We start from the raw sequence: 272,506 nt of genomic DNA, 5'->3' as shown, positions 1-272,506 counted from the left end.
GACATTCAATCGAGAATAAAGACTTTCAATAGGGAATAAGGCATTCACCCGGGAATAAAGACATTCCACCGTGAATAAAGACTTTCAATAGGGAATAAGGCATTCACCCGGGAATAAAGACATTCAATCGAGAATAAAATGTGTATGGGGTGTCCGTCTCACCTGTGTGTATATGGTGGCTGTCTCACCTGTGTGTATATGGTGTCTGTGTGTATGGGGTGTCTGTCTCACCTGTGTGTATATGGTGCCTGTGTGTATATGGTGTATGCGTGTATGGGGTGTCTGTCTCACCTGTGTGTGTGAGGTGGTTGTCTCACCTGTGTGTGTATATTGTGTCTGTGTGTATATGGTGTCAGTGTTTATATGGTGTCTGTGTGTATAAGGTGTCTGTGTGTATGTGGTGGCTGTCTCACCTGTGTGTATGTGGTGGCTGTCTCACCTGTGTGTATATGGTGGCTGTCTCACCTGTGTGTATATGGTGGCTGTCTCACCTGTGTGTATGTGGTGGCTGTCTCACCTGTGTGTATGTGGTGGCTGTCTCACCTGTGTGTATATGGTGGCTGTCTCACCTGTGTGTATATGGTGGCTGTCTCAACTGTGTGTATATGGTGGCTGTCTCACCTGTGTGTATGTGGTGGCTGTCTCACCTGTGTGTATGTGGTGGCTGTCTCACCTGTGTGTATGTGGTGGCTGTCCCACCTGTGTATATGTGGTGGCTGTCTCACCTGTGTGTATATGATGGCTGTCTCAGCTGTGTGTATATGGTGTCTGTGTGTATATGGTGTCTGTGTGTATATGGTGGCTGTCTCACCTACGTGCATGTGGTGGCTGTCTCACCTGTGTGTTTATGGGGTCTCTGTCTCACCTGTGTGTATGTGGTGGCTGTCTCACCTGTGTGTATGTGGTGTCTCTGTGTATGTGGTGGCTGTCTCACCTCTGTGTATGTGGTGGCTGTCTCACCTGTGTGTATATAGTGTCTGTGTGTATGGGGTCTCTGTCTCACCTGTGTGTATATGGTGCCTCTGTGTATGTGGTGGCTGTCTCACATGTGTGTATGGGGTGTCTGTCTCACCTGTGTGTATGGGGTGTCTGTCTCACCTGTGTGTATGGGGTGTCTGTCTCACCTGTGTGTATATGGTGGCTGTCTTACCTGTGTGTATGTGGTGTCTGTATCACAGGTGTGTCTGGGGTGTCTGTATCACAGGTGTATATGGTGGCTGTCTCACCTGTGTGTATGTGGTGTCTGTATCACCGGTGTGTATGGGGGGTCTGTCTCACCTGTGTGTATGGGGTGTGTGATTCACCTGTGTGAATGGTGGGTCTGTCTCACCTGTGTGTATGGTTGGTCTGTTTCACCTGTGTGTATGGGGGTCTGTCTCACCTGTGTGTATGGGGTGTCTGTCTCACCTGTGCGTATATGGTGTCTCTCTCACTTGTGTGTGGGGTGTCTGTATTACCTGTGTGTGGGGTGTCTGTATTACTTGTGTGTGGGGTGTCTGTATTACTTGTGTGTGGGGTGTCTGTCTCACCTGTGTGTGTGGGGGGTGTCTGTCTCACCTGTGTGTAATGGGTGTCTGTCTCACCTGTGCTTTGCACCTGTACCAAATCTGAAATCTGAAACAGACGTCCTGATTTTTTAACCATGGAATCCCACCACTCCAAACCTGGCTATATTGAAAATATTTACTACAGTAAGTAATAAGGTATATCGAAAACCTGCATGTGCAATAATAATCACACGGCAGCTTGAGCGAAGTAGGTTTATAATGCAATAATAACCACAGTGGCTTGACGCAAGGGACGCAAACCACCCAGGGCTGCAGTTTACTGCAGCGAGAATTACACGTAACGTTTCTCTACACATGACACAAGTTTCAAGCAATGAGATAAATTGCCCTTAAGTCAGATATGTGACAGGATCAGATAGTTGTATCAGACTGATTGTTAATTTTGTCATTTAATGGTACACATTGTAAACATCCAAATACACACCCACATCATCTAGAGCGTGTTATTGTCAACGAATGGACAACGCTTCAATTGGGCAACGTATATGTATGTAAAACATTTGGTTTGGGTGTCGTTTGGAGTAGAAATAATAGCACAGGTCGTTTTAGTATAACGTCCTGATCTCGGCAAGTCCCTCGCATGTCCAGTCACTGTGTGTTTTCTGATGAGTCGACTGACAACTGTATGATTAATGTTCAACATGGGGCACTAGCCCGACATAACATGCCAATTTGGTGCACGCTAAGGGATTTTTTTTTGTGGATAGTACTCTCAGACATTTTAGTTACAATCGTTCAAAAAAAGGCATTTTCAAATTGGTAGAACTCTCATCAAAATTAACAGTAGTAAGAACGCATGAACTTTCGGTCATGAAACATGAATGGAAAAGTGTGCATACGACCCGCATTAGCACCCACAGGTTTGGGCAGTTAAGATGGTTACCATTCCACAGGCAGTGCACCATTTGACAATCTCTACACTCCCACTTACACTTCAAACTTGGTGGTGCGACACTTTTGACGAGGTGTATTTATTTTAGGTCACTGAAAATATACCTTAAGTCTCAGAATGCGTGACTATAATTGAGTGCTATTCAAGTTTAGAAGTCTTCCTTGATAAATTCTCATACTTGATGTATATGATATAATTGTACATTTTACTCAAGTTTTCAAGAACCCCTAAATAATACATTGCGATTACTATACTCCACAGTGTCTATGCCATTTCACAAATGTCACTTTTCAAGTTCCTACTTTACTATTTTCAACACGATAACAACAAGAAATAGTATCACTTCAATTGCAAAGTGTTGAAAATAAGGTATATACTTTAGGCTCTTGAAACTTCTATGCAGACTTGACGTCACGCCATAACACAGTTCGCACTATATTCAATGTTGCATTTGTTGAACTCTAAAAAACTTATCGATCATGTTATATAGAAATACAGAATAAATGTATCTAATCATGAATAATTTGAAGATACGCCTCCACGGAGACAGCCATCTAAGCAACAACTGTTGCGTTATTGCTTTGGTTTGCCAGCTGTGTGCATCCCATAACTGATCAAACTGCCACAGCCATTAATCCAAAGAGACTAGCGGCAAATGGATCGATCAGGCCGTCTGTATTGTTTGTGTTTTTCCCGCCTTCAATACCCCACTGATCTTAATACGCAACAGTTTTAGTCTCTATCATAAGTAGTTCAATTTATTTTATAGATTTCGTTTCACTGCCTCCTTCTGAAACTGAGCTGGGTCGTGAGAAACACATATAGTGTGATATGGCTGGCGTAATAGTGTTGTATTTAAGTGTAATGGACCGAATCGCTACAGTGCTGTTCATAACATACGTAATAATATGTATGTCAATGGCAAGGTTTGTGGTAATCGGCCCAAGTACTTCAGGTAAAGTTTGAAGTGTTTCAGATATTGAGACAGCAAAAGAAGTCAGTCCTTTGCGCGATCAACTAGAATGTTACAGGTGAGGTGGATAGGTATTACCGGTATTTGACTCATATATCGACGTGCATGCACGTGTGTGTGTGTGCGCACGTGTGGGTGGGTGTACGTGTGCGCGCGTGTGTGCATGCGTGCGTGTGCGCGTTTGTGCGTGTGTGTCTGCTTGTACTTGTAAGGATTTATTCAGGCTTTTTAGAGCTAGACCACTCGGATACCATGTCCAAGTTCCACTCAGACATAGATTACTGACTACGAACCGACCTGTCCTTGTCTGTTCCCTTAATGCCGATTTGAGGCAGGGTAAAAACAAGTACCATTTTTGTAACGCTTTTCGGTATGACGCATCCAAGGGGTCGAAGCACCAACCTTCCTCTCTCAGGGTTCTATCCACTACTCAGAGGAGACGATTTTTTGATCGAATAAGAATAAAGCCACCTGTGTTATCTGAAATAACTATTTCCTTGTATTCTTATCATTTAATATTTTCTTTAGATTAGATGGGGCACGAGAAAGCCAAATATGATCTCACAAAGTGAGTTTAACAACCCGCTCAGCAACAGTCTTTTTAAAGCAAAGGGGACATCAAGAATGGTATCACAAATTGTACCCAAGTGAGGAATCGAACCCGGGTCATAGCTGTGACGAGCGAACGCCTTAACAGCTGGGCTACTGCACCGCCCAGTTGTCACATATAAACAATAAGATACAGTGCTTCCGCGGCTAACGTACACTCCATTTGTTGTTATACATTATCATTGTGTGGCTTGTGATTATCATTGTGAACACATTTGGGGATTAATCGTTTAATGATGACCATCAGTGGGAAGCACTCACGTATACTGTAGCAGGTGGTCACAACACACAACACATGGGGCGGAAACTATGTCACGCGGATGTAATACGATGGCGATCTACCTCTGCTTCTCTGAATATGGTATGAACTACAATGGCAATTGCTACTACGAAGTAAATTTTCTAAAGAAAATGAAATAATCAATAGAAATGAATTCATATAATGGTTCAAACTGTGAATTTAAATTGTGTTAAATTCGCCGCAACATCTGTCCCCAAGCAAGGGCGTGCAACCATGTTACAAAGTGTTTGTTCATATGGGAGATCGATAGATAAATGCCCGGATGAATACAAAAGGGGCAGATTTGTACCAGAAAGTGTCACAGTCGTGGCAGGGTATTATTGCCTTAAAGGTCAAGTGACTGGTTAGCAGGTATACCAAGAAGCTAAATTGGCCTTAAGAGTCGACACTTAACTATGTCGCCATCTGGTAGTTTTATATGAGAGTTGTAGTTGTCCGGCTACACGAGGCTACGCTTGAAACATTCATTCCGTATCTCTTGGGGAGACAATAATCTGCTATAAACACAGCTTTTAATATTGTCGTCATCACGCCTCAAACATGAAATACGATATTCGAAAGTAGCCGAAGAATCGTTGTCATCTCTAGTTAATAAACACCTTCATTACTTATCATGAATACTTGAAGGAAACACAACAACCTAATGATACACGTTACACATGTATGATATCATCGATTGAAACCATCGACGCCTCTGTGTGTCCGCAAGCCCACATAGTAATTATTGCAACAGCTTGCGAAGCAAAATGAGTTGGGGTAAGATGCAGACACACGCGACATGAAGGTACAGCATGGCGGATACTAAACCTCACCTGAAATCTCAAACCTCGGAAGAAACTAAAGAGTGTGACCTAAGCAAAGACGCTCCTAGCAAATCGTCCCCCAAGGAAGACAGTTCCTTGTTGGATCCTACGAGGGAAATCAAGTCCTACAAACGCCGGTGGTATGTTCTTGGCGTCTTTGCCTATGCTGCTCTTCTTCAGGCAGTGGTATGGAACACTTTCGGACCTATTGCTCAATCCGCTAAGGCTGTGTTCGGGTGGACGGATGCCAATATAGCACTGTTTTACAATGGTGGGAATATTGGCTATATGTTTTTCATGATTCCCGTGGCTTGGCTGATGGACGTGAAAGGTATGTACCTGTCCGTATATTTTATTTGAGAGCGCCTCTAACGAATGGGTAAATAACACTAGCTGCTTGTTGATACAAATGAATAGCTCTTTTATATTGCACAAAAGGATAGAGTTGATTTTAGTTTATAAAATATAACGAGGTTTGATCAGTTGTGTGAGAATTTTAAATAGATTATGGATTGTGATCTATGTACAGATGTTGGATATATTTTATATTTTTCTAAAAGATTAACAAAAATATCATTTCTACTCATAATTCAAATATCCACATGTAATTTTATCAATTTGAAAGAGTGAGCATTAACAGAATTGTAATATATTTATCTACACGCTAGATTAGTCTGATCATAAACTGTTGACTGAATTTAATGAAGTTAGTTTAGTAGTCTGGTATTTATTTTTGTACAGCTGCCTGTGAAATGATTTAAGTTTCCGTCCCTACAGAAACATCAATTCTGTCTTTTGGGTTAATATTTGTAAAACTGTATCGAAAAACAGCTTTGAGATACTCGGAAGTGGACATTGGTTTTTATTCTTGCAATATCACAGACCCGTGAAGATCCGGAGGAGAAATAGTTTGGTGTTGAATAATAATAACAAGAAGAAACAAGCAACGTTCATACAGTTCCAAGTTTTTTTTGTTTTTTTTAACGCCGCACTCAGAAATACTCCAGCTTGACAGAACAAAAGGTCTTCAGCAACCCATGCTTGTCGTAAAAGGCTACTAACAGGATCGGGTGGTCAGGCTCGCTGACTTGGGTGATGCGTATCATCGTATCCCAATTGCGTGGATCGATGCCCATGATGTCAATCACTGGATTGTCTGGTCCAGACTCGATTATTTATAGACAGCCGTCATATAGCTGGAATATTGCTTAGTGCGGCGTTAAACAACAAACAACCAACCACAATACCACAACGAAACAAACCTGCTAAGATTAATGTACCTGATAATGATTATTTAAAATTGTCTCACGCTCAGGCAGATATTGAACAGGGGAACTATACGAACTATACTGGGCCCTGTTCCACAAACCGATCGCTTCGACTTTCATAAGTCAGTGTTAGAGCATGGGAGTTACAGCAATCCTAACTAAGATCGCTTTGTGGATCGACACCCAGGTGTTATTAGAAGGTGTCATTTATATCCTTCGTAACCATCAGAACTTGACTCTCGTGGTATGTTATTCTTTCCATGTGTAGGCTTGAGGACGTCGATGTTGGCGTGCGCTGTACTGATGGTGGTGGCGACGTCAATAAGGTGCATCACGAGTACACCAGAGCCAGCAACATGGTCAGTAGTAAACGAACGCTTGTCCACTGAAGATGTGTTCATGTAAATAGTCGGAGCAAACATCAAGCATGTGTATCTTCTGTAAATATTTTATACATACGATTGTCCACTGAAGATGTGTTCAGGTAAATTGCCAGAGCAAACATCAAGCTTTTGTATATTCTGTAAATACTAGTTATTATCTATGGCATATAGATCAATACACAAAATTTCAATGTCGCACATAAACTTGATATGGAATCGAAGCTCGTGTAATATCGTATGTAACAGTTTGGCCTATATTTATAGAAAAAAAGCATTTCAGCGGATGGCTTCAATAATGCAGCTGTATAATATAGAGTCATACCCAATTTGTAAATACAGATTAAATTGTGAGAGGAACAACCAATAGCAGGTTACACAGGTCGAGGTTAGAAAGTCCGTTGACCAAACTACGGCAAATATCTTTGACGGTATGGTAATGCATTATACTATCAAGTGAACCTTAAGTCAAATAGCTTAAGGGTTAAGGAGGTAAGCACCAAATGTCCTTGAAATGAGAAAAAAAGATATAACAGCTTTATTTGTCTGCAAGGTTACACAACGTTCAGCCTTGGTCCAAGGGAGCCAAGGCATGCACACAGTGCATAAATGACCCGTGTAGATCCGTGAATATGCTTGTCGTAAAAGGCGATTAATGGAATCGGGTGGTCTAGCTCGCTGACTTGGATGATGCATGTCATCGTATCCCAATTGCTGTGGATCGATGCTCATGATGTCAATCACTGGATTGTCTGGTCCAGACTCGATTATTTACAGACCGACGTCATATAGCTGGAATATTTGCTGAGTGTGGCGTTAAACAACAAACAACTAACCAACCAATGCATAAATATATGTAGAATGAAACAATTTCCAACTGCTTACATTCAAAATACCATTTTCACAACTTTCTAAAGGAACCGAATGTCTAAAGTCCATGATCTAGTTTTATTAAGATTAATCCTCATACCTGCATCTGTAATGCTGTGTCACCAAACATCATCCACAAACAACAAACATCGCAAACAACAAACATCTGTAAACAACAAAGCATGAACATTATTTGCATGGTCACTAACATTAATACCTATTCAACCTTCAGTTTGTAAAACTGTAAGAAGCTTATTAATGAAGGTACTGGAAAGCTGTGGACCTAACATACAGCCTTGACGGATACCCAGGTTACACTTAACATTTGAAGAAAGGTCATATGCAGTACTAATACATACTGTAAGTTAGAATATATTGAAACAATAACATACAATCTGTCAGTTCTGTCAAATAGAACTTGATGATGGACTGTATCGAGTGAGTGAGTATTGTTTTACGCCATTTTTAGCAATAGTCCAGCAATATCACAGCGGGGGACACTAGAAATGGGTTTCACACAATGTACCCATGTCGGGAATCGAACCCGGGCCCTGGCGTCACGTGCGAACGCTTTAACCACTAGGTTATCCCGTCGCACCTACTGTATCGAACTCCTTGGCAACATCAATAAATACACAGTAGAATCTACCTCTTTTCTTATGTGCATATGTCTGCATGATAGCATTCATGGCAAAAATACGGTCAATTTTAATGTGGTAAATGTTCAGCTCAATTAAGAGCCCCAATCGGATGGTCATGCAGACAAACAGAAGCCAATTTGGTTAATTTGCAAGCAATACCGTGATCAGCAATGTTAATGCGATGTTCCGGAAGGTCAGACTTTGTTTTGGTGTCTATGGAGCATTAAGTGTCTCCAATGTATTTGTCTCTCACAGTACCATGTCATCTCATACATACATGAGTAGGGCTTTCACCATTGGCATGTAGGATGTTTCTAAGTGTCTCGTAGGAGGTGAATGTCACATTATGTTGGCTATTTTCTTCGAGAAACATGGTCAAATATACTTAATAAACATTCTTGGCTCTGGTTTATTATATGTAATATAGGTTCCGGTATATATGTTTTCTCTTAATTCTGGGGAATATATACTCTAGGTTCTTGTCTTCTGTAATCAGGGTTCTTGTATGGAGCAATCACGAAGCTAATTATAGAAATATAAACACGATAGCTTTCACGTGTAATTTGATTTTTAGCACCAACCTTAAAACATTTTTTGTTGCTAAAATGTAAAAATCTGTTATAGGAAAATAGTACATATACGCAGCTGGTCACCCGTGAACATCCGGGATAGTATAGGTCTTCAATAACCCATGATTGCTGTAAAAGGCGACTGTTCTTGTCGTAAGAGGCGACTAACGGGATCGGGTGGTCAGGCTCACTGACGTGGTTGGTGCATGTCATCGTATCCCACTTGCTTAGACCGATACTCATGATGTCAATTACTGGATTGTCTGGTCCAGATTATTTACAGACCGCCGTCAAGTACGTGGTATATTGCTGAGTGCGGCGGCAAACAATAAACAAAAAATGTAGCAGCTGATCAGGCCATTGCATCCCAAACATCGTATGACAAAATGCAAATAACAATGGAAATGCTTATTCTTCACATTGATGAGTGCTGGTAATATAGGCTCACAACATCTGGGTTGTTGTGTGACGGTTACGCCGAGGCGAATACCAACTGTCTGGACCCAGTGAGTATCAGATCCATTGTCGAGAACCACTCTTGCATTCAAGGGTATATTAAATCGTTTTTAGTCATCAATACATACATCTATTTGCAGGCAAATTCCGCCTATGTTTATGCACATAGTTATATCTGTATAATAACAGCAAGGAAAACTGAATTGATATGCTCAATTTACTTTCCATTTATATGTTTTCGTTGGAGGCAAACAGAATGTAATGTAAACAAGCGTCAAACAGAAGCAACAACATGTGTCGCCCCAGCACAATAATCCGTAGGTGTGATATAGACGAGCGCCGGCTGTCATCACCGCGTGAGGCGTTTTTCTATAGCTCTAAATAAAAAGTTGTTTTTAAATAATTATCCTTGTAAAATAAAGCTATAATATTAAAAATATCAATAATTGTTACTACTTGCACCTAAAAGACCGTACCGAAATATGAAGCGGGGTGTGAATAGAATTGGCCCAGGGGGCGTGACGAGGTCGAGCGAACGTGGGTACTCGGTGCATCTGTGACATACCGTAGTATTGACGCTGAAACCCACGCAAATAACGGATTTGTGTGTTATTGAAAGGTTCACGATCTTCTGCATTCTGACGTAAATACATATGAAACGATCATGCAATGCAAAAGGCTAACAAAATCCCGAAAATGTTTGAAAAAAATAATTTTTCCGTTCACGAGCTTCTGCAATCTGATATAAATACATATGACACGATTCAAAAATACTTTCTACGCCCAAAACAAGTCGTTTACGGCATGTGCTTCATATGCTGAAAAATAATGTGTTGTGGGCAAAAAGACTTGGAGTGGGCGTCATGAACATATTGTATGATTTGAGTTACTGACTGAAAATATTCTGTGTGATACAAAACCAGCCCCAGCCTCCCACCACCCATAACCAACGCCTCCTCCACCCCCAGCCCCCTAACCCCTACCTCCCCCCCCCCCCCCCCCCCTCATCTTTATTGAACACCTCAAAAATATTAGACAGTATGACTATATGCTACAGTTTTAGAAGTGTATATTTCTATGTAATGTATTAATGTGTTCGGTATGGTCTTCAATATATAAATCTTCTCAGGTTGATAAACATCGCAGCTGTTGTGAATGGCGTGGCTGGCACTGTGCCATTCGCCGGCCCCGCCCTCCTCTCCGCCACGTGGTTTCCCCCCAAACAGAGGGCCACTGCTACTGCCGTGTCAACTGTCTTCTTCTATTTGGGCATGTCTATCGGCTTCATTATTGGTGAGTTGGAATTACACGGTCCACAAAGCGATCTTAGCGCTGAGGTGATTGTAACTCCCATACTTTAACATATGCTTACAACAGTCGTAGCACTAAGGTGATCGTAACTCCCATACTTTAACATAGGCTTACAACAGTCGTAGCACTAAGGTGATCGTAACTCCCATACTTTAACATAGGCTTGCAACAGTCGTAGCGCTAAGGTGATCGTAACTCCCATACTTTAACATAGGCTTGCAACAGTCGTAGCGCTAAGGTGATCGTAACTCCCATTCTTTAACATAGGCTTGCAACAGTCGTAGCGCTAAGGTGATCGTAACTCCCATACTTTAGCATAGGCTTGCAACAGTCGTAGCGCTGAGGTGATCGTAACTCCCATACTTTAACATAGGCTTGCAACAGTCGTAGCGCTAAGGTGATCGTAACTCCCATACTTTAACATAGGCTTGCAACAGTCGTAGCGCTAAGGTGATCGTAACTCCCATACTTTAACATAGGCTTGCAACAGTCGTAGCGCTAAGGTGATCGTAACTCCCATTCTTTAACATAGGCTTGCAACTGTCGTAGCGCTAAGGTGATCGTAACTCCCATTCTTTAACATAGGCTTGCAACAGTCGTAGCGCTGAGGTGATCGTAACTCACATACTTTAACATATGCTTACAACAGTCGTAGCGCTAAGGTGATCGTAACTCCCATACTTTAACATAGGCTTACAACAGTCGTAGCGCTAAGGTGTTTGTAACTCACATACTTTAACATAGGCTTACGGACCCGTGATGATCCGGGGTAGAATTGATCTTCAGCAACCCATTCTTGCTGTAAAAGGCGACTATGTTTGTCGTAAGAGGCGACTAACGGGATCGGGTTGATGCATGTCATCGTATCCCAAATGCTGTGGATCGATGCTCATGATGTCATTCACTGGATTGTCTGGTCCAGACTCGTTTATTTACAGCCCGCCGTCATATAGCAGGAATATTGCTGAGTGTGACGTTAAACAACAAACAAACAAACAAAAAATAGGCTTACGACAGTCGAAGCACGAAGATTGCTTTGTGGTGCGGTCGTTTGTCAGGAACCTATGTTCAGCGGGACACAGAAAGTCCCATGTTACAACTACCAACAGAACGTCTTCTTAGTGGATAATTAACTTAAACGAATCATACTCATAGAAGCTTTTATAATACAATGCCGGACCAAAGAAAGTATACGCCCACGATAAGTGGCTAAAAATTAATCAAACTGGTTATTCGATGGTGATGTATTTGATACGAGTATCATAGATGTGTTTAGCATCTGAAGTTTGTGGTGTTTCAGCGATTGTTTTCGCCTAGTGACGTTTTAATAACGTTTGTATTTTTCGGGGCAAACCCAAGCTTATACTTTCCTCTGCCTGGTGGCGTATATCATCTGATGTTAGATACACGTACTCTTATGTACCGGCACTGAAGCCTGATGCCAGGCTCCAAGGTTACAGCCATTGGCATTGTGTAACCTCGACACCACTCTAGTCCCTCCGTTTGTCACTTCCCTGCCAGAAGCCGTTGGTTTGGATGTGACTTCCAGATTCATCGCGATTAAATATCCGTGTTATCTCGATAATATATAGGTGCTATCCTGATAATATATCCGTGTTATCTCAATAATATATCCGTGTGTTCCCGATGATATATCCGTGTTATCTCTATAATACATATTTTATCCGTGTTATCTCGATAATATATTCTTGTTATCCCGATAAAATATTCGTGTTATCACGATGATATATCCGTGTTATCTCAATAATATATTCGTGTTATCCCGATAATATATCTGTGTTATCCCGGTGATATACCCTCGTTATCCCGATGATATATCCGTATTGTTCCGATGATATATACGTGTTATCCCGACGATATATCCGTGTTCTTTGGACTAAACCTGTAGTGCAGACGTCACTTTGAGCTATCCTCTCACATGAAGCTGACGGACATTAAAGTGAGAAAATACTGGAAAAGGGGACTCCATGGTCCCACGTACCCACATACGAGTACCACATATACTCTCCTCCAATATGCAGTCGGGGGCACGGGTGGCCCAGTCGTCTAAGGCGCCGCGATTCGCTGTGCAGAGTTGCGTCCCTTGGGCACGCCAGAAACCTATGATTGTGGGTTCGAATCCCGGTTCGCCCCGATTATGTTTCTAGGTTTGTCAGCACCATACCCGTGCTCGTGGGTTTCACCGAAGTGGTAAACGTCTTAGACCTGCATCACTTCGGGCTTTCCTCCCACATTAAGCTGACACGCCACGATATAACTGGAATATTGTTAAAAGCGGCGTTAAGCCCAACTCACTCACTCACTCACTCAAATATGCAGTCTATCTATGGTTTCAAGCTGCCACGACTCGTGAAGAGTCCGGGTAGAATAGGTCTTCATCAGCCCATGCTTGTCGTAAGAGGCTCGCTGACTTGGTTGATGTACGTCATTGGTCCTATTTGAGTAGATCGATGCTCATGATATCAATCACTTAATTATCTGTCACAGATTCGAATACTTACAGGTAGCCGTCATATAGCTGTAATATTGCAGAGTACTACAAACAAACAAACTGTATTACATGTAATTAATTTTATTCCTATCCGATGATTAGATTTCCATCTGTTGATTGCAGGCCCCCTTTTGGTGCCAGAACCTGGCGGCTCGTTCTTGAGTGTGGACCAAATGGTTCCTCTGAAGTAAGATACGCTCGTTTGTGTTTGTATGTCTCGTGATAGTATCTTATAGTGTATTGACCGTAATGTATTTAGTAGATAAACATTGTGTTTTAAAACACTCGCAAATCTGAAAAGACGATGTTCAACGCCAAATATTTTTTTAAATTGAAGTTTACACGATATACGTCTTTTCAATTGAACGAGAGGTCGGTCACCTGACCGCAAATTGACGTTTATTTAAGGATTGACTTTCACTTTGTGTGAGTTCAGTGGAGTATGAACCTCCATAGAGTGAGGGCCAAATTGTATGAACGTCGGACCTTGTTCTTGAAATGACGTAAACACTGACGGACTACTTCCACATTTCTTGGGAAACCCCTAGGAATTCCCTAGCACGAATACATACAGAAGCGTTCTTTCTGATCATTTAGACCCTTTAAACTTGAACTCCGTTTTAGGATACATTGAGAAACGTCAGAAAGTTTGACTGCACGATCGTTCACGAATATCCTCCCTACGACCCTTCCTAGTGAACAGAACGAAGAAATGTACACCAAACTATGGTAGCATCGACTCGATTCGTGTCTTGGGTGACAATGACAGTCTACAGCAATCTATGAGTCTACCTTAGTGTCTATTTGACACATCTTTAATCACCTTTCAGTGATCGGACAATTGAACAATGATGACTACAACATGTAACTGACATAGGTTAATTTGCAACTTCCGAAATCTCTCCCGTCACGTTTATTGTGTCGGCCATATTGACGTTTAGTACTTGATGTAAACGTTTTATGACGCGCTGTCATTGTGACTGTCTTACTGAGGTAGTTCTGAACAGATCTTTTTCATCGTATGGTGATATTATTTGAATACATGTGTTGTGTATTTAGCAAGTTGTGCATCCATACGCTCATGTCACCTCTCTTATTGAGGAACTATTTTATTCCACGATATAGCTGGTTGTTTTATGTCTGTCAGTGGAAACATGAAGTCACACCTTCGAAATAAAATTGTGTATGAACTTGGCCTACATCTTGCGTATAGATCTTTGAGTGAGGGCCAAACATTGTATGTACGTCGTCGCAAGCTCCGACGTTCATACAATTTGGCCCTGACTCTATGAAGGTTCATACTCCAATGAACTCACACAAAGCGAAAGTCAATTCTTAAGCAAACTACAAACGTTTTCATTAATACTGTTAACACACCCTCTCTAGGTGAACTGTAAGAGTTTATGAGACGGACATGACGTTATCCTGGAATGGCGTGACGTCATTGTACAACGGATGACATCATAATAATGCTTCCGCAATAACTGATCCCGCCTGGTAGCAGAAGATGAACCCCAACTAAATCGAAGTTGTTCTTATAACTATTGATACTTCTTTATATTCATGCCGAATGGCATAGATTTATCTATTTCCTTTCAAACTTGGGATTGAGAAAAAGAACAACTCAACTGTTCAACGAAAGTATTCATACGCAGTGAAAACTGAGAATCTTTTTACCTGGATCCAATGCCATTTACTAAGGGTGAAACGATACACCGATATTCCGATGCATCGCGATACTTGACCCACGATACGATATACGATACACGTGGGCCCATTTATCGATACGCCACGATACGGAACGCAAATCTCAAGTAAAGCGTTTCCTCGCTATTGTGCCTTTCAATAAACCGCTAAATTGGTTATAGCGCGCGGTAACGCATGGCTCCCCAAAACGTACTTACATTTTTAATAAGCTCAGGTTTTACACCGACATGTTTTTCCCCATCTCAAAAAACATTATCAGCTGATCCCCGCAAGCACATAACACCGGAAATACCTGTCAGCAAATCCGAACTGAAGTACGCAATTAAATACCATTACTATACTATCTTGTTATTAAAACGTGTTCATTATATATCTGGACTTGTGTTTGTAATATATTTTATTATTTTTATTCAAAATTTCATTTAATATTTTTTTCATTAAGTTATGTGAAATCGTGTGTGAAGAGATACTGCAACCACGGTCAGATTACCGCTTTTGACGTATTGAAACGAACTTTAGTTGCTAGAGAATGGATACATATATTAAAAATGCCATACTTTGACTCTTTAAAAGTCATGTGTGTGGCAATTTGGCGAATATATGTCAACATAAGGTTTTCGCAATCGAAATACATGTAGCACGGGAAGTCCCTAGGGTGACTGATCAAATTGTTCCATACGTAAAAATGTATCACCGGTGGAGTACATTAATTATTTTCTGGTGTTTGAACTTTGAATTGTTTTTAAGGAAAGTTAGAGAAAGTTCCAACTTCAGTAGTCTTGTTATTATAAAATAATTTTGACTGTTCCAAAATCATGAAAGGTTCAATCTTGACATGCTTTAAGTCTTGTTTTATTTATCATTGCATATCGAGATACGTATCGTATCGTGACCAGAATATCGAGATGCGTATCGTATCGTGACCTTCCTGTATCGTTGCAGCCCTACCATTTACTTAAGAATTGACCTTCACTTTGTGTGAGTTCATTGGAGTATGAACCTGCATATAGTGAGGGCCAAACTGTATGAACGTTGGAGCTTGCGACGACGTTCACACAATGTTTGGCCCGCACTCTATGAAGGTTCATACTCTAATGAACTCACACAAAGTGAAAGTCAATTCTTATAATTTTTTATCACAATTTCTTTCCTCAAAGGACGTAGGCCAAGATCTAAACACAATGTTATTTAGTACGTGTGGCTTCATGTTTACACTGACAGCCAAACAACAACCAGCTATATCGCGGAATAAAATAGGTCCCCCTAAAGAGAGGTGACATGAGCGTATGGATGCAGAACTTGCTCTTCAGAAACATCTTACACATGTGTTCATATAATATCCCCATTAGATGAGAAAGGTCTGTAAAGAACTACCTCAGTAAGTCAGTCACAATGACAGCGCGTCGTAATACATAAATTACATCAAGTACAAGACGTCAAAATGGCCGACACGATAAACGTGACGGGAGGATTTCCGAAATTGTTAATGAACCTGTGGCGGTTACATGTGTTAGTCATAATTGATCAACTGACCGATTATTGAAAGTTGATTAAAGATGCGTCAAACAGACGCCAAGGTAAATTCGTAGATTGCTAGAGACGGTCACTGTCAGCCTAGACACAGATCGAGTCGATACTGACGATAGTTTGGATGTGCATTTTTTCGTTTGTTCATTAGGATGGGCCGTACCGAGGAAATTCGTGAACAATCATGCAGTCAAGCTCTCTTACGTTTCTCAATGTATACTGAAATGCTGAGACCAAAATAAAAGGTTCTAAATGATGAGAAATAATGCTAATGTATGTTTTCGTGCTAGGGAATTCCCAGGGGTTTCCCAAGGAATGTGGAAGTAGTCCGTCAGTGATTACGTCATTTCAAGAACACGGTCTCGTGAAAAACGTATGAATGTCAAATTGTGTCGTTCATACACTTATGAAAGTCAACTTCGCGGTCATGTGACCGACCTCTCGTCCAATGGAAAAGCTGTATATCGTGTAAACGTCAAATTAAAAAATTATAATGTTTTCATCCAATCAGACGACCATAACCTAAAAATAAAGTTAGATATGACTTTCATTCACTTGGCTACAGCACATCTCTCCAAAATGATGAAGCAGCCTACATCCACCCTTCAGCCACTGACATCACAGCGGAGAGAGACGGTATCATGAAGCTCATGTATGTAGGTGCGTATACACTCGGAGCACTGAGTCCGGGATACCTTGTATGTATGGAGATAGGGACAGTCAACAGTTTTGACCCCAAATTGATATTTTGTCTGGTCGGTGTGCCCTGCATGTATCGTTGCCTGTTTTTTTGCCCAGTTCTAGACGCCAAACTACCCCGCTAGCACCTCACGCCGTAGGGAGTGCACCTCTTACAAGATTATATGAGGATCGGTGGTCACAACGCCTGCCTGTATGAAGGTGATGTGTCACCAACAGGAAAATCGAAATCCCAGCTGTGACACGATGATGATGTATCATCGTGTGCCCAGTCCTGGATAGTTGACACGCTATTGATCCCTGATTTGTATGATATAGTCTTAGCTGCTCTGCTGATCGCTATTCACTGGACAGATACTACTGGTCAGTTGGCGTTCCGTTCCGTTCGCATCATCTATCACATGGCTGCATCCGACGTGTATGTCGATATATCACTCTGTGTGTGCTTCATGTCGGTGTCCCTTGAATGTCATTCTTTCTATGTCCCTTCTATGTCCAAGTCTCCAGCAAGTTCTACAGTGTAGGTGTACTGCCATACATTGGTTAGCAGGAACCCCCCCCCCCCCCCCCCCCCGACCCCCGAGTCTCCAGCAAGTTCTACAGTGTAGGTGTACTGCCATACATTGGTTAGCAGGACCCCACCCCACCCCACCCCCCACCCACCCACCCCCACCCCGACCCCCGAGCCTCCAGCAATTTCTACAGTGTAGGTGTACTGTCATACATTGGTTAGCAGGACCCCCACCCCCGAGTCCCCAACAGGCTCTACAGTGTAGGTGTACTAGGATCAGGTGGTTAGCGGGACTCAAAAGTACCGATTTTTTTACATCCTGTGAAAATCCGGGTTAGAATAGTTCTTCAGCCATGCTTGCCGTAAGAGACGACTAACGGGATCGGGTGGTAAGGCTCGCTGACTTGGTTAGTGCATGTCATCGTATCCCAATTACGTGATTTCAATCACTGGATTGTCTGGTCCAGTCGTGATTATTTACAGACCGCCGTCAGACTGCTGGAATATTGCTGAGTGCGGCGTTAAACAACAAATAAACAAACAAACATAAGTACTATTCGCGAACCAAAGCCATATTGTGGAAAAGTCCAATCTGACCCAATAAGAGATAAGATTTCTCACCTCCTGTCATACCTACAGAGTAAGTCTCACTCACTCACTCACTCACTCACTGTTTTTACCTTCAGAATGTGCGGCGTGTGTGCTGCTGCTGCTCCTGGTGGTGGTGTACTTCCCCGCCAAGCCCCCCTCTCCCCCCAGTCTCACAGCGTCCATGGAGAGGACAAACTACCTCCAGGGACTAAAGGGACTTTGCACGTGAGATGATGTTTACACTGCTTTGCTTTGAATTAAATGATGGATCGAGATTGATTATCAGCAATGTTTTGTGTCTCATATATTATAAATATTTTAAAAGCGCAAGATAATATTTCCGATTTTTGTAAACTCCAAAAGCCAAATGACGCAAGTAAAGCGCTGTTTTGTACGAAGACGTCAGCAGTTGAAATATAGGGACATCCAATTATTAGACCGAACGATATTCAGAAGAATACCCCGATACTCATGAGTGCAAGTGTGAATGAGTTGGGTTTTACGCCGCTTTTAACAGTATTCCAGTTATATCACGGCGTGTCAGCTTAATGTGGGAGGAAAACCCGAAGTGATGCAGGTCTCAGACGTTTACCACTTTGGTGAAACCCACGACCACGGGTATGGTTGCTGACAAACCTAAAAACATAATCGGGGCGAACCGGGATTTGAACACACAATCATAGGTTTCTGGCGTGCCCAAGGGACGCAACTCTGCACAGCGAATCACGGCGCCTGTGACGACTGGGCCACCCGTGCCCCCCGTAACGCAGGAAGTCCTAAGAAACGGTCTGCGTACGAAAACGTCTACTACCGATAGAGAACGAAATAGCGTCATGGAGCTTGAGGGATTTATATACAATTCCGCTACGATCACTGCCTCTCGTAAATGAAGGAGAATTGTATGTTTAAAGTAGATTTTAACGTTATTTACGGTCATAATTTTTTTTAAATAATAATGATAATTGATATATTTATGTGAGTAGATGACATATTTCTCAATCAGAGTGATCACGCTATGACCATACTAAACAAACGCACATATTTGGATTCCAGACACAGACGGTTCCTGTTGATTCTCGTCGCCTACAGTGTACCAGCAGGGGTCTACAATGTCTTTGTCGCAGTCCTTGACGTCAACCTCAACGGCTTAGGAATAACGCAGGTAGATATCGACCCACTTAGTGTATGAGTTGCTAAACCTGAATGGAAAAATAATAATTATTATTAACATGTTTTATAGATTAAAATGAAAATGCAGTAAAGGGAGCGCGTGTGATCCTGGCACTGTCAGGCTGGTTAGGCTCATCATCAGCTCAGGACCCTTGCCCCTTCTACTCACACACGCAGCCCAGACAACGAATAGGACTTCTCCCAGAAAGCGCTGCCTAGTCAAACCCACCCAGAACTTACCGGGGAATATGAAGGCCTAAAATAGGTCATTTGGGGATATAAACAACCAATATCTGTCAGATTTTCAAATCAAACCCCCAAATCACTTGACTGATTGAGTTCCACGAAGGCCTGACTCGAAACATTTTACGTGCGAATCATATAGGTGTCAAACCCCAAAGAACTTGTTTCATGGCGGAAACTGATTTAAGGAATCCTTTAAATAAGTTCAGCTTTAGGTATCTGTGTCCCATGGAATGTGCCGTTACGTTATGTTGACATATTTTTCAACCCAATTTTCTACATGATTCTGCGTTGCCAAACAGACATTATTACACATAAGTACTTGTGGTGACAAGTGCGTCCCAATATGCATGCTGAGTTACCTGCCCCTGATACGTTTCACGACAGCACATCAGCGTTCAGCCGGTTTCATAGTAACTGCTGTATAATATGCCGCATCTAACATCATACCTTACTTTTTCAGAATCATGCCGGTTGGATTGGGTTCTATGCCACGATTGGTGGTTGTTTTGCGGCGCTAATTATGTCCAGGTACACTCCAAACTTTTTCCAGGCGCACCCGTGATCAGAAACAAATATGTCCAGGTTAACACGAGACCAGTAACACGCTTATATCCAGGTTCATTCTCTTTCACTGCGATACTGAAAAAAACCAACCCGTAAATCTGAAAAGCGAAATCTATATGTCCACATTTACACATAAACGTCTCATTCACAACAGACAAGGAATCTTCCAGAGTCAAGGGTTTTAAATTACTTTTAAAGTCTAGTTTGGAGGTGTCGAGAGGTGAATGGGGTTTAACGTCGCGTTCAAGATTACTGCACTTATATAGCGACCTGTATGCACATGTGTGTCTGTGTGTGTGGCTGCTTGTAGTAGTCCGGACTGATGCCGATTTATAGTGCTAGCCCACTGAGATATCATACCGCAGTTTAACATGAAAACCCCACTCCGGCATAGTATACTGACTCCGAGCGCCACTCAAGTACCATCTTTTAACGCGGCCGGGGATCGAACCCCGGACCTTCCGCTCTCTGGGCGGACGCTCTACCACTAGACCACGGAGACGGTCTCTAGTTTGGAAACAAACTGGTCTTTCGTAGTCCGTTAACTCCTTTGCATCGGGAAAATGTGGACGTGGGGGCGCGACTGGCCTAGTCATCAAAGGCGCAGAATTCGCTGTTCAAAGTTGCCTCTCATAAAAGTGCCATAAAACTATGATCGTGGGTTCTAATCCTATATTCCCCCTGCTTCTAGGATTGTCAGCATCCTAGCCGTGCATGACGTCGGGTTTGCCTCCTGAAGTAAGCCAATATGCCGTGATGTAACTGGAATACTGTTGAAATCGGCTTTAAACCCAACTCACTCACTCACTCACTCACTCACTCACTCACTCACACACTCACTCACTCACTGTCCCTCCTTCCAGGATCGCCGACTTGCTGGTGTGCCACATGAAGTGTCTGTTGCTGATCCTCTTCCTGCTGGCTGCAGCATCCACTGTCTGGTTCGTCCTGCTGCGTCTGTCCTACCTCCCCTTCACTATGTGTAAGTTCGCCTTCAGACCACCATGACAGTCAGATAGAAATTTGTCAAAAAGTGTATCTTTAAGGCTTGTCGAATCTAAATTATAAATATACTCAAGCCATTCTAAGTTTTAGCTATCAGTTAGTAATGAGATATTTCTTCCACCAGTGTACATCTACACGTCGTCTATACTGGTTGGAGTGTTCATCAATGGTTCTATACCGCTGTTCTACGAGCTGGGCTGTGAGGCGTCCTATCCTATAGCTGAGGGGGTGACGGCCGGAATGCTCACCCTCATGTACAATTTGGCCGGAATCATCTTCCTGTCAGCCCTCATGATACCTAATATAGGTGAGCTACTCACTGTGTCCATTTACAATAAGCGCCATACCCGTGGTCGTGGGTTTCACCGAACTGGTACACGTCTGAGACCTGCATCACTTCGGGCTTTCCTCTCATATTAAGCTGACACGCCATGAAATAACTGGAATACTGTTAAAAGCGGCGTCAAACACCCAACTCACTCACTCACTCATTTACAATAAACTGTTTCAATAACATACTGTTAAATGTTCATATAATGAATGCCCAATGCGAAATGCTTAAGGGGGCACGGGTGGCCCAGTCGTCTAAGGCGCCGCAATTCGCTGTGCAGAGTTGCGTCCCTTGGGCACGCCAGAAACCTATGATTGTGTGTTCGAATCCCGGTTCGCCCCGATTATGTTTCTAGGTTTGTCAGCACCATACCCGTGCTCGTGGGTTTCAACGAAGTGGTAAACCTCTGAGACCTGCATCACTTCGGGCTTTCCTCTCCCATTAAGCTGACACGCCGTGATATAACTGGAATACTGTTAAAAGCGGTGTTAAACACAACTCACTCACTTACTCAATAAATTCTCAAGGAAATTCTTTAACTAACTAAGTAACATAACCAAATGTATATTTTGCGACATGACATCACAGGTTCTCAGTAACAGAAGATACCCTTTCGCTTTGCATGTGAGCATTTTGTTCATCTGGTTCGGTATGTGAACACATATTATCACCAAAATATAATTTCTCTATTTCCAGCTTCATAGATACAGCTACATCTTACATTAAACAATATTGATAATTTGTCCTTATATGATAATATGGGTCATGCTTCATCATAGATATTGTTATTCCATATTTCAGGTGTCATCTGGATGAACTGGTGTCTACTGGGGACAGTCATTTTCGCCATACCACTACTTCTAGTCTTCAGGGCTCATTATCCACGGGCCAACATCGACACAAAGGATATACGAGAACCATTACCCAATAGCAATGAACCAAAGACAGGCAGCACTGAAGCTAGGTGATGGACAGATGCCGTCTTTCATCGAATAGTCATGCATGGAGGAATACAGCTGTCGTTTAGTTTCCGCTGTCCCGCGCAAAATGATCGTGTTTATAAGAAAAGAAAGAACATATCAATTTATTCCAATTTATTAAGCTTACTGTGATTTACATTGTGTGATATTGTACGTGGCATTGCATATATTTAGGATCCCCTATTACCTCAGCAATACAAAGTAGGTCGAGTGCCCTAGACAACTCAAGACATGGCCACTCTGGAAGACTTCCTGGTAGACAGTCATATAGAACATGCTGTGAGATAAGGTGGTCCACCACACGCACACAGTCGTGATGCGGCAATACTACACTGGGGGGCGCCCAAGACAAGGGGGTAACTGTACTAGTATAGAGTAATCTCATGTTCACGTCTATGTGCCATCACTGTGTAAAAATGTATATAAGTATATCATTGTACTCATTCTTGAAAATACTTGCTCATGTTTACACCCTGTTCCCGTGGTGACATCATTCAGGCTAGTGTTTACACGATGTTCCTGTGAGGATATTATTCAGGCTAGTGTTTACACCATGTTCCTGTGAGGATATTATTCAGGCTAGTGTTTACACCATGTTCCTGTGAGGATATTATTCAGGCTAGTGTTTACACCATGTTCCCGTGGTGACATGATTCAGGCTAATGTTTACACCATGTATCTGTAAGATATTATTCAGGGTAGTGTTTACACCATGTTCCTATGGTGAAACGATTCAGGCTAGTGTTTACACCATGTTCCTATGGTGAAACGATTCAGGCTAGTGTTTACACCATGTTCCTGTGAGGATATTATTCAGGCTAGTGTTCACACCATGTTCCTGTGGTGAAATTATTCAGGCTAGTGTTTACACCATGTTCCCGTGGTGACATGATTCAGGCTAATGTTTACACCATGTTCCTGTGAGGATATTATTCAGGCTAGTGTTTACACCATGTTCCTATGGTGAAACGATTCAGGCTAGTGTTTACACCATGTTCCTGTGAGGATATTATTCAGGCTAGTGTTTACACCATGTTCCTGTGAGGATGTTATTCAGGCTAGTATTTACACCATGTTCCTGTGAGGATATTATTCAGGCTAGTGTTTACACCATGTTCCTGTGAGGATATTATTCAGGCTAGTGTTTACACCATGTTCCTGTGAGGATATTATTCAGGCTAGTGTTTACACCATGTTCCTATGGTGAATTGATTCAGGCTAGTGTTCACACCATGTTCCCGTGGTGGCATGATTCAGGCTAGTGTTCAGACTCGTATTGACACAACATTGCTCTGTCGAGAACAGTCAGGGTAGTGTTTGCACTACGTCCCTCTGACGGGAACATTTAGCGTAGTATTTGCACTACGTTGCTCTGGCGAAAACATTCAGGGAAGTGTTTGCTCTACGTCCCTCTGACGAAAACATTCAGGGTAGTGTTTGCTCTGCGTCCCTCTGACGGAAACATTCAGGGTAGTGTTTGCTCTACGTCCCTCTGACGGAAACATTCAGGGTAGTGTTTGCCCTTACCTCCCTCTGACGGAAACATTCAGGGTAGTGTTTGCTCTACGTCCCTCTGACGAAAACATTCAGGGTAGTGTTTGCTCTACGTCCCTCTGACGGAAACATCCAGGGTAGTGTTTGCTCTACGTCCCTCTGACGGGAACATTCAGGGTAGTGTTTGCTCTACGTCCCTCTGACGGGAACACTCAGGGTAGTGTTTGCTGTACGTCCCTCTGACGAAAACATTCAGGGTAGTGTTTGCTCTACGTCCCTCTGACGAAAACATTCAGGGTAGTGTTTGCTCTACCTCCCTCTGACGGAAACATTCAGGGTAGTGTTTGCTCTACGTCCCTCTGACGGAACCATTCAGGGTAGTGTTTGCTCTACGTCCCTCTGACGAAAACATTCAGGGTAGTGTTTGCTCTACGTCCCTCTGACGAAAACATTCAGGGTAGTGTTTGCTCTACCTCCCTCTGACGGAAACATTCAGGGTAGTGTTTGCTCTACGTCCCTCTGACGGAAACATTCAGGGTAGTGTTTGCTCTACGTTCCTCTGACGGAAACATTCAGTGTAGTGTTTGCACTGCGTCCCCCTGACGGAAACATTCAGGGTAGTGTTTGCTCTACGTCCCACTGACGGAAACATTCAGGGTAGTGTTTGCTCTACGTCCCTCTGACGGGAACATTCAGGGTAGTGTTTGCACGAAGTTTCTTTGTTACCATGGAATTGGGTGTCACTGTAATGGAAGAGGACGGAACGCGATGATGAATGCATGATGAAAGATATTGTGCCCCGATTTGTAACTCAGAGTCCTTGAAATTACAACCAGTCTCCACTGATCACTTCTTCAACAGCATATTTCTTATCAAATAGCTCACTATCGCAGATGATAAACTCATATAATATCATTTTTAAATGTATCATATATCATTTTATGTATCAAAATATCTATAGTAGTGTATATAAGTATATCATTGTACTCATTCTTGATAATACAGGCTTATGTTTACACCCCGATCCAGTGGTGAAATTATTCAGGCTAGTGTTTACATCCCGTTCCCACTGTTGAATGTTTCATGCTTGTATGTGCAGTGTGTTCCCGTGATGAAATGATTCAGGCTAGTGTTAGCACCTTGTTTTTCGTAAGGAAATGATTCAGGCTAGTGTTTACACAACATTGCTCTGCCAGGAACATTCAGGGTAGTATTTGCATTACATTCCTCTGACGGGAACATTCAGGGTGGTATTTGCACCACGTTCCTCTGACGGGAACATTCAGGGTAGTATTTGCACCACGTTCCTCTGACGAGAACATTCCGGGTAGTATTCGCACCACGTTCCTCTGACGGGGACATTCAGGGTAGTATTTGCACCACGTTCCTTTGACGGCAACATTCAGGATAGTATTTGCATTACATTCATCTGACGGGAACATTTAGCGTAGTATTTGCACTACGTCCCTCTGACGATAACATTCTGGTTAGTGTTTACTCTACCTCCCTCTGACGGAAACATTCAGGGTAGTGTTTGCTCTACGTCCCTCTGACGGAAACATTCAGGGTAGTGTTTGCTCTACCTCCCTCTGACGAAAACATTCAGGGTAGTGTTTACTCTACCTCCCTCTGACAGGAACACTCAGGGTAGTATTTGCACTACGTCCCTCTGACGATAACATTCTGGTTAGTGTTTACTCTACCTCCCTCTGACGGAAACATTCAGGGTAGTGTTTGCTCTACGTCCCTCTGACGGAAACATTCAGGGTAGTGTTTGCTCTACGTCCCTCTGACGAAAACATTCAGGGTAGTGTTTACTCTACCTCCCTCTGACGGGGACATTCAGGGTAGTGTTTACTCTACCTCCCTCTGACAGGGACATTCAGGGTAGTGTTTACTCTACCTGCCTCTGACGGGGACATTCAGGGTAGTATTTGCACTACATTGCTCTGACGATAACATTCTGGTTAGTTTTTGCTCTACCTCCCTCTGACAGGAACACTCAGGGTAGTATTTGCACTACGTCCCTCTGACGATAACATTCTGGTTAGTGTTTACTCTACCTCCCTCTGACGGAAACATTCAGGGTAGTGTTTGCTCTACGTCCCTCTGACGAAAACATTCAGGGTAGTGTTTACTCTACCTCCCTCTGACGGGAACACTCAGGGTAGTGTTTGCACTACGTTTCTATGTTACCATCGTCCTGGGAGGGGACCGAATGCCGATGATGAACGCATCATGAAAGGTATAGTGCCAAGTTTGGTTACTGAGAGTCTATGAAATTTTTGCAACCAGTCTCCACTGATCACTACTTCAACAGCATATTGCTTATCAAACAGCTTACTACCGTATATCATGTACCTGTACAATATCATTTTTAAACGTTCATTTAGGAATATATATATTTAATACCTGTAATATTTGTTTATGTATCAAAATATATTTTATTTATTTAAGCAGATATCTGCTTCTAATGTAATATAGGTATTATTATGGATCGGAATAAATAAAAAGAGCGGATAAGAATCCCAAAGTCCAAATTATTTTCGTGTATTGCTTTGAATACTATAAAATTTGTTCAGGATATATTCCACTAATATCATATCAGTATACTCCCGTGAAGATCCGGGTCAGAAGAGGTCTTCAGCAACCCATGATTGCTGTAAAAGGTGAATGTGCTTGTCGTAAGAGGCGACCAACGGGGTCTGGTGGTCAGGCTCGCTGACTTGGTTGATGCATGTCATCGTAACCCAATTGCATAGACCGATGCCAATGATGTCAATTACTGGATTGTCTGTAAAAAGTGACCACGCTAATATCATTCAGACAAATGCTCCCGTTCAGCATACAAGTTGCGGTCGATCTCAAAATCTATCACCTGCTGTCCATAGGTGTTAGTTGTATTCTCGTCCCGTGACGATCCAGGTTAGAACTGGTCTTCAGCATCACACGATTCAGAGGCGACTAATGGGATCGGGTGGTCAGGCTCGCTGACTTGGTTTATGCATGTCATCGGATGTCCAGTCTCGATTATTTACGGACCGCCGTCATTTAGCGGTAATATTGCTGAGTGCGGCGTTAAACAACAAGGAACCAAACAAAATCTTATCATTATAGCGAATCAGCTTGAAGTATGTCGCTCGTAAACTAAAAGAGCCCATTCAAAATTAATGTTATTATCTAATAACGCATAATAACTGATGCCATTGTATTGCATGATGTAATGTGTCTTACATTTTGTTTGCGAAAAGATGAAACTATGACACAGTCGCCAATTCCACTATATGTGAGTGAGTGAGTGAGTATGTTTTTACGCCGCTTTTAGCAATATTCCAGCAATATCACGGCTGGGGACACCAAATATGGGCTTCACACATTGTACTCATGTTGGGAATTGAACCCGGGTCTTCGGAGTGACGAGCGAACGCTTTAACCACTAAGCAATTAGCAAAAAACAATGGAAGCCAACTCTTGACAGTTATTCAAAGCAAACAGTCCACTGTGCATATAGGTCCCTGATTATTGTCTGTGCTAATTATCCAGCTGGCTTCTATTTGTCCATTGCCATTTTCATTCTATTACCAGTCCGTGCTATTTACCAATTCCTCCCGTTTTCCATTGTCCATTATCTATTACGAGTCACTGATATTTTTAAGTCTTTGCTTCCATTTGTCCATCACTATCACATATCAGCGTTAATTAACTGTTAAGTATTGGCTTCCATTTGTCCATAGCTTATCACTTATTCTGGTATAGTACCACCTTTGTTGTGTTATTATTACCTTCGATCTTACATGTACATATATATATATATGTTATCTGCTTCATAGCATTTATTCACCTGATGAAGGAGTAAGTATGTACTCCGAAACGTTGTTTTGTTCAAAATAAAGAAGTTGGCATCCATAAATTATCTTCCTTATGTGTATCACAGCTTAATGCCATCTAACCTGAAATCGTGACCCTGTCAGTGTGAAGTTTGAAAGTTTATATATTATTGTATTGAAATTGATATTTCGTAGGAACATTATATTAGCCCACAGCAAAGACTGAATGTAAATAGGTTTGGCTGGCCGATGGAAGCCTGCTTAAAACAAGAACACCGTTCCGTAACCTGCAAGAAGACTCGTCCCCCTATCGATGAATGTTATGTGCAAATATACGACAAACCAATCGGAATGCGCGTATGACTTCAAGTACTTCGGTCACAGAATCCTTCAGGATAATGTTTGATGTTACATATGTACCCCAAACTATACCCAAGACAGGGTTGAATGTGTTCAATCATACTGTATAATACTGTATAATAAGTCCCGATGTGTTTTCAATAGCATCTTGGACACATATGACACATGGGAGAAATATACGTGAATCATAACGCAACGAGTTGACAATTCTTTCAGCTATGCCCGTTTGCGCTTAGACGGAACCCAGTCGCAAAATTGGCCACAATAGGGATACGAGTCGCTATTCTGCTTGTCCCGAAATAACACGAGTTGGTCACGAATGCTGGCGGGGGGCGGGAGTCACGTCTTAATAGGACGCTAGTCACCGAAGAGGAAAGCGATTCGTCATGCTTGAGTCACACGTCAATGAAACTCAAGGGAATTTACTTCTAAGTTGCAGTCTAGGTATGAACTGGAAGCGAACTCTGTGAAGCGAAGTGTTAATAAGTAGACTGGTGTACCACATCTCAGTAGTGTGTTTCACAGATATACAATACTCGGTATGTGGTGGAAATAACAGTTAGCTCCATTTGTGAAATCAGGGAAATCATTTGTGACCATGTTCTGTCATCCAGTGGTAGCGATCGACGATGACCGTTTGACCCCTGGTCGTTGTTGCGTGGCGTCCTGCTCACCCCGCCGGTCAGACATGTTCATTATTTAGCTGTGTGAGAGGTCGTGAGCTTCAGAGCCATGTTTCACTGCTTTGACAACGTCCGAATAAAAGGTTGAATATTCTGGAAGTGGTCTCTCGTACGCAAATTGGATGAGGTAAATGATTGTGTTTACCTATGTACACGGAATAGCCAGCTTGGAAACTCAACAGATGTCCCCGATTCAAGCCGCATGAGAAGACAGACAGATTGGTATTCATAACCAGTTCTGTTAAGCAACATGGAGGACGTGGAATATGTTGATGGCCATCTACCCCCCTCAGAAGAAAACAGGGTACGCAGAGCACATAAAATCTCCAACGCATCCCCGAAGGCATTACATGAAGAATCTCCTTTGTTGGACTACAGGGGGAGCATTAAGTCCTACAAGAGCCGGTGGTATGTTCTAGTGGTGTTCTCGTATGCGGCTCTACTTCAGACAGGATTGTGGAACACTTTCGGACCTATTGCTCAGTCAGCTAAGGCTGTGTTCGGGTGGACGGATGCCAATATAGGCATGTTGAACAACTGGGGGAATATTATGAACGTTGTGTTCATGTTTCCGATGGCCTGGTTGTTGGATGTCAAAGGTAGGGATCTGTACCTGATGTAACACGTGTTTGAAAAAGTTATGTCGTACACGCTTATATTCACTGAAATTGATGCCATTACTAATGTGGAAAATTTAATTGAATCCATTACATACATTAATTAGCATAGAAATGAACTGCTCACAGTAATGAAAATATTGAGATCATAATAACTTGCAATAAGTACCTCGATATATGCGATAAAATGTGAAAAGCATACCACTGCAATAACGTTTGCTTTACCCTCAGGGGGCACGGGTGGCCCAGTAGAAACCTATGATTGTGGGTTCGAATCCCGGTTCGCCCCGATCATGTTTCCAGGTTTGTCAGCACCATACCCGTGCTCGTGGGTTTCACCGAGGTGGTAAACCTCTGAGACCTGCATCACTTCGGGCTTTCCTCCCACATTAAGCTGACACGCCACGATATAACTGGAATACTGTTAAAAGCGGCGTAAAACCCAACTCACTCACTCACTGCTTTACCCTCATGTGTAGTGTGATAAAGTATAGTTTTGCTGTATTATTCCACGAGGGGACATAACTTAAACAGCGTCATGACGTCTAACCATTATAACGTAACTCAAAAAGTATTCTGATAAAGTACAATCGATACCTTTGATCTTTTAGCGGAGCATCTTAGAAAGATATACAGCAAGCCAATAAAACTGAGAGCCTCGAGGGCCAGCACATTTTTAAAAAAAACTATAGACCCAGTTGAAAAACTGTAGGCCCAAATATTTTTGCTAAAGCAGAGAGACATACTCTTGCAATATAAATTACAAAACACAACCAGTCGACCAGAAGCAGTTACTGCTATCACACCGAGTTCCCACACAACCAGTCAACCAGAAGCAGTTACTGCTATCACACCGAGTTCCCACACAACCAGTCAACCAGAAGCAGTTACTGCTATCACACCGAGTTCCCACACAACCAGTCAACCAGAAGCAGTTACTGCTATCACACCGAGTTCCCACACAACCAGTCAACCAGAAGCAGTTACTGCTATCACACCGAGTTCCCAGAGACTCGGTTGTGATAGATGAAGCCAACGTTTATCAAGGAAAATATCAGCTTGTAAAACATCTTTGCTTCTGCATGTCATACACAATCTGAAAGGTCTAATCCTACTACTGTTAATAAATATGAAAGTTATATTTATCACATTATTTAAATCATGCCTTTATAACTTAATTAAGTTCGTTTTTAATTCAGAATTAAGCAAACACATTCATATTACACACCAAGGAAACGAAAATTATGGCGATTTTCGGCAATTTTAAGATTTCATAATAGAGCTATCCACTAACTGATTTCTTTTTATTTTCATTGTTAAGTAATCGGAAAAAGATGATATAAAGAATTTTAAGTACGATCTATCATCACATTTTTCCAATGGTTGAATCGCGTTATTTTGAGCGTTTTATGCAGGAAATTGCAACCTAGGCTTAAAATATAGACATATCGTGCTAAGTTACTACCTGTGACAAAGATTTCTCATGCCTATAGTTTGGCATTCAACTTCATGTGCAAGCCTAAAAGTCGAGGCGACAAATGCCGAGATGTCATTTGACATACATTACACGACTGCACGAAAAGATTTATAGTAACATAGATATGAGTTTGACAATTATCAGAAATATGTTTTCTTTCAGTTTTATTTATTTCTTTATTTAATTTATTTACGATTTGCTTAATATTGCTCTTCGACATGTTCGATATGGCCCCATTGTTGAAGCATGTGTTCCAGGGTATTTGTTTTTCAATAATATTGTGGGAAATAGTTCTTAGATTTAAATCTGTTGATGAAATGTGATAAATTGAAATGAAATAAATATTTTCTGACTGTATTAAAATTGATAGATTTAATAAATGAATGATACAACAGGTAGGTAAAAAAACTAAATATTATTTTGACGTGGCGCCGGTGTGGCCGGTAAATCGGCCTGCGGTGTTGAAAGAATTAACAGGTGGAATACTTTGAAGCTGGACCCTGTCTCACCAAGCAATCTCGGTGTTCTGATTCATTTGCTATATTTACAGCTTAAAAGAAACTGCAGTCCGTGAGGGCCTGCTGAAATTTAAAATTACCAGACCGAGAACAAATCTGTCGGCCTCGGGCCTACGGACCGATCGAGGTCTATTTCGAACACTGCAATAGAGGGTTGTCATTTCTACCTTACTGGCACGCAAACACAAGCACACACACACGCGCGCGCACACGCACACGCACAAATACATACGCACGCACACACGTTTCAATCGTTTCCACAGCACACGCGTATATCCGTTGTGTGTATACCCAGTGTGAATGTCACAGTACGTGACTTACACGACAGATATGTATCTATAGCGGACGCTTTCAAATATGCTGTTGATCACATCGAGTGGTGTGTTACAATTGACAGTATCTTCTAATCGTGATATGATAGTGATGTGACAGTGTCGTGTGGGCGGGAGACGTATCACGTTCTCCGAGGGAATAGTCATATTGTTCTGGGCGACAGGGTATGGTCATTCCAACCATTTTAGGATCAACAGTTATGATTACGTTGCCATCGGTAGTGAGTAACCGATAGTGTTGCCTGTCATCTTGCTTATCAGGAAGTTCTATGTTGAGATGAACACAACCGCAGACAACACATAAAGGGACACAACTCTTTGGTAGGAGAATTAACTCTTTATTCAGAAAACGTAGACTGGGTTGAATATATTGAATAATATCACGTTCATTCACTCGGTGAAAATATGTTATTTTTATTTTAACTAATAAATACCGTATTCTATCATTAGAAATATAATAAATGATACGATTGAAATTAAACTGTTCGTAGCATTTACGCTAGAGGGGGGATGGTGTGTGCGTGCGTGCGCGTGTGTATGGTTTTGGTTATCCCACTGAGATAACGTGCCGCAGTTTAAACATGAATACCCAGCTTAGACACGGTGTACTGAATCCGAGCCGACCAGTCCTTGTTAAGTCATTAGTGTCGCGTTCCAACAAGCAGTTCCATCTTATCAAGTCTTTTGGTAAGACACGAGCGAGGATCGAACCCACGACATTCCCCTCTTGGGCAGACACTCCATCCACTAGACCACATAGGGGGTTATGTCGTTACAATTTTCAGCAAATACGCGAAAGACAGCTATCATAATGTCATCGTATTACTACAAAAATAGTTAATTATAACTTCTTCTTCAACACTGTGGTATAACTTTAACACTGTTTAAGTAGTGTCCTACCAAGCCAACTCACACAAAACCTGAATACATAACTGTAACCAATAATAAGGAATCTATCAAAAGGTTAACGGTTATGTGTTCAAGGAAATAATTATCATTAATTTTAAATATGGCTAATGGCATGATATAGTTCATTTTCATAATAGCCAGCCCACATTTTAAACGAGTATCAGAAAACGCCTTTGTAAAGTTACAAAAACTGGTTTCCGTCATTGCTACACTGGACCATACTGCTATTGTATGTACGGGGCGGTCGGGTAGCCTCGTGGTTAAAGCGTTCGCTCGTCACGCCGAAGACCCGGGTTCGATTCCCGACATTGGTAAAATGTGGGAAGCCCATTTCTGGTGTCCCCCGCCATGATATTGCGGAAAAATTGCTAAAAGCGGCGTAAAACCTTACTCACTTACTCACTATTGTATGTACATGTTTTGAAGCCTGAAATAAATTAATACAGTATATACTGTGATATGACAACGCGTCTTTCTACTGGTGACATAATTTTTTGTAAAACTCACACTTGTTATCGCATAATCAAAATGAACATACCATGCACATTATAAAAGCCATACACTAATCACCATAAGTGCATGATACAACACTGCTTTTTGTAGACGTTATGAAGGGTTGGTTGGTTGGTTTGTTGTTTTACGCCGAACTCAGCAATATTCCAGCTATATGACGGCGGTCTGGAAATAATCGAGTCTGGACCAGACAATCAAGTAATTCATATCATGAGCATCGATCCACGCAATTGGGATCCTGCTATGCTTCAACCAAGTCAGCGAGTCGGACCACACAACCCCGTTAGTCGCCTATTACGACAAGCATAGTCTCCTTTTACGTCAAGTATGGGTTGCTGAAGACCTATTCTACCCCGGATCTTCACGGGTCTTCAAGGGATTGATTTGTCATGTTTTGAGTGTACGAAATGATTACCAACTTGATATATAAACATTTTGAAAAAGACACAGTAGGTGAACTGTTGTATTCAATTGCATCGTGATTTATACTGTGTGTTAGTGTCGTTAATTATTATATACTTCAGTGTGAAAGACTGGAATTCCGAAGTTGAGAAAAGTTATATTTTCATTGCAGTGGACATAACATTTGATATTTCTCTGCTGTGAACATAAAACTTTGACGGAACTATTGTAATACAAGAGTTACCTCCCCTCATATTCTCTCCCTTTATCGTAAGTGTCTGGCCCGTACACAAACTGTTGACGTGCTTTTTATGTTAGTTCCACATTGACAAGGCAGCATAGTGAGATATGGTAATCTTTAGAGTTAATATCGCTTTGTTATTCTCTTGAAAATGTTACGTTACAAACTGTAAATTTCTCAGTTGACTCGCCAATCGACACTGTTCGTTTTTTTACTTGACCAGCGTGTATTCTTCCGCGTCCAACTGCGGTGATGTTGGATATACCTTATTCCTGAGAACCTGGATTGTTACTGTTTAGATACTTCTTAATGCCTGTTTTCATTAATATAACTGGAATCATAAATATAAGGCAAATATGACTGTGGTATATACAGCAAAAAAGTAAGTCATTAAAAAAGTTAGGTCATCACAAAATCTGAGAACCTGTATAAATAAGTAGTGAAAACATTGCATACACGTGAAGGGATGTATGTTTTATAGTCCAAATATACAGTAGTACACATGTTTTCCCATTCTTCAAATATTATATCACTGGATAAAGGTGAGCTTCAGTGCCTGTGGTTGTGAATGGACAGGAGATCTGAATATTTGTCACAGCGATTAGCTACTAATTGTAACTGTGCTTTAAGACGTATTTATCCCACTCTCTCGCTCCAGGACTGCGGATATCAATGCTGTTGTGCGCTGTGCTGATGGTGTTTCTCACGGCCATAAGATGCATAACGAGTGACGCAGTAGCAGCGACATGGTCAGTACCGCACCACTATATATTAAATGTGACAACCCAGGGCATGTCATATTTTATGCTGTAACATATAAAATCAAACACGTCCCATTTTAATTCTGGAAACCCATTTGTCTAGAAACTCTACGGTCTACGGCCCAGTCTCGGTCAAAGGTATTTACAAAATTAAACATGCTGTTATCATAGGAGCATACTAAGGAAGAAAAAATTAAAACAAAATTGTTCAAAAACTCAACATTTACTCTATGTCGCCCATGGGCCTGGAAAGGAGGAATATTTTCGTTTACTCAAAACTCTTGTTTTTGTTTCGCAAATACATAAATGTATTCCTTCAAGTATCAAGACACAAAATTTAACTCATTTTAACCTAATTCAACGATTTTATAGCGATGTTGAAATGTTTCGCCCATGGGCGAGAAAAAGGTTTGGCTCCGGACCATCTCTGTCGAAACTCAACTGAAGGGATGCACATATACCTCAAATGCTTGACCTTTGACTTAGTGAAACATAACTTTCAGAGTCTTTGTAATCGTATTGCGGTCAATGGTGGATATGTCATGCTTAAGAAACAACATCTTTGAAACAATTTGGTGCAGTATTTCTGATTTGAGAGTCTCATGATCTATTTCGTTCAATTCAAATCCTTCAATGGATACCTTTCTTGTATTGTACTTGTCTATTTCTCGGTCGTCTTGTTCAGCAACTCCTAGGAAATAGTACCCGCCTAGTTGCTCGCCTCTTGCAGTTCGTCAAGTGACTTCTCCTTGTATTCCCGACATGACCTGTCTTTACTCAGGATGTAACGCATATCTAAAACTGTGGGTCTAGCAAAGCCTTAATTGAGGTTGATGTGTGTCTTGTAGTTTGTGGTAGAAATACTCGATGAAGGGTTGCACGTAATGGAGAGACAATTGGGTTCTTTTTCTCCAAGTCTCTGAAATAACTCTCATGGAATAAGGTTCCATCCTCAATTTGTTCATTTAGCCTGTCATCAATCAGTTCATCAACTCGTCCAAGAAACTGGTCGCTGTCGTACATATGTTTAAAGTAGATTGTTCTGGGTGTGTTACAGATCATTAACAGCTGTTTGTATTTTATTAAAGGATAGGCTAAGTCTCGCCTCTAGCGTATCATTACTTGGGTGCAGAGTGCAACAACACAATCGATGTTAGGTGCACAATGTGCGTCGATCTGTACCCTGCCTAAACTTTGTATAATGTATGTCTTCATAATGTTACGGTCGAACAGTTGCCTGAGACGCCTCAATTCACTGTTGAATGCCCTTTAGGCGTGCAAGAAACATATATAATCGTGGGTTTGAATCCCGTATCGTCGTCATTATTTTCTAGTTGTGTCAGTACCACACCCGTATTCTTGGGTTTTACCAAAGTAGTAGGCTTGTATAACTTAGGACTTATCCATAACATAGGTACCTGGTACTTGATACCGCCGGTAGTTTCGGTATTCTGTCTCATCTCCGTTTCTCAGAACAATCCAAATACAAACTGTTCGTTATGAAGTGATTAGCATATTTTGTAGTGTCTGTTGATTGATTTTTAATATGGGTATTTAAAGATGACAAAATAATATGAAATATATATAATTTATAATGCAGCAAAAGATATGTGCAGGTGTAAAACAATATCTTGTAGTCATATAAAGGTCTTTAACACCTTATTCAGTAAAGTACGGTTATAACGAACTCAAAGGGACTACTAATTTTAGTTCGTTATAACCGTAGTTCGTTATAAGCATATATACAGCATGACAACAGCAAATAGTCGGGACCAAAAAAGTTAGTTCGTTATATCCGTCAGTTCGTTATAAGCGTGTTCGTTATAACCGTATAACCGTATAACTGTATTGCATATTGTTTTGAATATCTCAACTAATGAACACGTTCATTATTGGAATGTCGTACTGTAAATAACATGTAAATAACCTGTTTTCATTTATACGACAGCTACATGGACAATTTAAAGACATTTCGCGTCTGGCTCTCAAGGCAAATATAACGGTAAACACGAAATTTTGGTTGTTAGACATTTTTGTGTTATTTTAAAGGGAAATATAAATACTTAGTTGTATGTTCAGGAAACTAAATTTTGTAATTGTTCGCTAAATAAAATATTACTAAAACCACATAAGCTTACCTCTTGCTGAAAGGTATGGCCCGGTCAATATCAAATATCCAATGATAAAGAACACCCAGACATTACAGGCATACAAATATTATATAGTGCGTTTTAACACCAGATGTTGTTATCAGCCAGTAGTCATTTTGGAAACAACCATTGTATACGTAGTAGACATATGAAACGTGAATGTTCGTGAACAACCAGTTTCCGATAACGATTTTCCAAATAATAAATTACATTTAGCGGGAAGGTCAGAAATGGCGTCGAAATGTTTTTAAAATGGACAATTGAAAGTCAATGATGACACCATGTGTTTGCTGGGACCTTGTCAATATTCCATGTGTAGACTGTATGGACACGTTGAACGCATTAACAGAGAATATTGATATCTGGAACGGTGTCTGAACACGAAGAAGATATTTGTTTTCCATTTATGCACACGATATTGTTTAATTTATCAAACAATGCATGTGTTTGTTTGAAGGGAACATGCTCTTTGCCGACTGTTATCAAGCTAACATATATGGGAAGGTACCACAAATACCAAAATCATTTCAATGTTGACATAAAATATAGATAAGCTTACATAAACATTAACCGAAAAATAGAATTGGTTCAAGAAGTTGTTATATCTGAGCGTAGGCTGAAAAAACTAGTCGAAAAACGCCAGAATAGCAAACTAGTCTTATAGACTAAAGACTCACACACTCCCGATAGTATTGACCTTTAACTCTGCCATGGACAATATGGAGCGCAGTTCGGCCAGTCATTGTGATACCATCCCATTCCATTTTGGACCCACTCCAAACGCGATCATACTGTACGACGTTAACGTCCATTAAACGCTTATTATGACATATCCAAATTCGATTTCTTCGGTCATGGAAGTCGAGAATGAAACACAATTCCTCAGAAAACATGACATTAGCTAAACGTCGTTTTCCCAGTGCTGACGTTCCCTAAAGCCACTGGCGCCTCTGATTCAAATGACGTTCATCAAGTTGTAGGATGACACGTGGACGTCTTGCTTGCAAGACGATTTCTCACCGCCTGGGCATGTACTCTTATACCAGCGGCCAGTTTCTATTATCTGAATGGCAGTTTGCAACCGATATCTTGATGCCATCGTTCTGACTAAATTGTCCTGGGCTGGAGTTGTTTCCCTTGGGCGTCCAAAGCGGCGTCCATCAGCGACGTTAGGTCATTGCTGATGATTAAATGTAATTGTTATAGCATGCTTTATATTTTGTTATAGTTCTGACAAAGCTCTAACGTCGTGTGAGGAAATATTCTTTTTATGATATTACAGATTTACCGTTCAGACGTTGTGTTAATAAAAGCGACAAAACCCTTTCCATATTCACAAGAAATATCCGCCAAAGGCAGAGTCGATTTTACGATTCCGAGTATATCATGAGCATGTGTAAATAAAACACAATTAAATAGTGATGACACCAGGTGACGTCATTTGCTGCAGTTAACCTTCCACCTACAAGACTCCATAGAAATGCATCACGGATAACAAATGTCAGATTCAATTTTGAGTATTTCCCTCAGCTAATCAGCTATCACTTCAAATAGATACGTTTTAATTATTGTATTAAGTCTATGACGTTTACCTTATGTATTATGAAATCTCTCATGCTCTGTTATTCGAATCTTCTTCTCAGGTTAATAAACATCGCCGCTATTGTGAATGGTGTGGCTGGCACTGTGCCATCCGCCGGTCCCGCCCTCCTCTCCGCCACGTGGTTTCCCCCAAAAGAGAGGGCCACTGCTACAGCCGTGTCATCTATCTCAGGCATCCTCGGCATGTCTGTCGGCTTCATCATTGGTGAGTAGAGCGTTTACAAGTCATCGGTCCATCAGCAATTGTTTCAAATACCGTCTTCCGAAATCACAATATCGGTTCTGAAAAGGCTTTGATGCGGGGTATAAAGGATAATTTATTCTGCCTCTCAGAAATCCACGTGCAGTCAATATTCCATGTGTAGACTGAATGGACACGTTGAACGCATTAACAGAGAATATTGATATCTGGTACGCTATGTTTCTGCACACGTAGAAGATATTTGTGATTCCATTTATGCACACGAAGTTGTTCAATTTATAAAACAATGCTTGTTTTTTTTGGAAGGGAACATGCTCTTCGCCGACTGTTATCAAGCCAACATATATGGAAAGGCACCACAAATACCAAAATCATTTCAATGTTGACATAAAATATAAATAAGCTAGCATAAACATTAACCGAAAATATAATTGGTTCAAGAAGTTATTATATCTGAGCGGAGGCTGAAAAAACTCCGAAGTGATCTCAACCTAGGCCCAAGTCACTCTAGAGTGATAAAAGCCTTGGCCCAAGTCACTCTAGAACCGGGATTGAGATCCTTTTTCAATCACATGGGCGCGGGTACAGAGACCAGGGTGTCATTAAACAATAGGTTCACATGTTTAATATTATTATCAGCTAGTTGTAATTATGGATGACAATAGAAAGGATCAAAAACCCAATTTACACTGACAACGAACACTGATTAATTATATCAGAACACATATGCAAGCTGATTAGCCAAGCAACTGTATGACAGTACTACAAAGAGGGTAGCTAACTCAACACTTTGACAAGCTGCATAGGCCACCAATTAACATAGTGACTTGAGAATTAATTAACTCAACTCTCTAATGAGTGAATAACCTCGGCTGGGTTAAATCGGTGGAAATACGTACAGAGGGCCTATCTATCCCTCAAATAAGTTGAACAATAGTCGAAAAACGCCAGAATAGCAAACTAGTCTTATAGACTAAAGCCTAATACACTTTGACTGGGCACGTGCTCATTGCGGGGTATAAAAGATTTATTCCCCGCTGAGTCATTTATTCCCCTCCAAGGCGAGATACACAGTATTTTATTAGATCACGTGGATCATTTAGATATCATCATTATGACATGGAAGTATGACAAGACATTTTACAACATAAAACTAATCAGCAACTCATGTCACAAAATGCAAAGGGATGACGGGAACTACGATGTTTCAGCAGGATTACACATCTAGGTGAAATATGATATGAATGCTTAATTAAAAAACTAAATGATACTTATCTTCGATGTATCAAAAGTGTTGCATTATTCCATTAGGGCATGTAGAATGTTACCCCAAAAGGTGCTCACGTAGCATAAGTAACCATTATGATGCAAATTAATTGAAGCAATATCTCATAGGAGACATCGCTTGATATCACACAAATGATATCTCCAACTTTAGCCAGGTTTGGATGATAAGTACAATTTTTATCTACAGGGCCGCTCTTGGTGCCGCAACCAGAAGAACAATCCTTGAACATGACGGACATACTACACATGAAGTAAGGAACGCATCCATTCATTATTATGTTGCGATGAATATGATTATGCAAGATAGCATGATATATGAAAACAGATTTAATGGACATTTTAACAGTGCTTTACCATAGCGGTAAAATATTTTTTTCTTTTCTTTTTCCAAATCTGTTTGCGCATCTTTGATAAAATTATAATGTCTGCCCTAGTAACAATTAGGAGCGGTTGAGCTGAGTGAAGATGAATATTGTTTTTGTATGCCTCACATATCCAGTATATGAATAGATATAATTAAAGTTAAGAAACAGATGTAATTTTCAAAATACCTTTTCATAATCCCATCAATGAAGACAGGACTGACATCAGCTTCTTTCAGTATTTTGCCAATGCGACGTTATATATTTTATGTTAATGATGATATCTATCCCCCACACCATCACATCCCCCACGCCCAACACATAACCACCCACCCACTGAACACACCCATATGGTTTATGTTAATGGGTTTTATATACTTGTTATATAATAGAACTGACATGTCCCTTGTTGCAGTTCGTCAAGCCAGGGGAACTCCAATTCATTCAATGTGACACCACCCGCCAACCTGTCCGAGGTGAGACGCGGCATCATGAGACTGATGTATATAGGTGATCAACGTTTTCTGCATCCACTATATCAAACCGTGCAGAAATACCATTTTAATTTTAATAAATTTAAACCGTATTCTCTTCTTTTTCTCACTTGTTATGTATGCACGCCACCTCATTGGGTCCTTGAGCAACTTGTGTTTAACGTGTGTCGTCGTCATATCGAAAGAGTTGGGTTCGATTTCCCCATGGATGCAGTTTGTGAAGGCAATTCCTGGTGTCCTTTACAGAGTTTGCTTGGATATTAATGATGTGTCGCATCTTCTGCATTTTGGAATAACAGTATTAGTCTTACGTAAATAACTTCTAAAATGAGTGTAACTGTGTGTGTCGTGTTTTATGCTTCTAAATATAATGACAATATTATCTCTGTATTCCACGTGTTAACTGTGCTGTGTATAGAATGTGCGGCTTGTGTGCTGCTGCTGCTCCTGGTGGTGGTGTACTTCCCCGCCAAGCCCCCCTCTCCCCCCAGTCTCACAGCATCTATGGAGAGGACAAGCTACCTACAGGGGCTCAAAGGACTATTCACGTAAGATGGTAGTGATGTTCTTTAAAAGTGCTACACATATTCCCAACCAATTTCCTTCCTGTCAGTACACGAGTTACTGGTGTTACCTAAAGGGCTACGGCTCGATGGGTGAAACAGGAATGCTGATATGCTCTGTAGGATGTACAACGCGACCGGCATATGTCATCAAAAGTGTACTTGGTATTCCGGATTGAACAAGGCGATAGTTAAGTAAGGATAAGAATTTATGGATGAACAACTTCTTTATTACAATAATTGTAATAAAGAAGTTGTTCATCCATAAATTCTTATCCTTACTTAGTACTCCAACTTCTAAATGCCTATCAAAGAAGTTAAGGCGATAGTTAATCCCTATTCAAATTACCCTTTTGATGATTCGAGCTAGCAGTCAGAGTTGTTGACGTCCGCTGTAAATCCATCTTTCCGAGGCAAGGGCGTTAACTGACTATTAAAGTCCAGTTTCCATCCTTGCCGAACTCGACTGGAATTTCCAGGCTTGGTCGTAGCGCCACCAGTGGCTATTATGAGTCATGTCCCTTCTACGTCCCTTTAACCGACCAATCATGTTTCAGCTCTTGTGTCACTTGCATTTGCTTCATACAAAATGGCGGCGCCCTGTCAAGACGACCTGATCAATAATCAAGATCTATACTGAACAACAATATCCCTGTGACATTGAATAAGATTTAATGCAAAGCTATGTTTTTTTACCAAATCTGAAACAATTTCGGTTTGCCATACTAACTTCAGAAAATGCTTGATTTCATAAAAAAAACATGAACATGACAAAATTTCAATTTACAAATCAATAGCGTGTGTGTCCATCTCTGGCTGCGATGCAAGCAACACACCTTCGTCTCATGGAATGGACCAGGCGTCGCACACGGTCCTGTGGGATATCTGTCCACATCTGCTAGAGCATGTTTCGAAGTTCCTGGAGTGTCTGTGGAACACGTGGTTGACGTCGAAGGCCCCGATCCATCTCATCCCACATGTGCTCGATTGATGAGAGGTCAGGGGACCGAGCTGGCATGGGATGACATTCACGTTGATTTGTTGAAGAGAGTCCTGAACAAGTCGAGCAATATGAGGCCGGGCGTTGTCATGTTGAAAGGTAATGCCATGGCCATGATGACGCAAAAACGGTAGAACAACAGGGCTGATGATCTCGTCGCGGTAGCGCTGTCCAATGAGATTTCCCTCAACCACTATCAAACGGATATCAAACTTGCTGTAATCCCACCCCATACCATAACGCTGCCGCCCCCGAACCGATCTTCTTCCATGACACAATGATTGACGTAACGTTCACCTTGACGTCGGTACACTCGAATTCGCCCATCACTGTTGCTGAGGTGAAGAGAACTTGTCCCCACTGGCGGGTCTTCTGGCGACAGTCCCCGAAAATCTGGGGCGACGACGTATGGTTTATGAAGATATTAGTCGAAGGCAAGGGATGCTTCATGCAATCACTGTTGCTGTCTGGAATCGATTTCGTAGGTGTGTTGTTCGAATCCAGTTGTCTTGTCGATTATTGGTTACGCGTGGCCTGCCACTCCGATGATGGTCTTTGACTGCATTCGTCTGTTGCCAACGTTGCCATAAACAACAAATGGTGTTTCTGTGGACGTTAAATTGTCTTGCAACTTCAAGCATACCAATGACTCGTAGACGCTCATTTTCGGACAGGCGTGGCATTTCGTAATGTTGAATAATTGCGTAATTTTGTTGTTTTTCTGAGTGGTTGTTGTCAGCACGATGCTAAACAATGCATATGGAATCCCATTGGCGCACATGTTTTTATACCCATTCTTGGGTAGTGAAATACATGGGGCTTGCATAAAAGTCAACTTTTGCATGGAATGCATGCTTTTCTGTAGCAGTTGCGTTTTTGTGACTTGATTCCATAAATTTACTACAATTTTGAAAACCAAACTTTAATTGTTTGAAAAATACACTAAAATATTCGTGTCACAGGAACCTTTGTTGTTGAGTATATACTGTAGTAAAACGGGTCTTACCTCGCGAACTCGTCACGATATGGCTGAAATACTGCCGATGTGACGTTAAATATTAACTCACTCACTTACCTCGCGAAGTGCCTCAAATCAATCGAACACCTTGATTAAAAACATAAAAAGATTTGCAAAATATCTGTCAACGCTAATTTGGCGATACACATTCTTTGCAAATCCTGCAGTCGACCGAACGTTGCACGTTGAAATGTATGTTGTTTGCGAACCGCATGTCTAGTTCGTCAGGCGATTTTAATTCGACTGTTCATAGACTCATAGGTCCAGCCAAAATGAAACTCCGGAATTCCAGCCCAAAGTATCGCAGTTTATCACTGGTGAAACTCTCGAGCAAGGATATGATGCTGACAAACCTAGAAACATAATCTAAAACGGATCTCGGATTCGATCCTCCAATCATAGGGTTTCTGGCTCGCCTATACTGTGGCCGATGAACGGACGAGGGGCTACAGAAACCGCGATTAGATCACAGGCGGACTTGACCAGTTTGCCATTAGACTGTCAGTGAATTATTTTTAAGTTTGTCATTTTTCTTTGTGCAGACATAAACGCTTCCTGGTGATCATGGTGGCCTTCAGTGTCCCGACGGGAGTTTTTAGCGTGTTTGCTGCTGTACTGGATGTGGTATTGGACGGTATCGGAATAACGCAGGTGATAATGATAAAGATGATGTTTATAATGCTGGACACATGGATGCATACATATAACACTGTATGGACAACTGATCTGTGGGATTAGGAACTGAACTTTGTCTTGGGCAGATTATAATGCTCTGATCGAAGGCTTCTTGTTTTTATGAAGGTGCCATTTTAGATAGTCATCTTCAGAGTGCCACCTCAGTTGTTGTCACAAAGTCTCCCCGTAAACTCGCTTATTGCTGGTAGTTACAATTCGTCCCTGGGTGAGATCTTTCAACCAAGGAGCAAGCACTATTATTTTTTTTCAAAATGTGAACAACAAATTAATCAACAGAATATTTGCCTATATCTAAAATGTGGAAAGATCAGTGGTACATCACCTAAAATGTATCGAATGCTTTACATGTATTAGGATTATTGTAATAACAGGGAATATGGTTTATTGAGCATTGCTTCAATAAGTATTCGGTAAAACATATGACGCCGTGAGGTGTCGGGTGATGTCAGTTGCAAGATGTGTCGTGACATATTTGTAATGAATCTGGGATTCGAACCCACGATCATAAGTTTCTGGCACGTCTAAATCTACACAGCGAAATGCGGCACTTTGTGACCGATAAACCAACGCAACAGAGACATATCCATTACTCTTTTGTACTTTAAGCTCCCTTAAAATCCGTACAAAGAGAGATACATTGCTGGGTCCAGCAAATGTGCCACCAAATCGCTGTCTCAAAGACTGACCACAATCCTCAATACAATCAAGGAAGGATTTTCTTTATATTCACGGAAAGTATTTATACCATGTGGATTCTCAAAAACGCAATAGGATTTGCTTGACATTTTGGAATCTCAGAGGAACCAAGTTCCTATCTGTCAAAACGTTTGTTTTTTCAACTTTGTATACAACTATTCCACACGCCAAACTTGAGGGAAAACAAAACACTCTCCATAAGGCTGTATGACAAGAGGGATGACTTCAACTTTTCAAATGTAAACTTTTCCTTTATGTCGAGCAATATTCCGGCTTCTTCAACCTTTGGTACTATATGTTCAGGTTAACAATTGACTTGCATTTGCATGTGTTGGTGACGGGCACCACCAGTGGGACATGATACGCTCACCTTTTGGCGAACAACCGGTATCATCACTATTTGATAGTGATTCATAAACACATGCTCATGATATAGTCGGAATCATACAATCGACACCAGTCTTTTATATCGATGTACTTTCAACTTCCTAGTCAACCAGAATCTATCCCATTCGGACTCGTTTGGAACCGGTAAAAATGTTCGGTTAACGGCGATGTCCAGAAGACAAGAAGTTCGACTGAATACAAAACGAAAAGCAACGATCAGTCATCTTTAAACGCATACACATTAATTGTACACGAAATATTGTCATGGTCTGGCAGTAAATACACATTAAAACATTCCTTACTTGTTTCTCATAATTGTTTTTTCATGAAGTGCCAAACCAGCTCTTTTGGAATTGTAAAATCGACACTATTTTCTTTCAGTACCATGCCGGTTGTATTGGGTTTTATGCCACGACAGGTGCTTGTGTAGCGGCACTACTGGTGTCCAGGTATGTACATGCATGTCAAGGATGATTGGGGACCGAATAAACGACAAACATCGATCGTTCAACTTAAGCACATTATGCTTTATGCTTGACACATTTGACTGTAACGAAGCGTTAGGCATAACATAAGGTATATACTGTTCACAGCCAGTCAAGTATTGTTGATTACTGTGCCTTCTATTTCAAGGATTGTTGATCTGTTTCTACGTCACATGAAGATGCTGCTGTTGGTCCTATTCGTCTTGGCAACAACCGCCACACTCTGGTTTGTCCTGCTGCGTCTGTCCTTCATCCCCTTCAGTATGGGTAAGGGACTCTGTGAATAGTGTGTGTAAATAGGCAAACAGATTGAGATATGATATGCTTACTTTATCGTGTAAACATGTTCATGTGTACGTGTCTGTTGAACAAGTGGACTCAATTTCAGTGTTTGAATAACAAACTAGGTGTGGTCTGCTTGTGCCCTGTTTCAGTGTCACTGTACACCTCCTGCATCTTGATGGGAGTCTTCATCAGTGGTTGTATTCCGCTGTTCTTCGAGCTTGGTTGTGAGGCGTCATACCCTATCGCCGAGGGAGTGACAGTCGGTGTTCTCACACTTGCCAACAACCTGACTGGTGTCATCTTTCTGTCTGTGCTGCAGATCCCCAAAATAGGTACACCACCATCTTCGCATCTTAAGTAGGGTTACGAATGGTGTTATTTGGGGGCCGGTAAGTTGTGTTAAATGCTGCATTCAACAGCATTTATGTCATCTCTCAACATGTCTGCTGCACTTGGGAGGAAAGCAAAAACTAAAGTGGACAGTAGACGGGTTTTTTTTCACTTTGATGAAACGCTGACAGGCTTAATATTTTTTCACTTAGATTAAACGCTGACGGGCTTAATATTATATCCCGCTTCACTAATAGATTCCAACTCGTATCCCGGCATGGGAAGGCTACCACTGAACCACCCATATCCCAAAAGACATGGATAAATTCAAGTCCAGTCTTTTAATATATTCGTTATTAAAACACTTGCTTTGGCATTAATATTAATATTATTTTCTGTTTTTTTTAAACATCTCCAATGTTGATTTGTGAGGAAAGTGCATGAATTACACAGAAATGTCTTGATTTACAGACAGACATACATTTCCTTCAATAATATGACACTGAACATGTAACAAGCCTGCACATATCACATAAATATATTTCTTACCTTAATAATTTTGTACATGATGTAGGAATAAGGCATTGTTGAATATGACCTTCATGTGTACGATTACTTAAGTTACTGCACCTAACTTTGATCTTGTTTGAATTAAAGTTGAACGACCAACATCAAGGGATCTCAACATTTAATGAAATATTGATGTTAATTCTGTTTTGTGGCAAGTGAAACTGTATATGTGTATCAGGTTCACCTTAATATAAACTCTAAATATGACCTACTTTTCAGTTTCGACATGTAAGTGTTCAATCTTAATGGTTTAAAATGCATCCATGTATGTGACTGAAAACAACCACAAACTATTCATGTGAAGTGCCCGTATCTCTTCAGGTGTTGTGTGGATGACCTGGTGCATCCTGGGATCTGTAGCAGCTACAATACCCCTACTCCTGTTGTTCACAGAGAACTACACCAGGACTGACATCGACACACAGACGATCACAGTTCCAGAGCCAGAAAAGGGTGGTTCTGCTTCAATCAATACAAACAAGAAATTTGGTTGATGGTAAACATCACACACGCTGACACCGCAGATTGTGTATCAAAATACTCCTTTGACAGGGGAATCGGTGCCTAATCTAAATGGAGACCTAGGTACTGGTATTACTGCCCATGGTAAAAGGAGTTTATCTTGACTTGTTAATGAATCTAGCTGTAAAGCATAATTATCAAGACGGATAATATCATTCCGTCGGTCTTAGCGCTGGTTCATTAGCTACGCTGATTAAATCAGGGATGCTATTCTGGAAACCAGGGCCCCGTTCCTCAAAGCGATCTTAACGCTAAGATGATCGTAAGCCTTTGTTAAAGTATGGGACTTACGATCACCTTGGCGCTAAGATTGCTTTGAGGAATGGGGCCCAGGTCTTGGTATTTAAAGAGTCGTTTAGCTATATTATTGTATCACGCGCTTGTGTTAGTTAATCACATTTTGGGTTTAATGTCACTTTGAAAAGTATTCAGTCATCCCACAATGTGTCAGTTGGAAGTGGAAGGAATTTACAGATTTAATAGATGTACATCCCTACATGTGCACATACACACGAAAGTGTAAGCTGTAATATTATCCAATGCGGTCATGCGTTCACCATGCATGGGTAAACAAAATACACTCATAACATGTGAAGATAATTGTATTGTAGGCTTGTTAATAAAACAATATGTAGTGAGTACTGATGCAATAGAAGAAAAAATTATATTAAGTAATACATTATGTGACAAGCTACACTACTGCCTAGAAGTTCATTCCCCTTACACGCGTTACGCAACCCGTGTGCACCCCGTTGGTCACTCGTGTGGATACCCGTGTGCAACGCGTGTCACACTCATTAGAGGGGGAACAAACTTTTGACCCATGAGGACCCATGTCTAGCTGAACCTGGAGGTGGTAACAAGGGTATAACTTTTTGATTTCCTGACGAAAAATGTTAATACACATTTTATTATATGTATTTGCTGATGTTTCATTTTTAGATGTGATTACATGGTGTCTTGCGATGGTGTTAAGAGAATACATGATCCTGTTACATGTTATTGCTATTCAAATGGTTTTTTTGTGATTTGACATTAAACGTCTGTATACGACTGTCAGTGATCATGTTTATGAGGTTTGGTGGAGCATTGTTTTTATTGGACCCTAATTACTTTATGATGGTTGGGCCTCTTCGTCTCAGCTCCATAGCCGTGACGCTGGGAAAGGGCAGTATTTAATTAATGAGAGTTTATACTTCGGTCTCACAAGTACTAACTCACTAATAAATGACATGTGTAACGTCGTATTGAAGGTTACTCTTTTGCATCTACCCGTTATTCCAAATATACCGACTCTATTCATGATTCCTATCACGCAAAGCTACATTATATGGGTATGTACGTTGTTGACCCAGCATAAATGACCCATGCATAATCTCCCACCCTATATAACATGTGACTGGCATCTTTGTGTGTTCCGGGGGCCCGGTGGCCCAGTCGTCTAAGGCGGCGCCATTCGCTGTGCAGAGTTGCGTCCCTTGGGCACGCCAGAAACCTATGATTGTGGGTTCGAATCCCGGTTCGCCCCGATTATGTTTCCAGGTTTGTCAGCACCATACCCGTGCTCGTGGGTTTCACCGAAGTGGTAAACGTTTGAGACCTGCATCACTTCGGGCTTTCCTCACACATCAAGCTGACACGCCGCGATATAACTGGAATACTGTTAAAAGCGGCGTTAAACCCAACTCACTCACTCACTTTGTGTGTTCCACAGTCGTGGTCATGAAGTAGCCTGTCTTGAGTTTCACATAGCTTTCATCAGCGATGAAGCAATAGGCTGATTTAAACCACATAACTATCGTTGCTCAGTATTCTCGCACAGGCATCCAGAAGCAAGGGCATGTAATGATCAACATTGATACATAAACATAACACAAAACACGATCATCTGTCATCGATCATCCGCCGAAACAAACCCCGTCGGGCGCAAAGGGCAAAACAGCGGCGAAAACCAAACGAACGGACCACTGAGGAACAGTGACGGCACCAGGTGCTCATCTCCTGACCCTAACCCCTAACCCATGACCCCTAGCGATGACACATCCACACTGGCAGTGTCATATTAATTGTTTGATGCAAACGGTATAACACACTCACTCACTCTGTCAGCGTATCGCAAGCTATGTGGAAAAGGAACTTTTACGTGTGTATTACTGCACTCAAGACTCACTGTAGTAAGTGGTCCTGTTTCTGTATCAAGGACACCCGTACACGGGGGAGCAATGTGTTTTAAAGACACACACACATAGACACATACACACATAGACACACACAAACACACCACGACAAATACGAACACCAACACACACACCTCTACAAACACCAATTAATGCAACACACATACACCACTACAAACACAAACGCACACACACACACTCACACACACACAACTACCAACACCAACACACATAGACAACACACGCGGAGACAGAAACGCCAGTCTGTTATTAGTGCGACTAGGGGGAATTTATATGTTTAATAAGTAAGTTTTATCAAAACATGCATCTCAACTTTTTTAGTAAGCTCCTATTAGCTCCTAGTCTCACTAATGGGATGTCTCACTAATGGGATGTAACCCGAGCTTTACCCGTCTAGCCTCACATCTCACAACAACCTGTTACGTCACACAGCAGAGCCTTGCAGACATACACAACACGTCCTTGTTCGTTATTCTGGGTATTGCGCACGGTTTCATACAGATTCCACTTGGTACAGGTATGTTGCCAGTTACGTTTGGAATAGATAACAGTTTTCGTAATTGTAGTCAAACACTCGGCTTTACGATACAAACGAGAGTTCATCAGTTTCATTCGCTATACAATTTGCTGAAGGTCGACCCGACCTTCTTTTTTCAGGTCATGGCTACAAAGCCTCTACTGTACTGGTCGGAAATGGTCGCCATTTTCTAAAGATTCGTATCAGGTCTACCAAGGATAAATTAATTGGTGTCTAACACTTGGCTAACTATACTAAGGAGGGCTCTCGAGAGGCACATTGATTCATGATATAAGCTGAAGGTCGGCCCGACCTTCCTCTTTTAGAGTGAGACAAAAATGCCTCTTCTTTGCTCAGCGGAAACTACACACTCTTCCTAACATCCGTATCAAGCACATACATAAACAGACATAAACATGTGTAGACTATTTGTCTATTTTGCACACTAATATATCGCCTAGCAGAATCATATTTGAGAGTTTTCGTTGCACGCAGAGCCTATTCGCTTGAGTAGTATAGGTAATAGGGGTTCTGGACCACTTCCACTGGAGCTGGATTCATATACCTATACTGCTACTACAGGGGGAATTTTTTATGCCAAAATGATTATGCGATTCAACGATAGTCATGATTTGTATTAAACGAAACATCAATATTAATTAATAATGAATAAAATTTACTATAGCCCACGAGGATATTGGAAAGGTGTAGGAGCAATAAAAAAATTAGCCACCGCGGCTAAGGTATCTAAAGATGTGGCCAAGGATTGGTTAAAGAAACAAGCGTTGTGGCAAATATATTTACCGGCACCGCGTTATATACCGAGGAAGAAGTTTGATATTTCTACGACGAATGAAGTTCATCTGGCTGACCTCTTGTTTCTTCCTCACTCGAAAGATTCAACAGAAGTAGCTAATGCACTGAGCCGCATATATAAACGCGGACCACTAAAATGGCCTAAGCTATTTCAAGTAGATCCCGGTCGCGAGTTTATGGGATCGGTAACTAAACTCTTAACAAAGCACAACGTCAAAATCGTCCGTGGTGAAAGAGAGGCCCACCGTAGTCAAGCCATTGTTGAAAGATTTAACAGGACTCTAGCGGAACGTTTGTTTGGCTATCAGTATGGGATCGAAATGAAATCGGAGCGATTGAGATCAACCGAATGGGTGACACGATTATCAGCCGTTGTATCAGCGCTGAATAATGAAGTGATGAGATTAATAGGGAAGAAACCATCCGATGCGATTAAAATGAAATCCGTGACTTCCGAATCTTCAGCACCGAGGAGAGGCAAAGAACAAAAACTTCCGGATAGAGTAAGGGTAAGATATTTATACCAGCCCGGTGAACTCGAAGGAGGCCTACGTCGCGCAACCGATCCCATATGGTCCCTCAAGACGTCTAACATTAGTCGATTGGTTATGAAAGAAGGAGAGCCTATTCTTTATTATCTTCAAGATGGGCCGGGCAGGGCATTTGTACGAGAAGAGTTGTTCATAGTTCCCGACGGTACGGTATTACCACCATAACCATAAGCATAGGTAGTTACACCATCATTATCAATCCATCTCTTTGTATCTAAGGGGGATAATGATGTCTTGTTCATTCTTAATCCATATATCCTATGATCGTAACTTCTTAAAGAGTTCATCTCGTGTTTGAACGTTCTACCATTGAATAATGATTCTTTATACTGTTCATGTTTGATATGCTTTTTTACCACATACTTCTTAACACCCTTAGCTTTTCTTATCTCTCCATTATCGGACTTCTTTATAGAATACATCTTAGGTCTTAATCCTACATACTCCGCTATAGGAGTCCCAGCACATTCATCCTTCATCTTACCTAATACCTTTTTATTTACTACGCTGTGCAGTGGATTATCTTTTGGGTAATCGCTCGTGTCGTACATATCTATTTTTTCTGCCATATCTTTATACACATCCTCGGTTTGTATTTCCATCAACAAAGAATCTGTGTCGGTATATAACACCTCGCATCTATCGCCGTATTGCTTCTTAAGTTCGTTGTAATAAAAGTCATACATTAAGTGTTTTGACAAGTCGAGAATACTCATACCGACGTACACCGGTCTGTTGAATTTTATATTACTTTTCTGCATATGCAACGCGGCTAAGTCGTTATCGAATATCTTGCTTCTGTTAAAAGCCGGACTGGCTATGAGTTTCCTGAGTCTTTCTTCCTCATTAGATCTGACTAATTTAACATCAACACGCTTCCTTAGATTCTCCATAGTTTTACCGAATACCGAGCTTATACAGATTCTTTTCGAAATCGCTGGTGGCTATCTTTCTTAAATCTGTGTTCAGCCTTATATAGGGCTCCATCCAAGGGCTTTGATCGAACTTAAGAACTCTGTGTATTTTCTTTAGTTTCATACCTAACGATAGATACAACTGGAGATTTCTGTAGTGAACTATATATTTTGTCTTATCCATCAAATTTGGTACGAGTTTTTCTACGTTAGCTAACCTACTATTACCCATCAAGGAGCGTTGATATTCCGACATCCAGTCTTTATTAACCATTAATCTTTCGGGAGCTAGCGGATAACTGTTATGATCTTTATGTAAGGAACTCGGATATTCCAAGTCAACTTCTAGTATGTACCCTTTATTCTCATCATTCACATTGATATTATGGATATCATTCACTTCGATATCATTCACATTGACCCATTCAAAACCACCAGTGGGTAAAGGTTGACTCATAGCCCATCCGTACAAATTGTTAGCGTCGAGATATAATATATGCGTGTCGGGTTTACTCGGATCGTATCCTTCCACGAATTTATTATTAGCCTTGGAATACCTTTTAGCCGCCATCGATATACCACCTCTTAATCCTTTCTCAATAAACAAGTGCATATCGTAATCTGTGAGTAGTTTTAGTTCTACGCCGGTCTTCTTCAACAATGCATCCCACGATAGTCCGGGACTGGAATAGTACCATGCCGGGTCCAAGCCGTATTGTTTTAAACACGTCTTTCTAAATATCTCGAATATATCGGCGAGTAACAGTACATCGGTTTTTAAGTACAGATCGTGATAATCACCTAAATTCTTACAACCTAATTTATCCCAGACCGTCAGAGCGTGTTCATAATCGGCATCTGTTATTCTAGATTCCGTTAAGTTACTATAGAATGATTCGAGGGGTGGTAATTCAGTTTCTTCGAATCTAGACCAATCATCCATATATTCGTAAGGATATACACCTTTTCTCAGCAACAAATGACGAGTTATCTTATCGGTATATTGATTTGTTATAGCGAAGTCATCGGGATTGTTCGCTTTAGCTAAATTGTCCAGGGAAGATAACAGAAACTGTACGGAGTCTATGAATCTAAGCCCATTACTTTGCTTTATTCTAGATTTCCCATCCTTGTCCCTATAATGTATAGGTTTAGTCAACGAGAACGATATGTATTTTTCCATATTGTTAGGAATGCACGTTAAACCGCCGTCGGTCTTTGAGATAGCTTGCATAATGAGATGTGAATCGTATCCCCTAAGGTTATGAAACACAACGGGAATGGGTATTGTTTGAGCATTCATTTTTAGTTTCAAGTTACACTCGTTATGAGCGGCTCCCCGATAATTACCCGTGACGTGACAATGATCTCTTACGGAATCCCCATCCAGAGGTTTATTACAAACGTGACAACTCGTTGACTTCTTGTGGGCCCTCCAATCATCTATCGACATATGCATGGGTTTCTTACACGATAATTCTTCCCTGATTATTCTCTCTTCATTTTGTAGATATTCTAGGAACTTTCCAGCTGCATCGGGACCTCTGTAAATCACGGGAGTGTTTGTTTTCCCATCATACCTTACAACTATATATCCAAACCCACAAGGAATATGTTTTTGAGTTTTGTACGTAAAACTACTCTCTTGATTATTATGGTTGGTATTTTCTATGGGCTTGATAAGCGCTTCGAAGTCGGCATAAATTACGTACGGTACTGGCATTTGATTACAATAATGTTCAAATTTTAATATATTTTTTCCCTCTTTAGGCATATCGATCCTGATAGCTGTCTGTCCAACACCTCTACAGTCTTCTTTATGTGATTCTAATAGATCTTGTCTGCTGTACCCATGCAGGCATCTTTCGCAGAAATATTTCTTTCCCTTATATTTAGTTTGATCGTATAGCACCCTGTTTAAACTCTTTATCCACGTATAATGATATTTACCATCTTTTTCGATCAGAAATGAATTGATTCTGGGAATATGTTCCGGAGCGGAGCTTATTCTGTGTACAACAATTCCTTTAGAATGTCCGAAAACATTTATAGCTAAATTATTTTGCTTTTCCACCTTATCAATTTGCGATATTGGTGTAGGTTCGTCTATACCATCGAAGTTGAGTCCATCGTTTTGGGGATAGCTAGAAGGTCTATCCGGATGCTTGTCTACGGGGAACAATGCAGATCTTATCATCATTCTTAAACAATCATCGGATTTATTTTTTACGTTAATTATGGCTTTTTTCTTCTTATAATATGGGGGTAAATCTATATAAGATCCACCTTTGAAAGGCATATAATTCGCTATATCTAAATATAAACTATCGATTCTATCCACACCCCAACCCGAACCTCTATTAGTCCAGCGTTCTAAAGTTTCCTGTATCCTCTGAATTGATGTATCTAATGATGCGTTTATAGTATCGGATTCGGTTATAACTTCTTGATTGCTACGGAAATATGGTTCGGTATATTCGACGCTATCGTCTGCGTTACTTTTACTCAATGTCATTTTAATCGTCAGCTGGTATTTTATACTTTGTAAATCATCTAATTCCTCGTTAATTTTACTCGATATGATGGGCTTAATATCGTTAACATCCATGTTGGAATTAATATCCATCTTCCAACCTCTTAGATATTTACCAACGCCGGCGGATGTGGGTACAAATATTAATTCTTGTTGTTGTTGATTATCATCATCCTCGTCTTGTTGATTATTATCTAGTAAAGCGATCAATTCAGCTCTTCTCATTCGAGAATAACCTCTCAGCCCACTGTTTCTCGCTCGAACTCTGAGTTCTCTAACAGTCTGGGGTGGTTCCAAACCGAGTAAGGTAATCAATTCAGCTTTTCTCATTCGAGAATATCCACGTAGACCACGTTGCTTTGCCATAGCTTTTAACTCTCTGACAAAAACCATTGTGGTATATGCAAAATGATTCATTTGTCTAATTGGTTGTTTTCATATATCTAAATACGTATCCTCCCCAACCTATTCCTCTCATTGATGTAATCTCTCTTCCTAGCATAAATAATCTGATTCCTGACCCTATCAGCACCGTGTTTCTTACATAAACAATAATGACCTTTGACCCCTATCCCGCATTCAGAACACTTATAGTTTATGTGTCCACGCTTGATGTAATAATTGTGTATACCGCAGTAAACATCAACACAGTGGCGGTTACATAGAGTCGTCTTCCCCATGAGTGTAAACTTGCAGTTATTCATGGTATATACATCTATCATATCATTTGTCTAAATGCAAATCACATCTAAACTATTGTATAGCTGAAAATCAATACAGCGGATAACCCCATAATAACAAATGCGACCTCTCGGTCTTTCTGAGCCTCTGACGGTGTATAAAACTGACTCATTGTTGGTCTAGGTATTGGGTCGAGTTTTTTCCCATAAACGAGGTAGTATTCGTGCATGGCAGATTCGACATCCTTAAACGTTTGAATTGAATGTCCTTCCTTAATCAGTTTTTCATGAATAAAGTCTAATCTCTTCATTCTCTGCTGCGTATATTGTAACTGAGCTGCTTGGTATTGTTCTAATGCTTTATTATGTCGTTTACGCTCCTCTTCAACTTCTTTAGCGTTTGATTCCCTCATACTGGAAAATAAATAATTACTCCCCGAAAAAGCTAGAGCATTAACAACAGCTCCACCGACCATCATCGCAATTGATGCCATATGTTCAATAATATAAAATATTCAAATGTTTAATTACTTCATTATGTCTTCCGGGATAAGTCCTTGTTTGATGAGCATATCCTTCGTTGCCATTGCTAATCCAATATCCAGAATCATCATACCTATACCATATCCATTAAAATCTAGCTTGGGAGGTGTGGCTTTAGTAAGCATTTTAGCCATACGGGCATATCCAATGGCCAAGCCGGTGACCACCGCTGAATGATACGTCGCGTTTACCAACATTTTACCGTCTGTAACTGGAGTAGTCATGCTTCTTATAGCATTATATGAGGACTAACCTCTAATTGAACTTGTTGTTGCGGCGGGGGTGACGTTTTCTCTTCTTCGGTCTTATAAAAGAACCATACAGCCGCTATACCAGCAACTCCTACTAGTGCCCATGTTTTAATCGGATTTGAATTATTTATTAATTTTGCTTTGCGCGCCAGCCCTCCCTTCCTTCCTGCAGCTATTTTTTTGGGGTTCTTAGTAACTCTAGCTTGTTTTTGTGTTTGTGGTGCATTCACTGGTGGTTCTTCATTCACTTGTGGTGCATCCTCACTCACATGTGGTTCCGCAATCTGTTGCGGTGTCACCTGTTGTGTCTCCATTTATATTATTAAGTGGGCACGTATGTTTAAATTGACAATACCTAGCCGTTATTAAAGCTGTGGTGAGCGGAGCTAAGAACATTCCGATTCTATGATAAAACTCACAGCTCACTGAGCTTATAGCGTGTTCGATGAATGGGTCTTTCTCTAGAGATTCGCATAAATACATGCGATGTTCTGCCGGAATGGGGAGAAACGTACTAGCTACGACTGTGTATAGTTGTAATATAGACGACCCTATCGTTTTAGTCATTGTAGCTCCCAGTCTAGACTCGTAACGCGCGTACAGTTTTTTAATCTCTTCGTCGGTCATGTTATCAATTTTTTCGATGGTATAATTTTCTCCCAAATATTGGGAACATTTTCCACCGGCTACCAAAGCCGCGAGTCTTTCTCTATGTTTATCTGTAACTACTTCAGCATGTTGATCAGATTCTTTGAGAATTTGTTCGATGAGTTCGTCGCATTCCATAATGTAATACCTAAGGAGATATTTAAGTCTAACATAATATAATATGACGTATCCAATACATCCGGTAATAATGAACTGTTGCGAAAGAATGATGATTTCGAACCACATTTTATGTAATATTAACCGCTAATGTTCAATTTGCTATAATTTTGCTACAATTTTGCTACAATTTTGCTATATTTGCTATAATTTTGCTATAATTTTGCTACATTTTGCTAAGCAATTGCATAAGCAGCTGGTTGATCGGTTTTTAATACGAGTTTACAGTGCTTCGTTGCTGCTAACACTTTTCTGACTTTGTCACGTTCATTCTTGGTATAAATGACGTCATTTTCCCGTAAACATTCCTCGAATGAATCTCGATCTTTGCAATGAAACAGCGCTACCCATTTGGTCTGCTCTCTGAGATCTTTCAGGACAGAGTTGTATTTTTGAGTAAGTACCCAAACGCTATGTTGAGTATGCCGTCCGGAGAATGCTAAATACGAAAGCATATCTTTCTTTTTTGTTAGTTCTTTACTCGCGCTGCAGTCGTCTATTATGAAAAGGGTTGATTCTCCTTTGTATTTTTCGTGACATACTCGGAGACAGTCTTGTAAACGATCGCCCGGATCGACTCTGTGTATTCCGTCGTCATTCATTACCCAATCTCTCGATAAGTATGTTTTATTAACGCTTATAGTCGGGCACAGAATAATAATATGATCGAAAACGTCCCGATAATGACTTTCTAAAATATCTAGAATAAAGGCTGTTTTTCCGCAGCCCGTTTGCCCGCATATGATAGCGCAGTGCGGATCTTTAGGTAAAAGATTATCAATAGATTGCTTGCACGAATCTCCCATTTTGTATATTAAGTTGCGCATCCATAATCACGTACAAATATATGTTTAATTTACCAGCCGCTTCGAGGAGCTTCGATATCTGTATGGTGACACCCTCGCTAGCATTTTCTATTCTCCTCCCACTGCCGTGTAATTGGTCATCGTCCGTTGTTCGCATGTCGAGCCATAGCGCGTACTTCGAGGTGAGGTATTCACCCATCGATACACTCCCGAGAGACAGATCTTTCACGACCGCGTTAACTTCCGGAGAGCGTTTTATAGAAGGAAGTTTTTTAATCTCATCCCACTGGTGATGCGATAGCATTCCTTGGCTATATAGTTGATTAGGAACGCCCTCGATAGTCAATTCTACTTTCGTAATCTTGGGATTGTAAAACTTCTCGGTATTTCTTTTAAACGCATCGGAGGGGTCCTCGAACAACATTAAAATACCCTTCAACGACCTCGTGGGGACGTTTAGATTGATATTCCACAACGTATCTTTTTTGTCCCTCGTGATCTTTCGGTGTCGCAGCACGCGATCATACAAAATGGCTAAACTTCCCGAATACTGGTTACGAATTTGTCTGGCTAATTCGGGATCCGTTATCATATCGTACTCGAGCGAGATATTGTCAATGGAATAGCTAGCATCTTCAGCAGCTCTGATTACTCTACCGTAGTCGTTAAAAGTGAGTTCGTATTCTAACCTATCTCCTAGGGATGCTTGATAAAAAGGCATGTGGGAATCTAGTAATTCAAAGTCTAGGGGAATATAGAATCTGTTACCTAATGCGTCGGCAACGGCCTGATCTTTTACGACAGTACCATCACCACTAAAAGCATCTACGCGCAGTCTCAAAGTGTTCTTATTACAAATACCTTGGTACTGTAAGTTTTCCCGCTCTTTATCCGTTCTCCAGAGATCCATGTAACAATAGTATACATCGCTATCGTCGATACTCAAAACCTCATTACCGCTAATTTTAATAGCAATTTTCTTAACGATAGCACGACCTAAGTTCTGAACCGGCTCCCTGTTAACGTCGGCAGAATTCAAAACAATCGTAAATGCTAGTCGGACAGTTCCCGGAACTAACACATCGTGTGCGCCGAGATTAGGAAAGCGAACCAGAAGCGTTTGATTCTGATCGATGGTACTAGGGTTATTAGTTATAGTTACAGACTGACGAATTGCTTTGACCCCCAATGGATCTCGAAGTCTGCGTTGTGGGTTTAACTTGCGTCCGTATTGCGAAGACATTGTTATATTGAAAACATGTACCCTATGTTTAATATAAAAATGACTAATTTTGAACATAATGACTTTGATCTAGATAACATAACTGATACTAGTACCATCGAAGAGGGTACTGATGAAACCAGCTTTATGATCCCAACCGTAAATGATGAACTTTTACAATCAGCCGTTGATGATTATTACGATGCATTAAAAGAAGATAAAAATTATGTTATCCCAATAGGTCGGGACTATTCAAAGTTTATGCTAGATAGTAAAGGAACATTGCAAGTACGTGACTCTCCACATATTGAGCTTATGCATTATAGTACTCGTAAGCCCCTAACCTTGTCTACTATAGCCGGCAGACATAGCCGCGAGTTTGTTCGTGATAAATTAGGTTTTGTAGAATATGGACGACTTCCCGCAAAGACTACTAAGGCTCTTCAGACTATGAGGAAAGAACTCGTTAATACAGATGATTTGGAAGCAGCCTCGATGGTGGCCTCGAACGGACTCGGAGAAATCTTGGATACCTACTACGATAATTCAACGTTACAGGTACCACATTCAGAGTTCAGTATTAGGGAATTACGAGGTCTTGACAAGGCAATGCAAACTATGCGGGGAGAACTCATCAATAATATAGCCAAGCTATCCGAAATCGACAAGCATATAGCTCAAGAGAAAACAAAACTCGAACAGGCGGGCGATGAATTCAGTAGACGCCGCGTTGCAGAAAGATTGCGTAACTTAGAAGAGGAAAGATTGGCCCGCCTCGAAGCAGCTTCCAGTAATAGAAAGGCACTTCGTTCGCAAATCAGTCGTATTCGAGAAACTATCGATCAAGTCCTCAACGATGACACTACACTGGCCGATAAAATTAAAACATTGTTCAGAGAACAGGGAATAACAATTGCTAGTATTTTAACCGCGTTGGGATTTATTATATCGACTTTGACTCTCTCGTTAACAGGTGGCACAGGTGGAGGCGGATCACCGCCTAACGATAAAAACGGTATAAGAGAGTGGATAAAAAAGCATTTAAAAGCATTAGGTTCAGCACTGGGAAAGCTAGCTGAGAAAGCCGCGGCTGCACTTCCCGGTATAATAGGGAGTGTTGTTTCCTGGCTATTGAATTTATTATCTAAGACCACCACTTGGCTTAGTCAAAACTTGTGGGGGTTGATCGTAGCAATTGCAGGGCTGTTGTACGTATTCGCTAAGAACTATTTAACCACCAAATCAGTTCGCTAAGAACTATTTAACCAAATCATGAGTAAACCAACCGAGACTCCACCCACTACAAGCGCTGTTTTTTCATCGATATGTTGTTGATTTTTAGCCGCAATATGCGGTGACACTTGTGCATCAGTAGATGTTTGTGAAACATGTGGTGTTTGTGGCTTGACTATTCCATTTTCGCCCGTGATCGTTTGCGTTATTAATTCGACGTTCATATCTGAATTTATACCTGTTTTTTGTTGATCGGTAGCGATAACAATTTTATTATTATAACCGATCACTTGACCGATCTTAAGTTCCATATTACTCGGAGACATGTATAGTCCCGGTGCATAAACAAAGTCCACTTTGGATTGAGCGTACTGTAATGCATCTTGAAAACGCTTTATAGACGATGGTATGTCAACTGGTGAATTAATGGCGTCCTCCACGTTTGAGACAAACTGTTTTTGCGCATCGAGCGCCGTCCCAGAACCGATAATGGACGTTCGTGTTTGAGATTGCGCTCCGAGAATTGCCCATACATAAGTTCTTATCGATTCATTAACTCTTACAAATCCTGGGTTAGTAAAACTATTTTCAGTTTTATCATTAAGAAATTCATTCCAAGCGTTTGCGGTATCGTTCATTTGTATAAATTTTGTAACAATGTAAATTAAACCACTCTTAAAACTCATAATATCCCCTCTCCAATCGTTACTATAAAGTTCCCAGCCTTTATACCAATCACCGGTTTTATGCCAATGATCATATATTCTTGCGTAAAGTTTGCTGGTACTATACAACTTACCAAAATTAACTGGAGGTTTATTAAGTACTTTATATACATAATCGCTTTCTTCTTTGACGGATTTATTTTCCTCTGTGTAAGGAACACCTAGACCATGGTTTGCTCCTTTAATACGCCAATCTTTACTCGTAGAAACATTAAATTCCTGACAAATACGCTCATACGCGGACCTATCATAATTATTATTTGTGGAATTCCACGCTCGATCCTGCGGTAATGGAGCACTAATTTCTTTAAGTATACGTCTAATCTGATAGTACACGTGAAATGACATAACAGACTTATTCAGTTCAAATCCTGGAGCGTAAAGAGATACGCCACATCCCGTTGTGGCACACCATACGGCAAAGTTTAACTGATTCTGCCAAAATTGCATCGGATTGTGAAACCAATCGTGAACCATTTTATCGCTAGTTGCCGTGACCCTGTACTTTTCAAAGATATCGGGGAATTTAACTAAAAATTCAGCACCAGAGGCAGTTACTATAATCGATTGATTAGTAATGTAAGTTGATTTCATATTTAAGTTATGATATAGTATCATTGTATATTTAATATGTATGTTACACTCCCGGAAATAACAAATGGCCAGTCTATTCAACTGCTTCATACTATCGATAACTGGGATGGACAACTCGAAGTAGCTCTATGCGATATAACGTATTACCCGCGGTGGACCAATATAAGTGCTGCGAGAGGTAATAATGAGATAATATTAACATATGACAATAATAGAATTACTACTATACCTGATGGGTATTACAGCATAAGCTCACTCAATGATGAATATTTTAAGGAGGGAATTTTTAATAATTTATTTCATAATGAAATTAGTATCACACAAAGTGAGGCCGCTGGGAGATTGAAAATCATCAATGGAGACGCAGATATAATTATTGGTGAGAACTTAGCACACACACTTGGATTGGGTCGGGCAATAACATTAACACGCGGCGTAAAATTTACTGCAGGCAGCATACCCGATTTAGTTCCCTATAAAGAGTTGTTCATTCATCTTGATCAAATAAGCACGACGGATAATATTCAACTAGAAAGTCCTTCAACTCTACTCAGAAGTGTTCCGGTCAAAGATGTAAAATACAATAGCTGTAGAACGGAATCTTTCTCGTTATTACAATATAAAAAATTGAAGCGTGGTATTATTTCAGACCTCAAAATTTCTGTATTAGATGTAAAACACCAACCTGTGCATGTAGGATATTTAAGTGTAACACTCCATATTATAAATAATGGTTGATTCCATATTTAAGTTATGATATAGTATCATTGTATATTTGATATGTATGTTACACTCCTGGGAATAACAAATAGTCAGTCTATTGAACTGCTTCGTACTATCGATAACTCGGATGGACAACTCGAAGTCGCTCTATGCGATGTAACGTATTACCCGCGGTGGCCCAATATAAATGCTACGAGAGGTTATAATAATGAGACAGAAATAAATGGTCAAAAATACATTATACCTGATGGGTATTACAGCGTATGCTCACTCAATGATGAATTTTTTAAGCCTAATGGAATTAGTCTAACACAAAATGAGTCAAATGGGTTACTGATTTAAACTCTGGAAAAAAGGATGTAAAGCTTTACAGGAACTTAGCATACACACTTGGATGGAGAGGAGAAATAACAGTAACCAAGACAACAGATCAGGGACTCTATTTACCCGATTTAGCTCCCTATAAAGAGCTGTGCATCCATCTTGATCAAATCAGCACGACGGACAATATTCAACAAGAAAGTCCTTCAACTCTACTCAGAAGTGTTCCAGTGAAAAATGAAAAATACAATAGCGGTAGAACGGAATCTTTCTCGTTATTACAATATAAAAAATTAAAGCAGGGAATTATTTCAGACCTTAAAATTTCTGTATTAGATGTAAAACACCGACCTGTACATATAGGATACTTAAGTGTAACACTCCATATTATAAATAATGGTTGATGCATCAGGCCCTGGAACGATAAGACAATGTAATACAATTGCGCTTTCCGATCTTGGAGACACGGAAGGATTCGGTAAACCCGGTACCAATGGTAAGTTATACGCTTTACACTTACACGATAATGTATACAAGCGGAAAGAAGTCACATTCACGGGTAATCTAGAAGATTTAAGCGATGTCGACGTTAGTAGACTCCTTAAAACCACTCCGTACAATATTATTTACAACAGTGAGAATAAATGGACTATGGTCGAAGCAAACATCAAGTGGCTACTGAATATCGTCATTACCCCACCTTATGCGATGATGGGTAAGGGACATAATTTAACTAAGATAATAAATAGTGGCATCGTACTCGCGGCCTATATCCCGTCAAAACGAAAAAGTGTGTTAGTCACTCCCCTGCCAGAAAAACCAGGTCATATGTTATATAGTCGTCCGGCAATCCAAAATGTTAGTTTAAATTTGGTTACCGAATTCGATGATATTAAACAGAACTTGAGTGCAATACCTAATATTTCTACGCTTATTATTGAAGTCTTGTTCGGAGATGCACCGGTAGATGCCTTCGAAATATTACCAGGTCTATCGATTAAATGGCTCAAGAAACACGAGCGTCAACGTTGCAGTATTATTCATGTCGGTGCATCACCCGTTACATCCCTCGAGGGGGTTCAAATTATTAAAAGTGGTAGTATTTCCCTTTCTAAGATATTCTTGCCGTATAATATACATTTGATAAGGTTGATGTATACTCTCAAAACATTTAAGCAAGACCAATTAAAGACTATTATATATTCGTAATATACACTATGAGTTTATATCCAGCGCTCGATGAAATGATGGAAACTGTTGATGGATTTCGATTACATCAAATAAGCGACATAAAACATCGAATAGAAAAGGATAGGGAGTTGAGACTTGGATTGTATAAAAAGTATCGCAGAGTCGTGAATGCTCTGGACGGAGTTGACACCGCTCTTGTAGTAGCTGGCATGGGACTCGGTGTAGCCGGTGTCGGTTTACTATCAACTATAATCGCCGCGCCTATCGTGCTCGGCATGGAAATAGCCGCTGGAGTCTCGGGACTGGCAGGAATAGCGATAAAATTCATTTCTCGTAGGTTGCAAAAGAAAGCATTAAAACACGATAGTATTCGGATACTCGCCGATGCAAAGTTGAACAGCATCGAGGATCATATTTCGACAGCAATGGCCGATTGCAAGATATCCGAGGATGAGTTTCGTTTAGTGCTGTCGGAACTCACCAAATACAATGAAATGAAGCAGGAGATTTGATCAAATTCTCGTAAGACCAATGGTATTAGCGAAGACGATAAAAAAAAGTTCATAGAACAAGGGAGGCAACAAGCGCGTCAATTATTCCGTGCCAAAACCAAAGAACTGGTTGGAGATTAAAAATAAATTGCTTACTATCGTGTGATTACATTTAGACAAATGCTTACATAAATATATAATAATGGAAAAAACTATTAAATGGAGAGAATTACCACAAGGTTTTTATTATATCAGTGATGTCAAACCAACCAAATACGGTAATCAATTGTTTCTTATCAATTTACAAAAAGAGTGTAGTTATATAGTCTGGTCTCCTAGTAAAATGAACGAAGAACTTAATAAAAATGTTGAATATCGCTTTATCGATAAAAATAATGAAGAATATTTTTATTACCATTTAGACTCATCTAAAGCAATGATTGGACCCAGGTATTGGTGAGCTAGAGCCATGACTATCGTTGAATCGCATAATCATTTTGGCATAAAAAATTCCCCCTGTAGTAGCAGTATAGGTATATGAATCCAGCTCCAGTGGAAGTGGTCCAGAACCCCTATTACCTATACTACTGCTTGGTTGAGTTCGAGTCGATATGCAATCAGAAAACGACCACATGCAATCAATCCACTTGCTTCTTTGTTCGTGGCAGAATAAAACACCAGTAATGTTCCCCATGAAGCGTGAGATGCAAATGCAGGCAACGTTCGTTTGAACAATATGACTAAACAGTTGATAACACGAAAAGCTAAAACAAAACGCATAATTACTTTGACATGTTTGACATTTTATACACCGGAATGAATAAAATCTACCACGTCGTTCTGCTACAGGCAAGATCCTGGTAAATGGGGTAATAATGTATACATCAATGTCTTTTTATCTGTGATTTAAAAGATGGGTAGCTATAACTCGATAACTATATCTGGCACTAAGCATAGCGTTCCCCAGATTGAGCTTATGCCAGAAAATCGTGGTTAACTTCGAAGAATTTAGTCTTGATAATATAGTGATGGTTAATAAAAGGTGACGTGAAATGAGTTCAACATCCCTCGCAAGATTATTGCACTTATATAGGACGTGTGTGTGTGTGTGTGTGTGTGTGTGTGTGTGGGCGTGCATACGTGTGTGCGCCTCTATTAGTCCGGACTTATGTTGGCCTTTTAAACAGCTTTAAACAAATTGACATAGGTAAAATGTACAGAACCATTCAATAGAATTATGAGAGACGAATTATCACAGAATTTATACATAAATGATATAAAGATGATATAGTAAAACCTTATCCATATAAAAGATGTTTCTACGATTAAGAATTAAAGAGCAGACTTTGGCAAGTATAAAACACACACTGGAGTCACTGAAAATAAAACAAAGTTTGTCGATATCAGGTATATCTAAAACATTATAAGATTTAGCAATACATTCATTAAAAAGAGTTGCCCTGATATCATCCATATAATGCGCAGTGAAACAAAACATGAACCTCGTCTTCTACGCTGTCATTACAGTGAAAACATTTTCTATTGTTGACGGGTACACCTTCGTATCGACCGGTTTCCACTCGAATAGGAGCCTGCCACATCTAAACTTCGCTAGTGCCGATCTATAGTTTCTGGGCATCTTATTTGAAACATAGTATTCTATCCCATATACTTGTTTGTAACATCGATACATTCTCAATTTATTAAGCCCATTTCGCCCCTCTTCCTTTCCTAATATATCACTCCAACGGGTAACAAATTCATTTTTACACCACTGTTCCACCTGTGTACAAACAGAAAATTTATCAGTAAAACCTGTAGCGTTTAATAGATGTCCTAAATCCATATTAGTAAACTTCTTTCTTACCCTACCATTCCAATTTTAACAACCATTTACAGCATATCTATCTGCCCAGTTAAACACGTGTTTGTTTAACCTACTAGACATATTCTTAAGGCGACACCATTGTCTTGCTACGCATTACCACTGTCTGACAACAGGCGGTATCCATCCCATGTCCCCATTTATAGCGACGTTAGGGGCGTATTTGCCCAGTCCCAAATAAAATCTAATGGCTCTATGGTGTACAGCATTTATTGCTGACACATCATAATTGCCCCAGATAGCTGCCCCGTAGTCAAGAACAGACCACACCATACTATCGTACAATTTGGAATAGGTTTGGAAATGCATACCGCCTATTGTCTTAACTTTGGATATCAACAGGCCCAAAGCCCTATTAGTAGACTTCGCTGCTGCACGTGCCATTTCAGTAACATCTAAGTGGTCTGAGAACAGTAGACCAAGATAATTATACTTAGCAGCAATGTCTAAAATCATATTTCCGACATTAAAAACATGCTTCGTCTGTATGACAGACGGATTTCTAAAATGGACAATTTTAGACTTTTCCTTATTGATCTCTATCTTATTTGTGCAACACCAAGTATGTAAAACATCTAACAGTAAACTGAGATCAGCTTCATTCTCAGCTAGCAATGCTAAATCATCAGCATATGCTAAAGCTGCAATATTAAAATTGTCTACAGTTACACCAATATTAAGACTGTTGAGAGTATATAATAAATCATTTATGAACAAGTTAAAGAGGAAGGGAGATAACAAACACCCCTGTTTTAAGCCACGGTTTACCGTGAACCAGGAAGTAAAGAAACCATTCACTCGAACACTGCATTTAACACCCTTGTATAATGATTGCAAGGAAGGTAACATTTTGCCTCCAATACCATGGTGAGAAAGTTTATCCCATAAAATGTTTTTATTAACACAGTTGTAAGCTTTCTTAAATCTATGAATGCAACAAATGTAGATTTCCTTTTTACTTTTCTGTAATTGCTGTTAGCGTTTGGACGTGATCGATGGTAGATCTTTTTTGTCTGAATCCGTTCTGTGAATCATGGAGTACGTCGATAGTTTCTGTCCACAGTTGTAGTCTTCTGTTAAGGATACTACAATACAGTTTATAAATAGACGTAGTCAGTGTGATACCCCTGTATGAGAGGGGGTCTCTAGGGTCCAGGGTTGAGCACTTTGGAATGTGACTAATCATGCCTTTCGACCATATTTGAGGAATCTTTCCTGTATTAAAACAATTATTAAAAATATAGTGGACCGTTTTAGCGATAGCATCAGACTTCAGCACCTCGACGGGGATTTCGTCAATACCTGTTGCTTTTCCTGTATGAGCCTTATGGATAGCAGTCTTTACTTCAAATAGACTTATGCTGTCGTTGAAAAGAACATGGTCATTCGCGCTCTCACCGTCTCTCCTAGAAGCTAACTTCGTGTCACTGTCTCCATTTAGCAAACAGCTAAAGACATTTTTCCACCTTTCCAACACTATGTCCTTGCCCACACCCACATTCCCATCCGTCATAACTACTGCCATCGGTATTGTCTTGTGCCTCTCCGACCCTACACCTACACGTCCTATCTGTCTCCAGAACTCACTATCACGAGCCGTACATAATTCATCTAGACTGTTCACAGTCTCTTTCACATATGCACGTTTAGCCTGTTGTACACTTTTATCAAACTTCTTACGTAAAGTCACAAAGCAGTGTTTCAGAAACTGTTTATCTGACATAGTCCTGCATTTACACCATTTCTTTTCGGCTTCACACATCTCGTTCCAAAAAGTCGTCAGTGAATCGGACCACCATGGCTTCTTGCTTCTCCGTCGTTTATAAGAAGTCTTGGAGTTCAGCATATAGGACCTACTTTTCAGCTTACATCTCATTTCTATGTGAGTTCTCCAAGCGCTGGATTATGTCATCTAAAGTCGTCAAACATTCCGGTGATGACATAAAGTCACGTGGTATATCTGACGTACTGTATTTAGTCACTCTGACACCTTTATCACGAATGTCCACATCCTCACGAATATGTTCAATATCACATGTCCATCGCAACAACGAGTGGTCTAACTTGGTGATTAGATGTCCGTCTACCTTACCGACAATATCTGCATTACACGCTAATACATCTGATTTAATAACCTCAAAATTCTGAAAATTAGGAAGATATTCATATGGCACGATACAGTAGTCAACCACTGACTGACCTCTAGATGATACATATGTAAAATCATTCAAAACAGCGTTTCTCCCATTGAGAATACAACAATTAGAGTCAATCAAAAAATCTACAAAGCGCCACCCGTATGCATTGCATGTGAAATCCACCACATTTCTGTCTTTGATATTGTCTATTCCTTCAATAAAATCAGTCTGATCGCCGCATCTACTATTCAAATCTCCACAAATATATAACAGTTTTCCAATTGTTTGATACTCACGTATTTGCGATAGCAAAGTGTCCAAAAAGTCAGCGACACATATATTTCTGGTGGAATGTTCAGGGGGTAGGTGGCACACACATATGAAATATTTAGTATCACAATAATGCTTATCACACAGTTGCAACCATAAAATCCCTTCATGGTTGTTGTCTACAACGGTTATATTATACATATTATACAAAGACTGTCTAATAAAAAAAAACACACACCCCGAGCCGTGCTTCACACATACGTGAAGAGCAGTACGGTTATGGCCGTACCACACGTAGTTATCTAGACACAGTTTCTTGTCTGCACACAAGTCCGTTTCTGCCACGCCCACAATATCAAGGTCACTGCATAGTATTGATTCACTGCGTATTACATGATTGTCACTCTCACCGTCACAAGACCATCTCGCCACATTCCAAAATTCGCATCGGACCTATCTCCTCCCTCCTCTTCTATGTTGTCCATAACCTGATGTACCCCGAATGTTTCTCTCTTCGTCTCGTCTGTCACTTCCACTCCGGTTCCCCTTGACTGACTCCCATGCTCCGTCCTCTGCACGTGCTCTGTTATCACCGCAGTTGTCAATTTCAGACTGGGACCATGTATTTCGGTGTCGATTGCTGTCAATATTGTCTCGATTAGACCGGTTCACTTGCAGGCGGGCACCTCTTACTCTCACCTTGTCATTTCCAATCGCGATGGCGATCGTTTTCAGGTTGGCTTCATGTAGTCTTTGTTGACGAGTTGTGTCATTCATAATAAAAATGTCTTTAAAATTTCTGGAGTGTTGTAGCTTTGATTTGGATTGCAGGGTAAGGGACTTGTCCTCCATTGACCGACATGTGGCTACAATAACACCGGGGTAGCTTGACTCCCTCCTGTTCGACATTCTCTCAGCATGTACTATGTCCACATCTTTTAATCTGATACCATCTTTGAGAACACTTTTAACCTATTAACCTTTTACCTTATCATGGGGTATCAGACACACATAACCAACTCCGATACTGAAAGTCCTTGTTTGGTCTCATTAATGCCAATCGTCAGACAGTGTAATAACAAGTACTATCCTTCAGCGTCTTCTTGATATGATGCAGTCAGGCATCGAACCACCGATCTTTCCAGGCAGACGCGCTCTATCCACTACACCACGGCGGCGGTCCGTTGGTAATAACATGTCTACGGTGGTCAAATTCGCTCAAGGTGAGGTCACATGAAGCAGGTATTTCTGACTATGTTGGATACTGCGGTGTTCTTGAAATGTTTGGAGCAGTGGTGAGGTCCTCGTTTGTACTGATGAATGCTATTCTGAAGGTTGGTGAGGCGATCTTATCTACATATATAACTAAGAACAAAGTAGTCTACTTCTGATTTCATAACTGCATGCGTGAGTGCGGTATATTGCAATGTCCGAAGAGACTTACAAAGGTAGCACCGCCTTTGCGGAACATAAGGGCTATGGGTGATCTTACTCTTGCTTTCAATATTCTCCAAGGTTAACCTCTGTTATGATAGGTAGCAATGGTCATGCCATTTGGAAACCGATGGATAGGTGACTGTCTAATGTTTGATTGCATCCGTCACTTTGAGTACGTTGTTAATGATACGTGGCTGGTTAGGATAACTGGGTTAGTCACAAAAAGGTTCAAAGATTATATACTGAACCGCAAAAGAAACGTCACCCCAAGTAACATTGCATGAAAAGCTGTCATTTAAATATCTGGGTAATTTTTGTCAAAGGTTCTAAAATTTAACATTACCTCGTCCGGAAAAAGGAAATTTGATGATAAAAAACAAAGCAGATGACAATAAAACCGATCGCCCAAACGCATCACGGCAACGGCCATGGTAATCCAATACACGTGAGTTCCGTGCAAATTGAAATGCGCATTCCTTCCCCCATTTCTTGCCCTATAAAAATCCACCCAGATCGGATAACATTCATTCGTTATTGAATTGCTACCACATGCCACGACTGACAAGAAATCAGCGACACCGAGCCCTTGGACGATTGCAAGCTGGACAAACCGCTCGGCAATGCATTGCAAGGCAATGCAAGGATCATATACAGGCTCCAGCACCAGAACACCAACACTACAGATGACTGACCACGTAGTGGAAGACCAAGGGTCACCACCCGAGTCAGGATCGTCAGATTGTGCGACAGCATCTTTAAGATCGCTTTGTTACTGCTGCAGAAACTGCTCGCACAGACCATGGGGACACACCAGCGACATATTAGTGCGGACACCATGCGTCGACGATTGACGAGCAGACACCTTCACTTTCACAGGCCACACCGAGGACCCATTCTGACACCACGTCATCGCCGGGACCGTCTTCAGTGGGCAACACAGCACCAGCATTTGCGCCACCAGCAGTGGAGAAAAGTCCTCTTCTCAGACGAGAGCCTTTACTGTATCTCAACAGCAGATGGCAGAAAGGGAGTCGTTTTTCGGATGCGTGTGTTGTTGAGAGAGACTCGTGGTCCGAGCATCATGGTGTGGGGTGGAATTGGTCTTGCACAGAGGATCTTCCCTGTGGTCTTCCAGAACATCGGTACAGGGAGAGGCAAAGGTGTCACAGCAGCTCGGTACATTGATCAAGTCTTGGGACCTCAAGCCATACCTCATTTGGCACATCGCTTCAGAGTGTGGGCTCAAGTGCCTATGGCTTTCATCAACCGCCTCAACCATTCCATGTATCGGCGTTGCCCGGCAGTCATGAATGCACATGGCGGACACACGAGATACTGACTTGTGATGCCATTTTCTCAGAGGCTAGTGTTGTGTTTCACTTTAAGAACATTTGACACTTTAATTTCAACCTTGATGATCAGTTTAGTCACGGTTCATCTTTTTAATATGTCCCAAAGTATGTTTACAGTGTTTGGACAAATAGGGTTTCTCATATATCTATCCATGATGACGTTTCTTTTGATTTTCAGTATACTACCTACATGTTTTGCATTATGGTGTGTTCACATATAATAGCATTGTATCATCTATACTGAAACGTTTCTACTATTCTCACAATAGTCATTTATCATACATGCTATTCTTGATCAATTGTTTTCTTTCATGGCTCTCAAAACCAAGCAAACCACCTACTTTGATGACACGTATCTAACTTGGACTGACTATGGATATCAGTAAAACAGCAACTCTTCTGATGTCGAACTAATATTGAGAACTCAACTACAGTCCACCAGAAAGGCTACACTTTTGCAGATTGTAATTTGTGAATATTTTGCTGTGGCACATCCGATCAACAGATTCTGTGTCCTCCCAAGAATTGGACATTGCAGATGACATTTCAACTTGCAGATACCCTTTTAATTGTAGATATGGCTGAACCTGAAGATGTTTCGTTGGAAAATGTCAATCCTGCACAACAGGTAAGTGATTTTAGTAGTTTAGTTAGCTTTCAGGAGAAACAATATTTACTAACCATTATTTTTATGGGTAATCAAAGCATATTCAGCCACCATTTTAGTCTTTACGAAATTCAGACAACATAGGTCAGTTTCATGGGGAATACTGGAGTCAGGACATGAACATTTGGAGGGAGGTCCTCTGTTCACCCGAACAAACACCGGAACATATGATACAAATCGAAATGGGGAATTGCATTGGACATCATGTTTGTATGGTGACCCAGTGGGGGTACATGTACATCGCGTTCTCGCCTACAATTACGGCTGCGAGAAAGCGAAAAAAGCGATAACATGGGTCGAAAAAGCGATAGCACGAGACGAGAAAGCAATAAGGCTAGACGAGAAAGTTTTTACACCAGACACGAAAGCGATATGTATGTGGCTTTCTCGTTTCGTGTTTGTTGTGTCATGTCCTTTTTCTTCATTTTTGGAGGCTGGTTTTTTGGGGTTTTTTTATAAATGAGAGCTGAGATTGTTTCCGGTCACATTTCAAATTATACCAACAGAGGGAATGTAAAACATCTCTCGCAGTTTACTTAAACATGACAACTGTACAATCACTTTCTCACTTTATTGCCTTCTTCCCCTCATTCTATGACTTTCTCGCTCTATCGCTTTCTTGCTTTATCACTTTCTCGTCTCGTGTTCTCGCTTTTTCGCTGCCGTAATTGAAGGCGAGAAAGCCACCATATGTTTGTCATTGGTGCGTCACATATGCAAATGTCCTCCACATGTACACCATAAACATTTTCGACATTTATTGAGGTCTTGACCGTTGTAACCTTAATCAAACAACTTTTAATTAAAAATCAAACACCTTTATGAACAAGAAGCAATAGAAAGGATGCCAGTGAAACAGTTAAGAGTTATATTTCACTGATATTTTCATACATAGCTGGAATGTTATTTCTATTTATCATCCAAATCTGGATTCCACAGGAGATGCAGCTTGGATGAGATCAAGCAATATCTCTACAATGAATTGGATCATCATGATGCTTTGTCATTATTTACCATGACATCACAATCACATCACTTATTCCATTGGAAATGAAGCTGATTAGCTGTACCTTTTACACTCAGGACACTGGTTATTACTGAAACAAACTGAAACATTGGAAGAATTATTTGGATGATAAATTATGTCCTTTGACATCAAATACTAGTATATCAACACTCGTAGATAAATGTTAAAATTTCTCGCACGCTTCGGAGTTTTAATCCTATATTACCTTGTGTTGTTACATTTGACACTCGGTGGGATTCTCTAATAGTATGTATCTGCTTGTTTGTTTACATGAATTTCATGGCACTTACCTGCATTTGTAATGGTAAAGAATTTATCTCGGTTATCTTCATTGCCTTATGATCCAGACAACTAGGAACTATGGGGTTGTTAAAAAGTAAAAGAACATATTCAGAAACTTGCAAGATACCAACATAAACTATTGTATCCAAGAGTATAAAAAAGAAGAAAAGGCGTACGCTACCTGTCTACCGGCAACCATGCTGTTTGGCAGTTTGCACATAGTGACACAAAGCACAATTAAATAGCATGCAAGCACAAGCAGGCCTGATGACGGTGGACAGGAGCAAAAGGATAATAGGTATAAAGGTAACTCAATTTTACTAGCTCGCTTTTGGGGGACCGAATTCATTAAAATGTAATTTGATAAAATACCACTATGCCACACAACCGACAAAACGTCCTAACGTGACCTGCAAAATCAGCTGGGTCCGTGCCCAGAGCACCAATCAAACTCCTTGCCTTGTCCAAACGCAAACAGAGGCTTGGGGAATCACTATGGTCAGTGCCCAGAGCACCAATCAAACTCCTTGCCTTGCCCCACAGCAAACTGAGGCTTGGGGAATCACTCTGGTCAGTGCCCAGAGCACCAATCAAACTCCTTGCCTTGCCCCACAGCAAACAGAGGCTTGGGGAATCACTCTGGTCAGTGCCCAGAGCACCAATCAAACTCCTTGCCTTGCCCCACAGCAAACAGAGGCTTGGGGAATCACTCTGGTCAGTGCCCAGAGCACCAATCAAACTCCTTGCCTTGTCCCACAGCAAACTGAGGCTTGGGGAATCACTATGGTCATTACACTGTAGGACTACATCCAACACACTCCACGGCAGGGCATAGTGGGTGGTCTTGTAATCTAGGAAAGGTGACACACAGAATGCGCTCGCGATATTGTATAGTCTTAGGCCAACAACTGTGGAATTTGTTTTCTTAAAAGATTGCCATCGAAGGACAGTAAATAACTACCCACAGATATATACTCATCAAAAAAAGTTCCGGTGACACGAATATTTTAGTGTATTTTTCAAACAAGTAAAGTTTGGTTTTCAATATTGTAGTACATGTATGGAAACAAGTCACAAAAACGCAATTGCTACAGAAAAGCATGCATTCCATGCAAAAGTTGACTTTTATGCAAGCCCCATGAATTTCACTACCCAAGAATGGGTATAAAAACATGTGCGTTAACGGGATTCCATATGCATTGTTTAGCATCGTGCTGACAACAACCACTCAGAAAAACAGCAATTATCAAACATTACGAAATGCCACAATTTAACGTCCACAGAAACACCATTTGGTTTTTATGGCAACGTTGGAAACAGACGAATGCAGTCAGAGACCATCCTCGGAGTGGCCAAGCGTAACCAATAATCGACAAGATAACTGGATTCGAACAACATACCTACGAAATCGATTCCAGACAGCAACGGTGACTGCAAGAAGCATCCCTGACCTTCGACGAATATCTTCACAAACCGTACGTCGCCGCCTCAGATGTGCTGGGATTGTCGCCAGAAGACCCGCCAGACGTCCCATTTTGACAGGAAACCACCGTCAAGCACGTCTACAGCGGTGCAGACAGCGTCTACGCTGGACGGCCATGCAGTGGTGACAAGTTTTATTCACTGACGAGTCTCGTTTTCACCTCAGCTAAAGCGATGGACGGATTCGAGTGTACCGACGTCGAGGTGAACGTTACGCCAATCATTGTGTCATGGAAGATCGGTTCGGGGGCGGCAGCGTTATGGTATGTGGTGGGATTACAGCAAGACAAAGGACCGGTTTGATAGTGGTAGAGGGATATCTCAATGGACAGCGCTACCGCGACGAGATCATCGGCCCGATTCTACCGTTTTCGCGTCGTCATGGCCCAGGCATTACCTTTCAACATGACAACGCCCGGCCTCATATTGCTCGACTTGTTCAGGAATCTCTTCAACAAAACAACGTGAATGTCATCCCCTGGCCGGCCCCACAAGTGGGATGAGATGGATCGCGCCTTCGACGTCAACCACGACACTCCAGGAACTTCGAAACATGCTTCAGCAGATATGGACAGATATCCAACAGGACTTTGTGCGAAGCCTGGTCCATTCCATGAGACGAAGGTGTGTTGCTTGCATCGCAACCAGAGGTGGACACACACGCTATTGATTTGTAAATTGACTTTTGGCATGTTCATGGGTTTTTTTATGAAATCACGGATTTTCTGAAGTCAATATGGCCAATTAAACCATTTGAACACTTACAGGAGTCTTTTATCTGTTGAAACCGAAATTGTTTCAGATTTGGTAAAAACATAACTTTGCATTAAATCTTATTCAATGTCACAGGAACTTTTGTTGTTTAGTATATGTTGAAACCTAGTTTGAAAACAATACCAAGATCAGATTGTTAAACGACGACAAAGTATAAAACTAACAATATCTATAGATCGCTAGCAACCAAAAGTAGACCACCATATCAGGGACCGTGACGACTTACAGCACCTCTACTACCTTCATGCTTCCCAAGTAGGATTTACACCATCCGACTAGCTGTCATCGATTGTTTGCATACTAATTATATATATATATACCGAAAATTAAGATCGCTTTTCTTCTGTGATTTTAACCATGAATAGAAACAAACTATTTGACTGAAATGGTCTCAAATACCCCTGTGGAGAAAAACTTATATCGCCTTTGCAGGCACAGCCATTACCCATCTGTAACTGTTTAATTGTACCAAGTTAAAAGATCACTTACTTTTAAAATGAATATTTTTATCGAAATGTATCAATTACTTCAATTTCTTTTAAATTACCAATAAATAAATGAACGAATGTAGAGATAAAAATATCATTTCAAGATGAAATTTTGAAATATTTATCCCTTGTCATGGAATAATCCACTGTCAAGCGGGTGACACATTGATAGTGCTTCTCTCATTACAGAACATGATCCTCACCCGTTCCATAAATACTTATGTGTATAAACGAGAATGGCCAACATAAAATCATCCATACTGACCTTTTCAAGTAGGTGTAATTCATTTATACTTACTTGGGTGTCGTACTTCGTTTACTTTATATATGTAATGTCATATCTAATCACAGGTTTGATATCACGGTATGGAATTAGACGTGATGTCACCGGCACGTTCAGTGTTGCTTTAGATGCAGCATCGGCCATTGTGTTACCACTGATTCCAACATTGCTGGGAAAACAGTATCTGTGAGTATACCCCAGTATTAAAAAGCTAGACGCTGAATTGGTCCTTCCACCTTGTGCCTATTGATACAACAACCCAACTGACTGATGGTTGCGCACAGTTCTTTGAATTCTCCTGCATAATTCTCGTCATCTTTAGCAATGACCAAGATCATCAACGTCAGAAATTACCCTAACGTTATGTCTGAGTTCCATGATGCGAAAAGCCACCGTCGTCATTGTCGAAAGGCAACTTGGTGTCATGCAAGTAGGTTGGCTGATCTTGTTCCGATAAGTGACAACTTAAACAAGCAAAACCAATGTTGGAGAGGTATATTTTGAGAGATATGTAGGCATTGGCTAAGTCAGCTTTTGCCAAATTGCAGTTCGGAGTGATGAGATCAACATATCCTTCAGGTCCATCCTTAATGAACAATCTGATGCAGGTAAGGCTAAGGACCACAGGCCTGCTTGCCGTATTTTGCGTAAAGGGCAAAAAAAGCAGCGAAAATTATATGAATGGATAACTGAAAATCAATTATGACATCAGGACCAATAAAAAAAGTCCTGGTGTTCCCAAAAAAGGTTCACACAATATGCATACAAAGTAAGTATTTAAGTACTTCAAGTCGCGTATGCCTAGATTCATACTTCAAGACATCATGAACACAAGAACTGGTTCCACAGGTGAAGATATGTTCTTGTCGTGTAATATATCGTTCTGGTTGTTGCCGTCATTCGTCCGTCATGACCGGCGCTCTTTTGGGGGGTGTCGCACGTAGCAATAACGAGTAATAATGGTGGTGGCCATGAACAAAAGCATGGAAGGTAATACGGTGAGGTAACTCAATTGTACCCGCTCGTTTAGGGAATATATTTTTCATATTTTGACTTGTACCATATGTTTCCCGTGTTTGTTCCGGTGACCACTTGACTTATAATTACCTTTGCATGTGTTTGTGACACGTGTCACAGATCGGGGATGATACACCCACCTTTTGGCGAAGATCTGGTAGCAATTACTATTTGATAGTGATTTATAACACACTTTTTAGAAACGTACAGTTGATTTTTCTTTTAGCCGTTTTTTTTTATATTATGATTGTCGTATTTAATTAAATCATTACAGTTTAGCAAACACTCATCACTCAAGTTTTATAAAAACGATGAGCTTATGTGCCTAGGTTATATTTTATTTCAAACAATACTTTTCAGAATCAAGACACAGCAGGTGAACTTCAGAGGTGTGCAGATAACCTGCATGAGCAGCATCAATGTAACAGATGCTGCGATATCATCTTCAGGGTGATTGGGGGCCTTGGAAATGTGCTCGTCATCGTAGCGTTTGCATTTCTTTTTTATAAAGAATATTTCAAGGAATCCGATTATGTAGCCATTGGGGGTGCAGCTATATCACTCTTGGCAAATATTGGAAAATTAGTAGCCGACCGCAAGCGGAGATACGACAATAGAAGGTGCATCAAAAATAACGTTCTGCCAGTTGTTCCTGTCAGAAGAGTTGTTCTTGACGAAATCACTCTCATGTCATTGCATCCAGAAGATTCGGCATTATCCTGTTTGACTATGTACTGCAGATGTGTCTGTTGTCGACCTCTGTGCTGCATGTGTTGCTGTCAAGAACCTTGTCTCAGGGATGACCCACTGGAGCCCCTGTGTACGACTAACCCTTGTAGATGTCTGTGCTGCCAATGTACGTGTCCATGTGGAGGTGCAAGGTGTCAATATCTGTGTTCCTTTTTCACCTTCCTGCCAACGTTTGAGTTCTTTGAGAGTACCTACAACATCGTATCATCGGGTTGGGTGCTAAGCAGCAATGTCAAGGCCATAAGTGGTCGTATTCCAACAAATGCATCCTCAAAATACTTCCAGGACCTGACTGTTGCGAACCAAGTCTTAGAAAGTATTGATGTCTCACTTGCAATCATCTCTCTTCTATTATCTCTGGTCATTATCATTTGGACTTGTCGTAAGTGTTGTCAGGGCACAGACGAGCGTCCTGTTGTGCAGATCAGACATTTGTCTGACAACATCAGACAGTAGAATCAAAGCGATGATTATATAAATATATGTTCATGTATCTTCAGACCTGTATCCGTCGGACTGAAGAGCCTGTGGATCCTGTTGTTCAGAATAAGAGACACTTTGCTTATGACTACATATGAGCATTTAGTTGGCTTTATTAGATATCACTAATCAGTTAAAAATGTAAATATTATGAACTATAGTATGTTGTTTAACACCCTTCGGCAGTATTCCAGGTATATGACGGTGGTCTGTAAATAATAAGGTCTGCATCATACAGTCCAGTCCAGAGCCTCGATACACGCAATTGGGATGTAATAATGACACATGACTTGCCACCCGATCCACTTAGTCGCCTTACAACAAACAAAGGTAGCTTGTGATTCTCACACCTTATCCCCACAGAACAAAAGTGATGCTGCTTTCATAATATCAGCCCCTATCTCTGTGTCCTTTGTGTTTGAAATATTTCAGTATTTGGAAGGTCAGCAGGTGGTTTCTTCAGACAATCTGGATACGATTGGGTCGTTCAATGGATTGAATTAATGTTACATTATGTAAAAGTCCATTTTCTGCAAAACCAATTGGTTGGCAATACTGCTTTTACTTAATGAACCTGTGAAATACTGTTTGACTGTTGCTAGACGACTGAAAGAACTTTGCAATTGGCTCTTATTTGACATGAACTGTGATATGGCTTTGCCAATACGACATCATTTGCTCCTGTGTACTCATGTGAAAGACATTTCAGCATGTCATGTTTTTTCACACATCAGTGACCAAAATGATATTTTGATGTGTGCCGTATGTTCCCGTGTCTTTTTTTAGGTTAATACTTCATTTGCCTTTGTATGTGTTTGTGAAGGGTGGTGAACACCTGGTTTCATCCCTAGTGATTCATAAACACATGCTCATGATATAGTCCGAATCATACAAACGACTCTGCTCTTAGCGGAGAATTCTTATGATTATGGAAACGGTTTTGTCGCTTTCATTTAATACCTCAAATCGAATATTGACCATGTCAGACTGAAATGATGACATATTTAAACGATTTAACTTTCAACAAGGAGTTTAGCTCATTTTGTCATTGTCACTGGGACATTTTCTTACTCAAATTAGATCATGAATGTAATTGAAAATTGAATTAAGTGATGATGTACCGCAATTTGCCTTCAAACGGGCGAAAACGCTTTTTAGGTTTTATCTATTTGATTTTTTAAATTAATAATGCCACCACAGCTGTTCATTTTAAACAGCATTTCGTTTCAACATTTTTGTCCACATTACCCAATGGACATATTTTTTTCTAGGGGTTTCCTATAATACCCTTCTTTACAATGTGCCCCGTGGGCACCCGGGTCCTCAATGCCCCATTGCCAGTCGTAAGTGAGTGAGCGAGTTAATATCTAAAGTCTTTGATATAGCATCTAATTAAAGGTTTGTAGTCGCTGTATGGTATAAGAAGTGGGGTCACAGACTTGTTGAGAGCTGCTTTTGCTGCAGCATCAGCCATAATGTTACCCGTGATTCCAACATGACTGGGTAACCAGCAATAGACGATGTCGTATTGGCCAGTGGCAAGAGTATTGTGTAACTCTAAAATATCAAGAATGAGTGGATGATTTGAGCGGACATATTTTAATGCCTGTAGGCATGACAAAGAATCAGAGAGGATGATGTAGTTTTTGCAGATATTTTGTGTCTGAATATATTCCAAAGTTGTTTGAATAGCCTTGGCCTCAGCAGTAAAAATAGAACAATTGTTTGGTAATCTGGAAGAAATAGTTTTTGATCCAACGATGGTAGCACTGGCAACTTTGCCACCATCCTTGGATCCATCAGTGAAAATGGAGCGGTGAGAATCGTACTTTGATCTCAACTGGATATATTCTTGCTTAAAGACCAACTGATTTGTGTCTGATTTTTTAAAATTAGTAAGTGTGATGTCTACAACGGGGTAGACTAGTTGCCAAGGAGGTGTAGAGAGTAAACGACATGGTGCAACAAAATCAAGGTCAATATTTGCTTCTGTTATATGAGGTTTTATTCTAATCCCTAGTGGAGGAACAAGCTTCGGTTTTGTATGGAATAAGTCCTCGTAGGGAGGATTAAATATGCAATCATAGGCTTGATTGGACGGATTTGATTTTAATTTTGTGATATATTGTAAAGCAAGTTTTAAACGGCGTTGTTTTAATGAAGGCTCGTCAGCCTCCACATAGAGACTGTCAACAGGAGAGGTCCTGAAAGCTCCAAGACAGAGCCTCAAGCCCTGCTGATGAATTGAGTCCAGTTTTTGTAAGTTACTTTTACAGGCTCCACCATAAATGATGGAACCGTAGTCTAATTTTGAGCGGATCAAAGATCTGTATAAATGGAGAAGGGTTGTCTGATCCCCGCCCCACTTAGAGTTGGAGACCACTTTCAATAAGTCTAATGCTTTCAGGCACTATGCCTTGATATATTTTATATGTGGCAAGAATGTCAGGTGGCAGTCAAAAATAAGCCCCAAGAACTTGGTCTCCTCAACTACCTTAATGGGTGTGTCAGATAGAAATAGTTCTGGGTCCTTGTGCTGTCTATATTTCCTGCAGAAGTGGATACAATTAGTTTTTGTTTTAGAAAATTGAAAGCCGTTAGCAAGCAACCATTTCTGGATTTTATTGAGACACAACTGCAATTGTCTCTCAATAGTGTTCATGTTTTTTCCCGCGACAAGAAATGTTAAAATCGTCCACAAATAACGACCCATCAACTGAATCATTCAAAACTTTTGACAGACAGTTTATCTTGATACTAAATAATGTTACAGACAAAATACTGCCTTGTGGGACACCCTGATCCTGAGTATAATGGTCAGACAGGGTTGAACCCACTCGGACTTGAAATTGTCTGTCTGTTAAAAATTGTGATATAAAATGAGGCAAACGGCCTCTCAAACCACAATCATGTAAATCATTTAGAATGCCGTGCTTCCAAGTAGTATCATAGGCCTTTTCAAGATCGAAAAAGACTGACACTACATGCTGTTTGTTTACAATAGCATTTTTCACAAAGGATTCTAAGCGTACTAAGTGGTCGATAGTACTTCGATTTTTTCGGAAACCACATTGTATATTTGTAATGAGATTATTGGTTTCCAGATACCAAATTAATCTAGTATTCACCATTCTTTCCATGGTTTTACACAAGCAACTTGTTAAGCATATAGGTCTATAGTTAGAGGGATCAGTATGATCCCGGCCAGGCTTTGGTATTGAACTACAATGGCATTATGCCATGAAGGAGGAAAATTCCCAGATGTCCATAATTGATCAAATATATCTAAAAGTGTCTCAAGACATGATTCAGGTAAATGTTTTAAAAGCTAATAATAAAAGCTGATATTGTCAGCTCCCGTTTCTGTGTCATGAGCTTGCCCAAGGGCAGTGTGTAGCTCATGTAATGAGAAGACTTCATTATAGTCTTCACCATTATCAGAAGTGAAATTTACTTTGATCTTTTCCTGTTGTTTCTTAATTTTTTGAAACTACGGGACATAATTAGATGTTGAAGAATGTTTTGCCAACGTTTCTCCAAGCCTATTTGCAATGTCAGTTTTATTCGTTAATAACGTGTCATCATCCTTAAGATGATGAACAGAAGATTTTGAGCCTTTGCCTTTTATTTTCTGAACCATGTTCCACACCTTGGACATGGGCGTACGGGAATTTATTTTGGAGACATAGTTCCTCCAAGATTGACGCTTATTCTGTTTAAAAGCACGTCGTGCCTTGGCATTTGTAATTTTAACTCTCTCCAAATTATGGACTGTAGGATGTCGGCGAAAATATTTTTCTGCTTTCTTCCTACACTTTCTGGCCTGTTTGCAGTCATTTGTAAACCATGGTTTACGAATATGGGGATTCGCAGAGGACTTAGGAATGATTTGGTCAGCAATGTCATCGGATCTGGAATATTCTGGAAAATATCATGTTTTATTTTGTCAGTACACAGTACCTCATATAAGGACCAATTAGCCTTGGTAAAGTTCCACCTACATGATGGTGGCTCATCAGTAGGATTAACAGTTTTAAGTATAGTGGGAAAATGATCACTCCCGCAGAGGTCATCATGGACTGACCATGCAAATTCATTATACAAGTTTGTGAGTGACAGATCGAGGGCAGAATACGAGCCCGTGGCTGGATGTAAATATGTGGCAGAATCAACATTAAATATACACAGGTTGTTGTCAGAAATAAATTCCTCAATGATTTTTCCTTTAGAACTTGTATTTGCACTTCCCCAAAGCGGGTTGTGTCCGTTCAGATCACCCATGATGATACAGGGCTTTGGGAGCTGGTGATATAGATTTTGAAGATCAGACTGTCGAAGATCAGAAGAAGGAGGGATATACAAAGAGCACAGCGTAAAAGCAATGTGCAGAGTCAGACGAACAGCAACAGTCTGAAGATTGGTATGTAGAGGGACATGACTATGTATTATCCCCTGTCGCACCAAGATAGTAGAACGTCCCGTTGCTTTATCTCCTGGAGGAGAAAATGAATGATAGTCATTGTACTGTCGTAAGGTGAACTGAAGTGTATTTTTCAGGTATGTTTCCTGAAGACACAATGCTGACGGTTGAAAATCCTGTATTAATAATTGTATCTCATTAAAATTATGCCTAAGTCCTCTGCAATTCCACTGGATTATGTTGGACAATTGAGTCATGGTGGCTCAATTGGAGATCGCTCGCGTGAATGTGAGGAGGAACTACTCCTCCGCCTGTCCGGTGAGGACAGAGTAACCTCCATATCCAGAGGCCCAAATGAGTTCTGTAAAGGAACCTCTGAAGGTGAAGGGACGATCGGTGCTTGTTTTCTATTCAATTTCTTTTTCCCTTTTTTTGACTGAGTTACTGGTTCTGTCATAGACGTTTGAGAATGTTTCTCAGGCTGAATCTCAGTCTGAGATCCTGAACTAGATTGAGTGGCAGGAATAGGTCGATGGATTTGAACAGTAGCAACAGGTTCTTCTGACTTGACCCATGTCAAGTCAGTCTGAAACGAAATGGATGTTGTTGTTGCTGGGTGGGATACTGCAGCAGAGTAAGAAATAGTAGATTGAGTCGTTGTCTGATCTTTGATTAGTTTTTTGGCATCCAGGTAGGACATGTTTCTTTCACATTTTAGTTTCATGATTTTAGATTCCATTTGCCACACGGGGCAAGATTTAGATGAGGCAACATGTGAGCCAGAGCAGTTAGCACATTTCAAATCATGATTACAGTCAGTGCTCTCATGACTGTCACCACAACGATGACATATCACAGAGTTACGACAAGATTTGGAACCATGACCGAAATGTTGGCACTTGTAGCATCGGAGCGGATTGGGGACATACACATCCACTCCGATGTGGAAATAACCAGCTTTAATTGACTGGGGAAGAGAAGTACGGGCAAACGTCATGAGATAAGTATTTGTGTTTGTGATGACACCATCTTTCTTTATCGTGAAAAGTTTAACCGCAGTAACAGCCTGGTCTTCCAACTCCGTAGCGATTTCTCCTTCAGATATGTCGGACAGACAACGAGCCCTGTCACGAACAATGCCTCGACAAGAATTTAATGTTCTGTGCACAGACACAGCAACCTCAATATTGGCAAATGTAGAGATAGATAAAAGATTGAGAGATTGCTGTCTCCGTGCACACTCCACAAGAAGCGAACCACTACGGAGACGGGTGACGTTCTTGACTTCACCGCAAATCCCGGATACAGCCTTAGAAACAGCAAAAGGATTCAATTTGATGGGTAAGTTATCAGTAGCCTCAATCACCAGGAATTTAGCCCAGGAATCAATATTTTGAGAACGATTTCCAGCTGAAATTTCAATTTCCTCTAGACGTCTCTTTTTTTCATTACGAGATGAACCAGATTGTGGGAGAGCCACGTTGAAAAGAAAAGGATTCAGCAACCCTGTTCCCCACCCGCAATCGAGTGTCAACAAGGACAGTGTCATATTGGACCGGATATCCAGGATGCAAACACCAGGGATACAGGGATGTTATACTCCAGCAAATATGACTTGAATAGCTACATTTATCTACCAGATGTAGTGCCAGGCAGGTTCAGTCCATGACAAGAAACTGGAGACATACAGAAAACAAAGGTCAACATCACCAGATTGGCCCATGAGCCACCGCCTTCTGGCGTAAGACTCTAGGCAATGTATTCAATCCAAAATGGAGAATTCACACAAGTTATTCACGGCCAAGACCAAAATATACATTAAAATACAACACAGGTGTACATACACAATATTACGCACAGGGCCTGGCATGACCAGCCGATTGATAAGACCGGGCCCATCTTACCACCCGTCTAGGCGAAGTAAGGGTCGAAGTAGTGTGTTGGGCAAAGGAACACAGTTCCAGGAGCCAGTGCCCTCAACTACCAGACTCCCGTCCTCCGCCGACACAGGGACGCAACCCACGGCAAACAGGTTGCCCATTTTAGTCGCCTAATACGACCAGCAATGGGAGGCTGTGGAAATATTCTGCCCCGGTTCCACACGGGGGAAGAGCTATTAGCGCTACCCAGCACTCACCACGAGGAGGTTGCTCTTCACGAGTGCCACCAGTCGTAAAAGGATACTAAATTAGGCAACATGTTTACCGTGGATTGCGCCCCTGAGTTAGTGGACGACGGGAGTCTGGCGGCTGGGGGCACTAGTGCCTGTAAACGTATTCCTCTTGCCCGCTCTTCATTTCAAGCACTGTGCTTGCAGCAAGTTTGTTGTGAATTTGGTAAATATATTTTGTGTTTAAGTGTTTTAAGTGTTATTGTAAATGCAGAAATGGTGTTTTTCATCTGTTTCAAGAGTTTTGTTAAAAGTTCATTTTCTATATTTTGGTAATGGTTTAAGTTTCATTTATTTAAAAAAAAAATAAAAAAATATATAGTTAAATATTTGGTCCACATAAAGTCATCTTCTTTTGAACCTAATCACTTTGGCTTAGTGGATAAAGTGTTTCGTCTATGTCACATGACCTTTGAAACCAAGAGTTTGTGAGTTCAATTCCCCATTTCTCAAAAAACTTTTGCAGATAAACTTATAACTTGTTTACAGCCTCAATTTCATTTCAAGTCACATGACCTAAAAAGCAAATGTTCCCCACACAATCAGTCAAATCTCCATCTTGTTAGGACCACAGTTACATTCTCCAAAGTGTAAAGCAACACAAATGTAAGTAAATTCATATTTTTCAAAGCCAAAGTTAATATTGTTTAATCTTTCAAGTGTTCAATGCATTTATAACTTCAATTCAGTAACCATTTTGCAGTGGTAAGCAATTTTGAATATTTTTTCAGAAAGTTGTTTATTTTTCTTTTAAATTGGTAATTATGACTATTTAACAGGTTCAGCCTAAAGTAAGGATTGTATTTTCTTTCTATTTTAGTTCTCTGAACCTCACCCACCAAAGTATTCAACGTAAACAAATGTACACAAAGATAGTCGTCGTATAACAAGAATGAAATTGCCTCATTATAACGCCTAAGAATGTAAACATAGCTTGAAGTTGTATTTTGAAGTCGTCTTTATCGTTCAACGAAAGCTCTTCAATTCAACTCCTTCACCAACGATTATGTCTGAATGGATATTGTTCAATGTTTGTACTGAACATTGTGATTAACGCTCAACATCATGTAATAAAAATCCCTGTGGGTGCGAGTGTCAGAAGTTTTTGTTTCTTGCATCTACAGTTATAAATATTGGCATAAACATGCATGCCTAGAATCCAACGCCCGAAGGCTTTGGATCATGAGCTAATCTAGTAATGTTAACCTTCGCATTCTTTCGGTCTCCAGCTACTGGTATTGTATATTCTGGAATATAACACTCTTGTATAACGGGTTGGGATCAGGGGTGTTGCATCCCATAACTATACCATGTTTTAAAACCAACAATGTGATTCGTCAAAGGGAAACAAACAACATCGTCATATTGACACTTTATCTTCTGATGTAGAGGTTTCGCAAGACATAACTAATTCTTAGCCGATGTCCGCAGTTACATCATCTGTTAAAATAAATACTTTTGCTGCCTACAAAGGCATCGAGAGTGCCTGCAAACAAGTAAAATATGCTCGTACCTGTATGTGAAGTGATTGTCTTCTTTTCAAATGTGCAGGGATGCAACTATGTGTTGATTTGTTGGGTCTACAGAAGTTTGTTAACACCTAGGATGTTGTCCCAGTGCACTGAACTTTTGCAGGGGCACAGTTAGACCGAGCAAACTGTATGTAGTAAATGTTCCAGCTGAGGGCGTTGTCAGACGCCGTGGTTGAGTGCCGACTCTCTTGAACCTGAGGGTTCTGCTGGTCCACGTGATACATGCATGTGGCTGTGCTGGGCGTGCAGTATGTGTCCAGGTTGTGGTTGTGTACATCCCTGCAGGTTTCTCGTTACTCCTGGTTTCTTTGGAACAGAATTCCTCATCGTATCTGCAGGCTGGATGTTGAGCAGAAACATGAAGTCACCTGCTGATTAGTTGGAGGAATTTCAAGCTATGACAAGTATATCCATCTTAGGCCTATGTAGCGAAATTGTGGAGGCCCTTCTGGCTTCTGTGTTCATTATAACATATGTAGCATTGTGCACGCCAAGACACCTTGGTTACCTGGAACTCAAATACTCAGGGTACCTGGAATACCTGGATCAACCGAGTATCCAGATACCGGGTGACCCTGAATTCCAGGAATAACACTGTCCTACAGGATTAATCTCACTATGTTTGTTTGTTGTTAAACGCCCTGAACTCACCATACATATCACTCAAAGTTGCATGTACATACATTGTTGACTCAGCTTAAATGTCATGCATGATCACCTTGTCTTTATCACATGCGTCTTATAGCATTTGGCGCTCGACAGTCGTGGTCATGACGTAGCTTGTATTGAGTTTCACCTCGCTTTCAGCAACGATGAAGCAACAGACTGACTTACACCACATAACTATCGTCGCTCAGTGTCATCGCACAGACATCAAGAAACAATGATATGTACTGATCAATAAATAAACATCATATCAAGTATCGTCATGATTTGTGTACAATACCTAAAAAATGACCTGGCTGATTCTGCTTTAAGATGCTGCATAAGCAGATTTAGAGAGGAAGGGGTGACGCAGGGGTGCACCTCATTCCATTCTGAAGCACACAAAAAATATATAAAGTACACAAAACATCAAAGTACAAAAATACTGACTCCCTTCGGTTATATGTTGTCAGGGGGCGGTCGGGTAGCCTAATGGTTAAAGCGTTCGCTCGTCACGCCGAAGACCCGGGTTCGATTCCCGACATGGGTACAATGTGTGAAGCCCATTTCCGGTGTCCCCCACCGTGATATTGCTGGAATATTGCTAAAAGCGGCGTACAACCATACTCACTCACTCACTATATGTTGTCAGCAAAATAACACGATTACTGAACAATTCACATAATGCACCGCTCCTTTTCAAGTGAACAAAACTGTATCCACGACTGCAGTGTCACAATTACAACGGGTTGACCTAGATGCCAATCAATAAGTGCACTTTTTGTGGTACCGTTGCTGCAAGTGTAAACCGTCGGATTATACACGAAATTGTCTTTGCATGCACGCACAATGCTTATCTAATCATCCTCGTCAATTTGCAAACGTTATGCAACACATAGGAGGGACACACTCTACATCAATACAAATCGATGTTAAACCCTGCGAGACCTTGTGGCCATATAATATAGTGGCAGCAAGGAAATAGTAATTGACTTCATACAGCCCAGAAGTAAATGCAGGAAACATCCGTTTGGACATTTAACTAAACGTTGAACTAAACATACGAAGCACCAAAAACGTATGAAACATGTTTCAGTATACTTTTTTTTCATTACATTGAAATGAATAGAGCCTACTTCGTTGTGCTATAGCCATGATCCGGTAACTGAGGTAATAATGATATTATTATACACCAATGTCTTACATGGTGAGTGAGTCAGTGAGTGACTTAAAAGATGTAACGTCACATCGAGCGTATTTCAGTCACAACATGACCATCACAAGATGGTACAATGAAACATATCAAACGTCCTCTCATCGATGGTCGGTATAATAACTAGACTATCGGGGAGCTTATGTAAAGCTAAAATTGCACTAAAAAACTTAATATTTATTTGACAGCAAGATGTAACAACTGGGCTGGACATCGCCAGCAGCCAAAGTTAGGCCATCATACTGAGTGTAATAATCGCCACTTAAAATAGAATCTCAAAATATCGCGAAAATGACTAAAACGACGATAGCTGGATGCATGGATACTTATCAAGTGAGAGCAAGCCATTCCAGCGATAATGAATATGACTTGCAGTAATGACCGAAAACATTGCAAAGTGTGTTTTTCAAGAATCGGCAGTTAGGTGTATATCTAGCAATACATACATCTCAAATAATGTCAATAGCGCTCAGATAGATCATCTGAACGTGGTTTATTTTGTCTTTCAGTTTGTGCTGGTAATGTACATGAACGTACGGGTTATATTTGATTATGAAATATAACGGTTTTGTGAGTGAGTGAGTATGGTTTTAAGCCTCTTTTAGCAATAGTCCAGCAATATCACAGCGGTGAACACCAGAAATGGTATTCACACATTGTACCTTTGTGGGGAATCAAACCCTGGTCTTCGGCTTCACAAACGAACACTTTCATCACTAGACTAACCCACCGCCCTTCCATTTTGCTATGATTTTGTCTTATATACTGAACGCAAAAGAAACGTCACCCCAAGTAACATTGCATGAAAAGTTGTCATTTAAATATCTGGGTAATTTTTGTCAAAGTTTTAAAAATTTAACATTATCTTGTCCGGAAAATAATTTGATGATAAAAAAAAAAAAGATGACAATAAAACCGATCGCCCAAACGCATCACAGCAACGGCCAGAAACCAGATGCACGTGAGTCCCGTGCAAATTGAAATGCATATGCGTTCCCCCATTTCTTGCCCTACAAAAATCCACCCAGATCGGATAACAATCATTTGTCATTTGACCACCAACACCACAGATGACCGACCACGTAGTGGAACACCAAGGGTCACCACCCGACGTCAGGATCGTCAGATTGTGCGACAGCATCTTCAAGATCGCTTTATAACTGCTGTCGAAACTGCTCGACAGACCATGCGGACACACCAGCGACACATTAGTGCGGACACCGTGCGTCGACTATTTACGAGCAGACACCTCCACTGTCACGGGCCACACCGAGGACCCAATTGTCACGTCGCCGCAACCATAGGTTTCAGCATGATAACGCCCGTGGCCACTGTGCGAGAGCAACAAGAGACTTCCTCCAGCAGAATAACATCAGAACTATACAGTGGCCTGTCCTCAGTCCCGATTTAAATCCAATTGAGCACCTGTGGGACGAGATTCAAAGATGGCTGAATGACGCCCGACCAAGGCCGACATCTGCAGCTGAACTGCGTCAGGCGTCTTCAGAGTGTGAGCTCTAGGGCCTATGGCCTTCATCAACCGCCTCATCCATTCCATGTATCCACGTTGCACGGCAGTCTATAATGAACATGGCGGACACACGAGATACTGACCTGTGTTGCCATTTTCTCAGAGACTAGTGTTGTGTTTCACTTTAAGAACATTTGACACTTTAATTTCAACCTTGATGATCAGTTTTGCCAAGTTTCATCTTTTTAGTATGTTTCAAATTATTTTTACAGTGTTTGGACTAATAAGGTTTCTCATATATCTATCCATGGTGACATGTTGGTTAAAGCGTTCGCTCGTCACGCTGAACGCCCGGGTTCGATTCTCCACATGAGTACAATTTGCGAAGCCCATTTCTGGTGTCCCCCGCCGTGATATTTCTGGAATATTGCTAAAACCTCACTCACTCTTTGGGTATGACGCGACCAGGGGATCGAATCCCTGCATTCAGCAATATCAAAGCTTTCTGGAAATAATTGAGTCTGGACAAGACAATCCAGTGATCGACATCATGAGCATCGATCGATGTAAATGTCCTTGGTTTATCACTGTGGTGATATTGTAACGGACGGACCAATCTATAACGACATAATCCGCAGTCTGGACAGATTTCCTCATTAACCAGTCAGCAAAGCCATACCATGTGACGAAGACAGTTATCCTTCATCATTATTATAATAAATGCATATGGGATTCGAATGCATTCATTTCCAATACAGCAGTAGTTAGTAAACTAACTGTAACTGATATAGCCCGTTACATCTACCATCATATGTGGTTCAAATTAAGGATATTTCTATTATTGCTATTACTGGCTTAGAAAATACACAATAACACTTCAACATTATGCATTAAACTACTGTACTGAAATTATATCCATCACTTAGATTCACCATGGTCTGAAGCGCGCGGGGGGGGGGGGGGGGGGGGGGGGCAGTCGGGTAGGCTAGTGGTTAAAGCGTTCGCTCGCCACGCCGAAGACCCGGGTTCGATTCCCGACATGGGTACAATGTGTGAAGCCCATTTCTGGCGTCCCCCGCCGTGATATTGCTGGAATATTGCTAAAAGCGGCGTAAAACCATACTCACTCACTCACTCACTTACTGAAGCGCGCGGTCTCAAGAGTAGATAGTGACCTGATCCCAAACTATCAGTACATCAAACCTATTGGCACATCATCTTGAATATACCCATTAATACAATAAAAAATGCACAGAAAACGCTTTTAAAAACATTTTGTACACAACAACACATTGAAATGTTCAGTTCTGCTATTACCAAACTTCATGAACAATAACAATACAATCACAAAGTGTCAAAGAATACAAACATTCGAACTAGTGTTTCCACAACATCCACAGCAAAGCAAAGCTGTGTCTCTCCTTATGTCACAAGCCACATGGTCATTCATGTCGCATGGCAACGGTATGAAATACAATCAAAATTGTCCAGCTTAGTTCACAGAAACTTTATACAATCAACTGTGATAACACTCACATTGTACAGAGATGAACCCGTCCATAAACTACGAGGCTCTGGGTGGGTTGGCTCATTTAATTCACAGCTTGGGGGTCGTTATTGGAGTATGGAAAATGCACATTTATCTCGGTAATATCAGTTCAAATATTACGAAATTATAATACACAACCAAATAACCTAAGATACCGTTATTTCCAACTTTGCTTCAATGTGAGGTCTTATCTGGTGAGGTGAACTGTTTTAGAGTGATAGGAGTCTTGTTATGCTGTCGGTGGAAAGGGTAGCTATTTTTTATTCGTCGTTTGATGTTTGTTTAGTATGAAACGCATGGTATGTAGCTCATTAGGGTAACTGGGTTTGAGATGGTTCTGATCTAAGACAATTCTGAAGAGACACAAATAGGTACAATGGACATGCTACCTGGATATATTTAATTATCATCTGTTTACACATAATGGTATTGTATCACCTGCACTCAAACACTTCCACTAACGTTTCTACTAGACTCTTCAGAAAAACCGCACAGGTAGTATGTAGTTCACTGAACCTGACTTTAAAAAAACGGTATATAAATTGGATATACATGTATGTTATTGGAACATGCTGGTGGCCTGATATTCGACAAACGGTACCGTCAAAACGCAGCCAGAACGCTGCTGGACAGAAATGAGTGTCAACCAAGCGAAGTGCCATATCAAATCAGCTCAGACTGAGTGGCTATCTGAACGACCACAGCATCGGATTTATGTGCAGAGAGTTGAAAAATCAGCAACCCTGTAGAGTCCTTCACTTTGATGAAGTCGGCTGGCCTGAAAGTAAAACAGAAAGCTTTCTGTTTGCTGATAAGGACCAGTCACTTCCCCCTCGAAACCGTCAATGGGTGATTTTGCATCAAACTGTTATTATATGAAATGTAGATTATGCAATGAATTTATGTCCAACACATTGTTAGTAGATGCCCAGCTTTGCAACAAACACAGTATCTTAAGCGACATGATGGTGTAGCTCGGCCATTTTATTACCGTCTTTGCCATGCTTGAGGTCTTGACCCAGAGGTCCATCCATGGTACGACCCGGAATATGTAGAGGGCGTCATGGCGAAGGCTGCAGTGTTGGGGAGTCTTCACATTCTCCGAAACGTTTTGGGTGATAATAATAACAATAATAATAAGGCCTGATGATGTACCCCTCTCCGTGGTGGGCCTAGACAGGGAGGGTTTCCTCCTCTAAACAAAACGTACACCACCTAGCTAGGACTAATAACACCCCGAAACTGGTTCAAAACTGGGTTACAGAACGCCATGAAGATAATCTGCAGCCCAGCCAGCCTCCCTCTGGTATACAAAGCAACCAAACTGGAGATGGAACTTGCCACCCGCTCCATTTATTTCCTTTTTGTCTCCTTCACCAGCTCCAATTAATTCAGTGTCGGTGTATGCGGATGTTTCTAACTTAGTGACAGTTGTGATTAGGCTGTTATGAACATGCTTCTAGAATCTGCCTCTCACGTTTCCCAATAGTCAATCGTGGAGAAAACTGGGCATGTTGTTGCCAGGCCATAGCAAAGAGAACAGTCAAAGGTCGAATTCCCAGCTAGGAGTTTTGTATGAATACACTATCGTTATAGCAACGACATCTTCCCTTCAATTTCAGTCTGCCAGGAAATAGGAAACCAAGCAGCCTTAAAGACTGTTTTGAAGAACAAGTTTTCAAGAGAAGTCACACCATTCAGAACACAATTAAAACAAAAGGAAAACCACCATCCAGCCACAAGGTAGAACCATCAGGAGCTGTGTACCACATGCCGTGCAATTGTGGACTAGCTTATATTGGAGAAACATCCAGGCCCCCCAAAACCCGAATTGAAAAACATCAAAGCTCAGTCTCCAAACATGACTCTAAATCTGCTCTATCAGACCATATCCGTGACAACCCACGCCACAGCATCCAGTGTGATAAAGTCACATTCCTCACCACCAACCTCAAAGACTTCACCGATCAATATGTTTACTCCTCTTTCTGTGTACATAACAGGCTTCTCCACTCCAATGTAACTACATCTGATATCTACCCTACTGTATACAACACTGCCCCCTACCTGTATATGAATATTCTTAATCAAAACGGAACTAATAAAACGCATCTAAAAACACTATAATCTACCAAATCAAAATTACATAAACAAACAAACATCCACCATACCCAGCTCCCTTAGTTCTCCTCCCCAACCCCATCGGCATCTATTCCAAATCTCAAAATTCCCAAATTCTATATAAGCAACCCCTAAAGCCCCCTCTTGGGTTGCACACACCACTTTCGCCCCTTTCGGAAACACATTAAATGGCCTGGCGAAATACGCATCAGTCGGAAAGCGCACGTTAAATCTCCATAGTAATGTATATAAAAGCAGGGAAACAAATAACTTTCTTGTGGATCCCCGCCCACGTAGGAATTTACGGCAACGAAAGCGCCGATAAAGCAGCTAAATTATCTCTCAAAATACCAGAAATAAGCCTAAACCCACCCATCTCAAAATCAGAAATTAAAAGTGTAAACAAACAAACAAGAAAAACAAAATGGCATAATCAACATCAAAACTCAAACCTAAAATCCTATACCCCTCTAAAAAAATTGACAGATTAATTACAAAACTCCAAACAGGACACACGAACCTAAATAACCACCTAAAAACACTTAAAAGACACACCACAGGCAACTGCCCCCACTGCAAACAACCCGAAACCACAGAACACGCACTCATCCACTGCACCCACTACCAAACACACAGAACCACACTACAAACCACCCTCAATCTAAATAAGGTTCCTACTCTAGATGAAATACTAAACCCTCAAACTAAACTAGAAAACTTCAAGGCCCTAGGCATATTCCTAATCAAAACAGACCTAATTAAGCGCATCTAAAAACTAATTAATCTACCAATCCAAAATCCAATAAACATACAAACACCCACCTCACCCGGCTCCCTTAGTTACCTCCTCCGCCCACCTCGGCATTTATTCCAAATTTAAAATTTCCAAAAATTCAGTATAAGCAACCTCTAAAAGCCCCCTCTTGGGTTGCACACACCACTTTCACCCTTTTCGGAATACACTAAATGGTCCGGCCAGGCCCGTGTGCGAAATACACTACAGTCGGAATGCGCACGTCTTCTATATCAGTCAGTCAGTCAGTCAGTTTGTATATATACTTCTCAACCATACTCTGTACATCACTTGCTTGATAACGGTGTTAGAACCTACACCGAAACGTCGCCCCTAATTGTAATAAGGAAGTTGTTCATCCATAAATCTTATCCTTGCTTAGTGCTCCAACTTCTTAATGCATCGCAAAGAAGTTAAATGAAAATGAAACCAATGAAAAATAACAAACTTGATATGATTCTAGAGAGTGAAATGGCATAATCCAAACAGAACAAAATCCACCAAAATATCTTTGTATATTCGTTTATTCCGGCATTCAGATTAAGAACCCTTAACTCTGAAGTCGCACGTCGAACGTGATGAGTACATTTTCTGAGGTTGATTTTTTTTTTAAACTAGAGGAAATATTAAACTCTAAACAAAGCAAAAAGCGCCGATCCAGAGTCCGATGCTGAATTACACAAACTTCGTGAATCTGGACAACTTGAAACAGGTACTCCCGATTCAATAATCAATGCACTCAGTATGGATTTTACTGTATACTTGGTTCGAGATCCGGTAACCCCAACAGACGCATACATTTCAAGCGTTGTCGGAAAGCCACTAGGACAGATAAGGCGCATTTTGCGGTTCATTGACCCCGATTCAGAAAGGACACACATGTTGGCACACACTTTTGTTCCTAAGTATCCTTCAGGGCAAATTTGTTGATGTGAAATTCGTTCTAGTTTTGGTTTCGGGTTCCTGAACCGGTTTGTAACTAATTTCGGTCAATGCTACACATAAATGGTTTCAGTAGTATATCCTAAATAAGTCCGAAAGTACTGTGGTAGATTTTCAATAATTTGTTAAACTGAACGAATTAATGCAGTGTGCGTGCGTGCGTGCGTGCGTGCGTGCGTGCGTGCGTGTGTGTGTGTGTAAAGCGTTCGCTCGTCACGCCCAAGACCCGGGTTCGATTCCCGACATGTACAATGTGTGAAGCCCATTTCTGGTGTCCCCCGCCGTGATATTGCTCGGATATTGCTAAAGGCGGCGTAAAACCATACTCATTCTCTCACTCTATAGCGGTAGCTCACTGAGATACTATGACGTAGGCTATATTTCCATCCCACTCACACACAGTATACAGACTCCGAGCCGGCAAAACCTTGTTTTATCCCTGTCATGGCGTAGCGGATTCTTACAAAAGTTTGCACATCGGTTTTCCGATTCATACTTCATTGAACCGAACAAAAATACAAAATTCTGAAGTGAACGTATTCAACTGGCTTGAAATGGAAAGATTGTCAATTATGTCAATTTCTCGGTATACTCATGGGCATGAAAATGTCAAATATTAACGGACAACGATAATTAAAATATAAGCAACAAAACCCTGGCCATATTCATAAGAAATCTCTGCTTAAAGCAGACTATAAACATAACATCAGACATATAACTGATCTCAGATTTCGCGTGCGGAAACTATCGAAATTTATTACTCATTTCCGGTTTCACTGTATGACGAATATTTCACTACTGTTACTGCATTTCTTAGCAAGCTCAGTCACTTCTTACAAATTTACTTTGCGGTTTTCTTTTCTTTCAGGACTTGGTTTAGAGTGAGTGAGTATGGTTTGACACCGCTTTTAGCAATATTCCAGCAATATCACGGCGGGGGACACCAGAAATGGGCTTCACACAATGTACCCATGTCGGGAATCGAACCCGGGTCTTCGGCGTGACGCGCGAACGCTTTAACCACTAGGCTACCCGACCGCCCCGCTTGTTTTAGAATAGGTCCCCTGGGGTTATGTAATAATATCAATATGTCATTAGCCAGATGCAGTTACGTCTATTCTATTGGCTAGGCGTGTTTTTTGTAGTACCTTCACTACCTCCCCACACAATAATTTACACACACGCACGCACGCACGCACGCACGCACGCACGCACGCACGCACGCACACACACACACACACAAACACTCACAACAACACACTGGCTGACACTGGCCTATTCAGATCATAAGTGATTATGTTGTAATCCAGTGTTTACTGTAGTGTAGACATCAAGTGAGTGAGTTTGTTTTAACGCCACGTTAAACTGTATTCCTGGTCACGGCGTGTCCGCCTAATGTGGGAGGAAAGCCTGAAGTGATGCAGGTCGCAGACGTTTACCACTTTCATGAACCCATGAGCAGCGGTATGGTGTAGACAAACCTAGAAATTATAATCGGGGTGAACCGGGATTTGAACCCACCATCATAGGTTTTTGGCGTGCCCAAGAGACGCAACTCTGCACAACAAATGGCGGTGCCTCTGACGATTAGGGCATGCGAGCCCCCTGATTCCAGGCTAGAATTTGTTCCCAGCTTTTCGTAAGAGAGGACCGTGTAGTTCAGTTAGAGTCTCAGGGACTTGGTTCATTGCACATCATCATATCCCAATTGCCTGGATCGAGGCTTATGCTGTCACTCACTGGATTGTCTCACCAGACTCACCAGACTCGATTTTTATATATAGGGAATATTGTTGAGGGTGCGTTAGACAACAAACAAACAAATAAACAAAACAAGAGTTGAAGTTTTGATAATTACAACTTTAATTGATTGCAGAAATTTCATGAAGCATACTAATTATTGGTATTCAAATATATGCAATTTATCTGTTTACATTTTAAACAAGTGTTCTTATCTCTGTAACTGGACTTTCCTCTGTGCCCTTACAATTTTTAACCGAAGTTTTGATTATAAGGCCGACAAATAATATAAAAGAGAAGATGGCAAGTGCCACATCAAAACCTTCTGAGGCTCGGCTCTCCACACTCATCTTTTGGATTATCATTTGGCCGTGCTTATGGTGAATACGATCAATCATGGTCTGGACGTTGCTGCATAGCACCCAACCTGATGACACGACGTTGTAGGTACGCACTAAGAATTCAAAAGTTAGAAGGAATGGGAAACAGGAATGCAAGTACTTACACCATCCGATGCACCATGGACAGCACAGACGTTTACACCATCCGGAGCACCATGCACATGGACAGCACAGACATTTACACCAACCGGAGCACCATGCACATGGACAGGACTTCTGTGGGTCTTCTGGGACATCCTTATGCAAACATGAAGATGCTGAATCTTCAGGTTGCAATGCTATGCAAGTGATGTCCTTTAGAACACCCTCACTGACAGGAACAAGAACCGCTGGCAGAACGACCTTCTTGATACTCCTTCTATTGTCGTACCTCAGCTTCTGGTTGTTGACCATTATGCCAATATTTGCACAGAGAGATAAAACTGCACCCCCAGCTGCTATAGGATCAGAGTACTTGAAACGCTCTTCATCGAATAGCAATGTAAACGCGACGATGACACAAATATATCCAATTAAGCTAAGTGCCCTGAAGATGACGTCGCAGTCATTTTTGTATTTATGTTGGTTCTTCAGGTTGTTTGCAATGCTCTTTAGGTTACTTGTTGGGTCTTGATTCTGAAAGTTGTTTTTGAAATTCAAGATAATAGAATAGCAGAGGATCATATAAGCAAACACATTCTAACCTGAGCGATGAGTATTTGCTGAGCCAACGATGACTAAAAGTGGCAAAACCCTTTCCATAATCTTAACAAATCTCTGCTAGAATTCCTTGTACATTCCCAAACATTACAATAAGCATGTGTTTAAGAATCACTACTAAACAGCGATAATTCCAATGGTTGCGAAACGGTGATATCAATAGTATCCTGTCCCACCGGTAACATCCATCGCAAACACATACAAAAGCAAGTCAAGTGTTAACTTTAAATAACACGGGAACATATTGTTTAAGTGAATATATAAAGGTTATCACGCGAGTGTGTTTGGGGATGGTAAATATCCTGCATTAGGAATAAACATTGTATTTAGCGAGCCTTGGCGAGCTAAATACATAGTGTTTATTCCTAATGCAGGATATTTACCATCCCCAAACACACAAGCGTGATAACCTCTTTATCATATAATGTCATTCTTTAATTCTGTGTTTCAAAATCGCTTTCCCTCTCTCACAAACATTACCGAAACATTGCGAGTTTTCCTGGAATGCGCGCATTAATATTTATTACGTCACAGGGTAAGTGATGTGTCAGTCGGACAGTGACAGTAGCCAGTATAGTTCCAACTAAAATCTGTTTCTTATACAGTGGCGAAGCAACATATACCCAAAACAACAGTTGTTTTAAATTGCCTTTCGCGGCAATCCATCGGTCTATTCGCTAGAGTAACTGCCCTTTGTCAAAGGGAAACTACTCTAAACCTAGTCTATGAGACGTCACGGCCACAGTCAGATGTTGTTGACAGTCGGTCTGTTCTGTCATAACGTTAAGAAGTGTAGTCAGATGTACACACGGCGACAAAACGAAACAAGGTAACAATTCAAACATATTTCGTCCAAATTCAACTATTTTAATTTGGGGAGAAGGTTTCAAGCCGCAGAGGTCTACAAGCACAGATATGGCTACTGATCCCGCTTGGCTCGGCCTCGTGCCCTCGCAAAATTGTTTCGAAATTTATATCTCCAAAGTTGCCAAAACTTATAAAATGCCTTAGCTACGTCACAGTAAGACACTGATTTTCAGTATGTTAGACTGTTTTTTTGATAATGATAGCAATTATCCCTGTTGTTTATCCAGATTCCCGATGGTTAATTCTGACTCGATCGCCGAATGACGAGGGCGACGCCATGTTTGTTTATAAACAGTGAAAGTAGTCCTACTTGACCTTTGATATTTGCATCTCTATCCACATATGACCCCAACGGATATCGTTTTTATCCGTTGGCTTTATCCTGTCGAGAAACCTACCCATTATATGATAAATAGAGGTTATCACGCGAGTGTGTTTGGGGATGATAAATATCCTGCATTAGGAATAAACATTGTATTTAGCGAGCCTTGGCGAGCTAAATACATAGTGTTTATTCCTAATACAGGATATTTACCATCCCCAAACACACAAGCGTGATAACCTCTTTATCATATAATGTCATTCTATAATTCTGTGCTTTAAAATCGCTTTCCCTCTCTCACAAACATTACCGAAACATTGCGAGTTTTCCTGGAATGCGCGCATTAATATTTATTACGTCACAGGGTAAGTGATGTGTCAGTCGGACTGACAGTAGCCAATATAGTTCCAACTGAGATATATTTCTTATACAGTGGCGAAGCAACTTATACGCAAAACAACAGTTGTTTTTAATTGCCTTTCGCGGCAATCCATCGGTCTGTCCGCTAGAGTAACTGCCCTTTGTCAAAGGGAAGCTACTCTAACCCTAGTCTATGAGACGTCACGGCCACGGTCAGACGTTGTTGACAGTCGGTCTGTCCTTTCATCACGTTAAGAAGTGCAGTCAGATGTACACACAGCGACAAATCGAAACAAGGTAACAGTTCAAACATATTTCGGCCGAATCCGACCATTTTGATTTGTGGAGAAGGTTTCAAGCCACAGAGGTCTACTAGCAGAGATATGGCTAAAGCTATGGCGCTTGGCTAGGCCTCGTGCCCTCGCAAAATTGTTTCGAAATTTATATCTTATAAAATGCCTTAGCTACGTCACAGTTAGACACTGATTTTCAGTGTATTAGAGTGTTCGTTTGATAATGATAGAAATTATCCCTGTTGTTTATCCAGATTCATGATGGTTAATTCTGACTCGATCGCCGAATGACGAGGGCGACGCCATGTTTGTTTATAAACAGTGAAAGTAGTCCTACTTGACCTTTTATATTTGCATCTCTATCCGCATGTGACCCCAACGGATATCGTTTTTATCCGTTGGCTTTATCCTGCCGAGAAACCTACCCATTATATGATAAAGGATAAAGCACGACTCCGAGGTTATGCTTGGGGATGTAAAACCCGAGGCGACAGGGGAGAGGAAATGTAAGACCGAGGGCGAAGCCCCGAGGTCTTACATTTCCGATCGCCGAGTGTTTTATCTAGCTTAGAAACCGCGGGGAAACTCGATTTTTTTGCAATAAAATGCCAAAATTTGCTTTATATTGTCCTGAAAAATTCGAGTGTATGAGAACAACGTTTTGATTCGCTGTACTGACGTAAGTTATAGAAAGTTGATCAGATCATGCATGTGCCGATTATCACGCACTGCATGTGCAGATTGCTCGTACTTGGGAGAGGTTTTACAATTGTCATGTCACGTGACTAGGACGTAACCAAACATATCCTAGCTGACCGGATAATCACGCACTGCACGTGCAGATTCCCGGAACTTGTGAGAGGTTTTACAATTGTTATGTCACGTGACCAGCTTCTTTTTAAACGTGCGCATTCCCACAGTAACCACAAACTTTTACCGTGAACACGATGAGCGACGAGGACATCTTTCTAACCCATGCTCAGAAAATGGACGCTTTCTACTACTCACCATTAGCGAAACCCAAGGCAGACAGATGGTTCAGCAATTTCCCGATAGGACACAACACGCTTCAATGCATAATCAAGCGACTGTGTCGGAATGCAGGAATCGAGGGAAAGCGAACAAATCACTCTCTCAGGGCAACATCCGCCACCAGACTATACACAGAGCCAACGTTGATGGGAAACTTATTTGTAAAGCAACATTTTACGGATTGAAGTTTTAAAAATATTTTTACTTCCACATTGGTGGCAAAGATAACATATAAATTATTTGTGGGCTTTTTTGGAGTAGTGTTATCCTTTGAAAGGTACAATTGATAGCGTATATGTTTCAGGCCATCGAAGCGAAACTGTGCGCACTTATAAACGGACATCCGAAGATCAGAAACTGCTGGTGTCGGACATCATCTATGGTGGGGGAAAGCAGAAGAAGTCTGTTACTGCTACTGCCACGAGACCATCTCCAGATGATGCTACTGCGCCGCCGTCAGTTGCTACTGCTACTGCTATTCCGTCATCTGCAGCACCGCCACCAGCCGTTTCCAGTGAAATTGTCTCTGATCACGACTTGCGAGAGAAAACCAAAAAAGACGCTTCGCGGAACATTTGTGTGACATTCAACTTCAGCTGAACTGTAAATGGCATGGTTTAGGGCATCTCAGAATAAATGTTGAAACATGTGTGTGTTGATTTATTTTAAAGAACTAATCCGCTACCCCACGCCTGGTTTGCGCCATGGGTCAGGTTAATAAATCTGTTGGTAAAACCTCAAGTGAGGGACAGGTCAATAAATCTCTTGGTAAAACCTCTCCAGTGACGGACAGGTCAATAAACAACCTGAACAACTCTACCAGAAAGGGACAAGTTTATAAATCTTCAGTATGGACCTCCCTCTGATCAGCAAGTATACTTGTTGGATAATCATTAGTGAGCGGTACATGCAGACTGGTGGTCATTCCACGATAGCAATGCACCCACGAAACAATAGACATAATTTACCCTAGGTTTCTAATAATTGGATAAAAACATCATCTTAAACTTCTTTACAAATCAAATGGTTGTTAATTAAGTAAACCCCTGTGCAGAATAAGGGTAAAACCATATTACCAGACACTTGAATACAATCAGTTTTATTGGTATCTTTCACGTTTTCTCAATATAGTCTTATATATAGTCTTAACTACCACTTATTTTGTTGTCTAACCTTCTAACGATATAAGGTCGTAAAACAATGAAAATTAACGGGGAGAATTCCACTTTACCATAAGAACTGTTATCTGTTTACTGTGAAGAGGTCAATGTAAATGTAATATAACAACTAATCTCTCGTTTGATTAAGGACCTATAAAATACAGACAAGTATAATATCACAACTACACCAACTACACCAACTACACCAACTACATGTTTTCATCGACGGTGTTAACGACGAAATATTAAACAAAAACCTAATTGTTTCTCTTCATCCCTTCAGAAAATCATCTTCACCTGAAGCTGCTTATGTCCTGTTTGAGCTATCCATTATTTATGGTAAGGCAATTTGAACATCATACTATTTCTATGCAGTATGTAACTTTATGTGAATAGTAGTATATGCATATCCGATTGATAAGAACCAGAGTAAGAGATTAAATACTAAATGGCAACTTCCAAATGTTCATGTTCAATGTTCAGTTTTCCCCTTATACACATACCGGTTGTGTATATTGTGTGAATATGGCAATTTCGAAAGTTGATAGTGGTAGCTGAACATACTTGATTGCCTATAAGAAATCGTAAGTTGGTTAATATAGTCTCAGATAAGACTCATGACAGGTAACTATTCTCAGCACTTACCTGTACAGAATTATTAGAGTTCCTCTCTGTTGATATTTCGCCTTCACCCTCATCTACAATTAGAAAAGATCTCTGTACAGTTAATGTATATTTTCCCAATCTTTGGATACATCGAGGTCTGATGTGGCTCAGGATATTGACAAGTACAGAGTGCAAAAGTGCATGCATTTCAAACGGACTCCAGAAGATTGATAACACCAACACTTGCTAACTCTTTCGCTTACACTGATAACCAAGACGTAGTACTCTAATATTTGTGTATTTGATCCTTAATGCCTTTTTCACTCTCTTGACTTTCTTGTGTCTGTCACAAAACTCATTAAGACATTCTGATATATTTGAAGGAAACAGTAGTTAAGCCCTCTCCTCTAAATGAGAAAGTTGCATGTTACAATTTGCAGAAAGGGAATCGATGTTTTAAACCTATACTACTCAGTGTTTGCAAAGGATCACAACTTTTAAAAGGTAATACGTCAAATCTTGTGCTTCTGATGAATTAACCAAAGCCTATATGTGAAAACACGGAATTGCATCGGACATCATTTTATTCAAATTTGAAAATGTCCATCCACATGTCCACTATGAAATTTGACCACCACCAGAATCAGCGTATCCCATTGAAGTGTTTACTGATCACAATCCACCGACGTTTCTTCATAAGGTGGGTCACGATATGGCTGAAATACTGCCGATGTGACTGTACATCTTGACTCACTCACACATAAGGTGGATAGATTCAAAGATTGATGAGTTGGAGTTTATCCTTGTTGGAGTTTAATTTTGATATCAAACATATCACATTTCAATAGAATTGGTGATGTACTTTCAAGGGTCTGCTGATTGGATTGAAGGGGTAAGTATTATCACTGATCGTCAGTGGTCCATTCGTTTAATTTTCACCACTGTTTCGCCTTTAACGCCAGGGATGGGATCTGTTTCCTTGGTCAGTGGAGTCTGGTTAATATCAAGCGATGAGGCTACATGTTTATTTCGCAGTGAAAATATAAGTTTATTCCTAATGATTGCTGGTTGCAAACATGCCGTTAACTGTTGTAGCTAGGTTTTGTTTAGCGGCTACCCCACGGCAGCTTAATTTGTGACATACCTCCCATCAGTTCTTGTTGACAAACTTGACCTTATTGTTAAGAAGATTCGTGAGGTGACAGTATCTAGAGGCTGGCTGTACGTTTGAAGAGAGAGACCAGGGCTATTCGAACGAACAGATTTAGTACTGGATTAACCTTCGCGTTGCAATTTTTGAATCAACCAGTTTTACTGAATGTCAACCAGTACCTACATTAGTTGTCTGGGGGGGGGGGGGGGCGGTCGGGTAGCCTTGTGGTTAAAGCGTTCGCTCGTCACGCCGAAGACCCGGGTTCCATTCCCGACATGGGTACAATGTGTGAAGCCCATTTCTGGTGTCCTCCGCTGCGATATTGCTGGAATATTGCTAAAAGCGGCGTAAAACCATACTCACTCACTCACTCAGTCAGTTGTCTAGGGACAAGCGACCATAAAATCCTACATGTCGGAAATTATATGTCTAGTGCTGGGGTACCTATATTCAGCTGATCTTCTTGCATAAGATGTGTTGATGACTGGCTGTGTCCACTAAGGCTGCCATATTGTTTGCTTACAGTGGATTTCAGTTCTGCCATTTTGATATATATGATAGCAGCGTGTACTGAAAAACAAAGAAAGTGATATCAAACCCTTTTCATAACTAAGTCATATTCCAGTAATGTTTCCTCAATATATGGGCTTCAGTGTCTGGTATTCACATTTGTCATTGCACCGGGTACCTTGTGTTTCTTTTATGAATACCAGATTATGGACAACTGTTATAATATCGTCTACTTAGAAGACATGACAATATTAACATTCAACACCCATTAATATGTAAGACAACTGTTACGGTTCTGTATCAAGTGCCTCATAATTTCTTATTATCAAATGTCCATTTTGTGTCACAACCTGACAAGTGAAAAGGGTCCACGTTCAACAGAGGACATATCACCAATAACATAATTAGGCCCTTTTTTAATTGAATGAAAGACATTCCAGCACTGTTTACATTTGATCTTTTTTCTATTTTATTCTAGAAAACAATAAGTTTTTAAAGACGTTTCGATGTAGTAATAACTGAGGCTACCTAGGAAGGTGTTACATAGAACAACAGAAGCATCCCCATTCCAACCTTTATTGACTTTATCATCTCACCAATATTTACACATAGTTATCTTGATCCCCAATGTTGCCTTATATGCAGTACTACTTACTCCTAAGCCTCCAGCTTATAGTCTATAGTCTATCTCTAGTTTAATGTCATCATTAAACCATTCGTCTAGTTTCTTCATGCTTCTAGTTTCTTTAATAACAATATTTTTAGCACTTGAATTTTATTGATGTCACGTAAATGGGATACGATGACATGCATCAACCAAGTCAGCGAGCCTGACCACCTGATCCCGTTAGTCGCGTCTTACGACAAGCATGGGCTGCTGAAGACCTGGAATCAACCCGGAATCTTCAAAGGAGGGTGCCTTTATCAGTAATTATTATTGAAGAATAAATAACGTGCAGAGTGAAACTGATTCCTTCTGTTACTTTAATATCAACATTTCCTCTTACGTTTAGCAAATTAACCATGCATCTATCATCCAACAGTTACTGAGTAACTATGTACATAACAGTGCTCATTGTTATAGATATAAAGAAATAACTCTACCCACATTATTCTGTCGCTCATGTGTACTATAGTGCTATATATCATCACAAGTGGTAACTGATTGATTTATTGCTCACAACATTCTGATACTCATGCCCTTCAAACAGTTGTACAATATATATGTTGTATATGTGCTTATAACGAACTACGGTTATAACGAACAGAAATTAGTGGCCCATCGAATTCGTTTTAACCGTAGTTTAGTATATATGTATATATATTACACTTCACCTAGAAACAGGGTTGATAGGTAGATACATATTAGTTAGCAGTCGCTGAACCATGAAGTTTTTTGTTTGTGTGTTTGTTGTTTAATGCCGCACTCGGCAAATATATCAGCTGTATGACGGCGGTCTGTATATAATCGAGTCTGGACCAGGCAATCCAGTGATTGATATCATGAGCATCGATCCGCGCGATTGGGATCGATGACATGCATCAACCAAGTCAGCGAGCCTGGCCACCCGATCCTGTTAGTCGCCACTTACGACAAGCATAGTCGCCTTTTACGGCAAGCATGGGTTCCTGAAGACCTATTCTACCTCGGAGAGAAAGCTACAGCTAAACAGTAAGGAGAAAGCTGCAACATAAGATGAGAAAGCTACACGATAAGGAGAATGTGCAACACACGGAGAGAAAGGTGCAACATAAGGACACAAAGCTACAACATAAGAGAAAGCTACGCGATGAGGAGAGAAAGCTATAAGATACGGAGAAAGCTACAACCAAAGGAGTGAAGAGCTATAACACATGGAGGGAAAGCGACAGCATAGGGAGAAAAGGTACTTGTATAACATAAAGAGAGAAAGCTTCAATATATGGACAGCTACAAAATAAGAAGAAAGCTAAAAAAAGAGAAAGCTGCAGCATAACACGATAAGGAGAAAGCTCCAACAAAAGGAATAAAAGCTATAACATAGTGAGAGAAAGCTGCATAATTAGGTTAGAAAGCTACAATATAAGGAAAGCTTCAAAATATGGAGAAAAGCTGCAACATAAGAAGGAAAAGTTACAGCATACGGAGGGAAAGCTACAACATAAGGAGAGAAAGCTACAACATAAGGAGAGAAATCAAAGCTACAACGTACGAAGAGAGTGAGTGAGTGAGTTTGGGCTAACGCCGCTTTTAACAGTATTACAGTTATATCGGGTCGTGTCAGCTTAATGTGGGAGGAAAGCCCGAAGTGATGCAGGTAAAGCCCAGGAGCACGGGTATGGTGCTGACAAACCTAGAAACATAATCGGGGAGAACCGGTATTGGAACCCACAATCATAGGTTTCTGGCGTGCCCCAGGGACGCAACTCTGCACAGCGAATCGAGGCGCCTTAGACGAAGTTTGAACACGGGGCCTGAACTAGGTCATAGTTGATTCTATTGGAATGTAGGGGGGTCTGAAACATAATCGGGTCTACATATATAAATAAAGGGATCACATTCGAGATAGCAAACAGCCGAAAACACAGATAGACTTAACATTTCTTCCTACGTTCCACGGATAAGTGAGTATGCTTGTTATTTGTATTGAATCTGGCAGTAACAGAAGATGAAGTGATTTATCAGAGGTGTACACGAACAAGAGGATGAAATTACTCCAAGTTTCCCGGACTTTTTGAACGAATGCAACATGAGTATAATATATATTGGAAATATAGCTGCAATTTTATTTGTTCTGTTTTTATGTTTGGATTTGAGGTAAAGCATAAAATGCTTACTAATATGATATTGGCTGCAAATAAGGTCATATCTTGACGGAAAGAGGTGTCCAAAGAACTTTTATGTGCTTTAAACTTGACTTATAGCCTTCGTAGATATTATCTATTTTTTCCATGCTAGCAAGTCCACCTACCTCACACAAATCCGCCTCGCACTTGATACCGTTGATAGAGTTTGGCTGGGCGGCTGATGATGTTTGAGTGGTTGTTCTTTAATTTATACTTTATACCAACGCATTGCGCATGCCTACTGATACGTCACGCGACAGTTGTCACATGGAGAGAGGCCATAGTTCAAATAGAAATTAACAATAGATAGGTTTTGATCATCAATGATTGAACAGTATGGAAACTGCGAGCATGTACCATTATTAAAACAATGCTTTAATTACCACTGAAGAATACTTTAGACACAGTAAGAAAGTTTGCCTTGAGGAGTCTGATGCTAACATTTTGTTATAAAGAAAACAAACAGTACACACGTAATACATAACATACCAACAGAAGAAATCGTTACTCTGCTTCTAATGAAAGACTGCAAACAATGGACGTAGCACAGTGGATTATATGCTTCCACCTCAGCTCTGTTCTAGCAAGTCATAGATTTCAGGTTACTGAGTCAGGGCGAATCTGATCATTTCCCTTTTATTTGTGAATTGAAAATCACTGATTGAGGATATTAATGCTGAAATTTATAAGGATATTGATAACGCCCATCTTTTAATAAAATTTCGAGCGGGCAGCAGCTTCAATGAGCAGACGACATGGGTCACGTGACTCTATACCCGCCAGACAGCCCGCGTGGTGGAACATGCAGTGTGAGACAGTCAAGCGTGAGAAGTATCGGGCCCTTGACAAATGTAGATTGACTGACACTTAACTTGATTTGCAAATTTATAAACAAAAGAAGCGAATATTTAAATCAGAGTGTCATGATAGGAATCAGAGATAAAGGTTTATAGTATTCGTGACAACCCTGATGAACGGTGTAAATCTATTAAATCATTTAAAAAGACCAACTCGTCTTCCACAGGTAGCAAAGTCAGTGGCACTGAATGGCTTAATTACTTTAAACTGTTACTGAATACAGGTCAAACCACCTCGATTATAATAGATAAAGTTCATCAACATTTATTCGAGCATGATTCACATTGTAACAATTGCTGTGAATGACTACCTGATCAACTTAATAGAGACATAACCCTTCAGGAAGTTACAGAGACAATCCGTTATCTTAAATGTCATAAAGTTGCGGGATACGATGGAATTCCATCGGAATTACTTCAACATTCTTCATTTCAAATATCTCCGATACTTATGAATTTGTTTGATGAAATAATGAAAACTGGGAATTCCCCGATTGATTGGTGCAAGGCAATCATATGCCATCTTCTTTAAAAAGGCACTTTATCTGATTAAAAAAACTACAGAGGAATCTCTCTATCGCCAGTGATTTGAAAGGTTTTCACCAATATATCAAACCATAGACTCCAAATTGGTCTCATGAAAATAATGTTATTTATGAAAATCAACCTGGATTCAGGAAAGGTAATTCGGCGGTGGACAACATGTTTTCTCTTTATGGGATGATTAGAAAATACCTCTTTAAATCAACAGGTGGCAGATTATATGTTTTCTTCATAGACTTCTCAAAAGCCTTTGAATGCGTAAATCACACTTTTCTTTGGCATCAACTTATTAGCTATGGGATGCATGGAAATATTTTTACTGTTTTAAGAAATATTTATTCAAAACTACAGACTTGTGTACGGACAGATCAAGGTCTCACAGCCTTTTTTCATTGCTGGGTTGGTACTCGCCAAGGATGTATGGTCAGCACGCTGTTATTTTCATTTTACATCAACGAATTGGTCACCGAGATGACTACTTCAAACTGAAGAGGCATTTTCATATCTGAAGATTATCCTAACATATGTTCACTTCTCTATGCTGATGATTTCGCTAACTCTGCAGATTCCGCAGGCAAACTCCAAGAACAAATAAATTGCGTAAGCAACTTTTGTGAAAAATTGGGTATGAACTTAAATGTACAAAAATCGAAGATTGTTGTATTCGGAAATGGTGAATATCTACGGCAGTATGACAAATGGTATTACAGGGCTCTCAGAACGAAACCGCTTCCTTTTATTAATATCTTGGTCTTTATTTTACACCTAAACTTGTTCGGACGTGATCGAAACAGGTGCTGGCAAAGCAGGCGGAGAAAGTATGCTTACTCATAGACAGATTGCATTCCATGTGTGGTGGCTTACCAATTACGACTGCACTAAGGATTTTCGATAGCATGGTTCTGCCATCCTAACATACGGCTCCGAACTATGGGGATACGAAGTCGTGGATCAAATTGAGAGAGTTCAGACTAAGTATATAGAAAGAATTCTCTATCTGCCTCTGAGTGCTTGTGATGATACTGTTCTTGGAGAGAGTGGTCGATCTCTATTAATTCTCACCTATGTAACAAAATGTGTAAAATATTGGGCTAAACTAGTCACCATGAATAATGGCCGACTTCCGAAGCAAGTGTATCTAATGCTGTATGGATTGGATTGTGCAAACAGAACTTCCTGGGCAACTAAAATAAAACATTATTCCAGTTTGGCTTTGACTACGCCTGGATTATGCAAGATGTTGGAAATGTTTATCTTTTTATGTCTCAGTTTAGGCAACGTGTATCCGATTACAACACCCAACGATGGCATTTATGAATATCATCAAATCCAAAGCTAATGGTATATCAACCTACAAATCAGTTTTACAGACCGAAGTGTATCTTGAACTATCTTCCGCAAGTCGACTCAACACCATTGAAACAAGCGCTGTCAAGATGTAGATGTGACTGTCATCAGTTGATGATCGAAATGAGCAGACGCAATGGCATCGATCCAGAATGTCGCTTGTGTAGATATATCGATTAAATATCATCCTAGTGGAAAATGAATAGCATTTTGCATTTGTATGCCCTGCTCTTAATGATTTAAGATATCGATACTTTGATCCTAAATACTTTGTAAATCCGTCACTTGAATCCTTTGTTCGTCTGATGTCATCTATTCACAAACCTACTATTGTACAGCTATCGAAATTTATATTGGATGCAATGAAATTGTATAAGTCACTTTATCAGTAATTGTATTCCTGTAATGTTATGTTCTATGGGCCTGTGGCCTCTAACTTGAATTAAAGATGTTGACATACTCAATGGAAGTCAATATATATTAACTTATCCTGAGATTTAAATAATGCATCTTTCAACACATATTCATGAAGACATCTTTACGACTTTAAGGTCGAAAGGCCCGTGAAGATCCGGGGTAGAATAAGTCTTCAGAACCCACGATTGCCGTAAAAGGTGACTTTGCTTGTCTTATACCCCCATCACTTCGAACCGGTTCTCATTACGTTCGTGAAAATGTTGTCGAACGGGCTCCAACTGTGTATGAATGTAGTGGACGTAGTAGTAACTATTGACAGTCTTTTTACGAACTTCATGGACGGGCTCGGACGGGGAGGGTGCTCTAGAACTTTGAGTCTCCTCAAAAAGATTTCCCGTCAATCACGTTCTGCAATTAGTCGGATTGACAACGTACTTAAAACAAGAAAGACGTTTTACGAACGAAATTGACGTACTTCGAACGGAATTGCCGTAATTCGAACCTACTAGGTACGTGTTACGGCGTGGTGCAGTACGTGTGCACACCGACCAGGTTGACTTCTCTTTGGAGGCATGATGTATACAGCTTGGAGCCCTGAACTTGAATGAAGACTACAACGCGCTCGGTATCCATAGGAGTCGGGCCAGGACGGGCCAGGACGCGAATTCACACGCACTTGGGACGAGACGAGGACGTACTGCGAACGAGTTGGTCGGGTTAAGAATCAGTTATAGCTTGGACGTAATGCGAACGAGGTAGAACGAGAATAAACTGGTTGAGAACGGGTTGAGATCGGCTACGGACGTGCTCGAACTGCTTCGAAACGTTGTCGGGATAAGGTGAACGGGCACTTTTACACGATCTCAACTGGATACAAACGGACTGCAGACCGGCTAATAAGATAAGAACGAGATAGACGTACTGAGGACTGCCTTTGAACGAACTAGCATCGTATTTTACGCCAAACTACGCATTCTACCGTGATCTGAGCCCGTTCTAGTATTTTGTATAGAACGGGGTAGACCTACTTTTGTGTGATGGTAGCATAAAGAGGCGACCAATGGGATCGGACGGTCAGGCTTGCTGACATGGTCATCGATCTCAATTGTGTGGATTTATGCTCATGATGTCAATCACTGGATTGTCAGACTCGATTATTTACAAATAGCTGAAATATTGCTGAGTGCGGCGTTAAACAATAAACAAACAACCAGGAAGAAGTAAACTGTGTGTTTTATCTTGATACTACGGTGACGTGATGGCATATCTGATTCAGATATGAAGCCTTGTCCTCACATTGTATTCTGATATCGAAGTCAGTAGGTTAAATCATATATTGTGCTGAGTCGTTCATATCACATATTTCTAATATATTCTGATAACCTGAAAACATGGGTTACATAAACACTCCATGTCTAGACTAATGCTCAGTCTCCGAAAACTGAAATAATTTTGATATACTGGGACAGTATGCTGTTCATACATGCTCATACTTTATATTGTTATCGGGTGTTTTTCACATTGAAACGTAGCGGTGAACACGGAACTAAATTCCGAAATCATAAAATGACCAAACAAGAAGATGCAGTTTAAAGTGTAAAGGGCAATACAATGAGTCAAATAATAAAATGCCCCAGAATGTCAGTGCACTCGCAAATCTCAGAATGTTGTTATTGATGAATGACTTGACAAAAGCCCGTCTCCGTTCTTGAATCCAGAACAGTGCTGGTAGCTGGCAGGAATTCATGCACTTGGCAAGTAAATTTCAAACAAGTCTTGTCGAAAAGGCCTCAAATAGCCCCCTTGTTGCTTGTAAATAAGAACAGGCAACCTTTTAGAGGGGAGGTGAAATTGTGTTTAACGTCGCGTCGCACTCATATAGCGACGAGCATGCACCTGTGTGTGTGTGTGTGTGTGTGTGTGTGTGTGTGTGTGTGTGTGTGTGTGTGTGTGTGTGTGTGTGTGTGTGTGTGTGTGTGTGTGTGTGTCGGCCTGTACTAATCCGGACTAATGTCGATTTTGAATTTTATAGTGCTAGCCCACTGAGACACAATGCCTCAATGAATACCCAACTCAGATACAGTGTACCCTGAGCCGACCAGTCATTGTATAAGCCCGTGAATGCCGAGCGCCAGGCAGAGTAACAACAAGTACCATTGTTTTAACATCATTTGATATGAAGCGGCCGAGGAATGAACCCTCTACCAAAAGACCACGTGGGCGGTCCCAACCATTTAGAAAAAACCACTGTTATCCTTTTCAATTCATTTATGATGACACACCAATTGAGTCAAGATGGAAAATATTCATTTCAGAGGGTCTGAAACTCTGTGTTGAAATTTTAAACTAATGACTGCTGTTTATATAGGTGAGCTACAGTGTCGTGGAACACTTTTTCATTGAATGATATTTTGATGTAATCTGATTTGTGATGAAATATGTATTGAGTAAATAAACTCTATCTAGTCACAATCGGGTGTCAGTAAAGAGACTGGTTATTTTCTGGCGTTGACGTTTTATATTTGAGACCTTATATTATTATTATATAACGCCAATCATCCAATGTCTGTGGACTTCACAAAGATACACAAGCAGTGTTTATTGAGATATCTTGCTAAAAGCAAATTGGTCAAATGTTTCCCATGAGAAAGTCACCATTATCCACTGGGGTCTACAATACCCACTAATGAGGCCTGGCATCAATTTGAGTTAAAGCTGCACTCGGCAATATAGGTCGAGTTTGGACCAGAGTGTGATAGTTAGTATGAACAATGATCCTCCTCGTCTGGATACAATGATACTACTACTACTACTACTACTACTACTACTACTACTACTACTACTACTGATCTGTGACGATCTTCAGAAACCCATTCTTGCCGTGAAAGGCGACTATGCTTGTCGTAACAGGCGATGAACGGGATCGAGTGGCCAGGCTCGCTAACTGGTTGATGCATGTCATCGTATCCCAATTGCGTGGATCAATGCTCATGATGTCAACCACTGGATTGTCTGGTCCGCCTTCATATAGCTTGAAAATCGCTGAGTGAGGCGTTTAACAACAAACAAACAACAATGATACACAATCCTTCACGTCACCCAGCCTTTTCATCTATTAAGTCGTTACGAGGTAATGAGGCCGATATGAAATCACGTTAGACATACGCAGCAATGTTGAAGGTACACGTATGTACGTCTGAATATAGTTTTAGCCTGAGATGCTAAGCCATTTAATAAAGTTGGCACCGACATAACTCTTTGTTACTACCAGTGTAGTCTGTTTTACAGACCTTGATACAAATATATATCAAATACAACCTATGCAAGTCTATAATGTTTGGCAAGTCTAGATCACTGCAGTATCTGAAAATGAAGAGAGTCACTGGGCTCCCTTTTATTATATTTTTATTAAGATAACTTAACAACTGTTTTTTTTCTGTATGATATGTTCATTTCAGAGACAAGATGTTAGTCTCCTACCAGTGTTTCGAAGAACAACGCTATCATGCCTTTTCTCAGAACTCGGGGAGAAAACAATGATAGCGATGACTGAAATGTGATTGGTTAACCCAAATCTGATAACTCACACTTCAAACGGTAAATATATGTTTCGAAGAACAACGCTATCATGCCTTTTCTCAGAACTCGGGGATATAACAATGATAGTAATGACTGAGACGTGTTTGGTTCACCCAAATCTGATAACTCACACTCCAAACGGTAAATATATGTTTCGAAGAACAACGCTATCATGCCTTTTCTCAGAACTCGGGGATATTACAATGATAGTAATGACTGAGACGTGTTTGGTTAACCCAAATCTGATAAGTCACACTTCAAACGGTAAATATATGATAACACATGTATAAGTGTTTTGTGGCCTTAAAAATGAGAACTTGAAAAACACCTAGTATGTCATAACAAAGATAAATGTACCAAGTATATTCAGGTCCTCAAGGATCAGGTCATTTCGATCTCGGTCATCTGATATGGGAATTAGCTGAACCTCTCGAAATGGCTTGGAAGAGACTCGTGAAGATCCGGGGTAGACTAGGTCTTCAGCAACCCATGCTTGCCGTGAAAGGCGACTAGGCTTGTCTTAAGGGGCGACTAATTGGATCGGGTGGTCAGGCTCGCTGACTTGGTTGATGTATGTCATCGTATACCAGTTGCGTGAAGCGATGCTCATGCTATCAATCCAGTCTGGTCCCGTCTCGGTTATTTCCAGACCGCCGTCATATGGCTGAAATATTGCTGAGTGTGGCGTTAAACAACAAACAAAAAACAAACAACATGGGCTGCACTTCCTTATCAGAACACTTTTCAGTTTCAGCAGCTATAACGATACAATTTGGTGGATGTATTATAAACAAAATAAAAGTTTCAATAAACGGGTTGATGTCTCCCTCAGAATGTTTTTTTTTTTAATTTTGTCCAATGGTCATTCCTAAGCAAATTACATGTTTATGATTGTGTAATTAATGGTAAAAGGTAAATTCCATTTACCTTCAATGTCTTGAACCTCAATGTCTGAGAAAATGTGTCATCGTCTCATTCACTAAATATTTAATCCAAATCTCTGATTTGGAAGTCGGGGAAATTTCCATCTGGTCCTCCCTGTTGATTTTTAAACGTTCCATACATGAACATATACATACACGGTGATGAGACCCAGAAATTAAAAATTTATGGATGTTATGCTCAGCCCACAAACCTTTTTTAACCAATAAGGCAACATACCTACTTTTATGTTACTGATACACCTCGCCTTAAATCATTAGTCAATAATAACAACAACGACTGTAGTTCATAACGTGGTATCTTTACTAAATCCTCAACCTCACTTACTGGCATAACCATGACAAGATTAAACATATGTTCATGGCATCACAGTCAAGAAATACATATATAAATACCGTAACTAAGGATACATGATCATACATTCTACATTGTGTGAGATGGAACAAACTGGTTGTTTAAAAGGGGCATAAATCTTGTAGCCCTTCTTGCATACCTCTAATAATTTGGTAACCACATAACATTACTTTTCGAAATAAACCATCAATGACAATGATGCTGGCATCTGTGTGGAAGCTCGACGGTAAAGAAGGAGGGTGCCACAAAGTTGTTTCACAGACTTTTTGTCCATTTCGTCCACAGGACTTTCTTCCCATGTAGTTAGGGTAACAACGCCGTAGTTAACATGCCTCGAACATCACTCAGTGTACAGAGTAACACCTGTTTTCATGAAATCAATATTGAGAATCCACACGTCGCCGCTCGCTCGTCACCATGGGCACAATGTGTGGAGCCCATTCCTGGTGTCCCCCGCTGTGATATTGCTGGAACATTGTTAAAAGCGGCGCAAAAAAGCATACTCACTCACTCGAGTGCGGCCGTGTCCCAGGATACGGCCTAAGCATGAATGAATGAATGAATGAATGAATTAAAAGAGAAAATCATTTACCTGAAAACATTAACTGAACAGATTATAATTGCATTACTACGTTCATATGTATGTACTTCTGACAGTGATTTGCAATTTAACACATAATGTTGTTCATGACTTGTGATGCGCCATATAACAACCCTGTGTGACATGACGAAAAACCTGACGAAAAACTGACCTGCTGATAAGTGATGGATAACATTCAGACATGCAGGCAACTACATGGAGATATACACATTCCATTCAAATGTTAAGTGTGTGAGCATGAGTGTACACGAAGTGTATACTATACAGTACAGGATCATTTAAAAGGGCGATACATGGGTTTCATTTCAGTATATTATTTCTCTGGGGTCATATTTGAAACAAACATTTTTTAACAGATTTTAAATCTTGATAATTTCAGGTTGCCATGAGACGAATAAAGATTTGAACTGAAGCCCTAACTACAAATATATTTGGTATGTATTGCTTTCGAATGTCTTTTAAAGATGGACATATAAAGGTGAAATGGTACAGGTACTGTGTTGGTTACAATATGTACACAATCTTTCAGATTTGGGTATTTTGTGGTGTCTCTCAGTATTAATAATAAGCCTTGAATATTCGACTTGAGCACGAGTAAAATCGGCAGCAAATGTAGAGAAGCCCCAATCTGTTAAATACTTTTCTGCTTATCGAGATTAAATACATTCCGTATACCTTACGGAGAAACCTCTTCGATGGCATAACAAGTAGTTTTAGCTAGTATTTAATGCATTTTACAAAACTGTTTATAAATAATGGGTACTGTCTACATTCCCCCCAGAGGCATTTCATTAGGAGTGAGACCTGCATCACTTCAGGCTTTCCTCCCACATTAAGCTGACACGCCGCGATATGACTGGAACACTGTTAAAAGCGGCGTTAAACCCAACTCACTCACTCACTCACTCATTGGGAGTGTTAATTTCTGTACCAAGATAATATTTACATGCTAGATATTTGCCCCTTTCTACTACCTCCCATACTTTGCATCCGTAAAGAAGGATGGGTTTAATTTTTTTATCAGTTATTTTGAAAAATGTACAACATATTTCACATTGTTTAACAGTTCCACCTTTACGAAAAGCAATTATTTTCGTTTTCGATAGGTTGACGTCTAACTTCACTATTGAACCATAGTCGTCTAGAATATTCAGATGCTCTTGTAGTCCACTTACTCGATCGGAAATAAAAATCACATCAGCACATATCAACAGAAACATGTCATGTACATCGGGGAATAATTGCACTCCTCTTAGACATGTATCAAGACTTCCCGAATAAAACGTGGAAATAAAATTGGGCTTAATACACAACCCTGATTTAGTCCCATGAAGCAATCGAAACATAAGAAAGAGTCGATTGTACGATTCCAACTATATCACGAGCATGTGTTTATGAAGACGGTGCCTCACGGAAGCAAATTCCATGACGCGCGAAACATCAGAAAAAGAAATTCAGACCCTCTTGATGCTGACAAGTCTATTAATATGAACATTCTGTAAACTTTAGGTTGTGTTTGAGTCATATTAAGGCTAGATGGGGTGCTGATGACGTAGATGCCGTTTGAGGCCACGCGGTTGGATTCTTTCGAGAAGTCGAGCATTCATTTGGGTATCCCTTCACTTTCATTATTTATTTGAAACTTAGATCATGGCATCAGTTTTAGTGGAATGGGCACAATCTAAAGGTACTTAGCGTTCGATGATTCTGTCCCTTTTAGACACTGTGGAATTCCCTTCGAACTGATAACGAATGAAAACGTAAACACGCGACATCAGGAAACAAACGCTCTTCAGCTTCGTAGTGTTCATTTAGTCAGGTCACCCACAGTGTTTAATATTTCTAGTTCAGGTGGGTAAATCAGTGGAAGGGAATTGGATATTTGATGGTTATTGAACGATATCCAGTGCCGTAGCCAGCTGGGGGGCAGGGAGGGCAGCATCTCCCCGAGGCAAGTGAGTTAACTGCCTATAAAAGTCCAGTAGGAAACTCACGTTGGGGTCAAGTGATACTTGTACAAATATTTGCGCCCCCCGCATGTATGGTGTGTCATATAGTATAATACTCTCTTTTACAGCTGTCAGTATTTTATTCATGTGAACTAACAAACTGTTATCATATGTCATTAGCATGGTGTGAGTGCATGTGAAGATCCGGGAAGTTTGATGGTATCAGTAACATTAATTCTACACTGCTCCTATAGTTACCCCCCTTGCCTTATGTTCAAGTTATCGTAATCGTAATAAATATCGTATTACTAACACCGATTCTACACCTCTCCGATTGTCACGTTTAAAGGGAATCGATATGTGACGTGCATGTGATCCGTTCATGTGCATGGTTTAATGTTTTAAGTAACGAATTCTTTACAATTATTTGCGTTACTGATTCAATGGTATTTACGTCGCATTGCTACAGCTATATCAGGGCGGCCTGAACATTATAGAGAATCAGGTGGTACTTTTGTTTGAGACGAGTTCGATTTAACGCCTACAGCTGCATGCAGTCTCAATTATGACCCACGCTAACGTCATCTTACAACTCAATAAAGCCAGACCACACACAACACGTGTAATGTCATTGCCCGCACGGAACCTCAGTGGACAGGTCCTCCTGTGACCTAAATAAGACTGACAGAACACGTATGGGACGAGTAGACGACAGTGTCATCCTGAACCAGACACTCAAGGACATGCATATGGTCTACACGCCGAGTAAATCAATGAAACAAGCAGAAATATAGAAATTAAATATCTCAGAATACAAGAATGCTCCACTTAAACACTGGGTAGATGCCTACAATGTAAAATAGTTATGAATACATTTCAGGGTCAGATACGGAAACACACACACGAACTGACATGAACTTATCCCCAATATTAAATTTGTTTGTTTGTTGTTTAACGCCGCACTCAGCAATATTCCAGCTATATGACGACGGTCAATCCAGTGATTGATATCATGAGCATCGATCCACACAATTGGGATCAATGACATGTATCAACAAAGTCAGCGAACCTGACCACCCGATCCCGTTAGTCGCCTTTTACGACAAGCATAGTCGCCTTTTACGGCAATAATGGGTTGCTGAAGACCTATTCTACCCCGGAATCTCCCCAATATTAAAGGCTGGTAGTTACAAAGCACCTCTCTGAATTATCTCGATACCGCACGAAATGTTTCATTTAGCATTTTTGATCAATATTCAAATTCATTTTTAATGAGTCTATAGCAACTTTCCCAGTCACAGATGGCGTACGAATGTGGTGTGCATCCTGGTTAGGACACTGACAGTCCACACCTCAACAACACGCATATCCCATCCATGATATTGAGAGATAAATATCACTAACGCTATCAGTACACCTCCACACCTTCAAACACGCATATCCCATCCATGACATTGAGAGATAAATATCACTAACGCTACCAGTACACCTCCACACCTTTACAATACGCATATCCCACACCTGGAACAGAGTGGTGTATATTATTAACAGTGCTTGTACCTCCACACTTTTACATCACCCATATTCCACACTTAGTATTGTGAGATTTTGTTTCTTTTTGTGTAATACCTCAATCAGAAGTATTCCATTTACATGACGGCTGCTTGTAAATAATCGAGCCTGGACCAGACAATCGAGTGATCGATTTTGCGAGCGTTGCGAGCGATTATTGCACTTATATAGCGACATGCATGCACGTGCGTGGGTGTGGTGCTGTTTGTACTATTCCGAATTAATGTCAATGTTATAGTGTACCCCCACCGAGATACTATGCCGCGAATAAACATGGATACCCAGTACACTCCTCATATAAGGAAAAGCACAGGTAGTATGTAGTTCATTGAAAATGACTACACCAAAAATCCGGTATATAAATTGGATATATGTTATTGGAAAATGTTGGTGGCCTGATATGCCTCAAAACGATATGCCTCGATATGTCGATTTGCAATGTCTTAAACGGTATTTGTTTTCACACTTGTTAAAAAATGTCATGGAGGAAAACAGTAAAGCAAAATGCACGTTATCGCATTCGTAACTCGTGGTAGTGGCTATAAGAAGGCAAGCACGAGATCTGATTTGGTTGTGGTTCAGGGAAATTTGACAGCAAATCGCTACATGAAACAAATTCTTCAACCTCACTTTCTTCCAATCATTGACCGCCAGAGGGAGCTGTTTCAACAGGACAACGCTCCACCGCACACAGCTCGTGTCACGGTTGACTACCTCATAATGCCAACATCAACTTCTTGTCCTGGCCGTCGAGATCTCCAGATGTCAACCCAATCGAACATCTCTGGGATGAACTCGATCGGCGTGTACGTCAAGGTCAGAACACGCCGCAGACACTCCCTCAACTGGCCAACACGTTACAAGCAGAATGGTGCAGAATTCTGCAGGACAGAATACGTACACTTATCCAGTCAGTGCCAAGGAGATGCAGAGTCTTGATTGCTGCCCGGGGCGGTCACACTGAGTTAAGCGCAACCTTGTGGCCTTGTGTGACATGACAATGAACAGTTTTCAGAGCCTCTGTACAACAACAACATGTGACTATTGAGCTCCAAAATTTCATATTTGTATCAATGATATTATAATTAAATAGATCGACTTTATTAGGTACAATAAATTTAATAAAAATCTACCTGTGCGTTTCTTCTTTTGAAGAGTGTATACTGACTCCAAGCCTGCCAGGCCTTTGAATGTCTTTTGGTATGACTGTGGCTGCCAGTAAGCTCGGAGTCAGTATACTGTGTCTGCGTGGGTTATTCATACTAAACTGCGGCATATGGTATCTAATTGGGTTAGCACTATACACCCGGCATCGGTCCCGACTAGGACACAGTGGAGCCAAGAGGAGACAAGTTAGCGTAAGGAGCGTAGTTAATTACCACAGTACTGGTTGTTGTTTGGCGTGTTCGACGACGTAACTCGTAACTGGGTGAAATGGGGTTTAACGCGCGCGCGCACGTGTGTGTGCGTGTGTGTGTGTGTGTGTGTGTGTGTGGCTGCTTGAACTAGTCTGGACTAATGCCAGTTTTATAGTACTAGCCAACACTAGCCCACTGAGATACCATGCTGCAGTTTAGCATGAATACCCGACTCTGACACAGTACACTCCGAGCCGACGAGTCCTTGCTTTTTCCCCTTTATGTCGAGCGCTATCAGGGTAACAACAGGCACCATCTTTTAACATGACGCGGGGATCGAACCCGGACCTTTCGACCTTCAGCTCTCCGGGTGGACGCTCTACCACTAGACCACGGAGGCTGTCCTTGAGCCTGAGAAATTGCAGGACTTCTTGTGGGCCTTTCAACAAGAATGGAAAAGCGTTTGACTCTGTTTGATTCAATAAGTCGGCAGTGTCAGGATTCCATTTGTGGTCATACACCTTATTGAAGTTGGTTGGTTGGTAGGTTTGTTGTTTTACGCCACACTCAACAATATTCCGGCTGTATGACGACAATCTGTAAATAGTCGAGTCTGGACTGGACAATCCAGTGATTGATATCATGAGCATCGATCCACGCAATTGGGATCGATGACATGCTTCAACCAAGTCAGCAAGCCTGATCCCGTCAGTCGCCTCCTACCACAAGCATAGTCGGCTGTTGCGACAAGCATGGGCTGCTGAAGACCTATTCTAACCCGTATCTTCACGGGTCCCTTATTGAAGCGTTGTGTCCTTGACCGTTTTGTAATGTTCTGCAAACCTTTTATATATCTTTGTAACCAAATGAGCAGCTCTTTATATAAAAATATCGTTGAATTCAGCTTTGCTGGTCTTCTTTTATAATAAGTGTATAACTAGAAACTGAAAGGATTCGTTCGCCAAAGGGATATTTCTCTCCGCAGCTAAGTATTATACGACATGGACATTCGTGCCAACTTTAATAAGCATGTTCATTGTAGCAATGTTTATTAAACAGTGCATGGTTATGAAATGGTTGCACCAAGTGTTACTGTGCTGTCTTTGTGTAATAGCATAACTGCGTTGTGCAAGGTCGTTCTTGGCGTCGTATTGCTAAGAGGGCCCCTATTGTCTAGATGTATTATTCAACTTAAACGTTTTATTTTAGCATGCTTCAGTGACACAGTGACACTCTTTTGTCAAAACATCCATGTAGAAGGTCATCGGAAACGACAGTAATACACGTGTAAAGAGAACTATGATTATCATAATTAAATTGAGGCATTATCTCAATTTAACAGGAGGCAGTAAACACAACGTCGTGTGTGTTTGGGTTTGAAATCGGACTATAAATTATAGAGTAAAAAACAAGCGTTTATATTTCTTCCCATCAATGATAATTCCGATTATTGATCTAATATATAGAGTTTGACATTACATATGAGCAATGGTCGACGCCGCAAACACTATCGACTAAGTCACAGAGTCTGACCAACCGATTAAGTAGCCTCCTTCGAAAAGCGTTGGTTGCTGGTGTCCAATTCTGACCCTGAATCCCAACAGGGCCATAACGTCACGACAAAAAACTAGAAATGTCCCCAGACAGTGGAGCCAAGAGCTTGGAGATGCCTATTCAATAACGCTGTTTCATTCAAGGATAGAAAGATATTTTCAGATTGACATTTTATTAAGCTGTAAGTAGGATACGATACTACACGCTATGCTCATGGATCAAGGCTCCCCCATATGTAGAATGTCGAACGTGCCAGATTTCCGAAGCGTATTTGAAGCTCTGAAACCAAACCTTTTCTCCTCTCTTCACCTCTGTGGCATACGTAAGACTGGCAGTATCGGAGGCGAACGCGACCGCTATCTCTGTACCCTCCTTGTACAGAGCCACGTGGATGCTAGCCTTAGGGTCGATGCTCGCCCAGAACAGGTAGGTGCCGGACACGGGGGCTTCAAATACACCAGTAGGAGCGTGGTACCCGCCGCCATTGTTTAGAGTAACTGTGTCAAACTTGAAGATTTGACTTGCTTGGATGGTGTGCCCTGCTTTTTCATTTGATACTTCAAACGCAACGTTGGACCTATTACCTGTAATGTCAATGTGATTAGTATTAGTAGAGTACCATTACAACACTTAACAGTACCTAACATGATAACACGTTCATGTATTGCATCGGGGGGGACACGGGTGGCCCAGTCGTCTAAGGCACCGCGATTCGCTGTGCAGAAACCTATGATTGTGGGTTCAAATCCCTGTTCGCCATGATTATGTTTCTTGTTATCTAACTCACTCACTGACCCTTCCAGATCTAATGTCAAATATACACGCACATATATACCCCCCCCCCCCCCCCCCCCCCCCCACGCACACACACACACATACACTTTGCAGGAATGTAAAAGATTCACTTACTGTACACATTGGCTTCCTGCACGGCAGATCTTGTTTCCATGACGGTGGCGTTGACGGCCTGTATCTGACGTCTAGTTCTTGTACTTTCAGACTTCAACGTACTAACTTTGGACTTAAGGGTCTCCACTTCAGATGCTTTAGCCAGGCTAGCGAACATCTGTTCCAGCAGCAGGATGTGGGTATGGACACTCTCCAAGTCCACAGTCCCATCTGGTTTCTTCATCGGTGCAATCAGAGCAGAGGCCGAAGCCATCAGTGCTGCCACAACATATACCTGTACTGCCATGGTGCCCGCAGTGCAAATGATGGAGTGACGCGGGGTTCATTGATATCCTGAATATAGCCAAAGGTGTTACTTGGTCGACGTCACAACATCTGTTTCAGTGCCATGTGACACTTCCGTAACTTATACGATAGAGTGGGTATTTATCGACCAGCCTTGTTCAGAGAAAAACATGAATGAGATTCAGAGGTGTTTGTTTGTTTGTTTGTTGTGTTACACCGCACTCAGCAATATATTCCAGCTAAATGACGGCGGTCTGTAAGTAATCCAATCTGGACCAGACAATGAAGTGATTGACATCATGAGCATCGATCCACGCAATTGGGTTACGATGACATGCATCAACCAAGTCAGCGAGCCTGACCACCCGATCCCTTTAGTCGCTCCTTGAGATAAGCATCGTCGCCTTTTACGGCAAGCATGTGTTGCTGAAGACCACACAACCCCGGATCTCCACGCGCTCGGACGCTGAAGTCTGAGAGTACAACAACTAATAATCTGTGAAATTCCTGGCACATTTAGCTGACATGTTGTTCACGTGGCAAAACACTCTTACTCTGTGTCATGTCTATTTACTATCAGCATAAACAATAGGATTAGAAAAGGTTATGTCCGATAGAGCTGACTAAGAGTCAACTTTGGACCTTTTATGTTCTTTAATTCTGGTTTTGAGAGGCCGTTCGGTGAATGGTTGGAGGCATAGTGACTTTAGATACTGTTGGAAAGACAATCAACCCGAGTTGCATGTTATACAATTTGGTTACATTGTGTGAAGACATAAAGACGTTGCAACACTTTTGATACAATGTATACGTTTTTGTAACCGCGACGTCAGCACAGTGCGGCACTGAGCGGTTTGCAGGCTGACTGACGTCCAGGCACCATGAGGGTTAACGGCTCGTGTGAGTATGTAAATGGATCTCCGATCTTGTTTGATCGTTTGTTGTATAGCGCCACACTCGCTAATGTTACAGCTGTATGACGGCGGTCTGTAAAAAATCGATCTACGCAATTGGGACACGATGACATGCATCAACGAAGTCAGTTTGCCTGACCACTTGATCCCGTTCGTCGCCTCTCACGATAAGCATGGGTTGCGGAAGATCCGGATCTTCACGGGGTTTACCCGCTTTAAGTAAAATTCCTGACAAATCGTCAGGAATGGATTTCCCAGATATTACCGATGTTCGGATGACCAGCAAGTACCTAAACATAGTACTGCCCTACCACCTTTAGATAGATACACAGACTGTCTTTATTTCCTCCAGTATTGTAGATACATGATATAAGACAGATACATGACTATACATGTAAACTAAACAATACATGTTATCTGTCATAGTGAAGGGGGTATGAACAAATGCTGCCACTTGTTAACATCATCAGAGAGTCGTAACGTAGTTTCGCCCCATATATCAGACTCGAGGACTTCCATGCAATCAGGCAGTCCGCTGGGGGGAAAGACATGATAACATCATTATCATTCGACCAAAGGTCAAGGCAATTCAAAAAATCAATATCAAAAATATTTTCTATCATTTCATTCTTTCTTGCATATTTATAGTATACATAACAACGTGTATGACTGTGTTGTGGGTTACAGTTCCGCAATGGCATTCTAGCGACTAGATTGTAATTATTTCGTTCTCATCGTCTAATGTCTGACTATAAATATCTTCTTGCTCTACACGCCGTGGTGTAGCTGCGGCAATAGATAATGTCTAATCACCCAATCACTCTTAAGATTCAAACGTAACTCATGGTACTTACATTTTCTTTAAAGGATCCAGAGCTCCAGATAAGCTTTTGGTGTTGTGGGTATTTTACCCAGGCATTTTAAAATCATTGGGTATCAGTAATTCTATCTGGGTATTCACATTTCTGTTACCCATTAGTTTTACACATGTTGGTATTTAAGTTAAATATTTATAAACACTATTCATCTAGTCCCTGCAAACTGGTGTCGTGTGGGTTCGAGAGCTTTATAGGACTCACAAATACCCGATACTTCCACAAGAAGGTGTGATGGCAAATGATTGTGATGTAACTGTCATCGTGGAGTTTGGCAAGGTTGACGGAATGCCCATTTATAATTTCAAAATAAGTTGCTGATTTGCTAAACGAATACGCTGGTATACTTCACAATATTTTGATGATACGCACAAGTTTTATTTTTGTAGCTTATCTGTAATGTTCGTTGCGTATTTGATACGCTTGGATTATATTTCATTGCGTATTTCTGCATTTCTAATGCGTATTTTACGCAAATACGCAGCTTATCTGGAGCTCTGGCCGGATCTGTAAATTATAATGAGCAAGTAAGGTTGTACGCCGCTTTTAGCACTATTCCAGTAATATCTCGGCGGGGGACACCAAAAATTGGCTCCTTACATTGTACCCATGTGGGGATTCGAACCCGGGCCTTCGGCGTGACGAGCGAACGTTTTAACCACCAGGGTACCCACCGCCCTTTGTTAATTATAGGAAATGAGAAAAAAACACGTCTGATTATAAATATCTTTATTAAATATTTGATTCAATATGAGATATAATACTGATTGGTCATAAGATAATAAGGAGGAGAGAAAGACATTAAGGTAAAGATTGTGCTAGAAGAAATCTCAAATCATCAATTTTACTTCTTTACTGGTTTCTGCTGGGTCCATACTTTGACAAATTCCTCATAATTAATTTTCTTGTCATCATCCTTAACCCATGCAATTAGCAAATCAGATATTTTTTCAGCTTTGATGTTGAGATCCGCATCCGACTGAATGCTTTTGATGAGTTCATCTTTTGTAATAAACCCGCTGCCATCTCTGTCAAGAAGACGAAATGCAGAACGCATAATTTCTGCAGTCAACTGGATACCAAACACGGCCAGGAATTCTTCGTAGTCGAGCTTCGAGTCGGCATCCTTGGCGAGAGCTTGTAGAAGTTCGGCAATTCTTTCGGAGGAGACGTTGAGTTCGGCCATAGTTTTAGTGGCGTTGATGACCTCATCCCTCGTGAGGAACCCACTCTTGTCCTTGTCCAGGATCTTAAAGGCGCGCCTCAGTGCCATTTCCCTGGACAAGATGAAAATATTAGGATGAAACAATTACAAGAGTCATAAGGAGATGAAGTATGCCCCCGATCTGGTACCCCACTTTCACCATCAGACTGATCTGTATAGCCAGTTTCATCAAGAAATATTCAACAGCTTTGGAGTTATGCTCCGGAAAAAACACTGCCCTCGTTTTCTGTGAAGTCTAACATGTCGTCATGGAAACAAAAACAAATTTTTAAAATCCCAAATCATCAAAAGGTACCAGTTCACCTATAGACTGATCTGTATAGCTAGTTTTAACAAGAAATATTCTACGGTATAGGAGTTCAGCTCCGGAAACGGACGGACGGACATGCTGATCGCTAATCCCCCTGTTTTTTTCTAAAGGGGAGGACAATACTTTCCTTCTACTAAACATGGTATTTTTTCGAAATGAGTGAGTGAATGCTTCGCGTTTGACGTCACTTTCAGCAATATCACCATAATGGATTTCACACAGTGTACGCTTGTCGGGAATCGAACCCGGGCCTTTGGTGCGACGAGAGAACGCTTTAACCACTGGGCTACATCACAGCCCCTTACCGGAATAAACAGAAGCAATGTCAAACGGACTGTCTACTCGGCGACCCCACTAAACCATCAATGCATAATCTCCAAGCTGTAGCAATTATGTGACGATATAATCCGTATTAACGCCGCTTTGAACATTATGTCAACAACACTTCATAGTATCGGTTTGATGTGGGGGAGAAAAGCCCGAAATGATGCAGGTCTTGGGCGTTGATCACCTGGAGCACGGGTATGGTGTGCACAAATTAAGGATCATAGGTTAAATCTGAGATTCGAAACAGTGATCAGCGCAACTAAGGGACGCAACTCTGCACGGCGAATTGCAGAACATATATTTACATAGGAACTAGTGGATCCCTCGTTCTGAAAATGGCTTCAGCTTTCTTTGTTTAGTAGAAAATAATGCTATATGTAATAGTTGCTAACTGGATTTTTTTTTAATTTTAAAAAGAGGAAAATCCTTGCAAATTCGAGATTCAAGTAGATTCATGACATAACATGAATTTTTTCCGCCCATATGTCCAGTGACCAAACAGGAAAATATCGCACTGAGAGAAATGGGCAGTTTCTACGTAATGTGTGAAAGTACACCTCATGCTCTGCTACGGCAATGCTGTTTTTCATCCCTCAACTGGGATTTAGGAATCAATGCGACGAAATTACGACGCGTGTTCATTCAATCTGGATCTTTGGAAATATGTCCTGAAATGTGAGTCGACGATTGGGTCAAACATGTGTGAGAAACATCTCATTCGTTGATGCATGTCATCGTGTCCCAATCGATGTTCATAATATCAATCACTGGATTGCCTGGTTTAGACTCGATTATTTACAGACCGCCGTCATATAGCTGGAATATTGCTGAATGCGGCAACAAACAAACAAACAAACAAACACAACTAGACACACAATCCTTGTTCTAACCGGGTTTTTCACTTAATTACGTACTTCATGGCACTTTTGGGGATCTTCTTAATGGCGGCCATGTACTCGACAAGTGTCACCTTCCCATCCTTCGTCATGTCAATTCCATCGAACACTTTCTGCAACAAAATAGTATCACAATTGAATGTTAGCATACAGGCTTCGAACTGATAATCTTTAAGCTGTACAGCCACTTTGAACGATACATGTTTTACGTCAGTCGGAGTATAACATCTAACAGTCTAGCCAAAATGCAAGAAAAATGTCTTTCCTCTAAATGAAAGGGACAAAACCCTTTCCATGTCCATAAGATCTCGATAAGAGTCGACTGTAAGATTCCACTACCATGAGCACGTGTTTGTGAATCAATATCAAACCGTGATGGTAACAGGTGTTTGCGAAAAGGTGAGCGTATCCTGTCCCAACGGTGCATTCGTCACAAACACATGCAAAGGCAAGTCAATTGTTCACCTAAAATCGACACCGGCATATCCTATTAAGATACCGAATAACTACCCACTGTCCCACGTAATGTTTGACCTATTTCACTGTTAAAATATTCAACATCACTTTTAGGAAGATTTGCATACTTCTCGTGGAACATTGTCCTCGGCAGCATTGCCTGTCGTAAGCTTCCGAATTACACCATCACAGAGAATGTTAAAAAATACCATTTATGTTTTGCCATAACCGTTCCCATGTTGCATCACTATGGATTGTCAAGATACGGTTTTAGATGTGTTTTTTTTATTGTTTGATGAGGGAACTTATATTTGTTATCATAATTTTAGGCAAATATGCGTTTTCAGAATTATTACAATTTCAATTACGATAGAATACGGTTATTTTATGTGTTAGTTTAAGTTCCGAAAGCGTTAAAGACAGTAGTTTACAGTACGTATTTTAAAAATATGCGATGTTCATTTTAGAAGCATGTCTTAGTTTTAGCGTTTAATACAGAATTGGAGAAGCAGTTTAAACTATTGTTCACAGAAAATGTTTCCGTCCACAACATTTGCCTCTCAACAAAACAATGTCAGAGACATTATGCCAGTCCCCGAACATCTTCCGGAGCCACGGAGTTAACTGACTTTAAAAGTCTAGTCTCCACCCTTGCCGAACTAAGCCGGAATTCCTGGGTTCGACCGTAGCACCACCAGTGTCTATTTCGGGTTATATCCCTTCTAAGCCTCCCATGGACCAATCAGATTCCACCTCTCGTATCACTTGCATTTGCCTTTAAAAAATGGCGGCGTCCATTGATAATCATGATCTATATTGTAATAACACGGGTCTTGCATCGCGAAGTGCATCAAATCACGTGAGCACCTTGATAAATAACATGAACAGATTTGGAAAATATCTGTTGAAAACGAGTTGGCGGCACACCTGCTTTGCCAATCCTGCAAACGACAGATATCTGCACGACAGTTTACGAACCAGATATCGACCACGTTGCGTGATTGGACTATACATAGACTCGTTAGTCCAGCCAAAATGTAACTCCATAATACCAGCCTAGTTCGGCAAGGTTTGGAAACTGGACTTTAATAGTCAGTTAACTCATTTGCCTCGGGAAGATGGTCACCGAAATGAGATTACATACCCTAGAAATGTACTTGTTATTTTGTAGTATAAATAAGATATGTTTGTTTGTTGTCTAACGCCGCAGTCAGAAATATTCCGGCTGTATGACGACGGCCTTGAACAATCCTGTGATTGTGCAAAGTCACTAATAAGGAGATTCCCCAAAGAAGCTATAATAGTTAATGGTCGGTATCCGTGGTGTTCATCATATAATGGTTTTATTACACGCGAGAAACCTATGATTGTGGGTTCGAATCCCGGTTCGCCCCGATTATGTTTCTTGGTCAGCATATCCGTGCTCGTGGGTTTCACCGAAGTGGTAAACGTCTGAGACCTGCATCACTTCGGGCTTTCCTCCCACATTAAGCTGACACGCCGCGATATAACTGGAATACTGTTAAAAGCGGCGTTAAATCCAACTCACTCACACTCGTGTGGATGGAATTCACAATACGATATTTTACGAACGTTTCGTGGGGGTACTACACTCGATCGAAGCGTTCTCAGTCTGTCATACATACCCTGAAACAAATACATCCAAAACAATCTATGCAAGTCGATATTTGTGGGCAAGTCCAGATTACTGCAGTATCTGAAAATGAAGAGAGTCTCTGGGCTCCTCTTTATTATATTTTACAGAAATAATTCAAGAACTGTTTTTATCTATGACATATGTTCATTTCAGAGACAAGATGTTAATTAAAAGCGTGGGTGTGACTTTAGTGTTTGTTTATTGTTCACGTCGTACTCACAATATTCCAGCTGTTTGATGGCAGTGTGTAAATAATGGAGTCTGGACCAGACAAACGAGTGATATTGTGAGCAACGCTGCAAGCCATCGGGGAAGGATGACACGCAACTACTCCATCTATTAAGACGACGGCTGCAGGGGACCCATTCGAACATCCGGAATCCTGGGTTGTTAGATTTATTATACTCTTTTTTTGTCCGCTGCCACATGTTACACTTTCTGTATTGTGAACATTGTGTTGACGACGCTTCGACCTGATAATCTATTATCTGGGTTGCCATAGATCGCAAACTGAACGTTATGTTTTACGCTAATCGGAGTATAAAAACTAAACGTTTAGCTGAAATGCGAGAAAAATGTCTTGTTCTCTAAATAGATATAATACATTATAACTGGCATCAACATCTCCAATTAAGATATCGAATTACTATGTTTTGATAAATCGCAGTCGACCCGTCTTCAGCAACCCATGCTTGTCGTAAAGGCAACTAAAAGGATCGAGTGGTCAGGCTCGCTGACTTGGTTGATGCATGTCATCGTATCCCAATTGCGTGGATCGATGCTCATGTTGTCAATCACTGGATTGTCTGGTCCAGACCTTATTATTTACAGACCGCCGTCATATAGCTGGAATATGGCTGAGTGCGGCGTTAAACAGCAAACAAACAAACTGTTATTTAACTACTTAATAATATATTATATATCCAAACAAAAACAACCCTTCAGTATCGTGGGCTATTCTTTCAATGTTTCCGTTTCCTTTGTCATCCCAAATCCGGGCAGGTATGTAGTCTGGAGACGCCCTGGTTCTGTATAAATAAAGATCATTAACGGGTAATTGAATCACCGCGCACACCGTTTCGATACATGCCTGCACAATCGGCTATCTCCGTCAAACTACGACAGCATCCGTTTACCAAGATCCGTGATCCGCTCGGTGTGTTCAGATTGTAGACTTGCCCACATGCGGCAGTCAACAGAGAAACCTTGAACTTTGGCGGAACAAGATTGATGGGTGAAGCACGCGCCCCTGAACGCGCCTAAAATAGCAATGCGTCATGCATCATCAGGTACTGGTGTCGGGAAATATAAGACTATCACATTTCTCTGGAATTGTAATGGGGTGCATTAGCAACGGACGACAAATTTACAGCCTTCCTCTGATTATCTCGCCATGTTCGTGATAAGTCGGGCATCTCCTGTATGCGCAAAGTGAGAAGACAGTCTTAGAACGGTGATTTCTGTTTTTTTAATGCTGACATTGTTGATTATATATTGTGATGAAAAATGTTCTTGATATAATCTTTAATATGTGTAATTATTCTTAAGTACTTAAGTTTCATTTAGATAAAGAATGCTAAAGGGAGAATTCGTTTTAGGGACTCGCCATTGAACATGGGGGGTGGGGGGGGGGGGGGGGTTGCGATTTGTATGAGGAGTTTATCATATTCATCACACACACGCACGTAAACACGCAAGGGCACACACACACACACACACACACACACACACACACACACACACACACATTGTGTACACATTAAGCATTCTCTGAAAGATAACATTTTGGGGTGAGAAATAAAATAAGATACCAACACAGCTGTAGAAATTATGAAAGAAACATCTACATGATGTATCATACATGATAATATGACGAGAATAATTTCATTTTGTTTCAATGATAATTATTTAAAATTTGTATTTAATTTTGTATTAAAGGCACCAGGTGACGGGATGTTTTGAAGAATTTAAACTTTATTCGAAGATCGTGATGTGAGCTTGAGTGTATGACGTGTAGATTTCACTGTGTTATAGTGTATAACGGGGTTTTACAGAACTAGAAATATTGCGCCCTAAAATTTAAAATGGGCCAAATGATTTGCACTCTGGGTACCAAAGGAACGCAATTACGTCTAGTTGAATCATTGAAACGGATTCATTTGTAGCATACATTGTTATATTTAACCGAACTTAATTCTCATAATATATAAGACGTTCAGATGTTCCTCACTCATTCACAATTTTGTTACAAACGGGAAAATCACCCTTAATAATTAGCTCAGGGCTTCAGAGAAAGTGGAGTGGTATGACGTCATGGAAGAAATACGTGCCCCATATGGCGAGTCTGTAGACATCAAGTAGGGAATGGTAGTGAACCCATGACCTTTTTCATTGTCTGGACCCCCAGTAAGCATTTTTCAGATTCTCCAGGGTTCACAAATAAATAGGCCCCAGTAAATCCCTCGTGAAAGGGAAACTCCGTATTCAGCATGAGTAAGGGAGTGAGCATGGTTTTACGCTGCTTTTAACAATATTCCACTAATATCACGGCGGGGGACACCAGAAATGGGCTTCACACATTGTACCCATGGGCTACCCAACCGCCCCGTATTCAGCATGAACATGAATGGGTGTAGGGATATGAGTAGCATAGATAAATGACATAAGGTGGAAGATATTAGAAAAGTGAACAGATGGATAAGTTTGTTGACATTAAGCTTTACGTGTTTATGGTAGACCATTGTTCTGGGCACCGTTTTAATCCGTAACCCGCCTTATGGACGGAATTTTGTTGTTGTTGTTGTTGTTCTTATTATTATTAGTAGTAGTAGTAGTAGTAGTAGTAGTAGTATTTTTATTTTTATTATTATTTACAGATTAAAATAAAAAATGCAGCAAAGAGAGTGTGCGTGATCCTGGCACAGTCAGGCTGGTAAGGCTCATCATCAGCTCAGGGCCCTTGCCCCCTCTACACGCAGCCCAGACAGCGAATGGGGCTTCTCCCAGGAAGCGCTGCCTCGTCAAACCCACTCAGAACTTGTCGGTGAATGTGAAGACTCCCCAAGACTGCAGCCTTCTGCATTACCCAGATTGTCAGAAGGTTTGTATTTATGGTAGCAAACCCGGGTACTCTCCCACTGTCAGTCAACAGATTGGGAGGTACCAAACCTAAGGCGCCAAGAACAATGGGGAGTCTGACAACTTGGTACTTAGGATGCAAGCGTGACATTTCGAAAGCGAGGTCCGCATATTTGCCATGTTTTTCCTCAATTTTGTCAATCACATTGGTGTCAAATGGGACAGAAAATTCAATGATATAAATAATTTCATTGGATTTATCAAAAAGGACAAGATCAGGTTTGTTGGCCTGGATGTCTGAGGCTGTAAACCGGCCTATTCCAAAGAATTTTGTCATTTTCCGTGACGCACTCTATACATTCCGGGTCGTACCATGGGTGGACCTGTGTCAAAACCACAAGCATGGCGAAGACGGTAATAAAATGATCGAGCTACACAATCATGTCGTTTAAGATACTGTGTTTGTGCCAAAGCTGGGCATCCACTTACAATGTGTTGGACAGTCTCATTAAATTCATTACATAATCTACATTTCATATTTACATTTTGATGCAAAACCACACATTGACGGTTTCGAGTGGGAAGTGACTGGTCCTGAGCAGCAAACAGAAAGCCTTCAGTTTCACTTTTCAGGCCAGACGACTTCATCCAAGCGAAGGACTCTGCAGGATTGCCTACCTTCTCAACACAGATGCAGTGGTCGTTCGGAAAACCTCTCCTTGAAAAACTGTGTTTTGGGCCGACTTGATATGGCACTTCGCTTGGTTGACACTCATTTCTGTACCGTCCAGCAGTAGAGAACCATCAACAAAATCAACACCGACATGGAGATTATGTCCCACATCCTTGGCTCGTTTTAGAAAACTGTGGAATGCCTTGTTTTAATCATGGGTCTTGACATGCTTCACAAGAGGATCATCCGACAAGTAAATGTGTGCAAAAGTACACAAAACAATTCTATCATGAAGAGCCCCACATTATTAATATTATTATTATTAGTTACTCGTTTGATGGCTGAGATATTGCCAATTCGACGTTACATTTTAACTGACTCACTAGATGCTATTATTATTATTATTATTATTATTATTATTATTATTATTATTATTATTCAATACGTATCGGTGATTCGTTAACCCGGACTGGATCCGTACGGATCAACAGGGTTTCACTTTATACGAACACGATTATGTTAAAAATATTACTCGAAGACAGATGTAACCTTGATACATCCGATGATTACTGGCAGCTGTCTAGATTCTGCCCGCGGCCTGCAGATGGCGCTGTGCCAAGGTGCGGCACGTACAGATATGGTGTAGCATCCCTTCCTATCATTAACTTTCACTCCATGGAGTATGGCCGTGCGATATAGTGCGCAACTAATGTTTGACGTTCTCATCTGCTTTGTCGATTTACTTAGTCCTTGGGACAATACTGTTGCCAAGCAATAAAAGTTGTCAAAGAAGCAAGAAAGATATTGTTCTCATGACTGACGCTCGTGATTATCAAGGTCAAATCGCGTACTGCATTTTTTAGTCCTGTAAACTATCTTAGAAACGTTTCGGCATCATACAGAAAGCTGACCCGTTACATCATAACAGTACTAATTTCTAAACTGCATCGTACATATAATATTACGTTAAGTCGACACCATACTCAGTTCAGACATAAACAATGTTACGTGAACACATGATGTCACCACTGACTTCCAGTGATCGGTACATATAATTTTCACTATTTTGCACATTATGCCCATCGGAATCTCGGCGGATAATCGAGACTGGTTATTCTCACGTATGCCGAAAACTATTTGAGAAATGTGTATGTTATGTACTCCTTCAACAGAGTGTATCGGTAGCTGAATGCATGAGTAGGCACAACATTTTGCCAAAGGGCCAATTCTTTGTTTGTTTGTTGTTTAACGCCGCACTCAGCAATATTCCAGCTATATGACGGCGGTCTGTAAATAATCAAGTCTGGACCAGACAATCCACTGATTGATATCATGAACATCGATCCACGCAATTGGGATACGATGACATGCATCAACCAAGTCAGCGAGCCTGACCACCCGCCTCTTACGACAAGCATTGTCGCCTTTTACGGCAAGCATGGGTTGCTGAAGAACTTTTCTCATTTTCATCACTGACATGTCATCACTAAGAATACTAACGCACATCAATCAGATGATGCTGTTCTTTTAGTCGTGTACTTCCTTATTGAAAACAGCAGAATAAACAATCCATTCACAGATGTTGTGAATAACCTAACCAGAATTGGCACTTTCACTATGGCAACCAGACCTTGTGACGTCATAGCTTACCTTGGCTTCAGCTTCGCTGCCGCAGAAACCTCTGTTCTCTAAGACAGTTTTCACCTCAGCATATGAAAGATTCCCACTTTTGTCCTTGTCAGCTTCGTCAAAGTCAAACTTGTACTTCTCCACTTGTGCTTGGGCCCATTCTTCTGTCATTTTGGGAGTGGTGGTAACTTTCGGTGCAGCTCGCACAACTTTCGGCAGTGTTGTAGGTTTGGGTTGGGATGTTTTCTGAACGGGAGCTGCTTGAGTGACTGGTGCGGCTGCCGGTTTAATTACCTGCGCGGGCTTGGGAGCTGGTGGGTCCGGATTTAGCTGTATATAAGGCTGCAACAGCTTACCGATGAAGAAAGTAGCCGACAGCATCTTTGCCCAGCCTCGCTCTCACTGTTTGGGTAGCGCTTCCTTCACTTTCACCTTTGTGTCGGCGCGTGGCATTTATTCATAGCCAGTGACGAATTGGGGGTAAATATAGCACATTGTTCCCGTACTGGACCACGTGGCCGAACTATATTGATGTAGTGCGGGCAGTGTTGATCAATTGGATAAGTTACACCCGTTTTCTCGCTGTTCCTCCGTGAGGGGAATTGCTGAGCTTGACATGAACACGGATATATATCATTGGTGCAATGATTGTTTCTGAGCGCGAGGTTATATCGTGGTTTGATGATGAAGAACACTCTCTCTCTCTCTCTCTCTCTCTCTCTCTCTCTCTCTCTCTCTCTCTCTCTCTCTCTCTCTCTTATTGAAAGGACGAATTAAAAACCCTTTGTTTTGATAGCATAAAACCATCTGACATTGTGAATCACTTAAAACTGTGTTTAATAATAACATCCTATACGAAGAACAGCAAGACTTTTATAATACCATAAACCATTTTGTGTAATCCTTGTCTGATTCTACTATTGAAGATAATATTGATATAAACAGTGAATTTGATATAGATATAAATCACAGTGAAATAGTTGATGCTATAAATGATATCAAAAATGGTAAATCCCCTGGTTATAGTGGAATACCGATAGAAATATTTTTTAAATGCCCCTACCATATGCATTGAAATGTTACTTTCACTATTTAATCTCATTTTTGATACTGGTGTTTATCCTAAAGCCTGGTCACTAGGTGTAATTATGCCTCTATTTTAAAAAGGCTGTAGAAACAACCCTTCTGATTATAGACCCCTCTCTTTACTTAAGTGTTCAGGGAATATATTTGCTAAGATAATGAGTAAACGTTTAAACGATTGGGCAGATCAAGATAGTTTTTTAGTACCTCAGCAGGGTCCGGGTTTAGATAAGGATTTAGAACATCTGATAATGTGTATGTTATCAATACTTTAATTGAAAAATACTTATTGTTACATAAAAGTAGATTCATAGATCTTATGTCAACGTTTGATTCAGTGTGTAGGACAAGTTTATTTTACAAACTCTGGATAGGTAATGTTAATGGTAAAATATTTAGAATACTTAAAAATATGCATGAAAATGTTAAATCTTGTATATTTTTTTATGGTGGCTATACAGACTTTTTCCATTGCCAGTCAAGGGTTACGACAGGGATGAGAGTTATCTCCCTTCCTGTTTTCATTCTTTGTAAATGATATTGTTGATTTTCTTAATTCAAACGGGCAACGTACAACTGTAATATCCAATTAGGTATGATTGAACGTTTTCTTATGTTTGCAGATGATATGGTCTTTTTTGACAGTACAGTCGTGGGGTTGCAAAGACGCCTCGACAAAATGAAAATTTATTGTTATGAATCCAAATTGTCTATTAATATAAGCAAAAGTAAAGTTATTGTCTTTAGACGTAGCGGTCGTCCACGAAGATATTAACAGTTTTGGTTTGGCACTGAAAATTGAAATTGTTCCTACTTATAAATATTTAAGTGTTCATCTTTCATCATCCGGTAGCTGGTACTTTACACTGACGACACTAGCTCTACAAGCGACGAAATATATTCTCGCTTTAAAAATCAGGCTCAAAGGATTTTATGAAACTTCCTTATAATGTACTTTTACAGATATGTGATGTCAAAATACTACTTGTTCTTCTCTACTGCTCAGAGATATGGGGCTTTCATCCGTCTCAAGATGTTATTAATGTACATGATAGATCTGTAAGAATATTTTACGACATGTGTGATTTGTCCCCAATATAGTGGCTCGTGAAGAGCTTGGACGTTACTCACTTAAAGTAAACAGCACGTTCGTATTGTCAAATATTACCTCCGACTTGTATCTAAAAAAAACTGATATAAGCCTTAGCCATGCTTATTCGTATCAATACAACCTGGCAGAAAAAGGAATACATTGCTGGGCACTAAAGGTAAAACAACTTCTTTATTCATATGGTTTGGGCCATGTTTGGGATAGTCAAGGAGTAAAACATTGGTTTTATTGATAACTTTAAAATAAAATGTTTTGATACAGATAACCAACAGTGGTCTAATAGTTTAACAACTTACTCAAAACTTTCTTCTTATACTTGTATTAAGCAAAACTTGAACATTATCTAGATTGTATTTCAGTAAGTGCTTTTCGTATTGCTTTGAGTAAATTTAGATGTTCTGGTCATACTTTGCTAATTGAAATAGGAGGAAGTACAATATACCTAGAGCGTAGAGACTATGTCCATTTTGTGTAAGACCTGAAGTGGAATCTGAATATCATTTTTGTTTACACTGTCAATATTATGACAGTTTGAGATCTGGGGTTGCAAAGGTAGTCAAATTGTCGAAACTTTTCATATTAAGTTTTGAAAATTTGTTTTAGGAGTTGGTAAATATGTATCAAGTACAGCAATATTAGCTGAATGTGGAAGATATGGTTTGCATGTGGAGTATCAAATGAAGTGTGTTAAATACTGGTGTAAACTGATTAGAATGAATGATGAAAGATATCCCCGACAGTGTTATTTGTTAATGAAGAAGCTGGATGAATGTGGTAGAATTTCTGTGGCAACTCATGTAAAATATTTACTCGACATTTATGGATTTGGTTATGTGTGGCACGAACAGAATATTGGCGATGTTAAGTGTTTCTTGCAGCTGTTTAGACAACGTTTGTTGGATTGTAACAAACAGAGTATCCAGATGAAAATTTATGAGTCTTCTAAATTAAGGTATTATTCACACTTCAAGATATTATTGGATATGGAATATTATGTTACAGCTTTCAGAAATAGAGACCATAGACGTATGCTGTGCCTGTTGAGATTAAGTGAATTGCCTATATGGAGTAATCTGGGCAGAAGAGAGGATATTGTGTATTCACAACGCTTTTGGCAGCATTGTAACAATGGTTGTATTGAAGACGAAGTCCCTTTTGTGTTTGTCTGCCCGGTTTACGCATCATTAAGACAAAAGTATATTCCTGTAAGATTCTATAACAATCCATGTATTAATACTTTTAGCAATCTCTTAAATAGCCAAAATGACTGTATACTCAGAAATGTAGCTAAGTATGTGAAGGAAACTCTATTATTACGTACAAAGACCAAATATTGTACCCTTAGTATTGTTTTCAATGTAATTTGCCTCAATTGTGTGATACTATATATAATTGAAATGTAAATGAGCCTATGGCCTCCCATACATGAATAAACATATATATACAGTTTGAGAGGTAATGTTTTACCTTATTATTTTTACACAAATTTAACTTTTGATACATTTGTAACACTCTGTACATCTAAAACCCCATACATAAGTAATGCTTTAGCTAAATTTATATTTCTTGCTTTTAAAAAGCGTAATTACTTTCTCATTGGCGCTGCAATTGTCTAATTCTGATATCATGTATTGTATAATAGGCCGGTGGCCCCTTTACTGAAATAAAGCTCTCTCTCTCTAACTTTAACCGATGCTCCATATTGTTCAAAGCGGCGTAAATCACGAACTAACTCCTACATGCTACATCTCGCATGCATTTCGTGTCTTATTATTTGACTTAAGCCACGTTGTATGGATACTGCCGAGCGAGTCCTGTGGGTGACATTGCCCGAAAAGATCTGGGTTAGAATAGGTCTTCAGGAACCCATGATTGTCCTAAGAGGCGACTATGCTCGTAAGAGGTGACTAACGGGTTTACGTGGTCAAGCTCGTCGCCTTGGTTGATGCATGCCATCGTATCCCAATTGCGTGAATCGATGCTCATGATATCAATCACTGGGTTCCATGGTCCAGACTCGATTACTTACAGACCCGCGTCATATGGCTGGAATATTGCTTAGTGCGGCGTTAAACAACAAAGAAACAAATACACACTGCAGCCATGCCGCATATCGACAGTACAAGTAAAATGGTTGTACATACATTAATATGCATCTCTCATGTATAATATATTCTCTCGATGGTATATTATGTCGACAAGTAGCAAAGAGCCTCTTACACATAAATAAATGACTGTGTACTTTGCTTGGAATTGGCGTCGTTCCCAGCAATGTATGCATGTAGGTTAAAGTTACAAAGCTAATGTGAATGTATGACATTGTATTGGTACGTTTAGTTAGATATATCAGTGTGATCCGTGAAGATCTGGGGTAGAAAAGGTCTTCAGCAACCCAGCTTGAAGTAAAAAGCGACTGTGCTTGTCGTAAGAGGCGTCTAACAGGATCGGGTGGTCGGGCTCGCTGACTTGGTTGATGCACGCCATCGATCCCAATTGCGTGGATCGATGCTCATGATATCAATCACTGGATTGTCTGGTCCAGACTTGATTATTGACTTGATTTGATTTACAGACCGCTGTCATATTGCTGGAATATTGCGGAGTGCGGCGTTAAACAACAAAAACACAAACAAAGCTATCAGTGTAACTATGCTTTGGGAAGATTGTTGGTGTTTGTGATGATGTTTCGTAATGGTCTACATACTCCCTGCAGTTGATTTTGAAGGGATCTCCTCCGTGGTCAAGTGGATACAGCTCCTGCTCAGTGAGCTGAAGGTCGGTAGTTCGATCCCTTGGCCGCTGGCCGCTTCATACGAATAAAGGTACTTGCTAGTCTGCCTTACACTCGGCATTGAGGGGATATACTGTATCCATGTTAAACTGCGGCATGGTATCTCAGTGGCTTGACACTATAAATAAGCGGCATAACTCCATTTAACCTGCCGTCATCTCGAAGGGAAAGGGTTGCTATCGACAGGGATGGTACATTTGGTTCAAACCTTTGCAACAGTCTCAAAATGTGACGAAATCTCTTGCCATTTTAACTACATGCCGCCGGTAGATCCAATACTGTAACAATTCAATAAGTCAGAGAGCGGAAACGGCAAAATATTCATACTGGCTTTCTATTGCAACCAGGTCAGTCGATCATGGCTGTTCGAACCTCAGCCCTGAACTCCTAAATAAACATAGAACAACGGCTGGCTTAAGGTCAGTACACAACACTTTGGTTGCAGTTTCACGAATTATCTGCCGACTTTGCCAGCCAATTCTTCACCAATTGATGTGTTGATGACATGACCTTTACCCTGATCCCCTGATCCCTCACCCTTGATTATCCAGAGTGTGGTGGTGAATGGGTCCAGGGTATATATAATAATAGAATGACGAGTGAGTGAGTTGGGTTTAACGCCGCTTTTAAAAGTATTCCAGTTATATCGCGGCGTGTCAGATTAATGTGGGAGGAAAGCCCGAAGTGATGCAGGTCACAGACGTTTACCACTTCGGTGAAACCCACGAGCACAGGTATGGTGCTGACAAACCTAGAAACATAATCGGGGCGAACCGGGATTCGAACCCACAATCATAGGTTTCTGGCGTGCCCAAGGGACTCAACTCTGCACAGCGAATCGCGGCGCCTTAGACGACTGGGCCACCCGTGCCCCATAGAATGACGATATAATGTCCTGGATGAAATGCTACAAAGATATTAGCCCCAAGGTGATCCAACTCCCATACCTTAACATAGACTTAAGACAGTCGTAGGGCTAAGGTTGTTTTGTACAGCGACATCCTGGATAACTGAGGATAAAAAGGGTCTGCTCAACAGTTTGTAGCCCTTTTTCCTGTGCAGATACAGACCTGTACCTTTTAAAATCTGTCATCACTGACTGCCATTTGATATCAACCATCATCTTCAGTGTTAGCAGGCAAACCATTAACTGAAAAATCACCTATCGTTTTCTGTCAAGCATTGTGTGTTTAAATGTCTTGAGTCAAACGTGATATGACAATTGGCCAGAGTAGTCTCCCTTTAACACTGGCAACAACGATAATGAGGCATAATAATCTTGCTTAGGCCAAAAACAGGAGGATATGTTTCTTGGTTATTGGCAGTCACTTTAAATCCTGTGCCCCAGACTTCGTTATTGCCAATAAAAAAAATATATTTCAAATGTCCCAGTCATATGAAGCAGACCATGTTAGCCTTGCTTGACAACTGATATTATATTAAAGAGCGTAGTTCAATATGTGCAAATTTTTCTTTGTTGGTATTCTTGGTGTGAGAAGCTTTTGACAAGCAGTATCCCATACGGGTGAATGATGGTCAGTGCAGATTAGGAAACATTTCATGCATAATGAAAGGCTGACAAACAACAAACAAGCAATTCTACTGATAGATATATGAATAGCACCATGTAACTTTGGTTTATTGCATACAAGCAGATTTTACACAATGCTGGGTTAAACTATAGAGGGTTAAGGAACAAAACCCTGATCACAGTCCAAAGCATATGAGAACTTCATCACATATGACCAAACATATCACTTCATGCAAAGAACTTTGGATGTTAATGCAGGAAGGATCATATCTCATGCATATAAAACCAGATGGCTTGTACCATTTCTTACAAACTGTTGTTGCTTAAGATCTCACTGCTCTGACCATTCTCCATTCAAGAATTCTAGATCCCTCACATTCAGTACCAAGGAAAGAACATGCAACATTCAGAATATCTCCCTTCTGTAATGTTCATAGAAACAGAAAAAAATCCATAGGTCATTTTAGGGCATGCTTAAAATTGTAAAGTAAACAACATGCATATATATATAAATATATATATATATATATGAATAGCCAAATCAAGTGAGCTTCAATACGATTGTTACATTGTGTTACACAGACTCCATACACAATAATGTTTGTTCTGGCTTTTGTATGCTGTTGTTCAACACAATATTGTTCCCATGCACAAACAGTATCTAAAAATTCAATTTGTGATTACTTATAGGATAGGTTATCATAAATGTTTCAAACAAATATTAAAAGATGCCGGCACAATCTACCTTTTATATTACATATGACATAATCACAAAATCATTAGAGAATTAGTTTTATTAGTCTGAAATCACAGTGGCTTCAGTCCCAAAAGAACAAGTTCAATATCTTAGAGACGGAAAGAATTATATTGTACAAACAAAAAAATAAACCTTGCAGTGCAGCAAAACCAAAGCTATCATCATCTTACTGCAAAAGTGTACAACCCACATGTTTCAGTAATAAGCTAGGCCACAACTAACAGAATCACTGACTCAATTCAAAAATGAAATATTTCAGATTACCAAGTTTGATTAATGATCTTCTGAAAATGATCCATGAAAACGACTAAGCAAGAAATCGTATTACATTGACTATTTTAGTTGCACTAGAAGGGTATCTTTATCAACAAATATTACAAAAGAAACTTGCCATGTGTCTGCACACACTGGCAATCTAGTACTAATAAGTTGCTTGTGGCTTTCGGTATTTTAACATTGATACTGATTTTAGCCCAAGCAGACCATCTTGAAGATAGTGATAAAAACATACCTATCCGTCTCACCACTATTTTCCAATGATTATTCCAGTGACCTTGCCTACCTTCATATTTAGAGATAGTTAATCTTTATCCCATAAAAAACTGTTAAAATTACATACAGTTACAAACTGTTCTTCAGAAACATCTGATGCAATATAAATTATTAACATGCAAATCTGTTGTAAGCATTAACTATCTGATGACAATATCTCTGCTAAAATGCAGCGAAGTTGAACCCTATACAAAAAGCCCTAGCTAAACGTATGTCTGTTAGGTATGTACAATAAGATACAAGTGGAGATAAGGGCTTTCTGGTAACACAGAAACAACCAACATTCACAACAAAACCGGACATGCTTCATGCTAGAAGAAAATCTAAATCAGAGAAACATGCAGAAGCAATAGATTTGAGTCTATTAGTTATTGATTTGTCATCTAAAATACTTATCAAAAGCTTGGTTGTCAACAGACTTCAAGGTATCAGATCATGTTCCATTAAATGCATAGTATTTTCGTCTGCTGAGCAATATTGGTCTTGACGTAAACTAAATTCAAGCTTTGGGGGGAATTGACAGTAATGTCAACAACTTTCCTTCTTTGTTCTATTGGATAAATGTAAAATGGTTCTTGTCAAAATTTAATGCTTACATTTTACTTTTGAGTTGGTCCTTCAGTGAGTGACAATGGTTGTACGCCGCTTTTAGCAATATCTTGGCAGGGAACACCAGAAATGGGCTTCACACATTGTACCCATGTCGGGATTCGAACCCAGGTCTTCGATGTGACGAGCGAACGCTTTAACCACTAGACTACGTGACTGCCCCAGTGGGTCCTTCAATGAACATACCATAGCCTCAGACATAATAGACACCCTTTATTATTGAATAATGTACCTTACATGCACACATGGTATAACCATTATTGAAGTTTTTCACTCCGAAAATGCTTGTTTCAGCTAAAGGTTTTAGTATGTGCCCAGTATTGTGTCTCATGGTGCCTAGTTAGAAAGAATGTTTGGGCCAGAGAGGTAATTTTGAAGCTGAATATTGTACATATTACTTGTAACATCCCAAACAAACAAGTCCTTAACTCGTCCAGCAAACATTTTGTTTCCTCCAGTGTAAATGTAAAACGTCATTGAGCGTAAAACACAAAATAGAAGAGAGAATTATATGAACGAATCACTAAAAACCAGCGATTACACCAGGTATTGCTGCCCTACCGGTAAGCTATGAAATAACAACATTGAAGTGTTTCATCTCTCAACTGTTTGTCCTTTATACTGACTGCATCTGTACCATCTTGTACATATGAAAATGGGTAGCATGTCAGTGGAACTGTAAACAGTCTTGCAGTCACACTGTAGGATCAACCTTAAGAAGCATGCAGCAACTTTGATTTGATAGTAGAGAACCAAGTCAGTTTTAAAAGAGCAATAGATTTTAATGACATTAACGTGAAAACAAATTTTTACAAGCTTTTGATCAGAGAAATGACAGACAGTAAGATGACTGTATTTTAAGTATAAGTCGCCATCCAATCAAATTGAAGCTCCCTTCATTAACAGACCAATCATAATGATGCAAATATACACAATATTGAACACTGCGCTTCACAATTCTCATCTGTATTTAATCCATGCTTTCGAACACAATGAATTTCGCAAACCTGTTCAAATATTTATTCTTTACTACAAAAAAAGCTTTGGAGACTGAACTACACATAAACTCACCCAAGGTAACCCAAGCACAATGTAGACAATCCTCTTACTATAGTTTTGTTAATACATATCACTTTGTACTCTCTGGCTCAATAATTGTTTCCCTGTTGACAAAAACAGTTAAGAAAACCATGGCATTCCTGCTGAAGACATAGCATCAATCACATCTAAACTTTCATGGGTTAAAATTCATCTTCAATTCCATCTCATGACAATTTATGTGTAGCACTCTAAAACAATTATAGGGTTATGTCACATATGTACAAAATATCTACATGTACATAGTCAATATAATCTATATGAACTTCATGAGAGAGGAGGTGCGTAATGGCAATTACTTTGTCAAGGAAACAATCCCTTCAAAATGCCATATTGATGTGATCTTAAAATACCAAAACAACATTTTTAAATATTCAAAAGGCATTGAGAGTGGGATGATTGCTCTTCAGCTGTGTTGGATAAATCTTCAGATGGTTTCAGATTTAGTGACATTTACTTCATCAATATGGCATGATCATGTACAAAAATACTGCACACAAAGAAACAACCATTTCTTCTGCTTGGTAGCTGTATTATGTAGTAATGTTCGGAAAGTTGACCCATCTGCTGCCAAGTAGTGAAAACAGCGTGTTTCATAAGTGTTACAAGAGTATAAAGAATGCTTCTTTAATGTACCAATAAACTGAATGATGAAGGTGTTGAATCCAGTCTATCTTCATGAAACAAACAGCCTAGCATAGTAACAGAGCCTTCAGGCACTGTAGCTCACATACAGGGTATTTGTTTACTTACAAAAAATCTAAATTGCATCTATAAATTTGTAATAAACGTTTTAAAACACTTCCATCCATAAATACATGATTAATTAACAATGCACCAAATTGGTGTCCAAAATATGGAAAGAAAATAAACTTTGTAAAGTGTCAAAGTGACATTCATGCTTAAATCACATTTTAACTGTGAGCACTTTTGATCAACACAATTGATGGGTTAATCAATACTTGTTTATCATTTCAATGGTTCAAAGTTGATGTAATTGCATAATGTAAATTAGTTTACAGTCTCACACTTCAGAGGACTCACATTTTGGCAATAATGAACACACTGACACATTTGGCCACCATGGCAGCCATATCTAAAATGTCAAATTGGATTTCTATGAGCACTTCTTATGACCTTGTAAGATAAAAGTTTCAGCTTCAGAGAAGTTGTCAAAAAGGTAAAAGTTGGATGGACGGACGACAGACAATGCACCGTGACATAAGGTCGTTTGGAACTTTGGCCCAAACGACCTAAAAACACATGCATATTTCTAGAGTCTAATGGTAAAAGATTGTATACTGTAAATGCTGAACCCTGTACCAAATGATGCAGTATTTCATTAACTACTCGCTAAAGAACTAATAATACCTTTGCTCTCCTGAAATTCCAGCAAATTTTGAAGATTACATTTTCTTAACAAGGACTGATCTGCTTTGGCACTGACAATTTTGTAAGGGTTAAAAATCTTAATAGAAACATCAAATTCCCCCAAAAAGACAACAAACGATGAGTACATACATGTATATATGTATCTACATATACATATATTCATTCTGGTTTGCTTTGGGGAGGTTTCTATATGAACACACAACTGCAGCAATGCATAAATACTTGACAGCCGATTATATGAACTTGCATAAAAGATTGATTTGAATGTGCGTGGTAATTATCACATTAAAGAGATGCGATTTTAATTTCAAAGATATGATGGTCAAGGTCATTCTACATGGACAGGGTCAAATGTCTGTAAATGGAGGCCACTCAAGTGAAAGTCACGACATGAACTTCATGAGATCTCTATTTTTCAACATGATCTAGGCATATACACATACATATATATATAATAATAACAGTTTATTTATTAGTTCAACTAACCAAACATACAAGTCTTACACAGATTACCTGACACAATGTGTTAACAAAGCTCTATGTTGAAAGGAATACATTGTTGTACATATCGCAACCACTAATTTGACATACCTCTGTGCTCACTCAAATCCTCAACCAAAGAAATCCATTCCACATTAATTATTTTTTCGGGTATATTTCAAGTCATTACAGAAATCCCCAAATGGTTCCTTACTACATGTATGACCTTTTACGTGTTTACTGCAAAAACTTCAAGACTTGAAAAACAAAAGGTTTATCATACAAACAATGAGATAAACCATTGACACACATGGTGATAAAAAAAACTGATATTCACATACATTCATGCACAATAAAGTCATAGAGGGAGGAAGTGTTTATAATCATCTGGCCTACAGCTGATGTGGTTTGGCATTGAAAAAGTACTGAGCACCATGCATTGTATTACTGACCATGTAAAATAGGAAGTAGAATCCTTCAGAGTGAAGCAATTGCTGATAGGTTGTTTTATGCAAATTCTATACTTGAAATATTAGATTAAACAAGGTTCTTAATTTCTGAGGACTATGCTTGCTTCATATGGAGATGTAACCATTTGTCAATATGTGGCTACCATATAGCATCTGCCTTCCACAAGAGATACACAGTGGCTTCTACAAATGCCGTCAATACAGTTTATATACAGACAGAAAATATTCATGTTTTCTGATGAGAGCTATGGGCACTTGGGGTGAAGTAGAAAACAAAGTCTGTTCTCTTTTGTCGCATTTGTGGTTCACTGCGATGTGAAACACCTAACTTGACCTTTAACCTCAGTGCTACTGTCCAATAAGAAGGCAGCTATCTTTGACACCATCCTGGAATAAATTACCAACCAATGTAACACATCATATCACAGATGTAGTGTGCATCTTTGTCCTGGTGAGCAAGGGGACATAACTCTTGTCCAATTATCTCCCTTGCCTCTCATTCCCACGTGACGTAAGTGTGCGAACATACTGCAATGCAGCTGACTTGCTGGCCTTTTTATCACTTCCGCAAGTTCCTGCGACTGGTGTTTTCAATACATAACACTATAAAGGAGTTGTTACATGCATATTCTTCTGTGTCCAGCAGCATGTGTTTCATTAAAGAACTTCCAACTCCCATCTTGCTTGGGTTGTTCGAGAGCCACTTGTGACAATATTTGTCATTGGTTAACTGGCCTTTACTGTCAGAACCATGCCAAACTATTTTCTGTGGCCTGAAATAAAGGAATGATGTGTAACTGCTTTGGTAAAAGTATACGGCAACAAGGGTTAAGGCTTAAGTAATGAGTTGGGTCAGTAATATTGCAATGAAAGCAATTTGTTGCTAATCATAGAACATCAATGATATAAAGCTGTTGAAGTACTGGATTAACATAAAGATGATGTGAGATAAACTCTCCTCACAATGGGACAGTGGTTGGCCCATGCAGCGATCTAAGGCATCACAATTTGCTGAGTTGCGTCCCTTAGGCATGCCAGGATCCAATGTTTATGGGTTGTAATCCAAGATTCATTCAGAGACCATTTCGCTCAAAAACTATCTTAAGTCTATGAAAATATAGGAGCAACAATAGCTTTTGCATTCGATCGCCTTGGGGCAAGTGGTCCCAGGTGATTGTGATCTTGCATGTATGCATCTTTCATTCACCACATTGGCGAACATCTACAACATTAGCATACGTCACATTTGTCTTTGCAAACCAAATAAACATGTTTACAAGAAATTGGAGAATTATAAAACTTAATGACAGCATTTTAATAATTCAAGGATGCTTACCAGGCCGTCTCGGTCATAATATCCTTTCCATTAAATGAATATATCCTAGAAGCCCCATTTAGGTATCCGCCAGCACCATTCACCATATCTTCCCAGTCATTAAATAGCATCTCGCCCTGAAAGAAGTGGAAATGTACATAACTGAACTATTCACACAAAGATCACATGATGAAAGGTTTTGGTAACTTTGGTTGGCTGCTACCTGGGCTGCAATGGAAACTTCAGTATGAATCGGCAGGACAACTTTTAATCATGTCATTCATATGAACAGGATATATCTTGGGAGGTGAGGTGATATATGGGGTTTCACGCTGTACCCAAGATTTCACTGATATAGTGATATGCATGCACATATGTGTGGCTACTTGAACTAGTCTGGACTTATGCCAGCTTTTCAATGCTAGCCCACTGAGATACCTTGTCACAGTTTAACATGGATACCCAACTGGACACTGTACACCAACACCCAAGATAAGTCTTTGTACTTATTAATGCTGAGTGCCAGGCAGGGTAACAGAGCCTCCACTCTCAAGGCAGACGCTTTATCCACTACAATAGTGAGGTGGTCCAAGAGGTCTTGAAAGACATGCAGTGATCCCTCACTACAACGCCACCTTCGAGGTCCAAATAATTGATGAGCGTTAATAGATGATCAGCAGTTTAACGAAGTTCGAGTTGTAGGTGGTAGATGACCAACAAAACAGTATACATGCTCTGCCAGCCTAACACGAAACACGAGTTTCAAAAAAAATTAGAATAGAGGTCATTTATGATTCATAGTGTAAAGAAAGATTTATTGAGTGTTAATATGCGCTTTAAAAAAAACAAAACACATTTTATCCCTTCAGGTGCATGAGCAGGTAGATTTATAACAAACTTGGTCAATAAAAGTATGAAATTTGATATAAAACATCACTAGACATGATGATTTACCATTTAAAAAGTATTTCCTGCTCTCAAAGGCATTGTTTTATATGCAGAGATTAAGATTACCGTGTGTATTTTCGCGTAAACTAAGCCGGAAATAGCAATCAGCTGTGCACATGTTTCCTCCAATCTACCGGTGATTCAGGTAAAACGTACCCAGTGATACCACTTTAAAGAAATTTGATGCAATGGTCGGAAGAAATTGTATCTGAAATTATTATTTTATCAGGAATAAGATATTAAAATATTGTGTTATTTTAGTTGCAGCTTCCACCATATATACTTAAAATTATAAGAACCACAAGCGTAGCACTTTGGTACAGATTGCATGCAGGATATTTTTTGACATATGGAACGATTTTGACCAGTCACCATTGGAACTTCCTGCGCTACATGTATTTCGATTGCGAAAACGTAATGTTGACATTTAATCGTCAAACTGCCTCATATATGACTTTTAGCGAGTAATCGAAGGCATTTATGATATGCGTATCCATTCTCTTGCAACCAAACTTTCATTTCAAGGCATGAATATTGGTAATCTGACCATGGTTGCTGTTAATAACGGTGAGTTGTGCCATCTACCGATCACGTTGTATACGATTTCACCGAAATTATTGTAAACATTATTATAATTATTGAATTAAATTTTGAAAATAATTTAAAACATGTATTGCAAACATTAGTCCAGATAAACAGTGAACATTTATTTTTATTACCAGATATTATAATATTATAATAGTAGCATTAATTTGCGTACTTCAGTTCGGATTTTTTGACTGGTATTTCCGGTATTACCTTATCGCGGTGATCAGCTGATAATGTATTCTGAGTTTATTGAAAATGTTAGTAAATTTGGGGAGCCATGCTTTACCGCACTATAACCGAGTTTGAGCTATATTGAAGGGAGCAATAACGAGGGAACACTGTATTTCCCTCACAATCTAATGTGTAGAATGCCATTGACTTAACAAATAACATTTCAATCTTTAAAATACATTTCTAACTTTTTTCATATAGGTCTGTGATGCTAACTGAAGTACCACACAATAGATGTTAAAAAGAAAAGTTTCATGTTATATAAAATGTTTGTAAAATTCTACTTTCTGATGGCAAAGGTAACAAACCTCTACACATGTTTTAAATAAGCCCAAAGTGTTGGATCTCAATGGATTACCATAAAATCTATCGTTAGAAGTTCTTTTGTCATGTTCTCTATGAATACACATATATTACACTTAAAGCCCTAATCCCAGTTAGTAGGATAGAATAGTGCATATATCTAACCTTTGCATTCACCACCGGTATCGATCTATCCTGTCTATAGTAAATGATGGAATCCAGGTTTTGTGTTTGAGATGAGAGGAATGCTCTGTATGTGCCTCGATATCCAGCTTGTCTTGCCTGTCGATGGCACTCGTAGTCCGCTCCTCGTATACCACGCATGTCGCCAGCCATTGGGTTGTTCAAGGCTATCAGATGAAGCTGTAAAAACAGAAAGTAAAATAACACCTTACACCATGACTTTTCAACCAATGAATGTGAGGGTAATTAAGGCAACTGGTCCAGACAATGACCTTGGAAATAGGTTTTCTTCACATCTGTAAAAGTAAACAAGCTAGTTCATCATGATTTGTAAGTTCTCATATGGTATTATAAGTTTGGTGGTCCCTAACTTCTTTTGAGTAGTATACATTATCTATTTTGTATAGGGATTTAGTGCCACTAGTCAATATACCACCCCACTTTTAACAGCAATATTCACGTGGGAACAGAATGAGAATGATTGATTGGAGATGTTGTCATACAAATAGAATTCTATATTGCTGTGGGATACACATTTTCAATTACATTTCTAATTAAAATAAACTTAAGATTGTGAATTTTCAGGGAATGTATGACATACCTTGGGCCCAGATGTGAAGTTAGGAGGTGGTCGGTCTGGAACCAATGGCCTGGGTGTAGTAGCCTAGAAATGACAAAGGTCAAGGTCGTTAACAAAGACACATGAAGCAATAAAATATTGAGAATAATAAACTAAATAAGTGTAACAGTACCTATTTGAGTTGATTATGTTAATACCTTGATTATTAATCAACCAAAGATATCACAATCCGTTATTTTTATGTATAGGACATGCGTGGATGCTTCTTGGTGTATATTAGATATAGTCACACCTCAAGACAGTCATAAATGTTGTATTAGCCTTTAGTCTCAAAGAGTAAATAACATCACACATGGTATAACTACAATCTGTAATATATATTATAGTAAAGATTCATACATGTTCTATAAACACTATTCTCAATAAACCCAGCAAGCAAAACACATTACAAGAAGCAACCTCAACAGTATTTACTATAAACTGTAAGACTTTCATATTAGAAGAAAGATAAATAAACTCCAAGTATGATTTTACTGTGAATACACTGCAAGAATGCAATAATTATCTCCAAACTGATTTAAAAATCCACAAAAATCCTCAGCACTTAACAATAGTTAAGAATCATACATTATCATTTCAAAACATGTTTCACAAAATATTCTAATCCTTTTGGAGATAATTGTAAAAGATTTATTGTAAAAGCATATAAATGGAATAAATCATTTATACAACACTTGTATTAACTCATGCTTTCATGCATTATCATTGCAAATTAAACGGAAAAGGCAGTTTTTTATAAATGCCAGTTAAAAAGAAAGAACTCATTTTCTTTAGTTTGAAGTGAAGGAATCTAACTACCTAACATCATGCTTATCAGTAGAGAAATTATGTTATGCAGAGCATCTTTGATGTAGGTCTTTTGCATTAGAAAGTCAACATTGAAAATCAAGGTTACCAAATTAAATAGTGAAATAATATTCTTCTTTATCAGTAGGATTTATCCAAACCAGTGCTAATCTATACACACTCCATTAGAGGTGACATGGTTTAAGCCAATCACCATATGGTCTGGGCAGTATGAGATATATCACACATACAGAGCACCAAGCCAGGATTCTAATATGGAAATCTTAATCATTTGATAGACTGGTATAAAGTTGTTTTGTCAGTGCACAAAGCACAGTCTTACCTAAACTTTGATAAAATGTCTGTTACTTTTTTTTTCTTTTCCATTTTTACCCAATTTTATAAAGACTTAAGCCAAATAAAGGATTCTACGAAGTTGTTTGTGTAGTGCACAAAACCAAAATTCAATAATAATAAATGAACATTAAGTTGTGCTCAAAACAAAGGAAATTGGTCACTGTTTACAATTCCAAAAAAAAATTCTTCAGAACACCAAAATCATGAAAGAGACAGTTAGGACAGAGTTAGACATTACAGCTATTCCAGTGTCCTAGCCAATGCATTGCAACAACTGATCAAGAACAGTACATGTCTGCAACATGGAAACACAGGAGTGTGTGAATTCGGTTTGAATCTGCTTACAACAGTATTACAGTTATCTCACAGCATGTCGGATTCATGTGGGAGAAAAGCCCAAGATAGGCAGTTCTTCATTTACCACTTGTGTGAAACAAATGTGCATAGTGCTGACAAACCAAGAATCATAATCAGAGCCCATCTGGGATTTACACCCATGATCATTGGATTCTGATACATCTAAGGGACACAACTCTACAGAGGCAATTGCAGCACCATAGTTGACTGGGCCACACATGCTGCCTGGAAACCTATGAAGCAGAAAACAATGTACTGGACACAAAGCAAAGATCTCAGTTTGTTACAAGACAATGTAACACTGGCCATGGCCCAGACCTTCATTAGTGACTACCCATAACATCAAACTAACAGACAGGATAGACTACAGTCAGATTCACCATGGTCCCTATTATGGTAGAGGGGTGCTACATCTGGTGGAAGGAACAGCAACACGTAGAGTCAAAGATTACCTACAGACATGACTACAAAATAAGACAGCAATACGGAAAGTTTTTCATAAAGAAAGAAAGGTGTTAGTGAGTTACAATAGTAGGCCACAAAGATACTGCTGATTAAGTGATCTGGGGCTTGAATCAGGAAATCCAGTAGCTGATACTATGATCTTTCATCTGATAGCATTTTTAAGCAGCAATTTTGTTATCCAAACATCTGTCATGCCTGCTGTCTTATCTTGCTGTCAAGTCTGCATTCTCATCGGGAAACCAAATAATGTGACAAGCCCCTCAACCATTTGGGATTCATAGAAGATGACTACAAGTTGGATTATTAACAATCACGTAAGTAGTACTAGTTTTTTCCTTAAAATTTCACGACTACATGTTCTTTCTAAAGTCCCATTTTCTCTCGTAAGTTTATAAATATCAGATATCAGATATAGTGGCTTCAACCTCAACACTGAGGTCCATGCATATAAATAATACTCATAATGAACTCCCTACTAAACAGCTGTCAGAAGCAAGACTAAAGATCTGATAAAGTTGCTGCAGAATTTCCTATATAGAACAGCTGATATAGGAAGATATTTGCTCAAAAAAGCTATCATAAACGCCAAGCGCAAATAAACCAGGAACAGTTTGTCTGTGAAAATTAAGGAAATGAAAGGATAATTAATCATTTCAAGTAAACCAGAAAAACACATTTTGTTAAAAATTGATTAAATCTACAGCATAATATTATCAGTGGTTGTGTCAAGAAACTTGTTAATAAAAAGGACAAATTAATGTGGATTTATATTTCAAAACTGAAAAAAAGAAACATCTTTAAAAAATTTTTTATTTTACTGACTACCACTTGTATAATATTACACTTTATTATCTAAAAACAGTTCCAGTTTAACTCAAAAATGCACAATAAATGACAATAAACGCAATAGCATTCTTGCAAAGTGTAAGAGCAAAGAACGCAGCCAGCCCAGGTTAATTAAACTGCGTAAGCTCATTAAAATGTGGCGCTGCAACAGCGAATCAACAACCATGTTCCATCACAGCGGCATCTGTATTGCGCATCTAAGGCTGTTAATAGAGAAATGGAAGTGCATGTTTTAGCATTTTCTTGCAAAGCAGGAGAGAACTTTACCCTTGTGATATTTTGATTGTGTCTATTGTTTCGAGTTCGTCCCCTATTGCCAGGGACACGTCTATTATTAGATCGCCATCTATTTTCCATTTCTTGTCGCCTTTTTGCCCTTTCTGCCAGTATTTTTTCTCTTTGTAATCGCCTTTTTTCAATTTCTCTTTCTCGTTCTTCAACCATTCTCCTCCTTTCTTCGGCTACACGGTCCCTATAGCTTACAGTAGTATCGACTCGGCCAATTTGTTTTCGGCCATTGTTTTGATTACGGCCATTATTGGCAGGCCCTCTAACATTATTATTAGTAATTCTATTGCCAGATACGCTGGGAGGGAGGCGCACCTAGAACGTAGGAAAAGGAATGGGTCAGGATTGCATGAAAACATGTCGCATGACACTGATGAGGATGAGGATGATGATGAGGATGAGCGCAATAGCCAATGTATAATACATTACCACACGATCGCAGTATGAGTCTTGCGTAACCTTTACCTGGTTATTGGCGCTTTCACCTCCTTTGAAATTGCGCTCGCCATAATGCAACTGACAGAAGCTCGTGCAATGCATCAAATCAAATCACCGCAACAAAATAATTTCTGAGATCCTGTCTAAATTTGATCATCATGTACACCATAAATGCTTGCATAACCACTTTATCAATTTGAAATATGACTGGTAATTTTACTATATTTGAATGCCTGGTGCCGACTTTGAAATATTTCATCCAAAGAGTGTTGTTTATTCAAGCATTTCTGGTCATAAACAAAAAATGACATTCCATGAAGGCATATTCAGCAATCTATTGACATGCGAAATAGCTAACTTTGTAAAAAAAAATATCTCTTGCCATCTTCACAACTGCAGATTACCATTTGCTGTTTAAACACATTTACACAACTAACCATTCACCTTGAGCATGCACTGTCAGTGTCAAGGATTCACGTACCTAAATTGTACATTTTGTGGAGCAAAAACACCAATTGACAGAGTAGAAAGCACCCCAGTATATTAACTCATCAAGACCATAAAATGAATATTTGGCACATAAAATGGATGAACATAAAGTTGATTAATGATGTCAATCAACCTTACACAAAATGCAAACACAATGTTATGAATTTCATGAGCATATATCCAAGGCAATTGTGTCTAATACCTCTTATAGATTGATACTGACTAAATATCAAAACATTCTGCTGAAGAATAGACAATATTCACACATCATCCACACACTAGTGTGGCTACTGTGAATAATATGAATAACATCTATATGTATCTTTCCTCCTTTAAACATCTATCATCTCCATGCTCCTACTATAACAGGAAACCTGTTAAATTTAAAATCACAACAAAACAAACACTAGGCACATTAGTACAATGGGAGAATTTCAAATAATAAACCATGGGTTCAAAAACACATTGAATACGATAGACCCATTTCACTGGATCATAAGGTTTCAAACTCCTACCACAGCTTGTCTGATCCCTCCATTACCACTGTGCTCTGTGTCAGAGACAAACACTAAGATGCTTCAGTGTGATATACTCCTTATTTTGAAAACTAAAGTAAACGAGCTAAATCACAGGAAACAGTAAGACTTTCAAGATTCATGTCAAAAACATTTCCATACATGCATATTGCTAGATATATACCGAACAAAGAAAATGAGGCATTATGAATATTTTGGGGGATATTCTTATGTAGACTGATCACACAATATCATAAAAATATCCCAAAAATATTCATGATCCCTAACTGTTGTTGATGAGAATAGTTGATTCTGACATATGCTTATGGATATCATACAGATAGATTTTCAAACATCTCCGTTCCATGCATGTAGTTCACACCAAAGTTCAATATGACCTATATTGAATAATGCAAAATCAGCTGTTTTCAGAGTCGGGCATACATGTAGAAAGTTGCTGTAACACATGGAAAAAGATACTTACTGGAGGTGTCGGACTTGGTAAAGGAATGGTTTGTCCCAGCTGAAAATATAAAGGCACCATGTTAGCAATCTGTGACCTGTCAAGAAAACAGAGTGCTGTCACACTCCTCAAAGAGTCCTAACATCCAGAATAAAACCAGATTAGAACTATTGGACCTCATGAACAAATACCCAATAACTGATAATTTTACAACCTGAATGTTGAACCAATGACAAAGTGTAAATCCAAAGAGTATTATGTATTATCTTAAGAAAAACCAAAATTAAATAGATTTTAACATGCAAATAAATCATTTTGAAATCATGCAGTGAGATTTAATTGATTCAATATCATAGATTATGATTAAAATTATTTTCAAGTCCAAATAAATCACTAGATTGTGTTCCAAAGATTTCTTACTAAACTCAAGAACAAACCAAATCCAAGAAGCAATTTGCAACTCATGTGAAGCTTTTCTACTGTTGTTCAAGCAGAACACTATCTATTTGAAAATGGAAACTATATAACTTTGCACCTATTCAATTATTCTAACGTGAGGTTTCTAATCTATGCAAGTATTTGGGTATGTGTTCAAATCAATGTCCTGAAACAGAAACAAAGGTTAATTTAAAGACACCAAAACAGAGACTGTCAGTCTTGAAATCGAGGCTGATTAGGCGACACTGTTAGTTCAGCTAATGCATTCTCATGCCTTAACTTAAAGTATGTTATCCCACTTTAATATTATTAGTAACATTGACACATCACCAATGACTTAAAGAAATTGGAAACCAAATTTTAACACATGCAGTTTATAAATAAGAATTTTGTGTTATAGACATTCAGGTTTTGCGGCATAAGTTAAAAGCTCATGCTAATTTGAAACATTGAATTAGATTAAGAATGCTGTTAAATGTCATCTTTGGTAAAGTTAGATGGCAACTTAGTTTCGTTCATGCCATTAATTTTTTTTCTCAGATATAAATTAATATAAAATAATCAACTTAATTCAAAATATTTCAAAAGATTAATATCGTGCTGAATCATGTTAACAAAATGTGAAAATTACTTCCTTCAGAGAGATTTCAAGAATTCCAGTAAAACCAATAAGGATAGGGTAAACAAAGGGAGATAATTCATCCTAGTTTTACAAATGGAGGCAGGTAAATAGTACTTCTTCAGATGCAACAGTTTGTTAACATTTCCCTCCACTGGTAAGACTAAGCGAAACAGGCAAAGGCAAAAAATTCAGCATGTCAAAAACACTGAGATGTAGACTAACTGCTCCAGAGCCATGGGAACAGTCTTGCAGTCATGGACCAGGGTTAGATTTGTGCAACTGTTATGAGAAGTTGGAAGGAAAAAATGACAAAGTTGTTGTTGGACATACGGTCGATGTTTCTGCCGCCGTAGCGACAGTGGATTTACTCTGTGTGACCAACATTTCTGAATCCTTATCAGATAAATTGGTACTTGTGATCGGGGAATCTGTTTGTCGGGCAGGGGGAACCGGGATTTCTATATCAACATCTTTCGTCTGAAATCAAGTGAGCGTCAGAACATGGGTAAAGACAAACGATGAGAGGTTTCAGCCTCGGCTCAGCCAAACCTTCCTGAGCACGCCCAAATATCCACAAGATTGAGACACCCGGTTAAGGGTCATAAGTAACAAAGGAGTCAAAAATAATACATCAGGGAATATATTATTTGAGTTTTATCACACGTTATGTCATGCTTCAGACAGTATTTTTAATCAAATGTATTTTCTAATTCTAGTGGAAATTAGAATTAAGAGAGAAAATGAAATCACTGTAACAGAAAGATGTTGAATGACCTCCTAATTTATTAGAAACTAGATAAAATATCATGCTTTTTTAAAAAGTCTTGAAAGAGAATATATATACTTTTCCAAAGGAGTAAAAACAGATATAGAAAGGAAAACTGAAAATAACACGATGATAAATGATATGAAAGATGTCACTGTCGAATAGCAAAAGGAACACTTGTTGTATATATAAAATATAAATTTCTTTAGGATCAATTCCTTTGAAATAAAATAAACAAGAGTCTCTTTTTTTTATTCCAGTCTCCCTGACTAAAGAAATATCATTTTCCTTTAACATCCCAATTGATTAAAGAGCAAAGCCAGTCTTGGCAACAGAGTAGTTTGTTTTTTGTTTTGCAAAATTCAAGGAATGACAATACAACTTCCTGAGACTATTTGACACTCATTGCACACTCAAATGAGGACTAGGTAACCATACTGAGGGGAAAAAGAGATGGATTGTCTGTGACCAAGGTTTAACTTACCATGACAATTTTCAGTCCATTTTTAACCCTGAGGTATAACAATTCTTGATCCATGACATACGCCAATGTTCCCTCTGGTAAGTTGTAGGAAACGGACAACAAGGCATCCATACTGCGGTATGTGATGGCAGCCTGAAAGAAAGATTCATACTGAACATCGTGTAAACAATAAAATGCCATACTGTATTGACACTGGATGGCATGATGAAGGTGTAGCAGGGCAGTCATTCCACAGATGACATCCTTAGGCTTAAAAAAAGAAAGAAATGGTTCTCAGGCAATAAAAATATAGTACGGGTGGGCGGTGGTTTTTTTTTTTTTAGCTTGTTCAAACTAGTATGAAAGCAAATAAACAGTTGTGTACCACCTGGGAAAGGGCCTGCCAACAAAAACAAGCATACAAACTCCTATTGCCGCCATGACCATAACATGAGATGCACAGTAATGCAGTGCGCATGTAAAGGGAAGTAACTGTGTGCTATATTGGATCACATTGTTTTTAAGTAGCAGGATTTTGTAATTTTTTTGAAAATGGAAATAGAAACAAAACTTTAAATGATGTGGGCGGTGCCTGAGAACCAAGACTATTTTATTTTTTTTAGCCCTAGCTTTCATCATAAGCACAAGCTGTCGGACTTCAAAAGCATAGTATCTTTCTCATGGCTCTGTGTGTTTTTGTTTTTTTTAGCCCCTTAATACCAAGCGCCAGACATGGTAACAACAAGTACCATCTTTTAACGTCTTTTGGAATGACGCTTGCGGGGATCGAACCGCATACCTTCTGCTCTCCGGGTGAACACTCTACCACTAGACCACTGAGGCAGTCCTATTCTGAAAAGAACATGGAGCCACAAGAAATTATCTCTGTTTATACCAACCCCTGAAACTGTGCCTCCTCCAAGAACAGCCTCTCCAGCAGGACCAGGGGGACCTGGAGGGCCAGGGGGACCACGCCCATTGATTGCAAAGTCTCCGGGTGGCCCAGGGGGGCCACTAGGGCCTCGAGGTCCGGGCAAGCCAAGGCCAGGTGGTCCCTGGGGTCCTACGGGTCCAACTGGACCTTGTCTGCCTCTTGCTCCCTCTGCACCCGCTGGTCCTCTTGGACCCTGCAAAATAAAGTAGAACTTGGTGGATGGGGCAAAACAATCATCAACATCCTTAAGTTCATAACGGGCGCCAATGTCAGCAAGCAATATGAGTGCTACAATTGTCCGAATTCCCATACTTCAACTCTATATTTGTTATGAGAAAAAAGGCCAAGGATCTAAGAGATCTTAGTGCAACAACTATCAAATGTGATTTAAGTACCTTAAACACCGCTGCTAGTGTTTTGCTAGTGTTTGCTAGTGTATATCAATCTAGCATACTGTTCACCGTAATTGCACAGGGATAATGTATCAGTTTCACTCAGGTATCATTTACCTTATCTAGAACTACCGTATTTGACATAATAAGCGCCCAGGGCGCTCTCAAAATTAGAAATAGAGGGCTCTTATTAGAATATTATTTTGGTGATAAAGAAAAGGAGTTGAAAGATTGTAAATTTCCTGGTTTATATTGACAGCCTGAAATGTTTATACAGAGGTCCCTCGCTACAACGCTACCAATGGGGTCCAAATAATTGGTGGGTGTTATAGACGATGAGCTGTTTAACCGAGGCCGTTTATGTTTTCGCCGTTTGTTATTATTTATAAGCCTTAACTGTCAAATTCAATGTGAATGTAGTCTACTTACATGAAAATATCGATCGATAATGGTAGTAACAGACGCTTTGAGTGAAGAGCCAATCAAAATCCATTACACAAGTACGGAGTGATTCAGTGGCATTGATTGGTCATGTTGCTTAAAATACGGAAAACGAGAGTTTTGACCAGCACTATGCACATTCAAACACATTCATGCAAATATAGATACACATTCAAGCCAGATTAATTGGTTTGGTACGGTTACTTGATCCGAATCAAAAGGAATGACCGCCGTGTTGTGACAGCAACTACATGTGAGTTGACAGTGTCGCCTCAAATTGGATTGCCCACTAATTAAGAAAATAAACTTCGCTTGTGGTTCTCTTTTATTGCATGCATGCGCTTCTAAGATCGAAGGATGAATATTGTGAAAAGTTAACTAGTAGAACAATCGTATTTCCGGGACTTGCCGCGGATGTTTTCAAACAGATTATTAGAACTCCATTCAGCGATAAACGATTGATTATGCAATGAGAAGCGTTATGTGCAAATGAACAACGAACAACAATACAATCACGGCGGTGTAAAACTCTCAGTATTAAAAGTGTACATAAATTTTGGGAGACATGCGATACCGCGCGTAGTAACCAAGGTAGCGCTTTATCGAAGAGCCCAATAGCGAGGGATCACTGTATACGACAGATGTATTTTCCAGAATTTAATTACCACTAATTAAGGATGCATATAACACACGTATTATCTACGACTAAATAAGTCTTGTGTGCATTGATCAATCGGAAGGGGTGCTTATTGGGATTGTTCACTTGCCAATATATTAGCAAATATCGTTGTGGGCGCTTATTAGAGCAGGGCGCTCATTACGTCGAATACGGTAGGTAGAATATTGGCACCAGGTCTCTGAGCATTATCAAACTTAAAAAATGAGTCATGTGTCTTGTAAACAGGAGTTAGTGTCTTGTAAACAGGAGTTAGTGTATTGATAAATCAACTTCAAAATTAAAAACTCTTGCTGGGGAAAATCGTATCCAGTTCCGTTATGAATGAAGCATAACTGACCTTCATGCCTTGTGGGCCTTGTGGGCCTACAGGGCCTGGTTGGCTGATGACTGTGGTTCCATCTCCACTTCCTGAAACCACGGAGGAGGAAAACCCTGGTGGTCCCGGGGGTCCTGATCGTCCATCTTGACCAGGGATACCATCATTACCGGGGACTCCTGGGTCACCCTGGAATAGATCACGTGGATGTATACTAGGGGTTAATACCACATCAGACCAGAACATTTGGTCAAACCTGATACAACAAAAAGCTGGAAATGGTATTTCCACCACTCAACCGTCATATCCAATGTGATTATTCAATAGACTTGGTTCCATTCATATACCTTTCCATATATATTAAATATCAGGATGACAACTTTCAGATACAATAAGATGGTATCACACCCGCACCATTAAGAATTTTTTTGAAACAATACGTGACTACATGTTTAAGGACTGTGATGGATAAAACAAACATAAATATGTGTATGTCTCACCCTGTTGCCCTTCGGTCCAGGAATGAAGACTCCACTACCCCCAGGAAGGCCAATACCAGGTTCACCCTTAGCTCCCTTGATGCTGAAACCACGCTCACCCTTCCGGCCTCGGAGTCCAAGTCGACCCTAAACAGCAAATTGACCATTTACTATTGGCAGTCATATTGAATGTTTAAAAGAACTGACATTTAAGAGGAATCCTATCAAAATGAAATGAATAATTCAATTCATCTAGAAATTAAAATTCCATGACCTAAATTGATACCATACTACTCAACATTTTACAGGGATATTCCTTGTTGTCCATTATACACCAAACATTGGAAGTTATTGGTAAAGAATGTCTTGTTTCTCTATCCCTATAAAAGCTGGATTAGTATATTTGAAAATACAGAATGTTGAACCAAGTATTCAACTGGCAATCATACCGGGAATCCTGGCATGCCCATTTCTCCCATTGGACCTTTAATTCCACGGGGTCCCATAGGTCCACGGGGTCCAGGTGGTCCAGATGGACCTGGAGGGCCAGCCTCAACCTGCAATGACCAAACACTACAAATGAAGGTATGTCCAAAAAAAACATGGTCACAGAATGGTAAGGATAATAAGGTCAGAAAAGAAGGAGTCAACAAGATTACAATCGTTTAACACAATGCTCACAATATCCTTCCACATCAAAGATGATGTGAAATGGGGTTTAACATCACGTCCAAGATTATTACACTTATGTAGCAATTTGAATGCAAGTGTGTGTGTGGCTTCATGTACTAGTCTGGACTGATGCAGATTCATAGTACTAGCCCACTGAGATACCATGCCGCAGTTTAACATGAATACCCCTCTCAGACACAGTATACTGACTTCGAGCCGACCAGTCCTTGTTTTAGCTTCTTAATGCCGAGCGCAAGACAGGGTAACAACAAGCACCATCTTTTAACATCTTTTGGTATGACGGGCCCGGGGATCAAACCCCGGACCTTCTGTTCTCTGGTCCATTTCATATAAAAGATAAGTGGAGATGACCACCAATGTGAAATGTTGATCGTATATCTGGAATCAAAAGTAACAAATTAACAAAGAGACATGTGAGTGACATACTGACCCTGACTCCGCCTTCAGCTCCAGATCCTGACCCAAAGATATTTCCAGGGGGTAGACGGGTGGGTTGACCAGGAGGCCCGGGGGGTCCAACAGGTCCCACATCTCCCTTCTGACCCTGGAGCACAGCAACATACTTCATGAACAACAAATACAAACATTTACAAAGATTCAGCCACTTAACAAGGATATTACTTCATTATTTGTATCCTTTTCAAGTCAGTGAGAAAGTAGTTCATGTTAGTGAGGTTCAGCTGGATTTCTCACTGTTTTTCAAAATATGGTAATAAAATGATACAAACAGTATTGCTTTTACTTTTATGTTCAACCTGCTTGTCAATGAATGAATGCTATCATATGCCACAATCAGAAATATTCCAGCAATATCATGGTTGCCAGTAAATAGAATCCAGGCTAAGCAGTGACAGAAACTATTTGGGTCATGGTGACACGTAATTAACCTAATCACTGAGTCTGACCACCCAATTCATATTAGTCAACTTTTACGATGGGGCAATGAGATTTTTATGGTATTTCTTTCTCTACATTTTCTGCTGATGTGAACATACTCACGGGAAGACCATTCAGACCAGATTCTCCTTGTTCACCAGAAATGCCAGCTGGACCAACAGGACCAGGGCGACCGGGTAATCCATCTCGGCCTGGTATACCTGGCTCTCCCTGGAACAAAAACAGAAACATTCCATATTGGGTAATTTCAGCTTTACAAAGTGTATATGGCATTTTAAGGAAGCCATTCAAACTTATTATTAAATTGGTAAATGCATGTACATAATATTAATAATAGTGTCAGATCAAAGAGTTTCAAAACAAAATGTGCATATACAACAAGGATATTCATATCTTTCCATGATACACAAAACTGATTCTCACAATATGCCAAGTGTATATTCAAATTGAACAACATATCTGGGGCGCGTTGCAAGCCACGAATCGCTTAGAGAAAGCAACTTTAATTGCTCATCCCGGGGTCTACAACAGTTTGAAGCGTTTGTGCACTCTTCCAAAATGGCGGCACAACTACCGCTTGGTTGCCTTGACATAATGAAGAATATAATAGAAGAGGCTTGATGACGAGCTGATGAATTTGACTACTTTGAAGATGTGACGCAGACTGAGGATCATGGGGTGTTAACTGCCTTTGCTCATTTCCTTGTTGATCCAGTCAAGAATCTTTTGTTCCGCTGTCAAAGTCAGCTGTTATTTTGGTTTGAGAACAAAGCGACCTCAGCCAGTGATTGTTTCACTTCCAAGCAGCTGAAACTCAGCCAATGTTGTAGGGCAAATCGCTGTACATCACTTGCAGGTGATTGGTGCTTTGCAACACACCCCTGATTATCCCTATCCAAAGTTAAGTATATATTAGTTCACTGGTTACACCTTACACCTTACCGGTACTCTGTTTTCTATTTCCTTTCAAAATATATTGCTGGCCAAGACGTCTACCACGCCTGCACAATCAATCATTTGTGCACCTTCAAGTCAAGTAAATGACTCTCAGCACAAAATACCCAGGAAAGATCTGATGACCCTTCCAACCCTGTTTAACTATTCTATGGATTTCCCTGTGCTGCATGGATAGCTGTACCATTATTTTAACTTCCAAACAAAGCTCTCACCCTCTGTATAACAACGTCACCATCTGATCCGGATCCTCCAGAGCCAACAACGGTTGATCTTCCAGGAGGTCCAGGGGGTCCAGGAGGTCCTGTAGGTCCAACAGGGCCAGGGTCACCCACTCCAGGAATTCCATCTCTGCCCTGTTGCAAGACAAAACATGAAAGGTGTTGACTTAAATTACAGAAACAGAGTATCCTTGAGGAGCTGTGCTCAGAGAGCAAGAATAAACTTGTTACATTCAATCACTGCAGTGAGTACAGTGATCCCTCAAAACAACGCTACCTTTAGTGTCCTGCATGACCAGACAATTTCATAGTGAACCTAAATACTTTTTTGCCAGGGCTCTGGTTGAACAATTCCCAAATGGACATTTTCTCTTGAGACCACTGATATGATGGTAACTAGACTAACCCGCTTACTGAAGTATTGATGCATGACCAACACCTGGAGAAGGAACTGTAACAGTCCATATTCCAGTCTGCAATATCTCCCACATTGCTGATCATGCAGGACTTGCTATCCTTACAAAATGGCCTCACAACCCACACACTACTTAACTCTCATTCTGTCAATAACCAGCTGGTACTCGGGATCGTGGAATGAAGATTTTGTATTCTCATGTCACCATGATGTATTTTATGTCCATAACTTATAGTCATGCAAAATGTTAACATTTGGACAACATGCTTTGAGGAACATGAAACACATCTACATACGTTAATGCCAGGTTGACCGGGCTGTCCAGGCTCTCCTGCAGAACCTTCAACTCCAGGACTACCAGGTGTTCCGACCTCTCCGCGAGGTCCCGGTAGGCCATCATCTCCTTGGAAGCCCTAGAGATGGAACAACAATGCAGTGTGTGAAATAGTCACAACATATTGCTAACTTAAAAGTTACCGTATATCGCCATCTATAATGTGACCCCACGTATAAGACCACCCCCCTGTAAGGACTTTAAAAATCGATGCTGATTTATATACCTTGTCTATAAAGTGAATCGGAATGAAGCACATCACCAGCGCATACACAATCCCTACATTTGCAATAAAAATGTGTTTGTCTTCCGGAGAAAAAATTACATTGTATCCCTTCAGCGAATTCAGGGAAACAAACAGATCGTACCAATTAAACTAGGTCATTTACCCTATCAATTGTAATTACTGTTCTGATAGGCATTGTTTTATATGCAGAGATTGAGATGACCGTTTGTATTTTTTCGTAAACTAAGCAGGAAGTAGCAATCAGCTGTACACACGTTTCTTGGAATCTACCGATGATTTGCTTAATGAGTACCCAATAATATAACTTTCAAGAATTTTTATACAATAATCAAAAGAAATGAATCTGAAACTATCATTTTGTTGGGAATAATTTATTCCAATATCATGTTAATTAAGTAATATTTTACTATATATATTTGATATAAATTAATAACCAAAGCGTAGCACTTTGGTACAGCTGATTGCTATTGCTGGATATTTTTTTCGTATGGAACAATTTGTCCAATCACTGTTGATGCTTCCACGCTCATGACAGTGAAAACTTTATGTTGACAAATAATAGTCAAACTGCAACAAATTTGATATTCAGCCAGTCAAAGTATGGCATTAATGATATATATATCCATTCTCTATCCACTAAAGTTCGTTTCAAGGCATCAGTAGCAGTAATATGACCGTGGTTGCTGTGAGTTGTGCAATCTTCCAAGCACTTCACATACAATTTTGCCGAAATGAAAATAAACAATATTGAACGAAATTTTGAATAAAATTAATAAAATTGATTACAAAGGTAAGTCCAGATATATGATGAACTTTTTTATGACCAGACAGTGTAATTACATGATTAGTTTCCATACTTCATACTTCATTACAGATTTGTTGACATGGTATTTCCGGTGTTACGTTTAACCCAATCAAACTTTTGCTAGCTACAGGCTAGCTGGCAGGTGACTATTTTGCAACACAGGTACAATGTGATTATCCCAGCCTGGGAAGTCGAGAAAGGACCACCGCTCTAAATAAAAGACCCTTCTGATGGGGATTCCCCTAATGAGAGTAAGAGATCCTCAAGCAAAAGGGGTCTGCTCAACAGTCATTGCAGTGCTCTGCTTACTGGTGAGACTGAAAAATACCACAGTGTCTTCTTCACAGCAAAGCTACAACCAGCAGTTGGTGCATTAGGCGAGGCAAATGTTCTTTACTATTTCATTAAACTCACTCGTTCACCCTTGGGTCCAGAAACACCTTGGTATCCTCGTTCTCCCTTGGGTCCTTCTGGTCCTATTTGACCTGGCAGGCCATCAGTCCCTCGTGGACCTGGTAACCCTCGGGGTCCTTGGATGCCTGGCTCGCCCAACTCACCATCTCCCGAGTTCTGAGACGACAATTCATTTTAGTCAAAATAACATTCTCAGTAGTACAAATCTCTTGTGGAAATCATGCATGGACACCTATTTCTGATGGATTATGAATTTTTTAAACAAACCTGTCATGTAGAAAGATATAACATGTATAATTCTACATAAACATCTTTAGAGATTAATATACTCGCATGTGTGTCATACTGATTTTACGAAAAAAGTGTCAGCATTCTTGTATTTCTCAAGCAAGAGCGAGGGTAATACATGGATTCTTAAGTTTGCATGTTCTTAACCATGTTGAGCTCCCCTTTAGAAAAATGCACCCAACACAACTGCTATCTTAGAAAACCACAATTGTCAACTGACATCAATAATCATCAGCTTTGACAACGTTTCAAGTGTGACATCCTTCTGACTGTAAGTCACTACAAGGTTTGAATGCCGTAAAGATGTCGTGAACAATACACTGGTGTGCGTGAAAAAATATTTGCGCAAGTGCACATACCATTTTTATGAACCCTAAGGGTGATAAATAGTTATCTGTACCTCGCCACTTCCGAAGAAGCCTCCTCTGCCAGGAATCCCAGGGGGTCCTGGAGGTCCTTGGGGACCCATCAGTCCCCGGTAACCTTGAGTGCCTTGTAACCCTCTGCTGCCATCATTTCCAGGCTCTCCCTTGGGGCCTGGCAGACCTTCCTCACCAGGAACACCCTCCAGACCCTGCAACAGTACAACAAACACTCAACAGGGGCCAGATATGTAAGCATAGGTAGATCCAGGGGGCCCCCCACCTTTTAAAAAACAACTGTAGTTTGTTGTAGACAATGTCCACCCACCTCCTCCCACTGAGAGATGATTTGAGATATTGGACCCCTCCCTTTAAAACCAAATGGAGTATACTGTAGACAATTCACTCCCACTGAGCGAGGGTTTTGGTATTTTGGACCCCTCCCTTTAAAAATGCTGGATCCGCCCTTGTTAAGACATAGAAGAGGACAGGTATTCAAAGATGGATATATTTGGCACCATACACTATGATTAAGTGAATATTGCTACATCAGTAATGTATCTACGATTCTAAAATTGTTTAATATGTCACTCAAAAGATGTTAAGGACCACCAGACTCTTTCATATTACTAAAGTACTTTTTTAATAGTGTTGCTATTTTGATCAAAATGGGGATTTCTTCTCCCTCGTATTGGTTAGTGAAATACATGTCACCTCTATGTTACGAAACTGATTTTATACATTTACTGGGAAAGTTTTACTGACATTTGCTGCAGACTTGGGTCCAGATATCAGCCTCTGAGCATGTCTAGAAAATCCCTGCAGCTTTATCAAATCCTGTCAGGGACAATCAACAATCCAAGCCAAGGGTACTGGGGACCTATTAAGACCCAGATCCTGACAGGAGAGTCATTTATGAAAAACCTTAATGTACAGGACTTTATGAACAGAACATTCACATCTGACTCATACCACTACACGTTTCTCAATGAGGTCCAACCTGGTTCAAGTAACTCACGTTGAATGATTTTCAGGAAGCGTAACTATTAAGGGATTGGATTCTGGCAGTTATTAATATCAAGATCTGTTTTTTGTCTTGAATATGAACACACTTACTCGGTCTCCTTTGGGTCCTAGGGGGCCAGCCGGTCCTGGTTCACCTGGCTGTCCGGGAATACCCTGGAAAAATAAGGTATATAGTACTTAACACATGTAATGGAAGAACCCATTTTGAATTAACTCTATTTTTATTCGCCACTTAACCAAGTCGACTCAAACACATGCACTGCAGCTGTTCACTTCGGTGAATTGATTGCCAAAGATTAGTGATCTTCACATGCTTAGAGATCAATCATAGATCATATTAGGAAGAATAAAAGTGTCAAACTTGAAATTACAGAAATCTTCAACCCATAAAGTATACTACTAAAAAAATGTTAAGGACCACCCGATTCTTTCATATTACTATAGTTAATCTTTCATGGTATGGTATGACAGATAAACTATAGAATCAGGAAGTCAAAAACCTTTTTTAGTAGCACAGATCAACAAGCTTATCTGTCAGATAGGGCCTGACTTTCCTGAACTTCCTTCAGCACTAGTAAGGGATATGACAGTCAGCAACATTAGGCTAAAAAAATAAAAGAATTGGTTGGGGTTTTTTTTAATATATAGTGCAGGCGGGCTGTGTCCTTTATTTTTTTTTAATGTTTTTTTAGCGGGGGCAGGGGAGGCCTCCCTACATAAATGCATTCCTTTATGTGTAGAAAAAAAATGGAAATAAAAACAAAATGTGTGGCAAAGTTTATAATGATGTGGGCGGTGCCTGAGAACCAGGATTGTTATTTTTACAGCTTTGCAGCTGTCACAAAGTAGTGGCTGATACTGCAAGGATTATTGGTGCCTATTATATCCCTGATGCAAAGCAAATTTAATTTATTGTTAACTTCATTTACAACAGACAAATGATTAACATAGGTGACAGATCATTTAACACTGCATTGTACTATAACAAAGTTTCCAATCACCATGAGACATTTGTTGTTTAACACCACACTCAGCTATATTCCAGCTACATGACTGCAGTCTAAAAATAAATCAAATCTGGACCAGACAATCCAGTGATTGAGATCATAAGCATCGATCTACACAATGGGGATACAATGACATGCATCAACCCAAGTCAGTGAGCCTGACCACCCGATCACATTAGTCACCTCCTATGACAAGCATAGTGGTCTCTTACAAGAAGCACAGGTTGCTGAACACCAATTTGAGCATGAGGAAAGGTTGTGCAAGGTAATACAACAGTTCAACACACCAATATCAAAACTTCCAAGTATGGATCAAGACAACAAAATAACCCAAAAACATGTATGAAAATGGCGGGACAATAGCAACTTAAAAGTGAAAAAGATATATAAAAGAACAAGTGCCCAAGAAATTTAAAAAACAATATCAATTTGAAGTTACCTGTTCCATTCTGTGGCAAAATAGTACAAAATCACTATTAGGACATGTGGCCATGTGCAAACATAGAAATCATCAAATATCCGTGTACGAATATTCATATATTCTGTAACATAATGATATTGAATCCATTAAAAGTATATATCCGTCTGAAGTTGTAAATACATGTTCAGATATCTTGTCATTATGTGTTTTAAATTATCATCATATATCATAACCCCATTAGAATGTTTATTTTACAATGTGAGAGTTGAACAAAGGGAGTTAACTCACAGGCATGCCTGGTGTTCCGATAGCCCCTGGGACTCCATCTCGTCCTGGTCGACCGGGTTGTCCTGGGACTCCTGTGCCATTGCCTGTGCCAAATGCTCCTGGTTTACCTGGGTAAGTAGGACAGCATGGTGACCAGTGAAACACAGTGAGTATCAAACACTGGGGTTTGAAACCACAACCAATGGAACCCATCAGTTGAATTGTTTGATAGTCATTACTTAGAAGTTGACGGATGACCAGATAAGGATCTTTACCAAAACGTCGTCTTTACAGTAATTAAAGAAGTTGTTATCCATAAACTGTGTCTACTTTGGAACCTATCAGCTGCTGCCAGAAATAAAAATATTGACCTGGCATTACTAGTGATTTGTGAGTTTCAATTGTTTTTTTCAAATTTATCTCCTTCAGTTTGTTGGGAATTCTTTCTACCAAATAACATTGCTTTGGACCATAAATCCTAAAAGGTTTGATAAAGATGCAAGAATACCTTCACAGACACAAATTGATATACAAAATTGAGAGTTCTGATAATTAATGTTTCAGGTGCTGTGTTTCCAAATTGTGTTCACTGGTAGTGGTGCATGTCATGAATGATTCAAACCTGGTAATCCTGGCACGCCTTGCACACCCTGAAGTCCCATTAAGCCCTGTAATCCCTGCAGACCCCTGGGGCCCATCGGTCCAACAGGTCCTGGGGGACCAGGTGGACCTGGCAAGCCGTCAATGTCTCCAGATCCAGTGCCATCAACATCGATCATGTTGACACCTCCAAGTCCAGGATGTCCGGGTGGACCTGGGGGTCCAGGCAGACCAGGAAGGCCTCGATCTCCTGTCACACTCTGGCCCTGCAACATGTGTGTGGGTAAGAGGTGAACTAGAGTGGCTATCACAAGAACGGTGCCTTACTCATAACACATGGCGTGGGGAGGTAATCCAGACCATAATGCTTTCAAAAGGTATAGTCCTTATAATAATATATTCATCAACAGTTGAAAAATTACTTTTGGAGTGTTTGATGTGAAAAAAAAATGTTATATGCTACAAAATTGCAATTATTAAGGCTACGTTATTTGGGGGGGGTTGCTGCATTTGTATACAACTGATAATAATGACATATATTTCCTCCACAGCTACTTACACTGGGCCCCATCGGGCCCCTCAGTCCAGGGGTACCAGGTGTTCCAGGTTCACCATTGCCTGGCTCTCCTTTTTGTCCTTTCTGGCCAAGGTCACCTTTGTCTCCACGCTCCAGTTCTGGGATGACGTCAATGGACCCGGGAATGCCAGGAGGTCCAGGTGGGCCTGGTGGGCCCTGCATGGCAATACCGGGCAGGCCCTAGCGGGAGAAAAGGAGCCAATAAACATAGTGGTAAAGCTGCTGGGCAACTTCCCTACAGCCATATCACAGTGGCCTGTTATACAACTTCACCAAGAGTAATATTTGTATGACAAAGACAATATTGATGACAAGATCATGTGACAAGTAAATATGAGGAAAGTCACAGGATTTGACCAAACCATTTTGGGTCAGTTTTCATCTGTTTAAGCAGTATTGAAATTTATTGTTTCGTCACGTGATGTGAATCAACCAAACTCATGCAAAATTTCTTTTTGTAACAGATTTTACTCCCTAAAACAGACTCTTGTATAAAGTGAACAACATTAACCTGGTCAACAGCTCGGTGTCCAATTGGATTCTCAGCTGTGTGGGTTGGTTGCTTTTTTGTTTAACGCCGCACTCAGCAATATTCCAGCTATATGATGGCAGTCTGTAAATAATCGAGTCTGGACCAGACAATCCAGTGATTAATATCATGAGCATTGATCCACGCAATTGGGATCGATGACATGCATCAACCAAGTCAGTGAGCCTGACCACCCGATCCCGTTAGTCGCCTCTTACGACAAGCAGTCACCTTTTATGGCAAGCATGTGTTGCTGAAGACCTATTCCACCCCGGAATCTTCACGGGTCTCAGCTGTCTGGGGAGTATGCAACATAAGCAGTATGTCCAAAAGGGTTTTCATTCACATTACCATCTCATCCTACTTGGTACCTGCCTGTGTAGACACTACATGTTTCATCTCATCTATAAAAAAAATTACCCGAGATCCCAGGTCTCCCTTTTCTCCTCTTGGGCCAGCTTCACCCCTTGCACCAGGTAGTCCTGGCTCACCAATGCCTTGATCGCCCTTCTGTCCTTTCTGCCCAGGAAATCCAGGCTCCCCAATCTGTCCAGGAGTGCCACGATCACCCTTGTCACCTGGTCAAGACAAATGCAGAGATGCACTTGAAAAACATCAGGTATTTTTCTTTGAGAGATATTTGTGTGATTGTTTATAGTTTCATACCAAATTCTAGCAATATTCTAGCTGTATGACTGTATGATAATCTGAAGTCTGGACCAGAGAATTCATTGATCGACATTAAGAGCAACGATCCACGCTATCAGGGTAGGGTGACACGCAATCAACCAGTTAGAGTGAGTGAGTTAGGTTTAACAACGCTTTTAACAGTATTCCAGTTATATCGCGTGTCAGCTTAATGTGGGAGGAAAGCCCCAAGTCATGCAGGTCTCAGACGTTTACCACTTTGGTGAAACCCACGAGAACGGGTATCGTGCTGACAAGCCTAGAAACATAATCGGGGCGAACCGGGATTCAAACCCACAATCATAGGTTTCTGGCGTGCCCAACGGACGTAACTCTCCACAGTGAATCGCGGCGCCTTAGACGACTGGGCCACCCGTGCCCCCCAACCAGTCAGAGACAATGACCACCGATGCATTAAGTCACATATGTGGGTGGAGAAAATACACAAATCTCCACGGGGCCTTCAAAGATGCAAGGACTTCTGGAAGTCAGCATGATTGCAGTATTAAGACAACTCAATAGAAGAGGTGACCCTAATCCAGCTATTTTCAAAGCATTCATTAACAAATCTGCCCCATGAAAATTCGGGTTAGAATTTATCTTCAGCAAGCCATGCTGGTCGTAAAAGGCCACTGACAGGACCAGGTGGTCAGGCCCACTTACTTGGTTGATATACATGTCATCATATCCCAACTGTGTAGATCGATGCTCATGATGTCAATCACTGGATTTTGGGTCCAGACTCAATTTTTTCCAAACCTCCATCATCATGATCATAGAGGTGGAATATTGCTGAATGCAGCATTAAATGTAAATTCGTTGTCGACCATCAACCTGGGAAGGGGCCTCCCTATAGACACAAGCACACAAATTCCTATTGCTGCATGACCATAAAATCAGATGCGCAGAAAGCAGAGCGCATGTCAAGGGAAGTAACTGTGTACTATACTGGATCACATTGTTCATAAGTACAGTGATCCCTCGCTATTGGGCTCTTCGATAAAGCGCTACCTCGGTTACTACGCGTGGTATCGCATGGCTCCCAAAATTTACTTTTAATACTGAGAGTTTTACACAGCCGTGATTGTATTGTTGTTCGTTGTTCATTTGCACATAACGCTTCTCATTGCATAATCAACCGTTTATCGCTGAATGGAGTTCTAATAATCTGTTTGAAAACATCCGCGGCAAGTCCCGGAAATACGATTGTTCTACTAGTTAACTTTTCACACTATTCATCCTTCGATCTTAGAAGCGCATGCATGCAATAAAAGAGAACCACAAGCGAAGTTTATTTTCTTAATTAGTGGGCAATCCAATTTGAGGCGACACTGTCAACTCACATGTAGTTGCTGTCACAACACGCCGGTCATTCCTTTTGATTCGGATCAAGTAACCGTATCAAACCAATTAATCTGGCTTGAATGTGTATCTATATTTGCATGAATGTGTATGAATGCGCATAGTGCTGGTCAAAACTCTCGTTTTCCGTATTTTAAGCAACATGACAAATCAATGCCACTGAAACACTCTGTACCTGTGTAATGAATTGTGATTGGCTCTTCACTCATAGCGTCTGTTACTACCATTATCGATCGATATTTTCATGTAAGTAGACTACATTCACATTGAATGTGACAGTTAAGGCTTGTAAATAATAACAAACGGCGAAAACATAATGGAGATAGATTTTTACACTATGAACAGTAAACAACTTGTATCATTGCAATGTGCGAGACAAAGCGAAGATTGTGAGATTGGCCGAGCGCGCTCCCCCACCTCGGCCTCGGTTAAATGACTTATCGTCTATAACACCCACCAATTATTTGGACCCCATTGGTTGCGTTGTAGTGAGGGACCACTGTATTAGGATTTTTGGATTTTTTTAAAATTGAAATAACTGTGTGGCAGACTTTATGATGATGCGGGCAGTGCCTGAGAACCAAGACTCTTATTTTTTTCAGCCTTATTTAATAAAAAACAAAGTCAGATAGATTGACATCTCTGTACTCACCTCTAACCCCTGTGAGTCCTTTCAAGTCTGGTGGGGGTGGTGTTATCATGGGTGGAGGCCCTGGGGGCCCTGCTTCTCCCTTCACTCCAGGAATGCCTGGCTCACCCTTCTGGCCCTTATCACCTGGCTTAGTCTCATCAGGTCGGGAGGGCTGAAACAAGAGGTAGGAGTTTAGAGTGAGTGATTGACAGTGAGTGAGTGAGTATGGTTTAACGCCACTTTTAGCAATATTCCAGCAATATCACGACGGAGGACACCAGAAATGGGCTTCACACATTGTACCCATGTCAGGAATAGAACCTGGGTCTTCGGCGTGACGAGCCAACACTTTAACCACTAGGCTATCCGACCGCCCAGGAGTTTAGAGCATATCACTGAAGTCTGTTAAGCCTGATATGTTAATATGTATTTATGAATATTTTGTATGAGAATACATAATGGTAGGAAAAAAATATGCATACTGGACAAAAACTAAACGCAAAATAAAAAAAATTAAATTATTTTTTGGCGACGCCAGTGTGCAAAAACATGGATCTGAGTAACCGACTCCTGAAGTAGTCTGACTGGACCGAGGCCAAGAGTATTATTTGTATGATAAAGACAACATTGATCACATGATCATGTAGTGACTGAATATGAGGGGTCACATGATTTGACCAAACCATTTTCTATCATTAAGCCCGCACTGAAATTTATATATTGTTTCGTCATGTGATATGGATTAACCAAAGAAATTCAAAGAAGCCTAGTATAGGTATAACATTAAGGCGTGCGTTCTTAAATTCTTAGAAACAAGTCATGAAAACTTCAATTTTTGCAGCAGACTTAATCATTGCACTGAAATTGATCTACAGTATTTAACAATCAGCTGATTGCAACGCCTTGCTTTGGAGGGTTATCAAGTGGTTTATATGTTAAATGCATATTGATAGAATGTTCAGATTTTATATCCCAGTGGATAACTAGTGTTGATATCTGTATCCTTGTGGGAGATCACAACTCACTATTGGGCTAGGTGTTCCAGTTTCGATGTCAATGTCGCCCTTTGTCTCATCAGAGCCTGATCCAGAGCCACTAAAATCCTGAAATATAACCCAAACAAACATATATCTTGATGTCCATGAACTTAATTGTCACAAGAGGGATCTGCTAGAGATGGTCATGGGGAATTATTATTTCATTGGTTCAGAGAGTGAGTATGGTTTAATGCCGCTCTTAGCAATATTCCAGCAATATCATGACAGGGGACACCTTAAATGGGCTTCACACATTGTACCCATGTCGGGACTCGAACCCGGGTCTTTGGCGTGACGAGCGAACACTTTAACCACTAGGCTACCCGACCGCCCCTTCAGTGGTTCAAAAGACACAAGAGATGAACATCTGTACAACATAAACAAAACATACTACACATGTATAGATAAGATAAAAATGTGCTAACAACAACAGTTTGTTTGTTGATTAATGCCGCACTCAGCAGTATTCAAGCTATATGACAACAGTCTGTAATTTATCATGTCTGGACCAGACAATCCAGTGATTGACATTATGAGCATCAATCCACACATTGGGATACAATGACAAGCATCAATCAAGTCAGTGAGCCTGACCATCTGATGGGGTAAGTTGCCTCTTACGACAAGCAAAGTAGTCGCCTTTTACGGCAATTATGGGTTGCTGAAGACCAATTCTAACCCAGATCATCACAGGTGGGCAACAACACTGAATATTTGAAGGTAGGTGGGTTGTTTTCTTGTTTTATGCCACACAGAGAAATATTCAAGTTATAAGATGGTGGTCTGTAGATAATCGACTCACTGAGTCTGACCACCTGATCCATTTAGCTGTCTCTTACAACAAACATAGGTTGCTGGGGACCTATATTCTCAACCACAATCCCCATGGGTGTCAGATAGGTAGATGAATAGAGGAGACAATTGTCATGGCGACTGATCTACAGGATGGTAAATAGGGCATACTCACAAAATTGCATTCGTCATCTTCAGCCTCTGCTGGGTTTCCATATATTTTAACATCTTGTAAGGCTCCCTGAAATAGAAGAGAAAACATCAGGGCAAGTTCCATAGCAGAGATAGAAACTAACAGTTTTAATCCACTAGTCCTAATAATGATACATATAGCAAAACCCTTAAAAATGGCAAATTTCTACTCCTTATGATACCTTAACTACTGGGCAGTTTGGCAATGCCTATAGGATTAGTGCCTATTTCTGAGGCTGAATAGCATACCATTTGTTGATAGATCATGGTTTATTGTAGTAGGCGATAGAGAAAGAGAAAGAGTTTCAAGAGAAACTAAATTAAAAGCCATATTGTTCTGTTGTAAGTTCCAAGCGAACTACACTATCAGCAACATATACTGCCTCAAAAGAAGTTGATGGTCACCGATTATTTCACATGCCACGTGACAGATAAACTCTAGCAATATGAAATAAGCGTGTAATCCTTCACTTCTTTTGAGAAGTTGAAATGGGTCTTTTCCAGATCAACCGTGTCTACCAAGCAGAAGGCAACAAAAGGTGACTGAAGCACCTGTAAAATACCCACATAACCAATGCGTCCCACACATGGCAGCAATGCTTGATAAAGATGTCACCTATGATTTATGTACATGGCAGTTGTTACCCCACTAGTAGAATAGTTTATTCCACCTGTATGTCTGTCATAAACAACCATATCACCTGAGTTTGAAAAAATCTGTTCATGCTCATGTTGCATTTTGTTTGTAGATCATGAGGTGATTGAAGCACCTGTAAAATACCCACATAACCAATGCATCCCACACATGGCAGCAATGCTTGATAAAGATGTCACCTATGATTTATGTACATGGCAGTTGTTACCCCACTAGTAGAATAGTTTATTCCACCTGTATGTCTGTCATAAACAACCATATCATCTGAGTTTGAAAAAATCTGTTCTTGCTCATGTTGCATTTTGTTTGTAGATCATGAGAGTGAGTGAGTGAGTGAGTGAGTGAGTGAGTGAGTGAGTGAGTATTCTTTTACGCTTTAACCACTAGGCTATCCGACCGCCCTAGGAGTTTAGAGCATATCACTGAAGTCTGTTAAACCTGATATGTTAATATGTATTTATGAATATTTTGTATGAGAATACATAATGGTAGGAAAAACATATGCATACTGGACAAAAAATAAATCTTCGGCGTGATAAGCAAACACCTTAACCACAAGGCTACCCGACCACCCCCATGTGATAATGTAGTAGATGCACACAAATCTTCAGGGGTAAACATGTAAAGCTGCTGACTGGCTGACTTAACTATTGGCCTTAATCCTTCCATGAACATAAGTACTACTGAATCAATTGTAATATGAGAGGTGAAAATCGTTTTTTAAAATGTCAACTTATGGTAATCTTAAATCATTCATATTTCATACCCATAATGATCACTGGAGGCAAAAAATAACAGTAATAAGAACTGCACAAGATGACAAGTTGAAGATTATTTTCTCTTTGGAGCATGTCCACTTGTCAGATGGCAAGGATTAAATTACCATCTCCTTATCCTAGATTAACTGTGGACTGTTACGACAAGTAAGGGTCCACAAGTGTATAGATCAACAGACTATGGTTAACTAAACAATGGCACATTGTAGTACTTGACTGACTTTGTATTTTTCAAACCATAGAAGTCAAGGAGACAGTATCTTCTTACGAACAGGAAGCACAAGTAGGTAGCCCTGGGTATCCAGGAAATACACTATAATATGACACCCCATTATTATCATGAATAAACAAGTTTGGACTCTAATCAAGTGGGAGAATGTTTGGGTCATGCATCATGTTTTTCAGAATAATATCGAAAAGAGATTTACAATTTTCCAAAAGCCAGAGAGATGGTGAGTGAGTGAGTATGGTTTTACGCCACTTTTAGAAATATTCCAGCAATATCACAGCGGGGGACACCAGACATGGTCTTCACACATTGTACCCATGTGCTTTCAAGAGTAATGAGAATAGTGTTACCAGAGTTTGACATGATATTAGGATTGCATCCACATCACATTAGTTCAAAGATTGATACAATAAAAATGATACCTGTCTGTTGTAATTACAGCAGTCTAATGCTGTTGTTAAAGTCATTCATATCCAAGATGTCAAAATTTTAAGAACAAACTAGTACTAAAGCAACGACTTGAACTTGATAGTGAGTTAACATTTTATGTTGCATCAGCAAATTTTCAAAATGGGGTCAAACATGTGGCCAAGCAAGTGTGAAAACAGGGCATATGGTACCAAGGATATATTACTACGTATATCATAGTTTCTACTTCCTACCTGTCAATGAATGAGATCCAGATGCCTCATAACGGTTAACTGACCATGTGATAACATGACACATGGCGGTCAAGCATGTGGCTCAAGTACTGACCGTTGAATATTTGGTATATCGCATATACATCTTGTCAGAGAGATCAAACAAAGACCAAATAGCGACCACCAGTGTCAATGAATACCAGATATATCACATGTAAGCCAAGTTCTGGCATGTAAAATGCCTTGTTGACATAACAAACACTGATGTCAAATATGTTATATATCATATATCCAATCATACGCCACATTGGCCACTGACCATACCAATTATTGTACACCTGATATATCATACGTCCATGGTGGAGTATGGAGCATCACCCAATTGGCTACTGACCACTCCAAGTATTGAATATCTTGTATATCACATGTCTGTAGACAAGTATGTGTATCTCCTACTGAGTGCTGACAGATGCATGTCAAACACTTCACTAACAGGTGTGGTACACACAGCATGCAGTAGGATGAGAGGTGTAAGAAAGGCTTCCTCTTCAACATACAGGATGACCATCAATGCATACATCCTGTGCAAGGAGGGATTCCTGAACACTAATTCTTATCATAGTATCTTGAGTCTGTTTGGCTATGAAAAGAATATCCAAAATATGTCAATGCTGGAATGCTTTTTGTACAAGAACTGGTTCTTTACTCAGTAACCCTTTGAGGTTGATGGTATTGTACATATCACAAAAGAACTGTCTTGTGCAACTTGCATGCCATTGATGACGGCTGATAAGTGTGTCACTAGCAATTTTGTTTTTTAAGTTAATGAATGATTACTACCTACAAATGAGATACAAACTTTTGGATCAGAAGTGATGGCTTTAGGAATATAGACCATTTTTGTTACTTAAGCAGTCATAAATTGTTGTAACAGATATTATTGAAGGGCAATATTATTAACCATACACTTCAGTTGAAATATGAATATTGTCAACTTTCAAAGGTTTATATTTAGGGACAACTTTTGGGGCTCTTTTCACTATTGTGATTGTATTGTGATAGTAGTAAACAACTTTTAAGACTTGATATTTTATCATTTATTGTAATAGAAATGAATAATGTATTGGCCATTTTCCTCCCTGTCGCAAATCAAACCAAAGGGAAGTAACTCTATTATGAAGTTGCCGTGATTCATGCTAACCAGCACACAGGTTGGTATGAAATTTAGATAATTATTGTCATAACAATAACCAGTTGCAACTATTGAAACTATCGATTGTTTTTCATACTATCTAAAACAATTGCAATGCATCCACAGTTCAATATATTGTAACACTCCCAATTATGATTTTGCTCAAACACTTTTCATGTGTATGCAGAAAAAATAAAATCCAAAAACTAAACCAAATGCAAATTAAACTGACGAGAAAACATGCTTACTCGGCATTGTTCTTTGAGATTTTGAATAAGTCCTGACTAAAGAAAGGAGATCTGTTGCATCTGCAAGTTGTACTTGAATACCACTTCTATGAACAAGAACACATGCTGGAAAGTAATACATCCTACTAATAGAGACAGACATTTATACCTAGTCAGACTGCTTTCAACCAGTAAAAGGTGTTCAAAGTAGGAAAGGCAATCATACCTCTGTCTGAAGCCAGTTGTCACATCAAAGCAGAAGAAATCAAGACACACAAAAAACAATTTACCGGAAGGCGAGTGCACAACTCAACAGACAAGTCAAGTCTGACCGCTATGGACATAAAGAAAGTCAGGAATCCTAAAAGTATTTCATTGGGTGGCCTGACTGTCTACACTGCCAGACGTTATCAATCGTATCACCTGACCATGTTCATTGGCTTGATGTTACAGAAAACTGTAGACATGGAACATGGTACCTTGTCTCTAACAAACTGCCTGCACATCAATCAGGATGTCTGAATGTAGCTTACTGATCACCTCAAACACCACTTTGGATTAGTTTCCAAGTATTGCTAGGGCATGTATGGCACAACAAATTAACAATCTCATTAAAAATCTCACTATCACTAACCAAAGATCTGAGGACATCCCATTACGGGTCACGTCAGGTACAATCAATATTATTGTGCCCTCGGGTATATGTTTTTGTGCATCCATTCTCTACATTGTGTTTCTGGAGGCACATTTGCGCGTCGCATAAAACCCTGCATATGTAGGTCTGTTAACATCATGGTGCATTCATTATTGGCACCATTGTCTCGAACAGATAAGTTGATGTACTTCTGATGTGACTTCATTGACTTGCCACTTTGTGGCACCTCATCTTCAGCATCCCAGCTATTCTTGTTTTGCTTTCTGTCTCCTATCCTTAATTAACAGTAATCTGATGCAATCTTACAAACATTGCCGAATCTGCGCAAACAAATTATTTCAGCACTTTTTGCCCGATGTAATCACCTTCGGAGTATTACCTTGAGCACTTGCCAGTTTCCACAGTAACCATGAAAACAAGATAAAACAGCTTGCTCTTAAATGTAAACTTTTTACAACCATTTTTACATTTTGAGTAAAGCTGATGGGAATTATGATATTCATATTATATTTTTATATTTTTAATTAAAAGATACCCAGTTGGGTTTAAGGAGCTGTTAATCATTGTTGATACTTTTTACCCCCTTTTCAATGGGTAGTTTCAGGCAGCTCAATGTACACACTGCAACACCTCAACATTTTGAAAACCAAATCTTGACACAAATACTAATCACAATATAATGAGTAGCCTTCTTTGGCCATTTGTCTCTGCCCTGACAAAAAAATGAATCTTTTACATGTTCTTTCTTTAAAAATGTATAACAGTAAGCACAAAACAATCTCATGGAATTATGCACGTCGAAACTCTACATTCCACATAAACAAGTAATCTTACAGCATGTTCAGCTCAGCTATATTGTTCATCTCTGTATTAGGAATGCTTTTTGGTCATTTTTATCCTATGAAAACAGGTCAACAACTGCGTAAACATGACCAAATTGTTTCTACATCTCTAAACTGTTATGGTAATTGGACGTCTCCTGCCACAGGTATTGGCCATGTGTGGTGTGGTATTCTAGGACTTGCAGACCTATATCTACATGATTGTTACCACAAATCTTTCTATTTCTGTTGTTTGATAATCAGAACATGGTGCTCTTGTCTCGTCTGATAAACTGAGTTTGCCCTTTACGGAGAATGGCCGATATCAGATATGAAAGTAACATATTGGAGCCTTCTGGTCCTAGTTGTGTACTGTCCAGTGATGCTTACAGTCCTTTTGAGTAGATAGACCTGCTACAAAAAAACATTACAGTCTTGACCACATGTTCTCCCAGTTATCTAGACCCTCTAGATATTCGCCCCACTCAAAAATAAGTGTAACTTACCAGACTGGAATTTTCTAAAATCCAAATCTAATATCAGGACCAGCAAACATAAAGGTCTGACAGCTTTGCTACATCACTGCTAATAATTTTAGTTCCCAATTTGCCTGACAAGGAAACTTTGTTTGACACTGTATCAGAGGTGAGGTGAAATGGGGTTTAACGTCCCATCCATGATTATTGCACTGGCGTGCGTGCGTGCGTGTGTGCGTGCGTGCATGCGTGTCTGTGTGTGTGTGCGTGTGTGCGTGCGTCTGTGCCTGCTTGTAGTGACTAGTTTAACATGAATACCCCACTCAGACACAGTATACTGGCTCTGAGCTGACCAGTCCTTGTTTTAGCCCCTTAATGCCAAATGCCATGTAGGGTAACAACAAGTACCATCCTTTAACGTCTTTTGGTATGACACAGCATGGTATCGAACCCTGGACCTTCCGCTCTCCGGGCATATGCCCTATCCACTAGACCACAGAGGCGGTCAGTTGTATCAGAGATAGGGATAGAACTAGGATTTCAGTGTGAAGTGATTCAGAAAGAAATGTATTATATGGGCAAGTTCGGTTAACGTCCCAGAATTATTGTCATACACAGTTAGTTGAAGAGAAAGGTCTGAAGTAACATGTTCCTTACAGTGGTGAAATTCATAAGTACAGGTCTGGTGTTGACAAAAGACTATAATCAGGGGTAATGTAGGATTCATACCCAAGACCTGTGGAACCTTGCATCGCTAATCCCTCCCTTCCCTTTCAAAGACACAGAAAGTTGCAGCTCTTGACATCACAAGTTCCTGTTTCCCAAGCAATATTACCCAAGACATCAACTGTCACTACTGATTAAAGTATTGAACATCTTACTGAGAATAGATTACTAAGGATGACTGCCCCCCAAACAGCTTGAGATGACATGACCTATCCTGGAAATGAAATCTTCTCGACTGCACCGACTGTGTATATTTGTCCATGATCCAATCACCTATACAGCAGCAACCTTCCCAAAGCAAACATCACGAAGAAGTCTAGGACCATGGTTTGTTTATATGTGCAACACTACCACACGATTTTGAAAAAAATTGTCAATAAACTCAGGAAATAAGAATAAATAAATACCATAATAAACTGTCCTCCAACACGAAAATAACATCGCAAAGAACAAAACAATGTGCCTAATGTCATATTTTTAAAACTTGATACTTTTTTTATGGTTACCTTCTTTTTATCCGAAAAGCCTATTATAGCAAACAAACTTAGCAAATATATAAATACATGTGTTTTTATAAACAATTCATCATGTTCAGCAGGCTGGTGGAGGCATGAATCATGTCCTATCACACTTGGTAGAAAGGTCAGGACAATTTGTTACAGTATTTTGAATTTCCCACCCTTCCGCCACTCTGACAAGGCTTTCCAAGTAGGCAATAACTCTATGCTATTATCAATATGGGGACAATATGTAACATATCTACTGGTTGATATCATAGGTTAGAGGTCGTCCGCACGCATTCCTATACCAACTATTATCATATGAGGAGGATGTGAGAAACAGTCCGTATACCATGGCGCCTGCCTGCTGGTGCACATTGGTGCCAAGCTAAAACCACAGTATGTCGGTCGATGAACTACCAAGGGGGTTGATATGTCAAGTACCTGTTTTACTTCACATGTATACAGATTTTTTACCCAGAATTACCTGTGTATAAATAGTAGTAAGACTCAATTCTACATGTGACTCTCCATTCCTTCACATTGTAAAAACATGCTGCTCAGCTGCTAAGGACAGCATGTGTGCTACATTAAATTGTCCTTTTTGTGCCCTGGCTGTCAATTCTGGAATTAACCGAGTATGTGTGGAAAACATCGAAAGACATGAATGCACCATGCAGACATTCAGACAGGCATATGTGTGTAACTGTGCGTTTTTGAGTAACAAGTAAGATACCATGCATGTACATCTATTGTAACTTCTTTGAGCAGCACTGTATTAAGTAACTGATATGTAAGTCGAACTGGGTGCCATTGTACAAAACAACCTTAGCACTACGACTGTCGTAAGTCTGTGTTAGAGTATTGGAGTTAAAATCATCTTAGAGTGACTGGGTATGGTTTAACGCTGCTCAGTACCCTACAATGCCACATTTGTACTTACCTCAAACTTTGACTTGAAGTTTGGTCCAGCTTGGGCTATGAAAACACTTGATCCTGGTTCAAAATCCAATTCTCCACTTTTCCGATTATAGGAAACCTGATCAGATTCTTTGCAATTAAGATAGAGAGTTATTGTATCCTCTTCAACGCGCAGGGCAATTTTTGTCCACTTATTTACCGTGGAATCCACAGTGAAGGAAGCAATCACACTAGATATCTCTGCAAACTTGGCATCTGGTGTGTAGTATAAAGTAATGACTTGCTTTGTGGGCTCCTGAGGTGAGTCTGTTATACTGACTCCAAACTGAATAACTGTTTGGTAGGTATTCACCACTGCAAATATGAAACCACCACTTTGTGTGTAGGGCTTCAATGTCATTACTACAGCAAAATCCCTATACAAGGGTTTTCGGAAATATATCTGCGCCGGTTGGCGTATTAATGCTTCTTTACTAAGAGTAAATGTTGGGTATCCATCGATTCCTGTATCGTAGCCAATTCCTGGCCTCCCATCTGATGGTACTCCTATTGCACCAAGAAGGTCGATCTCTGAAGACGCCTCAGCATCTGAAAGAAAGACATGGACTGTAAGTACTAAGTAATTCAGAAACAGAAACATTTGTAGAAGCATGCTTATTGCTACCTTAACTTATACTGAACAAAAAGGTTATGGCTCATAATATTTTATTGAACACACAAATTCATAAAAATATCCCCCAAAATACTCAGGATGGTCATTAACACTTTTTGTTCAGCATATATATGTTCAGCAAAAAATGTCCAGCATCTATCAATATCTATCTATCTTACTCAACAAAAAATTATAGGGATCATTTTTATGAAATTGTCAATGTCATAAGGTAGTATCTTGAGTGTCACTCCCCTGAAAAAGAACTATCTGTCATACACACTGGATATACAAATAGTTTCTGCCCATGAGTATACAGGGTTTCTTCCAACATATCACAAAAGGGTACTTTTCAGGAGAAGACAAAGACCACAGTATCAGCAAGTCTGACACAGAACTAAACTAGTGAATGGTCTTCATTAGTCATTGACTTCAGCTGTCTGATCCATTCAAACATGAGAGTTATAGACATGGGTAAACTAAACAATGATTTCAGTGCTTTGACAATTAGTTTTTGCTCACATTGGAGTAACCATACTCATAGCGATAGGATTGCCTTGTGAAAAAGCCTATGAGTGAGATGTACAAGAACCGCTTTTAATAATGTTCCAGCAATACCAAAGGCACACCAAGATTCTCATCTTTCCTGGGAAATCAGATCGAACCAAGAAATAAAATAGAATGGAGTTATAAATCTCAATCTAATCTATTTATTCAAAGTCAACTACAGATACCAGTCTGTGAGTGAGTGAGTAACAAAAACTGGTTTATTATGATGTAGACCAGCCAGAGTGACAAATGAATACAAGGCCAGGTCACTAGTACAAGAGATCAAAGAGTGAGTTAGTGAGTTGGGTTAAACGTCGCTTTTAACAGTATTCCAGTTATATCACAGCGTGTCAGCTTAATGTGGGAGGAAAGCCCAAAGTGATGCAGGTCTCAGACGTTTACCACTTCGGTGAAATCCAGGAGTACAGGTATGGTGCAGACAAACCTAGAAACATAATCGGGGCGAGCCGGGACTCGAACCCACAATCATAGGTTTCTGGCGTGCCCAAGGGACACAACTCTGCACAGCGAATCGCGACGCCTTAGACGACTGGGCCACTCGTGCCCCCTCTGCAGATACCATATGTGTCGACATATCCATCAGATTCTTGTGTAACTATAACCCTGCTTTACACTAGATAATTGCCACTTTGAGAGAGGCATGTAAGTAGGGCAATGTCAGCATGTCTGTTCACAGGAGTGTGGCCCCAGACATCTCCTACATCATATCAACCTGGGCAACCTGTTTATTCCCTACTTGAGCAGACTGTCTCCTTAATGTTGGGTCCTCATTACAACTACATGCATCAATGTCGTCTCATAAAGAAACATGGGTAATAAATCATCATATACAACCCAAGAATGAAATTCAATATTAACTTCTTGGCTTCATCATCAATAAAACCATCCGTATATATAGATATGCACTTATATTTTACCCCTGGGTTTGACAATTATACAAGCACACTACAAAAGTGCCAATAAATATTATAAGGACAAGTAGTTTTAACATCGAGGTGGTCTGATTGCCTGACAGAATATATACAATGTCACTGTCCTTATCTTTTTTACCTTCACAGCTTCAAGCTTCAAGAAAATGAAAGAGCAGACATTGCCAGAATATTACAGACAGATGTAAAAAATAAGTGATGAAGACACATGTGAGAAAAAATGATTTGCAATTTTCTGTTGAATGAACAATATGTCTGTGATGTAATTTCTGACACCAACCAGTCTTTATAAGAAAAGAAAGAATATTTCAATCAACTGCAACAAGAAAGGTAGACAAATTTGTCAATCACAACTTGGCGCTCAATTTAATGTAGCATTAAGGTTCCATCCAACAACAAAGAAACTAGGTTGTGAAATTATACATTTAAGCCGTCTTTTTCCCAAACTGCCACTTATGGAAGGCCATTCCTTCAGTTCCTTTTCCCAAACTGTTTGTAAACCGGCCTTTGCCACCCACTTATCAGGGACAGTACTTGATGCTCTAGCACTTTAAATGCCTGTGTTGAATAACCACACTCCAGGCTGCTGCCTGACATTAGAAGCGTATAAACCATCAAAAACACTTTAAAAGTCGCTCTGAAATAACCAAGCCATTATAACACTGCCTCGTGACTCAACAAGCTTACTCAACATGGAGTCATAGGGTCATCTGCGCAATATATCTGTGACTACCAGTGTGCTCAAACTGTGAAATCTATGCTAATATGATAATATGATCTTCCTCCAAGCCAGAGCTTGTCGCACAATTCTCCATCTTAACTGTCAGCACACCAGAACCACATGCAGCTTTTTCAGTATATATAGATGGTGTAAAGAACAGGTGAAGTGAAGTGCCTTGTTAACAGCTGTGACAAATGCTGTCCCATCTCAGTAAGTATAACTTGTAAAATATGAACAACCCTTATGGCGGAGCTGCAGATACAGGACTTGCTTACACATCTGCAAACACCTGGTGTCATTGCTGTGACTTTAATAAAGGTTCATGAGCGCTCGATCTTGAAAGTCACTTCCATTTTGTTTGAATTGGTTACTTCTCTTGTAACACAGAAATGACGATAGAACTTGTGTAAAGTTGTATTGATGACTTTAACAATTTTAAATGTGTAAGACTGTTGTTTAGTGCCAAAGTCAGCATATTACAGAAAAGTTATTGTTAGACAACCCTCTAAATTCAAGCCTTCACAAACCCTGAATAATCTCTTGAGGAATAATATTTCAATTGCGCCTTTCTCGTTGAGCCATCTTGTATCCTAATTAACATAATTCATACCTCGCAAAGCCTCACACTTGTCTGAACCTGAAAAGGCACTTCAAATCTGTTTGATGCATAGCACACTTAATTAGCGTTCTGCACATGATAGGTAAGTTCTGTAACACTCTTGTTAACCTGATGCCTCTCTCAGTATCAGAAGGCTCTTTATGACCTTTGAAGAACTTACCCATGCATCCACTGGTGTTCAATTTAGACTTGTTAACATGTGGGCTCAAGGCTGTTGACTTCTCATATGTGGGCGTTCTATGGGTCATCAATGACGAAGAAACCATACTAGTAGTAAATTTATTGCATGACTTGAAGTTTTCCATTCAGTATTAAGTAGAAACAAACATATTTTCATGTATTTGTGTACTGTCTGTATAATGAGTGACTTGTCTGAGAATCAGCAAAAGAATGTGTGTGTGTGTATTTGTCATTTAACACGGCACTCAGCAATATTCCAGCTATGTGATGACAGCCTGTAATAAGAGTCTAGATCGATATTACGACTGACAATCCACACCTTCAGCGTACATTGACACGCCTCAACCAAGTTAGGGAGCCTGACCACCCGATCCATAAGTCACCTCTTACAACCATCATCGGTTGCTCAGGACAATTTCTAACCCAGAGTCTCCAAAGGTACTTAATTAAGTTGCCTCTTTTGACCACATTCTACTATGTGTCACCATGGAGCAGCGAGAGACTGTGTGTAACCATCAGTAGCCTAAATGTGTGTAGCTTGGTACAGACTAATAGTGGCCTTCCTTTTCTGCACTCATGCTTCTATAACCATAAAAATTAGGTGCCCTATCCATTGTTTCCAACACAAGGAAAATAAGGGATTGAATAGATAATGAAAATACAAATAAGTTACATTAAGAAACCATTCTTGAGATAGTGACAAGAGTCTATCTATTCCATGACCTTCCACTTTTTCAAGCCCAATATGACTTACTCATCTTGTCCTTGCATCAATTTTTATGCAATCTTGTCAAAATAAGGAAATACCATAGGACCTTATCTAATCTATGAGCTAAATCACATCAAAACATAAAAAAAATAAAAATAGCTTTAACCTGTATGGTGGTAAAAGCATAATGAATATCTTTAACCTGTATGGTGGTAAAAGCATAATGAATTAGACTACGTCAACATCACCATAAAAAATAACCTTCTTAAAATGTGTTTCAGCACAACAATGCATACAAACATATTTGTAAATATGATTGGATGAAATCATCAAATAGTTTCCTGACAAATTGTGTCACACCTTTAGAAAAAATATACCAAGTGATAAATTACAATAGTAAATTAGATTTTAACTCTCTGTTAAAATATCAGGATATATTTTACTCCATTTGTGATTTGCAAGCCCATATATGTTATCCCAGACTGTATAAACCATGTTCAAGTGTAGATATTTCAATATATCAATGTCACTTCCAGCACTACTCTATATATGCCGGCAACTTTATTCAGGACAATCAAAGAACTTGATTATATCTGCTCTAACTGTAAGCTGACATGCTTGTATTTGCACAACCGTCAAAGCAAACATCAGCAAACACACATGAAATTAAACTATTGTTGCCCATTTCTGTTTGAACAAATTTTTTGTCTCCTTAAGAAATATTAAGCAAATAAGCCTATGATAAGGCCAATGCTGTACAAGTACTGGCATTGGTGTTGAAATGGTTATGCCTCCTATATCAGAAAGGCAGTCGAGCATTAAACACTCGGAATGTCGGGCTTTGTTGTCCATAGTGGAGGACCTTGTCAAAAACTTGCATTAATTAAAAGCCGTGTCTGACATACTCACCCACAGTGTCCCATCCATGAATATCTTAACACTTATGAAAAGATGGCAGCCATCTTGAATATTTATGTACAAAGACAAATTCTCTGCTTCAAGAGCTGGTTAAGTAATATTATGAAACCTGGGCATTAAAATGCTGAAGGGGCTAAAATGAGGCAAATATTGAGACATACAGCACTGTGTCTACAGCAACAACACAGACCTAGGATAACTGATGGCACCAGACATTTGTATTCTGTGTACTGATCATGAAGTGGCATGCCCATTCAAATGTAAATGAAGTGTTTTAACTGGGTATAATGAAATGGATACAGGGCAAATTCCTCTCTCATTTTGCTGAATAAGCATGCTAAAAGTTGTTAAACTGCTTGAGAAAACTGATTCGTCATACAGACATATTTTATTGTGAGTAAACTGAATTTGTACACCATTTTGTTTAGTAGATCTAACTTAACAGGAGTATCTGCAGATATAAATCTTATCATTACCACTTTCTCAATTTGCTGAATAAGCATCCGAAGAATTGTTTAATACCTAAAAGAAGTCTGTCATATGTGCAGTTTTATTTTATTATGGGCACAATATTTTTTACATATTTATGATCTAACAGAGTTACACCCCCTGACCACTTTATTTTGGAACTAACAGAGTTATTCACCCTAACCATCACGTTACCATTACACTGCATGCACCTTCCATTTCATCAAAACGACAATGCATCAGCAATAATTTAAACTTAACCAAACACATCAAATTCCCATATATTTAATACCAAACATCTATGCGACGAAACAACATCAGATGGGAGTGGTAAGTTTAACACATATGATCATAAAGATGTCTAAAGCCCTTTTAAAGTAATAAGCATGTTCAAGGTCAGTGAGTACACAAACTACCATTGCGAACATGGCTAATCCATGTCAAACAGAAGTGTGACATTTCTTGGCCTCCTGAATCTCTAACACAAGCTTGGGTGTTTCAGGACCAACAGTATTCCCATGTGTCCTGCACAAGGGAAGGTTTGGACAAAATGGTTTTTAATAACATGGAAAAGCTTCTGTACGTTTCTACCCGATCAAATATCAGCCCAGTAGTGCTTTCTAAGCGGTTAATGTTATCCACATATTGACTATATTACATTCTTCATCAGCTTGTGGCCAAGAAAAATGCATATATGGACCATGTGGAAGAAGTTTCACATTTCTTACTGCTTTTATCAGAAGGAATTAGCTGGCGGTGTTCGGTTTCATACACCAGACATAACATGGCTGCCTATGGCCTACTCCTCAATTACCTCGGATATCATAGCCATGTTACAATTTGTTACAGGAAGACAGGGTGCTTAATTATAAAGCTATCAAAGCTGCATGTTTACATTATATGCATATAAGGTTCTTGAAAACAACCTACAGGGATCATTTTAGGTTAAGATTTGTGGTCTAATCATGTAACAAAAACTGGTTTATTATGATGTAGACCAGCCAGAGTGACAAATGAATACAAGGCCAGCTCACTAGTACAAGATATCAAAGAGTGAGTTAGTGAGTTGGGTTAAACGTCGCTTTTAACAGTATTCCAGTTGTATCACAGCATGTCAGCTTAATGTGGGAGGAAAGCCCAAAGTCATGCAGGTCTCAGACGTTTACCACTTCGGTGAAACCCACGAGCACGGGTATGGTGCAGACAAACCTAGAAACATAATCCGGGCGAACCGGGATTCGAACCCACAATCATAGGTTTCTGGCATGCCCAAGAGACGCAACTCTGCACAGCGTATCGCGCCTTAGACGACTGGGCCATAATGACCAGTGCTACCCTCAAGGCACAAATTCCGCTTTCACAACTTAATGGTACTGTCACATCCTGAGGAATGAGTACAATAGATTTATTATCCAAAGTCAAATTGTCTTTACATAAATGTAATGCTTGTAACACCAGAAAACTGCTTTGACAAAACAGCTCCATGGTCTGGTTGGTAGAAGAAAAAGGACCCAAATACAGCAGAAATATGCAACACAAGACATTTTGTTTGTTATTCTTAGCATCATTTAAGTCAAAATGTGTTCAGACATTGTACCTTTTGTTTACCATGTCTGCAACTAGCATGATGATAAAGAAGGGAAGATGTGAATGATCTCCCCTGATCGAGTACCCGTCAGCCCTCAAAAGATACATTAACTAAACAGCAACTGCAGGTCTTAAAGACCTTTGTCTGCACAAGTCCTGATCAGTTTCCAGATGGGCAGAGCGCCACCCACACTCAAGGACCCGAAGTTGTGGACTTAAAGTTCACTTCTAATGAAACTTCAAAAAGTGAAAAATTCACACAGCAGTGAAATGTCAATGTTCTCTCACAATCTTAAGCTTAAAACTAAACATAAGAAACCTTAAAATAAGACGGACACCATGTAGAAGGTGTCTAAGAGGTGTCTGAATGAGAGGGTTGGCACAATTTCAGCCTACAAATAGGAACTAGTAGCCCAGAAAATGACAGTGAGCGTAAACACCAGACAGGTGAGTGTCCTCATAAGCCTTTCCAGCAGCACTTAGTAGTTATGCTTCAAGTATGTACATCAAGGATCACATGCCAACAAGCTGATTATCCAAGTGAATGTGATTACAGTCAACACTACTACCCTACAAGTGTCCACACACCCTCATAGCAAGAACAAACAAGGGTAGGTATGACCGTTTAGCACCCTTTACCTTTGGCCATCCTACATAACAGGGCACCTGCTTGACTGGGTGATGAATACATTGTGCTGCTCAGGTAAGTAGGGACGGTTTTGTTGCCCAGGGATAGATGATGGTTTAAGATATGTTGAAATCTTACCCTGAATGTTAAGTGATAAATTATTTAACACTTGAGATATGCGTATGAAACTGTTGAACCTTGAGTCGGCTGTTAAGTTTCGGATCTTCATGTTTTGGTGTACATACAGCGATACAAGACAAACCAATACCCTGCAATGACTATACGTATAGTTCTCATGATATGCCAAACTATTTTTTTTAAACAAAATTTGTGGAACCTGTTGAATCATCTACCATATTTGATGTAATAAGCACTCAGGGGGCCTATTAAAACAACAAGCTAAATTTGTTTTCAGAGTTCGAGCGGAAGTGAATAAACTTTGTTCAAACATGGATGAAACTGAACCATTTTCCACAAAATTTACAAGACAATTATATGCCCTTTCTTTGCTGCTGTTTTCTGTAAATACGCAGGAAAATATGGGCTGTAAGGGGCACTTATAAAGATCACTTACAGATTGGTCTACAAAATGGTCAGAGGGTGATTATTGGAGCAGGTCACTTAATACGGCAAATAAGGTAACTCTACACTTACAAAATAGATATCCCAAGGTTAACAGCACAAACAAGAAAGTTTTGGTGTATATATATTCTTCTTGAATGTTTTGTTTGTTTGTTTTTATGCCTCACTCAGCAATATTCAAGCTATATGACAGCATTCTGTTAATAATCGAGTCTGGTCCAGACAATCCAGTGATCAATATCATGAGCATCAATCCATCCAACAGGGATACGATGACATGCATCGACTATGTCGGCGTGCCTGACCACCAGATATTACGACAAGCACAATTGCCACTTATGACAAGCATGAGACGCTGAAGACCTATTCTAACCCAGATCTTCACGGGTCCCTTCTTGAAAGACCTAGTACATAACAAATGTTTTCAAACAGTGCCAATCTTCCTATCTTAAAGACATTACACTACACCCTTTAACCACGATCTAGATTATGTTTGAGTTATGCTCAATTATACATGTCATTTCCTTGTAAAACGTGAAGCGATTATGTAAAAATAAGACACCCTTCAGATTGTATGTGGTCAGAGGATCTGTTTGAAGGGGAAGAAGATCCTCGGATCCCAGTAAGCAGCAGGGTGCAAGCCCGCCTCCTGGCAAACACATAACATCAAATTTCAACAATGTATTTTCTCACAAAACAATTTCACCATTACATCTCATCAACCTCCTGTGAGCAGCTTGCAATGGAATGTCTCGGGGGAGGGGGGGACATTAACTTATCGGCCAATCTCGGGCATCCTTTACCTCTTCCCATGAAATCTAACATTTCTGAAACTGAAAACTCTCACTGCACAATGATTTCATTCACTGAACTGTTGTCCATGATCAGTTATCACGATGTTACTTAGAATAGGAAGATAACTGTGTTTAATCTGAATGGCTTTCTGTCATATTACATACAAGAAAACTTTAAGGATGCCCTTTTATCAAAATGAGGGTTCTTAATTCTTCAAGCAGTCCGTTACAGAAACAATTTTATACAACAACACTTCAAATTGGGCTTTGGACTTCAAGATTAAACTTTGAAACAATAATCACATTAATAAAAGAGTTTTACTTATCGGCTAATACATTAGAAGAACAGGTATTGTTGTTTTTTTAATGAAATCTACGTGAAATCCTGATATAATACATGCAATTTATAGCATGTCTGGAGTACCATTATTTGTGTCTTTATAAATTTTTATATATTTTCTAAATTCCATATTCCTTATGAAGATAACAGCCAAAGTAGAAGTGTTCTTGAAAACAGGTCTGATATTCTCCTTCCATATCCTGCACTTGGTATTCTTAATATCCACATTATTACTCCTATCATCAGCTATGGACAAGTGAGTGAGTGAGTGAGCTGGGTTTTAACGCCGCTTTTAACAGTATTCCAGTTATATCATGGTGTGTCAGCTTTATGTGGGAGGAAAGCCCGAAGTGATGCAGGTCTCCGACGTTTACCACTTCGGTGAAACCCACGAGAACGGGTATGATGCTGACAAACCTAGAAACATAATCGGGGCAAACTGGCATTCGAACCCACAATCATAGCTTTCTGGAGTGCCCAAGGGACTTAACTCTGTACAGCAAGGCCACTGGGCCACCCGTGCCCCCGCTATGGACAAGTAGTTGCACACTCTGAAAACAATCAAGCTCTTCTTACCTAGTATAGTGACCATGCTCACTGACATGCAATCGGCCCAGGCATTGCCATCCTTGGGCAGCATGGAAACAATTCAAACTCTCAGGTTTTAAGAGGGTACATAAATCTTTTACTGTAAGTGAATTTTAGGCGCATGAATGTTTTGATAAACCCAGCACACCACAACCTGATTCCATTCTCCATTGTTTCTGGATGCTTATGGGTGTCCCCCTCGTCTCGATGACACAACAAGTGGTGGAAGACAGATTTTCATATATATTTCAGGCCAATGCATTTCAGACTTGCCATGCCTTGCTGCGAATAAACAGCTGAGGTAAAATGTCCTCACGTTGAAGATTGTTACTTACATAGTGACGTGCATGCCTGCTTGTAATCGTCCAGACTTTTGACTCTTTTATAATGCTAGCCCATGCCTCAGTTAAAATTGATACTGATTTCGTTTATCCCCTTTCTTCTGAGTACCAGGTTGGGTAACAAACAAGTACCATCTCTCAATGACTTTTTGTATGACTCATTCAAGGGATCGAACCAACTGATACCAATTGATTTAAACCTCACTTTGATTGGTATTGCAACTCTGTCAGGTGTATACTGGTGTATGTGAAAGTGATAAATTTTATAGCGTAATACCATATTGTACATATATATATATATATATATCTTATCTGTTCTGGGGGCACGGGTGGCCCAGTTGTCTAAGGCGCTGTGATTAGCTGTGCAGAGTAGCGTCCCTTGGGCACGCCAGAAACCTATGATTGTGGGTTTGAATCCCAGTACGCCCGGATTTTGTTTCCAGGTTTGTCAGCACCATACCCGTGCTCGTGGATTTCAACGAAGTGGTAAACGTCTGAGACCTGCATCACTTCGGGCTTTCCTCCCAAGATATACCCAACTCATTCACTCACTCTTATCTGTTCTTTTACATGTCTATCAACATTGTTAAATATGTTACTTATACTTTGTAATTTCTTATGGAGAGGGTATACTTAGTAAACTTGTGCCCAATTCATGTCACTTTGTTGACACTATGTTTTAACCAAACCAAGGATCATTGTTGTGAATCTGGGATTCAAACTCATGCCGGCTGGTTCTTGCACAGAAGAGACACACCTCTCAATCAACTAAATACACCACAAGAACTTGGCCATTCATCACCCAATTAAGATATCTCACAGACTGCATGTCAAGTTTGACAGTACTATGATTTAGATGTTACATTTAATTCAAACATGTATTGAGGCCTTATAATTTAGGGACCTGTTCTACAGACCTATCTCAGTACAATGACTGTCATAACGCTTATGCATAGACCTTCGTTCGTCACAGAGCAAAGATGGTTTGGTGGAGTGTGTAAGTGAGTTGGGTTTTACACCGCTTTTTATGGGGACAGCAAAAATAAGCAACAAGCTCCACACATTCAACCTTCAACCTGAACACTGAACTAGGCTACGCCACTGTCCCTTGTGGAATGGGATCTGATCTAAAACAAAACAGCTATCAGAAAAGAAGCTTAACAAGACAAACCACAACATTTTCCACATCAACAACAGAGAAACCACTTTCACTTATAAGTGAGTGAGTGAGTATGGTTTTACATCGCTTTTAGCAATATTCCAGCAATATCATGGCAGGGGACACCAGAAATGAGCTTCACACCTTTCACTTTTTAACTAAAGGGATCACAGAGTTTCAAACTGTAGAGGGAACATGTATGAGCCTCTCTGCAATATCACTGACATATGAGTGAGTGAGTGAGTGAAATTTAACATCAAATCGGCAATATTTCAGCCATATTGTGACGACATATGAGTGAGTGAGAAGGGTTTGTACTTTCCCAGACAAGGTGGTGTAACAATGCTAGTGCCCAATTTTGTATTGACACCAAGAACAGTGAAAACAGAAACTCCTTATTCCCTCTCAAGAAGGATTTCATTAGCATTGAAAGCACTCCTGTCTTACATTCAGATTAACCAGCACCAACAAACCTGTTTCAGACACATTATGATTACCCTTTTGATATTACTGAAGAAATTACAACCACATTCAACATGGTGCAAGTAGGTACACCCACTCCTTCCTACCACAGAGCTAGAACACAGCATGCCATATGGAGCTAGTTATCACAGCTAGGCAGTCATGATCCAAATCCTTTTTGAACTTCAAATATGAATCAGATAACAAAGTATTTATCGTAACCCATCTGTAAATCAGGATATTTACTTTCACAAATCTGAGAAAAAACAAATTAAAACCATTTGTGTCAAACTTGAAGTATTGTTACCAAGCACCTGTGATTTACAACAAGCATCCTAGGTTCCACGGTTCGTGGTCTAATTTTTTTTCTGAAGTCCTGCTTTGTGGAATCCAGAGATGTCAACTTGTAGTTTGAGGTGAGGTGAAATGGGGTTAAACGTCGCGTCCAAGATTATTGCACTTATATAGCGATGTGCATGTACATGTGTGTGTTTGTGTGGCTGCTTGTACTAGTCCGGACTGATGCCGATTTATAGTGCTAGCTCACTGAGATACCATGCCGCAGTTTAACATGAATACCCCACTCAGACACAGTATACGGACTCCTAGCCGACCAGTCCTTGTTTTAGCCGCTTAAAGCTCAGCACCAGACAGGGTAAGAACAAGTACCATCTTTTAACGTCTTTTGGTATGACGCGGCCGCGGATCGAACCCTGGACCTTCCGCTCTCCGGGCGGACGCTCTACCACTAGACCACGGAGGCGGTCACTTGTAGTTTGAAGAAAAGCTTGTCAGACATGTTTTCAGAAAACATTTGAACTGTAGAGGAACAGACCAGTCTCAAGCTTTACAAGCTTATATTTGACCTTATCCCCATGTTATATTTCAGGTATTATGACAATTCCAGTTGTCAAAAATGTACCATTAGGGAAGTGCCTAGATTGAAATTCATAACAAGCCAGTGAAGTAAGTGAGTGAGTGAGTGAGTGAGTGAGTGAGTGGGGTTTAACCCCGCTTTAAACATTATATCAGTCATATCATGGCGTGTCAGCTTAATGTGGGAGGAAAGCCCAAAGTGATGCAGGTCTCAGACGTTACCACTTCGGTGAAACACACGAGCACAGTTATGGTGCTGACAAACCTAGAAACATAATCAGGGCGCACCAGGATTCAAATCCACAATCATAGGTTTCTGGCGTGCCCAAGGGACTCAACTCTGCACAGCGAATCGCAGTGCCTTAGACGACTGCACCACCCGTGCCCCCTAATAGGACAAGTGCCCAGAGACACTGATGAATATCACTGCCAATATTAAGCATGACACAAGGTGTTATAGGTTATAACTCCTTTCTTTTTGCTTGACACAAATTGCTAAGGATCATTCAAAACATGTTTATAGATCCTAATCTACATATTATATACTCGTGTTTCATGACAAACCATGAAAGAGTCAGAATTTAACGTTTGATGTTTCAAATTTATCTTGACAACTATAATGTAAAAACTTTTGCCCAAATGCATCTGGTTCAAGATTTCCTGTGGTGCTGAAATAAAACTCAGAAGAAATCAGAAAATTTGTTCTACTTAAGAAAGTTATACTTTTAAGTTCATTTACAAACAGGTTAGATTTCCTTTGAAAGTTGAGCTACATAAAAAAGTTTTTGGTTTGGCTCATAAATTGCAAAAATCATGAAAAGAAACTGAATTTAAAGATTTTGCCATACGCCAGATTCACAAGCAGAGATATATCTTTGATAAATGACTACAGCTTCCTGGTTAAAGATTTCATATTTTGCTCTTTAGAAGGGGGTGTTGAGGTCGGTTTTGGCCAGGTCTCGTTTCCTTAGTGTTCCACCTACAATCTTGGTGTTGCAGAGCATCTTCTCCAGTAGTACTTCAGTATCTCTCCACTGATCCTCCTCTAACATCTGTAAGTGTAGCAGTACACACTCCCTTCATCTGGAACTTATTCCGGTCAGTCGTGTTTATAGTTTACTTGGCACATATACAAACACCAGTATCTCAGGGAGTAAATATGCCATATTACGAGCTCCTCATTACACCAAACCAACAGAATTAGTTGTGAAAGGTGTAAACTAAGCTCACATACCTCTGCCAGGAATTTCAGTCCCTTTGCCAGGGCTCCAGTTGGTAACCAAAGCGCCCACTTACAAAATTTGGCTAATCAAACAATCATTGTGAATGCAATGCCTTTCTTTCCAACTGATATAAACACACACAAAACTGGAATACCATATTTGACTGGATTAATGACAATGATGACTCATCTTTTAACCTAATTTCTATTACTAAAAGACTCCAACTTCTCACAACTAAAAAGAGGTGTGTGTGTGTGTGTGTGTGTGTGTGTGTGTCTGTGTGTGTCTGTGTGTGTCTGTGTGTGTGTGTGTGTGTGTGTGTGCTCCCCAGAAACACTCATGAACTTGATGCCTGCTTCTAATAAACTTATACTCATCATCAGAAAATATCTTCATACCTTCTCCACTTTTTGCACCAAACACAATGACACCAACATAATATGTGTATTCAACAAAATCACACTGCCGATAATATAAGAAACTTGTTTAAAAAAACAGGAATAAATATGATAATACAACCAACTCCGGGGTAGAAGAGGTCTTCAGCAACCAATTCTTGCTGTAAAAGGCGACTATGCTTGTCGTAAAAGGCGACTAAAGGGATCAGTTGGTCAGGCTCGCTGACTTGGTTGATGCATGTCATCAATCCCAATTGTGTGGATCGATGCTCATGATGTCAATCACTGGATTGTCTGGTCCAGGTTCGATAATTTACAGACCGCCGTCATGTAGCTGGGATATTGCTGAGTGTGGCGTTAAACAACAAACAAACAAACAAACAAACAAAAACTTATTTTTATGCACTATAACATTAATGGTATCTGTAATCACCTCATTACTAGAACTGAGAATTACTTAATGTCTAGGGCACTTATTGGGTCTTCTACAGTAATTGCTTCCCAGGCGGGTTGTGAGATGGTTGGTTACAGTTGTTGATGAAGACCATTCATGTATGTTTGTATTAGTATCAGCTTTCTGATACTTTCTGGTAGTTTCATTACAGCTACACCTTGTCCTGGCCATTATGGAGCCAGATACAGGCAACAGGTGCTTCTTGTTACTTCCTTTCTTACAACAACCCCTCTGAAGCCTGTGTTTTCCAGACACACTTTAACTGGGTAACAGCACAATGCCCAGATGCCAACCTTAGATCTTTGAAACTAGGAGTAATCTATGCCTGTTGGATGTAACTTTCAGAATTTTCACAAAATAAAAAGCGAAGGAGCAACAAACACACATCTTTAAGTTCAATCACTGACCATGATTCTATAGACTAACATATAGTCTCTGAAATGAACATATCGTAAAAAAAACCCAGTTGTTCAGTTATCTTAATAAAAATATGATAAAAAGGGAGCCCAGTGATTCTCTTCATTTTCAGATACCTCATGCTGCAGTAATCTAGACTTGCCAAACATTATAGACTTGCATGGGCTGTAGTTGATATATTTGTATCAGGGTCTGTAAGACAGACTAATGATTCTAAATAAGTGGATTATAACTGTTTGGCAAAGATTTTGATGAAGAAAACTTTCAAAATGAATAATCATCCCTGGAGAGAAATAACGATGAAATACCAGCTTTTCTTTCGGTACAACAATTTGTGTGTAATAGCTAAGAAAAAAATCACTACTTCATCAAAAATAGTCTGTTTGCATTCTAAGATTGAGCTGTGCTTTAAGGATAATTCCTAAACACTTTCACTGATACATGTAGAATGTTCTTCCTGTGCGTTGTACACATGTCCCTGTTGTTTGTGACCATGAAAACAAATAAACTTTCTACTCTTGACCACAAACATCATCAACCTTAGAAAGGAAATGTTTACATTTAGGAGGCTGACCACAGGGTCCCCACATCTCATACAAATATTTTACAACAAACTGCAGGAATATTCCTGTCATGAAATCTAAACTCATCACCTTCAAGGTTTTGGAACACAGGACACATTTGGAGTGAGTGAATCAGTTGGGTTTTAATACTGCTTTGAACAGTATTCCAAGTATATCACAGTGTGTTGGCTTAATGTGGGAGGAAAGCATGATCTCAGATGTTTACAAGCACGAGTATGCTGCTGACAAACCTAGAAACATAATTGGGGCAAACCAGGATTCAAACCATAGGTTTCTGGAGTGCCCAAGGGACATAACACGTTTCACAACTGAGCCACCTGTGCTCCTCTAGGAGAGTTGAAAGGAGGGTTGGTCATGGTGTCAAAGTAGTTGCAGGTACACTATTCTACAGTAAAAACCGATAGATCGCAGCCAAGTCTCTCGCCTGTTTATATACGATGTAAAGAAATCTGCAAGCGAATACATCCTAACTATAACTGACCAGATCAATACTTCACTGAATTAATGATAATATAAAATCATATGATATAATAAAAATAGTTGATGTCGCAACTTATTTCCTTGTTGCCTTTCTTAAATGATCTATAATCTCTGCTGACAAGTCTCTGGTTTGTCTGGTCCAGACTCAATTTCTATTTATCCGCAAAAGCTTCACTCATTCGCTCACCACCCTCCTCATGCCCCTCCCTGGCTCCCCATTTCGTAACACACTGACGAGCCTCCCATGATTCAGGTTCTCCTACCGCAGTCATCCTTAGCATCTTAACTACCCAGCTGAAAACAATACGCTTATTGTTCTATTTCCGTGTCTGATCTCCGTAAGGGGAAAAGTAAACTTAAACTTGAACTGTGGAGGCAGAAAAAAAATGTCTTTTTGTTCTGATATAAACGATTCATTGACAAGCTTGAAAGCAGGGCATCCCCACATGATGCTGGAAACAGAAGGTGTGAGTTGGAATAATGGCAGCTTTTGTGTGAAACCTGACTATGATGTGTTCACCAGAATGACAGAATTAGATGAAGGATATAGACAAATAAATAAACATCTTATAGATCTGTCTTATGAGTAGACAGATCCCATTCAGAGAAAACAATCAGCAATTCGTGCCACATCTTTACAACAGTTGTTGCAAGATAAGACTGGAGTCCCAAGCAGCTAAAATGTACTTTGGAAAGGTAAATAATGAAATAAGTGCCTTTTAATAGGAGATAAATAACTCCTTTTGCGAGAAAGCAACTTATGATCTATGATAATTGTCAGTCAAAGACGTCATTTAGTATCTACTTTGGATTGAAGATTCTTGACTCATAAAGATTGTAGCAACATGGCAAACAGATGTTAGACTTCTTATTTCACTGAGAGAAAACAAACCCACTAAATTGCAAGATACTTGAATGTCATCTCCAAGAACTATATATCATTAATAAGATACCAAAAATATGTTTAGAGCAAATCCTTCTCTTAATACTATTGGCAATAAGTGCAATCCGAGAAAATATTTTCATTAACTGTGAGTGAGAATTTTTTTAGGCCATAGTAATTAATAGAATTTCATCCCCGTCCGGCTCACTATCAAACATTCTACATTATTTTATTATCCCCTAGGTCCTATGAAAAAACTCCATTGACAGTTGATGTTTACAGATCCCTTGAACAGTTTCTTTTAAAAAATATATAACCAAACATAAAATGGCTCACATCTCACATTCTAAACAATTTGGATCAAAATGTTTCAGTACCAACATAAAGCCATGAAAATAACTTTCCAGATTCAAAAAGAACTTCAATTCCCCAAAAGTAACTTACTGGACCCCACACAGTAATTTCAAGGTTTGTTTAAACACTTGTCAAACAATCTTAAACAGCAGGCTTTCAAACAGTCACCCCATGGTGCCCCTCAATCCTGTTGAGTGAGTGAGTAAGTGAGTGAGTGAGTATGGTTTTACGCCGCTTTTAGCAATATTTCAGCAATATCATGGCAGGGGACACCAGAAATGGGCATCACACATTGCACCCATGTCGATCTTCGGCATGACGAGCGAACGCTTTAACCACTAGGCTACCCGACGACCCTCGATCCTGTTGGTTCAACTAATTGTAAAGTTCTGCGTGTAAGGATTGTGCAAGGATTGAGTGAGATCAGTACAATCAAGTAGACAGGTGACTTAGTACATCCTGCAGTGGAATACCACTTTATCATGTGTCTTGCCAAGCCACAGATAACAGAGCATAACGGGGGCGTCGACACCAGGGCGAGCCTCACCCAGCATTACCATGTGTAAACCTAGTGCACATCTTCCTGCAATTCCGAACTCTTTGATAAGACCCCAAAACTAACCTTTAATGTCTAAACCCCATCAGTGATAATATACTGGACAAAAGTGGCGAATGAACATGTTAGGAATATTTTTGTAGTGAAGACTGTGCATACAATTTCATATTTCACATATATAAATATTTCATGATCCCCAACTATTTTTGTTCAGCATATAACACAAACTTGCCCAAAGCTCTGAATGTATCAGGAAACCCAAGCACCACAACCCAGCATGCTAAGTTATTTTTTTCCCATGAAGTTAGAATTCACCTAAATGCTGATAAAAAAGACTAATTTGTAAAGACACTACAGATGGAGCCTCAAGGGAACAAAGTGTTTATAGCCTGATAATTTGCTGGCTGTTGTCATGTTCGATGTAAGCATGACACGAATTCATCCCACACCTTACAACTGCTGATTATTCTATACAGTGTGTGCACTGACAGGCATTTCAAGAAAGATAGCATGACAACTTGAGTGTAGACGGATGCAGGAGAGTCAAGATTCAAGATAAAACCTAACGACATTGGGGTAATAAAATACCAGAGCTCCAGATAAGCTGCGTATCTGCTTAAAATACGCATTAGAAATGCAGAAATACGCAATGAAATATAATCCAAATGTTTCAAATACGCAACGAACATTACAGATAAACTACAAAAATAAAACTTGTGCGTATCATCAAAATATTGTGAAGTATACCTGCGTATTCGTTTAGCAAATCAGCAACTTATTTTGAAAATATAAACGGGCATTCCGTCAACCTTGCCAAACTCCAAGATGACAGTTACATCACAATCATTTGCCATCACACTTTCTTGTGGAAGTATCGGGTATTTTTGAGTCCTATAAAGCTCTCGAACCCACACGACACCAGTTTGCAGGGACTAGATGAATAGTGTTTATAAATATTTAACTTAAATACCCACGTAAAACTAATGGGTAACAGAAATGTGAATAACCAGATAGAATTACTGATACCCAATGATTTTAAAATGCCTGGGTAAAATACCCACAACACCAAAAGCTTATCTGGAGCTCTGAATACACTGGCTCTGTTGGAGACAAGGATATCAGATAAGACTTGACATAAATTGAACATTACCTGCGTCATATTTTGTTATATATCTTGTGGGTAATATTTTTTCAATTTTGTATTCAAATGTGTTAACCAAGATGAATGTACTAATATATTTTCAAAAGACAAATGAGAAAATTTATATCATCCGTTTTCCCCGGCCCTCAAATATTTCTTTTGAAATAGTACAATATATAGCATTAATTGTAATGTTACAGCAGAGATTTCTAATAAATATGAAATGGATTCTGACACTTTTATTTATTTACATATCACAATATCAAATCTTTCTTTGCCCAATACACAGTTTAGCTGGTGGATTCACTCCTCAATATGAAAGAGTCTGGACATTCTTAACATTCACAAGTTAAGTGTGGCAGTGAACATGATTTGCATAGTGTGAAAAGACATGCATCTCCATTAAAGTCGGTCCAGATAACTGGTTAGTAACATTTATATTGCATTACTGTATAGGTAAACTGAGAGGAACAATACAGCTTAGAATGTAATAAAAACATTTGCTCCAATGAATATAAAGATATAAGATTTCCTGCTCTCTGCCATTCAACACTTACGATGAGAGTCTAGACACGTATACTTGCCACATTAACAATGGGCTAAACCTCTTGCACAGAAACCTAAGCTTTTCTACTTGAAAAAAAATAACAAAGATGAATGTGATTTTACCCACATTGTTTCAAGTGTCGCCACAAAAGGGAGAGAATTTTAAGGTCGCGACAGTGTCTTCTGTGAGATAAATGACACCTCTGAGGTCTCCACACATAGGATGTCTAAGACCTTCTTTCCACAACCAATTACACTATGTGAAGCAGCTCACTCACAGAGCAGGTTAAGAGGAGCAGCGAAGATATGCCAGGAGAAACATGAGCTGCTGACTCCTCTAGGAATGAAAACTTAACATGTAAAATCTGTTAAACTGACAAATCTATTTCAATTACCACCAAACCCTCTTGCCACTGAGGTCCTTAACAAATGGGGGACTAGTGAGTGAGTGAATGAGTACAGTTTTACACCGTTTTTAGCAATATTCCAGCAATATCATGGCGGGGGTCACCAGAAATGGGCTTCACACATTGTACCCATGTCGGGAATCAAACCGGGTCTTCGGCGTGACGAGCGAACGCTTTAACCACTAGGCTACCCAACCGCCCAAATGGGGGACTAAATTTGTATGTTATGGCCGTGTTCAATATAGTGATCGAAGTGCTATGACTATCGAAAGTAAGTTAAAAAACATGAGTCACGACAGTCATAATGCTAAATTATACTCATTATGGAATGTTACTCACTTAAATAGAAATAAATGATTAAACTCATTTTATTCAAACCTCCAAGACACTCATATAGAAACTCATATAATTCAAACTTCCAATATTTATCTTTGACAAATTGTTCAAAAGAAGATTTGACTAATAAAATAAGCAAGTCTTGTACCAAAATTTATAACCCCATAAAACAAAAATAATTTTCTTGAGCCATGTTATGTCTGCTGTAAAAATATTGTATTATCTGTCATATATGAGTACCCTCAATCCACAATTAATTATTAACATAACAATTATGAATGATACGTAGCTTCACAACAAACAGCAAGACAATCAATTGCCTATTTTACAATTTGTCATCTATTGCTTCAGGGCAAATGTGAATGGGATGTGAGATTACCTTTTTTTAATTTTTACATCACTACATGACAACCTCTGTGCATGACTTTCTAGCACTTAAATATCTGGTTATGAATGGAACATCCATCTACACGACACATTGACTTGACTGAAATACACAGAAGTTATTATGCTTTTCATCTATTAAAAAGTAGCACACTGACATATGGAAATTATGATGTTTTCTAACAGAGTAGGTTTTTGGCCATGTCAGGTAAAATCATCACAATTAAGAAGACTTCTCAATGAAAATGTTAAAATGACTAGTCCTTGCTCCATACGTCTCCATATCTAATGCATATTTGAAGAAAAGTGTCTGGTGCTAAAGAACAAATGAACACCCTAACTAGCACAGCTTCTACAAGAAACTTATCTCAGAAAAGGTTACACACTTATACAAAGATCAGTACACTGTCTTCAGACATCCTTATTGGCCACAAAGGTAATACAGAAATCAAAATGTTTAATTGAATAGTCAGTTATTATAACATTGTAGATAAAAACAGGAACTTCCTGTCATAAAAATTGCATGAAAGTGTTATCTGACATAAACTAATTCCTTTAATAACACATTGGAACTGACATTAAAAGTTCTCAAATATAATAATCATCCTTATCGAATAATTACATCACTTAATCCACAATTGCAAATACATTATCATAGAGAACAGGCAAACAATTTCATAAACAAATGCATCCAGAGTTCAATGAACAAGAAGTACATCTACATATATATGGCATGTCACTAGCCCAGTCAAGAGAAGTCTAGAGACGTTGCTAAAGCTGCAGAAAGATGAATGCTGTACAAGAAGTATTGACAAATGGTGCAGAGCGTCAACTACATCATGCTAGAGAACTTCAGAAGAGGAAAATGTTCAACATGATCAGTGCAATTCATTATTTGAATGAGAGAAATATCATGCAGAAGAACTGTATCAATGTAACTCTCAATATTGAACAGAACATCATGCAAAAGGTTTTAATTGCGCAACGGTAGATAGTGCATTCTGGGGACCATTGTTACTGTTTCTAAGCATCCCTACACAACACACTAAGTGAGGTAATTAACCAATCAGCTACCTCCTCGACATTCGTCTCCTGTACATATTTCACTCTCTAAACCGTTTTCTTTGCAATATGCACCACCATTGCCTGGGGTTGGGTTATCACATTTTCTTCGTCTGTGGCGCAAGCAATCGTGTGTACATTCTGACCAGGATGCCCACGCACTCCACTGACCGTCAACTAAAAAACAGCCCAGTTTGGTCAATAAAACATTTCATGATTATCATATAAACACAAAGGACAAGCTGAAATAAATGTAAGCATGGTGTTGCTTTCGTATGACATATTAAAGAAATTTGACATGCACATACTGAAATCTTGTCAAAAGCGCCACAAAAGATTAACTCACTCACTAAATCAAACTTGGGGCAAACTACTAGTGAGTTGATAAAATCATTTACAGGAAACTGAAGTTGGATGTTCAGATGATCAAAAATATCAAAACCAAACAATTTAATTTTTTCTTTAATAAGAAAATTCCTGGTCTATTGTCTTTCATGACATACTATTAAAATTCAAGAATAAAAATCATAAAAGGTACATGCATCACAATCGTTTTTTACAATAATTTATTTTTTCTCATATCACTGACGACCATGTATTCTGAAACAATATAAAAAATAAACTGAAATAAAAAATTATAACTTCATATTTGGTTAAGTCAGCAATATTCAAGAAATAATCATCTATACCATCTTGAGGCCTCAGTGGAAGTAATGCTACCAAACTTTTCCGCTTCCATAAATGTTTTCCAATGACTCCATATGGCAGACTCCCTTCAAAGTATGGGAAAGCTATCAGTTCTATTTTGACATATTATTATATTTTTAAAATGTCATGTTAGGATCTCATGCCTGTGACGACAAAATTCGGTCAGATCTGTTTTTAACATTTTGGCAGCTCATGAGTTCTGAAATTAAAGTAAAATATTTCACTTTTGAGAGATTTGCATCCACGAACCTCAAAGAAGAATTTAATTACAGCATCATAATTTTTAACATTGTGTGGTATTACCTTTCTTAAGCGCTGACAGATACATTTCAAACTAACCTTTCAAAATGTCCAAATCATGCTCAAATGTTTCCTAAAAAGATCTTTCACTTCTGTTTTTCTCCTTAAAATGACACAAGAAACCAGTGAAGAATTCCTACAGAATCAATGGAATCCACACAAAATGCTCATGTCAAATTAAGTTTTAGTGCTCTCTAATGTTGGGTCAGAGGAGAATTTAGTTTTGGTGTCTTTAGTGTTTTTTTCTCTTTGAAATGCATGTTGTCTTGCGGAATGATTAAGAGTTACTTTCTTCAGTAGGAGTTTCACCAGTCCGACTGAAATGATTTAACGGCAATGAAGGAAGTATGTCATTGGGTTTTATTGTCCATGCATTGCCACATACTCAAGAATACTTCGAAAGCATTTTCCACATGACTCCTAAGAAGACATTTTTCAAGCTGTGAAGCATTTCACAGACCAAGCAAACCATGGCTGCCACAGAAATACCCACACTTCACTTTATTCATATGAAATGTAAATATATACAGTTCATTTGGAATGTGACTCACATAAAACACTGAATTTATTTTATTCAAAAACATATTTCAAATTCCATGACCCAATTTCTAAAATAATTTCAGCATTCATAAAAATCCAGGCCAAGATTGTTTCTATAAAACAAGTGGTGCATAAGCAGCATCACAGTGTAACGTAACAAACCTACAAGGTCTAACTAGTGATGGACACACAGATAAGCAGATTTGATAAAAGCAGATGGATCTACAGTAGTGAGTGAGTGAGATGGGTTTTACACCACTTTTAGCAATATCCCAGCCATGTGATGACAGGCGACAGAAATGGACATCTACCCCAGGTCTTTGACATGATGATCAAACCACTAGGCTACCCCATTGCCTATGGACCTATAGTTACTAGTAAGATGACATTTGACATGATGATCAAACCACTAAGCTACCCCATTGCCTATGGACCTATAGTTACTAGTAAGATGACATTTGCAAATAAACATGAACACAGACTAGCCTTATTAGTGAACTTAAACCAATTGAGATAAGACTTGAATGATACACATCTCTAATGGGAAAAATGAACTTTTACCAATAATGGTTTCCCTTATTTTCTTTCTTAAATGACCGCACAAGGTTTCCTGTTTCAAGATGTGAATCATCACATCTTGTCATACATTTCATGTGTCAACTATAAAGCACAATCATTATGGCACTCGTCCTAGTCCAATTTATTAAGGTATTTGTTACATTATTTGAAAATATTTCAAGTTCTCCTTCATTAAGAATCAGTTTGGGTCTGTTTAAAGATACATTTTTCCCCAAAAGAAATCCCAAACATGATGTTAACCATTTGTAAAAACATTCTGAGGTATGTTAAGTACAGTCTTCGAAATTCACTTTCCTCAAAATCGAAGCATTGAGAATTCATAAAGACATATTGTCCTCAAATGCTTCTAGTCAACGAGGACTACCATCACATGATTTTTGCTTGTCTTCAGTAAAATTTAGTAGTGTCAGGCTAGCTTACTTGCATGAATTTTGAAGGCTCTAAGTATGATCTCTCCAGATATTGACCTTTGCAAGGTGTTTGTTGAAATTGTCTGAGTATTTATCCTCATTATCACACTTGAAAATGCCAGTGTCATCAAAGTAAAGTAGCAACTATCTCCACTTATGTATATTTGTGGGCGTCGCCGAGTAAGGAAGCAATGCTGGCTGTGTTTGTGTTGTAGTTATCACACTGCTGTGGCCACTCACAAAGGGATGGTCCAGCTAATTAAACATGAATCGGAAACACACATGGCATCAAAGGGTCACTTGGTGGCTTTTAGGGGTCATTGCTTGCCCAGTATTGCTCATGTAAAAGTAGTTTCATGCTTTATTGGTGAGGACAAATTTCTTTCTATTGCTGGTGCTAAAACACAGATTTGTTTCATCTTTCATTAATGGGTTTGAAATTGTTCACAAAGTTGGATGTTAAACATGTTAAGACTAATTTGAATTTAAAAAATTCATTATTCTTCTTTATCTTAGTGTGACATTGCTGTTTCCAGGTGACAAAATTTCTTATTGTTTTGAATCAGAAATATAAGGCAGCATTTAACTGGGTTTTTTCACATATCATAATTCATTCACCTGATGAAGCATATACTCCAAAACGTTGTGTTCTTCATAATAAAGAAATTGACATCCATAAATTCTCTTCCTTATGTGTATCAGTTCTAAATGCCTTTCAAAGGCTAAATCCATGTAATTTGAAAATAAAGACATGTCGTACATAATGTTTGATTTGACGTTACCCCTATGAGCACTTGTACAAGCCAAAAATAATAGCTTCAATAACAGTCTCTGCCAAGGAGATGAGAGCAGCGGAAGAAAGACAATTTTCTTCTGATAGTCTGTTGTATGGAGAAAACATCCTCACTACAGGGCAGTAATTAGATTAACACTTTCTCTTGTATCAAGAACATAAAACGCCCAGGCTGCTCAACATGGCCTCCCCTGGTCCAGTGACCATCTGGTTTGTGTCGGTATCCCATCTCAGTGCCACCTACATCAGGTGCCAACACTGAGGTGAGCGAGTGGGGCTACACACCTACCAGCCTGTGTAACAAGCCGATTCTAGCTGAGGGAGGAGGGCTAATACCAGGCACTTTCACTGAAAAACCGGTCATAACAAGGTGAATCTAGCTAAAGAACTGAGCTGCACCACCAGCAACTTTCATTGAGGTCTTGGGTCATAGGGTTATTCTAGCGTAGCGAGTAAGGGGGAGAGGATTGGTAGTGGGGTGGTACTACCAACAAAAATGAACTCTTTGATCAGGGACAGTATTTTGCATATAAAGAATTGTTATATTTACGATTTCAAAGGTGATTTTTAATGTGAATCTGCCATGTTTTATGCTATCCATGGCGGAAATTAAACCCATTGTGATAAGGTAAGGCTGGCTACCCACTCCCTCTCCCTAGACAGAGAAGGAAGCTGTTTTAGTCAGGGTCAGAGACACACAGGCCGTGTAAGAGGTTTGGGTGGTCCTTGTACACGTATTTCCTAGCCATGATTTCATTCCCCATTAAACATATTCAGCTGAAGCTGCATCAGCCCATTCAAAATGTGCTCAACTCATCTCATAACTTCACCAGTCACTCAGTGTGTCACTTGTCAATGGGACAATTTAACCCTTCAACAGCTTGAATGTAAATACAACAATGAGTCAATATTTGAAGTAAATATTGTGAAAGTAAGCTTTCAAATGGTGTACAGCATCTATTATTTAGTTCAATGAAATTATTTATTTGATACATCTTTGGATGCTCTTTGCCTAGCATAAATAGTAGATATACAACAGAGTTGCTATGATCACAGACATATTCCATCCATGTCTTGATGAGTTAAGAGTTAACATGGAGACATTCCACAATCGGGTGAAATGCCCATTATCATGACACTTCCATGGCTTTCTTTGCTTTTAATATTTATATCTGGAAATGTTATTCAAGATGCTTGAAATACATAAACATTATGAGATATGTCCTCTGAAAAAGCATTGCCCTCATCTCTGTTGACTCCTGTTACCAGTAAGTGTTTGTCCATCACTATCACGACTATTGTCCATCTCCACCATCTCCACTGCTAGCACTGTCATAGAAACAATGTGTGACAATCACTATTGTCCACCATGTCTACTGCTAGCATTGTTATTGAAACAATGTGTGACAGTCACTATTGTCCACTGCTAGCACTGTTATAGAAACAATGTGTGACAATCACTATTGTCAACCATGTCTACTGCTAGCATTGTTATTGAAACAATGTGTGACAGTCACTATTGTCCACTGCTAGCACTGTTATAGAAACAATGCGTGACAATCACTATTGTCCACCATGTCCACTGGGGCACTGTTAAAGAAACAATGTGTGACAATCACTATTGTCCACCATGTCTACTGCTAGCACTGTTATAGAAACAATGTGTGACAATCACTATTGTCCACCATGTCCAGTGCTAGCACTGTTATGAAAACAATGCATGACAATCACTATTGTCCACCATGTCCCATGTTAGCACTGTTAAAGAAACAATGTGTGACAATCACTATTGTCCACCATCTCCACTGCTAGCACTGTTATAGAAACAATGTGTGACAATCACTATTGTCCAGCATGTCCCATGTTAGCACTGTTAAAGAAACAACGTGTGACAATCACTATTGTCCACCATCTCCACTGCTAGCACTGTTACACACACAATGTGTGCCTGAGTTTATCTGTCAACACTATTGTCCACCATATCCACTGCTGCCTTTGTTATAGAAACAATGTGTGACTTTGTCTAACCATCCATCACTAGTATCCACAGAAATAATGAGTGTTTGTCCATCACTATTGTCCACCATGTCCACTGCTGCCATTGTTACAGAAACAATATGTCACTGTGTACGATCATCAACTACCCATGCTTGTTGTCAACTAACAGGATCGGGTGGTCAGACTCATTGATAAACGTCATCATATCCCAATTACATACATTGATGCTCATGATGTCAGTCACTGGATTGTCTGGTCCAGACTCGAATATCAACAGTCTGCCATCACACAACTGGAATATTGCTGGGTGCGACGTTAAACAACAAACAGTCTGTGACTACTGCTCAACACTACAAGAATTCTGTTGAAACAACCAACCAATCCTTGCTGTCTTTAGCATACTTCCCTGTACATCTAATGCACAAAATTCAAATCCTGAAAGCTACTCCTGCCCTGAATGACACACATGAACATCCATTCCAAATGTCAATCCATCTGAAGACTTCAGTAACACACAGGTCAGTGGGTTGTCCTTCAATTACAAGGCCAAAGGTCTGGAACATTCTCATGGCCTGGGGGCGGTGGGGTAGCCAAGTGGTTAAAGCGTTCGCTCGTCAAGCCAAAGAACCGGATTTTGAATCCTGACATGGGTACAATGTGTGAAGCCCATTTCTAGTGTTCCCCGCCGTGATATTGCTGGAATATTGCTCACCAAACTCACTCACACACTCTCATGGCCTGCTGCAGTAAGCGAACATAAGCAAACCCATCAGGTACTATAAGCGGCCTGTATTGCAGTGGTATAACAACTGGACATTGAAAACAGTAGCTTTTACATGGGCCCTGTGGTATAGAAGTGAGTAGGGTTTTCAAAATACCAGCTGTATCACAGGGTAGGCCACCAATATCAGCTTCACACATTGTACTCATGTGAGGAATCGAATCAACCCTGTTGTAGCAGTGACCATTCCAGGCACTTTAACTACTGAAATAGAGGCAGGGGTACCGATGTGAATGTCTTATAGTGTTTAACCAGACAACTTGGCAGTGAATTGTTTGATAGGCATTACTTAGAAGATGACTGATCACAAAGTATAGACACTTTATGAAAAACAACTTCTTTATTTACTGCAAAAGCGAGGTTTTGGTATCGATCCTAATACAATGGTGTAACATCATCTTTGCAATGCATCTTAAGTTCTGTCTGCTGTGGCTTAAGTCATAGGGGAACACTCCATGTGATTCTGTCAGGATAAGAGAACTACATAACTTGCAATTTTGTATTCCCATGCAAACAGTACATCCTCGAACATCCAGGGTATTTTACTTCCTCTATTAAGAGCCTGGGCCTAATTGCCGCGAAAGTTTCATTTGGATTTTTTATCTGGATTCGAACATCCTATTAAGTTATTTGTAAAAATAGCCATCCAATCAAACTGCTCTCATGAGCAAGAGAATGTATTGCTATACATGCCTACACCAGTGCCAACACATACGGCCTTTCCCCTCGTCAGCTGGTACCTGACATGTCCAAAATAAATCTCATCTCATTTTCCTGTCAGCATCACAGATTGTTCAGGGCCCTGTTCCACAAAGTCATCTTAGCGCTAAGTCGATCGTAACTCCCATTCTTTAACACAGACTTACGACAATCATAGCGCTAAGATCGCTTTGTGAAACGGGGCCCAGGTCTGTAAGTCACCAAGGTTTTATCTACTTCTACAATACTGGGATGGGACAGTATTCATGGCCTCCACGCACCTATTGCTCCAGTGTGACGTGTCAGATCTTGTCACTCTTTTGTGTGAAGAGGTAGAAAAAATCGAAGAGGGTCATACTTTGAATGGTGTCAGTAACAACACTCTCTCATACATTCAGTGGATGTAAAGGGCAAAATAGTCGTGAAAATAATAAAAATGGATCACTGAAAATCAGTGATGAAACCAGATGTTTCTAAAAATGGGTAAGCACATCCTGCACTATGCTGTACCCACCACTCACACAAAATGCATTCTAAAAAAATAAAAACGTGTAAGTGCAATGAATGCAACCCGAATATCTCATCATTGGCAGTGAGCTACCCTAATACCCCTTCATTGGCAGGTAGCTACCCGAACACCCCTTCATTGGCAGTGAGCTACCCGAACACCCCTTCATTGGCAGTGAGCTACCCGAATACCCCATTAGCAGTGAGCTACCCAAATACACCATCAGCAGTGAGCTAACTGAATACCCCTTCATTGGCTGTGAGCTAACTGAATACCCCATCAGCAATGACCTACCCAAAAATTACCCCATCAGCAGTGAGTCAACCGAATACCCCATCAGCAGTGAGCTAACCAAATACCCCATCAGGAGTTAGCTATCCGAATACCCAATTAGCAATAAATTACACAAATACCCATCATTAGCAAAGAACTAGCTACCTGAATACCCCATTATTCAATAGAAATTTATCTCCTTTAAAATTTCATATTCAAGATAGAAATTAACATATATTTTGCCTCCTGTCTTTTAAAACCCTAAATTTGTAAAACAAGACATTCCATTGGTCTGGCCTCATCAATGAATGCTGCCACCAAGCATAGCAATAGAAGTGTTGAGTAACCAGCAATGAGCAATTAGCAACAACAAAAACAACAGTTCAGCTCCAAATTAATTACAAGTTTTTTCTAATTTTGTTTATCCAATTATAGCACAGAAGAAAAAAAACATCACTAAATGTATTTTTGCTTTTAAGCCTAACATGCCATGATGATGATGATAATGATGATGTGGTTTTAGCTTTCCTCTTGCTGTGTGGCCTCATCTCCTCTGGTTTGTGTAACATTGTATGAGTGAGTGAGTGAGGTTTTACGCCGCTTTTAGCAATATTCAGCAATATCACGGCGGGGAACACCAGAAATGGGCTTCACACATTATACCCATGTCAGGAATCGAACCAGGTCTGCGGCGTGACGAGCGAACGCTTTAACCACTAGGCTACCCAAACGCCCCTAACATTGTATGAAGTTCAAACCCTTCGGAATATAATCAATATGATCATAGTATATGTCATGAGAAAATAAAATAAAAATCAATGAAAATATAGAATACATGTTCCAAACAATGTAAGCTCTCTAGACCAGTGAAAAATGTCAATTACAAATGATTTACGCCAGGGGACTGTCAGATTCTTGAATAACATATGAACCAGTCCTAAATTTGGCCAAAACAGTTATTACTTTTTAAAATTCTGTCTTTGATTACAAATGGGATTATTTAATCAACATTAATTTATATTTTTACTTCCCCCTTATTCTCATTATTATTAATTTCACCTGGAACCCTTTCCTCCAGCAAACCAAGGAAAGCTGAGTCAAGCCATAGATGTACTGACAACAAACTGACTCATCAAAGTGACAGGGTTTTCCTAAGGACACTTCCTGTCATTCACTTATGGGAGCAGCTTTTATTGACAAAGTCAAGCAACCTGTATATATAACCTGATAAAAATAGTTCTTGTGCAATGACGGAAATTCATTGCTGTGTCGTAAAATAGGATGCTAGTCAAAATTACTCTTTTTCGACTTGAAAATTAATCTTATCAGCAGGTTACATGTTTCGGATGCATTAGCTTTGGGACCAAGCATTTAAATTGTGTTGTAGTCAAGAACTGATAATACTTCAAGATGGATGAAACATAACTAATTTTATTTTATGTTTTATATTTATAGAATACTTTTTCTTTCAATGATGATACATTAGTAAACTCTAATGAGTGACTGGGCACTGATCAGAATAGTATTCATCATCTGGGACAGCAGGGTAGCCGAGTGGTTAAAGCGGTCACTCATCACGCCAAAGGCTTGGGTTCAATTCCCCACATGGGTACAATGTGTGCAGCCCATTTCTGGTGTCCCCTGCCATGATATTGCTGGAATAGTGCTAAGAACAACTTAAAATCATACTCACTCACTTACTTAATCAACTGTCTACCAGTGTGAACATGTCTGTTTCATGACACCCATATTTGTCACATGCCCACTCTAATATTTCATGTCATAGGTAAGGACATATTGCTGCTTATCAAGCTTCTCCCAAAATATACTACTCAAGAGAAGTTAAAGAACACCCGATTATTTCATATCACAAAGTCATTCACCCATGATATGGCAGATTAACCATAGTAATATGAAACAATTGGGTGTTCTATAACTTCTTTTGAGTAGTATATTTTGGGACAAGCTTGATAAGCGGCAATTTTCACAGTGTATAGTTTCAGCTGAAGTGTGATGGATGGCATTCTTAGTTGACTGTGGTGAGATTGAGGATCCCTGGATCCTGTAAACTAATACCTACCTTTAAGGCAAACTCATTTTTTCTGACATTCAAATTTCTTTCATACGCGAAAGAGTAGCTGTTGGGTTATCACTCTCAGTCGATATAGTCATATACAATTCCCATGCTTAAAGTGTGTAAACATTAAACCCTAGGGCTAAAACAAGCCAAGATTTCGTCTGGCAGTTCAACCTCAGACTGATAAATGGTGGTGTCATGTGACATGTGGGATAAGAAAAGTGTGCTGTATATCACACTGGTATTACGGCTGTATTGTGCAATACCCACTCTGGATTCCACCAATGCAATGGCATTTCACCGATAGCATGGTGTGTATACAGTCAAAGTTGAAGAAACTTTTGCTTTACATTTTTGTTTTAAATATAACAGCCCCACTGCAAATCAAGATTGATTAAAAATGTAACATTCTTTTTCCCTTAAATGATATTTGAATGATTCCTTGTCTGAAGATAAACACAATGCAGTATCATATAATCCACATTTTAAAAATGTTCATGTTAAAGAGATTCTTTAGTTTTGTTTGTTTGTTTGTTTGTATGTCTGGCATTATTCATTTAACTTCTAAAACTTGTGAAATCTAAACAGGGATTCTGTCATAAATAGCAGCTAAATTGTTAAATTTATTTAACTTATCCACTTTGTTTCAATTACTCATTAATCAATATATTTAGAAATGACAAATTTTTTAACACAAATCAGACCACAGGTAACCCAGTACATGACCTGAGCAAGCAAGAGCACGCTGTCATCAGCTTCCTAAATAGCAGGGGAAAACCCTAAAAGGTTTATTTTCTTCCCCGATAAGGTGTTTGACGAGACACCAGACCAGTGAAAATCAAACAATACAGTTGTGTTTCCCCGTCACACTACACACTCCTTCCTAAACTGTTTGCTGGCAAGTTACACGTATCTCATACTTGTCCTCAAAGGTCTAAATCCCCACTCAGGAAAAGAAGCTGACGTCACCCGTTTTCTACACTAAAATAGCCCTTAAAAGGTCTGTGACCCCTGAGTAATGTCACAGCCTGTTTATCAAGTACAAAACAAGACGACAGAGACTTGTCTGTTAGACTATACACAATCGGGCCATTGTGGTTTATTAAATTTCAAGCACCTTTTCTTTCATATTGAAAGGTGGTAATTTTAACATAGTTCTTTCCTTTAGTTCTTTTAGAAAAAAATTCATACCACAAATTTGATACATTTTTTTTTTTTTTTGAAAATATCAGCCTGAGTAAATGTATCTTTTGTGCCATTCACATACATATTTGGCCAGTTTAGAATTTGTTTAGAATTTGTTTTTTTCTTGTTACACATACTACATTTTGCAAAGTTATGATAAATTCTTTTGTACATTCAATAAAAAAAACTAATATTTTTGGATATCAGTTACAATTGGTGGGGGCGGCAAGTTAGCCCAGTGGTTAAAGCAGTCACTTGTCACGCCTAAGGCCTGGGTTCGATTCCCCACATGAGTACAATGTGTGAAGTCCGTGATATTGCTGGAATATTGCTAAAAGCAGCATGAAACCTAACTCACTCACTCACTCACTCCAATTGGTGCCATAAACTTTGTACCCAACACAAGATATCTCCATTCCAAACCTTTGGCAAAAACAACAACCCATACTAATAGCCGATACGTTCCCGCATACCTCAATTACAATATGCTTTATACTTCTTTCTGTTCATCTTCCCATCAATATTTCAAAACATTCTTATCTTTTGTGTCTGATTGTTCAGCTATTTTTGTAACCTATCATATGACAAGCCTGTCAGAGCGAGCCAGTTTCCATGATTGTCTCCCCTTCAACATGCTCCTTTCATCTGCATGTTACACATGCCCTTGCAGCACTATATCAACCAAGGCGCTGCTGGCTCACAGTCTATAGAAAACCCATCAACACAGTCATAACCCAAACTACATACTATACATCTACATGTGCATATTTGTAATATACATTTTATTTCATGTGCATTCATGATTGAGAGCATGTGCAAGTTTTGAAAAACACAAGTACATCATAACATACTGCTCGAAAGAAGTTCAAGAACACTTGATTCACCAATTAATATGAAAGAACTGGTATTCTTTAAAATCTTTTGTGATGTATATTATATACAACACATACTGCATTTGCATGATGAATAGAAAGTTTTTAGGGAGGCTAATAAAACTACAGCTGAATGACATAATTATTGTTCTTTTGTTGTTGTTGGTGGTGGTAATTGGTGATAATACTAATCACTAATATTCTTGGATATTGATTGGCATTTTATATACCAGATATCTTGAATATGTTTTTCTCTCCAAAATTTGTAAACTATATAAAACATAAATACAGAAGAAAGTCCACTCAAAAATCCTGAAAATGTTTCAGAATGCCCTTAATGTAAAGTTATGATACCTTCACCATGTTTACTGCAAGATGCTCTTGAAACATCTAGATCTTACTTAGTCTTTGAAAGGTATTTTAGAAGTGATACACACAAGGAACGGACTTTAAGGATGTCAACTTCTTTGTTACGAGGAACACAGCGTTTCAGAGTATATGCTTACTCCATTCACCTGATAAAGGAGTAAGCATATACTCCAAAACGTGTTCCTCGTAAGAAAGAAGTTGACATCCGTAAATTCTCTTCCTTTGATTTTATTTGTATGATATACTGTGCAGATTCAAGTTGAGTTGACACAATGAATGAGTCAGCAGAAATAGTTTTATTCTACTTTCAGCAGTACTGTACCAACATCAGGAATCAAACCCTGGTTGCTGGAAGATAAACTAATGTTTTAACCACTAGGTTTCCCCACCACCCCGACTGAGTTGATATTTTCAAAAGAGTTGCCATAGACTTGAATCAGTGTAAAATATCCCATTTGCACAAGCTTCACTTCCTGATTGCAGTGACCACCTTGAGACGTTCCCACAGAATTGTATTATACTGTTGACTAAAGCTGGGTGTCAACTATACAAACAGAAACTGTCAGTGAAAGCCAGACATTCAATTTTCTGAAACCTTGTATTCAAATGAATTGCTTCATGCCATGTTTCTGTCAATATTAGACAAATGTAACTCAACTATCAAAGTGTGACTTCAATCTGTCAAAGCTGCCCAATTGTGGAAGTTTGTGTGTCACAAACCTGCCCAGAAGTCCCTGAGAATGAGAATATGCCTTGTGACAGTCAACAATGACACCCAGACAAAGCCCAAATCATCAGTGAACAAAATGAAAAGGTGACAATCAGCACCAATGAATACAAACTGTTTACAGATCACACTCAATTGCAAAATTGATTTTCTATGCGGAAGGACTTACTCCTAAAGGAGAGGTGTTCCTCTTTTCAGCTTACAACCAATTTACCTTTTCTGTCTTGTGAGGAATTCCATACTCTGTACAGCGTGTATTTGCGCTGATCAAATACCCCCCTCTCCCCCTCCCTCCTCACACGCTCATGTTAGAAACTCGCCAAACATGGATGTGAAGCCCTCTCTCAGGCATTTGCTACATGTCTGCCTGGTAACCAGACTACAATCAAGAAGACAAATAGAGAATCTCACCTTTGTGTCTTTTGATATCAAATATATCAACACGAGTTGATAAAAGTGGGAAAACTCCGAGGCTTGCCAGGATTTTTTCCACTTTTATCAACGAGTGTTGATATATTTGATATCAAAAGACACGAGGGTGAGATTTTATTTATCATCCAACATCATTCTTCCAACATTTTCAGTTTGTAGACAGTAATTAGCAGTGTCTTAAGTGTAAAAAGTACTGCTTACAGCTTCAGTAGCAGAGCCATAGTGATGTCATATGATTGTGACGTCATGGTAACCAATGACGTCACAATGGTCTGCAAAGCATTGTGATGCAATTTCATTGCAGCGATATCTACAGTGTAGATATCGCTTGATCTCACCCAGGCGATATCTCCTGTGGGAGCCACTTTTGGATGACAAACACCACTCAGCTAGTTTACTTGGACTTGTGCTACTACAAATCTACTCCTTCACTTGGATGAAGAGACAAACTGAATATTACATAATTCTGATTCAGCGATGGCAAGAGATTACAACATCTTCATTCAATATTCAGATATATTCACTTTTACTGCCTATCAAAGAGATTTTACCAATAAAAATTACCAATTGTGACTGAGAAAATCTTATTTCTTCTTGAGTAGGGGCTTACACCACTTTGATCTTTATTCCCGACATACCAGAAATGGATTGCACACACTGTACCCATGTTGGGAATCAAACCCAGTTTTTTTACTAGACTAGAGAACACCATGACCATCTGGCTAACCCATCACCCTTCTTGTAAGTATAATATAGGTATAATACAAGTAAAAGTCTTCCTCTGGTCCTTCACAAAGTGTATGACGATGTTATCTTGTTAATATCTGCCTCATCAACACACAGGTCTAAACTCAATAACAAATGGGCCCCTACCTGCTTCAGGATAAAGGGAAATAAGTCAACAAGCCAGGTGGTCAACATTGATAAATGGCTATTTAACATGTGAATGCCACACCAGAGTTGTTGACCCTTTATGATGTGGCGTATAAATGGGAAGGCTTATATCCACTTCCCTACCTGTGATGTCTGTGGCCATTAGTATGAGCAATGGAGTGACACAGGTGATAAACTAGCTTGGTACAATGGACCTTAATGCTCTTAGTGATTTTTGAGTGCTAATAGTCGATTGTAATCAATTGCTATCACACCAAAACATCATCTCACTTCATACAATGAAAATAATTCTGTAGAAGTTTGGCAGGTTCTGTCATGCATGCATATTTGTCGTTCACACATAATTTTGGAAGGTAAAATAATTATTACATTTACAAGTAGAACTTAAGGGAACACAGAGCAGTGTGGCTGTAAACTGATTTATATCTTCTATGTTATTGGTGGTCCATCATACATTTATTAAACTACTACATGTAGATACCTACCATGCCTTGAAACCAACTTCCGATAATTGGAGGAGGCAGGAATACACTCTTATCTATAAGGACTTATCAGCAAAAGGTATATATTCAAGATAATCTAATCCTAGTTATTCTCACAGTTGATGAGTTATAAACATTCACACACACAAAATTTCTCTTTTGAGTAAACAAATCCGAAGAACATGTAACTTCAGTAATAGTCCTGCACCATGACTGTGGAATATATTTATTTATGAAAACAAAGATATATATAGAAAAGCAAGTCTAGCCAGCTCTAGCTAGCTCTATTCCACAATCAGCATCAGGAAAAGTATTTGTTTTAATTTTATAGGAGAGCAATGTATTGTGCGATGTAGTGAGTGAGTGAGTGAGTTGTGTTTAACGCCGCTTTTAACAGTATTCCAGTTACATCGTGGCGTGTCAGCTTAATGTGGGAGGAAAGCCCGAAGTGATGCAGGTCTCAGACGTTTACCAGTTCGGTGAAACCCACGAGCACGGGTATGGTGCTGACAAACCTAGAAACATAATCGGGGCGAACCGGGATTCGAACCCACAATCATAGGTTTCTGGCGTGCCCAAGGGACGCAACTCTGCACAGCGAATCGCGGCGCCTTAGACGACTGGGCCACCCGTGCCCCCTTGTGCGATGTCAGATTTTGTAGACTATATGTTAGTCTACTACACAGTAAGTACATGGGCAAATCAAACTTTCATTTCAATTGTGATCTACACCTTCTACTGTCACTAAAATGACACTACATTGTACCAAACTGTGACCTCAATACATCAAGAAGGGTATCAGTTCGTCTATTCGGATCTTTATATAGCCACTTAACACTCGTACATAATTGTTTTCATGTCAGCAGCAAAGTGATATTTATTCACATGTCCATTCTAAATGACTACAGGTATTATAGTATTACCTCAAGACAAAGATGGTCTCTTGGGCAGGGGATATAGATCACAACTCTGCTCCTCCCCTAAGGGTACAATGGACTTGACCAAGGGGCACCTGTTTCATGGCTGGTCGCACACATACATCTATCAGTGGACACTGTGCTATGTTAATGACATGCTTCTAAGCAGTTTATTTGGACTGCAGTGAGAGGTCACTCAATGTCCTCCATGTCTCTGAGGGTCACCTGATACATTTCAACATTACACTACTAGAATATTCATTTCAACTAATGGCTTTCTCAACATGTAATTAATTCAGCAGTATACAGAATTAGCATCTTTGCATTCAGAGCATGCATTGACGTTTTCGAGAAGTTCTCACAATGAATCGAAAGAAAAAAACATCTGTCCCCCCAAACTTATTCTTGAAATTAACTATCTTAAATTTTCATGCAAATTACCTTTCTAGCCTTAAAAATACCAACCCCTGATATTCAATTTCAAACAAAACTTTGAAAGTTTTAACATAAATTTAGCATGAGAAGTTGTGAAAAATCCACAACCTTCATACCTTTCCTCAAGACCTTAGTGAGTGACAGAGTGAGTTGAGTTTGAATAGTAGTTCAGTTGTATCACAAAGTGATATAGAAAGAACACCCCACACCCCACACACACCCTCCCCCTGCCCCAAAAAAATTACGCAGGTAAACGACGTCAAACACTTTGTGCAACCAACGAGAAATCAATGCTGTTGAGTGGTTAAGTGATGCAATTTACTGCAGAAAATTGTGCACCGTAACTGGCCCGCCTGTGACACATCCTAATGTCTGAATCGTCTGTTCAGGTTTCTCCATGTAACACTCCATGGTAAGTACAAAGACAGAAATGAAACTGGATCATATCTGCTCCTTGGAAATGGTGCAGGGCCAGACACTGAGGTCAGGACAAGAATTAAGTGGCAGCTTCATTAGGCAGTGCTTTGAGGAAGTGCTGAGATCTACTTAAAACGCTACTCTACTTCAAAGCAAACATTAACACTCCGTTTGCTTTTCTTTTCTCGAAATTCAAGCAGATCTTGAAAATTCAATTACAATGCATAATTGGTTGATTAATGATAGTTCAAGTGTTATAATCATAAAATCCATAATTTGGAAATGAAAAGCCATTGAAAGCCTTTAAGGTCATCAAATGTCACCAAGAAAATAAGCAGAATCAGTTTAAGTGTTTACCAGATCTTGCTCTGCATCCAAGTCTTTATTTTGACAGAAATTTAGGACAATAATCATATTTGCTATCCAAACACATTATGTTTATAATCTCGGCTGGACTAAACGCTGACAATGTCTTGTAATTATAGGCTTTATTTGACCAGCCGTTCAGGTGTCTGGGGCGACACAAGACCAGGGAAATTCAACACATCATCATTGTCTTCCCTCACAATTCCTGACCATAGGGGTCCTGGGGGGAGACCGGGGCCAATCTCCATGTGCAGGGGCCGCTGTAGGGTGGAGAGGGACGTGAACATCATACAATACTAGTCATTAAGACTGATTGAGAGATGAAGCGATAATTGACTCTGGCAACCCTCAAGATGTCACCATCAGAGATCAAAGCTGAAGCATCATATTGCACTGACAGCAGCTGGGATGGGACACATGGCAGTCCCATCCATGCTGCACCCATGGGGTCATGGAAGGGTTCAGGAAACAGGCTTTGATGGAAGGGAGCCATGGCTGCAAGATTCTCAAGAAAAGGAAAAAAAGAGAACTATACATCTTTGTAAAATATCACCATCATAACAATAACCTTTGCCAACCTAATTATGTGAGTCTGGGTCTTTAAGGTTTGGTGCTTTAGTATATGGCTTTTGGGACCCACTAAATATATAATGATAACATTAGGTTTTTACCCCTGAACTTTCATGCTTTAAGTCAAAAACTTGGACTCAACCAAAAAATCATGTACAGCCCTGTTCTTGCCAGGACAATAAACAACAATGGCAAAATATTATCTTATGGTAATACAGGTGATAGAGGCAATATATGTTCAAAACTTTATAATTCTCATAAATTTGAGCAAAACATACACAAAAACATATTTCAACCTTTCCTTCCTACGAGGGTGTTCTGTACAACAAAAATTCTTGATTCTTGATTCTTGATCCTTCAGCAGCAATGGACCAGAAAGACATTACTTCCTCAGCCCAAATGGTGAGCATTTGACTCTGTGTCAGACATCTATCGACTGTAATCCCACACTGCCCGTAAACATCACCACTTATCTGAATGACATGGCCGAGGCCACCCAAAAAAACCTATATGTTTTCATTTTGTGTACATGGTCTTGTTTTCAAACAGCTAATGAAAGAAGTCAACCAGAGACACTAAACCAACCAAATTTCCAGGAAAGTATTGAAGTCCATTCCATGAATGTGGAAACAACAAAGCTGTAATAGTTTACTATATAGTACACTGTACGATGGCAGACAGCCTTGAAGATGCAAGAACCCCTAGAAAAAAGTTAGGTATGATAGGTCTGTGGTAAGAAGAGGAAGAAGAAGAAGAAGAATATTTATTGTACAAGTGAGTGAGTGAGTATGGTTTTATGCTGCTTTTAGCAATATTCCAGCAATATCACGGTGGGGGACACCAGAATTTATTGAAAAAAACACCCACAGGGAGCAGGGTAATGACTAAAAGTTAACGAACGGAAAATTAAGAATGAATTCAGGACTGGGAAAAATAGCATGGAACTGCTAGGTTTGAAATGACCTGCACATCGATGAGAAGCATTTCATTTTTGGCCTAAGGACAGATTTCAGTTCAAGCCTACCACCTCAGTGAATCAGGGCACCGAGGGCAGTCCTGAGCCAAGAACTGGCCACCTATTTTCAATTGGGCACATATGTTAGTAACTATTCCTCTAGCTGTTCACACCTTGTAGCTGTGTGAGTGTGAACACATTCAAGGATGCCATGTTGATCACTGAGAGTATCACAGGAAACACAGACAGGGGCAAGCCTGTTAAGGCCGCCATTGATCTGTGACCTTAGTCTAATCCCGACATGTTTTTAATGAGAAATACGACCAGAGGATAGATAGACAGGAAATAGGATACCAGTGGTTTGTGAAGGGTCATGTTAAACAGGTGGACATTGGAGAGGCTGCTGGTTTCACCAAGGGCTAGTTTCATCCACACCTTCATCCATGTGGCCCACGACCTCCTTGACCCCTTGCTTCATTCAGGACGGTTCACATGTGCATGTAAATGAGCTGTCGGCACATATCCCTGAATAGTTCCCTTCTTGATGTTGTACATATTCATGTACATGAGTACTGCCTTTATTTTGACAGGTTGTGTGGGTGTGAGAATTAATGAGACATAAAGGGAGATTTGCAAAACAAGTTGGAAGTCGATTAGCCTATTAACATCATGCAAAATTTGACAGATGTGTTTCAGAAAGTGTAACATGTCCAATGAATGTCTTGTAGAATCTTTTAACAGTGACTGATTGCATAAATGTGTTTGTACTACCATTCCACTACGCAATAAATATGTGGTAAGAATATGATGAAATTAGAAAGATTTATACACACAATGCCATTTAGAAAGTGGTCATATGTAACAAATGTTATCTTTCGGATATCACTTTCTTAGTAAGGTACAGATTCTCGTTCTTCTTTGGGTTGAGTCCCATTCGGGGTTCGAACCCACACTGCCAGAGTGAGGCACCTAAATGCCAGCACACTAAGTCAGCACTCTAACCCACTCAGCCACCAAGACTTTCACAAAAATGAAAGTCTGAGTATCATATTGTCACATGAATACTCACGATGCACTGGTGCACCGCTCTATCATTTCACCTCTACTAACAATCATTGTCACAAAGTGATCAATCAGTTGACCTACTGTTACTGCCCGAACAACCTCTTAAATCCATGGTTTAACCTTGTTTCATCCCTCCTGACCCCACCCCTGGTAAATGTCAGTGGTGCCTTCATCACAGAACATGATGGCCTGGTAGCAATTATTCATGTTGAAATACCACGATGGACAATTCAAGCTCCATTCAACATGTAAACTTCCCCTTATACAGGAGGTGAAAGCTATTAATAATCTCAATCAGAAGAAAACAAAACCTCTCAGTCCAGTGCCATGACTCTGTTTTTTAACGCCGCAATCCGCAATATTCCACTTACATGACCACAGAATCCAGTCATTGAAATCATGAGCATTGATCTATGAAAATATGTTTTGATGGTCGATTTTTATAATGATAGCCCATTCAGATACCATGCCACAGGTTAACAAGAATACCTCACTCAGATGCGGCATACTGACTCTGAGCCGACCAGTCCTTGTTTTAGCCTCTAATGCTGAGCACCAGACAGGGTAACAACAAGTCTTTGGTGGCCAGGGATTGAACCCCGGACCTTCTACTTTCCTGGCGGACGTTCTACCACTAAACCATGAGGGCGGTCTTATCTGCATCACATTTACTGAAACTGGGCTAGTGTATCACATCTGGACATGACATCTTATTACAATGCTTTTTCATCTGTAAGATTTTTATCAAAAAGGTTGCATCATTTACATCAATCTGAAACATTCAACAAATCCTGTTTTGTCATTGTATTACTCGAGTAATATTCTACCAAGCTCACATCAGTGTAGAAAACTAATCTGTGTCACAGAAACTAGCAACCCCTTTGTGCTGCTCACCATTCCTTTCACATCAGGTACAGAGAAATTCCCTGCGTCTCATTAGACCCAAGCCTCAGGAATCCTAGTAGACAGCTAAGTAATCATTCCATTCAAAGCATTCAATATTAGATAAGATCTTACATCACTTTGGGAAGCAAAATTCAAATGGAAACCACATGTTCCTTGAGATTCATGGTTTAGAAATCCATCAACAGGTTACTTGGTCCATCTTGGTGAAATAGGAGGCAGGTTAAAAGCTACAGACAATAAAACACATCCCCATTTATATAGTGTGCCAACACCCTTACCTTATCATTCATAAAAGTCATATGTCAGAAGTAATTTATCCTTTTTAAACACCATGAATATGATTACTTTTTAGACAATTGTGCTATCAATTCATTACTGTCACAATACATGTCCTTTCAATGAGATTTTATTATCTGGGAACCTTAACATGTGGCTATCATCAACAACAAGTGAAGGTTTTACACGTCTATCAGCAATATTTCAACCTACTATTTCAGTTGATAGTATGAGAAGCAAACCAATGGTTGATAGTATGGAAAACAAACCAGTGGTTGATAGTATGGAAAGCAAACCAGTGGTTGATAGTATGGAAAGCAAACCAGTGGTTGATAGTATGAGAAGCAAACCAATGGTTGATAGTATGAAAAGCAAACCAATAGTTGATAGTATGAGAAACAAACCAGTGGTTGATAGTATGGAAAGCAAACCAGTGGTCGATAGCATGGAAAGCAAACCAGTGGTTGATAGTATGAAAAGCAAACCAATAGTTGATAGTATGAGAAACAAACCAGTGGTTGATAGTATGGAAAGCAAACCAGTGGTCGATAGCATGGAAAGCAAACCAGTGGTTGATAGTATGAGAAGCAAAACATGTTCAGTTGCTCGGACAACAAACAAAGGAATAATGTTAAAACATTCTGAACCAGAATCCCAACAAACCTCAAAAGCTCTCCTAATTTAAAAATTAGGGGAAGCATCAAATCACAATGAACATACTTGACTGTAGCCATTAACTTTTATTACTAAAAGTGGGGGAAAACTATGCATGTTGTACAGAGAAGTCCTTTCATTTCTTAAATATATTTCAACATTCACAGTCACGCAATCACCCAGTGTCCTAAGCTTACATGTTGTATGCTTGTATGAGAAACAAGCAGCATTCATCCGTTACCATTTGCATCATCTACTTTTAACTACAGCCAAACATGTCTTTCAGCTTGAACTATTTTTACATTTCCACAGACTCCTTTCTGCAGATATGTCAAGATCTATGCAAACAAGTACACAATTGTGCATTCATCAACAGGGTGTAAATGGAGCAACACGCCCAGCACACAACTGGTCGGCAACATGCTGCAACTTTAAACATAAAAATTAAAACCATCCAATGGGAATATGCAGAGCCCATGAATGATACAAGTTTATCACATAAGAAACAAACTAACACTGTGAAGAATATAGAAACGTATCCCATAGGAGACATAATTATTTATGTAATGAATAATATGATCTCATTTAAGGTCAATGTCTACACTGTAAATCTTTATCAACAATAAACTTAAGCTTATTTACAAATTTGGAATATATCAAAAGTTAGAAAGATTTTGATATAATATTTCATACTGAACAAACAATGACAGATTGTACCGTGAACATAGGTTGTTATTCGCCCGACATCCCAGCTTGGTTGAAGAGTACAAGTGTCTGGTATGAAGCCGCCAACAGTTTTTGTGTTTGCACTTGTGTGCGTGTGGACTTAACATGTTTGAAGGTTACAGCGCCATCTATGGTGCAACAGGGAATCAGAGACGGAGTACCCAACATTTTAAATTGCATTATTTTGGGTTTAAACGTCAGCTGTCAGAATGTTTAACCGGTCCATCAGTATAGACAATCCTGATCAGCCTACAGCTTCCCTATCAAAACTGTACTAGTATTACTGATCATAGCTGGCTTGAATTGGATGTATGACTCAATGAGTTACTTGGGTTTAACACCACTTTGAACAGTTTTCCAGTTACCACTTTAGTGAAACCCACAAGCACGGCTATGGTGCTGACAAGACTAGAAACATAACTGAACGAACCAGGATTTAAACCCAGATTTTGGAGTGCCCAAGGGATGCAAATCTGCACAGAAAATTGTGGCACCTTAGACAACTAGGACCAATGGCCCCTGATGAAAGAAGAAACTGGGCAGGACTAATAGATGGAACAAAAGACATCACAGAAGCACGTGCCAGTTGCCCTGTGCACTTCACTTGATGTGTCCATTTTTAAACAAATTCAACTCATAATTAAGAACAAACATTATTTTACTCAGTAAATATGCAAATTGCAACCATGACCTAGGTATATTCTGTTCAGTTTTACACCACATCTGACATAAAATGATAAACTCTCCAAATGCTTTCCTCTGTCTGGAACGTAATCGATGAAATCTTTACGCTACTTTCATGTACAATGCTCATGGCGTATGGCAAGGGTGAGTTGTCCTCCATGTTGGAAGCTACTTTGTAAGACAAAGGGGAGGGGTGTCAATGGGTAGATTAGGGTCAGAAGTCTTGTAGGTGGAAGAACAATGCACATAGGTCATTCCTCAAATACATTAACTGTTATGGGATTTTCTTTCTATTGTGCTTACTTTGCTGGGTCACTGTAGCCTGCATGTACAGCTGACTTCACAGACAAGGAGTGGGAGGAGGCAAAAGAACAACAAACACGTATATAACTCCTTCCAGAAAAGGCTAAGTGGGAGGAACCAGGCCAGGGTGAGTGAGTGAGTGAGTGAGTGAGTGAGTGAGTGAGTATGGTTTTACGCCGCTTTTAACAATATTCCAGCAATATCACGGCGGGGGACACCAGAAATGGGCTTCACACATTGTACCCATGTCGGGAATCGAACCCAGGTCTTCGGCGTGACGAGCGAACGCTTTAATCACTAGGCTACCCGACAGCCCCGAGTGAGTGAGTGAGTGAGTGAGTGGGAGGGAGGGAGGGAGGGTGGGTGGGTGCGTGATTTTGTAAGGGAGGGGTGGAGGATGGCTGAAAGTGGGTGGGTGAGTGAGTGAGCGAGAGTGCATGGGTGGGTGGGTGAGTCAGTCAGTGTGCATGGGTGGGTGGGTGAGTGAGTGAGAGTGCATGGGTGGGTGGGTGAGTGAGTGAGAGTGCATGGGTGGGTGGGCTAGTAAGGGAGGGAGGGAGGATGGCTGAAGGTGGGTGGGTGAGTGAGTGAGAGTGCATGGGTGGGTGGGTGAGTGAGTGAGAGTGCATGGGTGGGTGAGTGAGTGAGTGAGAGTGCATGGGTGGGTGGGCTAGTAAGGGAGGGAGGGAGGATACTAATCCAACCCATTTGCCTGCTGCACCTACCTTCCCCTTCATCAATCTCACAACAACATCCGCCCCAAAGACCACTAATGCTGATTTAGTCAGCAATATTCCGGCCACTGCAGCCTATAATTAAGTCTGGGCCACGCCAAGTAGTGGTTGACAGCACGAGCAACGATTTATGTCGTTTGGAAACAATCAGCAACCCATGCTTGCCATAAAAGAATGCTATGCTTGTTGTAAGAGGCGACTAACGGGATCAGGTGGTCAGGCTCACTGACTTGGTTGATACACGTCATCGTATGCCAATTGCGTGGATCGATGCTCATGATGTCCATCACTGGATTGTCTGGTCCAGACTTGATTATTTACAGACTGCTGTCATATAGCTGCAATATTGCTGAGTGCGGCATTAAACAACAAACAAAACAAACAAACAGGGGCCTTAACACTGATTTAGCTGGAGTCAGATTTTCAGTATTGTCCATGTGTGATAAACTATCACAAGATTGAATATGACATGATTCATCCTTGCTTAGGACGGAAAGGAAATGCTGAGCTATACAAATTCACACAATCATGCACTTAATATCATTACAAACAGTAATGTGATAATATCAAAAACAGCTGACACTGCACTTATTGCAGCATGCAAAACTAAATATAACCATGACATGACATCCTGAAATATTGCTCACAGTTGTCAATGACTCATTCATTCAACCACATGTCCACCATTAAAACACATGATCTGTATCACATTCATACTGCTCAATAATTACTAAGGTTCCAAGTGGACAAAGGGAGAAAAGGTCAACTATTACTTCACTCAACAAAATCCTTTACACATGGCACCCATGTGGGGAATCAAACCCAGGCCTTCGGCATGATGAGTGAACGCTTGAGCCACTAGGCTACATCCCCATCCCAATCTTTAATATGATGCTTGTTGGCCCCCTGATTCCTACACTATAAGTTTCAACCTAGTTCTACTTCCATACTATAACAAAAACATGAATACAAAGATACCTTAATTTAAAAGCGAAATTCCATGAAAAGATTAATCTGTCACGCTCTGGACTTATCAAAATAACTCTTGAAACCTCCGACAGTCGGCACGAAACAGAAGACCCCCTTTTTTGTATGTCAGGGAAATCAGTGCACACTGTGCACCTTAGGGTTTAACCAAAGTCTCAGTGTAGTAGAACTTGCAGGCTAAGTGTAGGAATGTCATTATTGACGCAGCAAATGCTCCCTCTCTGATTCTTGTATCATGTTCAAGTCCCCACCCCAGACTTGATCATTTACTTAGCCATATACATTTCTTCCATTAATTAAATGGACAACCCAGGCCTGCTTAGGACATAAAACTTGCACTCAGTGGTGTCGGGTAGCCGTATCAAAACATTCCATTTAATTACTCATTTTGTAAGGCTAGATCAGATTTGGTCTTGTTTGCTAGTCCTTCAATCTATGTTTCTATGTCAAGAAAGATAAACTTTGGGACTTAAGCTGTATTTTTTCTAACCCAACAAGTTCGGATAATGTGTCAATATCATGCATTGATTGAAGCAAACCAAGTGTTGAGAAACCGTAGCCATTTCGGAGAGCCTGGCTTTGAAAGACACCACCAGCGTTCAAGATCCCACAGTAATCTTCTTCTAGATAGAGAACACGTCAAGGCTCAGATCTAGTTAGGGGCGGTGGGGTAGTCATGTGGTTAAAGCATTTGCTCCTCATGCAGAAGACCAAGGTTTCATTCCCCACATGGGTACAATGTGTGAAGCCTATTTCTGGTGTCATCAACCGTGATATTACTGGAATATTGCTAAAAAATATATAAAACCACTCACTCACTCACTCACTCACTCACTCACTCACTCAGATATGGTTCAGGCAAGTTTAAGACTTAAGTTATTAAATGAGTTTAAAAAGTATGACTTGGCAAGAATAATGTCAAGGAATCAGGTTTTCAGAAAGTCAACTACAACAAGCTTTGGGATATTAAAAAAACAGAACATCTTCCCTTTATGGATTTACATCAAGCCGAGGCTGTCGTTTCTATTCCGACTTTAGAAGAAACTCCCTTCCTCTGTAACCCCCAACCCCCAACCCCCTCCCCCCTTGTTCATCCCTCCCAGGCAGGCACAACACTGCACCAAACCCTACATAACCTGTCGGAAGAATATGACAGTCCCCTGCATTGTTTCACCTGTCTAATGTGTGATAATGATGCAAGATCAAAGGGATCATTGTGACAGTGATCCATCTAATCAGCAGTCACACCTTGTAATGAAACATTCATCTGTCATGGGATCAACAGTTACTGCCTCTGTGTCTGATAACCACTGACAGATCAACAAGCCTCCTGCTCTTATCTTGATTGGTGGGAAGCAAAACTTTCAGCCAATCAGAAACTGAATACCACCACTGGTGATGGCCTGATTGGGTAAATAACAAACAGGAATAGTTTTCACTGCCAGTGAACTTACCCTTGATACTAATTATGCCACAGACATGCTATATCATATTCACACAGCTAATTAACCCACATTTATCCTGGGAAAGTGAACCAGAACCAATAAGACCCCGTGATCCATAAACCTTCCTTGACACAGTCAGAAGGCAGACATTTAGAGCCAGGAATAATGTTATCTCATAAACTATTTATCTACAAAGAAAATGTAACATCCAAAAGGAACTCAGAATTATGCTTACTTTCTGGACTTACCCAATCATTCAAGATTTGAGTTGGATTCAGTTTCAGTTTATTCTCTAGGGTCTGGAAGACAGACCAACAGTCTGGCTTAAGCAGGTTAGTCATTCCAGTTAAAACAAACAATATGGCACACTTAGTAAGTGACTGTTTGCCTAGACTATCATCATGATCATCATAATCTTTTATAACACAACTGATTACCTGTTTAAAAAAACCCATTAAAAATATAATGCTGATATGCGAAATATATCTCCACTGGCTTTGATTAATGAGATATATATATGCATCATATTGCTGGACTAGGTTGGTCTGGTTCAACAGAGTGGCCCAAGTGTTCTGGCAATTTCAAGTGTATGTTGGAGTTATTTGTTTATTTGTTCTTTAACACTCTTAGCAATATTCCAGCTATATGATGGCGGTCTGTAAATAATTGAGCCTTGACCAAACAATCCAGTGATTGACATCATGAGCATCAATCCACGCAAGTGGGATACAATGACATGCATCAACCAAGTCAGCAAGCCTGACCACCTGATCCTGTTAGTCGCCTCTGACCACAAGCATAGTCTCCTATTATGGCAAGCATGGGTTGCTGAAGACCTTCTCTCGCCCAGATCTTCAGGGGCAATTTTGGAGTTATCAGAGTTTCCAAAATACACTGGGCTTCTGGTATAGACTGTTGCAACGCTAAGATTGCTTTGTGGAATGAGACCCTGGTCTATATCACTGTCAATTTATCTGTCCAAATTCTATTCTTCAATCCATTATAAGTTCCTATTTGACTAGAAATCTACTTTGATCACCAATTGAATTCAAATTTTATAAGGTTTTGCACTTTCAAGGGCCAACTGGATTTCTTTTCATGTCTCATGAGACAAAATGTACAAAATGTCCATGTTCGTCAATAAATGAATAATAATATACAAAGTCCAAGCAATATTTCCAAGACATGCAAGGTAAAATGGATCAAGTGTGAAATTGTTACAACAACATCATTTATTGTTTTTCCTCTTATCCAAATGTATAAAATTGTTGAAAAGTGTCAGTTCATAAGTTTATATGTATCACCTTATTTCTAGATGCCTACTTTGTGATACAGAGCTAGTTCTAAAACATTCACACGTGTATTCACAGTCCAAAATGTCAGAAAAAACATTACGCCTCCTACACGAAATGACAATGGGTGTGGGCCTGATGGTGTATATGATAGCAGCCGAGTTACATCATGAAACTCTCAATGCCCATCTGATAATGTCTATGACACAACACAACATGACTGCTGATATGCCTATCAGCTATTAAAGGCAATACTTGAACTTTCGCAAACATTTCATGAACTCTTTACAAACATATCACTTCCAATGACTTTCTGTTTCGAGAATTTCTGGGGGGTGGTCGGGTAGCCTAGCTGTTAAAGCGTTCGCTCGTCATGCCGAAGACCCGGGTTCGATTCCCGACATGGGTACAATGTGTGAAGCCCATTTCTGGTGTCCCCCCCACTGTGATATTGCTGGAATATTGCTAAAAGCGGCGTAAAACCATACTCACTCACTCACTCATTCTGTTTCGAGAGGTTGGTGGGTTACCCTCATCACAAGGGTTGTTAGTTCTCAGACAGGAGTACCAAGTTTCATTTCCAACTTTGAAGCTTGTCGTGTCAGCATCGTATTAACGTGACAGAAACCTGTCCTTATTTCATAGACAATTGACATAAAATTATAATGAAATACAGCTTTGAATCATAATCCTGATTTAAGCGTTTACATTACTGCAGTCCCACATATCCTCATATGTCACCCTTTTCTTTTCATAAAACTAATTATCACAGATGTATATATATATCATATCATACCAGTCACTTCTCCATGCTGATAGTGAACTATAAGTTTTTGGCTCTTAAATCTAAATTACGACTCCTAAATGGGAAATAAATGTGATGATCATCATGATGAAAAAAAAATCTTAAAAGAGGTCTCTTAAAAGAGGTCTCAAATGAGGCAAAAAGGATCATAAACTGAGATAACCTCTTTGATGCTAATTTCATTTGCTCACTAATAAGATTTTCTTCCACCATTTCCACAAGATTAGGTGAAACAAACCTTAGAAAATATTTATGACTAAACAGATACCCAATATCAGATCCGTCCTAGAAATCTGCATGAAATGGATAAATATGCTGTTCACATGTCAAGTTGCTAACCTAAATTAGTTCTACAATGTTGAACACATGACAACAATTTACACCTTTGAGGATTGCATTCATTAGTCTAGAGGCCCTGAACATGTATATCATGGGTGTAAGGTTTGTGCATAGAGAGCGTCATCTAATCCCAGAGACTGATAAAGTATCAGAGAATACCACTGTTTCGAGGGGATCGCGTCCATCATATCTCAGTCCTGTAATTGGCCAATTGTTCCACATGTTTATAATCTGTTCGTTACTAGGATTACCCCACTTATGGTTATAGGATATTACAGCATTCTGTAACTGTTTCCAAAACTCAGACAGAGTCATTTGATCGCTGTTAATAATTACATTTTAATTGAAGGAAATGAGAATGACTGAACTTAAAGAGGTCAAGAAGTCAGAATCGACATTAACATGATTAAACTAGAGCCACTTAACCCTTTTGGAATACAAGCATATGTCTGATATATAAAATATTTCATGACTTTATGATTCAATTTTTTGTTGTTGAGTATTTGGCCCATTTTTACATACTTAATCTGTAGTAGGTCACACGTTTTAAAGAGTAAGTGCTAAAAGAAATCTTGAAAACATCGTGGAAATATCTTAACCCCTTAAGTGGTAAATGCTTTGCAGTCTCTTTCAAGTAATTATAAAATATTGGGCAAGTAATGAATTGAACAAATGTTAATGAGAATTTCACAAGGAAAATCAAATCAGGGTCACCAGAAGTTGGCTTCGCATGTGGGGAGTCAAACCTGTGATGAGTCCACAGTCCACTAAACTACTCCACCACCCAAATCGCTCCATGGGCTTAAGGGCAGGTATATAAAATGCTTATCATAAGGCCTATCATCATAGGAGTGAGTGAGTGAGTATGGTTTTACGCCGCTTTTAGCAATATTCCAGCATAATCACTACGGGGGACACCAGAAATGGGCTTCACACTTTGTACCCATGTCAGGAATCGAACCCAGGTCTTCGGCATGACGAGAAAACACTTTAACCACTAGGCTACCCGACCGCCCCCTATGATTAAGGAAACAAAATTGATAATTACAAATATTAAAGTAAGAGTACATCCAAATGATATCCTTTCATATAAACTGAGGACCCAAAATACCATCCTAAGCTAACGCCCTATTGTATCCTCCAGTAAACTTCAATTCTCTGGCATTAAGGGCAAGGAGTGGACTGTAAGTTTTGAGTATGTGGGTCGTACAGGTGTAAAATGTGACACCAATCTCATTAGTCAAGGTAAATACAATACAACACAGCCGAACAGTGGTAACAACAAATATTTGTCCCGGACAACGTAGTTTCTACATTCAGATTTGACGACACCCTTGGGACACTGGTGTCCACTTAGTATACTGTTTCTAAACAAACTCAGCACATTGGCACACACAGTTTCACTTCCTACCATACATCCACCAGTACATTCTTCAGATTCTCATCATACTCTGAACATTTAGGGCAATTAGCTAATCTCATTACTATGTGTTGTTAATTATGGTGTAAAAACTTTCAGCTGCTAACTACCCATTACACTCTATATTTTGGCAATGACCTTAATTTTTAATTGAATTTCATAATAAAAGACCTATGTTTTATCCTGGTTTTTTTTTCACCCTTCAAACCAACAAATGAGCTACAGATTCATTAATCTTTTAATCCAATTAATTGGAACCGTGGCATGTGTTTTTAAGTTTCAATATTTACAGAAACATGTTTTCGGATACCAAGTTTGGCTGTATTCCAATGTGACCGTTCCAAAATACAGGGCTTCCCTTTGTCAGTGTGTCTTGAGATTAATCCGTGACACTGAGTTGATAGTGACCAGCTTTGTGTTTCACTAGTTTGTTGGGGGACCATTTCTGGGCAAACTACACTCACTGACCTCTTGTGTATATACTTCAATGGAGCGCTATACCTCCCTATAGGGACTCTGGGGTGGAGTAGCTAGTTCTGCTGGATCGAGATGAAAACATTTACTAGAAAACAATTTTGTCGTGATCTAGCAGGATCGTTTACATTTTCTAGTTTCCGGTTCCAGTTTGTAGCAAAATAATTTATTGAAAAATGGTTCAGAATAATTGCCCTCAAATACTACAAGTCAGAGAGGACTACCATCATTGGAGTATTACTGGCCCTTAGCACAATTTAGCAGTCTTTGGCTAGACTAACATTTAGTCTCTGAAATCTTATATTACACAATATCCTTCTTGACTCTAAAAATTCCCTATGCTGATTTGTGGAATAGAGCTAGCTAGAGCTGGCTAGACTTGCTTTTGTATGCATTTCTAGATTATTATTTTTTTCATAAAATAAATATATTCCACGGTCATGGTGCAGGACTAGTCTCTGGCTAGCAGACTTGGACACATTTCAACGGCTGCTTTAGCATACTTGTTTTTTGCTAAAATTGGTTTTGGGACAATCATATGACCATGGTAAATCTTTGTTCCAGTATTGGCCATTCAATTAGTCATAGCTCTAAGATCATTTTTCAGGACGAGGCCCAAAAGGAACTTACTGCTGAAGTTTTTGTGTGTGATTAAATATCTTTCAATATACTGTACATTCAAAAGGATAACAGAAATTCATTTCCTTTTGTATCCAGAAACTGAAGAAATCTCAACTTGCCAAAGCATTGTAGACTTTGAGGGCATTTTTGGACATTTGACAATCACTGAGACACCATGCAGCAAAAATATTTCAGAGTGTACAGCCATCCATGGTTCTTCTTGATATCATCCATGACAAGTATCACACCCAGGCAGTAATAGATGATATTAACCATGCACTCGACACTACCATAAAAGGAATTTCGGTCTGGTCTTGCGCCTTACAAGCAAACACCTCAACTTCAGGGTTACCCATCGCCTACTCAAAAACTCAAGTACAAACACAAAAACAATCCAGACATGATGTTAATGTCGTGTAATGTTCTGAAATAATTACGTGGCATCATGCAGCCAAATTGTGGTTCTCTTGTAATGAAGGTTGTTTTTGACAATCCCTTGAAGACGTTCTATTGCCTGAAAGCTGCCCCGATTTGGTTAAGTTACAAAAAATGTCTGCTTTGCACACCCAGTAAACAACTAGTATCTACATTCAATCTTTCCCTTGACATTTAACGCTCAATCTGGCATGTCAAATTCACTGTACTTATCCTTAATTAGAAACTGAGGTTTATGTGTAGATTTCACAACCAACCCCTGGAGTCAATGACCAAGTAATACCTATTATAATCAATTTCTCATACTACTTCACCACCTAATTTAAAATAATTTCAAAACAAAAAGCTAAAGCGATTAGACATGTTCAAACTTTAAAGTTTGACAAGGGAAAGTAAAAACTTGTCCAAAGCTGTTAGCTCCTACAGACTAAGGGTAAATAATGTGTGTACCTTCACGCCTACTTTGGGAAATCAGCTCCTGTCATTCAAATATCCCCATTTCCTCTAATTGGCATATGTCCCACATGCTCCAACACTTGCTTTTCATCTGGGGGTCGCTGTAAACTCTAACAGCTTGGAGACCTGGGTGGTGTCCTCACTGGAACAGGCTATGTGTAGTGCCATTAACACCAAGGGTGGTCAGTCCTTCTTAGGGAATTCTTCCTTAGGAATAGTCCTCCTTAGGGATTCTGTACTGTCCTCCTTAGGGATTCTGTACAGTCCTCCGCAGGGAATATGTACAGACCTCCTTAGGGATTCTGTACAGTCCTCCTGAGGGAATATGTACAGTCCTCCTTTGGGATTATGTACAGTCCTCCTTAGGGATTATGTACAGTCCTCCTTAGGGATTATGTACAGTCCTCCTCAGGGATTATGTACAGTCCTCCTCAGGGATTATGTACAGTCCTCCTCAGGGATTATGTACAGTCCTCCTCAGGGATTATGTACAGTCCCCTTAGGGATTATGTACAGTCCTCCTTGGGGATTATGTACAGTCCTCCTTAGGGATTATGTACAGTCCTCCTTAGGGATTATGTACAGTCCTCCTCTGGGATTATGTACAGTCCTCCTCAGGGATTATGTACAGTCCTCTTCAGGGATTATGTACAGTCCTCCTCAGGGATTATGTACAGTCTTCCTCAGGGATTATGTACAGTCCTCAGGGATTATGTACAGTCCCCTTAGGGATTATGTACAGTCCTCCTTGGGGATTATGTACAGTCCTCCTTAGGGATTATGTACAGTCTTCCTCAGGGATTATGTACAGTCCTCCTTAGGGATTATGTACAGTCCTCCTTAGGGATTATGTACAGTCCTCCTTGGGGATTATGTACAGTCATCCTTAGGGATTATGTACAGTCCCCCTTAGGGAATATGAACAGTCCTCATCAGGGATTCTGTACAGTCCTCCTCAGGGATTATGTACAGTCCCCTTAGGGATTATGTACAGTCCTCATCAGGGATTATGTACAGTCCCCCCTTAGGGAATATGTACAGTCCCCCTTAGGGAATATGTACAGTCCTCCTTAGGGATTATGTACAGTCCTCATCGGGGATTCTGTACAGTCCTCCTTAGGGAAATCAAAGTCACCAGGCTAAACACATCAGGAACCAGCAAAGCAAATGAGATCACTTTTTGCCACGTTTCAGCTCAAAATGGAATCTGGTTTGGATATTTAGACAGATAACCTTCATAAAAGTTTCATTTAGATTTCTTTCAGCAGTAGTTAAAACCACATTGAACTATTTAACTCCTGAGGGAATGTATTTACTTTAGTCTTGTTAAAAGCATGTTTCCTTCCTACTCTGTCCGTCCACAGGAACATCTCAGGACCAGGCGTTCAGGGAATTTTCTTTCAAGTTCCATTTGAGAAATAGGGGGCCAGGTTTCGGTACTATTTACCTAACCCATATTTTCAAACAAAGGAGAAAAGAATGTTCTGTGAGTTTCCGCTGTGAAAATAATCATGGATTCTTAAGTATTTACTCTAACAATGGAGGCACAGCAGGAATAGGGGAAAATAAGGAATGGTTTATTTTAAAGCATTCTCACTATCATGACAGCTCTTTAAAACAGGTGGATACAACATGGATTAAACATCAGAGTTATTCTAGGACATACTGCATGTATGTATGCAAAGTACTACACGAAATAGCTGAAGAGAAACACAGGCAGATGTGGAGATTTAGACAGCAAGCTCAGCATGAATCATGAATACTATTTGTTGTCTGAAAGTGTGGGCGTGTTGTTGCCAAACAAGTCAGGTTGGTTTCACAAAAGTTTTAACAGCATTGTCATTTAACAGCATTGTGTGTGTGTGTGTGGGGGGGGGGGGGGGGGGGGGGGGACACAAAATGGGCTTCGCAAAGGAGAATCAAACATGGTTCTTTGGAATGGTAAGTGAACCCTTCAACCACTAAGCTACCCCACTGCATCTAAAGGAGTTGTGAATAGTTTCAAGTCAAAGAGCAGCTCCTCCTTCTAGTGTTTTGTGGTTTGATACAGATAAGCATCATGCTATGTTAAATACTACTCAAAACACCCATGCTTGCCGTAAAAGGCGACTATGCTTGTCGTAAGAGGCGAGTGAGTGAGTGAGAGTGAGTGTGTGTTTTTGACGCCTATAGCAATATTCCAGCAATATCAAGGCAGGGGACACCAGAAAGGGGCTTCACACAATGTACCCATGACAGGAATTGAACCCGGGTCCTCGGCATGATGAGTGAACGCCTTAACCACTCGGCTACCTGACAGCCCCTTAGTCTTAGAATTACTACCGATGAGATGAAAGGTGTCTGTGAGTTCACTTAACCAGGTTAAACACTGCCTGCACATGATTTTGCCAAGTGAGTTTGAACAGTGGTTATCAGCTTTATGTGTGAAGAAAGCACAAAGATATAGACCCAGGAGCAAGCTTGGATTCAAACCCATGACCAGCAGATCCAAGGGACACAACTCTGGACATCACTGATGACAGCAAGCACCTGCTGTAGCAACATACTGGCTAGGCTATCATATAGTCCATGAAATCTTTTATTACACAAAACATTTCTCTCCTCTTAATTCATTTTCTTGAAGCTGATTTATGTGGAAAAGGGCTGGCAAGACTTGATTTTTTTATAATCTTGATTTTTTTTCCATCAAATACATATCATCCAGAGTCATGGTGCAGGACTACATACTGGTCAGCGACACGAGATTTGAGACACCGGGGTAAGCGGATATGTCTCATAACAATACAAGCTCATACATCACTTTCCAAAGTTGAAATGCGAAATGTTTCTGAAAAACCTACATAGAATTCTTTTGTAAAGGCAACACTTCTATTACATATGATGAAGGAGTGCTGGTCACTTGTTATACATCAAAACCTCCTCTCTCACCAGAAACACATCAATCCACATGACAGTTGGTAAACGAGGTTTGGGGACTCCATTAGAACAGCGGACTAATATCGGACATAATTTGTCAATCCATGAAATCTATTATTACACATTATATGTTTTATGTAATACTGATTTCATAGTCGTAATAAATAATTATTATCTATGTGTAATTTGTCTTCCAGATTGGTTTGAGACCTACAAATAAATTAAATGCAGATATTCCAGTCATCATGCAGGAATATTAGACTTAAATTCATGACAGCTTGAACAATATTCACCTAAATTACAATATTCTGGAATATTCTCTGATTAAAGCAAAGATCAGAAAGATCAAGAACCTCAAAACGACTGCATCAGGTCAAAGGTGGGGATTGGAATTCAAATCAACATTTCTTCCTTTTATCGTGAAATTTAGGTATCAGTAAATTATCTTTTTGTTGTCTTTTTGCCTGCCATTGTTCACTGACCGTAGGAGGAATGCATGTGGCCCCATCCAGACCCCAGGAAACTGAACCATGTGGTCTCCCTGTGGTCAGTGTGTTTGGTCAGTCAGGATAATTGGGCAAACTAAGCTGTCAGTCTTAACCACAACAGATGATCACATAGATAGCCAGACCTCTCTCCTGATATACAGAGTAAATACAACAAGGCTCTAAACAGGGAAGAATTTGGGAGAGGCAGTGTTACACAGGGCACGATAATTAAAAGAACGAAAAATATTCCAAAGAAGGTTTTCATTTTAGCTGTCTCTGATAATTAAAACTTATACCTATTTGTCACAAAATGACTCATTTAAATCTTCAATAACTGATGGAGAGCGAGACTATAGGTGTAATATCATTCTGTTTATTGAAAAATAATACTTAATTTGTGGCAGCCTCCAAGCAGAAATGTCAGAAAAGTCAAAATGTTGTACAAAATAATCACAGACATGCTAATAGTTACAACTATCTGGTATTTAGTGTGTATAAAGCAATGTCATTGTTTTAATCATGTTGTAAAACAATGTTCAACAATACAACATCCCCCCCATTTATTCAATGTGTAATAACAATTTATCATGTTTATAGCACATTGGACAAACACTATAACATCCAGGGCTTTTCAAGCTTCTAAGTATTAAAATCACAACCTATTGTTTATGTTGCTACTTAGTATTCTTGCTGAGCATTTTAAGGTTTATATGCACTTTTATCACATTTAACAAAAAAACAAATATCAAACACCGATATCTTATCAATAAAAAAAGTTTCAAAGTGTAAAAGAATTTCTTTCAAGTTAATTCTTACCAGATGAATATCTTTTCCAGACCCATTTCTGATGTCAAATGCATGGGCAGAGTAACATCTCACTCATATACAACAATCTAACTTTATCACACCACTAAAACATCTACCACAAATCACTTGAACAAATAAGCACTTTTTCATACATATATAAGCACTATAATCAACATATGTTAGGTTTTTTTTGCTACTTAAGTAAATATGGATTTCAGAATTTTCTATGGGTGGGTCCAGTAAAGAGAAGAGAGATGTTTTCAACAGCCATAAATAGCCCTTTGAAAATAAAACTTTGAAGATTTTCACAGCCATTTTTAAATACTTTAACACTTATTGTTTTACATTTACCAGGCAGCTTGGCTCTCACTTTCCTCAACTATTTGTGTCTTACCACAGTGCTGCCTGTAGTTAACAAGGAATTTACCACAAATGAATATTCTGTGTGGTTACAAACATATCTTCTTCAACTTCTCTGATACTCTCCTCGTCTCTGATTTAAGTGCAAAACTATATAAATACTTGAAAAATATTTTGTGTGAAAAAAAAGGTTTTCTTCCAGTGGAGTTGGAAGTTGTATACCGCGTTGCTACGCCCTTCTCTTTACCCTGGAACTTCAACAGGGTCAGGAAATGAAAACATACTGGGGCAGGAAGAATTCCTGACGTACTGTAACTTTCCTCTTGAACTTGTTCATAACACAGTTGCTGTTGGTTTGAAATATTATTTATCATTTTAGAGGTTTTATTAACAAATTGTTTACATGGAGCAGCTGTGAGGCTGTTAAACAATAACACACAAGTCCTGTGATGCAAATGAAATAAATGATTTTTTCATTCAATATGGGATAAATTGATTTGTTTAATGTGCTTGTTCATGACAGAGTAACTATAGTAATATGAAAGAATCAGATGTTCTTAACTTCTTTGAGTAGTATATATGCTGTGGTAAAAGTAGACAACAAAAGATAAGCAACATAAATTAGCTTCTTCTATTCATGAATGTTTGTCATGGTATGACCCATCCGATTATCCGTAACTTCCAAGCTGACAAATACCTCCATAAATAATTAGTGCAGTTGTTAAAAAACCCTGAATTAATATAATATCATTTCTGATGGGACTCTTCCAGACATGTTACGCAACCGAGGTTAAAACTTCCAAGATGTGTTTACGATAGGACACACCATAGATAACATGCTCAACTTTACTTTGTGGGGATAGCGATATTTTCTGCACTGAGCTACGACAGGGTGAGCAATATGCCTCCAAACATCTCCCCCAGAGGACTGCCAAGCATGGCCTTACATACGAACCTGCATGTACAGTATGTGCAAACAGTTTCAAAGAAACCATCAATGCAAAAAGTACATGGATATACCAAGAAATAAAATTACCAAAGAAAGCAATCCAGGCTGTCTAAATCTAACTAAATCAACCCATTAAAGATTCTGGATCAATTGAGAAGACTTTTATCATTTGTAATGGGTAAAAGCAAATTGAGCCTGTCCACTTAATTGTGCACATCGTGGAGAAGTTAAGATGTGGGACTGGCCGCCTTGTCGTCTGCCAGGTAAACCGTACTTACACACAATAAAATGCCTGCCTGGACCTTGTCTACAGCCATGCTTTGCCTCTGGGCTTTTTATACCAGGGTTTGACCCTAGCTGATACCAAGCAATACTGGCCTTTAAGAGAGGGAATGGGGAGCGGAGGGGGAGGGGTACTTATGTTTAACACGACTGGAAATTAGGCAGCATTTGAATGTTGTAAATACCACTGCTTAAAGTCAGAACTGGATCTCTTTTTTTAACTCTGTGGAGAGGAAATGTAATGACACTTCTGCAAATAGAATAAACTTGACATACATTGTTACAATGCTATTAAAATTTAAATGTCATGATCATTCAGGTATCAATTATCATAATCAATCCATTACTTAACTTGTACTAACTTTAGATTCGGAAGTTACATTTTTTTCCTGCTAAAATGACAAACAGTATCAATATGTAATTTCAAATAGAATAAAAATTATGCCAATGCAGAATTTAACCTCACCAAAGCTAAGTGTAAATACAAACACCTTTAAACCATAAATTATATCATAAGAATAGCTTGTTCAGGGCTGTGAGTGGTGTAGATACTACTTAACACTAACAATACATTTTATCAAGTTGAAAAACTCTCCGAGTATTAGCATAAATCATTAAAAAAATTAATAAACTCAAATCTAAAAATACATGAATATTAGACGAGAGTAGGAAATGAATAAAATTCTTAGGCTATTTTACACAATGAACCAAAGTGTTCCAAATGAAATATGAATACACAATGAAAGTCAAGGTGACCTTGTTATATCCCTAGTGTTAAAACCTAAATATTTAGGGGTCCATACATTCAATCACAATAGGAAGAGGATTGAATTAATTTGAACCATCATTTTCACTTCAGCCTAAACTGTCTGTTTGCCCATACTGTAAATGCAGGTCAGTATATGAGGCCTTGCTTGGCAGTCGTCTGGTGGAGATGTTTGGATCAAGGCATATTTTTTTAGGCTCAAACTGCGGTAGCTTGGTACAGAAAATATTACTGTCCCTTCAAAGTGAAGTTGATCATGTTAGCTATGCTGTGTACTTTCGTAACACATTTTGCAGGTTTATAACCTCCCACATACAACCTCAGTCTGGAAGGGTCCGATCAGAAAATTTCACAACTGCACTAATAATTTATGCAGGTATTTGTCGGTTTGGAAGTTACGGATAATCGGACGGGTCATACCATGACACAAAATTCATGAAAAACAGCTGCTTATTCATGAAACATTTTTTAGTTTGGTATTCATGATGTAAATGAACAATTTCACATTGGCCCTAACATAACACATACAGTGATCATGTCTATGGAGCGGCCTTAAGTTATGGAGATCCTATTCGAAGGCCAGACAAAGGCCTTAGTGTGGTATTGAGCTGGTTGGATGGTCTGACAACAGACATAAATACCACCAGCTTAGTGAGAATCAAATTAACTCTGCCATGAAAACACCAACATTAGTATCGAAAGATAGGGAATTATCACTTATGAAAACATATTTTCAAACTTGGAAACTAAACTCTGTTCCGATGGTTACATGACACACACACACTGGTGTCATCCTGTGTGCTATGAGGCAGTCAACAGTGATCTCTGAGAAACCCACTATTCAAACTGGGTAATTTTAAACCTCGATCCTACCACAGCATGTTCAAAACCGGCCAAGCATGAAACTGACAATTTAGTCAGCTGACTGCTTAGTGGGCATGGAGATCTACCAGATTTTACAACATATTTAGCACACTCGAAATTCAAATTTCCAAACCACATTTTAGTCAATTTACATCCAACGATGGCACCAATAACATTTGATGGGTGTATTAAATAAAATGTCACCACTTAGTCAGATATGCAGAGGGCAGACGATTTCACATGGTGCTCTAGAGAGGTGGTATTTCCCACCTATATCATGTCATAACTGAGTTAAGTCCTTATAAAAATAATGTAGTTCCTATCATACTTAATTTAAAAAATTGTAGACTGGTAAATAATTTTCACTTTTCAAACAACCCTTTAGCTGGAGAACTACTAAAAAGGTGTTCGGTATATAGTTTCATCTGGGCTCTTTCTTTGGTTCCAAACTGTGAGTGAGACTGAGAAACATGTTAGGTCAGCACCTAAGATTTTGGTCTGTCTCGTCAAGAACCACAGACCAAAATAGCCTTGTCTGAACCACAAAACTTAATACTTTAGGCCTAATTTATAACTTACACAGAACAGTGTTCATGTTATCTCAATTTTATGTTCACTGTAGACCATTATACACCGAAAGAGTAAGTATTTATTTTATTCACCAAAAGAGTAAATATTTATTTCATGGGCCGAGATACTGCTTTGGTAGAGTTACTTGAGTTTAAATTTTATGTGTTAATGACAAGTAGAAAAGCAAAGAGGTGTTTTCAAACTCTGGATCTTCAGTTAGACAAAAAGCAGAGCAAACTTAAAGGGGGAAACGATATTAAAAGGGTACACAAGGTCAGAGTACCCAGATTTGGATCAGGAATGAGGAGTGTCACAAGGTGAAGGGTGCGTGAAAAGGCTTGAATGACTTTCAGGATAAGGGGTGGTGCATGGTAATGGAGCAAGATGCTCATAAGTTGAGGGTGGATGCAAATGACTTCGAGGTTAAAGCTCAGTCTGGACTGGCGTTTGAATGTTGTACACTTTTGAGTGAGTGAGTGAGTTTGGTTTTACGCTGCTTTTAGCAATATTCCAGCAAAAACACGGCGGGGGACACCAGAAATGGGCTTCACATTTACACATGTCGGGAATCGAACCCTGGTCTTCAGCGTGATAACTCAATGCTTTAACCACTAGGCTACCCTACTGCCCTGCTGTTCACGTATGAGGCAACACAGCGACAGTGAATACTATGAACAGACATTACAAACTTGTACCTATCTTCAGGATCAAACCCAGACCATGTGTGCGGCATGAATACATCCTGACAGGCAGGGGACCAACCAATCTATGGAGGCATACCGAAAACAGCATTTGAAGCAACACCCAGCAAGTGAGAGACAGCAATAAAAGAGGAAAATAATTCTGGATTGGGCACAGCAAACTAGTGGTTGATAGATGAGCAATGATTCAAGGTTTCAGGAGTCAATGATACATACATTACCAGTAACCAAAAAAATTCACAACTAACAGTCTTGGGGTTCTAAAGGCTTTCTGTGATAGCATTTCAAATCTGTAAACCCCCACCATGGTTATCTTTGAATATTTGGGTTATGACAAATCCATGTCATTTGACTTCATTTCAAACACATACAATCCTCCTTTTAATCTGATCATCAAACAAGCAAGGAGTACAAGTGACTTATTCTAACCAGAAACTCCTGCCGGAGTGAGTGAGTTGGATTTTATGCCACTTTTGGCAATACTCCACTAATATCATAGTGAGAGACACCAGAAATGGGCTTCATAGATCGTACCCATGTGGGAATCGAACCAAGGCCTTCGACATAATGAGCAAACTCTTCAACCACAAGGCTATCTGACTGCCCATACAATACACAGAGATCCATAACAGCATATAAATCCAGCAGCAATGACAAGAACTAGTTTGTTATACCGAGGCCTCAGAACATGGGGCGGACAATGCAACACAGAGTGCAGCGTAAGCCGTTGGCGCAGCAGGTAGCATCTCTGCTTCTCCCTTTACCCCAGACGGTTAAATAAACAGTATGCACAGCATGGGTAGATACTGCATAGCACTCAGACTTAGCTGTTAACTGAAGAATGTAGGCCACAGGTAGCCAGACAAAAACTACCTGTCGCAGTCTGTCCTCAAGTGGTAGAGAAGGGCTACTGCACTCAAAGCATTATGTCTACAAACTTAGTTACTTTTCAACAAACAGGCATGTTGGCATGGTGTATATGAGAATATATATACAGCAGTTTTATACGGATATTCTTTCTTTCTAGATTACGGGAAAAGTTTACTTTTCAAATAATAGGCATATTGGTATGGTGTGATAATATACATGGGTATTCATTACCTAACAACTTTAACTTTCAATTAACAGGCATTTGTGTATGGTGTATGAGAACATATACCACAGTTTCATATGGGTATTCTTTCATCAATGCCTACATTACCTATATTTGTATCTGAATCTATTATACTAGAATAGTCGTAGGGATTTCTGAGCATACATTTTTCTGATCGACTTTTCCTTCACAATAAACAGCTTCCCAGTATTCCTGGTATGTGCCTACAAAGATCTTACTTTTTAACATATGGGCTATTATGTGAGAGATACGAAATATACTGCCCGCCAGGGAATTCCGGCTTATGGATATATGGAAAAAAATTCAAATGATGAATCCCTATATGCTCATGAAATTCCTGAGAAAAGGCAAAAAGATTTAAAGCGTAATGGTTAGTTCTTCACCAGCTAACCTATTTTGTATTGAAAATACTTATATTTTCATAATATTATTCTAATAAACAGGACGCTTATGAGGAAACCAGTCCCAAGCACACATGGAAATGTCTACTTTAGGTTTAGATTTCATAAGTATTTCTCTGTACAATGTTCTGGCACTTCTGTGGACACTGCAAGCGCTCCTTACAGGGATGAAATAACAAAATAGTTTCAATCACCAAACAGGGTTCTAAAACAGGTTCTAACATTGTCAGAATGGGCCAAGTTCAATAGGCCAAAAGTCACCCTTTGACAAGGACTTGTAACTATCAGGACTGTTGACTCAACAATTCACAAAATACGCAGCTTTGACAACTCCCTGTTTTGAGAGCAATCTTTTTGTGTTGTTCTTAAAGAAAAACTGACATGTCAGCCATGAAATAAAGAACATGGAATTTACAAATGCCTTATTGTTTCAATATTTACAGTTTATTTGTATGAAACATAGCCCCTGTTGCATACACACCTTAATATATATTATTATATCTCCTTTGTACATTCAATAGACATATTGTGAGGTACCACTCTGTGATCATGTCAAGTAGGTTTCTATGATATCACTAAGTCACAAATGAACAAATACCCTTAAACTTGTGGAAACTGTGTTTATTCATGTGTTTGCCTATTCTTCGCCAAATATTTTCAGATACTCTGAAGTAGTAAGTGTTATTAATAAAGGTCTTTGGACCATAGCCTTGTGTACTAAAGGAACATTCCGCAATGAATTACACTGTATTGTTGAAGGGAACAGTCATATACACATGAACGATTCTCCAGACTAACACCAGTAGGCATAAGCCTGTCTGCTTGCCCCGTGAATTTCCTTGCTGTCAAAAACTAAGTTGAGAGCAAGTAACGCAGCTTGGGGATAGGGCTTGTAACATTTACCAGGGCGTATGAAATCAACAGAAATACTTAAACTTTCTTCGAAATCTAACCACGAAATACAGATCTAAAGTGTTTAAACTGCGATTAACCTCTCGGGATGTTGTGGCACTTGAGTTAGGTGACTGACTTGACAGGCAGTCGAAGAGCAGACGTAACCCACTGTCGTCTGCAACTCTGCGTTCATGAATATGTATATCACCTGTAAGTGGGGCAACCCTCATTTACAGACAGCGTTTATCTACAAGGTACGTTTTTTCAGCCACAGTCGTATAATTAAACATCTTTAACACTAACTACCTCCACCTGTGACGGAGCGGTATAGCGAGGGACGGGGCAGTTGTTAGTATACATGTGTCGTCTGTCAACCGAGCAACGACTGTCCTAGATTCGACTGTCTGTATACAGACACGAAGGGGACTTTGGGCATGTATAGATGGGTTCGAATAAACAATAAACTTACCTGAGACAACGTTGTCGCCTTGACCGAGAGACAACGGTACTAACCCCAACCACACCACACTCCAAAATATCGCCCTGGAAAGAAAGAGAACTTTAGTGCACTTTTCACGATATAATCCACACGAAAAGTTGGTTAAATATCCACGAATGATTCCAAAATACCTTAGAAGCATTTTGCCGGGTTTGAAGGAAACGCGCACATGCAAACGCCTTGACGTTTCCGCATATAGGTATATCCCTTGCTCTCTGCAACACCCCTTCTCCCTCCAAACCTCACCGACTGCAATCAGCACGTGTGAAAGCGATTGCTTGGACGAGTCGACTAGCTGACCTCATGGGGGTGGCGGGTCACGCCGTCTGACGTAAGCCTAAAATAAACAGTTAGCTGTTCGGCAGTCGGGCTACCCCGGGATCATTCATTGAAGTGTCTGCTACTGCCTTAGACTCGACTCTAAGTCGAACATTCATGGACTGTCTTGACTATTTCAGCAACGCTCTACCTAGTTTTCCCGGGGTTTGCACGTGCGTCGGGACGATTGGACATTTTGTGACTACGTTTCAAGGAAAAGCTAGTGCATGTCTTAATTTCATTTCGCTGAGATCAACTCGTGAAGTAACGCAGCGCTCAAGTGCAAACCGCTCTGTACCCTGTTCTATAAATTAATCCCTGCAAACAGCACATATCTTAAAGCGCAGTAAGTTTATTATCCAATTTTGCCAGCGAAGGTGTCGGGGCGACTTGCCCTGGTTTCCGACTTGAGCTTATTAAACTGAACTAATAGCTCGCAAGTAGTCCAATGAAATCACTCTACAGGCACGTATTCCCGACATTGTACACCCAATAGCAAATACCAAAAGTGTATGTTTCGTTTGACATGCTGATTTTACGCTTTGAATAAAAAAGTGGAAATTTCCTTTAGCACCTAAAGGCTTGCTATATGGCTTTATTGTGGAAGAGGAATAATTCATGAATTGTGTAAATTCCCAGCCTATGACTGAACTGAAAGTTATTTTAGTACATGTGCTGGTATAATACTGTCACCCTTTAATGAAACATAAAAATTAAAGGTATGCTCCATTTTGTTCAGTCTTGCATGGCATGTAGACGCTGTAATTTGCACCATCTGTGAACCTAAGGCATTGTCTATGTAATAACGGTAATTCCTGCTAGATTGATATACATCATAAACTGTGTGTTTCATGAACTGAATCATTCTTTCTTGGGCTGTCAATTGGCCCAAACCTATTCCTCTGAAAGTCAAAATCTTCATTAACTTTATCGTATTCCCGTGCGACCACCTGCGTTCTTACATTTGTCAGTAGACGGGCCCTAGTCTGAACTGATTTCTCAGGCACCATTGATATTTATGCTAACAATTATTCAGGTTTTAAACACATAAAAAATGTAAGCTGGCTGAACGTATTAAATGTCCTGCCTGGAAATAATGTGTTGAATAAAAAACAATTGTTAAGATCCTCATTTTAGTGATTTTTTTAATATGTTCTTGAAGTAGTCACCGAAATACCATTCTCTCTCTAACAAACATCAAACAGCTTACCCTTAAGTTTGTTTGATGGGCTGTCCCCGTCTCTCTGTGTGTGAGTGTATGTAGGTGTGTGTGCGTCTGGTGAAGGTAGCTTAACATAAGTGCACGATGTCTCTGCATGCACAGACATAGACGCCACCTAGTAGGGTAGGTATATGATTTGCATCAAGCATGTATCGTGGAATGGGGGTGATATGTGTGTGTGGGGTGGGGGGTGGGGGGTGGTGGGGGGTGTTAGTGGGGATAGCCTTAGCTAATGATGTCCCCAGCATGCACAACCGCCACCTAGGTATATAATATGCATCAAGCATGTATTGTGGAATGGGAATGGTGTGTGTGTGTGGGGTGGTGTGTGGGGGGGGGGGGGGTGTTAGTGGGGATAGCCTTAGCTAATGATGTCCCCTGCATGCACAGCCGCCACCTAGGTATATAATATGTATCAAGCATGTATTGTGGAATGGGGTAGTGGGGGTAGTCTAAGCTAGCGATGTCCCCTGCATGCACAGACGCCACCTAGGTATATACTATGTATCAAGCCTGTACAACCTGCCCCCCCCTCCCAGGTTCGCCCTCCCCCATCATCGATCCCACATCTCGAGTCACCGACCCCGCTCCCCTCAGGAAATTCTTACAACCCCCTACATATGGACATCAAAACACAATAGCTTTCCATGCTGGAGTCGATTAAAATATCCATGCTTGTTGTACTTCCGACAGAATGCCGACTCACTGGGTCAGCGTAGGCCGGCGACTAGGGACAAGTTTGGCCCAAGTGAATCTATATGGGTTTATGTGAAAATAAGTATTTACTTTATACATTACAAGTAGGGACTGATGAGATATCTGTACTATCGATCAGAGAGTCCTGGAAGGGTCATACTTTAAATGCATGTATGGACGAGACACGTACTTTTTACATTTTCTTTTATTGTGAGTCAGCTTAATGTCACATTGCGTTATATGAATATGAGATTGAGTGGGTGAGTATGTTTTTACGCCGCTTTTACCAGTATTCTGGCAATCAAACTGGCTCTAGTTACACGCACCTGTCATAAAATCGAATAGTGGTAAGTGAGTATGTTTTTACGCCGGTTTTAGTAATATGCAAGCAATTTCACGGCACAGGACACCAGAATCGGCTTCACATATTGTACCCATGTTGAGAATAGGACCCTTATGCGTTGCGAGCGACCGCTTTGACCGACCGCCCCTCTGAATGGTTGTAGAAAGCCGGAGGTGATGTAGGTTGCAGCGTTGATCAACCCTTGAGGATGGATGCTGTGATCACAAACCAAGGCTCATGCCCAAGACGAATCTGGAACTAGCAATATAGGGATCACTGCACCACTGACGAGCGAAACACTGTCAAGTGAACTGCGGCGCCTCAGAAACATGGAACCAGTGTTCCCCCTTTCCCAGTTTTGATATAACTTTATGAAACAATTATAACCTGGTCAAAATTGCCCGCGTTAACGTTATTATTGGAACAAACAATTCCGGCTTCATGAATCGGTGTCTATCTGCATCTATGCTTAAAACGCCCAGCAAGTTGGCAGCGTATTCAATATGCCACGTCAGATAAACGTAATTGGAACGATGTATTTCACAACTGCAATGCAATAGGTTTATGGGAAACATTTCAAAGAACGTATTCGTATCACTAACTATTTATTAGCCACCATTAAATATACCTCTCTCTCTCTCTCTCTCTCTCTCTCTCTCTCTCTCTCTCTCTCTCTCTCTCTCTCTCTCTCTCTCTCTCTCTCTCTCTCTCTCTCTCTCTCTCTCTTTCCCGAGGCCAAGTTATTATTTTCCATTACCTTCTTTTTGGAATTTAGTCTTTATTTATTCTAAAACCTCCCTCACCCCACTAGACTATGAAAATGACCGTTCCCAAGCGTCCAATACGATGTATAGAGAATATGTGTTAATTTAGTGTCATGGACCAACAACTGTATGCATGGCACTCCCTGTACGCACGATATTTCCCCCGTTCCCACATGAACCTAAACCCTAAAGTAATATACCGTACAGTAATAATGGCCACTTGTCACTGTCTTCCGGTAGAGAGGAGGTCTTCAGCAACTCATGCTTGGTGACTGAGCTTGTCGTAAGAGGTGACTAACGGGATCGGGGGGTCAGACTCGCTGACTTGATTTATGCATGTCATCGTATCCCAACTGCGTAGATCGACATCATGATGTCAATCACTGGATTGTGTGGTCTAGCTTCGGTTATTTACAGACCGGCGTCATAAAGCTGGAATATTGCTGAGTGCGATCCATGAATCTGTTTCCCAAGCCGATCCAGTAGCTATGAGCGTCTACAATAACCAATGAGAGTCACGGAAGTCGTAGCGTTACGATCATTTGGTGACTATGGGAAAGCAATGAAAACGTTCTTAGTGTAAAGACTGCCGTAACCCTTTAGTTTTATATCTAGACTTAGGTCTGTGGTAACGCTACGAACGCTTTGTGGACTTGGCTCCTGGTGTGCATGTGTCTGTGAACACAGGTGAGATTGGTGCATCATGTGAGTGCATGGCGGTACCTGCCTCCTTGACGTTGGCGACAGGCAAACACCGGACACATGCCGGATTGTGTACAAGCCGTCAAGATACTAACGATTTATGTTATGCAGTTTGACCCAGTTTTGTTAAACGTACATTCTGAAGTACCGAGGAAGGGGTCTCGAATGAGGAGGGGCTGTCGTGGAGATGTCGTCGTGGTGCTGCGTTCGACCGTACCATGCGACGTGATGATTGGACATCGTTGTTTGTTTGTCTGTTATTTAACCCCGCACTCAGCAATATTCCGTCTGTATGATGGCAATCTGTAAATAATCCAGTGATTGATATCATGAGTATCGAGTTACGCAATTGGGGAACGATGACATGCATCAACCATGTCAATGAGCCTTACAACAAGGGGGGCGGACGGGTAGCCTAGTGGTTAAAGCGTTCTCACGTCACGCCGAAGACCCGGGTTCGATTCGCGACATGGGTACAATGTGTGAAGCCCATTTCTGGTGTCCCGCGCAGTGATATTGCTGGAATATTGCTAAAAACGGCGTAAAACCATACTCACTCACTCACTTGCAACAAGGATGGGTTTTGAAGAACAATTGTTACCCGATTCTTCACGGGTGTTTGGACAACGTAAACTAACATATTCTATGTAATCTACTGTACATGTCTCTGTATTGAGGTATCGTATCACATTGAAAGATCTAATTTTAATGAGACTGCTTCCAAAATGTCCGGACTGTGGCATACAGCTAGTTACTTGATAGTTTGCCATCTAGACTGGTTTGGATTAAATTAAATGCAAGTATTCCACAATCCTGATGCAGCACAATGGACAAAGATGTCAAGTTTTTGATAAGACCAAATTCATTATTTGCCGTAATCAGTTTTATAATAAAAAAATAGAAATTATTTTTGTGGTGATACTCGAGAAACAATCTCATTAATATATGATCTTTTACTCCGATACGACACCACTCTAGGTAAAGATCTTACCACACCAACATGCACGGTGGCATTGAGTGAATTTTTTGTCAGTCAATCAGCGTCAAGGCTATTAAATGCTCGGTAAGAGTGATCGAAGCATTGAAACCAACATGTATCTAGAAAATGGAAAAAAACGACAAGTCCCGAAAGTAGAAAATTTATAGCGGCGCCATTAGTTTGTTGTGGATATGTCATGCATCCTGTCGTTAAAGAGAACCTTTTACATCCAGACGGAAATACCATCGACGGAATATTTGTGTTAAATGTAGGTTCTCATTTGTACAAAAGGAAACTTCCAAATCGAGTCGGCGAAAACATGAAGCCGAATCGTTTTAGAAAGCTGACAGTTGATTGGCTCAAGAACGCACACAGTCTTCTTTCAGAATGGACCGTCAAAGTTCACTCAGGGCTCCCCCGACGCGACCTTGGAGGTGTCGTATCGGAGAGAAATGTCTGCGATTGTTCGACGGCGACTAACGGGTTCGGATGACCTCTCGCTGACTTGGATACTGCATGTCATGGTATCACAACTGCGTAGGTCGATGCTCATGATGTCAATCACTTAATTGTCTGGTCCAGACTCGATTATTTACACACCGACGTCATATTGCTGGAATAGTGCTGAGTGCGGCGTTAAACAACAAACAAACAAAACGTTAACAATCACGACTTTACGATTCATTGATTATGTGAAGGACAAAAGCCTTCAACACATGTAAGTGAGTTTTTACATTGGAATACGACCATGCACGGGTCTTCTTGTCAGTTGGTTCTGGTCAACGGTTCAAGCTGACAACACCAAACGTATTCTTTGATGTGACGGAACTCTATTAGATTCTCAAGGTCACTTTACTATGTCATTTCGTCCCCAACGTTGAAGGGGGGACCCAAGGACGCTGTACCCTCTCAACCCCCTCTTGGCGTGTTTAGACGCCCGGAACGGAAAAAGGTGCGGGGTCTTTCTGTTGTGGTGCGCCGGAACCCGGAGGAGGGGTAGCCATATTACTGCTTATATAATGTGCATCGCATAAACACCAGTATTGAGTTACCATACGTCTCTGGTCATCTCGCACTCTGCTGCCAGATTCATCTGTCGTAGGAACGGCAGACATTTCATAGCATATGTGTTTGTTTAACCGCTTAGTATTTCTTTCTTGATGAAGCAGTTGTTAAAGTAGCAACTGAAGCGTGGTTTTGCAACTTGACATGTTTTCAAGTTGGCGACATACCTTTATGCATTTATGCATCATCATTACTCGGATAATGCGAAGAGTCTGCTGGAGCCCACGAGGAAGACAGATCAGCATCTAGCATCTGTAAGTGCTCTCAAGTAACAGGGAGTTGCCTACAGCGGGTTTGCATGTCTTCAAGTAGTGTCTGTCTCTAACAAAACATGCAGTAGTGACAAGACGTATGTTGTGTCTGCCCGTGATATTATCATGGAAATAAATATTCAGGTTAGTTGTAATACATAGCTATAGGTTTGTCGTGTTCATTGGTATTAGCCAAAGTGCTTCTTGTGTCTACTGGTATAGCCAATGGGTTTCTTGTAGCTACTGGTATAACCAATAGGGCTTCTTGGGTCTACTGGCATAACCATTGGGCTTCTTGCGTCTACTGGCATAACCAATAGGGCTTCTTGTGTCTACTGGCATAACCAATAGGGCTTCTTGCGTCTACTGGCATAACCAATAGGCTTCTTGGGTCTACTGGTATAACCAATAGGGCTTCTTGCGTCTAATGGTGTAACCAATAGGGCTTCTTGCGACTACAGGTATAACCAATGGGCTTCTTGCGTCTAATAGTATAACCAATAGGGCTCCTTGCGTCTAATAGTATAACCAATACGGCTTCTTGCGTCTAATGGTATAACCAATCGGGCTTCTTGCGTCTACTAGTATAACCAATCGGGCTTCTTGGGTCTACTGGCATAACCAATAGGGCTTCTTGTGTCTACTGGTATAACCAATAGGGCTTCTTGCGTCTACTGGTATAACCAATAGGGCTTCTTGCGTCTAATGGTATAACCAATAGGGCTTCTTGCGACTACAGGTATAACCAATGGGCTTCTTGTGTCTACTGGCATAACCAATGGGCTTCTTGGGTCTACTGGTGTAACCAATAGGGCTTCTTGCGTCTAATGGTGTAACCAATAGGGCTTCTTGCGACTACAGGTATAACCAATAGGGCTTCTTGCGTCTAATAGTATAACCAATAGGGCTCCTTGCGTCTAATAGTATAACCAATACGGCTTCTTGCGTCTAATGGTATAACCAATCGGGCTTCTTGCGTCTACTAGTATAACCAATCGGGCTTCTTGGGTCTACTGGTATAACCAATAGGGCTTCTTGCGTCTACTGGTATAACCAATAGGGCTTCTTGCGTCTAATGGTATAACCAATAGGGCTTCTTGCGTCTACAGGTATAACCAATAGGGCTTCTTGTGTCTACTGGTATAACCAATAGGGCTTCTCGCGTCTAATGGTATAACCAATAGGGCTTCTTGCGTCTAATGGTATAACCAATAGGGCTTCTTGTGTCTACTGGTATAACCAATAGGGCTTCTCGCGTCTAATGGTATAACCAATAGGGTTGTTTGCGTCTAATGGTATAACCAATAGGGCTTCTTGCGTCTACAGGTATAACCAATAGGGCTTCTTGTGTCTACTGGTATAACCAATAGGGCTTCTCGCGTCTAATGGTATAACCAATAGGGCTTCTTGCGTCTACAGGTATAACCAATAGGGCTTCTTGTGTCTACTGGTATAACCAATAGGGCTTCTCGCGTCTAATGGTATAACCAATAGGGTTGTTTGCGTCTAATGGTATAACCAATAGGGCTTCTCGCGTCTAATGGTATAACCAATAGGGCTTCTTGTGTCTATTGGTGCAACCAATGGGCTTCTTGTGTCTACTGGTATAACCAATATGTCTTCTTGTCTCTACTGGCATATTCAATATGACTTCTTGCGTCAACTGGTATAACCAATAGGGCTTCTTGCGTCAATGGTATAACCAATAGGGCTTCTTGTGTCTACTGGTATAACCAATAGGGCCTCTTGTGTCTACTGGTATAACCAATAGGCTTTCTTGTATCTACTGGTTTAACCAATAGGGCCTCTTGTGTCCACTGGTATAATCAGTGGGCTCCTTGTGTTTACCGGTATAACCAGTAGGGCCTCTCGTGTCTACTGGTATAACCAACATGTCTTCTTGCGTCTACTGGTATAACCAAATGGCTTTTTGTTTCTACAGGTATAACAATAGGGCTTCTAGTATTTGCATGAGAGATGTTGTGTCCACTCGTTTTAGCAAGAGGGATTTTGTGTCAGCTACACAGCATTAGCAAGAGAAATGTTGGGAATAACATTGGGTTTAACAAGAGGGTCTGTTGTGTCCATTGCTCTCAGTTACATGACATTAGCCGGAGCAGTTGTTATACCCACCCACACACACCTATAGCCAGGGGAGGGATGTTTTACACGTGGGTATCTCTGAAATGCTGCGAGGCCTGTTCTATGTTCCGAACCTGTTTATATATATAACTTGTGATCACTGCTGAGTGGGCACTCACTTCATTGAATAGGGAGCACGTTGTCATTCAGGAATAGAGCTGAACACGGCGCCAGTGCTGAAATACATGAAAGAGGACAATCTTTAAGAAGTGAACGGGAAGAAGCTACCCGCTTTTCAGGAAGTACCACTGACAATGATATTTTCAGCGGGTCTGACTACGGCCTTGTATAAAAAGATACCAGTTATCACACTGGCCGTAGTCTTAAACAGCCGTCATGGGATTGTAGTGAGTGAGTGTGGTTTTACGCCGCCTTTGGCAATATGTAAGCAGATTCACGGCTGTGGATACCAGAAACGGGCCTCGGACATTGTACCTTTGTGGGGAATCGAACCCGGGCCTGAACGAATGGTCTGAATGAATCAGGTCCTACTACCGCCGACAATGCTATTGTCATTGTCGTATTGTTACAATCACTCTACCGCTTACTAGACTAATATGTAGCCTCTGTAATGAAAATATTTTCCACCACAAAAAACAGTGATAATATACTGATGTATGGAAATAAGGGAACACAATGTCAACGCGGGTTTTACTCCTCAAATCTTTGTCCCATTTCTCTATTAGCATCAAGTTTTAATATTTTCGTTATTTCGAAAATTACTGATAATGTATGACATGCGGTACCAATCTTGTACAATTTCGGGGACCCAATTGGCGTATGCTTTCGTGAAACCAGAGACGGTATATATGATCTCTGCTCAGGCTTAGCCATTTACTACATCATGTATATCGTTAACCAAACGACTACCACATTTCATACCTACAAGCCACAGCGCACTTAACCCTAATGTAATTAATGAAGCCGATGAAAGTTCTCAAACACGTTCTCTTCTGAAGCTGTCATGTTTTCGGAACATCCCGGGGCTACTTTCCACGAGAAGCTGCTTGACGCTACACGTCCGCGGTAAAACCGTTACCGATACCGCAATGCAGTCTGGGTAAATGTAGCGTGCAAACGCGTGTTCGGGCCACACGGGTCTTCTCGAATGAGCCGCTGCGAAACCGCTCGGGAGTCTTCGGTGCCCGCTAATCGAGGAGACCAACCCATCAGTCAGGAGGCATCCAGAGATCAAGCCTCGCTGTGGGTTCCAAGGATGTTCGGAGCCTCGCTTTGATGTGTGACCGTAATGATGGCGGGTGGGTATAAACTGCACGTGCAGTTACGCCATATTTACACTGTTATTCCCTCTGTAATAAAATACCGGCACATGTTATTTAGGCATCGCGTACCATGGCCCCGGCGACTGAGTCTCGTCATATGCTATTATGTCATTATGCGCCATTACGTGAGTAAAGCCGTTTTCACATGATGTTAGTGTGACGAAAGGTAACACAGGCACCGAGTCCTCTGCAGGAGGCTTCCGGCTTGGGGTGATAAAGACCCGATTTGGGGAAAACTGGATCTTACATCAATAAACCCCTGTCACGAGAAAATACCCAGACGACCACACTTGTAACGAAATTGTAACTATCTCCAGGGACGATACTTGTGAGTTCCAACGCCGCTCTCAAACGCCCCGTGTTATTTTCTCATATGTTGTACAGACGGTATGCTGTTATAACACGCGCTGAACGCTCAACACATCACTTGAGAATGACAGTGGGGGACGAATACACCACCCCCCCCCCCCCCCACCCCCCCATATACATCTGCCAAAGTATTAAAAAGTAGACAAAAGTCATATATTATCTGTATATACCTGTGTGTATTAGCTGTATGACCTGCTATGTGTTTCCAGAGACCCGATCGTCGAAGCGCTGCTACAGTCGTCTTGAGTTAAGAGCCGGGGTCGTTCACAAAGCAATCTTTGCGGTATATACGATTGTCGTAACTCAGTCGTACCGTTTAGGTCGCTTTATGGAACGGGACAAGGACGTTTACGTTTTTTTCTTGCTCCTTATCATAAATGTGTTTATGTACATGTGTAATTTTTTGCAGTTACCAATAACACAAATCAATATACGACCCGTGAAGAATACGGGGAAGAATGGGTCTTCAGCAACCCATACTTGCCGTAAAAGGCGACTATGCTTGTCGTAAGAGGCGACTAACGGGATCGGGTGGTCAGGCTCGCTGACTTGGTTAATTAATAAAATGGATCCCAATTGCGTAGATTTATGCTCATGATGTCAACACTGGATTGTCTGGTCCAGACTCGATTATTTACAGACCGCCGTCATATAGCTGTAATATTTCTGAGTGCGGCGTTAAACAACAAACAAATAAATGAGCGAGTCATATATTCAAGGAATATATACACACTCCCTGACAAAATGTATCGGCCCTAACAATTACGTAGGACGTGAAAAATAGAAAATCGCAAGAGCAAATTTCCGATCTATTCCTGACATTTGGAAATGAGTCGTAATAATATTTCATATATGGCGGAAAGATACAGTTGATAAGGTGAAGTGCACTGTCGTTTACACAAACCCTCGTGACTTTTCGGCTGACTCCGGAACAATTGCATGACCATTTCTTGCGCCGACCGGAAAGGAACGAGTGGTGACGGAAATCCCTGTCGACATATTGTAGACTGACTCAAGAGCTTCTATTTGCATGAATTGGTGATTTTAACTTGCGCGAATAGCATTTATAGCATGTTTATAGCCACAAATCCCATAACTCAAGGGTTTACACAGTGCCTACACGCTTCCCATCGCCCGGCAAAACAGATTAACAGTGTTTTCATTGCATATCGACGCAAAAGTATGTGTGAGACAATTTGCCAACAAAATATACTGAGACTTTAAAGTCCCCCGCGGGCATGCCACCTAGACTAACATTTAGTCTCTGAATTCGTATATTACACAATATCCTTCTTGACTCTAAAAATAAAATAAAAATTCCCTATTTCATTTGTGGAATAGAGCTAGCTAGAGCTGGCTAGACTTGCTTTTGAATGAGTTTCTAGATTTATTTATTTTCATTGCATGCCACCATGCTTTAAGGGAAATCGTTTTGCGTACACCTTCGACATTGGTTTGGGTCTATTGGAGTAAGTCGAACTCGACATTGTAAATTGAATGCCTGGCCGCTTAACCGTTGTCAGCGTACACCATGTTTGTTTGTTTTTGTTTAACGCAGCGCTCAGCAATATTCCATCTATATGACAGCGGTCTGTATATAATCGGGTCTGGACCAGACAATCCAGTGATTGACATCAAAAGGGATCGGGTGGCCAGGCTCGCTGACTTGGTTGATGCATGTCACCGATCCCAATTGCGTGGATCGATGCTCATGATATCAATCACTGGATTGTCTGGTCCAGATTCGATTATTTACAGACCGCCGTCATATAGCTGGAATATTGCTGAGTTTGGTTTAAACAACAAACAAATGTATGCAAGTGAGTGAGTGAGTGTGTTTTACACCGCTTAAATTAGCAATATCCCAGCAAAATGGGCTTCACACGTTGTACCCTCTAATCTTAATAAAGTATTTGAAGTTGTTATTCACGCTCAACGTTAAATGATTAAGTGCCATTTTTCGTGATGCGATGAAACTCTGAATGAATAAACTAAGGATACAGAATTATTTATTCTGAATGTAATCGACGATACGCAAATGAAGACATTTAAATCAAGTTTGAATGTTTGTATTAAACGCCGCACTCAGAAATATTCCAGCTCTAAAATCATCGCCTGAAAATAATCGAGTCTGACTAGTGATTAATATTATGAGCAAGCAATTGCGGTACGATGCCATACAATCACCGACGTCACCGAGCCTTACCCCCCGATCCATTTGTTTTCTCTTGCCACGGCAAAGGTTGCCGGTAACATTTTTACCCCGGAGTCCCCCGGGGGCTCTAATCAAGGGGTGATTACCTACATACATAAGTATGGAACGCAATGTGGGGGATGGTAAATAATATTTTAAAGAGAACTTAAAACAGGAGTATAAAAAGTCACTCCCTTAAAGTCGGGTTTCTGAGATACGGAATCGAATTGATTTCAACTTTGAAGGTGTTGGATTGCCAGGAATGGTTCATTACCTCTAAAATGAGGTATTTATCATGCCATATGTCTTACATTGCAGGGCAGCTGTTTTAGGTGGATCTTACTTATCGCGATGAGAGAAATATTGCTTACTTTTGCAGATAGAAATACGCAAAGTTTCCCGTCGTAACGCTGAACATATTTCTCAACTGAAAAACGATTTTCTTACACGTGGGTATTTCAAAGCTGCAAGGTCAAAATTGCATTTATTTTGGGTATGTACTGCTATTCATCCAGCGCCCCCCGGCGACATGTCGTTTCTAACTTGAAGAACGTGAAACCCAACTCTTCACAAACCTGAACGCATGCGCAAAAGCCGCTTCCGGTTACGAACTGCTTTCACAATGGATTTGCCGAACCGTCTCTGTTATTCCAAACGGACAATATTGTTTCGATATTTTCGAATACTAGTATATACTTCAGTGAATAGTCAGCTGTAACGTTCAAAAAGGTGCGTCTGTCTCTAATGCTGAGGTTGTTGTGCAAAGTCTGGCCTTAAAATACCGGTCACTATTTCAGCAAGTTACCTCCAAAATGAAATGACTGGGGTATAGTCATCAAAGGCTTGCCTTTTGTTTAATATGGACTGGTTTTGACGAAAATAAAATACACGCATTCCGTAGTCATGGGGCAGGACTAATGTGATGTGTCATATGTTATATGTCTCGACTTCGAGTTTCTGATTTAAGTAATTATCGGAACGGGAGATGTGCTTGTTGTTTAACGCCGCACTCAACAATATTCCAGCTACGTGGCGGCGGAACGGGAGACAGCGCATTGACAGTGTACCTGGCTGTGAGACATCTAAACACGCCCACTTGTAACTACGCTGATGAAGTCACTGTACCAGGGTATAAAACGATAAAATAAAAATTTATATTGTGACAAAACGGGTCTTATTTAACGAGGTGCATCAAATCACGTGAGCACCTTGATTAAAAACATGAAAAGATTTGGAAAATATCTGTCAACGCCCAGTTGACGGTACACATGCTGTGCAAATCCTGCAGTCGACCGAAATCTGCACGGCAGTTTTCAAACGTTATGTCGATTTCGTCACTCGATTTTGATAAGACTATGCATAGACTCGTTAGTCCAGCCACAAAATACCTCCATAATTCCAGCCTAGTTCGGCAAGGGTTGAAACTGGACTTTTATAGTCAGTTAACTCCCTTGCCTTGGGAAGATGGGACATTTCGCAATGGTCAAAGTCGTGACTGTATCCCCGACCGACAGAGGCTATAGCTGTATACGTACCAAGAATGGAACGTGTTTTCATCACTTTTTTACCGGATGTTACTACCATAGACTCCAGTTGTGCGTGCAGAACGTTAGGACAAAGTCTAGCAATGGAGCCTGGTGATATATGTCTGTGTCTGACCGCCTCACACCAGGTAACACAAGCCATGATGGATGTCTTGGACGCCTGCGAGGATTCCTCGCTGGCTGACAAGCTCACAATAGCACGTGCAGTGTACCGAATCAAAATCAGCCTCTCAGAAAACTGAGTGCTTTTCAGTACGAGTTCGATCCCCACAACTGCGGGTCATATGCTTTAAATTTTCTTTCGCGATTTCAAAACCACACGAAGGATCAAATTCTCTTTTTTTTCTTTTAAATATAATAGGTGTTTGTTAACGAGTTCAGATTATGTTCATAACCCCTGCGGTTAATATGGGATTGAATGATCCCAGAAACTCAAAAGGCGAGTAAATTGATCCGGTGTCGGTACGTTGTTCATATCAGTGACGTGTTATGTCTGTAACGCTCATGGGGAGTTTGGGTTAGAATTTGTCACGAGCAACCAATACTGGTCCTGAGAGCGGACTTCATGGATCGGCTGGTCTGACGTGGTCAGCTGACGTGGTTCATAGTGTGTGAACGTGCCCGATGGCGAGGATCGTTGCTCACGACAGCAATCACTGGATTGAATGGTCCAGATTCGACAGATCGCCGTTATATAGCTGGACTATTGCTGAGTGCGGCGTTAATCAACAAAACACACACACACACACACACACACACACACACACACACACACACACACACACACACACACACTTTAAACCATTCCGCTCTGGTTGGCCAGCTCCAAGGCAGTACATCTTGCGCTGGGACCCGTGTTCGAAACGGCTATCTTAACGTTATGACAGTCGTAAATCTCTTAAAGAATAGGAACTGCGATTTCTTTTTTTCTTCGCGCTAAGGTCGGTTTGTGGAATAGGGCCCTTGGTTTAGACTAACGCATAGTCCCCGACATATAGTTTTGTATAAGGTTAATTACATAAATTTAATTTAAAAAAGGAACCATCGAGTATTAAGGAAGCAACCATTCTCTGAGAAGGGGACGCTGACGCTGGGGTTCTGTAAGAGAAACTGCTCTGGGTTAAAAGAACCTACCGGTGACAGCAAAAAAGAATGAATGCCCTTACACACAACCTCGCCCCAACAGCATGTCAGCCTCTGAGTGCCTTTATATCTGTCTCGCTCTCGCTCTGAGTATTTATGCATTTATGCGAAAAAGCGCCCTTCCTATATGCCCTGGACGACCTGCACTACATGAATAGACGTATTAATCTACTTGCCCTACAACTAATATTTATAGCTAAGGTGAATTTAAATCTCAAAACCCTTTTTCATGTACCCAACTTGCTATTTATGTTTAGAATAGTCGTTAGTCGAACAGTACTTTGTACCCTTTAAGTACTTGCCCTTTACCGAACTCGGGACTCTTAAGGGTAGGTTGAATACCCCGTGTCATTTCAGCTCACATACAAATACTACTTCCATGTAACTACTTATTCATTATTGCCGAGGCGGTCGCTACTTGGGTACTCCGTTTCCTCCATTGTAGTGATCTACAAGCCGTGGCGTAACCGAGCCTGGCCTATTTAATAGTTGAGCTTGTCACGGCCATTTAAACACGAATCCGACCAGACGTCCGACACCATCTGGTTTGATGCAGTGGGCTGAGCGTGGGCAATGCGTGTTATATACTTGAGCGGGTATATTCCATGTAGGTAGGGAGTTGAAGGGTAATAGCCGTAATGTGTGTATAGTCCACCGTGTATAATCCTGTCATCGACTTACGCTAACTGTTTGTTACGCCTAATCGGGCATGCCATGTCTAAGTGCTATTTTATCAACGATCCATAATGGTCAAATAGGGAAACAAACTTGAACAAATTGCATTTAGGTTCGATCCTTGAAGATCCGGGGTAAAAATAGGTCTTCAGCAACCCGTGCTTGCTTTAAAATGCGACTATGCTTGTCGTAACAGGCCACTAACAGGATCGGGTGGTCGGGCTCGCTGACTTGGTTGATGCATGTCAACGAATCCCAATTGCGTGGATCGATGCTCATGATGTCATTCACTGGATTGTCTGGTCCAGACTCGATTATTTACAGACCGCCGGAATAATGCTGAGTGCGGCGTTAAACAACAAACAAACAAAGTAATTGGGATCCGAGGATGGGTCTTCCACATTACTCTTAGGGAATTGTGATACTTATATAAGGAGATGCTTGGGACTGACGGTTTGGTTTAAGATAGGTGAGTGAGTGAGTACGGTTTTACGCCGCTTTTAGCAATACGCCAGCAAAATGACGTAGGGGTCACCAGAAACAGGCTTCACACGTTGTACCCATCTTGGAAATCGAACCCGGGCCTTCGGTGTGACGAGCTACCGCTTTAACCACTAGGCTACCCCAACGGCCCCGTTCGAAATAGGCATGGCATTCGGGAATGAGGGAGTCTACAGTATACAGAGACGCTGTCAGATGCATCACTTTGTCAGCATAAATCTCACCATTGCCATTTGTTATAACTTCCACCATCCTCACGAGTCGAGGAACAGCGGGGTAGTCAAGTGGTTCAAGCGTTCGCTAGTCACACCAAGGACCCATGTTCGATTCCTAACTTGGGTACAATGCGTTCAGCCCATTTTTGATATACCACGCCAGGACATGGCTGGTATGGTAGTAAATGCGTAACAGATTCAATTCACATTGTACCCACTTAGGGAATCGAATAGGGGCCTTCGATGTTACGAGTGAACGTTTTAACCAGTAGACTACACCCCTGCCTCACGCGACACAGAGCGAGTGAGTATGGTTTTACGCTGCTTTTAGCAATATTCTAGCAATATCGCGGCGGGGGACACCAGAAATTGGCTTCACACATTGAACCCATGTCGGGAATCGAACCCGGGTTTTCGGCGTGACGAACCAACGCTTTAACGACTAGGCTACCCGACCGCCCCCACGAGATACAGAGATTACCCGAAGGTGTATAGGGAGTAGGGTCATTGTATATACAATCCGTCATGTTATTTCGAAGTAAAGAGGGGCAACCGGTTCCATGACGTACCACCGTACCTCCCATAACGTCTCTAGACACACCACCATCCTTCCAACCACAGCCACCCTACCCTCAACATCCGCACCCTCCCCCCCCCCCCCTTATCCACCCCAAGCCATCACACCACCATCCTCCCAACCACAGCCACCCTACCCTCAACATCTGCACCCTCCCTCCCTTATCCACCCCAAGCCATCACACCACCTTCCCAAACGAACACCACATTTCCACAGATATCCAACCTGACCCTAACGAAACCTACCTCCCGCACAACCACCCTATCCCTAACACCACCACCCTCTCAAGCGAACACCACTCTCCCACACACAACCACCCTACCCCCAACAATATCATCCTCCCACACAGAGCCACCCTAACCCTAACACCACCACACTTACACACAACCACTCTACCAAAACGTCACCTCACCTTCGACAAAGTAACCCCCTTTCCCAATTTATTGTTCATACCCATCCCCGAATATCCAGGGTATCATGCATCCATTATATTATGATGAATACCCTGGAGCCACCCACTCCGTTTTTTGTCAAATTACGCTCATAAGCAAAAGAAATTCTGTGCTAAGTGAGTGATAAGGGAGATTAAGATAGTGATGTCACTTCCGGAAGTTTGGCAGTTTGAAGGCAATGGTGCCCAAACTTGCGAAATAATACATTGGATAATCGAAGATGGTGCGAGCAAACTGTAAGATCCATTCGTGACATCGGACCCCCGGCTTATCCCGGAATGACACGATTGGTTCGGAATGTTCGTAACAAGATTTTCGTGACCACCCGCCCCTGTCGGTAACCTTAAAAATCACATCTGGATAACACCAGTGTACTTCAACCAAGTAGACCAATTACTTCATGAATCTTTTATTTAAATAAGAGTAATTCCAGATGCCAGCTACACCCGAAATACCCGTTTAATCAGTTCAGAAGTCTTGACGGGTACGCGGGACGCCCGTTTTTCCACCGGTCAAACAACGCCAATGGTCAGACGCTAATCTCCTGTTGCCATTGTGGGGCTGACCAGTGGCGGGACATTCTGTCTACCACCCCTAACAACACTACCCCGTTATTGTTATTCCCATATAGGTGCGAGATAGACAAGCATAGAACAGCTTAACGCGGATTAACCCCGAGTAGCTAATGTACCGAGAAGATCCCCAACCCTTAACACACCCCAGACCGGAGCTCTTCACAGCCACCTTGTATTCATAACCTTCACTCAGAGCCAAGGTGCGGCACATCCAAGACGTCGTGGTGTTTTATACCGACCCTGTGTCAGAAGGAGGGTTTGGACAGTGTAGATAACTCCACCGAGAGGCGAGACGCCGGGGTTTTACAGGATTATTCGCATTGGATCTTAAGTTTGATACCGTCTAGTTGATACTTAGTCAATGAATTGTACAAAGTCGCAAATTAAGGGTATCAGACGATACGACTTGATCGAGTTGACAGACGTTTACCGGTTGCTCGGAAGGGTGTTGGGGCCATAAAATACGTGTCATTATAGGTGTGACATAGAGAATTATAGAAGACAAATAGGTGTGTGTTTCCTAATTCGTTTGAAGCAGCTGTGTGGTTGCTATAATAAAACTCTGCGAGGAAATCATGAAGTGATGCTTGTCTTTACCTTCATTTAGGATCCACGGGCACGGATATGGTGCTGACAAAGCAAGGGTCTTAACCAGGCGAATCAGTGATTATAGGATACTGTCACAACCAAGGGACACAACTCTTCACAGCGTCTTTCGGTGTCTTAGACGACATGATCCCCGTGAGTCTACCTGGTCAACTGGATGGTCAGTAGTTCGTCAATTTCAAACTGTTTTAGCTAAGTTTGTTTTCTCTTTATTTGCCTCTTTGGAGAGCAGTAGGCAGAGTTATCTGTGAACAGAATTCAGTTATATTAGGTCGTGGAGGTAAACCGGTGTTTGACGTTTACATCTTTGGTGAAGTCATCGAGCACGGGGATGGTGTGGACAAACCTTGAAACATATTCAAGGCCAATCTGGGATTTGAACCCACGATCACAGGTTAACCGCGCGCCCCTGACAAGGGGCTAACAAAGAGTGATCCCAGGGCTAATTATGGAGAGGAATAGAGAAAATGTACAGATAAAACTGCATCACTTCGGGCTTTCCTCCCACATTAAGCTGACACAACATGATATAACTGGAATACTGTTAAAAGCGGCGTTAAACCCAACTCACTCACTCACTAGAGTCTGACATAGAGGTGAGCGAGACACAGAGGAGGTGCATGTATATACGTGACATGACTGGTGAAATACATTGACCATAGATCGGGTTCGAGCGAAGCATAGACCACAGAGCCCATTCGCCACCACTCGCCCCTTTCCTCACCTGCGAGAAGACTCGTCCCCCTGTCGATGAATGTTTTGTGCGAGAATACGACAAACCAATCAGAATGCGCGTATGATTTGAAGTTCTTCGTCAAGGAATCCCTCAGAACTATTTCTTGATTTTACATATGTCTTGCATCTAAAAATATACCCGAGACACAGTTAAACGTATTCAATCATACTGTATAATTGCGCATGTCTAGAAGTGCTTTAAATTGGATGTGAAACATATATAATATATGGGGAAATATGTGTGAACCATTACGCAACGAGTTGACAATTGTTTTAGGTATGCCCGGAACCCGGTCTCAAAAATGGCCACGAGAGGGGCACGAATCGCTATTCGGCTTGTCACGGAATACCACGAGTTGGTTACGAATGCATAGAGCCGGGTCAGAGGTAAACATCGGCCGTAGAGCCAGGTTAGAGGGAAGCATAGACCATAGAGCCGAGTTAGAGGGAAACATCGGCCATTAAGTTGGATTAAAGGGAAACATAGACAATAGAGGCGGGTAAGAGAGAACCATAGACCTTAGAGCCGGGTTAGAGGGAAATATAGACATTAGAGCCGGGTTAGAGAGAAGTATAGACCTTAGAGCCGGGTTAGAGGGAAATATAGACCACAGAGACGGATTAGAAGGAAGCATAGACCATAGAGTCAGGTAAGAAGGAAGTATAGACCATAGAGCCGGGTCAGAGGGCAATATAGAACATAGATCCGGGTACGAGAGAACCATAGACCATAGATCCGGGTACGAGAGAACCATAGACCATAGAGACGGGTTAGAGGGAAGTATAGACCTTAGACCCGGGTTAGAGGGAAGCATAGATCAGAGAGTCGGGTTAGAGGGAAGTATAGACCTTAGACCCGGATTAGAGGGAAGCATTGGCCATAGATCCGGGTACGAGAGAACCATAGACCATAGACCCGGGTTAGAGGGAAGCATGGACCAGAGAGTCGGGTTAGGGGGAAGTATAGACCATAGATCCGGGTACGAGAGAACCATAGACCATAGAGACGGGTTAGAGGGAAGTATAGACCTTAGACCCGGGTTAGAGAAGCATAGACCACAGAGACGGGTTAGATGGAAGTATAGACCTTAGACCCGGGTTAGAGGGAAGCATAGACCAGAGAGTCGGGTTAGAGGGAAATATAGACCATAGAGCCGGGGTAGAGGAAGATGTATGAAGTTCGTGACCCAGCCGATAATTTGCCTCCAATTAAATCCTCCCCTCTCTAATAGCTAAAGCAGTTGTGTACTCAGGGTTGTGTAACAGCTGATAACAAGGTGCTCACTACAGCCATGCGAAAGATTAAAGGTGACACTAATCCAAACGGCAGTGTACAGTATAGATTAGGGTATTGTCTGGAGCTATAGAACAGTAAATATCGCACTGAGACACAGAAGTAAAGGGTAGGTCCAGGAGAGACGCAAAGTTCTACAGTGACCAAAAGAGTTCAGTGCTGAACAAAGAGTCAGTTTCCACAGTTACTCTTTTTGCAACATGAATATTTTCATAAAACATATACTGTAAACTACGTTTATAACGAACACTCTTATAACGAACTGACGGACATAACAAAGTGTTTAGGATTTTATTTTATGAAATTTTTATTATTATTTTTTTCTTTTTATTTATTTATTTATTTATTTATTTATTTATTTATTTATTTATTTATTTATCATTATATTTTTATTTATTTATTTTATTTTTTTATTTATTTATTTTTTTATTTTTTTGGGGGGTGGTGGGGGCTCCATAACCTATATATACTGTGTATATGCTAAAAACGAACTACAGTTATAACGAACTAAAATTGAGTTCGTTATAACCGTAGTTTACGGTAGTTGTAACTTACATGATTCGAAAATGTCAGTGTTTTAACATGCTAACTGTTACAACACCCCAAGATACAATACAATACAGTTACAACATACTAGGGCTGGAAAGGGGGGCTATTTGCATATACCAGAGTTCGAAATAGTTTTAACACAGTTTTAACATACCACAGTTTGAAATAAACAAAATTTTAACATATCAGGGTTCGAAACAAACATGGATTTGACATATTAGCGTTCGAAATAAACATAGTTTTGACATATCAGCGTTAGAAATAATACAAAGTTTTAATTTACCGACATTCGAAACAAGCAGTTTAAATATACCTTACTTCGAAATAAACACTTATAGTGACAGCAATAAACGAATTAGTGTCCAACACGGCTGTATGACCATTTGGAT

General features: G+C 40.1%; 7 protein-coding genes and 1 pseudogene across 11 annotated transcripts; 4 read left to right on the top strand and 4 right to left on the bottom strand.

The window, feature by feature from the left end:
- The first annotated feature begins 5,099 nt into the window (after window positions 1–5,099).
- On the top strand, window positions 5,100–22,962 carry LOC139465273 (solute carrier family 49 member 4 homolog). The gene is made up of 11 exons (XM_071246950.1): window positions 5,100–5,477; window positions 6,683–6,773; window positions 10,460–10,623; window positions 13,277–13,340; window positions 16,953–17,047; window positions 18,284–18,413; window positions 19,242–19,350; window positions 20,065–20,132; window positions 21,032–21,150; window positions 21,298–21,480; window positions 22,306–22,962. The coding sequence occupies exons 1-11, from the start codon at window positions 5,135–5,137 to the stop codon at window positions 22,470–22,472; spliced, it is 1,533 nt and encodes a 510-aa protein (XP_071103051.1). The 5' UTR covers window positions 5,100–5,134; the 3' UTR covers window positions 22,473–22,962.
- Window positions 22,963–29,086: 6,124 nt separating this feature from the next.
- Window positions 29,087–47,239, top strand: LOC139465272 (solute carrier family 49 member 4 homolog). The gene is made up of 11 exons (XM_071246949.1): window positions 29,087–29,447; window positions 34,516–34,606; window positions 38,412–38,575; window positions 40,047–40,110; window positions 40,637–40,731; window positions 41,134–41,263; window positions 43,839–43,947; window positions 45,457–45,524; window positions 45,709–45,827; window positions 45,995–46,177; window positions 47,067–47,239. Exons 1-11 carry the CDS (start codon window positions 29,099–29,101, stop codon window positions 47,237–47,239), a joined length of 1,545 nt encoding a protein of 514 aa, XP_071103050.1. The 5' UTR covers window positions 29,087–29,098.
- A 26,466-nt stretch (window positions 47,240–73,705) lies between these two features.
- On the top strand, window positions 73,706–78,709 carry LOC139466044 (uncharacterized). Its single transcript, XM_071248061.1, has 2 exons — window positions 73,706–73,765; window positions 77,864–78,709. Exons 1-2 carry the CDS (start codon window positions 73,706–73,708, stop codon window positions 78,707–78,709), a joined length of 906 nt encoding a protein of 301 aa, XP_071104162.1.
- Window positions 78,710–97,526: 18,817 nt separating this feature from the next.
- On the bottom strand, window positions 97,527–98,393 carry LOC139466043 (uncharacterized). Its single transcript, XM_071248060.1, has one exon. The coding sequence runs from the start codon at window positions 98,391–98,393 to the stop codon at window positions 97,527–97,529; it is 867 nt and encodes a 288-aa protein (XP_071104161.1).
- A 2,825-nt stretch (window positions 98,394–101,218) lies between these two features.
- LOC139465614 (uncharacterized) lies at window positions 101,219–101,903 on the top strand (annotated as a pseudogene).
- A 20,926-nt stretch (window positions 101,904–122,829) lies between these two features.
- On the bottom strand, window positions 122,830–123,826 carry LOC139465271 (multimerin-2-like). Its single transcript, XM_071246948.1, has 2 exons — window positions 123,541–123,826; window positions 122,830–123,215 (listed from the first exon to the last, which is right to left on the bottom strand). The coding sequence occupies exons 1-2, from the start codon at window positions 123,824–123,826 to the stop codon at window positions 122,830–122,832; spliced, it is 672 nt and encodes a 223-aa protein (XP_071103049.1).
- A 2,502-nt stretch (window positions 123,827–126,328) lies between these two features.
- Window positions 126,329–136,281, bottom strand: LOC139465270 (uncharacterized). The gene is made up of 3 exons (XM_071246947.1): window positions 135,887–136,281; window positions 128,391–128,485; window positions 126,329–126,891 (listed from the first exon to the last, which is right to left on the bottom strand). Exons 1-3 carry the CDS (start codon window positions 136,244–136,246, stop codon window positions 126,459–126,461), a joined length of 888 nt encoding a protein of 295 aa, XP_071103048.1. The 5' UTR covers window positions 136,247–136,281; the 3' UTR covers window positions 126,329–126,458.
- Window positions 136,282–142,462: 6,181 nt separating this feature from the next.
- LOC139465778 (collagen alpha-1(I) chain-like) lies at window positions 142,463–251,337 on the bottom strand. 5 transcript variants are annotated; one of them, XM_071247676.1, is made up of 30 exons: window positions 251,055–251,337; window positions 250,894–250,967; window positions 207,416–207,580; window positions 185,081–185,646; window positions 177,223–177,288; window positions 176,244–176,321; window positions 175,240–175,390; window positions 172,959–173,116; window positions 171,992–172,189; window positions 171,455–171,698; window positions 170,854–170,960; window positions 169,228–169,290; window positions 168,150–168,323; window positions 167,462–167,617; window positions 165,958–166,074; window positions 165,241–165,381; window positions 164,174–164,281; window positions 163,605–163,718; window positions 162,931–163,038; window positions 162,503–162,628; window positions 162,024–162,191; window positions 160,140–160,367; window positions 159,262–159,393; window positions 158,342–158,488; window positions 156,973–157,011; window positions 155,026–155,361; window positions 151,909–151,971; window positions 151,290–151,487; window positions 149,076–149,191; window positions 142,463–148,512 (listed from the first exon to the last, which is right to left on the bottom strand). In XM_071247676.1, the coding sequence occupies exons 1-30, from the start codon at window positions 251,063–251,065 to the stop codon at window positions 148,299–148,301; spliced, it is 4,566 nt and encodes a 1,521-aa protein (XP_071103777.1). In that variant the 5' UTR covers window positions 251,066–251,337; the 3' UTR covers window positions 142,463–148,298. The 5 variants fall into 5 exon arrangements, with proteins under 5 accessions (XP_071103777.1, XP_071103781.1, XP_071103779.1 ...); XM_071247680.1 differs by lacking the exon at window positions 155,026–155,361; XM_071247678.1 differs by lacking the exon at window positions 158,342–158,488 and having other exon boundaries at window positions 251,055–251,336.
- Window positions 251,338–272,506: the final 21,169 nt, after the last annotated feature.

Source organism: Haliotis cracherodii, unplaced genomic scaffold (genome assembly GCF_022045235.1).
Source record: "Haliotis cracherodii isolate W230 unplaced genomic scaffold, xgHalCrac1.p SCAF_18, whole genome shotgun sequence".
Classification (NCBI taxonomy): Eukaryota; Metazoa; Mollusca; class Gastropoda; order Lepetellida; family Haliotidae; genus Haliotis; species Haliotis cracherodii.
This window is presented reverse-complemented; position numbering and strand designations above follow the sequence as displayed.

What these genes read in the sequence shown, in the direction of transcription:
- LOC139465273 (XM_071246950.1), top strand. Translation starts at nt 5,135, where the DNA reads ATGGCGGATACTAAACCTCACCTGAAATCTCAAACCTCGGAAGAAACT. An exon ending in GTCTATCGGCTTCATTATTG is followed by an intron (nt 10,624 to 13,276) that starts GTGAGTTGGAAT and finishes TGTTGATTGCAG; the next exon opens with GCCCCCTTTTGGTGCCAGAA. An exon ending in GACCAAATGGTTCCTCTGAA is followed by an intron (nt 13,341 to 16,952) that starts GTAAGATACGCT and finishes ACTTGGCTACAG; the next exon opens with CACATCTCTCCAAAATGATG.
- LOC139465272 (XM_071246949.1), top strand. Translation starts at nt 29,099, where the DNA reads ATGGAGGACGTGGAATATGTTGATGGCCATCTACCCCCCTCAGAAGAA. An exon ending in GCGGCACTACTGGTGTCCAG is followed by an intron (nt 45,525 to 45,708) that starts GTATGTACATGC and finishes TTCTATTTCAAG; the next exon opens with GATTGTTGATCTGTTTCTAC. An exon ending in GCTGCAGATCCCCAAAATAG is followed by an intron (nt 46,178 to 47,066) that starts GTACACCACCAT and finishes GTATCTCTTCAG; the next exon opens with GTGTTGTGTGGATGACCTGG.
- LOC139466044 (XM_071248061.1), top strand. Translation starts at nt 73,706, where the DNA reads ATGCAAGCACAAGCAGGCCTGATGACGGTGGACAGGAGCAAAAGGATA. An exon ending in AAAGGATAATAGGTATAAAG is followed by an intron (nt 73,766 to 77,863) that starts GTAACTCAATTT and finishes AATACTTTTCAG; the next exon opens with AATCAAGACACAGCAGGTGA.
- LOC139466043 (XM_071248060.1), bottom strand. Translation starts at nt 98,393, where the DNA reads ATGATCCTCTGCTATTCTATTATCTTGAATTTCAAAAACAACTTTCAG.
- LOC139465271 (XM_071246948.1), bottom strand. Translation starts at nt 123,826, where the DNA reads ATGGCAGTACAGGTATATGTTGTGGCAGCACTGATGGCTTCGGCCTCT. An exon ending in GCAGGAAGCCAATGTGTACA is followed by an intron (nt 123,216 to 123,540) that starts GTAAGTGAATCT and finishes TTGACATTACAG; the next exon opens with GTAATAGGTCCAACGTTGCG.
- LOC139465270 (XM_071246947.1), bottom strand. Translation starts at nt 136,246, where the DNA reads ATGCTGTCGGCTACTTTCTTCATCGGTAAGCTGTTGCAGCCTTATATA. An exon ending in GCAGCGAAGCTGAAGCCAAG is followed by an intron (nt 128,486 to 135,886) that starts GTAAGCTATGAC and finishes ATTTTGTTGCAG; the next exon opens with AAAGTGTTCGATGGAATTGA. An exon ending in ATCCCCAAAAGTGCCATGAA is followed by an intron (nt 126,892 to 128,390) that starts GTACGTAATTAA and finishes CATCTTGTCCAG; the next exon opens with GGAAATGGCACTGAGGCGCG.
- LOC139465778 (XM_071247676.1), bottom strand. An exon ending in AGGACTCACAGGGGTTAGAG is followed by an intron (nt 173,117 to 175,239) that starts GTGAGTACAGAG and finishes TGTCTTGACCAG; the next exon opens with GTGACAAGGGTGATCGTGGC. An exon ending in CCGGTCAACCTGGCATTAAC is followed by an intron (nt 165,382 to 165,957) that starts GTATGTAGATGT and finishes GTCTTGCAACAG; the next exon opens with GGCAGAGATGGAATTCCTGG.